General features: G+C 39.7%; 9 protein-coding genes and 3 long non-coding RNA genes across 26 annotated transcripts; 8 read left to right on the forward strand and 4 right to left on the reverse strand.

Moving 5' to 3' along the window:
- Positions 1-10,324: 10,324 nt before the first annotated feature.
- On the reverse strand, positions 10,325-34,364 carry crabp1a (cellular retinoic acid binding protein 1a). Its single transcript, XM_022204878.2, is given in 5 exon segments — positions 10,325-10,714; positions 16,031-16,144; positions 29,878-30,026; positions 30,029-30,055; positions 34,003-34,364. Coding segments are annotated over 5 exon segments (411 nt in total). The 5' UTR covers positions 34,073-34,364; the 3' UTR covers positions 10,325-10,663.
- A 4,342-nt stretch (positions 34,365-38,706) lies between these two features.
- On the forward strand, positions 38,707-48,755 carry skic8 (SKI8 subunit of superkiller complex). 3 transcript variants are annotated; one of them, XM_022204879.2, is made up of 11 exons: positions 38,707-38,840; positions 39,232-39,287; positions 39,363-39,390; positions 40,305-40,410; positions 42,072-42,244; positions 43,480-43,628; positions 43,833-43,926; positions 46,934-47,027; positions 47,239-47,331; positions 47,723-47,801; positions 48,498-48,755. In XM_022204879.2, exons 2-11 carry the CDS (start codon positions 39,276-39,278, stop codon positions 48,585-48,587), a joined length of 918 nt encoding a protein of 305 aa, XP_022060571.1. In that variant the 5' UTR covers positions 38,707-38,840; positions 39,232-39,275; the 3' UTR covers positions 48,588-48,755. The 3 variants fall into 3 exon arrangements, with proteins under 3 accessions (XP_022060571.1, XP_051807743.1, XP_022060572.1); XM_051951783.1 differs by having other exon boundaries at positions 38,798-38,840; positions 39,368-39,390; XM_022204880.2 differs by lacking the exon at positions 38,707-38,840 and adding an exon at positions 39,846-39,933.
- Positions 48,756-49,279: 524 nt separating this feature from the next.
- slc25a44a (solute carrier family 25 member 44a) lies at positions 49,280-59,525 on the reverse strand. 5 transcript variants are annotated; one of them, XM_051951782.1, is made up of 5 exons: positions 59,434-59,525; positions 59,208-59,327; positions 56,153-56,860; positions 55,828-55,955; positions 49,280-51,138 (listed from the first exon to the last, which is right to left on the reverse strand). In XM_051951782.1, the coding sequence occupies exons 3-5, from the start codon at positions 56,784-56,786 to the stop codon at positions 50,947-50,949; spliced, it is 954 nt and encodes a 317-aa protein (XP_051807742.1). In that variant the 5' UTR covers positions 56,787-56,860; positions 59,208-59,327; positions 59,434-59,525; the 3' UTR covers positions 49,280-50,946. The 5 variants fall into 5 exon arrangements, with proteins under 5 accessions (XP_051807742.1, XP_022060573.1, XP_051807741.1 ...); XM_022204881.2 differs by having other exon boundaries at positions 59,208-59,330; positions 59,434-59,512; XM_051951781.1 differs by having other exon boundaries at positions 59,208-59,519.
- LOC127535036 (uncharacterized) lies at positions 51,166-54,493 on the forward strand. Its single transcript, XR_007943668.1, has 4 exons — positions 51,166-51,488; positions 52,586-52,679; positions 52,892-53,114; positions 53,339-54,493. It is a non-coding gene; the product is annotated as an uncharacterized LOC127535036 (long non-coding RNA).
- A 5,547-nt stretch (positions 59,526-65,072) lies between the features above and the next one.
- Positions 65,073-78,534, forward strand: ireb2 (iron-responsive element binding protein 2). The gene is made up of 22 exons (XM_022204884.2): positions 65,073-65,230; positions 67,257-67,343; positions 67,740-67,905; positions 68,198-68,335; positions 68,546-68,788; positions 69,149-69,218; positions 69,467-69,650; positions 69,819-69,958; positions 70,114-70,285; positions 70,496-70,596; positions 70,847-70,963; positions 71,193-71,352; positions 71,676-71,811; positions 72,672-72,756; positions 72,856-73,012; positions 73,413-73,537; positions 73,911-74,015; positions 74,186-74,328; positions 74,966-75,113; positions 75,658-75,780; positions 76,115-76,300; positions 76,450-78,534. Exons 1-22 carry the CDS (start codon positions 65,206-65,208, stop codon positions 76,558-76,560), a joined length of 2,922 nt encoding a protein of 973 aa, XP_022060576.2. The 5' UTR covers positions 65,073-65,205; the 3' UTR covers positions 76,561-78,534.
- Positions 78,535-79,501: 967 nt separating this feature from the next.
- Positions 79,502-81,557, forward strand: LOC127535041 (uncharacterized). The gene is made up of 2 exons (XR_007943672.1): positions 79,502-79,869; positions 80,633-81,557. It is a non-coding gene; the product is annotated as an uncharacterized LOC127535041 (long non-coding RNA).
- Positions 81,558-91,280: 9,723 nt separating this feature from the next.
- LOC127535043 (uncharacterized) lies at positions 91,281-92,161 on the forward strand. Its single transcript, XR_007943674.1, has 3 exons — positions 91,281-91,405; positions 91,488-91,598; positions 91,689-92,161. It is a non-coding gene; the product is annotated as an uncharacterized LOC127535043 (long non-coding RNA).
- A 3,734-nt stretch (positions 92,162-95,895) lies between these two features.
- On the reverse strand, positions 95,896-108,057 carry LOC110966582 (sorting nexin-1-like). The gene is made up of 15 exons (XM_022216001.2): positions 107,929-108,057; positions 104,524-105,454; positions 104,022-104,161; positions 103,684-103,759; positions 103,365-103,408; positions 102,942-103,083; positions 102,760-102,838; positions 102,507-102,582; positions 102,155-102,268; positions 100,701-100,794; positions 100,012-100,217; positions 99,681-99,824; positions 99,322-99,402; positions 99,156-99,227; positions 95,896-98,385 (listed from the first exon to the last, which is right to left on the reverse strand). Exons 1-15 carry the CDS (start codon positions 108,055-108,057, stop codon positions 98,335-98,337), a joined length of 2,379 nt encoding a protein of 792 aa, XP_022071693.1. The 3' UTR covers positions 95,896-98,334.
- A 381-nt stretch (positions 108,058-108,438) lies between these two features.
- On the forward strand, positions 108,439-123,651 carry sv2 (synaptic vesicle glycoprotein 2). 2 transcript variants are annotated; one of them, XM_022216003.2, is made up of 14 exons: positions 108,439-108,560; positions 109,827-109,916; positions 110,199-110,360; positions 111,963-112,125; positions 112,379-112,500; positions 113,496-113,659; positions 113,751-113,831; positions 114,151-114,249; positions 115,494-115,582; positions 115,970-116,097; positions 116,850-116,945; positions 120,148-120,307; positions 120,646-121,552; positions 123,190-123,651. In XM_022216003.2, exons 1-13 carry the CDS (start codon positions 108,473-108,475, stop codon positions 120,827-120,829), a joined length of 1,626 nt encoding a protein of 541 aa, XP_022071695.2. In that variant the 5' UTR covers positions 108,439-108,472; the 3' UTR covers positions 120,830-121,552; positions 123,190-123,651. The 2 variants fall into 2 exon arrangements, with proteins under 2 accessions (XP_022071695.2, XP_022071696.2); XM_022216004.2 differs by having other exon boundaries at positions 108,493-108,639.
- Positions 123,652-125,334: 1,683 nt separating this feature from the next.
- On the reverse strand, positions 125,335-200,017 carry LOC110966579 (adaptor related protein complex 3 subunit beta 2). Of its 8 annotated transcripts, none has more exons than XM_051951768.1 (28): positions 199,768-200,017; positions 172,121-172,196; positions 171,545-171,619; positions 171,090-171,185; positions 168,474-168,634; positions 167,903-167,969; positions 167,357-167,539; positions 163,060-163,257; positions 161,619-161,716; positions 153,376-153,430; positions 153,178-153,249; positions 153,024-153,086; positions 152,777-152,909; positions 152,349-152,458; positions 151,944-152,120; positions 149,512-149,698; positions 147,963-148,093; positions 143,128-143,166; positions 142,320-142,434; positions 139,684-139,864; positions 139,143-139,308; positions 138,844-138,931; positions 138,472-138,581; positions 138,145-138,373; positions 136,152-136,236; positions 135,124-135,221; positions 131,623-131,761; positions 125,335-128,822 (listed from the first exon to the last, which is right to left on the reverse strand). In XM_051951768.1, exons 1-28 carry the CDS (start codon positions 199,878-199,880, stop codon positions 128,672-128,674), a joined length of 3,396 nt encoding a protein of 1,131 aa, XP_051807728.1. In that variant the 5' UTR covers positions 199,881-200,017; the 3' UTR covers positions 125,335-128,671. The 8 variants fall into 8 exon arrangements, with proteins under 8 accessions (XP_051807728.1, XP_022071684.1, XP_051807726.1 ...); XM_022215992.2 differs by lacking the exon at positions 199,768-200,017 and adding an exon at positions 183,751-184,522 and having other exon boundaries at positions 147,975-148,093; XM_051951766.1 differs by lacking the exon at positions 199,768-200,017 and adding an exon at positions 183,751-184,522.
- A 3,049-nt stretch (positions 200,018-203,066) lies between these two features.
- On the forward strand, positions 203,067-216,809 carry smc1b (structural maintenance of chromosomes 1B). The gene is made up of 25 exons (XM_022216000.2): positions 203,067-203,175; positions 203,537-203,722; positions 204,257-204,369; positions 204,852-205,055; positions 205,945-206,183; positions 206,696-206,954; positions 207,102-207,242; positions 207,393-207,475; positions 208,048-208,255; positions 208,666-208,851; positions 209,038-209,229; positions 209,370-209,516; positions 209,740-209,877; positions 210,105-210,221; positions 211,042-211,148; positions 211,407-211,548; positions 211,836-211,981; positions 212,493-212,646; positions 212,820-212,918; positions 213,021-213,177; positions 213,428-213,582; positions 214,146-214,297; positions 215,048-215,117; positions 215,979-216,089; positions 216,187-216,809. The coding sequence occupies exons 1-25, from the start codon at positions 203,067-203,069 to the stop codon at positions 216,298-216,300; spliced, it is 3,729 nt and encodes a 1,242-aa protein (XP_022071692.2). The 3' UTR covers positions 216,301-216,809.
- A 793-nt stretch (positions 216,810-217,602) lies between these two features.
- On the forward strand, positions 217,603-224,224 carry borcs5 (BLOC-1 related complex subunit 5). The gene is made up of 4 exons (XM_022215999.2): positions 217,603-218,102; positions 218,350-218,493; positions 219,946-220,103; positions 222,510-224,224. Exons 1-4 carry the CDS (start codon positions 218,045-218,047, stop codon positions 222,741-222,743), a joined length of 594 nt encoding a protein of 197 aa, XP_022071691.1. The 5' UTR covers positions 217,603-218,044; the 3' UTR covers positions 222,744-224,224.
- Positions 224,225-249,350: the final 25,126 nt, after the last annotated feature.

Genomic DNA, 249,350 nt, shown 5'->3' on the forward strand with positions numbered 1-249,350 from the left:
GTTTGGCTGCAGCGCGTCATGAGTCAACGGAATGGAGCCCTGGTTTTCCCAAGGACCGTGCTAGTGTTTTGCATACTGTTGTTTGTTTCTGTAGCAGATTCTTTTTTTCCGTGGATGATGTGTTAACCCATCGCACAAACCCCAACCTGGAGGACCAGAGGAACATTAATTTCAGAGGATCCCTACTCCGAGATGGATTGTCTACCATGACTGATGAGCTCGATCTACCCGCTGTGAGTGCTCTTAGTCTGGTCTCTACCCTTCGACCTGGCTGGCATGGGTGTCCCTACCAGGAGACGAATCTCCCGCCAGCATAGCTCTCCGGGTCGCAGAGACACGCAAGCCCCCTAACCATGACAAGGTTGCACTCGCTAGGGGGATTGCACTCGCTAGGGGGATTTTAGATAACACTGGGATGCAAATTTAGAGCAGCATTGTTTCGATCATCTCCACACACCAAATCTATTTACTTAAAGAAGTCAGATAATGAGTCAAAAACCAAACTGGCGATGCCCAAGACATTATGAGAACTAAAATGATGCTTTGGAGGAAGACAATAAAAACAGTCTAGTCATGGACTATGTGTAATGGGGGAAGACAACACTTTTTAGAATATAATGATCATTTATAAAATATATACAATACAATACAATACAATACAATACAACTTTATTAATCCCTGTAATATTATATGATATGTTATAATATGAAGAGTTCATTTGCAAAAACAGATTACTCCATTTTGATAAATTTTCAGAAAACCTTTTTTTTTTATTGTTTACTTGAGATAATATCATTCAAACCGAAGTTGAGTGGATTTGACCCAGTAGAAAAATATATGACAAAATAGAGGAAAAAAATATTAGTGTTATTATTATCTGAAGTAAACAATAAAAAAAAGAGTTTTCTGAAAACGGAGTTACCTGTTTTTGCAAATGAACTCTTTATATATTATATTTTATATGTTCTAATATACTATGTTGTATTATACATTATATAATATGTAATATGTTGTACAAACAGAAAATGAGATATAGGGTTTATGCGTGAGGGTGAACCATTATTTATCTTATTAATCTGCCATATCAATGCAATACAATAACAATCACCCACTTTAAGATCAGATTTTTTAGATGCCAAGCTGCAAAAAAAAATGAACCCTAAAGCTTTGTAGGACTTTTATATGTTTTCATATTCATATTATTTCAATTGTTGAAACAGTTTAGAAAAACATCAGAAGACATGTTGCTGCTTTGATATTTGGGAACTTAAATTTAAATTCCGTGAAATACTCTGGCTGAATTTTGAGAATTTCATGTGTTTAGACCTGTTTAGACATGAATTTCTGTATTTTCACTGTCAAGAAAACTTTTCTCTGAGGAAACCAATTCAAAGGCTCAATATCTCTAAAAGTATAACTGACACAGTCATGAAATTTGGTAATCATACTGAAAAAAATAATTTTACCTACTTATGAGACCTCTAACGCCAGTAGAATTTAATGTGTGGGAAGTCTGGAAAGCCATGACTCCAGTTTTTTGATATTTTATCATGTCTGGTGTGGTCTGTCTACATTACTGGCTGTAGAGCATTTCCTGCTGTCATTCTCCTGCTGTCCTTCACCACATTTATAAAGGTATAAAAATTCTCCAAAAATTGATCTTTAAAACACAGAATTATCTCAAACACATAACCGCTACCCACTGGACCGTCACGGCGCTGAGTCCCTGCGAGGAGTGATGCCAACACATGCCAGCAGAGCCCTCCATGTATCCCACTGGCAGCAATAACAATGAGTTCCTCAAAGGCAGCACTGACTGAGGGGGAGTACGGGGCTTTTTTTTCCCCAAAGCTCTTCTGCGTGATTACTTCCTTGGAGTGCACACTTCTGAACTCAACTTTCAGCTTCCTAATATCAATGCTTCCGCAACTTCTGACTCAGAGAGCAGACCTATTGTCACAACTACAGAGCTGCTATTGTCCTTCAAGCTCGGAGGGCTTGGCACTCGCCGCGCAGGGCAATCAACTCACAGAGTGACCGCACAGATTCCTGCTTGTTATTCTTTTGTGTAGAGCAACAGGGTGTTTCAAAATGCAACAGGCATGTTCATTTCTTTAGCGATCTTTAGAAGGACAAAAGGCCCGCTTCATGATGGAGCATGCAATCTTGGCAAACATGACGAAGTGTACAGCTCTTACATGATGGCCGGATTGCACTGCGTGTGCACATGACTTGAATACAGTTGCTGAATATTCGCTCATAGTCTAAAACTTGCAGAGATTTATGAGGTATTTTTGGGATGGGTTATACGGTTTGAGGCCCAGCGGATTAAAAGAATAAGAGGCATGGATCATAGCTGCTATTAATAACACAAAGTCTTCATCGCTTTTCTCCCAGACCGTCATGTCTCGTAGCCTAGTGTGTGATTTCTACCAGCTGCATCCAGAGGCTGTTGTGTATATGAGAGGATTTTTCTGTGTACTGGTGGATGCACAGCTGAGACGTCTGCTTAATAGGCTGATTTGTCTCAATGATGAGAAAGTGCTTCCCTGCAGGCTCCTCTCTCCTCGATAAAAGGATTAGCCAAGTCTGGCACTCTTACATAACCGCTGCAAGCTCCTGTTATGAACAGATGATTTTACATGCTCAGCTCCAGCAACTAAAACTCAAAAAGGAAAGTGTCTCTATGAGGTTTAACCTTCTAATGTCCATTTCGTAGCAGAGGTATCAAACACAAGAAGGTCACTCTTCTTAAACGGCTCTGCCCTGGATGGATGGATGGATGAATGGTGTTATTACTCTTCATCTAATGTTCTTTGAAAGCTACAGATCACATCCTGCAGAGGTGGGAAGGTAGAAGGCACAATGCAGCACTTCCACAGGTTGTAATCATGCCAGCAGAGTGACTAAAGATGGAGATTTTGGTGTTGGTCAGTTCAGAATAGTGAAACATCTAAATTGTTCATGGACTGCCTCTTGGTTCCCAGATGATAAATCCTACTGACTTTACTGTAGCGTCACCAGCAGGTCAAAGATTTTCCCTTTTGCCTGTCCAGTAAAATACCTCAACCGCTTTTGCACAGAAGTGCCTGACAACTTGCAAACGCTTGATACAAGACAAGCATCACTCCAGTTTTAACCAAGTGGCCCATTTATTACAGCATTCAGTTAAAGATTATTTCAATTTTTACTCCACCAAGGAACACAACGGACTTATGTGATGATCAGTGTTGGTTTGTCTGTTTATCTGTTTGTAACATTACTCAAAAATGGACTTGGATGAAACTTTCAGAGAAGGTCAGAAATGACACAAGGACCGAGTGATTTGTTGTTGGCAGTGATGCCGCTTACAGTCTGGATCCACAGATTTCTGTGTTATTGTGAGATAGTAGCATGGCATCACTGTAACTATGACAACAAGTGAACATTACGTCAGCTGCCTGCTGACGATCACATGATTGCGAACCTACTACAAATCGATCACTGCGGACTTATTGGGACTTATCCGTCGGAAATCATACAAGGAACAACTGATTAAATTGTGGAAGCGTTTCTGAGTCCCATGAATTCCCGCTGCCTGCTCCATATTTAGGTGACACGATTTGGTATCTGTACATAATGTACACATGCATAGCATATGCCTGTGCTCAGCACAAGGTCATTTTGTCTGTGGGTACATCTATAGCCAAAGGCCACATTCTATGATTTCTGCCATGAATTTTTTTAAGTTTTCAGCTGTCAGAAATCATATGAATGAGCAGCCTTTGCGAATTACTGTTTTACTCTGTCTACATTTTTACTTTTAACCCTTTTAACCCTTTATTCTACATCTCAGTTCTGAGATTATGTTGTTAGAAAAGCCACGATTTAGGCTTAAAACAATGTTTCAGCCCTAGCGCTCTGGAAATATCTGTAACTTACTGTCAGAGCAGCCAAAAGCTTAAAAAAACCTGTGCAAAAAGACATGTATCATATCTGATGTCTTTTCTAATGTTTTGTTGACATTTTTGTTTTATTGTTGCTCTTTTTTTGTAAAACACCTCATCACTCCAGTTTTGAAAAGTGCTCCAAAAATAAAAGTGTATTATGATCAGATAATAAATCCTCCTGACTGACAGTGTCTTAACTTTTATTCTACTGCCACTATTAGGTTCACATTTATGATTCTTATTGAAGCGTTGTTCGAAGCTATTATTCATTAACCATTAAATTTGGCTTTGGTTCTTGTGTCAGACACACACACTAACGTGTCCTGTTTTCTCAAAAACAAAAATGTCTGTTATAGTATTTATTGGTTTAGGGACAAAAATGTGTCATGTTGATTCCAATAGACGCAGCTTCTGAAGGAGTTAAAGAACATATATATTATTAGCCATGTTTTGTCTTTTATATATTAGCATGCTGAATTTAGCATTTGCCCAAATCCCCACTGTGCTGCTAGTGTAGCTACAGACTTTTAGTCATGTTCTTGTATCGCTAGTAAAACGCCACCTGTTTGTCATTTGAGTCTGTTAGACCCGAATCATCAATACCACACAGCGTTCTCATTTGGCACAGCGGACTGGAAGTCTGCACTTGAGGTCAAAGTTCGAAATTTCAATTTTATTGCTGATGATGGATTACTCGAGGGATCGTGGTGTCATTTTTAAAGTTACTGTCAACTTTGTTTTTCTCTCACAAGATGAAATTATTACCTCGAAAACATTTCCAATAAGACATGTGTTTTGAATCACATAAAAGCATTACAACTAGTGAGTCATGTTAGGAGTTGTTGGAAAAGCTGTATCACTGAAGCTCGGCCCAAAGCTGACTTATCTAATGACTGAAATGCCTTTTGGTTAAAAGCAAAAGGTATGATTGGGATAATCATCAGTGCAGATATTTATTGGAAAACAACAATCAATCAGTGGTGTTGTGACAAGCAAGATGTGAAATAAATTGTGTCCTAACCTGAAAATATGTGGTTGTTTGGGAGCAGCTCTCAAACACAGTTTGTCTTGGTGTCCTTAAATGCAGTGCCAAGAAAGATTTATTGAATCTTTAATTAAACTGTTAATTAAGCAGTTCTTTAACTTTGAAGTAAAGGTAACTACATGTGAAACTGCTTAAAGGATGCTTCTACAAGTTGTATATTATCCTCATCAGCATCATCAGGTTGTGCCTGTCTTCTTCCTCATCATCTTCTCTTTCCTGAGCAGGCGTTGGTGCAGAGTTGCAACCATCAGAGAGCTCTGAATATGTGTGTGTCACATCCTGAGAGAGCCATTTATTGAGACTTAAGCGTGACTAAATATATGACAAGATAAAAGTCATTGGGGACGTTGAAGCACAAAGCACACAAGGTAATTTAATGTGACACCAACCCCCCACACCAAACACGCGCACACACACTCGGCTGAACTTGACCTACTCTGTCCTCCTTCTGTGTTCATATCCAATACATGTAGGCTAATGTGCAGCATTTCACGCCTTGAACAGGTTTAGTCAGCACCATCTGCCAGGGTTAAATACATTGGCACTGATTTGCATCTTCCGATCATTTTGAGGTCTGTACTGTATAACAACTAGCAGATTCACGAGAGGGAAAAGTTCTTTCCAACAATGTTTAATAGTTATACTATAAGCATACAGTACTGGTCAAAAGTTTGGGGTCACCTAGACAATTTCTTCTTTTAGGAAAACTCACACTTTTATTCATGCTCTAACATAACTGCACAAGGGTTTTCTAATCATCCATTAGCCTTTCAACACCATTAGCTAACGCAATGTAGCATTAGAACACAGGAGTGATGGTTGATAGAAATGTTCCTCTGTACCCCTATGTAGATATTCCATTAAAAATCAGCCATTTCCAGCTAGAATAGTCATTTACCACATTAACAATGTCTAGACTGCATTCCTGATTAATTTAATGTAATCTAATGAAAAAATTTGAAAATAAGGACATTTCTAAGTGACTCCAGACTTTTGTACAGGAGCTTATATGCACTTTCATAAGAACAAACTTTCGGTCACCAGATTGTGAAAAGCCACACTGGCAGTTACTTTTCCGTTTGGTAATAATTTACATGTTTGTATTCCATTGATAAATACTCATGGGCTCCACACTTTATAATGATCCATCAAGTCAGCAGTAAAAAGGTATTAATTAGTGACTGAAAGGGTTTTGATCAGTCAAGTCTTTAGTTTGAGCGTTAATAGATTTGGTTAAATTGGTCCAAACATTCATATTTTCATTAGCCATATTAACTGTGAAATCAGTCAGTACACCATGTTGGTCGAGTGAACTATTAGACTGATTACAAGGCCGTTCCTTGACATTTTTTTTTTACCACCTGCGACAAAAATCCTACTGATTTCAGGAGCCCTCTGAAAACCCCGCTACTGAAAAAACTGTACCTACAGCACAAAAATAGTATATAGTGATGGAGAAACTATACATGACATCATCCACAGATTTCCTTAATAGCAGTTTAAAGCTCAGTGTGGTGGCTCCAACAGTCGCCGTCTTTGCAGTACCTGACTCCTCCTAACGCCTGACTAATCCAGAAATGAGCAAAGAGGTGGACTTCCAGCAAAGCTGAGGGAGCATCTGTGGGACATAGACTGCCCTTTGATGGCACGTAACTTAAAGCCTTAATACAGTTTTAACTGTTAAATATTTATGTATATAAAAAAAACAAAACAACTTTACTCTTGCACACTTTCTGTGAACAGGGAAATTTCCTATGGACCATGTCATGCTTTGTATCAGGGTGTAATCATGTTTTTTTTTTTAAAGCTGAACATTTTAACATGGGAATCTGTCAGGATTGACTTGCTTTTGGAGCCAGCCTCAAGTGGCCTTTTGAGGAACTGCAGTTTTTGACACTTCAATTACTCATTAATGGATCAGTGGTTGAAATGATCTGTAGTGATTTTTTAAAAAAGAATTAACTGGTCATTCATAAAGCAACTTGTCACAGTCTTTAACATTTATATTCTGTTCAGGATGTAATGAATGGTGACAACACTTTTGGGGCAATGGTAAAGTTCTGGACAACTGAACTGAAGGTCAGCGGTTCAAACCCCCATTGCGGCCACTGTCCTGATGGGCCCTTTACCCTTCCTGCTTCAGTACCATAGCTGACCCTGTGCTCTTAACACCCCAAATGGGGGGAAATGGGAAGAAACAGAATTTTCTCTTTGGGGATTATTAAAGGTAGGGGAAAAAAATTAAAATCCCACTTCAAATTATTCACCCCTGACTGGTAAGTTTGTTTAAAAACTTTCAGTGATGCTCTTCATCACTTTCCTCAGCAATGATCTTGAGTACAGAGTTATTATTATCAACAGGAATAGCTTTCCATTTAAGACAAATAGACCGAAGTGTCTGGGAACTGCAATCTCCCTTAAAGTGGGCACTAATTAATCTAAGGTCTTATTATGCAGAAAAACCCCAAACAGCAACCCCAAATATGCACTTAGGTCCTGGGGGGAGCTAAACTGGAAGAAGAGGGACACTTGATTTTTTTTTTCTTCAGGAAGCAGCACTGTACTGCAATGTACTCACAGAGGCTCCACTGTTTGGTGCCCAGAAGAGAGCAGCAAGACAGGCCGAGGGGCCCCTTCTCCATACAATGGAACACAAACACAACAATCCCTTTATTCAGCTGTTTGGACCTGCCATCTGAACAGCAGCTCGTCATTAAATTAACATCACAGCAGGCGCGCGCCCTGGCCCTTGCTTCCCGGAGCATTGTGGTGCACTCAGGAGGAAACTCATTCTTTCAGGGGATACCAGGTCAAAAAGCAGAGATGGCATAGACTCGTCCTAGCAGTCTTGGCGTTGAGGAATGGGAACAGTCGCCGTGCTGCTGTGTTAGTCCTCCCGAGGCCGAGTGTTGAAAGGACAACCTTTTAATCCCTGGCAGCCGTGAAGGACAAAGACAGATTTGCTTTTTGTTTTTGATGTTGTGCCAATTTCTCGCCATATCCACCCCGGGGACAGGACTGTAGTCCACGCCAAGGCCTCTGACCACTGGTGCGGCTGCGACACATTTCACTGCAGTAGGGCCAAGGCTGTGTTGGCCCCCGCCACAGACTCATGTGTTGTGCACCTGCTCAGGGGAAGTGTCTTGAATGAGTTCCCCAATGGTTTTTCCAACGGAAAGATTTGTATGTTAGTAGTGCACAGCCTGACTCAGGCAGCCGACAGTAAATTAGCTCCTGAGCAGCACTGAAACACTGTTTAAATAAAACAACAGAAAGATAATTGTTGACACAGAAGCAGGTTAAATTAAGAGTTAAAGGAAAATTGAGTACAGTCACTTGATCTTCATACTTCAAAATGAATGGATCCTGTTTTCCAATTCAAACAGTTAGGTCATGAATGCCAGCCTGTGTGAATGGGTTCATTTTGTTTTAGTCAGCCCATTCTATTTGCCTCAAGCGTTTTAGCATTTACAAAACCTTTCTGGGAAACAAGACTCTCAGCTCATCTGAGGAGGACCGAGAGTGCAAGTAAAGTGGAACATTTAAACTAACAACAGATTTTTGGGCGTACGTGGAAACAAGTTGTGAACACAACATCTTTTATTGTAAGCTGATCTGACAAACTTGTAAGCAACTAGTTGATTATTTATCCAGCCATTATAGAGCGTCATAACATTAATGTGACTGTTGTTTCCAGCCAACGGATGAATCTACATTCAAAATTCCCTCTCTTTTAGCTGAGTTTTTGGTCTCCACCACCTTCCGAAAGTAAAATTGTGTTCTTTAGCTGCTTAACACTCTGTTTGGTTTACTGTCTTGACATTCCAGTATTTGTTTTTTCTTATGGTTTTTGGAACTTTTTCTGCTGCAGCAACTTGAGACTTTATTAAAACAGCTAGAGTAAAACAGTAAAATTGTGTGCCAGACAGTTAAATAAACTGAAACTGGAGATTAAGCTTCAAAATGTAAATCCTGCAGATTCTCTATTGTTAGATATTTATGAATTTCTGAAGATATTCACAGAAATGTTTGATCTTTCATTGGAGTACGAGTATTAATCTGCCATTCATTTCTTTTTAATGTCTTAACTCTATCTGTCTACCATCCATATGCTCATTCATCTACCTAGGACAACACCTGGGATGCCATGTTTGGGGCGACATCATGTTCTAAGATTTTCCATTTCTAAAAAATTTGTACCAGATGTGACTCTTCTCTTGGTTTCCCTGTGTTTTCTGTCATTTTTTAGCTGGCAAAATAGACATAATAAAATATTAAAATAAGAGGAAAAAAGCATCTTCACTGCTGTGTAGTGTGACCTTTTTAATCTGCATCTATGGGACTGTATTAACAGGAGATAATAAACTATAACTTCAAACAGATTCCAAATGGTGTAAAATCATTTTAACATATGTTTTCCATCATTCCAACCTTTAATTTACTTTTCAGTCTATATGTCAGTATATCCCACATTCCTAATAGCACTGATCTCTCGTGGCATATGTTTTAATTCTGCCTCAGCAATTCTTTTTTTCAGTTTAATGTTTAATTAACTCAATGTTTCCATTAGTGCTCCTCTTCCTTCCCTTTCACTGAGCTGAGTATTTAAGGTGCTCCACCCCGAGTTCATCTGATCACTTGGTTGGTAAAACAAATGGCAGCATAGATCACTGGGCAATCAGATGGCAAAGGTTGGTGAAGCAAAAGAGATCAGATAGATGATGTGACCACCACACTACTGTATCTGTTCATTCCAGAAACACTGCCTCCACTTGACAGCCCCAGAGCGCAAATCACATGAGGACAATGTTCTTCATTTCCACCTCACACTGATTTCTCTTTTAATTTCAAAATATATTTTGCTAAACATAAAGAAAATCTTGACGCCTTTCTGCAGATTTAAAGCTCTCATCTCAATTGCCTCTGTAACTCATGTAAATGTGCAACTGTGGCATTAGTCAAGCTGGAGTGACGGCGCTTTGCTTGGAAGCCTTTGGTTGTGTCATTGCTCCAGTCTGTCTGGTCTTATCATGCCGCCCAGCTCTGTCTGTAATCTTGTTGCCTCAGCGTTGTATCAGACACAAAGACATGTCTCTCTGGACTGTCTGTGAAGACGCAGAGCAAGTGAGGAATCACAGCAGGGAGTGTGAGGCTGGAGCATGATGGAAGGTGAAATTTTAATGTACAATATGCTGGTGAATACTGTCATTTGCCCTGTTTCATGGCAAAGAATGAAATTTGAATTCTTTAGAGCGTTTGACCACTTGTAGTGCTGTGGAACAATATTTAGTCCACTCCCTAAGGCACATAGGGCAATATAAAGTTACATTGTAAAGAAAGAGGCTCAGATACAATTTGTTTCTTTGTTTTATTGTTTCCTCTCATTGAACATGAACACTCAATTGATGCAAGTGTTGACTAAATCCTACGTAAACAGCTGACACCAGGGTTGCAGATATGGACACTGAGATATCCAGCTACTGTACTGCAGACACAAAACTCACTACAAATAACCAGATTACAGAGACACTGCTATTGTTTGTGGAGACTATGCAGAATGATGCTGAGAGATTACACAGAATACTTTGCAAATGCGTTAGCGGGTTAGCATGACAGAGTGTTGTCGGGTTTGAGCGAGCTGTGACCCCGGCTGGGTTTCCGCCTCGTCCTGATGAAGGTTGCAGAGTGTCACTCCCGGCCGTAAATCCGTGTGCACACAACGTCATCTGCCCCGAAAGTCTGGAGGGAAGAAAGAGATCATTTTAGCCATCTGGTTTGCACTGTTTTATTTCAACAACCAGTGTGACTCCACACAGTCCTCCAGTGTCTTTGAGGCTATGTCCACTTTTTTGGTGAATCCAAGGGGCAGAAACACCTGAAGAAGAAAATGCCAAGATGGAGGAGTGCATGTATTGAGGATTGGTACGGCCACCAGTATTGGTGTGCCGTTTGGTTTCTTGGTGGCTTTCTGGTGGGCCTTTGTGTAGGGAAAGTGCATGTGTTAGTCCAGCTGTGGTTGCTTTCAGTCTTTTCAGAGTCTCTCTGGAACACCAGCTGCCAGCCATTCCACCTAATGGCTAAGGAGCTGACAACCTGCACTGCAGTCTTGTTCGCCCTGCCTTCTGACCGTCCTGATTGGGCCACCCTCCAGCTCCCCTCCACCTCTATCCAACCGGATGCAGCGAGCACCACACTTGCAGAGTATATATCTGCCACCATGTTATTAGTCTGGTTGGCTGGTATTTGTGACCAGTTCACACTGATGCCTCTGTGTGTGATCATTTGTTTGCATTTCGATGAGTTTTGGTCTGCAGTGGTTGGGTTGGTGGGTACCGCAGACCACTTTGGTCTGTAGACACTCGTGGTGAGTGCTACAGACACTGTGGGCTTAGTGAAGAAGCCAGTTTTGACTCTTCGTTACCTGTGTGATCAATGTGTGTTTGTGCCCTGTGTGGTCAAATGTGTGAATGTGAGGCACCAGTTTTGTTTAGTTTATCTTTGCATTGTTGCATTAGTTTTTGTTACTGGTGGGTGTTGCTGTTGTACTTATGTTTGGCTAGGGAGTTTAGTTGCTTTGTTTTGGGTTTAGATAAGTTTGGGAAACTCTGTTAGCCTTTGTTTTGTTATATTATGTTCTTTGGTTTAGCAACACTCACCAGTCTTGTGTTCATTGTTGTCACTTTTATGTTCCTTTGCCACTAAGCAATAAATCCCTTCACCTAAACCAACAACATTCTGGTTATTTTTGTTACAACCAGCCTAGAGGTTGGATCGTAACAAGGATTTAAAGATTTTGTTTATCCTTATTTGCATGTATCATCTTTTGTGCTAAACCTGTTATGGCAACAAAGAAACAGATATGAACATTTTTGCCTTGAGACAGTACTAAACAAGTACAACAAAGTAATTTGCTTTAACATGCATATGTATCAACCCCTTTAAATGCCCCACCTATTTCATTCAGTTAAAAAATGCTCCGTAGAAAATCTGTGATCTGGAAATGGCAGCAAAATATATTGGGTATTAGCAGGACACACACATGTTAGATATTTACCACATGCATGGTGATGTGGATTTATAATCTTCATGATTTTACATATATACATCAATAAATAATTTCAATTGAATGAAATGTATGTGGCTGTTGTGATTATGCATACAACAGAAACAAACAGAAAATGTGTTTTTTGTAACTTCAAATGAAAATGTAATGTTTTCTTTTTTTTAATTGTTCAAAGTGGCTGCACATTGGAGTAGTGGTTATCACTTTTCACCCTGCAGCTAGAAGATCCCCGGTTCGCGTCCCGGCCTTCCTGGGATCTATCTGCATGGAGTTTGCATGTTCTCCCTGTGCATGCGTGGGTTTTCTCCGGGTACTCCGGCTTCCTCCCACAGTCCAAAAACATGCTGAGGTTAACTGATGATTCTAAATTGCCCGTAGGTGTGAATGTGAGTGTGATTGTCTGTATATGTAGCCCTGCAACAGACTGGTGACCTGTCCAAGGTGTCCCCTGCCTTTGTCAGCTGGGATGGGCTCCAGCCCCTCCGTGAACCTAATGACGATTAAGCGGTGTATTGATAACATAGGATGGATGGATGTTGTTCAAAGTTGTCTATCTGGAAACAGCTGATGTCATAGTTCTGCACCAGTAGTGGCCGTTAACAGCTTCATCGGCATTATCACCTTCAAACCAAAGTTCATGAAGCAAACCTTCAGCCAGTCATCCTTCAGAGCTATTTTCTTCGTAGGTATTCTGAATCTGCCAGCTGTAGCTCTGGGAATCATCACAGAAGGTTTTGTGCTGAAACGGTTCAAGCTGGGTATCGTCAGAGCAGCCAGAGTGTTCATCACCGCTTCTATTGGGGCCTTTTGTATGCTTCCCATTCAGGTTTTCATCCAGTTACCACAGCCATCTGGTTTTCACATTAAAGCTGTGCACTGTTCACTGTTCAGTCTATTTCTGAATCCCTCCTTATTTACTATACAGTGTACACAGTTTACTGTCCATTATTTGTCCATTCAATATCATGGGTTGGGGTTAGGGGTATGGTTCAATATTTGAGATGGCCTATGTCAAAACTGATGATATTATAAGGAGGTGACTAGCAGGCGTCCTTTTTAAAAACTGTGATTTTGGCAAGTTCACAAAGAAGAAAATTCAAGCTCAAAAACTTTACAAAAAAAAACCCAGTCATGCTGTGATTCATGGGTCAAATTTATGCTCTTCAATCTAGGTCATATTGCAGATTGTTGATGATGAAACCCAAAGAAACTTCTTAACGACAGATTTATGCACAGGCTCCACTCCAGACTACAGATGTGTGATTTTTTTTTTTTTAAATTTTATTTCAGACTGATGTAGTTGGAGAAAAAATCCACATGACTTTACCCTTCAAATGTTTTAGACTAAACCAATTTAACGGATCATGCAAATGGTATGGAAATGTGCCCCAGTTACGGTGTGAACTGCCACATACAATCAGACCATTGCTTTATGATCGCTGGTGCTCCTTTGAGGTTCCAGCTGAGGCTTTGCAGTTTTTGCATTGTCTCTGCGTCTGGGGGCTTTTTTGGAAACACATAGATACAATTCAAATTCAGACAGTGTTTGTTTTGGTTTTTCCAGCTGGTGTCCAACAGAGAGAAATTGTCTGTATGCAACGATGACTCATGTCTCTTTTCCTCTTGAGATTTTCCAGGATTTTAATGACACTGTATTTATTTAATCGCCATCGTGTGAAGCCATTTGAAAACATATGTTTTTTATTTGGTAACGGTTTGTATTGTAATAGATGTGCTAGGTCATGAGCAGGTGTTTAGTTATGTTGGGAGAATGCATTGATGTCATCTTGTAATTGTTGTCAAGGATACTTTGGTTGATTTAAAAGAGATGTTCATGACATTTCATATTTAGACAAGTAAGAAAAGCTTGAACTAAATCAACATATATGACTGGCCTCAATTATAGTGTGTTTGTTGCCTAAACCTAACCTCAGCTGGGTCAGTGTGATGTTCACTGTTGGGAGGATTGTTTTAATATGTATTATATGACAAAAGATATGAACTGATATGTAATTTCGAACATTTTACTACACATGCTTAATATGAAAAACATGACCAACACTGGCATGGTTTTGGCAATGTACGTTTTTGAGACGAGTGATTTAGTTAACTGAGCAGTTTTAGACAAAAATAAATAGTACTTCTTTAAAACATCTGTCTTGAATTACAGAATAATCTTTTAGATAGTCAAACAAATGTGTAATTCATGGCCCAATTTAGCGTAGACATGTGATGCTGCACAGAGCTAGGAAGCTAGCTCACAAACCAAAAGGCTGCAGTTCTCAAATAGTTGGTTTAAAGTTTCCAGACATTTAGGCAGATTGGATATGCCAAAACTATAGTACATATCATGCAGGCTGTAAACTAGTTTGTTTCCACTTGGTGTTTTTTGCTTTTTGTTTTTTTTTTACTAGACCCATTAAGCAAACAAGCTACTATGCTACAACAAAAAAAAAGCTAACTTGCTGATTTGTAGTCAGCCAAGTAGGTAGCTCACAAGGTAGGTAATTTGACCAGCAAATGTTCAGGTTAACTACAACTAGTTTTCTGACTGAAAAAAAATGATCTGTCGGACATTTACCACCACAAAGTAATCTTAGTAATTTATAAACCAAACTTCTATAAGATAGGGTTGAAATTTTGCTTGTGGGGACTATGAAGGAATTTTCATTTAACTTCTTTTCCACCAGTTGTTTCTCGTCGTCCTTCATGCTCACAATGAAGCTGTCGAACAGCTCTGACAGCAAAACAAGAACAACTGTCTTATATGAATGATGACATGATTTAATATTAATGTTGCCATGGCCACAAATGCATGTTGCATGCAGCGAGAGCCAATTTCCAACTGGGTGCACATCTGTTAATTCAGTACAATGTAAAATGCCGGTTTTGCTGGGTATAAATATTCAGAATTAGGACTCTTAGAGCACCACTGGTCTGTGTGGTGGTTCTGTGGTGGTCTGCATGGAGGTGGAGTGGTGATTGTTTGGTGGCCTGCAGGGAGAACTGAGGTGACAAGAGCAGAGAAAAACAGAGACTCAGCTGCTGTCACAGCTCGACCACTTCAATCTCCATCAGTGTTTGAATGCTTCAGCTCCTCCGGGGCAGCAGGGCCAAAGTGTCACCAGAGGGGCAGCTGCTGTAACACTTTCTGCTTTTATCATCCCAAAGCACCAGAGAGTAGTTCATATGTTATGTTTCTCAGCTTCTCAGTCATTGATTAAAGCTGTTTCTCATCTTTTTATCAGTGCTTGCTTATGTCCTATAATATAAAGCTAACCAAACATCCTGTGGGGACGTTTTCAGCATCTAAACCTTCTATATTGTTGTTTCAAGCTTTTGCTCATCTTATAAAAATTGGAAGAAGGACAGAGCAGAGCGTGAGAGCATCGAATGCTAAAGGGAGGAAGCTGCTGGGTCCCTGAGAACTGTCGGTCCGGTGCGTTGGTCTTAGACTGCTCCCCTGCATATTGTTCAAGGGGCTTTGGACCCATTAACTCTTGCCCATATTAATCTGGCTAAGTACAGGGGTATTACTGCAATGTCAGCGCAGCAGCTCCTCTTGTTCTTTCACATCTCTCCACGGGGTGCATGAAAGCTCGACTCCTTGGGAAACAGCCTCTCTCATTTCCTTTACGGATGAATCTCCAGGGTGACTTCGTACACTCGCTGCATTGTTTCATTAACCATTTCTCAAACAGAGTACATTAGCTGCTTGAAAATCACATCCTGATGCATCTGATGTCTTCTGGGTCTCCATGAGAACCGTCCACGAAGCAGACAAACCATACTGATGAGCTACCCATCGGATCGCACTCTGTGTGCTTAGATTGATGTTTTTCAAGGCGCATTTTTAGCTTTCTTTTGTTCTCTCGCTACTGAACTCAAGTGCTTTTGTGCTTGTAGAGCTTTTTGTGGGGTTTTTTTTTTCTCTGAGCAGTAATCTATTAAGAAGCTTTCAGTGAAAAGATGATTCATTGCTGTGCGCTCACCAGTATGAGCTCATCTCCGTTCAGCTCTCGGGTCCAGTAGGTTTTAGGGCCGTCACCATCCACCAGAGTCTGCTGACAGTGAATCTTGTTCTCTGACTCCCAGGTGGCGAGACTCTGCAGGGGGAACGACAACAAGGTGGGAATGTCAGTATGACGATCTGTGAGATATATCATCAAGTAACACTTTAATGGGACAATTTTTCTTTCTTGAACTGACACACTCACACACACAACTACAGTTGTTTCATGATGTACAATGAGGTCACACCATCCCTATTGTTTAAAATTTTACTCACATTGCATGTGGATGTTAACTTGTTTTTGTTTTTTTTCACTGTTGATAATTACTGCCTCACTGGTCTTTAACCACTCAACTAAATTGTCACAGAGTACTGACACCTTCAAGTACACATCTTTGTTACTGCAGGAAGGTCAGACATTAAATCATTGGAGCTCAGTGAAAGATGTTAAACTTTACTTCATGTATTCTGATTTACCAGATGTAGAATTTGTTTAAAAGCCTGCCGTTACCACCACACATTTTATGTAGCTTTTTTTTCATCTTCCACTATCTGGATAACTCTTGCCAAAACAGCAACCTAGCCCTGCGACAGACTGGCGACCTGTCCAGGGTGCCCCCTGCCTTCGCCCGAGTCAGCTGGACTCCAGCACCCCCCCGACCCTAGTGAGGATAAAGCGGTATATAGAGGATGGATGGATGGATGGATGGATGGATGGATGGATGGACAACAGCAACCTCTGAGCATCAACTTGCATACTAAGAATACTAAGTTTTGCAGAAGATTCAAATTGCGTGTATGTTGTGTGTAAGGCAGGTTTAGTTCTCATTGGTGAATTTGTCTTTTTATTGACTTTACTCACCTCACTGAGTGCAAATGTTCAACTATAATAATTCGATACTCTGTTTTGCTAGGGCAATATAGCTGAATCTTTGGCTTAACACTGTTAAAGACAACTGTGATTGGTTTAAAGTAAAACAAACAAGCCAGAGGTCTTTTTTTTTTAGTACAGCAGAATGAGGTGCAGCCAGACCATTCTACAGTCCTGACACAGCCCCATGGAGGTAAAGTAGGTCTGGGTATGTGAAACTGCTCTTTAAGTAACACAGTTTTAAAGTGATTTTTCTCTTTAACCATGAAGTACAGGCTGCATTAATTAAGCTTTGTAAGATATTATATTTCAAAGATTCATGTAGAGTTATTACTTTTCAGCAGTTTATTTTTCAAAGCTGACGCAAATTGTATTTATTTGTCATCCCAAATTTATGCACAATGATATTTTAGATAAATGTGTGCTTTCAACTCCTTAGTTACATTTTCAGTGTGTCAATAACCCTTTGCACTAAGTCATGTCTCTAATGCAATGATTTTTCCAGGTTTGGTATCGATGAACTTCAATCCCTGACCTCAACCACATTCAACACCTTCTTTGTCCTCCAACATCCATTACAAGTCTCAGTAATGCTCAATGTTTGCAGCTAGATGGGAGCTGTAATCCCTGCAGTTGGTCTCTAACATCTTGCAGAAATCCTTTCCAGAACAGTGGAGAAACTTAAAACTGTTCAATAAGAAATATTTTTTTCAAGACAGAATCAAATCAAATATGGTTGAAGTTTTTAGATGTCCACAAAAGAAAAAGGAAAAAAGCCCTGTCCTGTGCTAAATCATTAAATGTCCAGACTTTAATGAACAAAACAATGTACTAATATAATTCAGCTCAGTTCTTGAGCAGACTGAGTCCAAAAAAACCCTCATAAAATCCTCTTAGCACTCTGGCTGGTCAGGGTCTCCATTAGTTAATTCACTTCAATAATACTTAAAATAACCTCAACAGGATTAGTCAGAGTTTGACTTCAGGATTAATTTCTCCTGAAGTAATCGACTCAAATTGCCCATCAGAGCGGAAAGAATTCATAAAAGATCAGGATCAAGGTGACCCTGTGGTGCTAATTTGTGCTAATGGAGAGGATTTATGATTTTGGTCAAGAAAAGCTGGTCTGTGTAAGAAACATTCATCACTTTGGGGAGTACACTTTTAGCAAGAGTTAGATGAGAACCAACCAGCTGAAGAACCAGAAATGATCCATTCCACCGGTTTTGACATCACTGTCATGTCAGCTAAATCTTAAGCTCGTGGAGACAGGGAGGAAGTTTGCTAGCTGAGCAAAACAACTGAAAACAGTGACTGACAGCTAGCACTATCTACAACCACTTCAAATGTTTAACACATCATATCTCTTTTTTATCTATTCAAAAACCAAAGTGGAAACACAAATGGAGCCTTATAAGTGTATGCACATTTTGTTACAGAGCCAAGTTTCCTCTCTCTTTCTAGTCTTTGTGCTAAGCTAGGCTAGTCCTGTCCTAGCTACTCTTTCATACCGTATTTAAAGGGAAAATTAGATATTTTGGCACTTACATTAATACCACTTTTGTGTGTATTTATTAAATATGATGCTCGAGCCAGGAAACGGCTAGTTTAGCTTAAACAAAGTTAGAAAGCTGGCTTTGGCTACCATTGAATGGAACTCATTAGCTGGTCAGTAAAAAATAGGAACACGGGCGTTATTGTTGTTGTCTGGAGGCCTCTGAGGCAAACCTTTTAGCTCACCAACAAGCAGGGAACAAAAAGCAACGGCATAATGAATAAACAATGCTGATGGGAATTTCTTCAAACAGAAAATTTGAACAAAATACTCAGTACTAAAATTACAACACGTTGACTTTACATCCAATGAAAAATTAACTTAGATGAACATATCACAACTCGTGAACTCTCAGCTTTTCCATTTTTGAGATCATAAATACCACAGTAAGGGAGCGATCATATGGAATTTTTTGATAAACACGGTAAACACAATGCCCTTTGAAGGCAGCATCTGTCTGAAGGTATTGAAATCCATCTAGCAGCTTATCTAAAGCGCAATAATAAAATACTATATTTCGTTTTTTTCCACATGAATACAAGAATCAAAACATCTGAATTAGATCAGCCGTTACACATGAGCAGAACAGAGCTTAGCAGTTTTCCCTGCTTTGAGCCTGTTGGTTTATTATTAACAGATGGATGAGCATTTTATTGATCTTCTTAGCTATCTCAAGAAAACAAATAAGGGAATTTCCCAAACTAGGTTTCTCACTCAAGTCTTCCAGATAAATAGCGTATTTTTCACATTTTCTCTTTTCATGTTGCTGTCTGACTGTCATTATGTTTTCCCACTCAGATAAATTTTGTTTCTTCTCGATACAACCAGCTGCATCTTAATCTAGTGATCGCGCTCCAAAGCCTGGAACTGATCATCCAACATTTTAAACCCAGCATAATGAAAAGCTGGACAGCCCGACCATGAAAACACATAATGGGTTTCCAGTATTTTCAAGCATGATAGCTGTGTAGTTTTGCTTCTAAACAGTTTGATAATTAAAAAGCACCGCCACTCAGCTTTGGGGTGAAGCAGCAGCCTCAGTTTCTCAGAGGCAAATGTTAATCACCATATCAAAGGTAGGCTAAAGGGAGCCATCATGGATCCCTGCAGGCTGCCATCCACAGACTTGGCCAAACTGAAAAACAGCAGGGCTTTTCTGTAGCTTTCCTTAGATTTTTTTTTCACAGTAAAGCCACAACACAGAGAGTCAATTAGCTACGGCTTCATTTTAGCTCTAGGATCGGTCTCAGTCTCTGACTTAGATGGATTTTCTCAGTCACAGACCAATTCTCACACATAGTTTCCTCGTCTAAAGAGGTTGTGTACACACCTTAAAGACCAAGATAAATTCATCCTGTGTCCACAGCATTTGTCTAACGTCCTGTTTTTTCAGTGGTTTTTTTTCTGCTCAGAAACATCTACTGCTTGTGGTTTTGGTTCTGCCTCTCATTGCTTATCAAACACAAACAGTGTGTGGAAAACCAGGAGAACATCTCATTTCCTGCTCGGCTTAAAGTTTTTATGTTGGTTTTTACAGCGTATCTTTCAGAGCCCAAAATAACACATTCACTCTGCTTTGGACTCATCTCTTCCCACAGTTTGATCACATTACCTCAGTGTTTACACATCTCTTTTACCAGCAGCTTCAAAATGTGAAGCACTGTTTTTCATGTAACTTGTCAAATCTATTTCTTTGCACATTTTTGGATTATCCTGGATTTAGGTGGTCAGAGCTACAACATGAGCTTTGAAACTGCTCTTCAGATTACATCACCTACAGTTCATCAGTCTTTCTATATAGTATAAGAAAAAAGCACAATCGTTTTAAAACTTACTATTTTTCAATAGTATGAAATCTTGTCCTACCTGAAAATTATTTCTGACCTCACAGGTGCAAGGTTAATATTTTCCTATGATGTCCAGAGACCCAAAGAGAAATGAAAAAGTGTGAATATTTCAATCCTACTGACATTTAGAAATGTTTGAAACTAAAAAGTTCAGTCAGTCTGAACAGTACAGTTTGATTTAAATAAAGGGGGGGACTTTTAAGAAAGGATCTAATGTTTTGTTGTGTTTTTTTTTTTTTTTTTTTACCAAGAAACGTGACAGAGTTATGTGATAGACTGTTAGTCTGTTAGTCTGTTTGTGGACAATATTGCTCAAAAATGGAATAGCAGATTTGGATGACATTTTCAGGGAAGGTCAGAAATGACACAAGGAGCACTTGATTAGATTTTGGAAATGATGTGGCTTAAAATCCGGATTCACGGATTTGTTAAAGATTTCTGTATGATTGCAAAATAGCGGCAAGGCGTCACTGTAACTATGACAACAGGCGAACACTACATCAGCTGCCTGCTGATGATCACGATTGTGATCCTACTACAAATCGACAGCTGCAGACTTATCAGGACCTATCAGAAATCATACAGTGACTGAGCAGCCTTGGAGGAGTACAGTGTTCTCTGAGTGCTTTTCTTGTTGATGGTAAAGGCAAGAGGGGACACTTTGTTCTGACTTAGTGTAGATGGGTGTGTCATATTGATTGATTAGTGCATCTGTTCATATTTTATAATCACTGCTATTGTTTTTGTTTTACTCAGATCTTGTGATGTCCATGGAAAACTTTCCACTAGGACAGTTAAGTCTACCTTCTTTTAGGTAGAAGGACTACTTAAAATATACTAACATGCTTCTTTTGTAGAGACTGTTGACATAATTGCTGTGCAGGGCTAGTGAATATGATACCATGACTTCGGTTGTCCAATGTACTTTTTAGATTGCCTTTAATCTTAAAAGATTGTCATAAATCATTGTGACAAGCGCAAAGAATGACAAAGAATCTTGCAGCCCTGAACCCAGTATGTAGCCTTCAGTGTATATTAGATGCAATCCAGGAGAATCCGTCTCACCAGCCAATCAGATTTTTGATTTGCCTGTTGTTTGCCGCAGGCCTGCTGCTGCCTCTTTGTGCTAATGACGCACTGTCAAAAGCAAAGAAATTACACTTGAATCTGAGCCGCATTGTTCAGAAAACACATCGTCATCCTTATCCATTTACCTCAAACCTCTAAAGGCTGCTGACACTCACCAAAACAAAACAGATGAAAATTACCTCCATCAACACAATCAGCTGTAAATTGTGTCAATACGTCATTCAAGACTGTTTATTGGATGCTTGCTTCGTGTGCTCCTCCATGCCGCCCCATAGCTAAAAGTCCGTCGCTGTAGCAACCAGCTAAGTTAAAAGACTCCATTCGTCTAAGTCTTTTTTGCCCAGGAGTAAGTAGCCTTGCTGTACTCTGGAAATTGAAACTACTTTTTTTCAGACAGAAGCTATTTTATTTCTTAAAACTTACATTTCATCAGAGACTTGATCTCAGCTATACCACACATAAATGTCATGTTTGTTTTAGAGATTTATCCACATTGTATCCACACCTTCATCCACCAGAGCAGGTGCAAAATCATAATGACTTTCACTCTGTGCTAAACCTCGTCTGCTCTCCGTTTCTTATCGCCTCTGTGACTGACAGTAGACACCTTATTACTTTCCCTCCTGAGAGTGAATGGAGGCCCTCTGATCCCACTGCACTCACACAGATTAACTGGAGCTTTTTAACCTTGTGGCGGTGTTAATCAGCCCTCTGCTCTTTGCCAGGCACAGATCAGCATGTAATCCTTTAACCACGGGGTGCAGACGGCCCAAAGCCCACTTAGGCCTCCTCTGCCAACCTGCTCCACCTGAGAGTCCGCCAACACCCCTGAACCCTCCCCTCGCCCCCTTCCGGCACATGGCCCAGTGTCAGTGGTCTCCTGCAGGTTCAGCTCCAGTCTGGTGTGTGATCGCCACACAAGCTTGTTGCCCACAACCACCACCTGTTATCCTGAAATCTGCCGCACAGAACAGTCAGTAAGTATGAAGAGACATTATTCATGGTGTGTAAAGTGAAACAATGACTGATGGTTCGTGATTTAAATATTACAATGTTTACTTCCACTGCAGTGTAGGGAGCATAGCCAGAATAAGACTGGTTAAAATAAATTGGCATTAAACTAAGTATACTTTAAGTTGCATGTTTTTAATGTAAACAATTCCTCAAAAGACAAGATGCCATTTCAAAAGGGTTGCTTGTAATGACAAAACTAAATATTTCATCACACTTCAGATGACTTCAGTCCCTTCAGTGCAGTTTTCGTGTCTTTCAGCCACTGTTTTCGGCCCACAAAATTACTGTTTTTGATTTTAAATTTCTCTCCATTAAATCCCCTAAAAAGGCATTTATCTTTTTTTTTTTTTAAATTTACCTATTTAAGTACGATTTTTTTGGTTAGAAAACCACTTCATGGCATCCATGAGAGTGCACTGGTCTACATAAACTCTCACTTCAATCTCTGCTCAGCCTTCAGTGAACACTGCAGCTTAGGCACACCAGCTCAAGCGCTATAAATGACTCCACACAACATATTCAGAAGTCATGCAGCCGCACAAGAGCGATGACACAGAAGCTCCGCCATATAAATTAAAATCAATATTTTTTTGTTTGTTACGTTTGAAATTTGAATCTACACTACTGTTCAAAAGTTTCCAGGAAACTCACACTTTTATTCTTGTGCTAGCATAATTGCACAAGGGTTTTTCTAAATCATCAGTTAGCCTTTCACCACCATTAGCTAACACAATGTAGCATTAGAACACAGGAGTGATGGTTGCTGGAAATGTTCCTCTGTACCCCTATGTAGATATTCCATTAAAATCAGCTAGAGTGGTAATCTAGCACATTAACAATGTCTAGACTGCATTCCTGAATTTAATGTTACATTAATTGGAAAAATAATCTTCTTTCAAAAAATAAGGACATTTCTGAGTGAGCCTAAACTTTTGAACAGTAGTACATGTTTTTAGACTGTTGACGGAACAACGCAATTTTAAGGTGGAAATACTCGGCCATGATATCGACTGTTTATTTTGCCACAATGCGTCTTTCAGCATATAAAAACACTGAATGAATATGTTATCAAGGTAAATAAACATATGTTTTCACTGGAGGTAGTCTCAACATAATTACCATTACAAATGCATGTGGTGATAATCTCATGTTTTAGTGTTTTAAGCTTGTCCTGCTCCCCACAAGTGTCCAGTCTACATTATATATATAGTATTTGGTTGCAAGTCTTCAAATTAGTGGCTCAAGTGCAACTCTGAGGAAGCTGCCACTTGGTTCTTGGTTTTCTGCAACTATCTCCACCTTTTTTCATCTGTTTTTAGTTCTCTTTGCTTTCAGTCTTTTCATCAGCAGTGAAATGTGGAATCAGTTAGAAATCTAAATGTTGCTCGACAATACTCCATACAACAGACACTTGCTGTTGGATTGAGTTTTTTTAAATTGATATCTGAAGATCTGGAGTGCTGGAAGAGCAGTGTATCCATCTTCACATTACTGGACATTATAAAAGCTACACATATTCCTAAAACTACTTCTTACCCCTCTCCTTTGAATGATAGGTGAAAACCAACTTTAAATCTCACAGTCCTTTAAATTCCAATCAAATGCGCAGCAGCAGAGCCAAAGAGCAACACATACAAAGCACCATAAAGACAAACATTTTGCTGGCGAACACTGTGATGCTGATGCTCAAACCCAAACAAAACTGATGTGGACAAATGTGTGATGACAACTCTACTGGCCTCATAAGCAGAGAGATTTCATGTGGCAAAAAGCCGCACTGAGAGCAGTCTAGCCCCTGCCCAGTACCCAGCATGCCCCAGGGCTCAGACCAGAAGGAGCCACGCCGTCTCCTGGGATCTGAAATAGGTCATGTCTGCTCTCCCTGACTCCCTGCAACAAGTAGTTCAAACGTAAAACAAAAGGTGAAGGCCGCAGACTGTGTTCCACTGTGGTGCTGGTTGAGCGCTGTTAGAGGCGTAGTAAATCTTGTAATACAGAAACATAGATCAATCTCCTAATAATTCTGTACTGCAAATCCCTACAAGAGCTTTGAGGTTTGGGGAAAATGCATATTTCCATTTTCTCAGGCATTTGCCTCAATTATGTCGACAAAATGTCGTCCGTACACTCAGTTACACATTTTTCCCTCTCCATGTGCAATATTTCTTCTCCACAAGCATGAATATCACTATGTCCTGTTGCCCAGGAATTTCAGGATGATAAATTATCTGTTATACGTTTTAAATAGAACCAGATGACTGTCTATGCTTTGGGAAGAGAAGGATGTTGTGTGGTTAGAACAGCAGCACTGAGGCTGTGAGAGTCTTATTCTGTCTTATTCTGACCGAGATCATCCAGTTCAAATTACCAGAATATTGTTTCAATACAAAATAAATATAATGACATACAGTGTAACTATATGAATAACACTAAAGTCACATTGAAACAGTACAGGTAATGCGAATTTGTATAAATTCAGTACATCACTGTTATTCTCTGCTTGCACTTCTGTGGTCGGATGTTAAACCTAATATCTAAACCTGTGATATAAAATCTAAGCAAACAGTCCCCTGAACATCACAGTTTAAATCACTTTAAATGGCACTGTTAAAACCTGATGCCACCACTAAACTGATCGACCGGTTGGACTAATACTTTAAATACCTAAAAAAAAAGTTATTCATTGTCTCTGATGATTAGAGATGAATGACTAGTTTGACAACACAAAGTACTATATTTCCATCATGACATTATCATTTTACATAATTGCAGAAATGTTCAATGGTAAATCTAACAAGGCTCTTTCAAAAGACGCCTCAGTTTCTCACAGATAAAGTATGCTGTTCACCGTTTAAGGTCCATAGCAAAATGTGGCTCAGAGCATCACTGCCACTACTGCTGATCTTCTTTTTAGTGCATCCTCCTCCTAGCCTAGCCGCGCTAGACAACCCATGGCACGAATTTAATTCTCTGCCAGGGTGGGTCTAGTTACCCTCCATAAGGCTCGAGGTTGGATGCTCCTAAAACTGGCCAGACAAATCGCCATGAAGTGTAGAGTCAGAAGGCGGGCGTAACTAAGTGACGACAGAGGTGCGACGATTCTGACAGAAACAACCGGAAACAACTAGCCTAGCTGTGCTAGACAACCCACGGCAACAAATTTAATTCTCTGCCAGGGTCGACAACAAAAACGACAACAGTCGTTGAGCTCCATTAGCACCAACTCTGAATAATCTTTCTATTAACATGTCTGTAATGTACTTGAACTTCACCCATTGACTGTATAAATAAGGCTTCACCGAACTACCGCATCCTCTGATTTCCGGCGCTCTAGGAGCCTATCCGCCGATTGGTTGTATACCTACCCAATTGCTGCAGAGTGATTTGATAGGCAACCTTTTAGCCCGCCTCCCTCCCTGTCGAGCTTCCCTAGACCCTTGCGTCTTCAGAGCATGGGTCTAGCGCGGCTAGGCTATCCTCCTCCCATCTCCTCTCTAGATGAACACACACTCATCAGACCAGGTCACCTTCTTCCATTGCTGCATGGTTCAGTTTTCACACAGAAGTGGTCATTGTAGGCGCTTTCACAAGTGGTCATCATAAGCATCCATATGCAGCAAACTGTGGTGCATTGTGTGTTCTGACATGTTTTCTATCAGAGCAGCATTAAGGTTTTCATTAGTTTGTGTAACAGTAGCTCTTCTGTGGACTCAAGATCACACAGATCAGCCTTCACCACTCCTCATCAGTTAGCCTTGTGTGCCATGAGCCTGTTGGCCATGAGCTGGTCCTTCTTTTGGACCACTTTTGGTAGATTCTAACCACTGCATACCAAGGAACACCACAACAGCACCTCCAGAGATGACTCAGTTGTTTTGCCATCACCAGCTGGTCCTTTTCAAAGTTTCTTTGATCCTCAGACTGCCCCCTTATTCCTGCTTCCAACTTCAACAAGAATATTGCTGCACTTGCTGCAGCCCTGCAGGTGCCACTGTAACAACTATTGTCATTCACTTCACCTCTCAGTGGTTTAAACTTTGTGTCTAATCAGTGTAAAACACTTGCAGCTGTACGACCAACATTAAAGCTAATTGGAACATGTGACACAGATCTTATGAGAAGGTTTTCAGTTTTCAAAAACAGACGATCCTCATCCCCAAAACCTGAAATTCATGCAGAGGTTAGAGAAGCGTGGCGAGTCATACTGTCAGCAGCTCCCCGTCTTATATAGTTATGTAACCTTCCTCTGCAGCGGTGCAACACGCCATACATACAGGTGGGTGAATATACCCGCAGCACACCTCTCACTTCTTACCACTCCTTTTTTTGTGGAAATTATTTGCACTTTTGGATGGCAGCATGACAAGTCACTGCAAGACTTTGAATCCCTACCGGCTACAGGATTTCTGCTGTGTAGCTGCATATTCGAGAATATTTGCTTATAAAATGCTCAACAATGATTACAAATCTGGCTTTTGCTTTATAATCCATTCTATAATATCTCACATTAGAACTATAACTCACAATATTTGTAGTCCCCGGTTGCTAGATTCAGAGCTTGCATGTAAAATAGTAACATTTTCTTTTCATTTCATTTATTCTTTTCCATGGTAATGCGTAAAAAAAAAAAAAACAACAACAAATGGATACAATTTATAAAGCACAAAATACGCACATCCATGTACAAGAACAGGAGTAGGATGAAGAATAAGTCTTTTAACTCCTACCCCACTAACACTAAATACAAAAAATTCCCTACAAAATGTGTTGTACTGTAAAATATATCTAAATATTCCATGTAAAGAAACTATTTACCATCTACCTATTCTGTAATCTGTCAGTTAACAGCACATTTTTTGTAACTCCTGAATGTATGTTTGTCATATTTCGATAATGGACAAAAGATAACTTGTTGAGAAAATGGACTAAATGGTGCATTTATCCACTCTGTCCTAACGAAACTTGTCTCTCCCTGCTCAGCTTCTGGTTTGCTAAGCAGAGAATGATAAACAGTTATCAGCCTCTGGAGGTGATTTTATCTAATTTAGATTTTGCTCAGCTTGGGAGTGCACTACAACAGCCCTGAGTCTCTCATGAGCAAGAATTACACAGCAAATACTGTCTATCAGATAGAAATTCTTCAAATTTCTTTTCTTCCTTCTTTCAAAACTCTTCAGTGATTTGGCATTTAAATCACATACTATAACTTCTGACACTACAGCAACATTTACAAAGAAGAAGAAACAAGTTCAAATGGGATAGTCTTGTGCTTTAACACAAATGTGAGACATGAGGACTTGAGGGATAGCTTGGTTCACGTGACCTTATCGGGCTGAACCATCGATCCAACTCATCTGCTTTATCTAATGCATATTTATTACATATGCAGCTGCTGTAACTGTCTCAGTGCTGAGATTATATCAGGAAGAAGCAGTTTACTCCTATTACAAGTAGCAGAACACAGCTGGTATTTCAGGATGTAATCACTTTTTTCTGTTGTATAATTGTAAGTTTTGTCTGCTTTGTAACACACACACACACACATACACACATATACATACGTATATATGCTTAAGCCGATTACTCAACAATTCATCATTATAATTCTGGTTGCAGCCCCTCGACAGATCCCCATTACTGGATATATGTCTGACCATAATAGTTGCATAAAACTCAAGATATAAGCACTTTTTCTGATGTATATTTGTAAGTTTTGTATATTTCTGTAACACACACACATTATACGTATATATGTATAAGCTGTGTAGGCGCTCTGACTGTGAATGAGAGAATCCCCTCAGGGCTTGAAGAGCTTCAGAGAGAACTTTCATCCCTCCCAACTGGAGCTGCTCTTAATCTGTCTGCTCAGACGTGAGATGATACCAATTGATGAGACTCGAAGAAGTATTAATTTTTCATTGAATCCTCAGAAACAATACCTCAGAGAGAGCCTTGAGGACCTTGAATACACAAACTAATAGATATGGAACAGTGCATTAAATGAGATACAGATATTTGAATTTGAGGCTGTTCAGAAGCAGGTTTTTTTACTTCAGCATCAACCAAATGCTGAGGAACTAAAGTGTGATTCTTAGATAGAAAAAGATATATGGGTGCTATAGGTCTGCCCAACTGTCAGACAGTATATCGCTGTGTTTATATTTCATGATGCTGCTCCATAAAAAAAAGAACAAGATACCAGAGCTGCAGGAAATCAGAGATTTTACTGATTCATATCCTCACTACACCTGTCCATCAGTGTCCACACACACACTGACTTGTTTTTTGCCCCATAAAATGTTAACCACAGCTTCTGTATTATAATACCCAGTCTTAACTCCAACATCTGTCCTAATCCTGATCTTACAAAGAAGTCTTAACTCAAAACTTTAACAGTTAAACTGTCGGGTGCATTTTTGTAAGCAGATGGATACTAATGTGAACAGGTTTCATGTTAGCACACATGCTAACACTGTTGGTTGAAAGGGTCCCCAGCCAAGACCAACAAGGACTCGCTGCTCCTGCTCTTATTTGGTTTGGACTCTATCCACACACCTATCAGGTCGCCCCAATCTTATCTTAATTTAACCTCCTGACACCAATAAAACTCCAAGTATTTACACTTTCAGAAGATCTTCCTCCTCACATGGGAGATGAATTCCCACACTGTGTTAATTTTCCATAATCCCATTAATAAAGTTTCTGCAAGTCAGTCACAACTGCAACATAAACTATCTGCAGTATGCTTTACAGAACTGCAGCAGACAGAATGTGTTTTATTTGAACAGAGAGTTAATCACGGTTTAATCTTTAAAAAAATGAAATTGTTAAAGAAGAGCAGCAGTTTTGCACACCTTAGGACATCCACTACAAATCACACACAGCAATTTGCAACTAATGTTCTGTGTCTCAGAATTGTGATTGTTTTTCTTCTGCCCAAGTATAAACTGAGAACGCGAGCCATTAGCAGGTTGTTGAGACTCCAAGTTTCTCAGGTGCTTCCATATTATCACAATATGTCTATAGTTTACTTTGCTTCCCTCCCTTTGTTTTCCTATTTGTGTGGTCACAGCCAATACAATACCTTCAGTATCATTGTGAAATAACACCGTGCATAATTTTTTGAATTACTCTGCACTTACAAGCATTTGCGCTACGACCAACAATGACATTTTACACAACCTAAAGAATTTTTGTGAGTCTGCTGATTGACTTTTATACTTAACAGGAAGAAAAGGGTAAGCCATTGGTTGTCAGAGCTGCAAGAACAACACCATTAAAATCTCAACTAAGCAAAAGTGTTTAATCTGCATGCATTGTTGTTAAAGATCTACAAGTAGCAACCACAAAGGTAGGATTCTTTAAGCTGAGATTTTTTTTAGCTCCGTTATGATATTTTTTTTACACCTGAGTTTCAGCTTCCTATGTTCATTCATCTGAAGGTACTATACCTTGCACTTGCGTCCATCCACCGTCTCCTCATCAAACTCTTCACCGATGTGGAAGTTGATCTCGGGTGTACGAACAGTGGTGGACGTTTTGATGTAGAACTGCTCTCCATCCTGACGGATCTCCACATGAGGGTTGGAGGCCGCCGCCCGGCCACCTTCCTCAGCATGGCGTTCACTCCTGAACACACACAACAGGGGTCAGTTAAAGTGATTTTTTCACTACTTCATTGTATATAATGTCCTTGCAGATGGTTAAAGGCGGGCTGATCATACATTGATTATTGAGGCACTTGGCCATGTTCTTGGCTTTTTTAGAGCTAAAAAGCACTACGCAGACATTACTGTTGTTATGTTTATTATTAAAGTATATGTGTTATGGCATTTTACCTCTTTTGACCTCTTTCTGACACATTTAGCACTATGCAGTCTGTGTAACAGTCCCCACATAATTAATGCCTTGTTTTGCTTCCTACTGCTTGCAGACTGAGGTCAAAGATGTCTTATACCACAAAAAATAAGCTGTAATCACAAAAGATGTGTGAAAGAGGAGGAAAATATGATAAAGATTGAGCTCTGCCACTGAAAATTTGAGAGGTTCAAGGGAAAAAGTGGAAATTGTTCTTTTGTTTTGTAGTTAGCAAAACCAAAACAACATCTTACGGTGACTAAGAAAGAACGCACAGATCAGAACAAAACAGAAATAGACAGCTGAAGTTTCAGACATTTTGTGTTGTGCAGCAAAACAGCTCCCACTATACAGTCGACCCCACCCAGATTCATCCAGACTCTCCAGGCTCTCATGCCAGCTTCTATCAGCTCAGGACCTTAAATCTGGTGAGACATGCTGACTGCATGTCTCTTGTACGGGTATGTGTGTGTGGTGTCTGGTGTGTGTTTAAGCATCGGGCAAGCTTAAAATTTTAACCAAGAATGACAGAAATTGTTTGTTTCAGAGAAAAAATACATAAATGCTCTGTGGCTCTGACAGGCAACCTCAACTATTCTTAAACTGGGAGAAATCTGTGGAATTTTTGGCACCGAGGTCTGTGTGAGGGATTATTCAGCCGTGTCCGGAAAGGGAAAAAAAATTCTTGGGGTTGTCAGGGCTGTCAGCGTGGCTCTCTCTTATTGTCTGACGGTTGCATGAGTGGTCTTCGTGCACGTGCACAACCCAGGCTTGTGGCAAGTGTTTGGCCTGCCTGGTTTGACTCTGCAAGGCCATTCTGGCTGTATGTCCTGCCAAAGGCCTGGATCTTTTATCTCACTTCCCCTCTCTTACAACAGCTGATTTCTGGAGGGCCACAACTTAACAAGATCAAGTGTTTTCAAGAGAAATAAAACCAGCCCTGATAAGTTTGGAGAGATCTTCCCCGTCCCAAAAGCCACTGTGGTCCTGCTTGGTAACACCAGATTAAGACTTATTAATGTGACAGCTTACTCGACCCCCACCCATGATTCTGAGGGATCACCGCCATGTTTTTTATAGCCATTAATATGCATGAGGCTTCAGTGGAACCCAGCGTCTGTCCTCGGTCTCGTTTCTAAAAAGAAAAATTTTTTCCGCTGAATTTAATTTGCCAATTTTTGGTTGAAGAGTAGAAGGCTGTTTGGTACATCGTCTTATGATCTTTGACCACCAGTGCACAAGAAGCCTTTGGAGAAGAGGACATAGTCTAGAAACTGAGGACAAGGTGGAGACAGTGAGAATATTTCCTGAAATGCCACTAAACAAAGCATCCACTGTGTTTTTTCAGACACTGCATTAAATTCTAAAGATCCCGGTGCTGAAATCTAAACTTAAGCCATTCAGGACTAGAGCTTATATGAAGTGAGCAGCACTGTTACACTCTGAGTCAAATGCAGACACACATGCCTGCTCTCATTAGCAAACTGTGAGTCTGATCAGTTGGTACAGGTCGTTCTCTCAGAGTGAATCTTCTGTGCTCTGCTCCCTGGATATAACGCTCCTTCCTACAGTAGGGGAACCTCTGAGGTAATTATAAAGACGTTGATGGAAAGTGGAGCCCTGCAGCACTGGAATCCACCTTCGTTGCCTTCCACAGCTTTTCTTATTGACCGGGTCTGATGTAAGAGCTAACGGCTGATCTTCTCCAGCAGATGTGCTTAATGTGTTTGTGAATGGATGAGGTGCTAAACTTAGAGAGTGACTGGTTTCTCTTGGAGAGCAGTTCAGAAGGCTGTTGCCTTGTGAAGCTCAAAAACAAAAACATGGAGGGAGGAGGTCAGTGACAGGTGTTTGGGGAGCTTTCTTTGATGAATGAAAATCAGTCAGAACAAGGTCAGAACTTTCACTGGATGAATTCATACTGACTTTAAAATATGTCTATTTTAGATTGACTCCACTGATGAGGGATCATCGGTGACTCCATGTTATCAGAGACAACTGTAGGTTAAAAGATTATATTAATCTATATGTTAAGTCCAAAAACAATCATACCTAATGTTGTAATTCTTTCTAAAGACAGCTGGCCACTGTAGTTGTATTATTCAAACTGCAGCAAACAGTGCGTTTGTTGTGGACTACTTTCAGCTGAGGATTAACACACTTTCACAGGAGCAGAAAAGTGCATTTATGATTCATCTTAAATAAACTACAGTGCCTATCGTAAGAGGAGACATGGTGCAGCCCTTAAGGACCTACCATTGTGCAAGTCCACCACGACATATTCTTACATTTTACATTCTGTAGTGGCAATGTTTTTTTGGATTATTCTACATTTGCTTTACATCAATATATCCCTTATATCCCAAGTTTGTAAAAATATGTTATTGACTTATGTCTTAACTACTACAATAAATTGCTTTAAAAGGGCAATTAACCTAAAAGAAAGAACATAATTTTTCCATATATATTTCAAAATGCAGAATTTGCATAGCTGTATCTGTCAATTTGTAAATGTAAAAAAGTTGCACAATATCTGTGGTCTCATTTATAAAGATATTTGTTAAGTGTGCTTTATTGTGTATTGTACAAACCCATCACTGCAACTAAAAAGCGCTCTGAGACATGGTGAATATGTGAAATGTTAGTGTAATGCCCAAATTTTATATGCAAAAAAATGATCCATTTATCTGTTCTGGATTCAAGTCTACCACCAATCAACAATGAATATGCAGTCATAGTGCTGGAACTACGCTGGACTCTGTGGGTTAATGTGGTTTGAATAGCTTTTAGATAAAGTGAAAATCTATGACTATTGATAGAAGGATGAATTCATGGCTTATTCATTTCTGATCCTGGAAATTGGTTAAAAAATGTGGCCCAAAACCTGATGTAATTGTGAAATGGCATTTAAACATACACTGCAGCCACTGAGCAGAGTGTTTCAGAGCTGTTTGCATTCTGATAGTTAACAGATCTTACACTTGTGCCATGCTGCTCTGATGCACAAAGTGCCTCAGCTTCACTAAATCCAAAACGATTCTTATTGACTGAACCTGTCAGTTTCTGCAAACATTTGTGTCTAAAAAGTTTCTAGTTGTAATCCAGTTAGGGGCCAATGTTCCTGAAGAGTTGCTGAAGCTCACGTGAGACTTCTCCTGAGGTTTCTACATTATTCTAAAGACACCTCTTGCAGTGCCCTGTCTGTTTCAGCAGTCCCAGCGTGACGAAACGCCGCAACACAAATTGAAATGACCCAGTTAAACTGGTCTAAATCTAAACCATCAAACCAGCAGTTGAGACTACAGAGGGTGAAAAAGATGAAAAAGTCAGGAGACAAGAGAACAACACTGGGCTCAGAGACCTCCTTGGCATGGCTAATGCATGCCTACTTAAATGCTTAACATGAATAATGTTGTGCCGCCCCCTCCTCTCTCTCCTTCTTCATGTAACATACAACGACTGTTTAGGCTGGAATTAGCATCACTGTTTTATCTCTGGAAAGCGGAGGGATTTCCCTTCAGCAGCATCTCCCCATCTGCCTCCTGTTCCCAGGGAGCTTCTCCGACAGTATTGATGTTGTGGAAGTCAGGCATGCCGTTCCCAAAGAACAAGAAAAGCCTTTTCTCCATGGACTGATGGATAGTCAACCTCATGCAGGATGTAGCTCTGGCTATGGAGAGAGTGAGGAAAGGGAGAAAGAGGCGAGAAGAAGAGCTTACCCAGGGCTTTGAGAAGTTCATCAAAATTCTCACTCCTCTTCATCTTCCAGATGCCGGCAAAGTTAGGCATGTCTGCTGAGGTTGAGCACTGCAGAAAGAACCTGTTCCTCGCTCTGGTGTCTCTCTTTGACTCTTTCTCACCCTCCTCCTCCTTTACTGTGCTCCTGTCTCCTCTGCTCTGGGTCAGTGTCTCGTTCACACTGTTACACCAGTGTTGCTTTTATTTTTTATTCTCACAGATGGACGTTCACACACACACACAAGCAGTCACTCATACACTCCCTCTCTCTGCCGCTTCCTCTCCTGTGTGTCTCAGGGAGCTGGCTGTAATCTTGTCTTCAGCTCCTTTATAGCGACTGTCTTTAATGGGAGGCAGAGGAGGTCCCTCCCCCTGAAAGCTCTGTCCCATTAATACAGTAGCGCGAGACTGATGTGTTTGCTCTCTCTGGGGATCAGAGACTAAATTCATTCTTTTACAGTGTATTTATAGAGCACTGGTTTGTTCACAACTCCATAAGGAAGAATCCGAATGTGGATTTCATAATCATGGACATGTTTTAGAGAGCTGGATCAAAGACATTAAAACAGAAAGAATAGGAGCTGCTCAGTCACAGGCTTTATTTCTCAATAACAAGTTCAGTAAATCCTAAAACTTCTCCTTCCTGTAGCCTTTTTTAGAAAATCTATCTGTCTTTACTGTGCCTTCTCTCCACTGTTGACTAAATACCATAAAACACGCATCAATTTACAGAACAACTCTGAACAAATGAGCCTGAAATCAATCGTGACCTGCAAACACACATCAAAGAGACGTTTGTTGCACCAATAATGATTCATCTGCATGTTTTCTGGTTCTCTCCCTCAGGCTGTAAACATCACTGATGTGTGCATTATGCACTGTATGCTAGTCCATAATTATGCATTAGCCTATATTCTTATGTAGTGTGGAAGCCTTTAGGATGTTTTTTATCGCTGAGATTTATAATTGCTTTTGTGTTTAAATGGCAGCTGTAAGGACTTCAGTTTGGTGCCTTGAGCAAGTGATTCAACTATCACCTCCCCAGGTCAAGTGCTTGACCAACAAGGACAGATTCTGAGTATGAATATGTGTAAATGGGGCAACGTCAAACTGAGCTTTCCTTTAATTGAACTGAAATGAGGAGTCTGTCTAACCCAATGCAACATATTGTTACAGCTGATGATGTAAATTGTACAGTATGAAAGTCATTGTTATGGATCATTTGTAGCTTCTCTTTTTACAGCCTCAACTGTAAAAAGAAAAGAAACAATTCTGTGATCACTGTGATTTATTTGCCTTCTGTGTCTGAAGCTGAAGGCTGAAATGAAGGTTTTAGTATTTTTGTGTTGTTTAAAAAAAAAAAATTGATATGTTTTTAATTACCAGCAGTATTACCTCAAGTATGTTTCTTTTAACTTCCCTGGTTGTTATATTAATTGCTGGTTATGTTGGTCCTAACATTGTTCTATTATCCAACTCAGTCCTGTGTGATATTTTTGTATTTGTTTGTATATTTTTTGATCCGTTAAAGCTGTTTCATCAGATTTGAAATTAAGAATGTGTATTTGGGCAGTTATATATGTACTTTTCCCTAATAATGTTGTGATTTTAATATCTTTTTAATTTAAGCTCATCTATTATAGGCTCTTTTTAATTTGATAGCTTGTGCAGTTACAGATCCAGACGTGGACTGTTTGCCATCTAACATTTTACTTACATTTTTCTTCTTCTTCAGTCTAATAAATGGTGTCCACCACTTCCACTGACACCTCTTATCCCATGAGCAGCTACCAAATGCCTACTCAACCCTTCCAACCAGCTCAAATTTCTTATCTTCTAAATTGTCATGAAAAAAGAGGAAACACCAGACCATGAAGCTGCTTATCAGTCAGTTGTTAACTTACTTTTGAGATCTGAAAATGCAGACAAATTTACAAAATTGCAACACATCATACTTATAGACCTGGCTATAGAAGGAAATAGACAGATCATCCAGTCTATTAGATTTTGTGTTGCATGTCTGCACTTCTGCAAGTGGTTTATGTGTTTGCAAGTACATTAGATGTGTATATTAATGTACAGCATTCCAACAATTATAATGTATCATTTTTATATTCTTTGAAACTTTACACCAGCTTTAATTTATGAATCCCACAGAGGGAATTTATTACTAAACACTGTCAGCTACAACGCCATTATAGAGTGCAGTAAACCATTTTTAACTGTTTATATAATGATAATCAATTTTCTAAATAGAGCAGGTTGTAAAAGATGAAGCGATGAGTCATTGATCCATCATTAGTTATACCTGCTTTATCCTGCAGAGCACTGAACGGCTGAAGCGTCTGCTGATGCTGGGTGAGAGGTGGGTCTACTGTAAGCCACGAGGCTACCACAAAGACACACACACCTTCCATCCATGTTTCTTTGTCCGAACATGCAAACTCTACACAGAACCAACAGGTCGGCCACAAACCTTCTTCCTGTGAAGCAACAGTGCTAACTGCTGCACTACCTATAATTAAGATCATAATGATATCTTTTGTTGTATAAAGGGCCCTTATGTTGTTTATAACTGAGTTATTGGGTGTTTTAGTGAGATTTTACCATTTAGTGGTTCTCTACTGCCTGTTAAATGGCAGCAATCCTTACTAGTGCATCTGCATATTTACTGGAAAGAAGAGAGACTTTGTTGAACTGAAATTCACCATCACTGTGAGACAAACATCCAGCTGGAAGTTTTCATTTAAAAAAACTCTGCCCACATATTTTAATCCAGTTAGTATCCAACAACTTTTTAAAAAGAATTTCTTTATTGTCACTGTAGGTTTGTCCAAGATAAACACTGCTAAGAGAAGTGATGTGCTGCTGTTTCTCAAACGTCTGGCATGATATTTAAAGCAGGGTTTCAGTTTCTTGTGACGGTTTTCCGGTGATTTTAAAGGCTTTTAAAATCTGACAAAGAAAAATCTCTGCATAAGATGTTGGAACTGAAGTAACTGTAAGAATATCTGCAGTGGATAACTGTGGCTAATATCAGAGCCATTTGGGGGCTTTAAAAAATCCCTCTAGTCAAGCTCTTTCTCTCTCTGTTATAAATAGGACATCTCTCATCTTTCTCGCTCAGGTCCTGAGCTGTCAGGAGAATCACGTTGATGTCCTTTTCTGTGACTCTGTGACGCAAGTCCCTGTTTCTGCTTTATTTCAAGAGTTATTTAAGACACACAGGCTGTGTTTTCTTACTTAAAATGATTCTGTGGAAACTGCATCTTGACAGCTGTTTTGAGCGTTTGCAGCTCAGACTGTGGCTGCTGCAGCAACTGTCGAAATGTTGGAATATTTTTTTCTGCAGACTCAGATTTCTCTTTCTCTCTGCGCCACATGGTTTCTTTGAAATCCACAAGCTTTATGTGTGTAAATTCAATATAGATTAACTGAATTTGGAGTTGAATACCAGTAACACACATCATAAAACCAGTGCAAAAATTATATTTGACAAAGTAATTGTGCCAGGGGGCTGCACAGTGAAGTAGTGGTTATCACTTTTCACCTTGCGGCTAGAAGATCCCCGGTTCACGTCCCGGCCTTCCTGGATCTTTCTGCATGGAGTTTGCATGTTCTCCCTGTGCATGTGTGGGTTTTCTCCGGGTACTCCGGCTTCCTCCACAGTCCAAAATATGCTGAGGTTAATTGATAACTCTAAATTGTCTGTAGGTGTGAGTGTTGTCAGTATATGTAGCCCTGCGACAGACTGGTGACCTGTCCAAGGTGTACCCTGCCTTCACCCGAGTCAGCTGGGATAGGCTCAAAATCTAAAGACTGCTGGGCTGAGCTCCCAATGTTTAAAGATCCCAACAACGCCTTTGGGTTTACTGTGCTTTTTGACTGCATGTTTCCCTGTCAGCACATCTTTTCTCCATTCTATGTGTTCCTCACACACAGTAAATTCACTTATTTTACATTTACATTAATAATAATTTCATTAATTCAACATCTATTAAATATCAATATTATTAATACTCACAAAAATAATGGCTTTTAAATGATTCCTAAGAAGGGTCTCTAGTTCTCTCTTTAATACACCATCACTAATTTAAAAACCTCTTTATTCAGAAGATGGTTCTTTAGCTTAAAAATGGTTCTTTGATTTTATTGGAGTTATGTAGTGTGGTGGCAGGTGGTAGCATAAAATCAGAGCGATTTTTTAAATCAAACAATAATTTGGTCTATCAAACCCATTAGAATATCCCAAATGTCATCTTGTTATATGTTGTTTTGTGTCAAAATGGTAGGGACCCAGAAATGATGCATGTTTGACTTTTTTTTCTCCTAAAATTACTTTGATGTTTTTCTTGTTATCAAGATAGAACTAGCAGAAAAATCTTACAGAACCTCTTCTTTGCTAAAATTCTTTGTAGTGTCATTTATAGTGTCTAAAAACAGTTTTTGATGTTAAATTAAAACCCCTTTGGGGTTCTTTAAAGAAGCATTTGAAGAATAGTTTTAGTAAACTAAATGAGTTCCTCTGTGGTATCTATTTTAGTTCCAACTAGCACCTTTTTTTTATACGTGTACGATTGATAATTTTTTAATCAAATCAAATCGTTTTAGAAAGCTTTTTTGACAGAGTAAATGCTGTACCTGCGCAGCTCCGCTGGTGGTGATAGTGAGCCTCCTCAGTCCTTTAACAACTGCTGGTTAAAATAAAACTTCAGAAGAAGACGGAGAGCGGAAGTTGCATCAAATGTTGTCATGGCGTCTCACATGTAAATCAGTGAGCATCTAAAATTTGATAAACATTGTATGAGAACTTCCTAAGGTACGTGGGCGCATATTATCACAGTTAACCACTTTATTATCTACAATTACCGATAGCCTTCTTCTCGTTCAGACAGCTAACCGCCTCTTCTAGCTGCAGGTTGCAGCGCTAACCTGCTGTGTTGTGATAACCGCTACGAATCAGAGCTAACTAGCCTTAGCTGTAGTTTTTCACTAAGTTTGCCTTTTCTCAGTTGTTCAACTGCATACATTTGAAATAACAGTAAAGTTGCTGTTTCTCGTTATTGCATTATCTGCCGTTCAAGCCACCGTAGCTTCTCTTAGCTTTAAATGAGTGTTATTTTGTTCGTCAAACTCAGACTGAGAGTTATTAGATTCACTAGTTTCACCCTAAATGGACTATCACTGTCTCACATATATGCTCCCTTTAGGTTGAAGTGAGTTAACTGCCTCTGAAACTACCTGGACCAAAACAATGAGCACTCAGGTAAGCATCAAACAGCCTCACTTCTGTGAATGACTGCATTCAGAGATTAACTCTAAACTTGTGCTTTGATTTCAGTACAGCATTCTGTTCAAGCAAGAACATGGTGAGTCACAGATAAACATATCTCATCATCTAATTTCTGCAAGCTTAATTTAGCTACTTCACACTGATTTTCAACATTAAGCCACTGTGACTACTCTGTCATTATTTATACCTGTGTTATTTTGTGTTTTTCTCACTTGGCATAAGCCGGTACCCAGCAACTGACACAACATTAAAGCTCTGGAAACAATTATTAGACCAGCTGTTGTTTTCTTTGCAAAGTTTACAGAGCAGACCTTCAAGAGGAAACATTTGTTTGTATTTTGTCATTGTGGTTATATAATTCCAACTCAGAAAGTATTAGAGTAATTCATACATGCAGTAAATTATGTTTACAAAGTGATGTAATGAAACTGTAAAAATGTACAAATTCACACTAGATGGCAAAAACATTTATTGAGTCAATATTATTTTGTTCATACATTTTTGTGCATGCATTTTGTATTATATGTAAAGTCAACAGATAATACCAACTAAATTATCACTCAACACTGCCTAAAAGAAGAGAATTGTGCGATGAGAAGCTAACCGGCTTGGATGACTTGTAATTATCTATATTTCTGTAATATGAAGACTAATTTCTAGATTTACTCATGTAGCCTTAGCCTACTAAACCTAATGTAGATCCATCTTATTCCTCTGTGCCATAGTTCTTCATTATTATGCAGAAACTGTTAAAAGCCATTCATTGAGAAACACAGTTACACCGAATAACATGTTTCTTTCCACACCTTACACTATTGCATATACATGTTATTGTAGTGTGTAGAATTATTTAAAAAAATACAGTAGACATCAATAGTAGAAAACAGCTGTAGTCAAACCAGTGATTCTTTAAAGCTTAACTCGTTTTCTGTCTAATGAAACACCGCTTGCGCTCACATTTATTTCTAACTGGGATGTTTTTCCTCTCAGCACACGACGATGCCATCTGGACGGCAGCGTGGGGTAAAAGTGAAGCTGACGGCTCAGAAACCATCGTGACTGGTTCCCTAGATGATATGGTGAAAGTCTGGAAATGGTGTGTGTTTGTTTTTCACAACTTCTCATGATGTTTTTTTCTTACCTACTATTGTGTTTGTGTGTTTTCTTGCTTTGTAAGATTGAATTTGTTTAGTGTTTGCGTTTGCTTTTTCAGTTATTCACATTTTTCAAATTTTACTTAAACATGAACCAGGTGTGCAGGTTTATTTAGGGGTTCATCTCCATCGCCTAATGAGCTTTTGAGTGACAGAAAATGTTTTGCATTCTGCTGCTGTCAGCCTTTACACCTGTTTTTACCTCTCCTGCACTCTGTGCTCACATAAATTGCTTTTTAGTACAGCTGAATTCAGAATAAAGCTGTTCATCTGTTTTTCCCACATTTTTCTCTTGCTGTTGTCAGATGAGACGAGTATGAAATAGTGACTGAAACACAGCTCAAGTGACTACATGTTACTTGAGCTGTGTTTATATATTCATTTAAATGAATTATTTAGTTTATCCATTTTTAACCTAGTACCCTGTGCGCTAAAATCCATATTCAAAAATTTAAAACTTTTGAATTTGCTGATTTTTCACTAGTTGCCGGTCATCATTTTTGTTACAAAAGTTCGACTTCAGCTTTATTGTCATTCAGCATTGTATGTCGTACACAGTTTAACAAAATGACGGTATTCTCATCCATTTTACAGTGCAGAAATAAAAGTCTTAACGCTATTAAAAATAAAGAATAAATATAAGGTAGATTAAAAACGACTAAACTAAAAACCACAAGCATACATCAGACACAATCATACTCACTACTGGGGTGACAGTGAGTGAAATTAATGTGACTGCAGTAATCTGTTATTGTGCGCAGTATAATGTACCTGAGTCCTGGTCAGATATTATTCTAATTATACATAATACTGTAGGTGACAATGATATGTAGTATAGGATAGAATTCTACATAATGCAAGTGGTAATTAACATGCTGCGTACATAATCACACACAGGACGGTGTACCAAATTCTGTAGTAGTTGTGTACATAATTTTATATCCATGTATAATATGCACTGTGTATATTTTTGAGTTTGGAGGTGATAGTACATGTGTTATAGCCACAGGGTGTTCAGAAGTTCAGCAGTGATTCAACTGTTACTTAAAAGCTCATTAGCTGATGGAAACACGCCCCTGTAAAATCTGCCCACACTAGAGGTTTGTGTTCGAATTGCAAACAAAAGGTCAGGCAGCACAAACAAGAGAACTGACAGCACAAATGTGAAGATAGAAGTGTGATCAGTGACAACTATAAAAGATCACTCACAAATATGTTCTCAAAAAAAGAACAGAAGTCAGTTATGTTTTACTTTTGGATTAGTTACATGCTTCAGAGACTTATCTCTTCAGTTCATAGTTTTGTTAGATATTTAAGAGGTTTTGTTTAATAATACTAACAGAAATCATCTCTCATCAGTCTTAGCTGAGCTACAGAAATGACCTCAGTTTGGCTTCACATTATCCCGTTGTTAGGATCCTGCAGCTTTTCTTCATAAGGCTTTATATTCATCATCAGCTGGAGTTTTTTCAATTGGCATGGGATTGTTGATTTTGTTTTGCTGCTTTTCCTCAGCACTCTAAGACATTATCGTAAATGCTTTCCTAAAAGTTGAGTTTATTTGAACTGACCAAATGATCTCCTTGTCGCTCTGCTCATGCAGGTCGGATGAGAAGTTGGAGCTGCAGTGGACTCTGGAGGGCCACCAGCTGGGTGTGGTGTCAGTTGACATCAGTCACAACGGAGCCATCGCCGCCTCCAGCTCCCTCGACGCACACATCCGTCTGTGGGACCTGGAGTCAGGAAAACAGATTAAATCTATGGATGCTGGACCAGGTAGGACCGACCTCAGAGGGTTTTATTTCTGTATTAATTCATACTGGGTGGTAGAAGGAGATCATTCTTCCTTCAGCTCTGTTTTTGACTTTGATGTCGGTCTGAAGGTCAGTAAAATGTTGGTTTGATCTGGTCACTGTGGCCTTTCTTTGTTGAGTTTTTATTTGGTAATAATAGTCTGTATTAAAACAAACCTGCAGGGGATGACAGCCAGTCTGGTGTGTTTGAAGCTCAACAAGCTTGTTTTATTTTTCACACTCACCTTTCCAGAACAGCCACACACCCAGAAATCTAAATGCCATGTCACCTTCTATTAGTGTCTCTCTGTTTCACTCAGTGGTTGGTGTGGGTCAGGGGATTACACTGCAAAAAAATCTAAATCTTACAAAGTCTATTTGTCTTATTTTTAGTCAAAATGTCTCATCCTACTTGATTTAAGATTAATTCACTTAAGTAACATTTCAGCAAGATGGAGGGATTTGTTTGAAGACAATGCATCATAAATATCTTGTTAAGTCAAACAATCTTGAAATTGTCTTGTTTTGAGTTGTATTTTACAAGAAAACTCAAAAAGAGTTTGATACATGTCGAATTAGGAGGTTACATGGAAGCAAAAATCTATTTTTGAGTGAAAAACTATTATTTCTTTTTTAGCATGTCTGCTTATTTTAGGACAACTAAGCCTGATGATCCTGGTAAAATATAGCTTAAAATAAGTTTTCCCAGCTAATTTTAAGATCTCAATATTCTACATATCATATCTTATTTCAAGAATTCTGACCAAGTCATTTTCACTTGTTTGATTGACAGATTTTTTCACTTATTTAAAGGTAAAAGTTTGTTGAAGCAAGTTTTTTTTTTCTTGTTTTGAGAGGGGCATTTTTTTCCAGTGTACAAGCCTTTTTTCCTCCCTATTTTGGACATACTGACTTTTGGGATATTGAATTGGATTTGATGTGAAGACTGTTAATTATAAGCCCTTTGTTTTCTTTTCCTTTATATGGACAGACATAATTTTTAACTTCAGTAATAATCTAGTTAATATTGACTCAAAAGAACAAAGGGCAGGTTTGGTTTCTTGGTCTGGGCAGTTAGGGGGAAGCATGAACTGCTGCTAAGCTCAGGGTTTAGGTTGTGTTGAAGATTTAGAAAACCTAGTATTTGTGCACATTAAAAAAGTAATGACATTTAAGTAACACATACATTAAATGTGTTTCATCCTTCCTCTGTCCTAGTTGATGCATGGACGGTCGCCTTCTCCCCAGACTCTAAATACATCGCCACAGGAAGCCATCTCGGAAAAGTCAACATCTTCGGTGTGGAAAGCGGCAAGAAGGAGTACTCTCTGGACACCCGAGGAAAATTCATCCTCAGTATAGCTTATGTAAGGAGCTGTAAACTGTCATTTTGGTCACTGGGTGGTGGCTTCATAAGATCAGAGGCTGAGAGCTAACTGGTGTGGATTCACAGTAACTTATCTTTATTTGTGTTTGTCCTTATTCACATTAAACATAAAACTCCCCCCTCATTTTAGCTCCTAGCCTGTGTATTACCATTATTCCTTCACTGACTCAATTTTGCTCCTCAGAGCCCTGATGGGAAGTATTTGGCCAGCGGAGCCATCGATGGAATCATCAACATCTTTGACATCGCCACCGGAAAGCTGCTCCACACACTGGAAGGTAGGTTCAGTTATCTATTGTAAAGGGAATAAATGAGAACAACTAGCATTTCCTTTCTAACCTAATATTCAGGTATTATGACGTATTGAACGTTTAGTCTTTTTTGGAGGTCTAAGTTTTGTTTACCCAATTACTGAAACCTCAAATATATTCGACCTAAAATGATAAATATATGTAGCATTTATGACCAAATATTTACAATATAATAAAGAAAACGAGCTGAAAAATTCTCACATTTCTGGCAATTTTAACAAATGTTTGTAAAACACGAGGTGTCAACAAATGTGTTTTTCAGTACTGGTATCAATAAATAATGTTAGTCACAGAGCCAGATAACTCATATTTAGAACCAGTATATATTTATTTAAGAAAATGTAAAATGAATTCTTGGTGTCAGTATTTAGAATAGCACAAACTCCAAGACAAAATTTTGTTGAAATGTCTTTATTTGTGTCACATTTGTTTAATTAAAACAGAACTTTTCAAGATACACTCCCTTTAAACAGTATTCCAACAGTAATTCCTTTATTTTTGCTGTAGACTGAAAATATTTGAGTTTGACATCAGACGGTGAATATGAGACAAGAGATCAAGATTTCAGCTTTTATTTCTAGACATTTACATCTGGGTCTGATACACAACTTAGAAGATAACATTATTTGTAACAGAACACTAAATTTTAAGGTGATCAGAAGTATTGGAACAGATTGACTTAAAATAGGTTAAAGTGTATAAGAGTTAATATTTAGTTGCAATAACTGCATCAAGCCTGTGACACACTGACATCATTCTTCTTTTGTGACGCTTTTCCAGCTTTAACCGCAGCCTCTTTTAGTTATTGTTTGTTTTCAGGGCTTACTCCCTTCACCCTCCTCTTTAGCAGGTAAAATGCAACTCTACAGGGTTTAAGTCTGGAGACTGACATGGCCAGTGGAAAACCTTCCACTTCTTGCCCCTGATGAACTCCTTTATTGTTTTGGCAGTGTGTTTTGGGTCATTATCTTGCTGCACGCTGAAAGATCTCCCAATCAGTTTGGTTGCATCTTTCTTTAAATTGGGAGACAAAATGTTTCTGTAGACTTCTGAGTTCATTCTGCTGCTGCCATCATGTGTTCCATCATCAATGAAGATTAATGAGTCCATCCCAGAAGAAGCCATGACCTTACCTCCACTGTGTTTCACAGATGAGCTTGTATGTTTAGGATCATGAGCAGATCCTTTCCTTCTCCAAACTTTAGCCTTTCCATCACTTTAGTAAAGGTTCATCTTTACCTCATCAGTCCATAAAACTTTGCCCCACAGTTTTTGAGCCTCATCTCTGTACTTTTTGGCAAATTCCAGCCTGACCTTCCTGTTCTTCTTGCTAATGAGTGCTTTGCATTTTCTGGTGTAGCCTCTGTACTTTTGTTCATGAAATCTTCTGCCAACAGTAGATTGTGATATCTTCACTCCTGTCTACTGGAAGTTCTTGCTGATGTCACTAACAGTTGTTTTAGGGTGCTTCTTTACAGCTCTCACCATGTTTTTGTCGTCAACTGCTGCTGTTTTCCTTTGTCTACCTTAGTGCACCGGTGGTTTCTTTCTTCTTCAGGACATTCACAGTGGTTGTACTGGTTATGGCCAATGTTTATGCAGTGACTCACATTGATTTTCCATCTTCTCTCAGCTCCACAATTGTTTGTTTTCCATCCATAGATAGCTCTCTGGGTTTCATGTTGGTTAGACCTGTAAGAACAGATGCAGTCTGTACAGGCAAATCTGAAACTGAACGTAGACGTTGAGCGCTGTTTATTGTTTGAATAATTAATGTCATAGGACACATCAGGGCAACAAAACACACCTGTCAGTCACATGTTCCTATGCTTTTGCTCACATAAGAGATGGATGCGTTCAGGTGGCCTGGTAGCTCAGCTGGCTGAACTGGTGACCCATAAACAGGAGCTATAGTCCCCGATGCAGCAGCCAAGGGTTCAGGTTCAACCCACGGCCATTTGCTGCTTGTCCTTCCCCCAACGTTTCCTGTCTGTCTCCACTTTCAACTGTATTAAAAGCTGAAAAGCCTCAAAAGATATCTTAAAAAATAGGATGCATTCAAACAAAATGGGCTGTCTTCTAGGTTGTGCATCAGATCCAGATGTAAATATTTGGAAATAGAATCTGAAATGTTGTTCTCTCGTCTCATATTCATTGCTTGATGTCAAACCTAAATGTTTTCAGTTTGCAGCAAAAGGAACTGGCCTCACTGTGCCAGTGCTTTTGGAGGGGAGTGCAAATCACGAGTTCTAGAGTAGCACTTCATTGAATGACTTTATTTTTTATCAGGAATCAGTTAAAGAAAATAAAAATAGCAGGAATCTGAAAAATGCTGAACACTATATCCGATAATGACCAGTTCAATATGTGATCAAACTCTACAGTATTCAGAACTGAGAGCTGTTTAGTGTTGAGGAGGAAAAAGAGCAGCAAGCTTTTGTCGATTAAACCACTAAAACGTATCTCTATCAAAGTTACATATTTTAGAAGTTATATTCCATTAAAGTAATTTGTTTCTGCCTGAATAGAGTTTATATGGAACTCGACTAATTTGCTTCCTCTTTAATGTGCAGATCTAGATCTAAGTCAGTGCCTCTCTTTCACCTACACTTCTGTTCAAACACTGTAAAACTGCCTTGTGCGACAGAATTTCCAGTTGTAACATTGGAGTTATGCAGCCATACATATCAAAACCAGAAACCGATTCTAAAGAGGAATAATGATGCAGACAGTCGTCACCCTGCAAGCCGACAGGACTGATCCTAGAGATTAGTTTCATAGGAAGCATTTGCTGTCATCTGTAAACTGCAGTTTCAAGGTGGACATTCTCAGCCATGGCGTAGACTGCTAGTTACACTCATGATTTGTCTTTTGGCATGTAATAAAGGGCATGTTTAGAATGTAAAGAAAAAACAAGAAAACTTGGTTTTCACCAGCGAGCGTCTCTGAATGACTCTGTTTACTGTCTCCTCAGGTCACGCCATGCCCATCAGATCCCTCACCTTCTCTCCAGACTCCCAGCTCCTGGTCACAGCCTCTGACGATGGCTATATTAAAATATATGATGTGTGAGTGCAGCTATAGATAAAAATCACTTCATTTATTCTGAGGGATTTTTCTACAAATGTATAATAAATATTGTAATTGTTCAACTTTTTCCATCAGTGTTGCAGTAAAGCTACAGTGTATGAATTAGAGCGATAGAAATAAATAGTATAAAAGTTAAAAGACTGAAGCATTTTGTTTGCTCTAACAAAACTTGCTGTAATTGTCCTGCAGGCAACATGCCAACCTGGCTGGCACGCTGAGCGGACACGGATCCTGGGTGCTTAATGTCGCCTTCTCTCCAGACGACACACACTTTGTCTCAAGGTAAAACACCAGCCTTAAACCAGCTGCAGACGGACGCAGAAGTGCTAGTTTCAGGCCGCGCTGCTGCTTAAGAGCTGCACTTCTGTTGCACAGTGGCTGAAGAAGTGACTAAGACTGAAATGCATGCTGATAGGCCTGAAACAGATGATACCATTGTACGCTCATTACAATATAATGACCAGTAGGAGTGTGTCCTTGTCTGTTTTATATTCGTGAGATAGCAGCAGTGTTTTCTTCTGTCCGCTTTCCCACACTTTCACTCCTATTGTGCAAACCGTTTTCAGCTGATGCTGTTTTTCAGACAAAGTTTCCATCTCACAGTGCCAAGATAAACACAGGAGGCCTAGACAAACCATAAAACGTGTAAAAATGTTCTCTTCTCTGCCCTCAGCTCGTCTGATAAGAGTGTGAAGGTTTGGGACGCCAGCTCCAGAGCATGTATCAACACTTTCTTCGACCATCAAGACCAGGTGACGAAGCGCTCATTTACAACTTAAAATGAGAAAATCAGCGTGCTGCAGCTGCTGACATGTTAGAGATATCAGTATGGCCCAAGTCATGCAGGGGCACCTCGCATGGCCCAGCCCTGATGTTTCAGCTCTGGCAAAAACCAATAAGCCCAGCTGTCATTAGATCTCTGGTTGCAGATGCCTGTGGGGAGTTTTATCTGTTCTCCAACAAAGCCTCTGATTGAATAGCGCGGCTCCTTGGAGATGAGATCACAGGCAGTTAGTCTGCCATATTGTTTCTGTGCCTCGTTATTATGTGCAAAACCAGAAAATCTACAGGGACAATTTGCAGCCAATTAACTGTTCAGCTTTGCTTTGATCTTTCTTTTTCTGTGTAGTTTCTAAACAAATTCACAGCGTTTCGTTACAGTTTTGAGCTTTTGTAAAAAGCAAATGTCGTGCTCATGACTATAAGTGTTTTACTCACAGGTTGTAGTTATAAAATGTGAAAAAAATGTAAATGCCGTGCAGATTGACATCCTGCTAAGATATCAAATTCAAGAATAATACATGAAAGGAAACATCTCTCCTCTTCAATGACAGCTGTCCTTTCTCTTTTAGATTCCTCGCACTACTTAAGGATTTACAGATGTCATTCATAAATGCTCTGCACACAGTGTCCTATTTTTCATCCTCTGTCCTGGTGTATGTTCTCAGGTGTGGAGCGTAAAGTACAACAGCAACGGCTCAAAGATCATCTCGGCTGGAGATGACCGAGCCATCCACATCTACGACTGCCCCATGTGATGAAGGACGTCCAGGACAGACTGCAGGAGGAGATCTCCACAGCTGGAGGCTCAAATCATGGAGTTGAAATCGTTGTTTGGGAGGAGGGAGGGGCAGGGTTCAAGCTGTAGATGTGATGGATTATTTTGCACTGGCCAAGTACGGTCAAATAAAAAAGTTGTTTTTGTACTGTTTGGCGTATTTTTTTAGTTTATAGGTTGAAAAGACAATTATTTTCTATTAAATGATCGTCATAATGAACATAAAGCTTGATACTTACATAATCTCCAATCAGTTGCTTACATTTTTTAACCTTTATGTTGAAGTATAAGAGAACTTAATCTGTTCTGCTTTCCATTATATTTGTTTTATCTAATAACTTACTGTCTTATCAATTTTTGAGTTTTTGTAGACTAATTTGCAGCTCCGTTTTAAACCTCATGCAGTGCTAGACTGACAGACGGGCTATCATTTTATTACTGGATGTTCAGATACATTAATAATTGAAGCTGAGGTCTAATTTCATACTCTCCTGTGTATTTCCATGACACCAGACAACAGTCTGTCAAGAAGAAATGCAGGTTTGGTTTGGAGGGAAGTAGTTTGAGCAGCAGTGTAGGAGATAGTATGAGCTAAAGCGCCCTCCAGTGGGGCAACAAGTGCACTGCAGCCTCACTAAACATTAAAATAATGTACAGACCACACAAGTGCAGTGATTCTGAATTCTTTATTACGTTTCATCAAAAGTCCACAAGTTCTCAGTGTTTAAAACATCAAACTGCACATTTCACAATTCTTTGAGCAGGTAGTCTGTAGTTAAACACCTGACTTTTTCCATACAGGCAAAATGTCAATTTGCTTTCCAGAAACTGGAGAAAATGAGTTCAACATTCTTATTCACATGAAAAGTGTCAAACTGAATTTTAATATCTGCAAAAACAGTTTATAAAAATGAGCAGGCAGTGTCAGAGATCACCAAGATGAGTTTTCTGGCAGTTGTTATAAAGTCTGAACATTTATGTGCTTCTCCAGCTGTTGTTTTTCCACAACATGACAGTCTGAGGTTGCCGAAAACCTGAAGTGTGTGGGGAACTCTTAAGGCAACTGTGTACTTTAGTTTTGTGTGCTGGTGTGGTGGTGCTGCCTTTCACTCTTTCTCTGTCCTCATCAGCTTAAACCAGCAACGTGTCCCAGTGGAACCAAACAGCAGCAGATTTGATCCCCGATCATCCAAACAGTATAAATAATGAACAGAATCACTGACAGCAGAAAGCACTGGATATTCATTAATGTGGTCTAAGGCCTGTAACCTTTAGTGTGCACCTCTCCTGTTATACTCTTACCCTGATTGGCCCTATAAACATATATATATGCACAGTATTCACAATAAACCTGCCCTACAAACTCGGGAACAGAAACCACAGGACACAGCTCAGAGAAAGGCATTGGAGTGAACCTCCCTTGATCTAACTCAGGCTTCACAGAGGTCTATACCATATTTGTAGTAACAGAATAACAAAAAAAAATTATTTGCTTAATTTACTTTTGAGCTCAATTTTCGCACTTTGAAAATATACTAATTACTTCTTAATGACATTTAAATATTTGACATTTGACAAAAGCTGAGCTTCTTTACATTTCAAATCTCTGCACAGAAGTTTCTTTTCACCGGAATGCACTACCATACCAAGGTCTTCTCTGCTCTTCTAGGCACTTTTCAATAAAGAAAAAAGGCATTGTTTCTCCAGATTGTGGCACATTACAAACTTACTGCAAATACTACATTTTTTAATAAATTGCAGACTGTAACTGATTGTTGTGTAGCTCTCTTTTAAACTCTGCACTCAGCTGATTCTACCAAAATCTTCACAAGCTTTTGGCTGCATTGGTGCACAGCAAGAAATAAAACCCTGACTTGTTGAGTATGAAGAATTTCTTTCCAAGCCCATTCATGTAGGAGGAAAAAACATTTTGAGAATCACTGGGTGTCAGAATATGCAGTATAAGAGCTTTTAACTATCCCCTACCAAACAATCGTGTTTCAAGTGACAGATTTAATCAATTTGTTTTTTTCAAAAGTGAATTTAGTTTTGGCAAAAACTGTTTTCACTGACTGAACATCTTCACATTTTAAGTAACAGGTGTGACAAACAGAAAAAGGTAACGTAGTAACGCCTGTAGCTCCCAGGAGTACTCAAAGACAAACATTTCCATCTGCTCTCTGCTGCATCGTCCTGCTTGTATTAAAAACAACACAGATCTAAAAGGCATGTAGACATGTCTCCACAGTCGACCAGCTGCCCAGACTGGAGACTGATCTGGAACATTATCTTTGTTGAGTTGAAGGCTACTGCGAGGTCGTCCTGTTTTCTCTGGCCTTTCACCAGTGTCTGGTCTCGACTAGATCGGCTCGCAGACTCAGTCTTTTCAGGGTCTCATATCCGACCACGATGAGCACCGATGTGGGAGTGGAGGAGATGATGCGGGCAGACAGCCCCTTGGTCATCACCCAGACGCCCTCCTCAGCCAGCAGCTGCTTGAACGTCTCAATAACAGATGAGCGTCCCTCCACCTGTAACAGACGAGACAAAGCAACCTTGTTATCTGCCCATCATGACAATTTTCATCATAAATTAATCTACAGAGTGTTTTCTCAAGAGTTTATTTTTGCTCTGTCTATAAATGTCAAGTGAAACTGGAAGGAGCTGAAAACTCAAAGAAAGAGAAGCATTTACACACGAGGTGCTAAACTCAGCTGGGGCGGAACCAATCTGCGGCTGCAGGTTTGCCGCCGGCGGCATAAAAGGGGACACACGTAGCACCGAGGAGGAAAGTGGCCGTGAGTTTCTGTTGGGAAGAGCATCAAGATCTGCGGCAAACTGTGCAGGACTGCTTTCATCTACAAAATCCGAGTTGCAGCCGGTAAGAGCAGAATTCTGAAAGCTCTAAAAGACTGTTTAAGCAGCCGATGTGTGCCGCTGCAGTATGTGTTAGCATTAGCATTAGCCACGGAGATCGGCGTCAGCCAAGACGTACCTAGACCCATGCCTAGACCGCTCACTGACCGCTGAGAGGCGGCAAATAGAAGCTGACTTCCGGTAGTGGCAAGACTGTGCTACTGAATGCTAGCAGCTAGTTGCAGCAGCTCGCTTTGCATACAGAACAAGTAGCAGCTACCTCCAGTAGCCTGCAGCTACAATTGAAACGATTCGCATAATCTGGCTAATAACTGCATGAGGAGTGCCGGCTTGAAATTGCCACATTAATTATGCGACTGTTTGTTAGCGTAAAATCGACCTGAAGCCGGCATTCAGCCGAGATATTTGATAGCCGTACTTCCGGTTTTTGTTGTCGGAGGCTTGAAATGCATTATGGGAAACGGAGTAGTATACTACAGTGTGAACGGTTGGCGTTCTAATCATACTTATAGTACGTAGTATACAGTATATACTCATTGAGTATGTAGTACGTTAGTATGCCATTTCGGACACAGACGTGGTGTCAGATTGGAACGTCAGCACGGAATGTGACTTTGTTTCGTGATTTACCAAGGTACAGTGAACTTCTGTGTTGGAATCAAGTCACAATGCTTGAAATACGTTGAGAACACCAGGCCAGGAGGCCCTAGAACAGCACTGGCTGGGTTTTTCAGTGACTGCAGCTGAGGAGACTCTCCTCAGGAGAGCGCCCAGTTCGCTGCCATGCCCATGGCTCGCCATTCCCCCTGCGCCTGTGGTCTCACACTGACCTGGTGACGGGTGACAAGGCTATTTTTGTCACCAGGAAATATGTATTAATGAACTAGAAATCTGTTTGAGAAAGTTGAACAGCACGGGTTGATCATATCTGACACTGACAAGTGCATACGTCACTGCATACCACTTCACTTCTGCTAGCTCCTTCAATGCCACCAGTTTTGTGATTCCTTCTCTGGAATGTAAGTGAAAGGAAACGTGCTGACACTCGCCTTACAATCATCATCATGAACCTGTTAATTTAAATGTCTGTTATGGTTTCAGGTGGATGTGGCTAATATCTGACCATGGTGAAATCGTGTGCTGCCATCTCCTGCACCAATCGATTTGTGCGTGGCTGTAATATATCCTTTCATAAGTAAGTGACTCTTTTATTTGGGACATTCTGCCTCAAATTTGCTCTGCTTCTTTGTTTGCAAACAAACTCCTGACCTTGGCCTCAGTGCCACACTCAGCCAGTTTATCTGAATCACTAACTGTACAGTGTAAGCTGGTGTGACTATCAGTATTCAATGACAGTCACAGTGCATCATTGTCTATGGATGTATTATAATATGCCACAAATTTCAGGTTTCCCAAGCAGTCCAAGGACAGCACACTGAGAGATCAATGGATACAGGCCATCAGTAGAGAAGCGGTGGGGACCAAGAAGAGATGGATCCCAGGGGATCATTATTATGTATGCAGCAACCATTTCAGGGAGGAGGACTTCATCCTCTCAAAACATGCGCAACACAAGCTTCTCAGGCCAGGAGCTGTACCATCCCTCAATTTGGGGAAACCAGAGAAAAAGGTTATGTTCCTTAATTGTTAATGGTTGCTCATTATTTCAATTTAGTACTTTTCTTTTCTTGTCAATTTGTGCGGCTATGAAAATGATTCAGGATTGGTTTTTGGCTTTCATAGTGATTTGCAGCCAGTCATTGTGATAATGTTTTCTTTCAGGTATTGGTGAAACAGAAACGAATCTTTTGGGAATTTGCCATGTTAATTTTTTTTTTTAATCAAATGTTTTAGATCGCAGTGAGGACAACCCAAACCAGCCAGGCAGCAGTGCCATTCGACCAGCACATCGACATAGAGCCTGAAGAGGGCAGTGCTGCTGTTACTGAAGACCATGCATACTGTACAGACATTAACACCCTGAAGAGGAAATATGACAATCTAAGTGTACAGCATGAAAAGCTGAGGCAGGACTTCAACAATGCCAAACGTAGAGAGAAGCGCTACAGAGTGACATTGGAGGCCATGTTAGCTAAAACCAAGGAATACTACAACTAAAGAACAATGGAGGTCTTGTGGTGCCCTCAGATGATGTTGTTAAACTTGTGAATCCCTGTGAAGTTGTGCTCAGATCTTCAGCTGATGTGAAACATGTCTGAAGTGGGCACTGGGAACAAATGACAGGCTGAAACTGTTGGCTGGCTTGCCATCTGACTTGTTTGCTTCATTGCAAGATCACTTTGCTGCCACTGCTCAAGGAATTGATACTCATTTCGCCACCTTTGTTTGTTTGAGAAGATTTCACACTGTAAATTTGATGAACATCAAGCTACAGGGAGTGTCTGTGAGGAAGTCCTTTACTAAAACAGTTCTATTTAGAAATCTGTGACTTCCCAATATCCTTAGTATTTCCATCAATGCCTATAAATTCCTGTATATTTTGAAGCCTTTGGATGCACTGAAAATTAGTAATTTGTTCACTTTGTGAAAATTATGTAGAAAAGTACACTTTTGGTGAGATTTAAAAAGCCATGCATTTCATATCGTCAAATTGCTTTTCTCGAAATAATTTTGGCATGCTATTTCTATGAAAATAGGTTACTTCATAAGTTTCAAACTGAAACATTTTGTTTTTGCTCTGAAGCTGGTGTTTTATAGCAAATTGTTCATGGAATTTTATTGTGAAATATATACATTTCCTACAATACTCCTATATTTTCTCAGAGAATACTTTTATATTCTCATATTTCTGTCAAGTGCACTTGATACCCTGTAAATATTTTACTGGAACACGGATTTTTTCTAACTGAACCTACAAGTGGTGTAGCTATTGTAATGCAATTTAGCAACACAAACTTTTGTCTAGGTGGTGTATTTTATATTTTTTGGTAACAAGTTGGAGCAGTATTCCATTGTAAAAATAAATGCTTTCAATGGTTTCCTTCATTATATAGTGCCTGTTTGTAAGAAATTGACTTACACTGTTGTAACACTTTTTTGCTAGACCCAGCTCTTAAGACACAAGGGTCTAGGAACGTTCCACAGGGAGGGAGGCGGGCTAAAAGGTTGTCTTTCAAATCACTCTGCAGCAATTGGGTAGGTATACAACCAATCAACGCAACGAATAGGCTGACGGATTTCCTAGAGCACCGGATTGTGGCTAAGTTCCATTAGCTTCCCAACCAACGGAGCCAACTGGTATATTAAGGATTTGCCATATCCTGTCGGCACAAGTCCAAATACGTCTTTCTTCTCAATGAAACACTTCAGTGCCGTCCTTTGTTTATCTTTCAAGTTGAATTTTAGCTTCAAATCTTTAAGGGTTGTGGCCAAAGCCGAGTCGAAAGATAACGGTTTATTGTGCGCCGGTTGTTTCTGTCAGAATCGTCACGCCTCTGTCGTCACTTAGTTACGCCCGCCTTCTGACTCTACACTTCATGGTGATTGGTCCGGCCAGTTTTAGGAGAATCCAGCCTCGAGCCTTATGGAGGGTAACTAGACCCACCCTGGCAGAGAATTAAATTCGTTGCCGTGGGTTGTCTAGCGCGGCTAGGCTACTTTTTTGCTGTATCTCTGGAAGTATTTGGTCTAGAAAGTCATGGCTGGGCTCAAACTACTCAAAAATCTCCAGATTGACTGCAACTTTAACCTCTATTTGCAGTACTCAAGGCTGTCTGGCCTGTGAATTTTCCATCCCTCTTTACACTAAAACATAATTTGGAATTTTTGACTACTGCATGTGCTGCTTTTCAAAGTCCAACGGAATAATTTGAATTGGAGAAAAATAGTTTAAAACTTAAGAATGCTTTCTTGATGTTTAATTCACAAAACACATGCATTTCTACAAAAAAATCCCTACGGCATTGAAAACGTACTGAACTGTAACCCTAAAAGCAGGACTTTGTGTTCCATTACACCCCTACTTTTTTAATGAAAACTTCATATTAAATGACTAAAACAATAACTCGGTCATCGTCATGACAGCTGAGCCCATTTCATCCGCTAATGAAGGCCAACAGCTTTCTGGAAGTTTTAGTTGGGTGACAATTTTTGTCAAACTATTTCCACATTCAAAATGAATCTTCAGGCTTAAAAAGCAAAAGAATGTTCAAAAGACAAGTCAGTCCAGTGGTTCAGTCCACAGTTACAAGTGTGACCAATGCCACATGCACTATGAATTTTCACTGAATTGCAGTCATCGACACCAGAACTTCATGCTAGTAAACGCGTCTCGAGGAGGAAAGTGTATGCTTTCATGTGGTGCAGAGTTTTTGATGTTTTACCTGTACTCTGGCACGAACAACATCCATGGGGTTGGTGATGGTGGAGGCGGTTGCTGCTGCCATTGGTCCTGCCACGGCCTGAAGAATCAGGTGGGGGCACTCGCTTGGTGCTAATAAGGACAGCTGCTCTGGGAATGCAGAGGATGCAGAAACAACGTGAGGCCAAAATATTTAGAGCACAATGCTGTCGTCACAGGTTTTGTTCATACAGTAACAAAAGCAGCAAACTCTACTGAACTGTAACAGAGTCGTAGCCACGCTCACAGGGCTGTTTGTGATTGTCTTGTTTAACATCTTGACAGATTGGGACAGTGTATTGATTTACCTGCATAAAAATGGTAAAAAGGCCACCAGAGTGCACTGTTGGGGATGTAGGTAAGTAGCGATGCCACATAGCCCCTGTAAAATCCCTTGAAGCCATCAGCTGCAAATATCTGCACCGTGATGTCACGAGTTTGCCCGAAAGTTGGTCTGCTCTTAGTTGCTGCGAGCATCATTTTGGGTTTGGGCTTGAAGCGAGTCAGGTGTTCCCCCTGTCCTTGCATCATCAGGTGCTGAGACACCACGTCTATGGGCACAGTGATGGTCTGAGCCACCAGGGACGCTGCCCCTCCTGCCACCACCGACTTCACCGTGTTACTGGGCGAGTACTGGGACACGTACTTGCGCACCAGTTCATAGGTGGTGATATAAGCCTGTCCTGAAATCAGGGTGAAGGTATTGACCATGAAGCCACGGTAGAGGCCCTGCACACCCTCTGCTCGCAGGATCTTGCAGAAAGCGTCGAAGGTGCCCGAGTAGAGCGTCTTCCCCTTCTGCACCTGGAGGCGGGTTCGGATGAGGCTGGCCGGATAGACGGTGGCCCTGGTGGTCAAGGTCATGAACACTCCCAGGGAGTAGAACTTCCTCTTGTCCAGGTCCTCCCATTCAATGATCTGGATGGCACCTTTCTGCTGCATGGTGCCGGCCAGGTCAGCGCTGCACCCCTAAAGCAGCGGATCTACAGTCGTCAGCCCTGCTACTGCCATCACACCTGGAAGAGCAAAGACACACTTAACATCAGCCAAGTCCTGTGGTCAGACGGAAGAAAACGTTGGGCTCAATCATGTATTTATTTGTGTGTTACTTTATTCTTTATACATCAGTTTTTCTTTTCTCTTTTTGCATTTTCAAATATGGGTAAACTGACTATATTGTGGATTTGGACTGTTCGTCTAACAACTGAAATGTTTTGAAAAAATTACCACCGAGTGCTCTAAAAATACATAATTCTAATTTTACAACAATTTATATCGGGGAGGGGAAAAAAGCTCTGCATTCTTTTCCTGACATTATTTTGTTGGATATTTCCTGCGCTTGCTGGACAGTGACATTGGAGGGAAACAAGAAATAAAGCGACAGAGAGTAAGAAAATTACATGCAGCAAACAGTACAGCCAGCCAGAAATCAAACTGGAGACCCGCGGCTCAAGGCATTTACATCCACGTCATTTGCACCTTAAACACTCGGCTATCGGGTTGCTCCAAGACACGCATAATAAAACAAACCTTGAATACATTCAAAAAAACAACAATATAAAAGCAACTAAAACAACTGAGGGTTTTTTTTTTTGACTTTCCCCTAAAAATTAAAACATCTACTTTCAACAATAAATGCTCGGTCTATCATCTGATCTAACTGTTGTCACCATATTACCACTTGACTGTATACTACATTTTCTTTTTCCTATGACTTTAGATACAGTATATTAGCTAAATCCTTATTTAGCTACACTGAATGCCAAACTGCTCCAGATTCTGGAGGCCGTGACCTTGCCTTGTGGTTTGCTGCTGTCAGTGTGTGATTACATTTGTGATCTACAAAGCACTGACAGGAAATGTATTTAGAACACTGTGAAACATTTTGCGAGTCATTACTATAAGCAGGGTTGTGACTCTCACCTCCTCTTTGTCATCTGTAATTGAGCAGGCTGATTTGCTTATAACATGTTCCTGTCATAGTTATGTACACAGCTATTACATATTATGAAGGTACAACAAATTGTAGATATCTAACATAAATTATTCTGGCAGATTTTGTGATTTGATTTGCGATTCTTTTAAAATCACATTTAAGTCAAGCTTAATTTCAATATTTACTGTGTATTACATTTAAAACACAATGGAGTGTAACCACATGAGGCAGTTTTAGACGAGTGGCTGTACCACAAGGAGGACAAACAATTTGAAAGACCATCAACAACCATTGAACACTCTGGGTGCGACGTAATGTATATCCTAAGGTTTAACCTTTGCAATTTGCTCTTTGCGTTGTTTCAAACTGCACTTGCGATTAGAAATCAATGAACTATGAATCTTAAATTGTTTATGAATCTTAAATTGTTTAACTGATGTCATTTTTATTGTTCTGTTTTATTGTTTTTATTTTTATCTGTTTTTATTTCTGTGTACAGCACTCTGACGGAAAGCACTTTATAAATAAAGTTATTATTCTTATTATTAACTCTTCATCTAATCTCATTTGATCATATTTTTGTCAACATTTTGTTCTATTATATATTTGTTTGTATAATATACATACAGTGTATTAATTAATAAATCTTTAGTAAGCTACACTAAGAAGAGAACCTTGCATGGCAGCTGGATGTGATCAATACGTGATGACATTTGTGATTTGGAAAGTACTTTAGGGAAAAGAACTGTTCACTCACTGATATTCTAATAATAGATATCCTCATTGTGTTCATTTTTGTGCAAATATATGAGAAGGGGGCATTTATAAACATCAAGTGCCTGAACTTAGTCCACTAAATCATTGGATAAATCTCAGTATTCAGAGTTCATTCAGCATTAAAATTAGGGAATTAGGGATGTATTTATTCCATATTCAGATAAAACTATCTTGACCTGAAATATTTCAGGTAAAATTACAGTCTGACAAGACTGGTCCAAACAAGGGAATGATTTTCTTTATCAACAAAATAAGCTCTTCCACAAAGAATAACATACCGGATTGAGCAACAGCCTGTATGAAAGAGGAACTGCCATGTTGCATTACACAAGACATGTCTACACACATCAGGTCCACGCTATGTGGAAGGACAGGGAGTACAGGGGAAGTTTGACTGCACAGACTCACCTCTTCAAGGAGATGTTCAGCACAAGAGCACAAAATAAAACCTTATTTACTGTCATTAAAGTCTTTCAGTTCACATTGTTGATCATGTCATGTATTATCACAGCTGCTGATATACGGAGGAAGCACGTGCAATGTCACACAGTGTACTCGCGCTGTTAGCTAGCTAACAACATGAGGGACTCTCCGTCGTGAGAGACAAAAAAAAAATACAGACTTACTGAGAACACACCAAATAAACAAACCTGTCCGGACGTCATGGAGCTCAGCTTCTCCGTCCGCAGTCACCGCTGTGATAACCGAGCTGCTGCGTTAACTGTCGGGGCCTGCGGAGCTACAAGGTGGGTCATATCTTCCGTCCATTACTGCTGCGAACCAACATTGAAAGGTGAAAGGTCAGGAGCTGCGGTTCCACCAGCGGCTGCCTGAACACATTCACAAACTTCTGTTAGAAAAGAAAGAAACACGTACATGTTCAGAGAACAGTTTAGTTTTCCAGGTGACCCACAGCTTCTGTTTGCTCAGCTAACAGTCATTTAATTTAGCGAGGTGGTGCGTTTAAGGGCTCGATGTGAAAGTAGGAATTACGAAATTCGCCATTTAACTCCGTGTCACCTTTGTTATTGTGCACACACGTTACATTTTTTAGTTATTTTAATCTTTCCGTTTTACCACACTGCTTGATTACTTTATTTTTAATGAACAATACTCAATTTAATCATAAATTATACATTTTTGAGTAAGCCATTCACTACTTGTCAAGGAGGTATTTTTATTTCTACCTGTAACTGTTAATGAGCCCAGCTAAGAGAGTTTGGACAATGCTGCCCACCAGAAAAGCTGCAGTAATTTGAAAAAGTCACAAAACACTACCCATTAATTTAGTTCTGCATTTAAAAGACAACTTAAGTAATAGATTGTCTCAGCAAATTTTAAATTAACCTGTTATTGTTAGATCATCATATTAATTATATATACACTATGTTGCCAAAAGTATTGAATCATTTGCCTTTACACTGACATCCCGTTCTTAATCTGTAGGGTTTAAAATGGAGTAGACCCACCCTTTACAGCTATAAACAACCTCAAGTCGAGAAGGCTGTCCACAAGGTTTAGGAATGTGTTTATGGCTATTTTGACCATTTTTCCAGAAGCACATTTGGGAGTTCGGGCACTGATGTTGAATGAGAAGACCTTACTCTCAGTCTCTACTCCAATTCACCCCACAGATGTTATATCGGGTTAAGGTCAGGACTCTGTGCAGGCCAGTAAAGTTTCTCCACAACAAACTCACTCATCCATGTCTTTATGGACCTTGCTTTGGACACTGGCGCAGTCATGTTGGAACAGGAAGGGATCATCCTCAAACTGTTCACACAAAGTTGGTAGCATGAAATTGTCCAAAATGTCTGAAGCATTAAGAGTTCCTTTCACTGGAACTATGGGGCCAAGCCAAACTCCTGAAAAACAACCCCACACCATAACCCCACCTCCACCAAACTTTACACTTGGCACAATGCAGACAGGCAAGTACTGTTCTGCTCTAGCACGAGAACAGCCCAAGAGTGGATCAGTTGGTACATATCACTATTGAATCCACAGAAGGGTTATTTGACCCTAATCAGCATATCTTTTGTGAGCATTGAGGTCCTTATTAATCATTCGCATTCACACTAGCAAAACCAGGGTTTTTTGACTATAAAGCAAACACAGAAAGTGGTCAAAAGGCCCCGATACCTAACTGATGACTCTGGATAGCTACAATTAGCATCTGAATATTTGCAAATGTGGCTGCAGGGCTACCTTGGTTTCGTCAAACAATAGACCACTTAAACAGGCAAACAAGCAGATGAGCTTTTTACATATTCCTGTGGGGTCACTGCCTGTGGTGTGGAATGGTGCTGTTTATCCAGGGTATATATCCAGGATGTAATTAAATATTCAGACAGAGAAATTGAGACAGTTGTTCTTTTGTAATGTACCAACTGATCCACTCTTGGGTTGTTCTAGTGTTAACTGTAGAGTATTTAGTAGAGAGGAAAATTTCACAAATGGACTTAATGCACAGGTAGAAACTTATCACAGTACCATGCTTGAATTCACTGAGTCCCTGAGAGTGACTCATTCTTTCACAAATATTTATAGAAGCAGTCTCCATGTCTAAGTGCTTGATTTTATACACCTGTGGTCATGGAAGTGATTGGAACACCTGAATTCAATTATTTATTTATTATCATTAACGAGACAATAATATCTAAAAACTTGTATATATAATCTATAACCATGCATGATGTTGTGTAAATGTAACATATGTCCTTTAAGTGGAATTTTAATCTGCGAAGTCACACTTCTACTAATAATTACAACCTAAAAAATAAATCCACAATAGAACAGAGAATCCAAAAAATGTTTAGATTTAGTATTTCAATTTCACAGTTGGTCCATGAGATAAGAGTGGCAAGTTTATTCTATACATATAAAAGGCTGGTTGCACGCGTAATTAACAAAAAAAAACTGTTCTAGAGTTTTTCAGATAAATATCAATTATGGTATTGACTTTCCAGTGGTAGGCCTATACTAGCAACTATAACAGTCAAATAAATGTGGTGTACTAACAAGTACAATATTTCCTTATGAACTATATTGGAATAAAAGTGTCAGGTAGAATAAAGTGGAAGTACTCAAGTAAAGTAAGATTACTGCTTCAAATTAAGTAATTTAACAGTAAATGCACTCAATTACTGATAGATAATATGCAAAGACTTCAAAACAAATTGTACAGTGTGGGAGTTTTTACACAAACAAAAGCAATGTGTAAATGTATGTAGAGTTAAATGCTGCAGGCTTACAGTAGGCTATGATAATAAATTAGCACAAAACAGCAGTGTCACAAGCCAGAAAAAAACATCAATCAATTAATATATGAGATTAATATCAGTCTTGATGCATTATATTGCAGATGGTAACTCTTTCTTTCTAAACTACAAAAGTTACTGTTTTACTGTCTCCTTGCAGTTTTACCTTTTGACTAATTTCATTGCAAACTTGCAATGACAATAAAGAAATTATTTTTTTATTCTAATAAATTCTATTCTATTGTATTTGATCCTGAACGCTGCACACTCTGCATAATGTAGTCCGAGGTTCCATGAAGGCAGCACAGCACACAACTACAATGTCACGTGGGACCATCGTACTTGTGCTTAAAGCTGCTGTCCGGAGTTTGAATCGCAGCGTCTCCCAAAACACTGGTGGTCCCACCCTCTGATTTCGCCCCTTTATTTGTGCACGCGCGCAGTACATGAGAGAAGTGCCCGGAGTGCTGCAGCATCTCGCCTGTTTTGCTGTTTTCCCCTCTTCTACATTTAGTAAATAATAAAGGAATTACGTTAGAATGCTGTATTGAGTCTTGTCCTAATACCAAAATAACATGAATCTGCTAGGACGAACTAGTAAAGTTTCAATATGTGATTACACTCGTGTATCCCTCTCGATGACGTTGTTTATCAAACTTAGTGCATTTACGCGTGTATATGTGTTAGATTGTTTATTTATTTCTATCTAGAGTTCAGAATTGCATGACTCCTCTGACGAAGAGTATGTCCCAGACGCCCCAACATCTTCCTCCAGAGGTCGGGCATCTAAACGAAGCCGTCAGGCGGGCTATGGAGACCGTGGTCGGGGAGCGAGGCGAGCACCCCGACCACGGCATCTAAACGAAGGCGTCAGCCGGGCTATGGAGGCCGTGGTCGGGGAGCGACGCGAGCACCCTGAGCCAAAAAACGTCCTGCAGTCTCTTGGCCTGACAAGCCGTGGGATTGGTAACTTTTCTGGAAGTTGCTGAGCCCTGATGCTCTCTCCTCCACAAGCAAAACAAATGTGCGCGCGGTTGCGTAGTGCGCAGCTCGCCCACCTCTGCATGGGCTTGCTTGCTGTGCGCGTAACCGTTGATTGACAGCATGACAAAGCAGAAGCTCGAACTTGATTGGTCGGCAGCAACCGGCGCTTTTTGGAATAACATGGGGGTCTATGAGAGGAAGGCGGAGCTCAGGAATAAATTTTCATATCGCGTTATACTAACTTTATATTATAGTATCGAACTAGACTAACACATTTAAGCTTTGTTAAAAAATGATACATAAATTGAAAACAAACAGAAACTCCGGACAGCAGCTTTAAAGCAACAGTGACAGATATTATCACCATAGCTCAGCCAAGGAGGTGGAGTTATATGACAGCATTGGTTTGTCTGTTTGTCTGTCTGTTAGTTTGTCTGTCAGTTTGTCTGTTCAAACATTCTCAAAAATAGATCAACGGATTTGGATGAAATTTTCAGGTAAGGTCAGAAATGACACAAGGACCAAGTGATTAGATTTTGGCAGTGATGTGGCCTATAGTCTGGATACATTTTTTTTTTTTTTAATTTCATCCGTAGGAAATAATACATCAACTGAGCATCCTTGGCAGAGTACTGTGATCTCAGATTGCATTTCTAGTTATTATTTTTATTATGGGCTGCCATGTGCACTGATTAGTTGCTTAATAATTAAGTGTTTACAACTCATAGAATACGTTTTGAATGATTTATGTAGAACAACTGTAGTATGCTTTGCTTTGCTGAAGAGTTAACATCATTCCTAATATTTTATTTCATAATACATACATTACATACATCCATTTTTTCTATCTTTTTTCCCTGGAGGCTGTAAATCCAAATGTCTCATTTTCTCTTGTGTTGGAACAAAGTTTAAAATGTGAATGACCATTAAAGATGCTGTCAAACTGTGGGTATCAAGGTCACGATTTTAAATCTAACTTTGGACACTTCTGCTAAGATTTAATTACATGTTGTACCTCATTTAGCAAGGTGCTGAACAAAGATGACCTGCAACAAAGGCTTTTTTTGGATTTTGTGTTATGTTTGAGGTAGGTTGAATGTACAAATAATATCTTTGGATAACTGAACTCTAGTAACAGGTAAATGAGGGAACTATCGTCATGACAACTGAGAAAAATGTATCAGGTGATAAAGCTGAGAAGTGTCAGAAAAACCAAGTGGACCTTGAGCATTTATTGCTTCTCTCACATGCTCTTTCCAAGGACAAGAGTGAACTTTTGTGAATTCAATGACTCGAGAATGAGGCAGTGATTTTTTTTGTATGATAAATTCTTCTGTATTCATATGTGCCTGTTCATGATTTTGAAACATCTTCAGTTAAATCTTTGTCCTAAATTTCTTTGTCATGTCTCACAGATGATTTATTCTAAACTACACAATTCCCCATTATTTTTCCATTCAATTTGTTCCTAGTGACTTATAGCATTGTGTGCTGTCTCCATTTTAGTCAGTTGTTTTAATAATTCCAATTACTGGGGTCCTGGGGCACCCCGGAGAAACACATACAAACATCTGCCTATGCAGATTTAATAGATGGACTTTTTTTTTGTTGAACTCAGTTTTCCATGGATCCTAAATTAAAATGTCACTCGTAGTCATTTTGAAGGAGATAGACACCGATTTCCTGATGTTTTCAGTAGATGACCCAAAGAAATCCAAATGTCCTTAAAATAAGATGATGTTCAAAGTCAGAAATAGAACAAGTAGTTTAATAATATAGGCATCATAGAGCATATATGTATGCTTTATTATGCAAAATAAAACTAAAACTGTACTAAATAATGTGCCGTCATAACATGATCAGGACATTGTGTGAGTGTGGGAGTAAAAACACAAATATAAACATTTTCAAGGCTACAGAGAAGGACGGCTGTGTAAAAAGAAAGATTTGAGGAAGTGTATTCTGTCTCTCCTGTCTCTTAGCATTAGTAAGATTAGCAGTAACAAATCCAACATATATCTCTATGATGTAGCTTTAAAAAAAAAAAAAAAAAAGACATCACTGTTTTTTGTTGGATAACAATGGCAAGCAGATCTCGACAGGACAGATTTGTTGGTAAAATTTTGAGTCATATAAATACAACACAAATAATGTTCACGTTAGGGTACCGAAATGATGAAAAGATTTTAAATACTGATATGGTGGGATGATATGATACTGATATGATATAGGATGAGGGTTCATATTTCAAATCTGTTTTTTTTGTCCTTTTATTACTAATTAAAGGTGGGCGTGGACCTTAGATCTCTGTGCTCTGATTGGTCAGCTGTCTGCTCTCTGATTGGTCGGTTCGGTGGTGCCTGTGCAGTAGTGAGAACGGGTCGTGTTGATTTCAGAAGTCATCATGGCGCTCACTTCCCCAGTCAAAGGTAAAGGGATGTCTTTTACTAACCTTCCACAACGCGCTCTCATTCGAGCTGCCTTTCAACCGAAAAGACATGAATCGGTTTAAAAAGCTGGCGTTGCCCTAAAATTACCTCTCATTTGCTTTTAGTGAACGTTACATGAAGTGTACCGGCGTCGCTCTGTTAGAGACATAAAAGCTAACATTAGCTAGCTCGGTAAAGCTCACTGTACAACTCAGAGCTGTTATATTACCTAACGTCGCAAAGCAGTGTTGTCTGTACTTTGCTCATAATGTCACAACTTTAGCGTACAATATCTGTAACTTACGTTTTATGTAGGTTTTTTCTTATCTCTTCAGGACGTTCACCCGGTAGCACGATAAGTGCTTGGTTAGCGAGAGTGTGGGTTACGATAAGAAGCAGTGTTAGCAGCTTGAACCTTTGCTAGCATATACTGCCTCTCTCACCTTGTCATCTGCTCACATGCGAAGATGACTAAATTTATAGGGATAATCGACAACATTACTGACATTTCTACTGGCTAGATTTGTCTTTGCAGTGCGTGTTTTGACCGTTATATTGACACGGGGGTTGTCGTTCCGTTCAGGACTGTTTTATAGCGTCATTTCAGACCTCCATCGCAGTGACACTGACTGGCAAAAATATCAGAGTTTAGCTTAGGTTTAAAGCTGATTTTGTACTAATTCTTCTTTAACCTGTCTCACAATGCTATAAAGGTTTTAGTCAGCCATCCGGCCCTTCATTTTATCCGAGAAGACAGTTTCTCATAAGGATTTATTGCCACAAGATTTCACAGCTAATCCACTGGTGTTGTTGAGTTTCACATGGTGTATAATGTTCTGTATATTTCCCACGTTGCTTGTTTTGCATTACCCTCATAATTTTATTAATGCACACAGTTACAATGAGAGCATTACTGCAGGGCCTGACAAAAGCTTCTCAGTGTGGCAAGAAATTTCGAGGTTAGGTGTCTGTCACATAAAGATTTCCAGTCTTTCTGGTATATTCATACAGCATAAACTTTAAAAAAATCCTTTCTGCAAATTTTTACAATAAAAATATTTTGGTAGAGTTGGCTGCACAAACATTGTTCTCGTGTCAATATTCGGCAGAGATAAAAGCTTTTTTGTAAAAAACTGGTTTATGTCTGCTTGGGTAAATTGAGCTAAATTGCAGGGTTTTGTTTATCCGCCTGCTTCTCCAGCAGCAGCAATAATCTTCTTTCTGCGGTGCCACACCACTAGTGAACGTGTGTAGAGGAAATGCTGCAGATGGAGAAGATAAGAAACCCCCAGTGGGTCATTCGCGTTGGTGTGTTATCAGATTTGTAGGAATTTTACTGAACCAGTTTTATATGTGTGTTTACATTTAATTGTGAGGGCCTCAACTTTCATCTCAGCATCTTGTGGACATTCTTCCCTTTTGCATTTATTCAGTAAATACACACATACACTGAATACTTTATGTCAAAGATTATTTTGGGGCTAGTCCAGTGTATTGTGTGCAGTTTTTGATCCAGAAGGATCATAAAATGTGTTGCTTTCAAAGGCAGAAACCTGAGAACTAATATTACAGTGTGATGTCCTGTTGAGTAATACTGTGCCAAGACTCAGAAGACTACTCTGTCTACAGAGGTTTCAGTATTTGCTTAGCTTAGTTTTTCCACCAGTTCTTTAACATGTAATAGCTACAAACTAATAACTACTAATAATTACGAATACTACAAAGTGTGCATTAATAAAAAAATGTAGACCTCCTGCCATCTTCTTCAGACACGGCTTAACTTGTGTGCTTGTGTTAAATCATTTGTTTTAAGGAGACCCTCACTGGATAAATATTAGTAACAGTAGTTGTTTCTACTGCTTGACTTCATTTTGAAGTCTCGGAGAATATCCCTGGTCATTAAGCAGAAATGCTGAGGCACATAAAAATTTTTTTGAGGTGACTACATGTGGTAATTTCCTACACTTGTAACATGCAGATTGGTATTATAGTTGCATTTTGATAACTGTTTATTTCCCGTCTGTAGAGCACCCATACAACCATCTAATTGACACACTGAAAGATGGAAAGATCAAGTTCTTCAATCCACATAAATTAAATGATCCAAGATATGGTGAGTTCAGACCTTCAGACTGGATACTTTTGCAAGATATTGTGTGTTTAAGGTCATGGTACACTAGAAAACTGTCAACATGGTGCACTTCTCAGTCACTTTATATGCTTGTGTTTTATGCTGCTGTGTCCCAGAATAGCTCTATGAAAATGTATGAACAGGAAAAGTTAAAATGTTTGTGAATGTACTTACTTGCAGTTTAAGGTTGTTCTTGAATTGACATGTAAGCTTCCATTGGTTTGGTACGTTATATTCTGAACAAATGCTTCATTTCTGTTGATGACTTAAGGTTGTGTAGCAGGGACAGTAAACCGTTAAAAAATAATTTGATTTAATTATATGCTGTTTATTCGGGGAAATTAAAGGGCAGCACCTCTTTTTGTTTGCTTTGTGTAGACAAGCTGCCTCTCTCAATCCGCGTCTTACTGGAGGCAGCAATACGTAGCTGCGATGGCTTTTACACGAAAGAGGAAGACATCCAGAACATCTTGGACTGGCAGCAGCAGCAGAATAAAGCTGAGGTGCCATTCTCTCCAGCTCGAGTCCTCCTGCAGGACTTCACGTGAGTTTCACGCTGTTTTTACATCAACACTGGTCCTCTGTGCTGCAAAACATGAGATTTAATCTGCTCCCTTTAATTAGAGAAATCAGAACAGATCGCTGAGTGGTGAGATGTGGGCAAAACAGGTGAACCATCAACCGTTAGCTTATCAGATTCTTTGTCACCATGATTTTTCCTTGTCTTCTTTCACATAAACAAGTTAGTCATGTTGTGAGCTCTGTAAATGAAAAGCGACTGTGAGTATTATCCTATAAATCGCTGAAGGATGGTTTCTTTTTTTGTCCTTTGACAGTGGTATTCCTGCCATGGTGGACCTGGCAGCCATGAGAGACGCTGTGGCTAAGCATGGTGTGGATCCAAGCCTGGTCAACCCGAAATGCCCCACAGACCTTATAGTAGACCACTCATTACAGATTGATTATAACAAATGGTGTGTGCGTCTATATTTTGTTATTGTATGTTGTAATGTGCTAAAACTGGACACATGTATGACCTTTACAGTTGTATCTGTTTGTTATTTACAGAAAGTTGAATGGTAAAAGTAATAATGTAGTAATTAATACCTAAGTAAGAATGCAGATCTGATTTATTAATTCTGTTAGTAATGTTTCTTTTTTTCCATTTTCCATTTTATCCACAGTGCCATACAGAATGCTCCCAACCCTGGTGGAGGGGACAGTCCAAGCCAGAGCCAGGGTTCTTCTCGCTCAGCTCCCACCAGGCCTCCGTCCAGAGGAGGCTCACAGTGTGGAGGCCAGCGGGGCTCCTGTAGTAAAGCTGCCTGCAGTGACTCTGCTGCTTCCCCGGGTCGACCTTCAGCCTCTGTCCAGCAGATTGAGAACACACCTCTCCTCTGCCCTTTCCACCTGAAACCCGTCTCTGAGTAAGATTTGAAGGACAGAGGGGCTGAAAATGTACATCATGAGGGTAGTTTAATTTAAACAGGAGTGGAAAAACAGACGTCAAATCTGTCAGCTTCTGTGGAGAGGATTTAAGCGGATCTGCATTTGTCTCATGTTGTTTTCGTATTAATGAAGTCTACAAAATGCAACGCTGCATTTTGTCCAATTTTCACACTCATGTTTGTCCAGATTTGTTTTTTGAGGGATCACATGGTAATTACTTGTTTTTCAGTTTTAAATAAATGCACATTCAGGTTAAATGAGTTGAGATATTATTACTGATTAAAACAGAGTTCCCCTTTTGCAGGTTTAGTTTTGATTTGTTCTTTTTTTTCCTGCAGAACTGAAACAGCTGTGAAGAATCAGGAAATGGAACTGATCAGAAACAAAGAAAGACTTCAGTTCTTCAAGGTATCATGAAGAGCAGATGTCATTTTGTATTTCTGTGTCAGACAGTGATCCCTGGGGACACTTTTGAGAATGTATTTTATGCAGTTTAGGTAGTATTGTAATCAGAAGAAGTTGTATTAATAACTGTACCTAAATAAGTCCACATTTTGGCATCACTCAACATATTAAGTCAAAGTTGTCTGCATCTGTCTGCTTTAGACAAAATTATGCAGTTACATTTTAACATTTTTATTCTCTTTACCAAACAGTGGTGTTCCAAAGTATTTAAGAATGTGAACGTGGTTCCTCCGGATGTTGGCGCAGTCCACCAGGTGAATCTGGAGTATCTGTCCAGAGTGGTGCAGGTCCACGACGGATTCATCTACCCTGACAGCGTCGTGGGAACTGACTCTCATACCACCATGATCAACGGCCTGGGCATTCTTGGCTGGGGTAAAACATTTGCAGACCAATATTTCACATGTCAAAAGAAAACTCACGATTTTAGGGAATCAAAAACTATTTGACTAAATGATGAAAGTGATATCACTGTATGTAAGACAGATTCACTTTGCTGGAAGTGCTTCTTATTTCCGTGCTCATCTTTCTTTCCTTCATCAGGTGTTGGAGGCATTGAGTCAGAGGCTGTGATGTTGGGTCAGCCCGTGTCTCTGACCCTTCCTCAGGTGGTCGGCTGTAAACTGGTGGGCTCCATTAACCCCCTGACCACATCTATAGACATCGTCCTCGGCATCACAAAGGTAAGACTCCTTTCTGTTTTTTAGTATGTCTTTCTGTATGAGTCTTTCATCAAAACAAACTAGAGCAATTAGAAGTGGAACTGAACCTTTAATACAATTAATATGCAAATACACTACCGTTGCCTCTTAACGTGTTTTGTGCATTTGTTTTTCAGCACTTGCGACAAGCTGGTATTTCTGGGAAGTTTGTGGAGTTTTTCGGACCCGGTGTCTCCCAGCTATCAGCTCCTGACCGAACCACCATTGCCAACATGTGCCCAGAATACAATGCTACTGTTAGCTTCTTCCCTGTCGACCAAGTCACACTCAAGCACTTTAAAAAGACAAGTAAGTTCCCCAAGCGGTGCTTATATATTAAGAGTTCCGACGTGTACAGCACTGCTTAGTGGGGCAGCCTGTGTTTTCCATCTTGCTGAATATTTGCTGCTGTCCAAGTTCAAAAGTTGTACTTGTAATTGCCCATGTGTAACACAGTACTACGTTGTAATAGCATTTTTTTTAGGTTGGTAATTCACATGTTGTAATTCACCCTCCCAGATTTTGCCCAAGAAAAACTTGAATTGTTGGAGTCTTACATGAAGGCTGTAAAACTTTTCCGAAGCTATGAAGACAACTCAGAAGACCCCGAGTACTCTGAGGTAATCTTTACCTTTGAATCCAGTCCAGTTTTGACAGTAAATGTATTTTTGTAAATTTACCCTGAAAAGTGCATAAAAATACTGTTTTTTATCAGACATAATGTGTTGCTTTTCTCCCTCCAAATAGTTTTCAAAGCCCACAAAAGTAGTAACTATTGTGGCTGTGTTTGCAACAATTAGCCAAAAGAGCAAATGTAAATCATTTTAATTTGAGTAATGAGTTAAAATATAGCCTCTATTGTTTGTCCAGGTGATTGAGATCGACCTGAGCTCTATGGTGCCCCATGTGAGTGGACCGAAGCGGCCTCAGGACAGAGTAGCAGTCAGCAGCATGAAACAAGACTTCCAGAGTTGTCTTGATGAGAAGGTAATGTGCAAAAGCATAAGACTCATATTAGAGCCGACTCTTGTCCTCTGTCAGTCCTCATCGTAATATGTGATTTAGGATAACCAGATATTTGGCGGTTCGGGTGAGCCTCGAGGTTATGATCACATAATTAATGGAGATTCTAGTGCTGCTTTGCCGACATCTTTTGGTGTCCATTAGTTGAGTTCAGTGAAATATTGTAAATGTGTTTTCTTTGGTCCGTCTCCAGGTGGGTTTTAAAGGCTTTCACATCGCTAAGGAGAAGCAGGAGACCCGTGTTCCTTTCCTGCACTGTGGTCAGGAGTACCAGCTGGCCCATGGCTCCGTGGTCATCGCTGCTGTTATCAGCTGTACCAACAACTGCAACCCGTCTGTCATGTTGACTGCAGGTGAAGAACTGTTGTAAATCAGTGATCAAATATCCCATAAAAAAATTCTCTCTTGTCAAATGTGTGAGGCCAGTCAGTTGTTCATTTTTACAAGAATTTCTTCTAATGTGTGAGATTAACAAGCTTTTACCTTTATCAGTCATATATACATTTCATCGTACAGTAATTAAGTCTTCATTTAATGCCACAATCTACACTCTGAATTAGTGCATTAATGCTTCACTGACTCATTAAACTCATGTGCTGCTTTGGGATAACTTTGCTGTGTGGTTTTTTTATGAACTGCACATTTGCATTAACATGGTGGTATTTGTGATTGGCAGGTCTTCTGGCCAAAAAGGCTGTGGAGGCCGGGCTTGTCGTCAAGCCTTACATTCGGACCAGTCTGGCTCCTGGAAGTGGCATGGTCACTCACTACCTCAATACCAGTGGAGTCCTGCCTTACCTAAGCCAGCTGGGGTAAGCATGTGTACTCAATGACTACACACACGCACACAAATACACCTTTAGCACCAAGGCAGTGGCCAGAGATGAACTCTCACTAGCGGTTCTGAGGTGGTGCAACCTGCGCTTGAGCAGTTTACGACTGAGCGGCTTTGGTTTGGAAACAGTTTGCAAGTTTAGTCTTTCATGTAGTCTTTTATATATTGCATTGTCTTTCTGTTATATCGCGCCTCAATGCCTTTTTATGTCTTATGTAAAGTAGTTTTATTGGCTTGTTGAAAGGAGGAATACAAATAAACTGTCCTTGCCTAAGGATGATGAGATTTTAATGTAAGTTTATTGTAACTGCAAGAGCAGATGCTTAAGTCCCCATCAGCTAAAAATTCTGTTCTTCTGGATTGCGCTGACAATTTTACCAAATAAATTTGTTTGTAAAATCTTTTCTAATTATTTGTAACTATTGCTAGCAGAATTAGTGGTTGAGTTACAACATTAAAAACACAAGGCATGCCTGAGAAAAAAAGATGTTAGCAGCATCTGTAGCACTGTGTTGGGGCTCAAACGACACATTCAACTTTAACATCAGTCCTTCGTAAATGTCACCATGACTATTTCTTTATGCACCCAGAGAAATGTATGTTTAGGCTTTTGCATGAACTTTTATGATAAGACGGTTCCATGGTGTAGTAAATATGTGTATCCTACTGGGCCTTGTGTTTTACTTTAATGACTGCAGTGTGCTGTGAAATAGAAAAACATTATAGAAGCATGTGTTATCTGCTGTCAAATACAAGGTTTGTGTGGGAACAAGCAACACAAAAGATACTAAATGGATTTTTTTTCTTTTATACAACACTGATGTCCTTCATGTGAAGGTTTGAGGTGATAGGTTATGGCTGTGCCACGTGTGTGGGGAACACAGCACCGCTACCAGAAGCTGTCGTAGATGCAATCAAACAGGTGAGATCTTCACGATGCTGCATGAAGCTATTTCTGCGACTCATTAATAAAACTGATAATTTCACAACAGTCAGATCTTGATGATGCCTTTTGTTTCAGGGGGATCTGGTGGCCTGCGGTGTGCTATCAGGCAACAGGCACTTTGAAGGCCGTCTATGCGACTGTGTGCGTGCCAACTACCTGGCCTCCCCTCCCCTGGTGGTGGCTTATGCTATTGCAGGCACTGTGGGAATCGACTTTGAGAAAGAGCCTTTGGGTAAGTAAGGCAGCGTCAGGAGCTCTCTTAAGCTGTTTCTGTCAGAGCTGAGGATCATCAGGGGATTTTAGGAATTACACTAAGTGAGCATGTTTTGTGTAGACAGGCATCCAGAGAGCAAGTGAAAACAATGACAGTGTTGGTGGAAATGTTGCAGCTGAATAGAGATTTGTGTTGAAAACTTAAACTGGCAAGACTAGTCCTGGTCCTGTTTTATCTTGTCTTTCATATTCTTTCTTTTCTGTTTAGAACTTCTGTAATGTTCTTTTTTAGATTAGACGTCACATTTAAAAACTTCACTATGGAAACAGGTTAAAGATTCGGTGACAGAAAGAGTGTGTTTTATCATTTGATGAGCTTTTTTCTGATTCTTCAATTGGGCTTCTGATTGTTCAATCAGGTTTTACATCGGAGGGGAAGGAGGTGTATCTTCGCGATATCTGGCCGTCCAGAGAGGAGGTCCAACAGACTGAAGAGGACAAAGTCATCTCCTCCATGTTTAGGGATCTCAGGGGAAGGATGGAGGTTAGGAGACTTTCACTTTCTAGTACAGTGTGCACACAGTAACTACAGCATGAGCAGCAGAGAGTGCTAGGCCTGCACAGAACATATTTAGGACAAAATGACTGCAGTTACACAGACAAAATAATGGAAAATAGACTTAAAGCCTAAAAATACTCTTCAGGTCATAACTAACATACGACAGATGACTCATTACAACCCCGGTGAAGCCTTATTGAACTACATAGAAGCCTGCTGTTTCATCAGACACCTGTGAGATGTACGACGGCTGAAATGCTTTCTGTTTAGGCATTTTGTTACTCCGCCATCTTTGTTTTATGTCTGCGTGTGTTGTGCTTTAAGTGAAGTAAAATAATGTCCACACATTCTCTTCCAGAAAGGGAACATGTTTTGGAACAACATCGAATGTCCAGAATCTGTAGTTTTCCCCTGGGATCACAAGTCCACATATATCCGTTCACCGTCTTTCTTCAGCAAATTGGTAAGTCCTCTGACCTTTTTCTGTTCAAGTTCATTGGCTGTATGTGAACCTGAGAGTAGCTCCTGTGTTCCTAAATTGAACTACCACTACAGCAGTAAATACAGCTGGAATTTGGCAAATGAACACGTTTTCTCCCTCTGTTTTTAAACATTTTTATTTATTTTTGTCAGAGTAAAGAGGTGCATCCCCCTCAGTCGATAGAAAATGCCCATGCCTTACTGTTCCTTGGGGACAAAGTGACCACGGACCACATCTCACCAGCGGGCAGCATCGCCAGGGTCAGCGCTGCTGCTAAGTACCTGCTGAGCAAACGGTCAGTTTCAAGCATCAACCCTCATGGAGAATCATTTTTACTGATAGCACAGTTTACTTGAAGGTGTAAAATAGCACTGGATGAACGTGAGCTTTAAAACTTCAAAGCAGTGTTAGTTACACAGCTTTGTATTCAGCAAGATATTAAGATCTGTTATCAATAATGGCTCACTGAGGGGAGATAGCAGCAGGTAAAGTCTAGATGCTGTCAGTAAAAGGTTCTACTCTTTAAATGAGAAGGTTTCAGCACGTTACCGGAATATTCTTTTTGCGAAAGTCCTGAGAAGATATGATGAGCACAGTCATCCTGTATCCACTTTAAGCTCAGACATTATATATTCCATCCTTTCCTACTTATTGGAGTATTATAGTATTGCTGTTTGCAGAGATAATCAAATGAAAAACACATTTTATATAAAAGAAATTGATGAATGCGAAACAGAATATTCAAATTACAAACATATAGGCAGAATGAACTCATAGACAGACAGGAAAGCCTTTGCAAATCTTGAAATAGTTGATAGAAAACATAGTGACAGCACGTAACGACGATGCAGCTGTTTTCCACTGGGAATTGTTTTTCTGTCATGGCACAAATTCAAATGTATTTTCATGTCTTTTTGAATATCTGGCCTCAGGCTGACACCGCGCGAGTTCAATTCGTACGGCGCTCGCAGAGGGAATGACGCAGTGATGACCAGAGGCACGTTTGCCAGCATCAAGCTCCAGAATCGATTCATCGGCAAAGCAGGCCCAAAGACTTTGCACATTCCTTCAAACCAGACAGTAAGTAGGAACTTCATCAGACCAATGACCTATGCTCACCAAGACTCTGAGTTGTTCTTGTTTGGCCGACAGTCGCAGCTGTCAATCACAGTTTGAGCTGGTTAACTATTGGCTATTTAGGTGTTACACAGCACCTGGGTTGAAGTGGGATGCTAACTGGTTGTGGGGGGCTTGTGGAATGGCAGAAGTAAACGTCTTCATGTCTTAGTTTTTATTTTACACCTCCAAGTTTATTACAACCACAAAACAAGATAAAAAATGGACTTTCACAGAGCCTGGATAGCTCAGCTGGCTAGGTGAGTGACCCATGAACGGGCTGTAGTCCCTGACACAGCGGTCGTGGGTTCGGATCCAGTTCATGGCAATTTACTGCATGTCATTCCCCCACTCTACTACCCATGTTTCATGTCTCTCTCTCTCACTGTCATATACAATAAAGGCCTAAAAAGCCCCAAAAATAATGCTTTAAAAAAAAAACTTTCACCCTATTGGACCTTCAATATTGTGCTGATAACTTCCTCTCTTCTTGTGTGTGTCCGATCAGCTGGACGTCTTCGAGGCAGCTGATCGCTATCAGAGAGACGGTATTCCCCTTATTATCCTGGCAGGCAAAGACTACGGCTCTGGAAACTCCAGGGACTGGGTAGCCAAAGGACCATACCTGCTGGTAAACTACTGCACACACAGTTTGCTCTGGAGAAGCTACACTTTCGCTTCGATTGATGTGACACATTTACATTAGAATACTTTAATTCCGCCACAGGGTATCCATTTTCCATGAATCTGACTTTTTAACAAATGTTTTTTAAAGCCTCACACCTATTGTTTTCTTACAATTGAGTATTATTTGATTTGTCAGCCAGAGGCTTTCTGAGAGGTTGTAGAATCTGGAAATGAGCACAAGATGACTTCACTCGTAACACAATGGCATATTCATTGAGGATCAGTTCCTCTACTCCCTCGCTTGTTTTGGCCAGTCTTCAGCTTCTGTCTGGTTGCAGGGAGTGCGTGCAGTCATCGCTGAGAGCTTTGAGAAGCTGCACAAGAACCAGCTGGTGGGAATGGGCATCATGCCGCTCCAGTTTCTGACCGGACAGAACGCCGACTCACTGGAGCTCAGTGGGAAGGAGAGGTTCAGCATCATCCTGCCAGAGAGCCTGAGTCCGAGGCAGCAGCTCACTGTCAAGGTGAGCAACGCTGCAGACAGCACTAGGATGTAGCATCATATGCAAGGGATTCTTGTCTTCAAGTATTTAGATGTCATTTATCCTAAATCCAGTGTATTTGTCTTTGATTTATTGGTGTAATGAAGGATTTGTTTGTTGTTCTCTTGCAGACCAGCCAAGGAAAGTCCTTTGACGTCACCGCTCTGTTTGACACTGAGATGGACATTCTCTTTTTCCAACACGGAGGGCTTCTTAGATACGTTGCCCGGACTTTGCTCTGAAACAGCCTGCAGCCTGATCCCCAACCTGCTGACTCCATGAACAGCAGCCCCTCTTCATATAGTGTCTTCAGCATGGACGAGAAAGACTCATAGAAGCAAGAAGACAGCTGATGTTTTGTCCATTTGAACTGGATCAGTGTCTGGAGACTTTTGAAACATCGGTCTAATGACCTGTACCCGAGCTGCTTCTAAATCAAGTGACTGTTTCTACATTGGCGACAGCAGTCCTCACAAGAACATGAAAACAAAGAAGAAATGGTGACATTCACTCAGTAAGAAGATTGGATCCTTGACAGCCTTTGAACATAGTTTTTTTGTGTTTAGTTGTTGGCATACTGAGGGGACTTTTCATTCATTGTGGAAGTGAGCCAACAAGAAAGTAATCCTGCTTCTGTTGTCATTTAACTCCCAAAACAATCCTGCCTAGAAGGGCTGAGATGGTGCTAGGTACGATGGCATGAATACGTTGTTTTTAGGGTGCAGCACAGCCTGTTTGTTTTTTTCCACCATCCAAGTCAAAATTGTGAATTTCCAAAATTTGCAGATTTGATGTCAGTTCCCAGTATTTCCTATTGGGGCCAAAACGATCTGATGTAAATTAAGTGCTGTTAATAATTCTTTAATCAAACCTTTTTGTAGAAAGTAAATCTGCTTCCTAATACAGTCACTTTTTATTGTGGAAAAATGTACAAATTCTTTTGTTTGCTGTCATTATTTAGCACTTACATAAAGACGGCTCTTACTACGACTGACAGTCTTCTGCATCACATTAAAGGTCAAATAAAACAGTTTTCCAGCATTAAGAGGTTAGCTGTTTCCACTGTTGGTGCTAAACTAAGCTAATCTACTGCTGGCCGTAGCTTCAATCTTAATGTAAACACAATAGGTATTATTGGTCTTCTTATCTAAATCTCAGCAAAAAAAGGGAATAACTTTATTTCCTATTGTCACAGTAGTCCATTAAGAGACTTGCTGGTTTTATTTTTTGACACCTTACTGAGATTTGGCACAAAATGACTGAAAGTGTAATTGTAGCGCTTGGTCTCTTCATGCCACTGTGTGATGTGTGTCATCGGATGAGATCATCTGTCGGACTTGTTAAATATCGCTAAAGCTCATTGCATGAGGAGATCGTCAGTCCGTCATTACTGAGAATTGGCTTTCAGTGCTTAATCGTTACCCGCTACATCGCAGTTTGCAGATTTGAAGTGAATGGACACCAGCCCTGCCTATAAAATACCACTAACTCCGTGTGTTGAGATCCTGGACTTGTCATTAAGTCATCGTACTTCTTTGTGTCGGCTGTGTGATTTAATAACTGTGCTCTGACTCAGCAGAGAGTATTTTGGTGGATAACAGCACATTCTGAAGTCATCCATCCAGTGTAATATTATCTACAATTTGGACTGAAGCCTTTTGCATTTATGTTTTAAGGAGAGCATGACGTTGTGCTGGCTGTTTTTGATAACTTCTTGATTCATACCTACACTTGTGTGTAAGATGTCAAAACCATGAACTGCCTGAAAGTTTTGCAAAACCGTCCTTCATTTAAAGACTTAGCAAAATGGTGTTTTACTTTGACCGACTGCCAAAACGAGCTGAAACAAGTAGCGAGCATGTGATGTTCTTTGTTCTTTGGGTGCCTCATACAAACACCAGTCTCTCATACGGCTTCATATTCCAGGACATGTCTGCTTTTTAGTTCTTCAGCGAGGCCAGCGCCTGCTTTTAGTTTGCCTTCTTAATTTGAGCAGGTTGCTGTTATTTGTCAGTGATAGCGGGGTGAAACATTGTGGACTGAAGCGCACAGCGGCAGCGTCCTCGTGTGGCATTCAGCTGATCCACTGCTGCCACTTCTGTTGTTTCACTTTAGGCAGGCAACGTATGCAAACCAAGTGTATCGCTGCACACATGAGAGGGTGTCTGTATCTCTGAATCATATTGTAAATAGTTTTTAATAAATGGTAAAGCAAAGCTGGTGCTGTAGCAGTTTGTGAGGAGGACTGTGTTCACTTAAGACATGAAAAATGCTCAGAAGTTGCATAATGGAAAGTCAAGATTTTTACATGTACGAGCAACTCAAAGTCAGAATATGGACATGTGGAAGATTTAATATTTGTCATCTTTGTAATCAATCCCAAAACTGACCCAGGTCGCTAACCAAAATGATGAGTGAGTTGATTAAAATAATATCTTTTATTTGATCAGTACAGATTTCAACAAGCAGAGCTCTTTATGAATGATTTTAAATATTTAAATACCTTTTGTACTGCTATTTCTTGTTACTTATTGACCAAAATATACAGATACCAGTTGATCAAATATTTGCCCAATCACAGGTTGGTGAGAATGTGGTTTTATGTTTGGGGAAATAACATCTTATCTGTGAACTTCATTGACATCTGTCACTAGTGTGAATTGCAAAACCCGTATATACGTAATAATAATAGTCTTGAGGAAAAAAATGTGTTTTATCCAAATTTATTTAACTGCACTATACAGTCATGGAAAAAAATATTAGACCACCCTCGTTTTCTCCAATTCCTTGTTCATTTTAATGCCTGGCACAGCTAAAGGACCAAGGTACGTTTTTTTTTTTTTTTTTTTTTTTTTTTTTTTTTCCTTTATTTACATTGCATTGTATTTACATAGACTTGTCATTTTCCCATTACAATGCATACACATAGCATACAAGCTTGCAAATAAGTTTAAAGGGAGAAAGAAAAAGGAACAACAAAAACAAAAAAAGAAAAAAAGACAACAAATAGGCATATATGCCTAATTCCAAGGTACAATTCATTATAATATATATAACATTCTCTTTTAACCATAAACATTTTAGGCATCGATAACCTTTAAGGTTCTCATTATCTCAAGAGTTTTCACAGATTTTGTGTGGGATACATTTTTCGTTTTCTGAGACCGGAAGTTGTCATCAGCAAGGGTGGAGCCAAACAGAGTACGGTGCATAGACTGTAAATAAATGGGGTTTTTTTTGTTAGTTTTTATGGTCAAAATGAAATATCAAGTGGCCGATCTTAAAATAAATCAATATCGATTTTTCATTTATTAAGTTTTGTGACGCAAGGGGGCGTGGTTACCTGATTGACAGTTTGTCTGGAATGACTGACAGTCTGGAGGATGTAGCCGAGACTCTGCTCTCCTGGATTGGATTAATTCTGATATGGTCACTGGTGGTTTATCGGTGAAGAAGCAGAACCTTTTCTACAGACACTTTTCCTGCCTGTTGGCTTGTTTTAACCATTTTGCTATCTCCGGCTGATTCTACCAGCAGACGCTGAAAGTTCGGTAAGTAGGCTAAATGTTTATTTTCTTACCGGTGCCGCTTTTAATGCACTTCATATGCAACTTTCGTGTCAGATATAATGTGTGCCATGCAGTCCAGATGTTGGTGGAGTTTATTTCTTTGTGTATTGACCAGAGAAGAGAGTTAGCATCCACTAAATATTCCCATTAATATAAATTAGTGATGCTAACCGAGCGAGCTGCTCAGTCGTAGCCTGATTAAACCTAATGTAGCATTAAGCTAACGATGTTTGCATTGTGTTTCATGGAAACAGCTGAAGTGTGTTGTGTTAGTGTAATGTGGTACATTTAGTTAATAAAACTGTGTGGAGACGCTGGTTCACATTAATGTAACGTTTAGAAAACCTAAATGTGATTCAAACAGTAAGGTTAAGGTTCTGTGTTGTTAGTAGTCCTAAATATCTGCTGAGTCTCTGAAGTTAAACTGGAGAAAACAGTAAATCTACTCTCTAGTCATTAACATTGTTTAATGACTGATTCACATGTTGTAGTACATCTTAGTGCAGATTAGAAAAATAACCTCCCAGAATATGTCCAAAATAATGATGAACACTACAGTTAATACATTTAAATTGCAGCACAGATAAGCTGGATAATAAAATCCTCTCCTAAAGCTAAAGTGACTACAGGTCTTTCTGTCGTTCAGTGCTTGGAAAACTATATGAAATAGAAAACCTTTCCAGAGATACTTTAAAATGAACCTCTGCTGTTGATGCTGATACTGTGACATCTCTCTTCATCTCAGGTGTCTCATGTTCACTGTGAGGATCTTCTGAGTGAAGCCAACAGAAGGAAAACCTCATCTGGTTGTGAAGAAGGAGACTGAATGGACGACATCCTCAGTGAACCACTTCCTGTTTAGCTTTCACTGACAGAAGGAAAGACCAATTCTTTCAGCAGTTTATTATTCTCTGTTCTTAGTATTCACAGATTCTATTTATCACCTTTAACTTCATCTCTGCTGCTGTAGCAGAAATACAACAGGGTTTCTGCAGAGCATTAATAGTCATTAAGTTGATTTTGCAAAAATTAAGGCCTTAAATGGCATTAAAATCATTAAATATGATTATCTGTGGCATTAAAATTTCTTTCTGCAGTTTTCAAGAAAATAATTGACAATAAAATATATTTATAGACTGCAATTTGTCAGATATGTGCATCTGCATAAACATGCCAAAGCATTGAGATAATTGTTCCAGCCGGTTGGGTACAATTTCCAAAAACTGCATGTTTTTAAAGTGGCTGGGAAATGGGGAAACACAAATTCAAGCAAAAATGGCTCAAAAACGTGGATTTCAGAGAATGACTGCAGCCCATTGGTGTTCAGGGGTGGTTCCCAGATTCAGAAATAGTCAAATGTAGGGTTTTCATATAAAAATAATCTTTTACAAAAAAAACCCAAACCCATGTAATTTGAGTTCATGGTCGTGGCATTAAAATTTTTACAGTATAGCATTAAAATTGACTGATATCTGCAGAAACCCTGTACAATATAAAAAGTCAATGTTATTTGTAACAGATACATAGCATTAAAACATCAACACATTCAGGTCAAGAGCTTCATTATTTCCTTCACTGCACATTTAAAAACTGCATTATTTAACAATTGTGAACTGTAAAGATGTGTAAACACATAATAAATGGATGAAATAAATAATGTGTTGCTGACAGTGAAGTGTAAAAACTGAACAGTCACAAGACAAGTTGTATTATGAAGAGAGGAGCTTAATCTGCAGCATTATTCTTAATGGAAGGATGAGGAGAACATCAGTGCTGCTCTTCCTCACAGTGATGGAGAGAAGACTGTTCAGACAACCACAGGTAGATGTTCATGTTCTCTGTAGCTCTCAGTCCATCAGATCAGATGTTCCCAATGATCCAGACCAAGGCTGGAAGGAAAAGACACGAACAGTGAAAAGAAGATCTCCAAGGTTCTTTCAGTCCAACTGCTGGAACTTTAATTTATCAGAGTGAACACATCAGGGTATGAATGAAACACAACAGAGTGTTGTATTTTGTCCTACTTTCTAATCTTATAGAAATGTTTGTTTTCCTGGTTGAGGCCAAAGAGTATTTTACTGCCTTAGATGGACAATAAAGTTTATTATTTTTATTCTAATGTATCATTAGCATTAACATGAGCTCCACAGTTATCTGACCGTACACTGTTGTAGAGAAAAAAATGTCTGAAACAAAGAACAGAGATAGTAACTCAGAACTGAATTGTTCTTCATTTATTGAACTGAGAGATTAACATTTATCAGTAACAAAGTTCTGTGGAGGAACGTTAACATAGATTAATTTCTATCTGTTGATCATAAATGAACTGCACCTCGAAACAGCAGTTTCCCTTATGACTGATCTATTATAATTGATCAGCTGTGACCTACACCTAATAGATAACATTGACTAACTGGGATTAGCCTCAATGTAAACACAAAGTTAGGAAACATAAATTGAGATTTGCAGAACAACTTTAAAACACGATGTTAGAACATGTTTATATCAGAGGTTACAGTCTGATGGTAACTTACAGTAACTTCACTGCTTTATATGTGATATTGTCCAGAAGTAGAGAAGAGTGCAACTCGTTACAAAGTTGACTTTAACACTTACCTGTAGAGTTTATCTCCACTTTTGGAAGCTAACGTTGTTAGCAGCAGCGGTAGAAGCGTCCATAAACCGCAGAAGCCGGTAAATGTGGGCGGGACAGAGAGTCCTCGGCTCTGATTCAGTCTGACCAATCACGGCTCCACCCTTGCTGATGACCACTTCCGGTCTCAGAAAATGCAAAACTTGTCTTATTTCGTTTCTGTCTCTTACTTATTTTATTTTTTGTTTTTGTAAATAAAAAATGAAAATCAAAGCATTTTTTTAAAATTGGTATATCCCTTTTTGATCGTGAAAAGGAAAAAAAAGCCTTGTATTTCAATTTTAATTTTTGCCTTTGAAAACGAAAATCAAATAACCATTCGTTTTTTGTTTTTCAATACCTGCTTTACAACGGAAAATCCAATTACCAAAATATACACGGACCTGTGCCTCTCACGCTGCTGCAGCCCGGAGCAGAGGTGTGAACTTCACAGTCTTTTATAGCCTGCTATTAGAGCAGGCTCCTTGGCTACAAGACTGACAAGTCTTGTAGCCAATGAGCTCCGACGTGATTTGCTCAGCAGTTACTTGGGAAATAAGTCCCGTCCACTTTTGTCACCATCGACAACGGTTGGCTGTTTGGCCACGGAAGGCCCACCAAAGTCACTTGATTGGTTGAAATGAGGTGTCAATCAAAAGGTTAGCGTTCAGCAGCCATTTGAGAGATGTAGTTCGCTAAAAAAATGTTGTACATAAACTTACATAAAGGTATGAAGAGATATACAGAGAGTATGGAACGCGCATCGCGACGTGCCGAAGCCGAGCTATTTGTGGATTATTTACTGATTTCAAGACATGTTTTGGACAAAATATTATACTGGCTTGTTTTGTCTGGATGATAGCTTGGATTATGGCCGTTTTTTGTGGAATATTTTCATCTGTGACCAGTTATAAGCCTTCAGAGGTGAGTTGTACACGTTTACGTGATTTGTTGTTTGTTGGACAACTGAAAGTGGTTTATACCGGCGGATTCATGAGAATCTAAGCTTTCCATGGGTGTATAGTGTTTGTATCATCGAGTTTGCAGCTTCGTTCAATTTTGAAAAATGCTTATGTAGATCTTAAAACGGCCCGCCTGCGGGCCGCTGAACCGTAACGGGTTGTTTAAAAAAATAACTACATTACATCATTGCTGTACATGTGTCTAAGAGCAATATTCAGTGGTTTACGTAAGGTGCACGTAGGAACTCTTTATTTCTCAGCTTACTTCTAGCGGCATCCACCAAACACTCTGCTGTGCGGCCCCGAATACCCAGCAATGCCTTGCGGCATCCAACATGTCACATGGTATGTGTTGCTAGGCAACTACAAATACACATTCTTCAATTGCTTCATTGCATTTGTTTACACTTAAACGAGGTGCTGAGACTGTGTCAGTGTGCAGACACTTCTGCACAGTGTATTAACGGATTTCAAAAGGACAATGGGACTTGAAATTTGCAGGACATCGAGATTAAACTCATCAACCTTTCCACAACAACAAGAGGAAGTACCACTACAAGATTCTCAGTAGTGGTACTGGTCATGTTATGTACTTTTTAGTTGTTAAGAAGAACCGATTGGAGTATGTGGCTCAGCAAACATATTACGTCTCCACAGGCGAAAATCCTGAAAAAGCTCATGAGCCACAACTCAAAGGGTGATTCTCACGAACATGGTACAACTTATAGCGAAATTGGAAAAACATTAATTACACAATTTTTCCTCCCCTTTTTCTAAAATAGGATCTCATGTCAATATTCAGTTTGAAATTATAAACTATATTCACATTTTTTAGGTATTTTCAGACGTTTTTCTTGAGACTTTGAGGAAATAAATTCATTACCGTAACACATTTGTAATTATGAAATATGAATGAACAAAACTTTTTTTGGCCTTTTTTTGACAACAAAGACTTTCTTGTGATGAAGGGTGGTGGGTACCACAAAAAAATATTTATTACGAACAAATCATATTATTTTTGTACAAACATTTATTTCATCTCTGTAACATGGAAACAATTTTTTACATCGATTTTCATTGTGATTTTGTTTATAAACATTACATTGAAAAAACGATAACACAGCAGTGAACAGGCTCTTTCATATTTAATTAAAATATTAGACATTATGAATAATTAATTAATGTAACTGTAAAAATTCATCAAAAAATGTAAATTGCGGTAATGAAAAAATGTAACGGTAATGAATAACAATGTTTCAGAAATGAACACTTCATAATTTAACTATTTTAATTACACATAAACAATAAAATGAATTGCCATCTACTCCTAAACTCCCCAATCTATTAACAAGCAACTATATACAGTCACCTCCAGACCCGGGCAGACGAGCAGCGGCAGGTGTTAGCCGACCAGCTAGCGGGGGAGACCGGGGGAGAGCAGCCGGCGGACCCGCAGAGTTAAAAATGACAGCTCCGGTGGCTTGGTGCTTTCCTTTTTTTTTTTTTTTTTTTTTTTTTGGGGGGGGGGGGGGCGCAGACCAGTGAGGCGGCAATTTCTGCAAAATTGTAGTGAGGCGGTGGCCTATACCAGCGGGGCGGCCTGCCTCGTCGGTCATATAGGAGGGGAGACACTGTAATATTTGTTCCAATACTTTTGCTCACTTGAAAAGTGAGTGGGCTCAAAGAAAAGGTGCTCTGTCCTGGGTTGTTTAACACATCTAGATGTAATTACCACAAAATAAAAGCTGGAACTCTGAACTTTTGTATCATATTCATCTTTTATCTGAAACCCAAACGTCTTCAGTATACAACAAAAACAAAGGAATTGAACTTGCTGTTCCAATACTTTTGGAGGTGACTGTACATGCATAATATATACATATCATAGTTTGTTGTTCCTGTTCAATACATTCTTCTTTGGCGTGTGTGTGTGTGTGTGTGTATGTACATACACACGTGGACAAAATTGTTGGTACCCCTCAGTTAAAGAAGGAAAAACCCACAATTCTCACTGAAATCACTTGAAACTCACAAAAGTAACAATAAATAAAAATTTATTGAAAATTAAATAATCAAAAACAGCCATTACTTTTGAATTGTTGATTAACATAATTATTTAAAAAACAAACTAATGAAACAGGCCTGGACAAAAATGATGGTACCTCTATAAAAGATTGAAAACTATTTGACCAGAGTGACATGATTAACTCAGGTGTGTCATTTAATTGACATCACAGGTGTTTCCAAACTCATAATCAGTCAGTCTGCCTATTTAAAGGGAGACAAGTAGTCACCCTGCTGTTTGGTGAAAAGGTGTGTACCACACTGAACATGGACAACAGAAAGCGAAGGAGAGAATTGTCCCAGGACATCCGAAAAAAAAATTATAGACAAACATCTTAAAGGTAAAGGCTATAAGACCATCTCTAAACAGCTTGAAGTTCCTGTGACAACAGTGGCTCATATTATTCAGAAGTTCAAGACCCACGGGACAGTAGCCAACCTCCCTGGACGTGGCCGCAAGAGGAAAATTGATGACAAATTGAAGAGACGGATCGTTCGAATTGTATCCAAAGAGCCCAGAGCAACCTCCAAAGAAATTAAAGGTGAACTCCAAGGCCAAGGTACATCAGTGTCAGATCGCACCATTCGTCGTTGTTTGAGCCAAAGTGGACTTCACGGGAGACGACCAAGGAGGACACCACTGCTGAATAAAACTCATAAAAAAGCGAGACTGGAATTTGCAAAAATGCATGTTGACAAGCCACAAAGCTTCTGGGAGAATGTCCTTTGGACAGATGAGACCAAACTGGAGCTTTTTGGTAAGGCACATCAACTCTATGTTCATAGACTCAAAAACCAAGCATACGAAGAAAAGAACACTGTCCCTACGGTGAAACATGGAGGAGGCTCAGTAATGTTTTGGGGCTGCTTTGCTGCATCTGGCACAGGGTGTCTTGAAAGTGTGCAAGGTACGATGAAATCTGAAGACTATCAAGGCATTCTGGAGAGAAATGTGCTGCCTCGTGTCAGAAAGCTTGGTCTCAGTCGCAGGTCATGGGTCTTCCAACAGGACAACGATCCAAAACACACAGCCAAAAACACCCAAGAATGGCTGAGAGAAAAGCGTTGGACTATTCTAAAGTGGCCTTCTATGAGCCCAGATCTGAATCCCATTGAACATATGTGGAAGGAGCTGAAACATGCCATTTGGAGAAGACACCCATCAAACCTGAGACAACTGGAGCTGTTTGCTCATGAGGAGTGGGCCAAAATACCTGTTGACAGCTGCAGAACGCTCATTGACAAATACAGAAATCGTTTAATTGCAGTGATTGCCTCAAAAGGTTGTGCAACAAAATATTAAGTTATGGGTACCATCATTTTTGTCCAGCCCTATTTCATTAGTTTGTTTTTTTAAATAATTATGTTAATCAACAATTCAAAAGTGATGGCTGATTTTGATTATTTAATTTTCAATAAATTTTTATTTATTGTTACTTTTGTGAGTTTCAAGTGATTTCAGTGAGAATTGTGGGTTTTTCCTTCTTTAACTGAGGGGTACCAACAATTTGTCCACGTGTGTAGGCTTTGTCATTGTTCACATCAAATTTCTTTAATGTCTTCCAAATAATACCAGACCTTGTCACCAGCAAATTTGATGAAGGGGATGTAGAAACGGTTGTCACCCGCACAACTCATGTTATCGACCTCATATTGGCCACCAGCAAACTGGATTATTGAGGAAAAAAAGATTCATTAAAATAGCAAAATGCTGACGATCATGAACTTGCTGTTTTGAGTATTATGTGATTATGACCACCATCTGAACTCATGGGTGTAACCATGCATTCTTTGGAAGTGACAGGTCTCACCCAATATTGTGGTAATGCCAGTGTTTAATTTGTGCTGGATACTTGATCCTTTGATTGAACTTCGGATATTTACACACTTAACTCCCTTTTTATGTTTTTAACTTGTCTTAAATCTACCTGTGTAACAGTGCCAGGGTACAGGTCTCCATCATAGTCCACAAGGACCCAAGTTCCAACTTTGATCATCTTTTCAGACTCTTCTTGTTTCCTGTGAGTGAAAACAAACTCCTTTGCAGTGAAGCAGTCACAGAAGTGACTACAAAAACATGACACCTCTCTAAATTTGATTCTCCCAGGCTCGTTTGCAACAATCTTTGGAGAAAATGAAGAAAGTTTAGTCATTTACAATATGAAAATATACAGCCTAGACAGATTGATCATTATTATTAACATCGTTTAGATGTGGTTATGGCCCTATAGTACAACGTACACAATGTGAAGAGCAAAAGGAACAATTTCACAAATGTGTGTTCTGCTATTCTCTTTCCCTTATTTAGGCCTATCTTTCTCTTTCTTTTTCCTATACTCCTGCAGAAGTACTGGGTCGCTGTAAATTTTCTGTCTATGTTTCTCCACCCTAGCTCTTGATGCAGCTCTCTTTTTTTCACTTTCTTTTATTCTTGAGGAATTTCGGTTGGCATAAGTCAGTAAAACAATATGGACAATAATAAACATTTTAATCATTATGTAATAAACAACAACATTTATGAATAGTTTATGTATTCTAAACGTTTTCTTATTTTTTAAATAAACTGTTAATTACCGTAATCTTATCTTTCATTACCGCGACAGGCCTCCAAATTACACGGTAATGAAAGCTACGCATTACGGTAATGAATGACATTTACCTAAGCTAGCTTAAAATGGCAGTATGCTATAATGACTCAGCAAAAAATTTTAACCAGCAGTGCCAGCTCTCTACTACTTTCTTTACAGTAAACTATCTAATTGAAGATTTTTTTAAGAACATGAAATATTACACATTACGGTAATGATCATCTATGGTGTGGAAGTAGACAGATGTAACAATTAACTTAAGGATTATCAACATCAAAAAATGCCAAACAATCTTACCTTGCAGCCATCTTTCCTCTTGTGTTCTTTGTGATGCATTATGGGTAAGAATAACTTTATTTAAAATAACGCTGTGATTATGACAGGGCGATGAACAAGGTGCAACGGTAATGAAAGCTGCATGTTAGGACACTCCATTTCCCTCAAATATTTTTTCATACAAGTTAGGTAACCATTATAGCTTATCATAATCTACTAAATAATATAGTTTTAAACAGATTTATATAATTTTCTGTAAATTTGCTTGAATATTCATGATGCTACATTGAGGTGAAACCATTAAATTTTTTCACTGGACGCATTACGGTAATATTTCAGGTTTCAGGTCAAGTATGTCCCTAAAATCTTTGAAAACATAGCTTAGGTTGACTTAATGAGAATCACCCCAAAGGAGTCCAACATCACTGAGTACAAAGGAGACATCTTCTTAGGAAATAAGTGGCTCCTGGTGTTTGAAAAATTGGACATCACCCTGTGGGACTATGTGTTGAATTTAGCACAGCCAATGCGACTGGAACACGTCCGTACAGTTATTCAGCAGGTGTGACCTTCTATTGTCTCCTTATATTTCTCTCCTTCAGTGGTGCTAGAATCAACATCGGTGGTTCAGGAACCTTTACAACTTCTACTTTTATTGTCATGTGACAGATTTCTTTAACAAACTCCTGATAAATGTTGTTACTTGCAGATGGCTGTTGCTTTGAATGCAACAAAGAGTGCTGGCATAATCCACACTGATGTGAGGGAGGATAACATCACGATGGTGGATCGCGTGAAGCAGTCCTTCGGGTTCAAGCTCATTGACTTTGGTTTGGCCAAGTACAGGTCCAAAGCCAAAGCAGGAAAGCTACTCCAAGTACCTGAATATAGGTAGGAAATACTGATACATTTTAAAGATTGAGAAATCTTGAATTCAGCGCTATCTCCTTACTGTCGAGTGCGTCACATCTTCATTTGATGTTTTTTCCACATTCAGTGCTCCAGAAATCACCCTGGGCCTGCCGTATTCAGAGGCCATCGACGTTTGGTCCTTAGGCTCCGTGATGGCCTGGATGATGACTCAAGATAGTCTCTTCAGATCAGACAAAGACTCAGAATACTGGACAATGAGTGAATTACTGCAGCTGAAACACATTAGAAGCCGTCACAGGATTAGCTTCAGGTCTAACATGGTGTTATGTTTTGTTTGCAGCTCCGACGCATGATCCGTCTGCTGGGTCTGCCGCCGCAACATCTCATCCATGCTGGCTGGAGATCACCATTATTTTTTCAGAAAAAGTCTAATGGTTTGTGGCAGCTGAAGGTACAATACTCCTACTGTGATTTTACCTCTGACCTTTACTCACTCAATGAGACAAAGACTTTAGTAAGCATCATTGTTTTCTTCTTTCAGACACCTGGAGAGTGTTTTGAGAAGGATCTCTTCTACTGCGACCGCACAGTTTACAGGTTGGACTCTCTGGATGAAATGAAAACGGTAGGTAGTTTAGGAAGCAGCAGCTAGTTGCTGAAAAGTCCCGTTCATTTATGGTAATCACATTTGACGGTGGAAGGTGATTTGACCGCTGTTGGACTTTCCAAATGTTTTCTGCACCAGGTGTATTCTGAGACGGACAACCCAGCAGAGGCTGATGAGAGGAGGGAGTGCATCGAGCTGCTGAAGGCGATGCTTCAGTGGGATGAGGACGACAGAATCACCCCCAGTGGTATCCTCAACCATCCTTTCATCACCAAAAACTACCTCAACAGCAGCTCCCCCACCAGGAGTTGGTAAGTGTGTTTCTATTTACTTTGTACACAGGTTGTGAGACATTAGCAGCCCAGCAGGTGACAAAAGACTGATATGGACTTTTGCTGATTTCCATGTTTACATTCTCTGCTTGTCGCATGTAAACCCAACAGTGTATGTTTCCTTTTTTAGCGATGAACCTAAACCCTCCACCAGCAAGTTCATCATGGTTAAGCCTGCAGACCCAGAAAACAGAATTAACCTGACAGGTTTGCCTGATGAGAACAGTGACCTGATGATTGGTGAGTATGAGGACAGTGACCTGATGATCGGTGAGTATGAGGACAGTGACCTGATGATCGGTGAGTATGAGGACAGTGACCTGAAGAGCTGTGAGTATGAGGACGACAGAATCACCCCCAGTGGTATCCTCAACCATCCCTAATAGAAATAAATGTGGCTCAGCAAACATATTATGTCTCCACAGGCAGAAATCCTGAAAAAGCTCATGAGCCACAACTCAAAGGAGTCCAGCATCATTGAGTACAAAGGAGACGTCTTTGTAAAAAAATCAGCGGCTCCTGGTGTTTGAAAAATTGGACATCACCCTGTGGGACTATGTGTTGAATTTCGCACAGCCAATGCGAATGGAACACGTCCGTACAGTTATTCAGCAGGTGTGACCTTCTATTGTCTCCTTATATTTTTCTCCTTCAGTGGTGCTAGAATCAACATCGATGGTTCAGGAACCTTTACAACTTCTACTTTTATTGTCATGTGACACATTTCTTGAACAAACTCCTGATAAATGTTGTTACTTGCAGCTGGCTGTAGCTTTGAATGCAACAAAGAGTGCTGGCATAATCCACTGTGATGTGAAGGAGGATAACATCACGATGGTGGATCGCGTGAAGCAGTCCTTCAAAGCCAAGCTGATTGACTTTGGTTTGGCCAAGTACAGGTCCAAAGCCAAAGCAGGAAAGCTACTCCAAGTACCTGAATATAGGTAGGAAATACTGATACATTTTAAAGATTGAGAAATCTTGAATTCAGCGCTATCTCCTTACTGTCTAGTGTGTCACATCTTCATCTGATGTTTTTTCCACATTCAGTGCTCCAGAAATCATGGTGGGCCTGCCGTATTTAGAGGCCATCGACGTTTGGTCGTTAGGGTGCGTGATGGCCGGGATGATGACTCAAGATAGTCTCTTCAGATCAGACAAAGACTCAGAATACTGGACAATGAGTAAATTACTGCAGCTGAAACACATTAGAAGCCGTCACAGGATTAGCTTCAGGTCTAACATGGTGTTCTGTTTTGTTTGCAGCTCCAACGCATGATCCGTCTGCTGGGTCTGCCGCCGCAACATCTCATCGATGCTGGCCGGAGACCGCGATTATCTTTTCAGAAAAAGTCTAATGGTTTGTGGCGGCTGAAGGTACAATAGTCCTACTGTGATTTTACCTCTGACCTTTACTCACTCAATAAGACAAAGACTTTAGTAAGCATCATTGTTTTCTTCTTTCAGACACCTGGAGAGTATTTTGAGAAGGATCTCTTTTACTGCGACCGCACAGTTTACCACCTTTTAATATTTAATTTTCTTTTTAAATGCTTCATTGTATTTTCTGTTTAATTCCTATTTAACATTTTATTGTCTTTATGATTTAATTTTCAAATTAAACATTTAATGTTTTTAATTAAATGTCTTGTCTTTTAAAGGTTTAATAATCTAATTAAATGGTTTGTATATTTTATAAATATTTAATATTCTTCTTTTTTTTAATTAATATGTTTATTTGGAAGTTTGACATAGAAACTGCAGGACAGTCACATTGGCCTTGTATATACATGTACATTTGAAGGGAAAAGAAAATATTTAAACTCATACAAGTCATGTAACATCTTATCTCTACGATTCCAAATCTATACAATTTCTTACTGCACCAAATTGTTCTGCCCTTGAAAATTTTTTAGTTTTTTGTAATAACAACTTGAAAATAGAAACTTAAACAATTATATATACCATATATATATATATGTATATATATATATATATATATATATATATATATATATATATATATATTTACCTATCTAAGCCACTGAACACTGGAGGGAGATATAGTGGACTTCCATTGCAAAAGAAGATCTATTTAATATTCTTCTTGTTTAATTGTATTTTTTAAATGTTGAATTATCTAAAATATTTCATCTTTAATGTTTTATATTTGTGTATAAATTTGTTTAATTTCATAATTACATGTTTTGTATCTTCTGTTTAATTATCTAATTAAATATTTTGTCTAATATAATTTAATGTTTATTGTTTTAGTTTCATCATATTGTTTTTTTCCTTTGATTTAATTGCTTTTTCTAATGTAGTTTATTTCTTTTCTCTGTCAAGACTTTAACCCCAACCTTAAAAATGAAACAAACCCTTAAATCACAACGAAAATACTTCTGTTGTCAGAATCATGAGTTAGTTATTCATTTTATCAATTCAACTTTATTTGTTTAGCATCTTTCACACAGATGACGAAACTAAACAAGCAAAGAGGGAAAGAAAACAATGCTAAAACTATGATTAAAACTCAAAAACAATTAAAAAAAAAAGATTTAACATGGTAATAAAATCTCTTGTGTCCAGGGGATGGAGGGAGTTTATTGAAGTCTTCTTGGGCTCACACAGTAAATCATTTAAAATACAAACTTAATATTCAGTCTAAGTAAACTGGAAAGTGCAGAGCGACAGAAGAACCAACAATATCTCCTGTTTGCTCCTTCAATGAATCGACTCTTCTTGTGCTTCCACACCAAAGAACTACAGACTCTTCACAGCCTGCTTAAACTCTTCATACAGGACCTCACCACACAGGTCAAGAAGGTTTCCTTCTAATTTCTACTCTGAAGCTCACCTTCTCCTGCTCAAACTGCTGACAAATGTTTGTGCTGCTCTAAAGTCTGGTCTCCAGAACTTCCTAAAAACTCTCAAAGTCTCTTCTGCTGCAGGTTGCTTTGTAGAACTGTTTCAGAAAACCTCACTAAACCACATGGAGGCCTCAAGATAGTCGTCCAAATGAAACCGTACAAAAACCAAACGAGCACAACCCAAACACTAAAGTCTCCTGCAGCTTACCAGAGAATCACATTTACCAAGACAACTATCCAGTACAAAGCCCTAAAACACATTAAAGAGGATTTTACTGCTGGAAGCCAATGCCTAAAGAACAAACTAAAGCAATGGAGCCAAACCCGGTAACCTTGCCAGCAAGTTGATTTCTCGCGATATTTGTGAGTTCAAAAATCTCTCAAGAAACCATCTTGCTTCGCTCCCGCCTTCACTTTTCATACAGCACCAAGTTGGTTCGCGGCCAATCACGCAGCAGTATTCGTGTGTGGGGCGGGATAATGGGTGGGATATCCGGGTGTGACGACAACACCAAGCGCCAGTAGATCAAAACAAACACGGCAACGGAGGACAACGATCGTGTAGATGCTGCTATTAAGTCAGTTTTAGCTGAATCTCCTATCGCTTCTTTGAAGGAAGAACAACGAGAGGCGCTTTGCGCATTTCTGGATGGTAAAGATGGTTGTGCTTTTTTACCTACGGGTTTTGGTAAGAGTTTAATCAACCAATTGGCTCCGCTCGTTGTGACGACATATTAAAGTTTACCGCGATTGGCTAAAAACAAACCTGTCAGAGGCAGGACATACTATTGCATTGTCCAATCCGTGCCTCTTTCCTCCGAACGGATTTACATGGAGCGGTCCCAGATTGATATTGTGGAGTACTATCAAGTACTACACAATTATTAATCTGGCTATTGCCAGGTTACAAACCCGGTTCAGTGAAGAGAAGCAGAGGAAATGTTTGACTGCAGACATAAAGCAGGAAGACACTGAGCTGCTCAGGTGTTCCTGATAACACCAAGCAGCCACCTGGACAGCCAATAGGAACGCAGCTTACTGGAAGTCCAGACGGCTGGCTTAGTGAAGGAAATTTAGTTTAAAGTTGAAACAGAAAGTTAACAAAGAAAGTTGAAAACCACCTTCTGATACCTGAAATGTCTGAGTTTTCACACAAAGAACACCTGAACATGTCAAACTGGTTTCATAGTAGAACCTTCACTAATATGGTGTGTTGCTCAAAAAACATTACGACCGTCTGTCTCAGGTCGCCAAGGAAAGGCACAAAAAAAGGACAAACGCTGGTTTCCAGGGCATTAGGCGGACATTTATTTGAAAGAGTAAGTTTACAACAACACAACATGTGAGCAGAAAAGTCACAAAGTCTGTCTTTAGCTGAAAATATTAGTTTTTGTCTTTTTTATTGACCAAACTTTTCAGGAAGTAGATGAAGAATAATTAAAGCTCTCATGTAGAAATCCAACTTATTTTGGATCCTTGTGGAGAGTTTAGTGTTAGAGTTTGTAAAGCTGTTGTGTTTTTAGAGTCACATGGATTGTTTCGACATTTAATAACTGAGTCCTGAAATAAAATTACAGTTGTGGATTTCTGTCATTTAGTCTGGGCTAAACAAATAACAGCAGTCATTATGAAGAGTCTGGACTGAGGTTTCTCACTTGATCAAAACATGAAAATTAGGTTGGTTTAAAGGAATATTCCACCTTAAATCTTTGAATGTTGACCTAAAAGGTTGGTTTCAGGAAGTATTCCACCTACAAGGTCCTCGCACATTGACCTTAAAGGAACATTCCACCAAAAATCCCTGGACATGCACCTAAAATGTTGGTTTAACCGAGTATTCCATCAAAAATCTTCAAAGAGACCTGAGGGGCTGGTTAAAAGGAATATTCCACCTAAAACTCAGACCCAAAAGAATGATTTAGAAAAAAGACCAAAGACCAAAAAAATTAGTATGAAGGAATATTCCACCTGAAATGTAGACCTGAGAAGTTGGTTTGGAAGAATATACCATCCTAAACATCCTTAAATGTAGACTAAAAGACGGTTTGGAAGAAAATTCCACCTAAAATCCTCGAATGTAGACCTAAAAGATAAGTTTAATGGTATATTCCACCTAAAATTCACTGTGGACCTTGGAGATTGGTCTGATGGTATATTCCACCCAACATCCTTGAACATAAACTTAAAAAGTTCATTCAAAGGAATGTTCCACCTAAAATCCTTCAATGTAGACCAAAAATCTTGGTGTAAAGGAGTATTCCACCTTAAATGTAGACCTAAAGGATGGTTTGGAGTAATATTCTACTCTAAAACCGTCCAGTGTAGACCTAAAACCTAACTTTGAGCAAATGAATGCAGTAGTAATGTAGGTCATAATTATTTGAATATTTTTTGATATTGTAGATGTACTCCACGGGCCGGGTCGGACCCCCTGGCGGTCCGGTACCGGTCCACGGACCGTATACGTGTGGCCCCTCCGCACACAGTATACATTACAAGTAATATTCTCAACCTGTGTCTTCTACTCATGTGGATGTTACTTTGAGAGGTACTTCCAACCTAAAACTTGTTCCAGACCAAGCAAACCCTGTAATGGCACCCACTGATGGCGATGTAAGACCTTTTTATCCAGTGGCTGGAGGAGGACGACCCAGCTACAAACTAATTCCATTTCTTAAACATCAGTGAAACAAGCTCTCTACTCACCAGCAAAATTCATCTGTTTTCTTATATTTAAAAACTGTAACTGTTAAATGCGCTGACTGATAGATTCAAATAGGGAAAGAAGACACTTAAGTCAGACGTTCTTTATGAAATTTCCAAGTGTAAACAGTGCAACTTTTATTGATTTGTTTTTAAAAGAATTTTCTATGACACAGTGCATGTTGCGGACATTGCTCTGCACATAAGTGAAAGTACACGAGGCCACACTAACAACCAGCTTTAATGAAGTGATGTCGAAACAGCAGTTTAAGTCGAGCATGTATCTAACTGGCAACAACAACAACAACAAAAAAACAGTGCAAAGAAATGTCTGCAAGTTAAATGAAGTCTTAATGACAACGGAGGTGTACAGTGTAGCATCATCGCTGCACGGCTTTAGTGTGTGTGTGTGTGTGTGTGTGTGTGTGTGTGTGTGTGTGTGTGTGTGTGTGTGTGTGTGTGTGTGTGTGTGTGTGTGTGTGTGTGTGTGTGTGTGTGTGTGTGTATGTGCATGTGCAAATGTGAAATTAAAGCTGTAATCAGGATGGCAGCCCGGCCACAAAGCTGTGACGAGGGTTTGTTACCGTTTCATGTTAAACTGCAGGCTGAGGCTTGAAGGAAATATGTTTACTATATGGCATTAATCTCATGTCTACATCATCAGTCCAGCTATGATGACGCCACGTCGGCTTTTAAAGGACCATGCCAGTGTTTTATCATGTTGTTGCCCATTTACTAAAAATCTGTCAGTATTGTTTCATGCATAAATGATTAGCAGCATATTAAATACTTGATCATTGAAGTCATTCATCAAGTAAAAATGCCCAATATTTGATGGTTCCATGTCTGCTTTAGGTTATAAATTAAAGGAACCATGTGGGTATTTTCTGTCAACAGTTGACATTCACCTTTAAACAATTGCATTTCCTTCCTTACGAACATTCCCGTTTTTATTTGTAAAGATTTTGAAGCCAATGTTTCTATCCTAATCAAACGCTACATTTACTGTCTGCCATTTTGTCTGAATTCTGAATGTACACGTTTTCCAAAAAATCTGCCATGAAACAAAAACTCCAACATGTTTGCTACTTTATGCTAATAATCTTACAATGCAATATGTAGTGTCTTTCAGATGCAGAAATCACAATTAGGCAGCACTTGTTAACGATGATGTAAGAAAAAAGTAACTCACTCCTGCCTGTAGCACTATCAGTAACAAACACAAAAGGTACCTTTAAAGAAAACTATACTGTGGGAATAATTCTTCAGTACAATGACTGTCATATGCAGCTTTATTATTCTCGTACATCACTACCAACCATACTACACAACCCTGCCTTTTAGTCAGCTTTCATCTTATGAAACTACTTGCTGAGACTTGAAACTTGCTTGCGTTGTCTAATCCATACAGTAGGCATGTCAGCATTTACTATGTTTTCCCCAAAGTTAGTCATTGTTACTTGGCAATGCCTGATTAAATGTTAACTGACACTTACCATACAGCGTTGCCACACAGCAGTGATGCAACTTTGACAAAAACAGACTCAGACATGATGTTCACTGAGATTATCGGTTTCAAGTCTCTGCAGGTGGAGTTTCATTTTCATGCAGGGCTGACTGGTAGAAAAAACAACACTTAATTTGTAGTAAATGGGCTTAAAACACCACTGTGGTTCCTAAACTTCAGTGATGACATGATGGCTGCTGTAGAAGTGTTAACAAGCCTCTGCACCGCTCACAAGTGTCTACAACTTTCTCCCAAACTGGTGTCTGGAGACAAAACACCAATTTGATTTAGAAGGCACAGACATAAAGTTTGCACAATGACTGAAATCAATTTGAAAACATTAAACCCACAACCTTGACCTCCAACACAACCCTTGACCATAGTTGTAGCTCTGCTATGTGAATGCCTCTCATCACCCCACACCCTCCCCTCAGTATCATAGTACTTTATATCTGAAAGAACAAAATAAAACATGGCTGGTACTTCAGTACTTCGTCCACCTAGTGGAAGAGCTCATAAATCTTACTTTTTTAAACTGTTATTTAATCCCTTTGAGTGAGTAATAAGAAGAAACAGAGTGAGACTCTCGGCCACTTTCTTCATCTGGGTCCCCACAATGTTTTGATGAGAGAGAGAAGCCGCTCTGTAAACAATTAATCACTGCTGATGTGAAGGAGCTCCTGATCACACGAGGGAGAAAATCCTGAGAACAACGGACTCGGTTCATTTCTCTTCTCTTGTGGAAATTAATGGAATCATTCATCTGCACGTTTTCTCTTATCGTTTGTCCATGTCTTTGTATATGCAAACTTTTTTCATCTAATAAGAAAATATTTGTGGAAGGTTAAATGAAAATATACAATTATTAATACAATAGAATACAGAGCTATAGGTTAAAGGTGATTAAAAAAAACAGATTGATTGTATCTCCCTTTACAATGCACGCATTTTCCTTGGTTTGAAAGGCAAAAGAGGTAAAGTGTATAAGAAAAAGGCAGCCTGTTTTGTCGTCCAGAAGGCTGGTGCTCAAGGATTAGGCGATTGCTTTTGCTTCAGGTAAGAAAGCCTCCCAGTACTTTATCAGCTGGAGAAACACAAGAGCAAGAAACAACTGTGTGAGCTTCACTGTCATAATAACAAGAACTTCATACCTGAATGTCTCTGCAGTCTTCCTCGTTTTGAATCACTTTGTCAACACAGAGCAAAAACAATTGATAATCTGAACGAGATAAACATAAAGCAACAAACAACTTTGACAGACATTAAGTATCTGCTGCTTTTTGTCAGTTTTACATCAAACAAAATGGAACCTTTCAGGGTTCTGGGCTGTTGGTAGGAAAAACAAGCATTATGAGGATGCTGCTTTGGGCTCCTGACACTTTGAAAGACAATTTTTTGGGGGATATTTTATGTACAGTGCAGTCAATCGTGTACAAAACTCTCAACACTGTCTGCAGTACATGTAGCAGAGTACATATCAGAGCTGAGTAGATGGTGCTGCAGAGTTGAGTAGAGTCCTTATGGCAAGTTGCTAACTAGTTTGAGAAATACATAGCTGTATAGTAAAGAAACAAAGGCTCCATCACTTTCCCTTTTCAATATATTTTTAACACAAACATCAAAATGTTGGTCGATGTGTTGATATCGAAATGTTTTTATTCCTAATAATCAGGATTGACCTCATAGGTGCTCAGGTTTTGGTCACTGTGCCTATTTTTTTACTAGTAGAAATTCAAATTATGTTGCGCTCATTACGTTTTTGTGCATAATATCATCAGTCACATGGCCAAGGATTCTTTTAGATTTGAAATAGTATTTTGGAATATGTCCTCATGTTTTCCTGGAGGGACTCACCTGTTGCTGAGACTGAAGCAGAGACTCCAAGTACTTGATTATCTGTCTTTTGAAATTCTTGGTCTTCTCTTTCTGTTGGAGAGAATTTTAATAAAAGGTGTATCATTTTCAACATTTTCAGCTTTTCAATAAGTGATGTGGAGGTGGCGAGGACAAACATTGGTACCTCAAAGCGGACGACTTCCTTGCGCACAGTTGCAGAAACTCTTTCAAAGTCTCTCTCGTACTGCGTCACTTTGGCCTCCCACTGTTCTCAAGGAGAGGAGAAAAGATCACAGTGGAGTCTCAATGTAACAACAAGTATGTTTAGTCACATTTACCCCTATACATGATATTGTTCATAGCAAAACCCATGGGGGTGATTAAAATCAAGCTCTCCGTTACAAATGATAACAGGAAGAGAAAATCAAAGTTCTTCAGACTTTGTTTCCAATCTTGAAAAGACCACATCAAACTCTGGAACTAAAAGGCGTCCCAGCGTCGTCCGAGTTATTTTCACTGTGTTGTTTTTGGCCTGTGTCGTACCTCAGCGATCTCCTCTTTGGCCAGCTGCAGCTTGTCCGGCTTGTTGGCCCACAGCAGCTTGGCCTCAGTCTCCCTCTTCTTCTGCAGCATTGCCTGAGCATCCTGCCAGCGCTGCCACACCTTCATCCGGTGATCAAAAGACCCCTGCAGGTCACAAGCGCACAGAGAATCATTCATGTTTACATTTGGCCACTCGCTACATAACCTTTTCAAAACAACTTTCCCTACGAGTCATTTTTTTTCTCTGTTAGTGGACACTTTGTTTATGTAAACTATATGAGATTGAGGAGCTTAGACGTCCAGTAACTGGCTCAGCTAATAGTCTCAGTACCCTCACGGCTCCCAGCAGACGGATGTAATCTGCGATCAGTTCTGCAAAACTGAAGGTGTCGTTTGCAGCTTGGTCCTGGTGTAACTGCTCCATCTTGTCTTCCACCTCAGCCAGCTGGGAGAGAGCTCGGGAAAGAGCGGTGTTGTCTTCTGCGCTGCCCAGCATGGCTGTACTTTTGGCAAAGCTTGCTGTGTTCAGTGACAACTCTAGAGAGGAGGAGGAAGTCAGAAGTTAGTGCAAATAGAAGAATTTTTACACTGTTTATTGGTAAAAAAAAATAGAGTGACATATTTTGCTGGCATGACTGAAGAATAAAGGCTGTACTACTGTGTACTATAATTTCTGATAAACATCTAGGTGGGATCCTTTATGGGGATATCATTTGGGGGAAGATGTATGATGAGCATTAAAGCCACAATGTGCAAGATTTTTTTTAAATTTCTACGTTTTGAATCCCTAAGTGGCCGCATCAAGAATGACGGTGTGGCCCCATTAAATTGAAAGCGTTTTCTTGTTTTTTTGCAAAATGAAAGATCAGCTATCAAAACATTTAAACTGCAATCACAAAATGCACAAATCTGAATCTATAAAATCTGAATCTACACATCAAAGCTGAAGAAAGCATCCAAGTGATAAATGATGCTTAAGTTTAGAAACGTCCCTTTATATCTGGACAGAAGATGACTAACCTTTCCTGTGGATGACCAGAGATTCGACCAGCGCGTGGAGCTTCCTGAACTGCTGGTCTGCAGATTCCACCTCCTGCAGCTTCTCTTCAAACCACTGAAGAAAAAAATGTTGTTAGTATGAGGGCAGCACTAAGGTCTGCTGGTGTAATAAGCGTTTAGATGCTGTATTTAAATAAAAGGTAAAAATACTCCATTACAAGTTAAAGTTCTGAGTGAAAACTCCTGCATAAGTAAAAGTACATGAAGATCTGCAGTAAACTGTAGGTAAAGTATAAAGTAAAAGCAGTTCTTTGGTTCCTCTGACTGACATATTTTACCATTCTAAGATTATCAGTGAAGCATCAGTGTGTCAGCAGCATGTTGCTGTTGGAGCTGGTTTGAACTACTTTATATACAATACTGGTAAGAAAAAAAAAGTTCTGATCCACAGATCTGCTTTCAGTTCTGATTTTTTTTCAGCTCGTCATTGATTTTTATTTACATATTGGATCCTTTTAACATTTACTGAAATGAAACTGTGTGATGTTTTGTGGCAAAAAAAAAAACTATTTGGTGGAATCGTTAATAGATTAGACAACTGAAATGTGAGCCCAACTACACGCTGCTTTTTGTAAGATGTTGGAAGTCAAAAAGAATAGGAACCTCTGGTTTAATCTTTGAAAATGTGGAGTACTTTAAAAGTTTCTTATAGTTTCCATTGTGTCCACTAACATGTAGTGGACTTGAAGTATAAAGTAGCATAACATGGAAATACTGTATTGTACCTTTGTATCGTATTTAAACAAAAGCACTTTCCATCACTATCAAGATCCCATTCCACATCACCGCTGAAAAGTTTGGGGTCACCCAGACAATTTCACGTTTTCCATGAAAACTCACACTTTTATTCATGTGCTAACATAACTGCACAAAGATTTTCTAACCATCAATTAGCCTTTCAACATCATTAGCTAAAAATCAGTCGTTTCCAGCTAGAACAGTCATTTACCACATTAACAATGTCTGTATTACAGATTCATTTAACGTTATTTTCATTGAAAAAAAATGATTTTCTTTCAAAACTAAGGACATTTCTAACTGATCCCAAACTTTTGAATGGGAGTGTACACAAACATTATAACTTTAAAGTTTAATTTTAATATTTTTGTCAGTCTCTTATGGTAATGAAGACTGGCTTGTGTGACATCAACAGCAGCATTACTGAACATAAATCCCACAACCATAAAGATCCAAACATTAAGCTATGTTTTGATACTGTGCTGTTTCATGCATCTGCCTGAATGTGCCACCAGCCTCTAGCTGGAGGTCGGTACTCGAGTTTTACTCAATGAACATGAGCGCTTTAGAGTAAAACAGAGAGCTTTCCTGATGGACAAATGACCTGGTGCATCAGAGCTTCTCTGGAAAAGAAAACACTGTGAACAGCCAAAGTGTGTGTTTGCAGCTGAACTCACCACGTCTGACTCATTCATCTTGATGGTCATTTTACTGACAGCATCTGTTGCTTTGTTGATCATTTTAAGGAAACCGGCGCCGCTCAGAGCCTGGGTGCTCACTGCTCTGGGCAACTGAAGACACACCACATGTTACAAAGCAGCTGTGAGCAGATCACACTCAAAAATATGATCAAACTTCACATGTAAAAAGGAATGAGGCAGACGTAAACAGCAGAAGAATAATGCATCTTCCTAAACATGCTCCCTCAATTTGAACGCAATTTCTAAATGCAATAAAGATAATTTGATGAGGAAATGACTTTGCGCAGTCACAGTGACCCAGGTGTAAAATGAAATAAATGTGGCTTACGTCCTCCCTCTCCAGGAACTCTCTGACATCAGGATCTTGGATAAGTGATGGATGATTTACCACCCTCTGCAGATACCTGTTCAGTGAGTAAACACACAAAAAAGCCTCAATTTCCTGCATGTACAGACACTGCAACATCATATCAACTTAATAATGTAGAGAGGTGAGTAACAGATGTTTATCCCCCCCCCACACAGAAAACAAGTGGAAGTACACTGTGTGTGTTGTAACTGAATTATTTCATCTTTCTAACCTTTCTAAAGCGCCTCTCCTTCTCTCAACAAAGTCCGCAGATGAAGAATCTTCTTTTCCCACCTTCACCTTTGTCATCCCTGTGCAAGACAGCATTCACTCTCTTAGCTGATGGAGATTAGACACCAAGCTACAGATGACATAAAAACAAGACAAAAAGGAAAGGAGAGCTAGTCAGCCTACCCAGGATGCTCTTCTCTGGTGGTGGAGGCACGATGAATCCATTTGGTCCATGCTTTTCAGAAAGCTTCTCGTACAGGCCGAGGAAGTCACTGAAGCGTCGCCTCACTGTAAATGTCTTGTTGCGGAACATGGGCAGTGTTGTCTGAAACGCACAGTGTTTTCCGCTTTAAGTTTTTGGAGTGAAAAAGAATGACATAATTGGATTTTATATGCCTACAGTAGCAGGTTTACGTTTAGTGAATTACAGCAATAAAATTGTGATGTAATCCACGTTTGCTCGGTGTATGGGCGTTCTTCCTACAACACGCTGAGCACTACTTCCCCTCTTGGCACACTGTTCCCGTACATCTGATGAGTAACTGTATTGGCTTCCTTGGGAGAAATGCAGATCAAGCAAAATGATTTATGCTGACAAGTGCATACCTGTGTGGATACTTTGTAGGCCATGTAAGCGTTCATACCGTCCCCTAAGGAAGAAAAAAAAACGCTCAAAAAAAAGAGGCAAAAGCTGATACAAATAAATCCAAAACTTAGCTACTTTATCACTAGTTTCCCATTCTTTCTGTGTTTTCACAAGTGTGAAAAAATTGAACAAAGTACTGACATAACCTTTATTTTCTTGATGCTCATGGTGCTCAAGCAGTTTGTAGCCTCTTTGCAATAAATTCAAAAATCCCTCAAACATTTTGCATTTAAAAGTATACTTGAACATTCATGTAGTAATAAAAATACTAAACCTCACCTATTTTCTCAGGGTCTTTGACAGAAACAAGGACTTCAAATTTGTCGTCCAGCTCTGCTTCTTCTTCTTCTTCCAACTGAAAACAAACCGAAAGAGAAAATTGAGATGGTGTACTTCTGTTGATCGCTCATTTTCTAACAGCAGATATAGAAAAACCTCTAAGTCCTTGAGGAAAAGTTGTGTTCAACTGGTTAAAGAGTGGCTAAAAATAACCATATCTTCTCTCAGTTTCTCAAAATTGTAATATTTTGGGGGAATAAAATGATGTGCAGGAATAGCAAATCCTCTAATGCTACTGATTGCAGTAACACTTGGAATTTCAATCTGCGTTCACATGCCTCTTCCAGGGCAGCAGACTGTGGCTTGGCCTGGCTGGCAGCTGCTGACAGGGAGGTGGGGGCGGAAGCAGACGGTTTGGCTGTCACGTCGTTCTTTCTCTCGGTCCGTGGACTGTCGAGAGAAAGCTCCACTGTGGCTTCTGTTTTACACAAGACAGACAGAGAAAAAACAGACTGAGGTCATAACATGCTGCAGTAAATGGAAATGAGTGGAGGGCTCATTATTTAATTTATACAGTGGGGCTGACCGGAATAAAACATGAGGTTTTATTAGCCCCGATACAAATCCGCATTGCTCACAGGCAGCTGTGTTGACGTCTGCTGGGTCACAGGAGTCAAATATTCCATCTATGCTAATCTGGGAGTAACACAGAGTTAGTTTTTTCTCGCATTTTCTCAACAGAACCATTCAGGAGTTTCTACAGCTTGGAGCCTTTTAAGAATATTTCACAGCAAACAATATACTTAAAATGTCAAGCAAGAATAAAAATGGGGCACCCACCAGAAAAGATATCTGCCTCCTCCTCAGAGTGGACTCCATTGGTCTTGGAGTTGACAGTGCTGGTGTTGCTGACGCTGGGTGTTGTGGTGACGGCTTCCTCAGTGAAGATATCTGCAGGTTCTGCTGGACTGCTGTCTAGCAGAGGTCCCCCGGCAGGAACAGCGGCAGCAGCTTTGGTGGTGACAGACTTCTCCTTCTGCTCTTTACTGACTGGTTTCTTTGAGACGGCTCCCAGCGGCTCACCAAACAGATCCTCATCTGCTTCACCAAAAAGGCTTTTCTGTTGCTGCTTGGCAGATTTAGTCTGTCGTGGTTCTCCAAATAAGTCGCTCCCCTCGTCTTCAAACAGGTCGATTGTTGCCCCGCTCGGTTTTTTGGCATCAGCAGCAGGTGCAGGTGAAGGATCACCGAGGAGGTCAACCAGCGGGTCGGCGATTTTGTCGCTAACAGGCAGTTGTTGTGTGTTGCTGGCGGGCAAATCAGCACCGAGGTCGATTATTGGAGCAGCGGAAGTTTCTTGTGCCTCCTCCTCAGCATCGCTTCTTATTTTTCCATCACCAGGTGAATCTGTAACCCCACTAGTAACTTCACTTTTATCCGCTGCTGCTTCAACAGTAACATCTGTCACCACCACTTCCTCTCTCTGCGCCTCAGTTTCACTTCCCAATATGTCAACAAAGTCATCTGAGGGTTCATCTAAAGGAATTTCAGCAACGGCACTTTCAGTTGTGGCGCTTATGTTGTTTGTCAGGTCGACAAAATCATCCGAAGGTTCGTTCACGGCTTCGCTCGCTGGTTTGTTTTCTGTTTGGCTGCTGATGGGTTCAATCAAAGGATCACTCATGAGGTCACTGGGAGGATTCATTAAAAGGTCACTGGGTTGACGGGCAGGTTCCAGTAAGGTTTCCACTTCGGCCAGTGTAGGGTTGCTCTGGAGACAAGAGGGGATTACCATTATAAATATTATTATACAATGGTCCAAGTCACACCATAAACATGGATCTAAAAACAACACTGAAACAATATCAAGCTCCATTCTTAAACTAATCCTGCAACACATTCTTGAATTGATTGAAGGTGATTCTGTGCCGAGCCTCCAGATGACACCTATGCAAGTGCCACTTTCTGTGGGAAATGCTGGCACAAAACATTTACTGTTAATGTTAATGTTGCAGCAGCAGACTTAAATAACCCTCATCAGTCCAGTGGGAAAAGACAGCAGAATAGGTCCTTGGACTAGGAGCGAAGACTGTAGTTTCCCAGTCATTTAATACTGAGAAGTAAGGAGCTTGTAACTGGAGAAAAGCAAAAACAAGCTGAAGCACTTATGTTTCAGAAATAGTTTTGTCAGTGCTCACAAAGAATGGATTGATAATGGATTGCTTTTAGTTGCCGTTTTATTAAGTGGATCGAGCTAAGACAAATGCAGCAGACACCTTCTACTTTTCTAATGGTTGCTCTGTGAAGCTCTCGTTCAAACTATTTTAAAGCGGTGTTTATTTAACTTAGTGAGAGATATATATGTCGGTGTTGTTGAATTGGATCGAGTTTAGGGCTGCAACTGGCAATTATTTTCACTGGAGTTGATTATTTTCTCGAATAATTAATTGTTTTGTCAGTTCAGTGATTCCCAAAACCCAATATGACGTTCTCAAGTGCCTTGGTTTGTCCACAACCCAAAAATACTCAGCTTTTTTGTCACAGAAGAGTATAGAAACCAGAAAATATTCACGTTTACAAAACAGTCATGATAGATTTTCCTTTTTTTTTTACTTAAGGAGAAACTCAGACCAATTATCAAACTGTTCCCTGTCCATTGTGATTGAAAAAGAATAAGTATTGTGATTTGATTAACAGTTTGAGTAATTTTTTTTCAAGCCAAAGTTGTAGGAAAAGTCTAAATACTCACAGACTTGCTGCTTTTTCCTCAGTTCTTTATCATTTTTAAACTAGCACTTTTGGGCTTCTGGTCAAACAAAACAAGGCGTGAGGATGTCACCTTTAGTTGAGCAGAACTTTTGACAATTATTGTTTGGCAATTCAGTTTACCGTCACAGAGGTGTAACGAAACCACAAAATAAAGATAGTCAAAAACTAATCAACTAATGTTGCAACTCTAGATGTAAACGTAGAAAACATTACAAATACCTCTCATGTGCAGTTTGAGCATTTCAGGCCACTTCGGTTCAGTGTTATAAAGATATGGCACCTTCTTCAGCTTCACTGAAAACAGTCTAAGTTACCAACCCCATAAAAATGTGGGCATAAAAATGGATGAACTGACTCTTAAACTCCCCTAGTAAACTGGCAAATGGAAAATAAAAATCTTCTATCACATGCTTTGGGTGTAGCTGCTAATTATTATCTTGTTGAGAAATGTTAAGTCTATAGTTCTTAACACAGCATCTCTGCAAAATATAAAGAGTAAAGGACAGATTAAACACGTGTCCTTAAGCAGGAGATCACTCTGAATCCCTTGGCCTATGCTGCATTTCCTAACATTACTTCTGCTATGAGCTCTGTTAACTGAAACATCCTGAGTGCTGACTCAGTCCAGCACTAAAAAATCAAAGACAGCAACTTTCCAATCTCTCCCCTGAACTTTGACTGGGGGAAAACATCCGGGTTCTGACCATGTGACCACAGCCTACTCACATGACAGGAGGTAGCTGGAGCCAGCTTTGAACCCTCATTGAAAATGTAGACTTCTGAATTTTAATCAAATAATAAAGATGCAACAGCGCAATCATTCTAGTGAACTGTGCCAACTTTCAGTAAACAGTCAAACCGCACTGACCTCATTATCTGCAGATGGCTGTGCTTAGACTGCTGTCCACTCTACCTATGCATGGCCTGACAGTCTGCACATCAGAAACCTGAGGGAGATATCCTGAGATTTGGTGCACGATAAACTGAGAGAGTGAAAGTTTCACACGATAAGCTTCACAGTAAACACCCACATGAATAGGAAGTACGGTGTGACCTGCTTTCCTCAACAAATCTCGACCAGAGTACTTCACTTTTCAGCTTACAGGAAGAAATCAATAGGAGTCAAGGGCGTTCGCAGCCTGTCACAGATCAGCACAACCTCTGTGAGCACACAGGTAGGACTGAATGTCTCCATCTGAACCCACACACACTGCTTTGATCATTGAACTTACAGTAAATGCTGTGAGTCGAACATTACCTGACAGCCGCTTATGTCAACATTATTTTCTTCTTTTAGAGTTTGTCGTACGGGTAAAATAGTTAAATGTCAGCTCGCACCTTCTAAAACTTTTGCTTCTCATTAGCTTTCTTCGTTGATGTTAGCTAACGAGTTGGCACCTTCCTCTGCAGCAAGTCACCGACAGTTAGCCGTGCCAGAGGCGGGATAGCTTAGCATGAAATTAAACCGAGACATACCGAGCCCATGAATAGGTCCCCTCCGTCGTCTTCATCACTGTCTCGGCCTGCGACGTCTTCGGTGTCCAGCACATCTTGGTCCTCGGAGTCGGGGAACGGAGGAGGACTGCGCTCCGAGCTGGTCGCCATCTTCAGTCTGTTTTAAAACACAAGGGGAGGTAACGTCAACTGCTCCCCTCCGCTCACTCTTCTTACGTGTCTCCTGGAGTTAGCTGCTAACGCTACCTCCGCTGCTGCTGCTGACAGGCTAAAGTTGGGCTACACACTGGGAAGGGGCTTCACCTCGGGCAACTGAACCGAACAAACAGGAGGAGGAGAGACGCCACGGAGGACGTGCAAACCGCCGCTGCCTTTTTACTTCCTGGTCCTCCTTCTCTGCCAGGTTAGCTTCAGAGTTAGCTAGCCAGCGGGGCTTGGCAGTCATGGGACCCATGCAGTGGTTTCAGCAGTAATGTGGAGGGACTTAGACTGAGGTTTAGCTGAACTTAGATATTCTGTCTGCAGCTCAGTGCCCATATTAGAGACATCCGACTTCCAGAGGAGGATGTCCCGGCAGACCAGAGACACGGAAGCGCGGCAGCCGCTACTCACCGGAGCTCTCCTGGATACGAGCGAGCTGGACTCGGATGAAGGTAAACGAGCGTCTCTCCATCACTTCACCCTCAACTCAAAGTTAACCAATGGCAAGAGGAGCTTTCAGAGCTTTTACTGGTAAATATCATCAGCAAAAATGCACTTAAAGTATCAAGAGTACAAATACCGTCTCTCCAGAATGCATGCTCTTATCTGGTACAGCATCAGTAGAGGAATTATAAACAAACTTCCTCAACTTACTTTCATATTGCTTTACACTTTCATCTCTGCATTTCACATGGAAGCACTCAGCTTTTCAGTCAGCTACATTTACATGGTTTCAGGATAATATATTGCACCAACAAAACTTACATTATAAAAGAAAGGACTGTTGATGAATAAGTCAGTGCTGTCAATGTATTTGACTTGTGAACTCTTGGAAAAAAAAAAAAAAAAAAACAGTTTCTAGTCAGGAGCTATTGTCTGATCATGTCAAGTACCTGAGTATATGTCCTTTTACTTTCCACCACTGGGTTTAACTGCCTTGGGCTTCATTGTTTTCTTCCCTATTTAATCGACAGATGAAGCACTTAATTGATTAACTGTGTCTCCTCCAGTGTGAAAATATGCCGTTTTCTTTTACATAAATTACAGCAAATGTAGTACATTTAGGTGTTGATTGGGCAAAGCAAAACAGAAGTGGTCATTTTTTTTGGATTCATGTAAATGTTGAACAGACAGTAGAGTAGCTGCAGCCCTAGATTAATGCTGTTTATTTTCTTTATTAGTCACTGCATCCATAAAAATGTCCTCAACTAGTACATATAATATAATTTCTCAGAGGACAATACAGCAGCTTGTATGTTGTGACCCAGTTTTGTAAGCTATTTAGTTGAGACATGACATTATGGAGGAAATGCACTAAATGAATGCCATGATATCAACTATAAATCTGAATATTTTTAGGACTACATTTTGACAAGGCTACATTATCACATAATAGTGCAGGACCCAGATGATTTTATACTTTACCGATGCAAATTTTTAATCAAAATTGCAAATGAAATGATTAAAACTGGGCCATTTATAGCGACAACTTCTTTCACGTATTTCCACACTGGAAATTGTCTAAGTGCAAACAAACTTTACTGAAGCTTACTCATTGGCTAATTACTTGTTATTCTATGTAAATTAACTTTGAGCTTCATATGTTGTGCCATAATAATGTATGTTTAAGGCATATTTAATGTCTCTAAATCCTGTTGCGCCTTTGGCTTCCATTTTATCTTTCGTGACATGTCTGTGTGTGTTTTGTTGCTTCACAGGCGAAGTCATTTTCCAGAGGAGGCCGTCACATGGAGCTGATGGGATCACACCGAAAAAATTAACATATGAGGAAGCTGTAGAAGAAACAGGTATCTAAAGTTTTTATCTTGCTCTGCTTTCTGGATGATGCATGTAACTCGTTGGGCTTGTAAAATTTAAAAGCTGGTCTGAGTTGTATAATGTTTGATTTCATTTTTCTAAAAGATATATGTGCGTCTGCCAAATTAGATTTTACTGTATCTTTAAAAGTTGTTGTTTTTTTATGGTTTGATGTTATTTGCTGCTTGTACACGTGGAACACAGAGATGACTACATTTCAAAAATAGCTTCAGGTGATTCTTCCTCAGATATCTTGTCTCTTTTGCTCTCAGGTTTTGGTTTATTCCACTGGTTGCTGCTGGTGGTGTGTGGTTGGGCCAATGCCAGCGATGCCGTGGAAATCCTGTGTGTATCTTTCCTCCTGCCCACAGCGCGGTGTGATCTCAAACTGAGTTCTTCAGACATGGGCCTGCTGACAGCCAGCATTTTCCTCGGTGACTCGTTTAATAAACCACTTAAACCCCACTTGACAGGAAATCAATCAACCATTCTTTTCGCTAATTGATTCATTGTTTCATGCAAAAATGCCAGCTTGTCTTGTTTCACCTTCTCGAATGAGGCGTTTTACTGCAATTATTTTGACATGTGTATGACAGCAGTTTGATCATCTGTTTCTGACTGTTGGTGAGACGAAACAAGTAAACTAAAGTTCTCACAAGTGGTGAAAGACACTTTTTCACTGTTGGTTTATTGACTTCATTATTTGTATTACATAATACCTGTTGCATCAACACACAAGGACTTTTTGTACTCCTGCTGTTTGAATCTCTTTTATTAAGTCACTTACATGACTGGAAATATACAGTTAAAAATAACCAAATAGATAACCAAACAGAAACTCAGTATTATTGAAAAATGGCTGAATTCATCAAGCACACCTTAAAATGCAATCCAAGTAGAACATTTTACGCTAGAAAAGCACTGAGCGCGCAGTACTCTGCCAAGGCTTTTCATTCCCTCATATGGGGCTGTCACAAATGCAGCATTTTTTTTTTTTTAGAAATGCAGCATTTGTTTATTAGCTATTGATGATCAGAAATCACGGCAATGTAGAATGTGGCCATTTCATACAGATGTACCTACAAACAAAATGGCCTGGAGCTGAGCACAGGTGTGTGTTATGCATGTGTACGTTATGTACGGATACCGAATCGCATGACCCAAATATGTAGCAGGCAGCGGGAATTGATGGGACGAGGAAACACCCCCACAATTTAATCAATTGTTCCTTGTATCATTTCCGATGGATAAGTCCCAAGAAGTCCACAGCGGTCGATTTGTAGCAGGATCGCAATCATGTCATCATCAGCAGGCAGCTGATGTGTTCACTTGTAGTCATAGTTACAGTGACACTGCGCAGCCCTCGCAATGATACAAAAATCTTTAACAAATCTGAGGATCCAGACTGTAAGCTGTATCACTGCCAAATTCTAATCACTTGGTCCTTGTGTCATTTCTGACCTTCCCTGAAAATTTCATCCAAATCTGTGTATCTGTTTTTGAGTAATGTCGCTAACAGACAGACACTGATCATCACATAACTCCATCGCATTTTCTGGCGAAGTAATAAACACTAAAGTAGAGCTTAACGGCAACAAAAACCTTGAACTTTACTGTTTCTGGCCAGATAATATATAAATCTTATATATTTTTGTATGCATTAAACAAAGTAGGTGTAACATTTTTATTTCTAAAATTCCAAAGTGCAGGTTTGAGGATTTGTTTACTTTGAACACAGAAAGGCAAGCTATTTCCTTTTGTTTACACTTGCCTTACACTTAGCTTACCTTTTGTTTTAGCTAAGCTAACTGTTTAATAGGTAGCAGATATGACATGTTGAAACTGAAGAAATATGTTTCCTAGTCTGGAGAACAACAAATTCTCCTTAGAAAATGAAGCAGCACCCAAACTATGGTAAACAAACTGACCTAATGGCATGTATGTTAACATGTGGAGCCTATAAGGATGGGCTTTTCAAAACACATGAATTTGTTACACATTTTAACCGTAGTGATATAATTTTTTTCTCTTTCTAGGAATGATGGTGGGTGGCTACATGTGGGGGTATTTGGCTGACCAGAGGGGCCGCCGCAGGGTCTTGGTTGTGTCCCTGACAGTGAACGGGCTGTTTGGAGGTCTGGCCAGTTTTGCTTCGTGGTTCTGGCTCTTCCTGCTGCTGCGGTTCATCAGTGGCATCGGGTGAGCACATGGCTTTTATAGTTTTACATTCCTATATTTACATGTGGTCATTTCACTGACACCCACACACTGAATGAAACCCTGTTGCAACTAACAGGACATAGTTTTTATTGCTACAGTGTGGAAATGGTCCATCATGAAGGACTACACCAGAACACATTGTCTCTCTCTACACTTTGTGAACCTGACTGCATTTCCTGTCGAACGGTCAAAGACATTTCAAGACTAAACACTTCCTGGCTCTCCTCTGCAGCGTCGGTGGCTCCATCCCGGTCATTTTCTCCTACTTCTCAGAGTTTATGCCTCGACTGAGGAGAGGTGCCATGATCAGCGCTCTGGCTACCTTCTGGATGGCAGGAAACATTCTGGCTGCAGGTGGGAGCAAGCAAATAATATCACTGTTGCGGGACAAAAATATGATTTTAACGTCTTTCTTTACAGAGTGCATGTTGTTTTAAACATTATATAAGACATTTTGACTCCTCACAGTAGAAAAATCACAGGTGGACACATTAACTTAAAAAAAATATACAGAATATATCCCCCCTGCGCCCGCAAGTCGTGTCTTTTTCCGGTGTAAGCTGATCCGTTCCAACCCTACAGTGTTTGGAATAGCATCCCCATCTTCCAAGCATGACATCCCGATTTTCCTAACTGGAATTCTGAATGGATGGCTGGTTTTATTCCTTGGGAATCAAGAGAAAGAAAGACCTGACTGGCTCTACAGGCAGGCAAAAAAGGCACTGCGACTGGTCACTACAACAGTCTTTGCTACAACAGTCTTCCATCCATCCATTCTCTATACACCGCTTTATCCTCACTAGGGTCGCAGGGGGTGCTGGAGCCCATCCCAGCTGACTCGGGCGAAGGCAGGGGACACCCTGGACAGGTCGCCAGTCTGTCGCAGGGCTACAACAGTCTTGTTGTTGCAAAATTTCCAGAGCTGGTTGACCACCAGCTGTTATTAATCATCTTATCCTGAAAACCTGAAACATTTTGATGCATCACAAACACAAAGATTTAACATTAGACTTAGACATTAACTTCCTTAGCAGCCACAGTCATCCATCCATCCATTATCTATACACCGCTTAACCCTAACTAGAGTTGTGGGGTCTGGAGTCTGTCCCTGCTGACTTCGGGTGAAGGCAGGAGACACTCTGGACAGGTCACCAGTCTGTCACAGGACTACATGTAGAGACGAGGATGCAAACCGGAGATCTTCTTGCTGCAAGGCGAAAGTGCTAACCACTACGACACTGTGCAACCCACCAGCCACAATCAAATAAAGCAAAAAGTTTGTAATTTTGAAATAGAAACAGAGCTCCCTTTGTTTAGTAATGACTGTCTGTGTGTGTTTCTGTCTGCAGGTCTGGCCTGGCTGGTGATTCCCAGTACTTGGGCACATTTCTTTCTAAATGGACTGGACTTCCAGAGCTGGAGGGTGTTTGTGTTGCTTTGCTCTGTTCCCAGTATCACCTCAGCTCTCCTCTTCAAGATCCTCATGCCTGAAAGCCCAAAGTTCCTCATGGAGGTACAAAAAGCCCCAAAGTAGTGTTTGTTTTGATTGGATGCTTTTCTGTCGGAATTGTCTTTGAGGTTTTTTTGTGCCCTGATTTTGCCAGGCTGGCCGGGAGAGAGAGGCGATCCAGGTCTTCAGAGTGATGTTTAAGCTGAACATGAAGGGAAAAGAAAAGACGTTCCCAGTATGAAATTAATACTCATCCTATACACGTATATGTGTAATTTATTGACATTGTTTGGTGCACAAATGTAATTTATTTAATATTAATGGTGAAAATGATAAAAGGACACGACAGCAGATATGTAACAAATCAAATAACATATCAGGAACCAGGAAACACTAAGCAACCATAGAAACACTAAAGACAAAGGTCAAAATGAAGCAAAAATCTGTGTATATATTGTTTGTATCTTCCTCTTTTATAAACATTTCCCTTTATCATTCTGCTGACTAATAATGGACTGTAAGTGTAATGACTGTTATCTTGAACTCTTTCGAAGGACTTTGGCCTGAAAACAAGCTCCAAGCAAAGAGGCAAACTGGAGGAGACCAGAATTAGTGGTTCATGTGGAGAACGTCTTGCAAGTATTTTAAAAAAGGTAATATTAAAAAAAAAATTCTGCTGTATGCAGCTTCTTGATCCATGAACACTACTTCTCTATAGGTTTAGTTTTACATTAGAATTTCATGTTTTCCAGTACCTTATTTTGTTACAATAATAGTCAAAAAAGTAAAGTAATTCACATTACTATCATAAAAAACAGGAAAGCAGCAAATATTCATATTTGAGAGGAACCATCAAGTGTGGCATTTTGCTTGAAAAATGGTGAGAACCGGTTCTTAATTAATTTTCTGCAGTAATCATCTACGTATGCTGTGGGTTTTTAAATTCAACCCATTATTTGTTGTATTCATCTTGTAGGCACACAACTTAAATAACAAAATATGCACTCAGAGAGCACATGGCATTGTCACAAATGCAGCATATATCTTTTTAGAAATGCAGCATTTGTTTATTAGTTATTGATGATCAGAAATCACAGCAACATAAAATGTGGCCATTTAATACAGACATACTCACAAAACATATTGACCTTGCGTGAGAACAGGCGTGTTATGCATGTGTACGTTATGTACACATACCGAATCGTGTGACCTAAATATGTAGCAGGCGACGGGAGTCGATAGGACTCAGAAACACCCCCACAATTTAATCAATTGCTCCTTGTATCATTTCCAACGGATAAGTTCTGATAAGTCCGCAGCGGTGGATTTGTAGATGGATCACAATCATGTGATCGTCAGCAGGCAGCTGACGTAGTGTTCACTTGTTGTCACAGTTACAGTGATGCTGTGTTGCTGTCTTGCAGTGATACAGAAATCTTTTACAAATCCATGGATCCAGACTATAAGCTGCATCACTGCCAAAATCTGATCACTTGATCCTTGTTATTTCTGACCTTCTCTGAAAATTACATCCAAATCTGTTTGTCTGTTTATGAGTAATGTTGTGCATAGACAGATTCACAGACAGACAAACGTAGAGTGGTCGTCACATAACTCCACCGCATTCCTTGGCGGACTAATAATTACACATAAATATCAAAAATCTGACATGGGGACCCTCCATAAGTCATTAAAAGTCGATCATTGTGCATCAGTTGTTAGTCCCAAACCAGTCGACACACACTAAGGTTGGAATTTCACCAGCTTTATGAGGTAGAAATTATTATTTGTTCCTTGTTGTAATAACAATATATTCTTCACTGTTTGGAATTAATAATTTCCTTTTTGTATGCCAGCAGAACCCTTAATATTTTTGACTTTTTGGTTTAATTCACAGGGCTTGAGGCCCATTAAGCAGATGTTCCGCAGCCCTCTCAAATCCAGGAGCATCGCTCTGCTCGTCATTTTCTACTGCATCTCTTTTGGGTGAGAAATCCCATCTGAACATCTGCAGAACTTGCACACTTAGAGCGGATTTATTTATCCTGAAACTGAAATTCTCCTGTGTTTTCATTGTGCAGCAAGTAGAGACTGTCTCCGAATGCAAGCTAAGACTGCTAGCGTGATAAATCCACAACAGACAGCGAGAGATAACAGTTGGAAACCATTTATCTTCAGCAACCAGAAACATGTAACCTACCAGCAACAGTTAATGACTCCAGTTTCTGTACTGACAGTGCTGAGTCACTGCTCTTTAGAAGACGCTTTGTGTTGTGTAGATGTTCCTTGTCACAAAGATGTAATAACCTGGGTATATGTTTTCATTTGAATACTTTATTCTAACTCCAAAAATCCCTGTATGTTTGTGTGTAGTTACTACGGGTTGTGGATGTGGTTCCCTGAGCTGTTTGCGAGAGTTGAGGATGGCGGCTCTCCTTGTGCCAACGTATCCCGTCCTTCTCCTAACCACAACCAAACCTGCTACCCTGTCAAGACAGCAGGTGTGTTTCTGAGGTCGCAAAAGATTAATGCAGATTTTATTGCTTCTTTTCTTCCAGTAAGCAAACACAGAGCTGAACATGAATCGCACATTTCTAACTGGTCCGTGAAAGGAAATCAGGAGCCTGACAATGAGGCGTTTGATGAGTGAACATTTAAGGGACCAGCAGTGCGATTGTTCTGCACCAAACATATCTGCTGTTACTGTGGCCAAACAGCTCTGTCTCCAATTCATCTGTTCAGTGCTCATTATTCTATAAACCTTGCCTTTCCTGTCAGTTCACTGCCAAACTGTAGTTTTGCTCTAATGTTCTTTTTGGAGAGCAGAAGCTTTTTCTTGGCACAGATCAAATTTGTGAAATCTGTTTCTGATTGTACAAGCTGCACTTTAACACCAACAGCTGTAAGGCTTAGATGCAGATCCTGTGGTGAAACTTTATGTTCTTGGCATCTTCAGCTCTCCTACTAAATTTGCTGTGGCGATCAGGCCTGGATAAATTTGCAGTTGCTTTAATTTTGTTTGAAAAAGTCGTTCATTTCCTCTTACTTTTCACATGACTATTTCAGTTTAAACTGGATATTTTCTCTCAACTTTCTTATAGTATGAACCAAATTTCATACAGTAGGTCTTTCCAGAAGAATTACAGTCTTGGAAAAGAAACTGCATGCTGGGATTGACTCCAGGCCGCTGTGACTCAGTAACAGTCTTCTTACTGTCCTCAGTCACTCTGCTGTATCTGTTCCTCTCTGACAGTGTATATGGAGGGCTTCGTCATCGCTGCGTCAAACCTACCAGGCAACATCTTCACTATTCTCATGATGGACAGGACTGGAGGGAAAATGCTACTTTGTGAGTCTGTTGTTCATAGAATCATATATTTTATTGCTTCGATAACATCAACAGCCACACACACACCAATCAGCCACTACAGCATGACCACTGAGGGGTGAAGTGAAAAACATCGATCATCTTGTTTTAATGCAACGTTCTGCTGGGAAATCTTGACTCTTGACATTCATGTGTGTAGCACCCCTATGCAGCATGGAGTATTTGGAAAAACATTGAGTGCGGCGAAACATTCAAATCTGACGGACGCTAGCCGCCGGGCTGATCACCCCAAGAATGGTGGCTGCTTGGGTTCATAAAGCTAAATGAAACTACTAAATAAATAATAGATATCAAAATAAAATGAGACCCAGAGAAGTTTTCTTTTTGGCCAAATTAGCTAAAAAGAGGCCGGATTTAATACAACACAAACACAACAACAGTCAAGAAAACAAAAGAAATACCATAAACTTTCCCAAAAAGTAATTATTGTCTGTTCAGATATGTGACCCCGGATGCTGCCAATGACCAGTTCTGATGTTAAACTAAATCCCTCTCTCACACAATAAACAGCAATATCTCCCTTTCAGTTTATCCCACCGTTTCAAAACTGCGGTCAAGTGAGCTGCCCACACTCTGGGCGTTGCGCAACTATTCCGTGTAATACGGTAATGCTATCACAGGCGCTGATCAGCCAGGCTGAGACATCCGCTGCAAATACACACGTGGACAAAATTGTTGGTACCCCTCAGTTAAAGAAGGAAAAACCCACAATTCTTACTGAAATCACTTGAAACTCACAAAAGTAACAATAAATAAAAATTTATTGAAAATTAAATAATCAAAAACAGCCAATACTTTCGAATTGTTGATTAACATAATTATTTAAAAAAAACAAACTAATGAAACAGGCCTGGACAAAAATGATGGTACCTCTATAAAAGATTGAAAACTATTTGACCAGAGTGACATGATTAACTCAGGTGTGTCATTTAATTGACATCACAGGTGTTTCCAAACTCACAATCAGTCAGTCTGCCTATTTAAAGGGAGACAAGTAGTCACCCTGCTGTTTGGTGAAAAGGTGTGTACCACACTGAACATGGACAACAGAAAGCGAAGGAGAGAATTGTCCCAGGACATCCGAAAAAAAATGATAGACAAACATCTTAAAGGTAAAGGCTATAAGACCATCTCTAAACAGCTTGAAGTTCCTGTGACAACAGTGGCTCATATTATTCAGAAGTTCAAGACCCACAGGACAGTAGCCAACCTCCCTGGACGTGGCCGCAAGAGGAAAATTGATGACAAATTGAAGAGACGGATCGTTGGAATTGTATCCAAAGAGCCCAGAGCAACCTCCAAAGAAATTAAAGGTGAACTCCAAGGCCAAGGTACATCAGTGTCAGATCGCACCATTCGTCGTTGTTTGAGCCAAAGTGGACTTCATGGGAGACGACCAAGGAGGACACCACTGCTGAAAAAAACTCATAAAAAAGCCAGACTGGAATTTGCAAAAATGCATGTTGACAAGCCACAAAGCTTCTGGGAGAATGTCCTTTGGACAGATGAGACCAAACTGGAGCTTTTTGGTAAGGCACATCAACTCTATGTTCATAGACTCAAAAACCAAGCATACGAAGAAAAGAACACTGTCCCTACGGTGAAACATGGAGGAGGCTCAGTAATGTTTTGGGGCTGCTTTGCTGCATCTGGCACAGGGTGTCTTGAAAGTGTGCAAGGTACGATGAAATCTGAAGACTATCAAGGCATTCTGGAGAGAAATGTGCTGCCTAGTGTCAGAAAGCTTGGTCTCAGTCGCAGGTCATGGGTCTTCCAACAGGACAACCATCCAAAACACACAGCCAAAAACACCCAAGAACGGCTGAGAGAAAAGCGTTGGACTATTCTAAAGTGGCCTTCTATGAGCCCAGATCTGAATCCCATTGAACATATGTGGAAGGAGCTGAAACATGCCATTTGGAGAAGACACCCATCAAACCTGAGACAACTGGAGCTGTTTGCTCATGAGGAGTGGGCCAAAATACCTGTTGACAGCTGCAGAACGCTCATTGACAAATACAGAAATCGTTTAATTGCAGTGATTGCCTCAAAAGGTTGTGCAACAAAATATTAAGTTATGGGTACCATCATTTTTGTCCAGCCCTATTTCATTAGTTTTTTTTTTTTTAAATAATTATGTTAATCAACAATTCAAAAGTGATGGCTGATTTTGATTATTTAATTTTCAATAAATTTTTATTTATTGTTACTTTTGTGAGTTTCAAGTGATTTCAGTAAGAATTGTGGGTTTTTCCTTCTTTAACTGAGGGGTACCAACAATTTTGTCCACGTGTGTACATGCTGTTATTCAGATTTTGACTTTCAATATCTTCAAATCCTGAGGCGGTGACAAAGATCTCTTACTGTGGCTTTGTCAGGGGTAATCCTCGCTACCACCATGTATAATATCACCTGATTTTACTGTAAAATTTTAGATAAAATTAATGTCAAAGTATGCTGCAATTTCAATCGCCTATGTCCATAATGGCTGATTTTGACTGTCCATATCTGGAAATCCTGAGGCGGTGACAAAGATCTCTCACTGTGGCTTTGTCAGGGGCTCAGCTCAGCTTCACCACTGGACGAGGGACTCGCTTAGAGCACCTAGGTGGTTGGAGCTCCACTTCAGTGTCTTGGTTGGAGGTTGGGTCTGCTCCCCCTTCCAGAACGTTGACTGCTGGATCAGCGTTGGGAGGCAGGCCCGAAATGTTATTCACAACTGGCTCAGTGTCAGCCAAATTTTGAGCTGGCCTTTCAGCTTCTATGTCGGGCTGAAATGGCATTGTTGATAGTTCTGGGTGTGTCAGCAGCTTTTCCAAATCAAATTCAAAGGGTCTTGACATGGCATACTTCCTCAAATTCTGACTCTGAGGATATGGCCTCATCCTTTCTGGTTGTCTGTGACAGATCTCCAGATTTTCTTCTTGTTGTGCTCTGGTCATGGGACGCTGCTTTGATTCCTCTTCATCATCCTCCATAGGAAATCTGACAAGATAACCAAGACGTTGGACATGTTTCATTCACATAAACATTGCGAGTCAAGCATTTGTCAGTCAATAAGTTCTCAGATTTAGAGCAGAACACTTGTATTCTTTTTTGGAGAGTTGGTGAGATTCCTTTAACTCGATGCCTGACAACAGAATATTTTGGGTTTGTTCTCCAGCCTGCAGCCTGTTGGTGTCCAGTCTGAGTGTTTTCTTCATCTACGTGGTTCAGACCAAAGCCCAGAGTCTGGTTCTCTCCTGCATCTTCAGCGGAGTGTCTGTGATCGCCTGGAACGCTCTGGACGTGGTGGGAACTGAGCTCTTCCCGACCCAGCTACGGTAAAGCCCAGAAAAATATTTTAGGTTCACCAGTCACTATGGATTTTTGATGAATCCATTTGGTTTCTAAACTAACAACCTCATAGTCCTGTGAAAAATCAAAGGTGTCACATGACGATAGAAGGGATGACGTTTATTTTGGAAGAGAAGGAGACTTTATGTTCATCATGTATTTAGAAGTGTAGGTATATTCATGGAGAATCAGCATTTAGTTCCAGATTGTTCACAGTTTGGGGAAATGTGAAGTAATAATGACTGACTTACGTAAGATGTCACTAAAATAAATACAGTCACAGCTGCTCACATGCTCTCACCTGCTTTTTCTCTCCGTCTCTCAGGTCCTCTGCTCTCGGTTTCTTCACCGGAGTGGGCCGAGTGGCAGCGATTACGGGTAACGTAGTCTTTGGAAAGCTCGTGGACACGAACTGTGCCGTCCCCGTCCTGCTGGTGTCGGCTCTGCTGCTGACCGGAGGACTGGTGGCTCTTCTGCTCCCACAAACCAAGCAGACAGAGCTCACCTGATCACTTCCATTATTTTAGACGCATATAGACATTCTCTTAACGTCCTCATGGAAGCAGGATCGCTGCCTTTAAAGTCCTCTGATCTGGTTTCTCCTGTTCCTGCTTCCGTCGAGGTTTGAATCGTGTGCCTTCTGTTAATCTCTCTGTGCCTTTTATGGTGTCTCACTTAAAATGCCAACTCTAAGAACTTTGTCAAAGGACAATCGTCTCTCTCTGCTTGCCAAGAATTATTATTCAGGAAAGCACAGAAAGAAACGTAGGTGTGTTGTACATTGTGAGCTTGTGAGGAAGAGAACACTGACTGTCAAGGACACTTTGGAAAAGTTTGTCTTATCTAAAGTCGACAAAAATCATCCCTTCTGCTTCAGAAAACTGCAGGTGAACAGGATTCTGTAAAACAGCTGGAGTCTAAACACTGATTTATGTTTGCTTTTGTCACCATGAACACAAAAGCCTGTCATCACCAGGTACATACAGTCATTGTATCCATCCTGCCCCATATTCGATAAACAGCTGTGATTGGACCGGCTGGGCAATGCTGGGTATAAATCTGTTTTATCAGGAGGCAGGGCGCATAAATTCTGCCAGAGGAGATGAAACCTGAGCTCTCAGATTGTCCTGGTTGCCACGATACACAAAAGTATCTCCAAGAAGGTTTCAGACGTTTACATGTCGTGTCTGATTACTGAAGAGATTTGGATGGACTATCAAGGATATACACACGTGGACAAAATTGTTGGTACCCCTCAGTTAAAGAAGGAAAAACCCACAATTCTCACTGAAATCACTTGAAACTCACAAAAGTAACAATAAATAAAAATTTATTGAAAATTAAATAATCAAAAACAGCCATTACTTTTGAATTGTTGATCAACATAATTATTTAAAAAAACAAACTAATGAAACAGGCCTGGACAAAAATGATGGTACCTCTATAAAAGATTGAAAACTATTTGACCAGAGTGACATGATTAACTCAGGTGTGTCATTTAATTGACATCACAGGTGTTTCCAAACTCATAATCAGTCAGTCTGCCTATTTAAAGGGAGACAAGTAGTCACCCTGCTGTTTGGTGAAAAGGTGTGTACCACACTGAACATGGACAACAGAAAGCGAAGGAGAGAATTGTCCCAGGACATCCGAAAAAAAATGATAGACAAACATCTTAAAGGTAAAGGCTATAAGACCATCTCTAAACAGCTTGAAGTTCCTGTGACAACAGTGGCTCATATTATTCAGAAGTTCAAGACCCACGGGACAGTAGCCAACCTCCCTGGACGTGGCCGCAAGAGGAAAATTGATGACAAATTGAAGAGACGGATCGTTGGAATTGTATCCAAAGAGCCCAGAGCAACCTCCAAAGAAATTAAAGGTGAACTCCAAGGCCAAGGTACATCAGTGTCAGATCGCACCATTCGTCGTTGTTTGAGCCAAAGTGGACTTCATGGGAGACGACCAAGGAGGACACCACTGCTGAAAAAAACTCATAAAAAAGCCAGACTGGAATTTGCAAAAATGCATGTTGACAAGCCACAAAGCTTCTGGGAGAATGTCCTTTGGACAGATGAGACCAAACTGGAGCTTTTTGGTAAGGCACATCAACTCTATGTTCATAGACTCAAAAACCAAGCATACGAAGAAAAGAACACTGTCCCTACGGTGAAACATGGAGGAGGCTCAGTAATGTTTTGGGGCTGCTTTGCTGCATCTGGCACAGGGTGTCTTGAAAGTGTGCAAGGTACGATGAAATCTGAAGACTATCAAGGCATTCTGGAGAGAAATGTGCTGCCTAGTGTCAGAAAGCTTGGTCTCAGTCGCAGGTCATGGGTCTTCCAACAGGACAACCATCCAAAACACACAGCCAAAAACACCCAAGAATGGCTGAGAGAAAAGCGTTGGACTATTCTAAAGTGGCCTTCTATGAGCCCAGATCTGAATCCCATTGAACATATGTTGAAGGAGCTGAAACATGCCATTTGGAGAAGACACCCATCAAACCTGAGACAACTGGAGCTGTTTGCTCATGAGGATTGGGCCAAAATACCTGTTGACAGCTGCAGAACGCTCATTGACAAATACAGAAATCGTTTAATTGCAGCGATTGCCTCAAAAGGTTGTGCAACAAAATATGAAGTTATGGGTACCATCATTTTTGTCCAGCCCTATTTCATTAGTTTGTTTTTTTAAATAATTATGTTAATCAACAATTCAAAAGTGATGGCTGATTTTGATTATTTAATTTTCAATAAATTTTTATTTATTGTTACTTTTGTGAGTTTCAAGTGATTTCAGTGAGAATTGTGGGTTTTTCCTTCTTTAACTGAGGGGTACCAACAATTTTGTCCACGTGTGTAGAAAGCAGCGCACATTTCACATCATTCCTACACTATGTTTTAGACCATAAAGGCCTTTTACAGTTGTTTTTCAGTCTCATTTACCTGCATAGCCCTGGGAATTAGCAAGCACCTGCAACTTTGAGTTTGTAACATATCATTTGAATAAAAAAGGTTAGATAGGAAGAGTGTCCTTTTCAGAAATCATGTGTAGACCAACGCAGAGTGAATTCAGGGTGACCAAACTGTCATTTTCCTGCAAAAACTAGACCTCGCTACTTCTTTTCATTCCAGTTGAAAACCAAAGATCATTTCAATCACAGTCTTAGTGAAAGGTACCAATGAATGAAAAACTTTGTATCAAGCCCTCAGGCTCAAATTCCCATCAGGGATTTTCTAAAGGTGTCTGCTTTCAGGCAGGTTTCAAATAGCTTTGTAACTAAGCAGATTTAAAAAAAAAAATAAAAATAAACTCTCTTGTTAATGTCGCCTGTGTGTTTTGTTGTCAGATCATGTGTGCTGTGAACACGACTAGTGGCCAGTTTCTTTACTGAAGTAAAAGTAAGAAAACAACAGACTCCATGAGAAAATCCTGCATTCCAAAGTCCATTCATATTATCAGTAAGATGTACTTCAAAAGCAAAAATACACATTCTATAGTGAAACATCTCCTTTGATATATTATAATCTACATGGCACTGTTAGGTTATCAATGTGACAAGCTCTTACTGGTGTAGCTGATATAAACTGCTTTACATCTAGTTTGGTAGTCAAACTCAAACCTTTCCACACAGTCACTGCTTCATACCTTCATAGTAGTAGTAGTAGTAATGCAGGGTTTCTGCGATGCATTAAAAAGCATTGATAGTCATTAAATTAATTTTGTGAAAATTAAGATCTTGAATGGCATTAAAAATAATTACATTTGATTCTCAGTGACATTAGAAATTCTTGCTGCAGTTTTCAAGAAAAATATTTGACAATAATATATAATTATAGACTGTGATTTGTCAGATATGTGCATGTGCGTAAACATGCCGAAATATTGCGATAATTGTTCCAGCCGGTCGGGGCACAATTGCCAAAAACTGCATGTTTGGGAAGTGGCCTGCAGGCTGGACCAGGTGGAGGAGAGCTGGGAAATGCAAATTCCAGCAAAAATGTTTAGAAAACGTGGAATTCAGAGAATGACTGCAGCCCGTGGGTGGTCAGGGGTGGTTTCTGGATTCAGGAATAGTGCAATGTAGGGGCGGTTTTTGTATGAAAATCATCTTTTACAAAAACCACAAACCTGTGTGATTTGTTGAGTTCATAGTGACAGCATTGAAATTTTTACAGTGTAGCATTAAAAAGCATTAAATTTGACTGGCTGATTTCTGCAGAAACCCTGTAATGCTATTAGTAGTATTATTTTTAACTTTTGTATTATCTTTGATTTAGTTTCAGCATTTGACTTATTTGGGCTTTAAATTGTTATTACTCCATCAAGGAATGTGTTGGAGTTATGTGACGATCAGGGTACGTTTGTCTTTCTGTGTGCAGCATCACTCAAAAACCAAAAAATGGATTTGGATGAAATTTTCAGGGAAGATCAGAAATGACACAAGGACCAAGTGATTAAATTTTGGCAGTGATGCGGCTTATGGTCTGGATCTATGGAAGCGAACACTATGTCACCTGCCTGGTAACGATCTCATGACTGTTACAAATCAAGCACTGCATCCCACTCATTTTTTAAAAGATTTTATCTGTTGGAAATCATTTGGCTTAGCAGCCTTGGCAGAGTACTGCGCTCTTGTTTAAATAAATGAAACCAACTCAGAATTTCGAGAAAATCACTCTCAAAGAAACATTTTCTCTTTGTATTATCTCAGTCTTTTTTTTTTTATACAAAAGTAACTTGTAACTACATCTGGCAAATACATGTACAGTAGAAAGTTCTATAGAAACTTTCAATGATGTTACTGCTGCAAAAGTGTGCCCAACTAAATGAGTCAATTTTCCTCCTAATTTCAGAACAGGGCCCTACAGAGAACACACATGAATGAGTTTGACTTCGGAGAATGCAGCTGTGGTTTATAACATCCTGTTTTCTCTCATTAGTCAAACTGCCAGTTAACAGGAATCGATTTTACGCATTTCAGCAGACCACAGGACAGAACACACCAAACTGTATCTGTACTTTTATTTGTATAATAAATAAACTTGTAATACCTCAGGACCACATTTCACAACCACACACAAGGTACGATAAACCGTACTCTGGATGTCTGAAAGCAGATGCACATGAAACAAATGGCCAGATGTTTGGAGAATAGTGTCACCCAGCAGTTTCTGTGAAAGCAGTTTTTTTTTCATGGGGATTTTACATCAAAAGTAGAATTTCTTACTCTTTACATTCCTCTTCATGACTGTGCTGCAGTGACTGGAAGTTTCAGGTGTGAGCAGTGAGATGGCAGAAAAAGCAAAAAAGGTACAAAAAAGGCCAAAATGAAGTGAGTCTCCCATTTCTGAAGTACGACTGTAGCATACTTCTTTTGTAGCTGACTGTTACATTTTCAACAGTAAAAATAAATACACAGAAAAGAAATGTGCAGCCGCTGGACACATGAGACATCAGAACGAAAAACAACAAGCCACACAACCTCTGAGCTGAAATCAAGATGTGAAGAATGTCATGAAAAAGTGATGAGTGAGATCAAAGTAGCACTTGACTTGAAAATGTTTGACATCAACATAAAGATAAGCGGATCATGCTTTAGTAAAAGCTTCTAGGAAGCTGAATTATGCTATTTCAGCTGGTGTTTAAGGAAGGAAGACTACATTACAGTCCTTGATGAATATTTTTGACATTTTTTGTAAATATTCTTTGCTTTGTTTGCCAAAAGTCACACGAGAAGATGCCACTCTCATATCTGTAAGCGACATATATTAAACAATTAAATGTTGACACCATGTTACTATGGCTCCAGACTGTCTCCATCCTCCTACACTCGTTTGTGTTCATTTGCCAAAAAAGAGACAAAACACAGAATAAGCAAAGTTAAAGATGAATCTGAATCTTCTCATGTGTTTGCCAAAATTTCAAGTTTCAAAATATAGCACAAATTGTGAATTTAGAGGAAGTGACAAATTAAAATGCAGCTGGTTCTCTGGCCCCTCAAAATATAATATTTGTTAAGTCTCCTGGGACCAGGCGTGAACTAACCGTGACGTCACCCGTTGGTTTCAAAGCCGAGAAAATGAAGCCCGGATTTTGCTACTTCCTGGTCGCCGTTTTGGATTTTTTGAAGCCAGTGACGTAAAAAGCGTCATCAAACAGACTGGACCGGAGAGCAACTAGGGGCAGGACCAGTCAATGGGACTGTCAATCAAGTATAGCCACGCCCCCTGGCTCCGCCAAATTTAACGATTTATTTAAAATTCAGTATTGATTTATTTTAAGATCGACCACCTGATCTCTCATTTTGACCATGAAAACTAACGGGAAAAAAATCCTGAGCTGTAGAACATCAGTCTGTCAAATTTTATTTTTTCCAAAAATGAATTGGGATCTATGGAGAAAAAGCTTTTTGGAGCCAACCCTAGCAGACGGCGTGATATTGCAAGTTTTTGACACTTCCGGGTTGGCTTCAATTCTGGAGCCAGATGCTACGTTCATCTTTATATACAGTCTATGCCTGGGACCCAAAAACACTCTCTTAAGAAAATAACTGGTAGATAAATCATTCATGGTGTCATCTTTTGGCGGCACCCTGCATTTTAAGGACTTTTAAGTAGATTTGTCCATTTTTCAGGCAAAAAATAAATAAAATGAAGCTACTGATGTTTGGTCAAGCACTGATGTCATTGGATGACTATAATGTGTTCAATGATGATTTCAAGTCAAGTGTTACGAAATTTATACTGAAAACGGCTGCTTAATGTTTCTCAGGTCAGTATTCAGTGTCATCACATCCACCCACACACACACACACACACACCTTATAGCAGTACTGCATTACATGTTGCAGTACGACAACATTTATACGTCTTCAGTGTTCATAAATGCCCCACTTATTGTGATGGATGTGTGCAGTTTGACAGCTAGGCAAATGCTACAATCACAGAATTTGAAACAGAATGCGTCTTTGTTCCTTTGGACCCTGGAGTTACTGATTAAAAACATTTATTTTGACACAACGGAATGATCGAGTTACAGGTGGCCATCGTCTCAGTGGAGCCGTCATGCTGCATTTAAGTAACGTCTTCAAATAAATGGATGAGAACTGATTGCGCTGATCTTGTCGTCTAGATTTCTTATGGTGAATTGCTTTTTTTTGGAGGGGTTATATAATCTCATACCTACTTTATGCCACCTATAGTATCTACATCTTAAAATAGTCTGAAAGCTGATAACTGAACTAGAACTAAAAACTGCTGTGACAGATTTGTGGGCATCTCATTTCTAACTATTCCTCCCCAAACTTCATTAGATTAGAAAAGATGAATTAAATTTTGATCCTTTTTAAAATTTACTTTCTCACAATTGGACATTGTTGTAGGAATCCAGCAGCGGTTTATTGCTTTGTTTTACTCTTTACATCTCATGTGAACGCTGCAGAAAGGCCTGCTTGACTGAAACCGTTCTTGTGTTCGGAAGCTCTTGTTTTTTCTTCCACAGATGGAGTTGCTCATTTGTCATAGAGACAGTGTAGTTGGAATACTAATTATTATTATTATTGCTATTGTTATATCCAATAGCTGTGGGTTTATTTGGACTGGATAACCGTGCTTGGCTGGTGACAGGTGTCCGTAGTTGTAATAATGTATTTCTGTCTCGGATAATTCTACAATTCCATTTAACAGACGCTTTCATTCAAAGCGACACACATCTGAGAGTATAACTGTTTGGTTTTCTGTAGTGGACGTCATTAATCACTTCATCCTTCTTCCAGTTGATGTTTTTAAAGACAGTATTCTATTTATTCAGTCCATCACAACTGTGCAACTGCATCCACTGAGGATAATCACAAGCTGTGGCTGAAAGCTTCAGAAAATGTCACATGATTTCGTCAAACTGCTGTTCCCACAAACAAAACTTCTAGCTCCCGTAATTTTTACCCAAGGAGCAAATTTTGACATTTTTTCACTCTTGAATTGTTATTTTACATCTAAAGTATTTTAAATACTCAAAGGATGCCCACACCTCTGCTCTGTTCATTCTCTTTCCCTGAAAGTCTGAGTCCAATCAGCACTTCAGGAAAGGAAAATGGTTTTAACAAAAAATTACTTTTTGAACAATGAAGTCGTCATACCGGATTGTCGTCAGGAACAGCTGTGGCATTCAGTGTTTCTAGGAGTCATTTCTAAAAGTTTAGGGCTCTTTAAAAAAACAACAGAAAGCATTCTGGAAACTTCCTCACAGACAGGCTTGCAGGAGAACGCAGGAGATGCTACACCGATGAGTCTCGACGACATGTGAGGGGTGCTGGAGTGACGGGGCGGAGTTCAAAGCGCTGGCTCACGTCACTGCGTTAGAGCCAGGAGGATGTCCTTCACCAGCATGGTGCCGATCACCATTTTCTCACAGTTGACCGTCAGCTGGGCGGCTCCTTCCTCTTTGGTCGCCACGGTGACCAGCACCAAGCTGCTGCTAGTCACCGTCCTGCCGGCAAACCTGTGGACAGGATGATCAGGAGGAGGAACAGGAGGACTGAAGTCAAAGTAGCAAAGATCAGGAAAAAAAAGATGAAGCCACAGAATAAAGGAGGGACACATGTCAATCAGCAAGACTTTGACTCAACTGTAAAAAGTACTGGACAAGTATGTAAACAATTTAACACCTAAGAGATCTCAGTCAGTGTAAGGACACAAAATATTAGAGGATGAAGATTTACTCTGAATTGAGAGCTACTTCACTGTATGATGTTATAATCAGAAGATGTGGAACAAAGCAACTGAAGACCAACAAGGGCAACAAGAAGTTCTAAACTTCTACTGTCACTCAAGTCAACACTTCACTGTGTCACTGTTCATGGTGAGTCTGTGTTTTAAAACTAAACATACTGGGGATGTCAATGATTGACTGTTAACTGATTAATCATAATTTCACCAATTAAAAATATATCAACTCATAGGGCAGAAGATGAAGGACAAGAATGTCTGAAAATGAACTGTAGCTTAGCTGTAGTACCTGACTGTTGCACCAGGTGGAGCCTCTTACTATTTAATGCTGTAGTGATGTGAGGAGGCATTTGATTTGATTACAGGCAGTTCCATGTTGAGACAATGTGGGGATGTTTAGCTAGCAACGGGCACCATGACAGAGACTTCTGTGGCAGTTCATGGGCTCTGACCTGAACTTTCAAAGTTAGGAGGAGCTACATTAGCTTAGACAGATGATTAATGCAACTGGTCCTGTAGCAAATGTCACATGATTGTGGTTAAGAGTAGTTCTATCAGCACATGGATAAAAGTCCACTGTAGTCAGATGTTTTGTTGATTAATCGATTGTTGATTGATACTGCTTCAAATTATCAGTTGAGAAAATTCTGCAAAATTTGCATCCCTAATACAAACTGCACATGGTCCTGTGGTGATCCTATGATTCAAGACCGGTCCAACTCAAATACAACTGGTAATGAATACAACAGAGAAACTAAATGATAATTGTACAGCGTTGTGGTGTTTTTAGGTAATCCAACACAAGATAAAAACTTCTGTGAACTGCTGGAAAAAAATTCAACCCTGTGGATAGAATAATGCATCATCCATTACAGACAGAATTACAAGTCATTTTGTAGTAATTAATCCAGTTTTAACTTCATTTTGGATAGTAAAAATATGAACTGTTTGGCTTTTTCACATGGTAACACTGTAAAAAAAAACCATGATATACATACACCATTCACAAGTGGAGTAAATACCACTGATCATCTTGTTCTAACATAATGTTCGCCTAGAAAAATTGGGATCCTGGCATTAATGTGGATGTTAATTGGACACATACCACAGATCAATATGTTGCTTTAGATTTCACTCAAACACAGAGGGATGCTGAGTAACTGACATTAATCGTACCACATAATCTTACCACACATACAGGGCTGGATAAAAGGCTGCTTCACCAAATTACAAAAAGGAACACTGCATTTCCTTCCTAAGCTCTTGTATTGTTGGTGCAACATTAAACATAAGTGTCTTCTGGGGTGCCCAGGAAGCTCACCTGGTAGAGTGGGCGACCCGTAAACAGGAGCTGTAGTCCCCGAAGCAGCGGCCTGGGTTTGATTCCAGCTCACAGCCTTTTACTGTACGTCCTGCCCTCATTCTTCTCCCTATTTTCCTGTCTACCTCTCTACTAACCTACCTAATAAAGCCAAATAAGGCCCAAATAATTACTTTGATAAACATACACTATCAGTTAAAAGTTTGGACACGCCTTCTCATTCAATACTTTTTATTTATTTGTATTATTTTCTCCATTGTAGAATTTTCTTATAAACTTTTTTGTTTATAAGAAAATTCCATATGTGTTTTTTTTTTTAATAGTTTTGATGTTTTCAGTATTAATCTACAATGTATAAAATAATTAAATACAAACCCTTGAATGAGAACGTGTCCAAACCTTTGGCTGGTAGTGCATGTGTCTAACCGGCTTCGATATTTTATTCTTTGTATCCTTCAACACAAGCCTAGCCGCGCTAGACCCATGTTCTGAAGGCACAAGGGTCTAGGACCGCTCGACAGGGAGGGAGGCGGGCTAAAAGGTTGTCTTTCAAATCACTCTGCAGCAATTGGGTAGGTATACAACCAATCAGCGCAACAAATAGACTGACGGATTTCCTAGAGCGCCGGCGGATTGTGGCTAAGTCCCATTAGCTTCCCAACCAGCGGAGCCAACTGGTATATTAAGGATTTGCCATATCCCGTCGGCATAAGTCCAAATACGTCTTTCTTCTCAATGAAACACTTCAGTGCCGCCCTTTGTTTATCTTTCAAGTTGAATTTTAGCTTTAAATCTTTAAGGGCTGTGGCCAAAGCAGAGTCGAAAGATAACTGTTTATTGTGCGCTTGTTGTTTCTGTCAGAATCGTCGCACCTCTGTCGTCACTTAGTTACGCCCGCCTTCTGACTCTACACTTCATGGTGATTGGTCCGGCCAGTTTTAGGAGAATCCAGCCTCGAGCCTTATGGAGGGTAACTAGACCCACCCTGGCAGAGAATTAAATTCGTTGCCGTGGGTTGTCTAGCGTGGCTAGATACTTCAACACTATAAGTAGACTTAGTGCATTTACATGAACCCACACTGGCAATCTGCTGTTCTCGGCAAAGTAGCTGAAACTTGAGGGGATGACGCACCTCGTCCCCTCAGGATCCTGCGTCCTTTCTGTCCGACAGATAATTCTTTGTAGAGCATGACTCAGACTAAAGAGCAGGTCGGACACAGGAGATGGTTGTTGGGAATGTTGACTTTCTCACCTGCACTCCTTATCCGACCCACAGGGGACTCTGCTGAGGTTGGCGGCGGCGGTCACTCTCTGGACGATGGCGTGTTCGTTCCGGCACTTGGCGTCCAGAGTGAGCTTCTCGGTGATCTCATTCATGCCCATCAGCTGACCTGCAGGGGTGCGAGCAGAGTGCTGATCAAACGGGGAAAATCTGAAGTTGGCCGCTTCTCATTTTTACTCTTCCAGCAGCAATAAAAAGCAAAGCAGTTATTAATAGTACAACAACACATACCAGGGTGCTGCTGCTATCAGTGAGGAGACAAAACAGCGCTGTTCTCTACATGAACTCAAACAAAACCAGTTATTTTTCAGGATATCTGCCAGCTTCAGACATATACAGTATTATATGTATACTGTATATATGCCCTAATTCTACAGTGATTTCTACATCACCACAAGCATCTCCTACAGTCCTCTGGGGGGTTGATGTAATACTCACTACATCAGTAATTTAAAGACACGACTAAAACGGGAATGTACTGATGCTTCCCACTGAACACAGTAGTAAAGTGACTCAGTGAATTCACCGCATAAAAAATGCAAATTTGTGCACTACTAGTCGAGTTCAGTGCCTCCTAATTTTCCAGCATAGTTCTAGAGGAAAACAACAGGTGTAAGAAGATACCCTTCAGGTGTGAAATAATTTGATGATTTGCTGGTCAAAAGACATCCTGACCTCCAGGATAAAACTAATTTCATTTACAGCAGAAGACTGTGCTGATGTAAATCATGTTCTCCACAGTGCTGAGATCATTTCTCAATTAACAGAAAATTCATTAGTAGCATTTAAGCCTTTAATGCGGCAGTTTAATTTCATCTTCTTTAGTGTAATTCCTTCACTTTGGTCACACAAAACAAGCAGTCTGAAAACATTACTGTTGGTTCAGTAATTTCTCACATTTTACAGAATAAACCAGTAGTTCCAACCACGAGAGGCTGCACTTTGAATCTGAGGGATCATTTTTTTCATTGTACAAAGCTATTTCAGTGTTTAGCCCTGTGACAGAATGGTGACCAATAACCTTTGAATTAACTTGACATCCCAACCTGCATATTTACCAGAAGAACCAGAGACTATAACTGTTCCAGGTGTAAAAACAGTTGCTGGTCTGAGTGCAGTCCTTCATGAAAGAAAGAAATGTGAAGACTAGGGTTTAGTTTAAATGCAGCTCTATCATAAATACTAAGAACAGGTATGATGGAAGTAATTTGCTGCTTGTCAAAACACACAACTTGATTTAATTTGCCTAATCTTTGTGTTTCTTCAGAGGCAGAGAAAACAAAGGCAGGGAATGCTCAACTTGCAGTTTCTAGTTAACTTCCTGTTATAATTTTCTCTAGTTCCACTGTTCATAGGACCTTTATGTTCATAATTTAGCTTACGAACACGAAGGACCATACAGGGGGCCGTATTTAGGCGACAGGCAAAAATTAAAAAGTAGTCAGGCCTGTTGTCTGTTTCCTCTCCATGTAGCTGACAATGTTTTGTGCACTTGATTCTGGACAGCCCAACCAGTGGTTTTACTATTATCTATGTTTTATTCATATTTCACTGTTTTATTGTTTGGGTACTGTTGACGTAGAGCACCCTGAGGTGTTGTATTATAGTTTATTATAGTCATAAAGGGTCTGCCATAACTTTTACTGGAAGGAGAAAAGAGAAGGATGACTGTTAGCTGGAGCAGAAATGTTCTACTATGTGCTATTACATTATATGGATTATAAAACTGTAACAGTGTTGTGTCTGTTTAAGGCTGAACACTGACTGCTTTTAGTGAGAGTTCAGTGTGGGATCGATATTGTTACTTCAGATGGTGACATGGTTTGAATGGGGTGTTTTATGTAAAGCGTTCTGGTTTAGATTATATTCCTCACAGGTAACACACTCCTGCTCCATCAGTGGTTGGATGGCATTCTAACCATAACACCACTGTCTCCTTTACGTCCCTTTTCAGAACTGAAGTGAATGTGTTCATAAATAGCCAGTTATGGCAGATAAAACACTGACTGATGTTGCCCCTATGCCAGAGCTGAAGCTTCGTTTTAAAGGTGACACAGTAAAGGAATCTCTCATGGAAATAATTGCTTGTTGCAGCCTTAATTAAAACAACATGTAAGTATAGTCAGCACTCTTGAATGACACATAGCCTGGTTCTACCCTACATGCCAAGACCTCGTTTGACCTGCAAACCCAAATCAGTGCTTATTAGATCTGATGTACAACAGACAACTCAGCCCAAAAATGAGTAGTGACACTTCAGACCCCCGATGTGATCAGTGGTTATCAGCAGTTTCAAAGCACATGATCGAGTGGCGCTGTGAGCCAGATGGTGTTTTTCGTTCACATGGTGCTCAGAGAGTGAGTCGGGATCAGTGGATGAGCATTTCAAGTCATTCCTGGTGGAGCAGCAGAGTGTGAGCGGCAGGTTAGCAACAGGTGAGTCTGCAGTCAAGTGTTGATCACCAAGGCGGCGGAGGAGGAGGAGGAGGAGGAGGAGGGGGAGTCAGCACGAGGCCTTAAAGGAAGGATGAGGAGGGGAAGGGGGAGGAGGGAGTGGGGGTCTGTGTGAGGTAGAGGTTGGCTATGAGGCAGGTGGGCACACAGACGGCCAGCAGCAACAAATCTATCAAAGCCAACTTACCTAGATTCTGTAATAGCTTCTCTATTGGGGGGACAGTACGGAGAGGGAGGAACCGTGGATATGACACATGTTTAAAGAGTCACTGTGGGTTTGTTAGAGCGCAGAACTGGCTCAGTGTTAGTCAGGATGGAAAATGAACACCAGACACCTGTAACATGCTGGTAATGGCTGTCTGTAGCTGCTCTACCAGACACTTCTAACACAAACCTGTTGGTTTGTTATGGCGTATTTAAAGTGATGAATGAATGAGAGGTGGAGACTCAGAAACATCATTCAGTGATATTTACTGCATGTGACAAATGACTGTAATGTTTCGTCAGTCATCAAATAATGAAATAAAGTAAATATGGCATCTAATTTTCTAATCCTAAAAGATACAGCATCAAAAGTCTTTATTTTACCATCTTACACAGCAAATGTAATGCACATTATTCACCGTTTACTGGGATTGTTTTCTTCACATTGTAACTTTTTTTTTAAAAATCTGAGTGCAAATCCCTGATTCAGTCTACAAACCACACTGTCTTTGCTCAATTTTCATTCGACTGACTGTAAAAACTGAAAGATCTCAGAAAATCAAGCTGTCATTTAGAGCATCCTGAATCACTGCTGTTGTTTGGTCAAAGGTTCAGAGCGGCGACACTATCAGGATGATTCATTCATAACATATGATGTCAGAATACTGATGTACAGACAGTAAGGTGCTCAGTAGACACTAATTAACACTTCAACAAAGTACCTCTTTGAAAAATCAAACGTTCACATAGCTAATGGTTTAAGGTTGCAACACTGAAATCATTAGAATCATTTCACTGCCTTTCATCACTGACCTTGCTCCTTTTTAAACTCGTTCTCTGTCAGGAAGATGGGCCTCATCAGCTCGCCGACGGGCGGCTGGATCGACACAAAGAATTTCCTGGTGTGAGTGCTGAAACACAAGAACAGGAGACGAAGGGATATTTTCATTATGCTTCCAAAAGCAGGGACGTATTTCTGAACTTATGTGATCTTAACTCCACTGCTCGATAATGTTTCATTGGATGTTACAAAGAGCTCAGATCCTGGTAGAATGACAGAGAGTTTCTTTAAATGTGTTATATTTTATTTTGAAGGTCCCACGGAAAGCTGAGGTTAATTGGTTACTCTAAATTGTCCGTGAGTGTGAGAGTGATTGTTTGTTTAGATATGTAGCCCTGCGACAGACTAGCGACCTGTCCAGGGCATCCCCTGCCTTCACCCGAGTCAGCTGGGATAGGCTCCAGCTAATGAGGATGAAGCGGTGTATAGAGAATGGATGGATGGTTCAGTTGCTGCTAATCAGTTAGCCCCAGCCTGTCCCGTCTCATGTTGGATACAAGATCAGGGATGGGACAGAGTCAGCTGGTTAACTGCAACTAAACTTTCAAAATAATTCACTTAACACACCTGCTTTAAATGATGAAATAAGAAAAAGACTCAAAAATATATAGTGCATAAGCAATACTTTCCTTGCAAATGTTTTCTCAACACCAGAAAACTGTGAAAAACATCCAACAGATTTTTTTCTAAACTGAAATAGATGTCAGTTGAAGTATCCTGTCATCCAAACCCCCATACTATTCAATCATGTAAACACAAAACAAAGTAGTTAATTTCTGCTTCTGCAACTCTGGAACCATTACAGGTTTTACATGATTACCTGAAAAAATAACTCAAATCATTATGTTTTAATGTAACTGACTAATGGACTGATTGCAAAGCTAACAAACCCAACACAGAGAGTATTTTCTAAATTCAGCAGAATTTTGTGAGACAGTTTGCTTCTATTTTCACCCAGCAGACTGGGAGGCCTGAAGAGGGAGCACAGAATCCATCTCACCACAGCTGGAAGTTCGCTGCTTGTGTCGAGTCACAGAAATCGATGCCCATCACAGCCGTGGCCGTCTCACCTGCTGACAGCAGCTCTGTCACACAGAGGAGAAGACCACAGTGTTGACACAAACAAAGACACACAGAGCTTTTTGCTGCTTTGATCTGAGGAGATAAAGCGTGTCCTCTGCTGCCAACTGTGTGATGTTCTGCTGCTTATGCGAACCATTAAAAAAAACTCCACAATGCACCAGTTGCAGACTACACGCTAATTCTGAGCAAGTTTTACATATTTGATGTGAGAAAATAAAGCACTCTCTCAAAATTCAGTATGGACGCTAAAAATACAGAAAATAGAAGTTTATAATGTGAATTCAAATATTGTAAAATCTACTTGTGTTTTTATCTGACACTTCACTGTCTCCTCAGCAGTCAAAGAAAATAGATGAGGCACAAAGCTGGAAAACATTCAAATCAATTGTACATCGTGGCAAAGATTAAACACAATCAGAAAAGAAAATGAGTATTCTGTTTTTAGAAACACATTCTGCTCTGAGAATCTGAAGCTGCAGTTTGTATCACACCACAAGCTCAAATAAAAGTTGACAATGATTCACAGTTAAGTGCAGTGGTGGTGCAACGGTTGAGTGTCTGGATTACTGATCAGAAGGCCAAAGGTTCAAACCCTGATACGCCCACTGGTGGGCGCTGTACCATGGCTGATCCTAGAGTGCCTATAGCTGATCCATCCATCCGTTCTCCATACACCGCTTTTATCCTCACTAGGACAGGTCGCCAGTCTGTCGCAGGGCTACATATACAGACTAACAATCACACTCACATTCACACCTACGGGCAATTTAGAGTTATCAATTAACCTCAGCATGTTTTTGGACTGTGGGAGGAAGCCGGAGTGCCCGGAGAAAACCCACACATGCACAGGGAGAAGATGCAAACTCCATGCAGAAAGATCCCAAGCCCAGGCCAGGATTTGAACCGGGGATCTTCTTGCTGCAAGGCGAAAGTGCTAACCACTACTGCACTGTGCAGACAATGGCTGATCTCTGACCCCAATTGGGATGTGTGAAAAACTGCAAATTTCCCCATGTGGAACTAATAAGGGATATTAAAAATGAAAAAAAAAAGATTGAAAAGCAATAAATATGGAAAACTTGCCAGGACTGTGAAGGCTTTTAAAATGTATTGTTTGTACAGTGAACACAGCACTTCACTGGCATCACATTATTTTTGTTGTCATATAGCTTTAGGATTGTGAATCCCCTTTGTGATGTGAGTTTAAACTTTTAAAAAAAATTATGGCGGGAATTTAACAGGCTCGGTGGTTAGCACCGCTGCCATGCAGCTAGAAGATCCACAGTGTGCGTCCCGGCCTGTGCCTGCGATCTTTCTGCATGGAGTTTGTATGTGCTTCCTGTGCATGCGTAGGTTTTCTCTGACAGTCCAAAAACATGATGAGGTTAATTGATAATTCGAGACTGTCTGTAGGTGCAAATGTGAGTGAGATTGTTTGTCTCTATATGTAGTCCTGTGACAGACTGGCGACCTGTCCAGGGCGTCCCCTGCCTTCACCCAAAGTCTGCTGGAATAGACTCCAGCCCCCAGCAACCTCAATGAGGATTAAGCGGTGTATAGAAAATGGATGGATTGATGGGAATTTAACAAAAAAAGTGTTGCATGGATCATAAACCCATCCAACTTTGTATTTCACTCACTGATCTCGATTAGTTTTAATTTAGCAAGACATTCAGAGTTGCCAGAGAGAATGTGTGATCTGTCGGGCAGCATCATGACCTTATAACTTCCAGTTGTACGCAAAAATGACCTACATCTGACAAACGGCTTTCCATGAAATTGACTGACTGTAAATATTTTTCATCTGGTATTTTAAATAGTGAAGCTTCCAGGGAACGCTAGCAGGGGTGCAGACTTAATGACAGAAACTATTTTTCATGCACACAGGATCTCTTCAGGCTCTCACTCACCAATCTCTGGGAACTCTTTCACTCTCATTCCAGACTGGAGCTTCACGTCCTCCATGTGCAGGTTCTTGGTGTCGGAGGTGGCGCTGTTGGTGAATTGCATCTGCACTGCCACCATGTTGGCGTCGGGGCTGAAAGGCTGTCGGCTGAAGCAGTACTCCACCGACAGACCCTCTCCTGTGATCCGGTGCAGCAGCTCGTAGTTCTTCAGCGCGCTGGAGGGAGCGATGGTCTATAAAAAGAGATTTTTTCATCCTGTTTGTTCTGTAATTATATTGCTAAAGAATAAATATTCAAACCATGAAGGTGAGAAACTTGTGAGGTACTTACAGCAGGGGAGAGAACAGAGTCAGACAAAGACAGTCCCTCGAGGTCAGTCACAAGGCTGTTGGACAGGAAGGTGTTGACGGGTGTGACTTGAGGTGAGGGAGCAGGTTCGACTGTGAGAAGAGATGCGGGTGATGCAGAAAGTCAGCGAGCAAATTCAGGCTTGACTCCAGTTATCTAGGCTTTAAATTATCACTTTTTCAAAAAAAAAAAGAGGTTGCAAGTTGGAAAAGCAATCAGTCAAGGGCATCAAACGTTGGTGCGACTTTTAGAAATAATCACAAAACATCCTTGCTCGTTGGCTTTGCTTTAATGAAGCGAGCATCATTAGTTTTTCATTCTCTGAAGAGGAAGGTAACAGATGAAAAAACTCACAATCGTCGAGGTCGAGCAGAGACATTTCTTTCTTCTCTTTCTTGGTCTCTTTCTTGACAGGTTTGGAGGGAGGTTTCGTTTCAGCTGTCTGGAGGGAGATCAAGAAAGCTGCCATGAAGAGATGCCAATTTTATGTTACTGTATATCTGGGCACATTTTTGTATTTAGGTCTTAAGAATACATCACTTTTCATATAATTAATCATTTTCCAATATCATAAACCCAACCCCATGGGGCCTGATCTTTCTCTGCATTCAACATTTGGGGTGTGTTTTCAAATGTGGACACATTATCAGTACCTTTTTCTTCTTCTTGACCTCTACCTCAGACTCGGAGTCTTCAGACTCTGATTGGCTGCTTTCAGACTCACTCTCCTCATCCTCATCAGACTCAGACTCCGAGTCGCTCTTGCGCTGTTTACTCTTCCTCTCGATCTTCCTGTCTTCCTCTTCACTGCTCTGCTCGCTGAAAAGGAAAGCAAAGGTTAGACCTCCCTCTGGGATCCAGGAGTGAATTCTATAATGGATGAAACAGATACTGCTAATGTGTTTACAGATTAAAAAAATAGAGCTATCCATCAAGTCAACCTGGATCTGTGATATGGTGTGCACATAAAAACACCAAGACGTGACCACAGTTAACCACACGCTTATGCTGAGAAAGTCAAGCATATTAAAATTCAAGATATTTGGCTCAGGACAGAAGAATGAATTCGATACGCCCACACACAACCTGGAATATAATTAATACAGTATTAAAAGATATTCTGGTTGAAGCAGTGTCCATGAAATTGTTCATCAGGATTTGTCTTTATGGACACTGCAACAAAAGCACGACTACCTTTCAGTTTCTGGCACTGGCTTCTTTAATTCTTTCTTCTTTTTCTTCTTGTCCTTCTCCTCCTCTTCCTCCTCCTCCTCTTCCTCAGACTCAGAGCCTTCCTCACTCTCTTCGCTCTCTGATCCCGACCCGCTCTCCTCGCTGCCGCTGCCGCTTTCTGAGCCGCTGGCAGAGTCCGACTCTGAGGAGGAAAACGTCGGATTAAGAGGACAAACAGGCCAGTTAGAGCCAGGATCAAATGGTTTTTACAAGAACCATAAGAGAATCAAGCTTTAAACAATTTCTTGCTCAAAAGACTCAAAGTCAATGGAATACAAGTCACGGTCAAAATTTCTTGATCTGTCAAATAATCAAAAGGTTTTCCATGATGTTCACCAGCCAGGAGCATCAAATTTTTACGATCCTTTTATTATTGAAGTTCCAGACACATTTTTCCAGAGGCACCTTATAACAAAAAAAAAAGATTAAGGAGCACCTTTATCTGACATTCTCAGATTTTCTGTCTTTGGTTGAACCTGAGGCACACACACCAAACCCCAACTAAATACAGAGATCTTATAATCAGTTCTGTGCTATATCTACACTAACAATACTGGATTTTGACAACATTTTTAGCTTTTGTGACTAATTTTGTTTTTTAACTGTAATTACTTGCAAGTCATGCTCCATTCTGCTCCACACAGACAGAGTGAGCAATTTAGTTCATCGTTATGAACAAACTTTTTCTTTTCCATAAACCAAACTGTATTTTTATTTACAGCTGAAAGTTCTGGTTTTGCTTTAAAGCAGCTCTGATATCAGATTTTCACTTCACTTTTATCATCAACGGAATTCAAGACATTGTGGTGGTTTACAAAAAAACAAGAAAAAATGTTGCTATCAGTCAATTTCATCTTTAACAATGTCCATTGGGTGTTTTGTATCATTTTTGGGAATAAATTAGATTCAGAGGTGTAGGAAGAAGGAGAGAAAAGTCTGTAACCATAATTAGAGTGTCAACCAGATAGTTACTGGTGCTGGTTTATATTCAGTATTATCACGGTTACATTTCATGGTTATCACCAACACTGGTACACGACTGTTCAAAAGTTTGGGATCGCTTAGAAATGTCCTTATTTTGAATGAAAATTAGTTTTTTTCAATGAAGATAACATTAATTTAATTAGAAATACAGTCTAGACATTGTTAATGTGGTAAATGACTGTTTTAGCTGGAAATGGTTGATTTTTAATGGAATATCTACATAGGAGTACAGAGGAACATTTCCAGCAACCATCACTCCTGTGTTCTAATGCTACACTGTCATAGGCGTCAGTTTAGGGGGGGACGGTGGGGACGTGTCCCCCCCACTTTTTGTCAGGGGTCATTTTGTCTCCAACACATTCAAATTCTTCACATGTAAGCCGTTGTAAACCCAGTTATTTTCAGTAGTATAGAAAATTCCGACACTACTGAACGCACCATCCGCACTAGGCCGAGAGTTGCACAGACATGCAGCACACCTTCGTGAGGTTTAAAAAAACGTGCAGATGCTAAATTTGCGCCCGTGCCAAGTGGAAATTCCGACCAGAGGCATGCAGGGGCAAAATTTCGGCCCGGGAGAATTAGTACTGTAGCGGCCCACAGACCCCTTTAACCGCATATACCAATAGCTCAATAGGTTGAGCCTCTGTCTTTGGTTCGGTGGTTGTGAGTTCGAGCCCAGCTTGTAGCATTTTGCTGCCGTTCTTCGACATTTTCTCAAAGTGCTGTGGTCTCCATCCCCCCCACTTTTAAAAACAAACTGACGCCCTTGTACATTGTGTTAGCTAATGGTGTTGAGAGGCTAACTGATGATTAGAAAACCCTTGAGCAATTATGTTAGAACAAGAGTGCTAACATGAACTTGTCTGGGTGACCCCAATGTGTGAACAGTAGTGCACATCATGACAACCCTGCTTGAATACTAAACTATTCCTTTTACAGTACTACTGTTTAAGTAAATACATAATGCATGGTGTGCATTTTTGCAAATGTGTTAAGCTGTTAAAATAACATCTTATTCTAAAACCAAAGTTTTCTTTGTCTGCCAGCAGTGTTTCATATTCTTAAATGTGTAGAACAGCTAACAGCTGATCTGCTGATTTCTGATTTAAACTGACAGCAGCTCTGATGATCTAATCCTTTAAATCTGCTGTGTGATTATTGATTATTTGGTGATCAGAACGACATCCTGAGGTGTTTGTTCAAAGTTTTCTTTGTCTGCCAGCAGGGTTTCATGTTCCTAAATGTGTAGAAATGGTATCAAATAATATGTTTACTCTTACATTCTTGGGGTAGGATTTGTCCAAGACAACAGTGTCGGAATGTTTTAGACTTTTACTTTTTTTTTTACATGATAGGACAAACTTATGACCACTTTTTAAATATTTAGAATTTCAGGAGGACCCAGTGATCTTTAGTGTCACATACAGAGTTAATTGGTTTTGATCTTTTTAAGGATTTATGTCTAATTTATTTTTATTTTTTTTACCATCCTCAACCCCACTCATTCAAAAAAGTCTCATTTTCACACATGCATGTGTGATGGACACTACTCGTATGGACTAAAGGATGGTTAGATGCCACCAAGGCCATCAGCAGCCCTCTAAAGTTACCACTGTCAGCAGACTCTGTCGGCCCAGACTCGCCCTCAGAGTCGGAGTAGAACGGCTTCTCCACCTTCTTCTCCTTCCTCTTCTCACGGCTGCTACATTTGGTCCATTCAGGCACCTGGCAGAAGAAGCAGAGTTGAAGCAGTCAGCCGTCAGCTCCGCCTCGGTGAAAAACCCCTCAGATAGAAGCAGAGACGTGGGCAGATTACAGTAGCATGGCCATGAATGCCTCTGCCTGGGCGTGATGCAGCCAAATGAAGCCAGCCATCTCTGCTGCAGATCTGCTTTTAGATCTGACAGTCTCAGAACAAATTCAGTACAGACACTAATGCTTGTATGGAGACTTCTTTCTTTCTTTGTACAGATAGATGTGAGCACCAGGTGTTGCCTTCATGACCAGTTGCAGAAATGGTTTTCTTTTAATACAGGGAGCAGTTCCATTAAGAAGTGATGTCTTTGAGGAGCAGCGACTATCCTCCCACACTTTAAAAAAAGCCCATCTGCTCTTTCTGTGACCAAACTCATTAACCAGAGCCATCTGCTAATGAGTGTGGACATCTCCAAACCCCATTTAAAACCCACAAGGTTGCTAATGCATGTCGACGTGTCAGAGGACCGCACGTCCTGCTAAAAGAATCACTTCTTTAATGGTGCAGACCGAGGAAGAGGGTGCTGTGTTTCAGGTAGCTTTGGCTGAGCTAAGCACAGAACAGCGACTACATAAGGCGGGGTGTTAAAAAGCACTTGGGTTGTTGCGGCTATATGGGTTGAGGCTCAAGGACGTGTGGCTCTTTGGCGCTAACTGACTCACACTCGTTAATGTTGTGACTCTTTCAAGCAGCGTAAAAACCTGGCAGACGTAGAAAAGAAAAAGATTGGGATGGAGATGAGGAAAAAGGAAGGAAAAGGTTTTAGAAAAAAGTCAGGAAAGCAAGAGAAACAGGCACAGGAAGGTTTCAGGGTCTAAAAATAAGAATGTGTGAGAACAGTTTTGGATATCACAGAGACAAAAAATAAACCCCAAATTTCATCACAGTATACTTCACTACCATTACGTTGCTAAAAATGATCAAAACAAAACTGTCTACTAGGTAAAATCAATGCACTCCAATATAACTTAATACTACTGTATATACTCATATATATAAATACTTAAATACTGTAGAAATTAAAAGTCAACATCCACATTCACTACTTAATAATACATCAAAAAATACATGAAAATGCATTTAGTATGGACATATTGACCGGCAACAAAGCATGCTGTGCTGGCATGGGTTAGATGAACTAAATGAAGAGTGGCACAGGTGGAGCAGCAGAGGGAGAAAGGAAGAAATCACATCACTCAAAATCACACAACATTTGTGACACGTTCACTATTCGAGTCACAAATTTCATGAAAGACCAGTTCGCTGCAGAGGACGAAATGAACTGTCAGTGGAACAGCTGGTGGAACAGCTGGACAAACAATCTGAACTCAAGGTGGACTCAGTCGATTTCAAATGAAGTTTGGTGCTAAAAGTGTGGATTTTCAGACTTTCTATTATTTTAAAGTCTAACAGCATTTCTTGTCCCTGTTGGCTGAAAAGTAGACTGCGAGTAGAGATGAGGACAGATTCTAAAAGTATTTGTATGGATGCAGTTGCTCATCACTGGCACATTTAAGTGATTTGTGGCGTCCATCAACTTCCGAGTATCTTGGATTTTTTTAAATTCCAGAGCAGTCGATAAGTTTAAATCTGGAATAAAGATGAACAAAAAAAAAATCTATAGCTACAACAAACTTAACAATAACAATGTGTCTTACCAATTTCTCAAATACAGTCAATGCAATTTGCTTCTTTTTTTTTTGATTTTATGATTACCACATAGTACGGTTGAGTAAACTATACATTTCAGTAGTCAAAAGTTCTCACTCTGCAGGTTGCTGATGGTGGGAACATCTTCTGTTGCACCCAACTCTGTCACATTACCTATTGTAGACTATGATACTGTCTTGTCTAGTATCTTTATGGCTGTCACATGATCACTTGTCATTTTACTCATAGTCTGCTTTGCTTGAGACAAATGTCTTTTAGCATGAATAACTTTTTATCACACTTTTGCTCTTCATTTCTGTCACAGTACAGCGCTCCTCTGAAAACACAACGTTCCGCCCTACCATTAATGTTCAATAACTGTGAGACAAGCAGGTCACCTTGTACGGCAACTTTAGGGCGTTTAGTGGAGTCCTCTAACTGAAAGCAAAACTTCAACTGCCAGTGAAGACAGTGAAATACGATGAAAAACACCAAGACAAGTGAGTAAGTAAAGCTTGAGTTGAGATTCTTTTGTTCCTGACTTGAAGAATGAAGTGTCAGGCTTGGCTTTCTCATCTTTTCAAGTGGTTTTAGTTGCAACTTGAACCAGTTTTCTCTCTAAGATTTAAGATAAACTGTGATTCTATACTGTTAATTCTACAACACTCCTCTCATTTACTCTAATAATTGGGTTTCTTCCAGTTAATCTCTTTCCACATGGGACAACAGCTGTTATAATCACCCCTCTCTCAAAGTGGACAGACGGAGGATGAATTTCTGAGAATCCCATTAATCTTATCTTATCAGTGTCACGATTAGCATTAAATGACAACCAGAAAGAGAGCGTAAGAGAGAAAAGAGAGAGCAATCGTCAGAACAAACACCACCGCACTCCAAACGTGGAGGAGGGGCACCTCTCGCCAGTCTCCTAGCAAGCCGATCCGCCCCTCACCGGTGGTAATGACTTCCTCTGTCTGTGGACGAGTATAATGTGCAGAGGAAGAGTCTGTCAGAGGCTTCAGAGGATCCACTGATCCTCACAGCCTTAGAAGCCACAACATGGGGCGCTCAGTTTCAGCAGCGACACTGAGACTTACACTGGTGTTGTTTTTGCTCTTTAGCTACTAATCCTGTACATCACAAATGACTGTCAGCCATTTTTCAAAGCATGCTGTGGGTTTTTACATGGATTTACGCCTTCTTCTTCAGCATTGTTCTTTAATCGTTTTTGATATACTAATATTTTGGCATTGCTGTTAGCTCTGCAAAAAAAAAAAAAAAAAAATCCAAAACTATAGAAAAATTTTAGCTTCAAGTTGTAATTCTGCTGAACACTACTTGAAAATGGATTGCACCAGATTTGTAGCAGATTAGTCAGCAACAAGAATTAAACTTAATTAATATGAAATGCTTAGCATATGTGAAGTTAAAACACATAAAAGTGCCAGATCTGACTAATTCGTTTGTTTTTATGTCTTCATGCAGCAGCACTAATTCATAACTTATTCAAATAATCTGTTGATCATGAGCTCAACTGAACGATAAGAAGAATCAGACTAATTCCTGGGTAGGTTTTCTGTGGGTCAGATGAGGAAGAATCTGGGGAGCCAATGAAATCACAATGTGAGGGATGATCTCCTTAAACATGACATTTTGGGCAATATTTGTGCAATACTTCTGTCACTGAAATATGAAATCCTCTTTTAAGATGCATGCATAAGATCATAGATAAATGTGCATATACAGTAACATCGGTCACTGACTATGGAAAACTTCTTTATTTGTTTTACTGTAGTTATTACTCTGCCAAGAAATGCAGCAAAGTTATGTGACAATCGGCGTACGTTTGTCTATCTGTTGATCTGTTTGTAACATTACTCAAAAATTAATTTGGATGAATTTTTCAGGGAAGATCAGAAATGACACAAGGACCAAATGATTAGATTTTGGCAGTGACGCAGCTTATAGTCTGGATCCATGGACTTGTTAAAAATTTCTGTATCATTGCGAGATTGAAGCACAGTGTCGCTGTAACTATGACGACAAGTGAACGCTACGTCAGCTGCCTGCTGACGATCACATGATTGTGATCCTACTACAAGTCTATCGCTGCGGACTTATCAGGACTTATCTGTCGGAAATCATGCAAGGACTGAGCAGCGTTGGTGGAGTTCTGCGCTCTCTGATTGCTTTTCTTGCTTTTTTGTTATCTTTGTTATGGCCTGTCTACTTTGTGTAGCACCTTGAAACATTACTAATATTAGTGTGTTAATAGTTATTAAATGTTGAAAAATATTGGTAATTTTTTAAAATGCCATTTTATAAATTGCTAAATTTAACAAATAATTAAATAATTAGTTGCAATTTTATTGAGATTTCAACAGCTGCTGTGGTTTACAATTTAAAAACTGTAAGCAAAGACCAGAGAGAAGCCTTCTCAATCTTAAATCTGGTGTAGAAAGGCTTCAGAGCTGTTGGGTGAGCTGTCAATTAACGGTGGCAAGACCTCAGAATGACGCCACGAGCTAATGTGATTCGATAGCTGCCAGGCCACAATAAGAGAAGCCAAACTGGGGGATGGTATTACAAACCTCGTTGCAGCAGTGAGCCATACTGTGAGGAAATAAATCTAATGTCAGAACTTCGATTTTTAAAACAGTACCTGTTTACAGCTAAATTACCACATGACATTTTTCCAATCACAAATTAAAAGCAGGAAATATGTTTACTGTCTTAAATTGATTTTAAGTCTGTGTAAGGGAAGTGAATATCAGTCTGGAAATGGAACAAATCGAACTGGAAGTGAATAAAAAGCTTTGAAAAATGGACAACAGTCATATAATTTTTTTTACTTCATTGGCTATCTAAAATGCCCTGAACTCTTGATCTGTTCTTTTAGAACCTCGTCTCTTTAGTAACACCAGTCAAATCAAAATAAAATGAACCTTTGGCCTCATCTTGAAATCTGCATCACAAGGAAAACGACAAGTTAACACTTGACATGGAATATTAGGCTGTGACTTAAAAAGCTCTACTATCAACATAAAATATAACACATGACAACAAAATCAAACCTTGAGGTTGAGTCTTGATTTTGACAAAGAAGTCACACACTCAAGTTTTGATTTTCTGTCTATTTAAAACACACTGTTGCTTATAAACCGATGGCACATGGAGTGAATGGATGGAGAAGAAGAGGAGGCTCTGGAGTGTTAGCATGAGGCTCTACAGGAAAATACACAGTGTCCTCTTAAAAGACTGCATTTAACTTGTGTTTCTGCTTGAAAAATTTGGAATGATTGGACCAAAATGAAATTCACTGGTTACATATGCATGTTACCCCTCAGTTTGCATGTGCTATGGGCTCAAACAACAGTTAGAAGTGACTTGGATGGGGCGAGTGAGCTGCTGCTGCCGAACAGAACAAGTGCAGCAGAGAGGACGAGAGCAGCTGAACTAAATGTTTTCATATGATTTCAGTCTTGTGAAATTTAAACTTTCCTTCGAACATTTTCTCATATCAAACTAATCCTCTTTTCTCCTTTCTGACTCATTCTCCTCCATGGAGGGGCGAGTTGTTAATCACCATCCATTTGGAGGTTTATGAAGGCCAACAAGGATGCATGTTACTGATGAGCTGTTGATGTTAATGGGCTGTAAGTGAATGAATGATGGTCAGTGAAAGAGGAATCAATGTTATATTGGAGTTAGTGTGAGGCTCTGGTGACTCTGTCCAACCCCTCTGAGGCACTGCTCTGGGGAGGGAGCAACCCTCGCTCCCTTCCATCTTTTGGGGCCCCCAGAGGGCCCCTGTGTCTCTGTAAGTTACTGTTCCCACTGCACGCACAGACTCCTTCACCTCCACGTTGCGCACGGAGGGGTCAGGGGCGGCTTCAGGCCAGTCAGGCAACTCCTGGTAGCCCCCAGCCTTGGCATTCAGCAGGTGGGACAATGAACCCAACTGGAAATGGTCTCGATCTGCAAAAACACAATGAAAAAGAATGCAAACCTGCAGTAACACACAGAGATAAAAATTACACAAAGGGCACTTTGTCACTCACATTATTATTATATTCTAAGTTTTACAACTAGAATTATCAGAATTTGTAAGCTTTAGGAGTCATAAACAGCAGTCAGCTGTAAAATACAACTCGACAACTTTGCCTATATATTACCAAACTGGCACTTTTTAAAGTATGCTGAGCTAGCATTAGTTTGTGATTATGATGTAGCCGTGGAAAGAGGGGCAAATAATCCTGGATTACTCTAATAATGAACACAACTTGATACACGGTAATCCTCAAAAATATTCTGAAGTCATCAGGAGCATCATTTTTCTGTGGTTTTGAAACAAATTTGTGTGAGAATGTTTTTCTCAAGGTGGTGGAAACAAGTTTTCGGACATCCTTAAAGTTTTACACAATCTTAAATATTATCATGAAATATTTGTGGAAAAATCTTGTTTGTGTTTTAAAAGGTGTGGCCCCACAAACAAATACAAATGATATTTTTTGTTTATTGTTTACAAGAAAAACTAACTAAAGTTTCAATATGTCGGTTCTCAACACTGTCAGTATCAAAGTCAACAAATAACAGAGAATAAGTTCAAAACTGAACAAAAAATACATAAATCATCACATCATGTAATTAATATTCAGTAGTCCTGCCATTAACACACAGTAGAGCTCTAATCCTGGCTGGTATGTTCCCTACGAGTCTTTCACACTGTTGAGGGCTAATCTTACCCCATTCTTCTTGAATTACTACTTCTAAATTCTTTGATTTACGCTTTGAAACCGAACTTTTGATAATCAATTTTAAGTTTTTACTGGCCTTTTTTAGGATTTGTCTAGTATTTTGGCTGTGACTGTATTAAAGGAAATTGCAGTTGAAAATGTAAGAGGCATGGGGTGTCTGAAAACATTTTTTCCATCACTGTAAATCACACTGAATCTTAAAATGCATCAAAAAACTCTGTTCAGATTTGGAGCTGTGTTATGTTGCCATGTGCTACAGCTGTAGCTACTGACTATGTTGATAAACCAGCCAAATCAGTCAATAACTAACTTCTCACTCCTTTCAACTCACACGGTACCTTTATCTCTGTAATTTTATTCTGGTAACAAGAAGATTAAGAATCAGTTTTGGGGCATCATTTGTAGTGACTCTTTCTGTAAAATGTCCAAGTACCAAAGCTAAATAAAATGTCTCAGATTAAAACTTTTGGCAAAATGTGTAAAAATAAAAAAAATCACAAATTAGATAAAAGTACTGGCAGCTCAGCGCACACATTTGTATAATCTGTTCATGGTTATCTCCAGACATTTAGCAGTACTTTGTAGCCGTGCAGCTTTCATCTCTCTCCAAGCTGAGATCAAGGCAGACTGGCTTCTTACCTTTGAATGGAGACTCGAGCACAGGTGCAGGTTTGAGGGCGAGGAACAGTTTTTTTGCATACTTGCTGAGGGCTCCACTTTTCTCAGTGGGCACAATGAGCTGCCGAATGAAACGCGCCCGATCACGGATGTCGTAGTTCTGATCGTATTTGGCCAAGTTGAGGACGTACTGCGTCAGCAGTTTGGTCTGTGAGGGGAAGAAACGGGAAGGACATGGAGGATGAAGAGAGCACAAAGAATATCTGTCTGATGTGTTGATGCAGGTACAGAACACAATAGCAGCGTGTCCATCTGTGCGAGTGTTTCTGGGTAACAAGTCATTTAACGAGGTCTGGTATGACAACACAAGTGTGATTGAAAGCAGAGGACACTGCACTGGGTAACTTGATTAAGTGTCATTAAGTTGCTGCCAGATGTTTCTTAGGATTTCCTGATTAGTGAGCAGGGTATTAATTGGTAACTCGGATGAATTTCAGGGTTGCTATGTGTCTGACTGGTTAAGTGGCAGTAATGGAACGTAAGCAAATTTTATACTTTACCTAAACTAGTATGTCATTTTCCTGGTACAATTACTTCATTGTGATTGAGAGGGGACAACTGCATTTTTTTACTTCATTGCATTTATCTTTAAAGTTTTACTTGCAAGGTACTTAAAACAGCATTCTTCGTAACATATTTCTTCTAACTGCTACTGTTGGGTATAAAAGAATATGGTTCACTTTTGTGTGTTAAAATATCATCTGAGGAAAGAAATGTTTTGTATACAACCTCCCCTTTCTGCATTATTCCTTTGATGACTTCATTTTTATCTTAGGAAGAACAACTGCTGGTTAAGATAAGACTTGATTTAGATGTTTAGAAGCACTTCAACAGTATAGAAAGTAAATAAAAACTATTCATTCAGGTGAGTGTTCATCGCCTCAATAAATAAAAGTAAATCTTCCTGAATGGAGGGTTGGTATTAGAGGTATTAGAGAACAAATAAATGAGCTGACTCCAGTTCATTTATTTCATTTATTGATCTATTTTAGGTGCTGAAATGTTCCTGTCTGCAACTTCTGTCTCCTTCCAGCAGTTAAAACCCTGAAATGTACTTTTGTCTGTAATGACAAGCATATCTTAACAAAAATGTCCTGACAGGTTTGAGGAAGCTCAGGATTCTCCCAAAGAAGCTTGAATACAAATTTTCCCCTCCTAAATCTGAAATTTGTGTGGAATAGCTGATCTGTCAGGTGTGTAGGAGAACATAGAAGGAATACTTATGAAACTACTGCTGCTGCTGTGGCATTTGGTAAATGTGCACATCCCTCTCAATTTAAAGAAACACTTATTGTTTCTGCTGCAATGTGATGCTGCAGGCATTTATTAAAGTCAGTGAAAATAATCCGTGTCACAGACAGCTGCAGGCAGCAAACAGGACATCAGAAGATCTAATGTATCTGCAAAATCCCAAATTACATTTCGTGACACCTGAGAAAACATTACTAAAACGATTCAGACATTAATCTCACACGTGTCACGTCTGACTAAGCCACATTCATAGCTGTGTTTTGACACATACGTCAATGTGTGACGTAATAGATGTGACACCAGAGAAAGAAGCAAAAATAAATTCAAGTTGATTTGTGATGTAGCAGAGATCTGTATGTCTGCACCTCTGCTGACTGAACACAAGCAAGTCGAAGCTTTTCAAATCTGTAGTTTTCACTCTGGACTAACCTCTCTGCAGAAATGTAAAGAAAACTTGGAAACCACTCTGCTTGCTGTAGAAACTAACTCTAATATTTGTAGTATTTCTATGGGTCTGTGTGCATCTTGTAATGTGCAACAACATATTTTTCCATATTTTCCCATTCCCACGCTAAGTTCAGCTCTGTTGCATTAAAACACTGGTTTTAAGGAGTTGTTAAGACTCCACATATTCAGAGGTGTCCCCCAGGACCTGGCTACGGCACCAACCCAAAGCTCTGGTGCTGTTGTGTTCAATGTTGCTGTCATGGCCACCACCAAGCATACAGCTTGAGGGAGGATGTCCACATGAATTTTCCTTCACAAATGAAAATAAATAGGAAATATCAAGAGACAGACATAAAGGGAGAACATGCACATATTCTACCCTATATTGGGGGACAGGTTGGTATTTTCTCAGTACTGTGCGCTGACAACCAAGACGTGATTAAATTATGGTTGCAGCTCAAATATGTCTTGTAAGGTAGAACAGCATAGTTTTAGTAAAAGGAGGGAAAGCTTAGCAGCTGTATGTATGAAATGTAAGACTGAAAATTGCAGGACAAAGAAAGTCAGGAAAACTTATAAATAAATAAAAACCTAAGCACACTGAAGTGCAATATGAAAACCTAGATAATGGTTTTAATCTTCCACTTGAATCATGTGTGCTTTATCATAACAACTGAAAAACATGCTCTTCACACCTGTTTGGAGTTGGTGAGATACAGCTTGGCAGCCAAGTTGATGATTTGCAGCTTAACAATGTCCTCCTCGTTAGTGAACGACTTGGCCATCTTCCTTAGAACATCCGGAGCAATCTTAGGCACGTGTTCACAATATTCTCCAATCAGCCACAGGATACTGGCCCGCGCCATCGGCACCTGAGAACACAAGTTGAAGGAATGATTGTGTGCATTTGCCTCTTTTACTGTCACTACACAGTGACGGGACTCGAAGAAATCAAAACGGGTTTTCGTTGTCGAGGTAAACAGTATTTCAAGAAAGCAGCAAACTCAGCTGAAACACAACAAATATTATAGAAGACTCTCCTAGACTGTAACAAGCCATAGTGGGAAAGACATCAGCAGTAGTTCGTGACAGCGACTCACCTGGATGTTGTCTGTTAGTTTGGCCATGTGCTTAATGATGTCGCTGTGCTTCTCTGGTTGCATCTGTAGCAGCTTCTTGATAACAACCACCGACTCTGCGACCACCAACTCTGCATAAGATGAGGAAGAGTTGCAATCAGGAATAAATGCTGACTCACTCATGGCTTTTATTCATCTTCTATTAATCCTAGATTGCTTGATTAAAATTAATTCAGCTCACTGAGGATATGCTCCGAGACAGGTTCCTCATTTTCACTCTTTATTTATTAAAGTGTTTCACGATTATTATCGAACCTCAATCATGTTTAAGAAATCAAATTAATGAGTTTGATTCGAGTAAAGCAGGAACCAATATTTCATACTCCTGTCCGTATCAGTTTATTCCTCCTACATAATATGCAATTTAGCCATCAAATAAAAAGTCTCACCATCTCGGTTGGACAGTAGCTGCACCAGACCGTTCAGACACGTGTCCCTCACCTCACCGATGTTGGTAGCACAGCGGCCGATTGCTTGGATTGTTGCAGCCACAAAATCTTTGTCCATGCTTCTAATGTATGTCTGCCAGACAACGACACAGACTCAGTACAGTAATACGTAACGGAAGGCTGTAGAATTTGTACTGCATTACAGATCTGCTCTTTAAAAAGCATGATTTATTCCTTCTGGTTCTACCTGAAATTCTCTGAGTATGGTAGAAATGTTGGTCTCATTGGCCAGATTAGTGAGAACCTCGAGCTGGAGAGGACAGAAATAAAACATTGCGTTCACACTCATCTCCAGAAACTGTTTGACATTTCTGAGTATAGTGAGAACACAGAAAGCAAACCTTCAGGACTTTGATCTGAGTTGGGTCTGTGGAGCGGATGTAAAAACTCTTCAGGTATGGTTCAAACATGCCCTGTAACACAAAGAGACAGGAAGGGGAAAAAAGGATCAGTGAACCTGCAGCAATGTCAGCATTTCATTGAAAATGCCACACAGAGAGAGAGAGAGAGAGATAGAAATACTATCAGGCGTAACTCACCCTTCTCTTAATCGTCATTGTTGCCACGTTCTGAAGGACGACATACTGGACTTCACTAAGGAAAAAGATGAATGGAGGAAAGACTGATGAGTAAAATGTCCTGGACAGCGAGACCATATTGAAAAAATATTGACTTTAGATCAAAATCATCATTATGCTGGAGACTGAAATCTCAGTGCTAAATAATTGTTGGATAACAAATACAATCTGACAAAACCCAACAGCATGATGATAGAAATGTGGAGGTAGCATTGACTTATAGCTGTTCTATTTATCATTGATTGACCATTGATTTTTAGTTGACAGCTGACAGCAGTGGTATTTAAAAGTCATTAACTTACAGTTGGGCAGGAGATAATTGTGTGGTAGACATTTACGTAACAGACAAATTCGGTCAAGTTTCTTCTTCATTTCAGTTGACACCAGCATTGCTTATAGTCCAGGTGATAAGTGAGAAAAGAAGTTCAGTGGTACAGCACCTAAAACCTGCAGTGTACCAAGAAGGACACTGTTGGGGACAAGAACTCAAAGTGGCATCATATATGCCGTCTGCTGCAACTAAGGATGGATTCAGTCAAGTGACTGGAGACCACTATGGTCAATTCAGAAGATTGTAAGTTGCGGCTCTGTTAAAGGCTGCTGGAGGAATTACAATGACAAAAAAGTCTCCTTAAAGCACACACCTCTGTGTCAGTGTGAAGGAGGCAGTGAGGAATAGGTTCAGCAATAGCAAAACAACCAAACATTTCTCTGAAATCCATTTTTTTAAGTAACTTGTTGTGCCTTACACATTCTTTTTAGCCTAACAAGGTGACATTGGATGTAGCAGTTACTCTGTTGTCAGGATGAATGAACAAACAGATCAGATTTTTAACAACAATCATGCAACAGACATGGTATTATAAAGTCAAGCCTAGGTTTTAAGAGATTGTGATTTCCTTCTCACATTGCTCTAAATGCAGCATTACCTCTGAACAGGTCGTGATGTGGTATCATTGTATCACCTTTCCTGTGTTATCATATAAATACGGACCATTTACCATTTACCATTATCATGTTTGGTTCAGGAGATGTGATCCAAAATGTGGTTATGGTGGACAATAAAAGTGTGTTTTTGCAATGATCATATTCCTAAAAACATTCATGGTCTCAAACTGTACAAGTGACCCAGTTTCGTGCTTGAAATGAAAAGTGATATAAAGTTCAGCAGAAATCCCCTGGTCTATTATAACCCATAGCTTACAGCTAACTAGCAAAAATGAAAGGCAACATAGCATGTGAAAAGCCTTCGTACACCTTGTAGCCAAAAGAGATTTGAAGGAAAATGACACAACATAATTCACAAAAAGCACCTAAAAACCTGTTTTTTACATTGTGTTATAGATGTAAGAATTCAGATTTGCTTCTGCTATTGAATTTTATCTATGAAGTAACAAACTGAACTGCTATTATATAGCCAAAATAATACTTATCTATGTGAGCTCCAGAATTAAATTTTTTTAAGGTTTGCTTTAATTTCTTTAAAAAAGGACATCTTGTGTTGTTTGTCAGATGCCTACAAATATACACAGAAAAATAGTAGCATTGTTGCTAACAATGTAGCTCTGAGGTAGCAGCTTAAAATTAGCCTGCCTGCTAGTTAGCTAGCTAAAGTTAGCTTAATAACAAAATGTTGAGAATAATGTGACTTTTCAAGCAACAGGTCAGTGTTATGTCTTATCATTCACCACAAAATGAAAAATTACAAAACACATTTCACATTAAGTCTCAAGTTAGAATTCTAAGTCAAAGATATTTGAAATTTCATACAGCTAATAAAATGTTTTTAAGGTCTATTTGAAGGTAAAACAGTACACAAACCTGACAAAAGGTAAAGTACTTAAAAGGTTTCTGCACTTTTCTTTTTTAAATATCTAGGCAATGTTATTCTGTGTAGTAAATCCATGTCATTGTTATGCGAGCTGCAACACCACAGACTCCATAGGATTTTGTCTAATGAAACATATTGTACAGAACAGTGGATTTCTGACAAATCCCCCACAGAGAGATGCTGCTGTTTGGTCGCTGCTGAATAATGATCCCATTACCGCACACCCAGAGCCACACGACCACTTGTTCAATAAAAAGCTGACAGGCTGCAGGACTTACAGCCAAGAGGCCACCGATGTGCTGTCATCACCCCTTATGGTTTATGCTTCCATGTTTACTTCAGCTTCACTGCGCTCCCTGTTTAATTTCACTTTCTGCTTCAGGGCTTCTGAGATTTGTTTTACTACCTGCACTTGTCATTTTGTTGTTGTCATACTGTTTTCCACTTTGCTGAGTTTCCAGTTAAAGTTTTTTATTGTTTTTTCAACAATCAACATGATACAAGCATACATATATACATATATATATATAGTACAACTTTGGCCAAAAGAAAATACAACACACATATCAAAAATAATAGTAATAAATAAAAATAAGTAACTAATTAACAAGAGGAAATAATTAAACAATAGTATTCACATTAATATTATTACTACTGATAATAATTAATACAATAAAATAAAATAAATAATTAACATAGGGAAAATAAGTACACTTAATAAAATAAAAGGGGAAGAGGTGGCGTTCAATGCATACAGTGGAATTTTCAGTACACTTATGAGTTCTGAGACCCTTGATATCGTATAAAATGCAAAAACCGAGACCATACCTCATAGAATTTTCCCTTACCATCATTCAGTCTGGCAATGAGATTCTCAAACGAGGCAGTGTCTGTCATTAATGTCAGCCATTCTGTAAAGCCAGGCCTCACTTGACTCTTCCAGTGTCGGAGGATAATTCTTAACGCAATAATAAAACCAGCTGAGGCCAGGGCACATGGCCAAGGTGGAGGCGTTTGACATACTAGGTAGTAGGAGAGATCGATCTCCAAGTAGACATAATCGGGGGGATTCTGGTATTGATGTATCCAGCCATTCTCCAGTTACATGAAGCACTTGTTTCCAAAAAGGAAAAACAAAAGAACAGTCCCACAAAAGATGTAAAAATGAACCTGTGTCACTCACACATTCCCAGCATGTGTTATCACTCATCAATCCCATTTTGTGGAGCTTAACAGGTGTGCAATTATATCTATGAATGACTTTATAATGCAGAAATTTATTGACTGCATCCCTCACGGACCAACTCACATTCTTTACCAGTTCCTCCCACGCTTCCTCATCTATCCTCGTATTCAGGTCTCTCTCCCAGATTTGTCTTATGTGCTTACTATCACCATACATATCATCAGCTATGATTGTATAAATAGTAGAGGCATTACGCTTAGATCCGGGCATTTTGAAATACTCAACCAACGTATTTGTGTCATCAGGTGAGATCTTTAAGCTCATTATACAGCTCCTCAGTTGCAGATACTTCCAGAAATCTGCTTTCTCCAGATCAAATTTTTGTTTTAGTTCTTCAAATGTCTGAAACAGGCCATTCACATACAGGTCACTAATTCTATTGATATTTTTGTTCAGCCAAGTAGTCCATATGATTGTTTCTCTACCAATCTTAATAGAAGGATTGTTCCAGATTCTATAGTGGGGTATATGAAGTAGTTTATGTATCTTTGCCCAAATTTCTCTGGAACACTGCAAAATTGGGTTTAGCCAACCTTTTCTCCTAAGTATCTGTGAAAATGTTTCAATTGGCCCAAATGGAAGCATCAATTCCCTTTCTATATCCACCCAACCTAGACTTGACCTTTCATCAGACCAGTGCTTAGAGAGTTTAAGTATCTCAAAAGACATTTTATACAACTCCACATTAGGCAAACCCAACCCCCCTTTGCTTCTAATGGTAAATAATTTTTCAAGTTTTAGATGAGGTTTCTTTCCATTCCATAGAAAGTCCCTGACAATTTGGTTGTACTGTTTAAAGAAAGAATTTGGGACCATTAATGGCACCATCATAGATATATAATTCACCTGAGGTGCTACCATCATTTTGATAGTGTTAATTTTTCCCCATAAGCTAAGATTAATCAGTTTCCACTTCTCCAAGTTAGCCTTGATACCCTGAAGTAATGGGATATAATTTGTTTGCACCATATCTTCAATATTTGGGGTAAGATGAATCACAAGATACTGCATCCCCGAGTCAATCCACTTAAACTTAAGCTCATCATTTATTGTCGATTGACACGTTCTCGACACTGGCATTACCTCTGACTTACCTAGGTTAATTTTATAACCTGAGATTTCAGAGAATGCTTCCATAGTCTTAAAAAAATCTTGGGCCCGAAGACGCAGGATCTACAGATAGCCAGAGGACATCATCCGCATATAGAAAAAGTTTATGCTCCCTACCGCCAGCCCTCACCCCTCTTATGCTTGTGTCTGTTCTAACTGCCACTGCAAGTGGTTCCAGGAATAAAATAAATAATAACGGAGAAAGAGGATCTCCCTGTTTTGCACCTCTGGTTACACTGAAAAATGACGAAACCATGCCATTACAGGCCTTAGGCTCAGCATATATTAACTGTATCCACTTAATGAATCCTCGTCCGAAACCAAATCTCCCTAGCGCATGCATCAAAAAATTCCACTCCACTCTATCAAACGCCTTCTCTGCGTCTAAAGAGAAGGCGGCGACGGATTCATCAGACTCTCTGCTTTGCCACATCAAGTGGAGATGGCGTCGTAAATTATCAGAGGAAGATCTACCTTTTAAAAATCCTACCTGATCTGAACCTATAATACATGGAATAATATGTTCAATACGCATAGAAAGAACTTTCGTGAGAATTTTATAATCTACATTAGCCAGGCTAATGGGACGATAACTGGCTGGGTCCACTGGATCTTTACCTTTCTTGAGAATGACAGAAATGACTGATTCCTTGAGAGTGTTCGGCAAACTACCTATTTCTAAGGCCTCTGAGTACACCTGAGTTAAGACAGGGGCTAGAATATCAACATATAATTTGTAAAACTCAATGGGAAACCCATCTAACCCAGGAGCTTTGCCTAATTGCATTGATTTTATGGCCTTTCTCACTTCCTCCTCTGTAACAGGGGTTTCCAGGTGCTGTGTCTGCTCTGAGGATAGATTTGGGAGCTCAATTTGGGAAAACCAGTTCTCCAGTTTTTCAGGGTTTGGAGGAGTATCAGACGTGTAGAGAGTTTTGTAAAAATCCCTGAACACCTGGTTAATTTCTTTGGCTGTGGTTACAATTTTTCCATTAATATCTCTAACACATGGTATAGTCAGTGAAGTCTCCTGTTTTTTTAATTGTCTTGCTAATAGCCTCCCTGCCTTTTCTCCACTCTCATAAAAGCTGCATTTTAGTCTAAACATGGCATATTCAGCCTTCTTACTGTATATACCATTGAGATTGTATTTCAGCTCACACACCTGCTTCAATAAATCCTCACAGTAGTTCTCTGACAATTCTCTTTCTTTCTGTTTTATTTCATTCTCCAATCCTATCATTGTCTGTTTATCTTGTTTCTTTTTCCTCGATGCTTCAGCAATAATTTTCCCCCTTATAAACGCCTTACAAGCCTCCCAGACTGTGCCTATTATGGGGGTAGAGCCAATATTAATCTGAACAAAAATTTTAAGATCTTCTGCTAATGTCTGTTTAAATACAGTATTTTGTAGAAGGGATGTATTAAGTCTCCACCTATTACTCCTGATGCTCTCAAGACAAGTAGAAATACTGAGCTCTACCATAGCATGGTCTGTTAGTGCTATTACACCAATGGCAATATCCTGTACAGCTTCAACCAGGTTCTTAGAAACTAGAAAATAGTCAATTCTGATTTATGATTATGAGAATAAAAGGTGTATTCCCGTTTATTCGGGTTTGTTAGTCTCCAGATGTCAACTACTCCAACATCTTCCTGGAGCTGATGTAGTGCTTGTCTGCCTTTTATTGGGGCTGGAGAATATCTAGATTTATCTAATACCAGGTCTAGAGTCTGATTAAAGTCTCCACCCAATATTATATTACCATCTTCAAATGATCCCAAAAGCCTGTTGACCTTATGAAAAAAATCGGGACTGTCTTCATTAGGGGCATAAATGTTGCATAGATTTAGTCTCCTCCCGTTAATTACAATTTCAATACATATAAGTCGCCCTTCCTCGTCTTTGTGTTCTTTAAGCAGAACAAAGTTCAGTTTCTTATGTAAAAGTATTGCAACTCCTCTTTTACTGCTATCAAATGAGCTATGAAAAACATGGCCTACCCATCCTCTTTTGAGTCTCATTGCCTCAGATTTCCTCATATGGGTCTCTTGGAGATAAACAACATCTGCCTGCCTCGCTTTAAGATAGAGAAGGCATTTCTTCAGTTTTGTTATGTTCTGTGTCCCATTAATGTTCCACGAAATCACCTTCATATAATCACTATTGGTCCCTTGTATGCTCATAAGTGTCACAAATCAAAATGGAGTGCCACCATTCAGACAGAAATAAAAGAAAGAGGATAAAAAACAAGCAGACAGAGAAAAGAAAATACAAAACGGCCATAAGCCTATCAAAACATTCAACAAACGTTCTCAACCACACCCCTAGAACTGGGATAAATAACAATGACCACCCCCAGCATTGACCCATAATCCCACACAAAACCTGCTCCCTCCTCTTCCTGAGGGAAACCCCACCCTCTACCTGATCCATGCAGCCCCTAAGCAGTGGTTACCCATCAATCCTCCTATTGTAGTAGGTTATTTAAGCCCTATTGCATGCAACAAGATGACCCCAACTATTAAATATCTTAAGTATAACACTTGTTATTGCAGTTATTAAAATGAGAGAACAGAACTTGTAAATTATAACCACAATTTCCATAAAGGTTATTATAAAATATTGAACCTTTTTAATGAAACTAAGCCTATGAAAGCCCAATAATGTAATTTTGCGTGACGAAATTAGGAATCTACATACGTGAAACCAATATTATTTAACCATTTGTCACACATTTAGAGATAAGCCTACCCCACAGTCACTCCGGGCCTTCTGTCTCCTTCTCAAGGAACTTTTGTGCCTTCTTGTGGTCTTCAAATGACATCTTCTGCCCCTTCCAGGTGAAGAAGAGCCTGGCAGGATAAGCGAGTGTGAATCGTATGTCCATTGCGTGAAGTTTCTTCCGTACGTCCGTGAACTTCCTCCTCCTCTCCGTCACAGCTTTCACTGCATCTGGAAAGAGTGAGATCTTTGAGCCTTTCCAGACCCGCGGTGTATTCTGCCTGTACCTCGTCTTCACAGCGGCCATCACCCGATCCCTCTCCAGCAGGGAGTGAAATCTTAAAACGATAGGTCGTGGCTGCGAGTTTCCCTCTGCTGGTTGTGGTCCAGGGCGAAAAGCACGCTGTATCTCGTTGTCAGCCAGCTGCACCCCCAGTGCCTCAGTAATACACTGACGAGCCAGCATCCTCAGATTGTCCCCTTGATTTTCCTTTATTCCAATCAGTTGCAGATTCATAAGCCTTTCCCTGGTCTCTGCCTCTTGGAGAGCCCTCTCTAGCTCGTCACATTGCTTCTCTCTCTTCTGCAATTCAGAGGACAGCCTCTCATTTTCCGTCTCCAAATGCACAAACCGGCCATCAGCTTCATCTAGACGCTCGTGTATGTTGTTAATGTCCGTGCTAGTTTTAGCTTGCGCTGATTTAACACTGGAGGCATCCTCTTGTAGCTGTTTAAGTATGCTGCTAAGTTGTGCCATCTCCTGCATGGTTTTCTCCAACGTAGCCTGGAGTCCCACCAGGGCACTCGTGGCCAAGCCAGCTGCTTCGTCTGGTGATACAGCCTTGGGTACAGCAGCGTTACCGTTAGCCACATTAGCCTGGGATTTAGCAGCTCTTCCCTTCGACTTGGTTGCCATGAATGAGATTAAAACACCGACTAAACACCTTAAACTTGTTCGTAGACTTGCTGTTCAATACTTCACACGCACTTATCTGTTTTTTAGGACTTGAACAATGAAATATTCATGAAAATCAGGAGTTTCTTCAAGGAGGAGAGCTCTATGCGGCCATCTTCCTCGGCGGCGTGAGGAACTTATTCCACTTTTGCTGAGTTTCATGGTCATTATAGTTTCCTCCTCTTTCATCCAGCGGTGTTTTTTTGTGCTGTTTCAACTTACTTTTCGTTCCATTCCAGATGAGACTTAAGGTGGCTGGTTCGAGCATGTTCGATTACTTTTGGAATACACTCGTATACAGATTAGAATCATTTCAAATAAAGTCAGTAGAGCTCACCTGTGGCTCCTCAGGAGACGGACCAGTGCCTTAGCGATCACACCAACCTCAGCTTTAGGAGCAAGGTGGAAATACAGCTGAGCCACAGCCATCACCACCTGGATAGTACAGAGAATGAGAAAACACACAGTAGGAGTAAATCGTATGCAGTGACACAAACTTGTAATTTCACAAACAATAAACATCTCTGTGTACTGTAGACTCAATTTTTAATGTGCTCTGATCTCTACTGAAAATCCATTCATTTCCATTTCCAATGCTTTACCACCTTATACTACACCATGTTGCAGTGCAGTTCGGATTTATTCTGAATGTGCGTGAATGTGTTGAATATGCATGAAGGAACAAAGGCAAATAGTGTTTTGCTGTGTTTTTGCCACTCTCAGCTGAAAGCCTCAGAAATAATCTGGCAACTGATTTATTCAAGTGACAGGATTGTGTTTATTTTAGTTGTTTAAATACTCCATCAGCATATTGCACACAACTTAAATCCGCTTTTACTCATGAAATGTACACACTGCAAATAACATATCACTTGATAAAGATGTTGGTCTTTACTGTGTCCTGAAGGAAACATCTGGTTCTTTGGATGTTAAATGCTTCACAATAAGCGTGTTGCCCAGCTACTAGCTGACTTTATCTGTTTGCTATGTGGTGCCAGAGAGCTTTTCAGAGGTTTTTTTTTTTTTTTTTTTAAAGGTGGTCATTTGATCCACTGTTGACATAAAGATATGGATTTTGAGACACTTTAAGCCTGCAATAACTGTTGTTGAGGGCACAGAAATATTGACATATCGTCACCAAATATGAAACTTTTAACAAACATTTAGTTATTTACACATGCACTAGAGACGGACCAACACCTGATGAAGCTCAGACCAAATACGTCACACAAATAAGAGTTGGAAAAGGAAGTCAATTGTTAATTATTCAATAGATGCAAAAAGCGAATAAAGAGCTCAGTGATCGGTGTCTACACTACAAGTGAGACAAGCATATTTTCTGCTTGTGTGTTTTTTCATTTTTATGTCACCCAGAAGCCAGCTGGACAACAGCAGTACAAAGGCTGAATAATGTGTGACGGGGGAATTTTCTAACACCGAACGTGGAACAAACAGGCCACCCAAGGTGACCACAGCAGCACTAATGTAGTGTGATGCTTTATTAATTTCCCTTGGGAAATTGTAACTCGTCCCCATTTCTGAGGGAGAGGTCAGCTCTGATTAAGTGTCTTGCTGAAGGACATAAAACTGTTTAAATACCTGAGTGACACGGGCTTCATAATGTGAATAAAGGTTGTGCATATGGAGACCTCATCGATGTAGAATAGTGTTGGAGAAGAAACGGTTATGATCTCAACCGTGGCAACTGACTCAAGATGACAGTTAATTGACTGTGCTGCGTTCCACTGCTGTCAGATGTGTAAATTTAGCGGACTCACAGCTGCGTTGCGGCTCTGCAGGAGTGGTTTAGTGTTCCTCAGCAGCAGTCGGTGGTCTGGATCCATCACGTATGGCTTCCTCTTGGCCATCGCAGCCACCTCGGCTTTCTTCTCCTTCTCCTCCTCGTCTTCATCCTCATCTTCATCTGAGCCGTAGAAGGTCTTCTCCCCGCCGCCTCCCTCCTCCAGCAGGGACTCCTGCAAAGGCATGAGATGATTAAAGGCCAGTCTATGGGATCGATGTGCGCTAATCACACTGCGAAAATTCAAAATCTTGCCAAGTCTATTTGTCTTATTTTTAGTCAGAATGTCTCATCCCACTCGACTTAAGATACACACGTGGACAAAATTGTTGGTACCCCTCAGTTAAAGAAGGAAAAACCCACAATTCTCACTGAAATCACTTGAAACTCACAAAAGTAACAATAAATAAAAATTTATTGAAAATTAAAATAATCAAAAACAGTCATTACTTTTGAATTGTTGATTAACATAATTATTTAAAAAAACAAACTAATGAAACAGGCCTGGACAAAAATGATGGTACCTCTATAAAAGATTGAAAACTATTTGACCAGAGTGACATGATTAACTCAGGTGTGTCATTTAATTGACATCACAGGTGTTTCCAAACTCATAATCAGTCAGTCTGCCTATTTAAAGGGAGACAAGTAGTCACCCTGCTGTTTGGTGAAAAGGTGTGTACCACACTGAACATGGACAACAGAAAGCGAAGGAGAGAATTGTCCCAGGACATCCGAAAAAAAATGATAGACAAACATCTTAAAGGTAAAGGCTATAAGACCATCTCTAAACAGCTTGAAGTTCCTGTGACAACAGTGGCTCATATTATTCAGAAGTTCAAGACCCACGGGACAGTAGCCAACCTCCCTGGACGTGGCCGCAAGAGGAAAATTGATGACAAATTGAAGAGACGGATCGTTGGAATTGTATCCAAAGAGCACAGAGCAACCTCCAAAGAAATTAAAGGTGAACTCCAAGGCCAAGGTACATCGGTGTCAGATCGCACCATTCGTCGTTGTTTGAGCCAAAGTGGACTTCATGGGAGACGACCAAGGAGGACACCACTGCTGAAAAAAACTCATAAAAAAGCCAGACTGGAATTTGCAAAAATGCATGTTGACAAGCCACAAAGCTTCTGGGAGAATGTCCTTTGGACAGATGAGACCAAACTGGAGCTTTTTGGTAAGGCACATCAACTCTATGTTCATAGACTCAAAAACCAAGCATACGAAGAAAAGAACACTGTCCCGACGGTGAAACATGGAGGAGGCTCAGTAATGTTTTGGGGCTGCTTTGCTGCATCTGGCACAGGGTGTCTTGAAAGTGTGCAAGGTACGATGAAATCTGAAGACTATCAAGGCATTCTGGAGAGAAATGTGCTGCCTAGTGTCAGAAAGCTTGGTCTCAGTCGCAGGTCATGGGTCTTCCAACAGGACAACGATCCAAAACACACAGCCAAAAACACCCAAGAATGGCTGAGAGAAAAGCGTTGGACTATTCTAAAGTGGCCTTCTATGAGCCCAGATCTGAATCCCATTGAACATATGTGGAAGGAGCTGAAACATGCCATTTGGAGAAGACACCCATCAAACCTGAGACAACTGGAGCTGTTTGCTCATGAGGAGTGGGCCAAAATACCTGTTGACAGCTGCAGAACGCTCATTGACAAATACAGAAATCGTTTAATTGCAGTGATTGCCTCAAAAGGTTGTGCAACAAAATATTAAGTTATGGGTACCATCATTTTTGTCCAGCCCTATTTCATTAGTTTGTTTTTTTAAATAATTATGTTAATCAACAATTCAAAAGTGATGGCTGATTTTGATTATTTAATTTTCAATAAATTTTATTTATTGTTACTTTTGTGAGTTTCAAGTGATTTCAGTGAGAATTGTGGGTTTTTCCTTCTTTAACTGAGGGGTACCAACAATTTTGTCCACGTGTGTAAATTCACTGAACAAATGACATTTCAGCAAGATGGAGGGATTTGTTTTAAGACAGTGCATCTTAAATATATTTAGTCAAACAATCTTGAAATTATCTTGTTTTAAGTTGAGTTTTACAAGAAAACTCAAAATATGTTTAACCCTCATGTTGTCCTGTGGGTCAAATTGACCTGTTTTAAAGTTTGAAAATGTGGGAAAAAATATATCTTCATAGTGAAACTTCTGATGTCCACATTTTCAACATTTTTGGGAAATATTTGAAAATTTTCTTGTGGAAAAAAGAAATGTTAAAAATGTTTATTTAAATGTTTGATGTTTTTAAAATGTTTTCTTTTTTGTGAAGGTTCTTAAAGAAGATATTAAAAGTTTTACTGATATATATGTAGTCACTTTAGATATTTTTAGGATTTTTTTGGAATATTTTTACTCATTTTTTGAAAATATTTAAAAGAATTTTCATGCCAAATTTTGTGGATTTTCTTTTTTTTTTTTTTAATAAAACTTTTAAGGAAAAAATTCAAGGAATTATTGGAGTTTTCTTCCTGAAGTTTTTGCAAATTTTCTGAAATTTGGGGATTTTTCTTGTTGAATTTTTGGATTTTTTTTCAGATAAGTAAACAATATTTTTTGGTGCCTGTAAATGAGGACAGCAGGAGGGCTAATACATCTCAAATTAGGAGGTTACATGAAAGCAAAAATCTTTTTTTGAGTGAAAAACTGCTTTTGTCAGCATATCTGGCTTATTTTAAGACACCTAAGCTTGACAATCCTAGTAAAACATATATTAAAAGAAGTTTTCCCAGCTAATTTTAAGATCTCAATATTATAATTATCATATCTTATTTCAACAAATCTTACCAAGCCATTTTTCACTTGTTCTTATTGGCAGATTTTTTTCTTGTTTTGAGAAGAGCATTTTTTCCAGTGCAATGAAGATTTTCAAAGAGGACAGCAGGCCACCATATACTTCCATTCATACTACAATATGCATAGTACAAGTTTGGTGTCGTTGAGGTGTGTCAAGCACTATGGAACAAAATGGGTGGACAATGCAAAGGATTTCTGCCGAATTAGAACTTTGTTCTGTATCATCAACACAAAGCATGGACAAATAAAAGCTCCCCCAAAGTGCAGCATTACCTACCTTAATTACAACTATTGAAAGATGAATTACAATGGTGAGGAACTGGGAATTACATTGCTCAGCTTCTTCTCAAAGCATTTGGTCTCCCGGTGTATGCACAATTTGCAGACTAGCTTGAGCAAATGACAAAATTCACATTATGTGGATTCTTGCAGACACGTTAATGTGGAAAAGAAGAATTGGCCTTTCAGAGATTCTTGGTGGTCAGACTTCCCAAGATAGAAAATGTACTGCATGGAAAGTCATTGCTCACTGTTTAAATAATCACGAAAAGTCACCAGACAGTAAAAAGCAGCTACACTGAGAATCCTTATCTGAAGGCTTCCTCCTGTTATACAAACATGACGTCCAAAATCATTTTACCAGTTTGTCACCACATGCACAGGAAATTACTCCCATAACGATGTTGTGAAAAATGGCACTACTTGTTAGTTTAGAGAAAAAAAACCCAACAGGTGGGTCTGAAAACTGATAAACAAACAGAAATAAGTTGGCAACAGTGAAAGAGGAAGATAATGATAGACTTATTGTTACACTGCACAGTCACTGTAGCAGAAGTGGAGGACTTTAATTAATCCAACAAAATGAAAGTTGTAATATTGCAAGACATGCACGTATACACTTTTGTTGCACGCTAATCTCCTAGTATGCAATTTATATGCAAATTAGTTGTTGATGATGACAAGACATGATGAGTACACTTAACAAACTTCTGGGTTTGTTAGTTCATGTGAACTGCTGTAACATGGAACTATGAATCATTCTTTGACATATGCAAGTGTAAGCAGCGTCAGTATGTGTCGTAATAATTCAGATTTAGAAGAACTTTACTGTCCATCACAAAACAATATAAATTAGTGTTTAGTAACAAATTATTAAAAGAAAAAAAACCCACATACTATGTGCTATGGTAAAAAGCTATATTATCACAGCTGTCCTAACAAAAATCCCTCAGATAACAAAATGATGATAAGACCACACAAAAATGACAACATTGATAGTCATTTATCTGGCAAAATCCCCAAACAATCTCGAGTTCCAGCTTCTCATAAGTAATTTTAAGACATTTTAAGTCATTTTATAGATAAAATTACTGCAGAAAAATGTCAGAATAACACTAATGGAAATTATTTGTGGTGAATGCTCTACTTGCTTCTTCATTGTGTGTGTGTCAGGTACTCACGTTGATGTTTGGGTTGAGGAACTGGGTTCTAGCGTAACGCGTCAACATGTTGATGATGACGACCTGACCCCACTCCTCCACATCGATGAGCAGATTGCACAGCTTCCTGTAGTTCTTGTGGATCAGGTCGATGCGCTCTGGACAAACCTCCTCAAAGGCCATAACGACGCTTCCTGCCACCAGCTGCAACACATTTTCAGTCACTTCTCAGCAGATGATGTTGGGATAGTATTCCTAAATACCAACTCTGCCCATGCAGTTTACTATTAAGTCTGCAAGAACCCTATGAATGGTGTCTGGAGCCTGTGTCTGTTTTCCTCTGAAAATGCTTATGCAGAAAGTGCAAGGTGAAGAGGGAGGCTGGTTAAACAAATGATAAGCCTTGAAACAAGTGAGGCATTGAATGCAATCTGGTGCTGTGCACAGCAGCTGGTCCTGATATTTTGTGCACTCTGTGGTTTCCGAAATTGTATTTCTATTTGTTTAGGGGAAAAAAGCTGCTGGAGAAAATATTGAACCAACTATGTGAACAGAGGAAAAACCAACCGTGGTTTTGTCAGCAAGGAGTTTCTCTATGACTTCAATCAGCTGGTCTTTTTGTTCAGGATCCAAACTGAGAGGAGAGAAGAATAAATCAGCCAAATGCACAAAACAAGATTTATTTGAGATTGGTCTGACAAAAAAAACAAAAAACAAAAAACACATTCCCATAATAATTAACCACGCCCGACGGGTATGTCGGCGGGGTTATTGCATTCGGTGTGGTATCTGGCTGGGTAAGTATGTATGTATGTATGTATGTATGTATGTGGCTATGTCCGGTCCGATATCTCTGCAACCGCTGAAGTCAGCATAATCAAACTTGGCACTGAAGATCAGTTTAAGGTCTCCTGCTCAGTTGTGGAGTTACAGGTCAGCAGATCAAGTAGGGAGGGAGATACGTACGATGATCAAAATTGATACATATTGCATCAGTTGTATAGGGAGGACAGGGTCTTCGCCAGCAGAGGGCATGGTTCTGCCCTCTACTGAGGGCTCATCTAGTTAGTAAATCCAGTGAGTTGACATAAGTTTGTTATTGAGGCTGAAAGCTACATCAGTCGTGGTAGAGTTGTACCTGTACAGTTTGGGGATTGCATGAGCAGCTGTCTTCCTGACATAAGGAGACATATCCGAAGCAGCTTCTTTGATAGCCAACATCATTATGGGGACGATGATTGTAACTCGTATACTGGAAAGGACTCGCAGGGCGCTGGCTCTGATCAGCTGGTTTGGATCCTGCAGAGAGGCAGAGCAAAAACATCATACATATGTATATACTGTGTGTGATGTTACGCTCTTGCCCAACAGAGATCAAACAAGACTACAGCCATATAACCAGCCATAGGCGCAGATTTTGCTTGAACAGTGGAGGGGGAAACATTAGGTGGGATCTAGCACTCATTTTATGCATCCTGCTGGATGTTTATGCAATAATTTATGATTAGAATGTCTTTATGTGAAAGAAAACACAGCATTCAGGGGTTAATTCATACTGTAATGGAATATGATGCACCAAGGCTCTCAACAATCTTGCATTGCTTTTAAATGTTTGTTCTCATGTAGACCAGCTATTCTTATTTAATAGCATTCCTGGTGAATCTCCACACACATAGGAATGACTTACTCTTTGGTCCTCTTCTATGTCTTTAATCTGGGGAAGTAATCTCTTTAAATGTGCATGTGGCACCCTTTGACATCAATAATAAATTAATTACTAATGAATTCACTGAATTTAAAACTCATGGACTTTAATGCCTCAGATGTGTTTCACAAAGATTTCTGCTCAAGTTCAAAACTTCCTGGACATTCAAAACATCTCACGTATATCTGTGTGTGATATGCGGGAGAAAAAAGGGCCTATCCCTGGGGCATCTAGAAGTAAATATTAAAGCAGTCTTTCGTGTTTTTGGGAGGGTCAAATGCACGTTCTAAATATTAAGAGGGACGTTTCCTCTGTGCCCACTCTGAAGTCTGCACCAATACCAGCAGGTCTGTGAAGTTGTGTCTAAACATGTAGTTCTGTGAGCCAAATGCTAAAATCAGCACGCTGACATGCTCACTGTGGCGACACTAGCAGGTATCCTACAGTACATACCATGGTCACCATCATCGTTTAGCAATTTAGCATGCTAACATGTGCCTATTAGCACTGAATGCTAACTACCGGAATGTCATCAGTTACATGTATTTGGTCACATTTATCAACATATCGTACAACCTTCCTTGATTTGACCTGATGATGGTGCTAGATGAAAAGTCAAGACAGAGTAATTTATAGTCTATAGTCTTTGCGGCATGATTGTAGAAAATTTCAGCAGCAATTAATCCAAAGGTGTAGAGAAGTTTCAATCAAAAATGAGAAGAATTAATCATCTGGAAGTTCTTAAGATCTTTGTGACATCAATACATCAAGTAGATGTTGAGAAATGACAGTAAATAAAGTCTTTTTCAGGCATGGGATACATAACATCTTCATCAGTCTGTCAAAGTGACGGCATTCTGTCATCCAGACATCACGTCACTTCACCGCTGATGTTCCTCACGGCTTTATTTAGACATACTCACCACAGAGTGAGAGGAAGCTGAGCGATATTTACCATTCACATGAGAACAGACATTACACCAAATAATGTATAAGGCCTAATAACGGAATGACAAACAAAAGACTAAATAAGAACTAACAGCAGATTATCAAAGCGTCCAATTAACTAAAAGCCTAGTTTATTTATGATTCCATAAACACTGAAGATTCTGTTTATGTGTGACAATAATCTAACTCCTACTAAGAACAGTGTGACCTGCTGTTGGATCCTGATTGATCTACCATCATGTGGGAACATTTTATAATTCTAACTATTTAATGAAGTTACTGCTGTTATTCCATGTGTAAAGGTACATAACTCTCTGTCTTTGGAGACGCTAATATGGATGTTGCTGTGGTCTGATGCTGCCAGTCTGTAATAAACTCAGAGAAAAGAGTCCTAAGAAGCTCAACTAAACCCTGTGTAAATGAGCACAGTATGAAGTACCACTGGATCCTGATCCTGTCTTCATGTCGGGGATAATTCAGAATTACAAGTAATTAATGGAGTTACTGCCTCATGTTCTCATGTGGAATTTGCTGTTGTCTGACTGCAACTGTTTTTGAATGAATCTTGGTGCTGAAATGTGGAACAAAAGCCTCGATCACTTCACTAAACTTGAAGCACCATCACTTGTGTGTGGTAAAGTCTAGGCTTGTAACCGTGTTAAAAGTGATACAGAATTGTTGTCTGACCTTGTAAGATTGTCAATAATCGACTTGCACTGAACAGTGATCAGGTTGCTCATTCAGACATGAATGAGCAACCTGATCACTTTTCATTCAGACATGAAGCTGACACATGCAGTTGCTGTCAGACGAACACTAGACTAGAAGAAAGCTGAAGTCACAAGAATTTTTTCTCCATCTAATAGTTTTCAAGATATTACATTCAAAACTGTATGTTAACCCCATGACTGTACTAAAAGAAAGCAAGAGGAGTCGTTATGATTCATCTCATGCAGATCATGAATTTCAAAACCATTGCTGGATGTATTTCCATCATGGTCATCCACATAACAGCGCTACCAAGACTGAAACCCTACAGTGAGTCTGAAACCCACAATTTTGATAGACGTCTGAAGCATTGTCACTTCTAAACCGCCGTACCTTCAAGCCTCGCTGGAATGTGGAAATAGAGAGCAGAGCGAGATCCTGCTGCTCCTCAGCGTAACGCACCAAGTAAACATAGACCAGCTTCTTCACCTGGAGAGAGGAGCAGTAAGATGGAAAGAGGCTCATAAAAATCTAAATTATGCAGATTAGGTCAATTATTTTCTCTGAGATAAATCTGAAGTGGAGAGATAAAGCACAGTGATAAAATCCTCAAAAAGAGGAGAGGAAAATTGCAATTTTATTCAGGAGAGATAAAAATAAAACCCCAAAGGGATTTTAAAAAAATGTGATAAGATACTATAATGCATAAATTACAAGCATGGAAAATAAAAAATAAAATAAAGAAGCGTCACTACAGAAAGCACAATTTAACCACATGAAACAACACAAGCAAAACAAGCAAAGTCTCTTAATACATAAAGCAACATGAAACTGGGTTCATTACAAACCTCTATGTTTTTACAGGCCACATTTTTCACCACAGCAGGGAACAGATCTGATGCATTTTTACCTCGAGCGATCATCTGCAGAGAAAAAAGATTTCACAAGGTGAAATTTTTCAAGAGTTTCAGTCATTTGCAAGAGCAGTGCAACATTTTTTCTATTTTATTTTAGTCGCTTTTCATGCTTTTCCTTTTCCTTTCGTCTTTTCTGTCCTGCAGGGATGATGAATGAAAAGCTGTGTGAGGAGCTTCAGAAGGAGGAATCTGACACAGATTATGAATAATTAACAGCTGACTGCACCATTTGCATCTCTTACCATTGTATTTATTTTATTATATTATAACTGTGTTTGCTTTTGTCTCATAGATTAAGAATATTAGATCTCTTAACATGACAAGATTGTAGCTATGGGGCATTCAGTTAGATTGTGGTTTTATATTGAGAACTTTACCATTCAAATGATTTGAGATTAGTATGCACTTGTCTTTTCTGAAAGTCAGAGTAAATTTGTCCTTTAGTCACAGTGTGCAGCCGTACCTGCTGATCAGTGAAATCCCAAAGTAAACATTATTTATACTCACAGCCACGATCCGCTTCATTGCCTCCAGCTTTAGGGAGTCTTTGTTGCTGTCCAGCATCTCTTTCAAGTCGTCATGTCTGTGGGAAGAAAACACTGAAAATTAGCTCAACGCATGGTTTTGCTTATTTTTAACAGGACACGAAAACTGGGTAAAAAAACAACACTGACTACAGAAGGCCTCTAAGAAGACATTAAAATCTGCTTTACAGTTTCCACTCTGTGCTGCAAATTTATCAAAGTCTGCAAGTGTGACCCAGAAATTATTCTCTTTGAAGTGGGAAATCTGGCTAGCAAAATGTGGAAACCTTTGAAATTGCAGCGCATAAAAGCTGGATAATTAGAAAGTGACATAATCCCTGAAACATGTTGACTTCTCACAGACAGATAGCAGATATTTTTGTACAAACAATAGAAGCAGCATTGTTGGATTAGAAAAGTTTTGCTCCAGAAGGCCCAGCACAACTCTAAATAATCAGCATCATACAAGCTTGTTTTGTTAATATTTAGGTGAGACAACTCACAATTATGAGAAAATTCCAGTAATTTTAGTGTTCAAATGACTAGTCAGCTTTATGATCAGTCATTTACAGCTAAAGTCTGTGATAACACAGTGAATGTCTTCAGTGAATATCTCCCATCAGTCTGCTAGATGTCCGTTCTGTGTGCACTGAAGAAACATCCAATGTTTGTACACAGACCTGATTCTGTAAATGAGAAACAAACTAAATAGCTCAGACGGATCCACAAAACACATACAGCAGACAAGGTTTGTTTGTGCTCATGTACAGTGAGCCCCTATGTACCGGACAGCCTTATGAATCCCTGCATGTTCTGGTTCTGGATATATTTTGAAGTGGATGGTTTTTGTGCAGCAGCAGCTTACGGAGCAGGTGTAAGAAGCAGTGGCAACCGCTCATCCCTGTTTAAAGAGGAAATGTCAACTGTGAACCCAGTTTCAGCACCATTTCACTCTGTTTCTTTGCTCAAACACTCAGACCAAGATTCCCATCCTCCACTGGGTTCCTTAATGCTGCAACCACTGCAGCAGGTCACCACAGAAGTTGGTTCGGACTCTGTAGTGCTCCAGGTTAGTAAAAATACAACTAAACTATAAATTTTTGATAGATTTTACTTGCTGCGTTTGTGTGCTTACATTCTCTTCAATAAATTACATTTTACATAACAATGTATGCTTTGCTTCATCTATGAGAAAGAGACATCCACTTGTGTGCTGTATAGGGCTGGGACATTTTACTTTCATTGCACTTGCTCAGTTGTTAGCATCATTGTCATTGCAATGCGTGTCCATGATTGTTGGTTACTTCTGAAGGAAGAGTTGTGGTTTGGATGTTGAGTTCTCATATCAACAAACATTCTCAGTTTTTTTTATCTCTCTTTAAATCAGCAACAAACTCAAGAATTGATCAAGCAGCAACCGTGGGTGCTAAAAAAGGAAGCCAACATGGAAGTGCCAAAAGCTGCAATTCTTTGAATGTCCACTTGAGGCTGATTCAAAAACAAAGTCAATCTCAATACACTTACCGGCCACTTCATTAGATGCACCTTTTCAATGACTTGTTGACACAAATAGCTAATCAGTCCATCACATGGCCGCAACACAATATATTTAGGCATGTAGACGTGGTCAAGACAACTTGTTGAGGTTCAAACTGAGCATCAGAATGGGGATAAAAGGGGATTTAAGGGACTTTGAACACATGGTTGTTGGTGCCAGATGGGCTCGTTTGAGTATTTCAGAAACTGCTGATCTACTGGCATTTTCACACAAAACCAGCTCTAGGATTTACAGAGAATCATCCGAAAAAGAGAAAATATCCAGTGAACTGCTAGCCTAGCCGCGCTAGACCCAGCTCTTAAGACACAAGGCTCTAGGAACGCTCGACAGGGAAGGAGGCAGGCTAAAAGGTTGTCTTTCAAATCACTCTGCAGCAATTGGGTAGGTATACAACCAATCAGCGCAACGAATAGGCTGACGTAGTTCCTAGAGCACCGGCGGATTGTGGCTAAGTCCCATTAACTTCCCAACCAGCGGAGCCAACTGGTATATTAAGGATTTGCCATATCCCGTCGGCATAAGTCCAAATACGTCTTTCTTCTCAATGAAACACTTCAGTGCCGTCCTTTGTTTATCTTTCAAGTTGAATTTTAGCTTCAAACTTTTAAGGGCTGTGGCCACAGCTGAGTCGAAAGATAACTGTGCGCCGGTTGTTTCTGTCAGAATCGTCGCGCCTCAGTCGTCACTTAGTTACGCCCGCCTTCTGACTCTACACTTCATGGTGGTTCGTCCGGCCAGTTTTAGGAGCATCCAACCTCGAGCCTTATGGAGGGTAACTAGACCCACCCTGGCAGAGAATTAAATTCGTTGCCATGGGTTGTCTAACGCGGCTAGGTTAGTGAACTGCAGTTGTGTGGACCAAAATGCCTTGTTGATGTGGGAGGTCACAGGAGAATGGACAGACTGGTTCCTGATGATAAAAAAGCAAAAGTAACTCAAATAACCACTTGTTACAACCAAGGAATGCAGAATACTGTGTCTGAACACACAACACGCCCAACCTTGAAGAAGATGGACTATAGCAGCAGAAGACCACATCGGTGCCACTCTTGTCAGCTATGAACAGGAAACTGAGGCTACAATTCACACAGGCTAACCAAAATTAGACAACAAAAGTTTGGAAAAACATTGCCTGGTCTGATGGGTCATGATTTTAGCTGCAATATTCAGATGGTAGGGTTGATAATCTGACGTAAAGAGCATGAAAGCATGGATCCATCCTGCCTTGTATCAACGGCTCAGGATTGCTGGTGGTGTAATAACGTCGGGGGTATTTTCTTACCATACTTTGGGCCCCTTAGTACCAACTGAGCATCATTTAAACGCCACAACCTACCTCAGTATTGTTGCTAACCATGTCCATCCCTTTGTGACCACAGTGTACCCATCTTCTGATGGCTTCTTCCAGCAAAGCTCAAATTAAACTGGTTTCTTGAACATGACAAAATGTTCACTGTACTCCAATGGCCTCCACAGTCACCAGAACTCAATCCAATAGAGCACCTTTGGGAAGAGGTGTAACGGGAGATTGGCATAATGGATGTGCAGCCAACAAATCTGCAACGGCCTGATGCTATCATGTCAATATTAACAAAAATCTCCGAAATGTTTCTATTCCATCCAGTATGCCATGAAGAATTAAGGCAGTTCTGAAGGCAAAATGGGGTCCAACCTTTTACAACGTGGACCTGATAGAGTGGCCAGGAAGTGTCGACTGCCATGTTAAAATGGCCAATAAAAGTGTTCACAAACTGGTATAAAAACTATTTTGGTCTCTGTAGTTAATTTTCTTGTCAATGACAACTGCTCAGGTGGTGAATCTTTTTTGAACTCACCAATTCAAATTGTATTAAGAGTTACTGTTACGCATAATTAAAGCTGTGGCCACTCTGTGACAGGAGGATAATCTATTACAAGTACAGATTCCCAGCTTCTGATAAAATTCTAAAAATAAGAGTGGTGATGTGTATAATTATACAATTACATAATTTAGATAAATTTATGGACTATTTATTATGGAGATAACCTAGACGGGGCTATACAATTTAAACATGATCAAAAATGTACAGTCCCATGTTTTTCAACTTCAGCTCCACTGGAAGCAAGCCAAGTTCTTGTACGTGTGTGGATTTTCTGGTTTACTTGGTTTCAAAGAGACAAAATAGATCATCTTCAGTCATGCTAGCAGTCGCTCCCTTAGGCTGCACTCAGACAAATTTAAATGTTGACCTGCTGGGATTGACTCACTTGCAGAGTCTGGCTTAAAGGTTTTTCTTCCAAGCCTGCAAGCATTTCTTGAAGTGAGACATGACGAAAGTGTTACGATATTTTGTCCCTAATGAACATGCTTTTCAACATACAGTAATCAAAGAAGATATCACCAGTGTGCATGCTGTGGCTGTTTTCCCAGCTGTCCTGTGAATCTGCATATTGACTAGTGTAACCCTGCCTTGTTCTCTGGCCTTGTTCATCCATCATCTCATCTGTGACAAGGGAACAGACCTGTCATCTCACACATGAGAAGCAAGATCCTTGTCTGAGTGGATCTAGGCTGACATTTCCACCCTGCTGCAGTGCAAACACACATAAACAACACTGACAGCTTCTACCAAACCTGCCAGGAGGAGCCTGCAAACAACAGCTACACAGAGCCAGCAGATCGCCGCAGACTAGATGACTGCTGCAGCTGCCAAGATAAGGACACCAGGCTTATTGAATGGTGAAACACTGATCAATGACGTGTTCAAACAGCCTAAATATCAGTTTTGCTGTCTTTAAATAACCGAAGACAATAACACCTCACTTATTTCCAGTTCATGACAATAAAATCACTGCTATAAGCCTTCAGTAGCTTTTTATGCAACAAAGATACACCAAACAATGCATTTTCTTTGTAATGAGCTGAAGACACAAATCATATTGACTTAATTTGTTCTTATTTTGGATATAGAGACAATAGACATAGATAAATGCCACTCTAAACATGACGCTGTTAGCCAAGTGGCTAAGTCAGTGTTATTGCTCCTCATCCAAGTGTTGACTTATTCATAATAATAACAAGAAAATGATGCAATGAAAAAAAAGCGCAGGCAGTCGAAACATAAAACTAAGAAACAGACTAAGTCCATTTGGTTTTGAACTGTTTCCATGTGGGACTGTGGTGTTAATTAAAGACTGAGAGCAACAGTGAGTTTGCACATCAGATCTCTGATGCTTTGCTGTCAGAGTCTTTATGCCTGATCGATAGAACGACATAGCACCACTTCAAGCATACAAGCAAACCCACTTGAAAACAGAGCGAACATCCCAGCAGACAAAAAGATTTTCCGGTGGGACACAGTGTCATCGTCTCGTTGTCATCTGGAGGTGTGGGAATGGAAGGTGGGGTTGGCTGCCGGTGGGTGGGGTGGTTCAGTAGCTGCAGATCGGCACATTTTCCCCAACTAGTTTCCAAGGCAACAAAGGATGCAATAAAATGAAGTTAAGCGATTTCCTGCCTTCCTGCAGAGGCTTTGTTGCATCTGACAATGTTTCCACAAGGGACTGAAGGTCTTTGGCGAAGAAACTCAGTGAACTACTTCCAGGACCTCGCAAAGAATCTGTAGCGAACAGAGAATCGAAGCTCTGATTTATGTCGCTCACACTGCTGTTAAGCAGGACAGAGATGAAGGGTGGAGGGTATGTTTTTTTTAGCACGATTTGTTTTCGTTTTAGTTGCATTATTTCTTTTTTTAATGTAAAAATGATGGGCTTCTGATGTAGAAAGTACTACTATGAGAGGGGTCGATGTAAAACTCTCCCCCCCCCCATACTCCTTTAGGAATGCCAGTACTTTGTAAAACATTTATCAGATGTAAATTGTCACCAAATGTGGTGAATCAATTATCTGGAGAGTTATTACTGTATGTCTGATATGTCGCATCCTATCAGAAATAATGATAAGACAGCAATTTAACGAATTTATTCGAACAATACTTATGGGTAAGGTTTGAGATTTATACATGCATTTATCATGGCCACCATCAGAATAAATCTGAATCAAACCTTCCAAACAAATGTATGTTCCTGAAAGAGAATTTTCAAGAAGGTCAGAATTCTGACCTTAAAAATAAAAATAAAAATAAAAAAAATTCTATGCTATAGTGTAGCCTTGGAGAGAGTATGCACTCCCTGACTGGTTTTGAATGTATTCAAATATGCTCGCAATGTAGAAGCAATTAACATGTCTGATTTTGTCCTTATCAAGTTGTTAGCACTCAATGATATGAGCATTTGAACATTTACAAGAGGAATACGAAAACGATTTTAACACACTTTGCTGTTATTTACAGATTACATTATTATGTTCCCCCAATGCTACACATGACTCAAACCATCGCCACAAATGACTTCCAAAACTATGTGATCCAGCTGCAGTCACAACTTGTACATTGCTGTCCTGTGAGAGTGGGAGGCTGCTGGGGTATACGGTATTTTTCATCTCTTTAGGTCATATGACAGCAGTGAATGGAGGCCTTGCAGTCTGTGAGGAGGTGGCCTCTGCAGAACAGTCAATTTATCACGACTCTGCCCGAGTTGAAAGCCTATGTGTGTGTGTGTGTGCAAGTGTTTGTGTGACTTTGTGCTAAGAAAAGGCTCAGCTTTCGTCTCCATCAAGCATCAAAGTGTTAATAACTGCATTGCATCACCAGTAATATAGTCCACTCCTTCACGCACATCAAAACCTTAATTCATCAAAGACTGTCAAATTAAAACCCCACAGTCAGGCTTATTTTTGGATGCGAGCAGTGAACTGACGCTAGTTTCTTGGTTACAAATATGTGGCTGTGTCCCAAAACAAATTAAAAAATTAACTTGGAGCAAATGCACTTCGCCCAAAGCTCTGAAGGCCCAGACATGAGGATGAGTAACCCTAATACTGATTTCCGGCAGAAAATGAAGGTCCCACTGGTTCGTTTCTCTCTGTGAAATCATGATGATGGGTCACAGCCTCTGGCCATGACAGCAGTAAGGTGACCATTTTTATTAGCATAGTTTGTTTTGGTACAGTCTGAACCTCCTCCATCCACTGCCTTTGATGTCAGCCAGTGGCGATATGTTTGTATTTCAGAGTTATGGAGATAATATCAGAACGAGACTAAGCGTCTACAATCATGCAAGTGACTCTGTGAAGCAGCACTTAAAGGCAAAATAATGTGCTGAGATAAACGCTAATATGCTCACAGTGACAATGCGAACATGCTAACACTAAGGCATGCATATCATGTTCATAGTCTTGTTTTATATCTTAGTGTGCTAACTGGTGCTAATTTGCATTAAAGTCAATGGAAAGAAAATTCAAAGATTTGGTTTTCGATCGTCTACTCAGAGCCTTACACTGTTTTAAATTATGCTTTCTGATCAGATTATTTTCAGCGCGACAGAAATCACAGCATGATGACACACTGGAGACATACTCTGCATGACCTGAACTGTCTAATACAACAGCATTATGAAATTTGCATCAGTGTTTTTTCTACTCTTACAACTACCGCAACCTACATTCAGCCAGCTTGCTCAGCCTTTGTCCACAAAGCACAACATCCCTTGACAGAACCTACAGAACAATTCGACCTTCTTATTTGAATTTCCTCAGAATAATGAGGAGCAGAATAGGTGGACTGTTTTTGTGCAGACAAGCACTAATCATTTGCTGCTAGTGAATGGGGCCAATCTTCCTCCCAGCGATTCAGTGTTCCAAAGAGGAAAATACTGCTTCACAATATTTAACCTAATTTTATTTCCTTGGTGATTATTTTTAATTGAGCTGGGTGGTAAACAGCAGTGTTTTTTTTTTTTGTTGCTTTACACAGAGTTTAAAACACAAAGCTCAGTCACAGTGTAGCTTTTCCCTTTTGACCCAATGTTGCCACTGGATGAAAAGTTTAGGGCACATCAAAGTCATTACATTTCCTTCTATGGAGGACATGAATGAGTTCACCAAAGTCCACCCGAAATTACAAATGTCAACCTAGCAGTGGCACTAAATAGAAAAAACACTGATCCAAGTCATGAGGATTCACTGTGCGGGAAACATGAACATCTGTCTGATATTTTGTGCAGATCTTTCTGATTGTTGTTGATTTATTTCACTAAAAATTATACATGTTGACCAATATTACCATCCACAAAGCCATGCTGTCAAGTCTGACTGCAAATCTAAATAATCAGCAGAAGGTGTCACATTTTGGTGTCAATGTACAGACACTGATGAACCATACAAGAAATAAATACAAGGAAATGAGCTGATTTCCCATTGATGCCAGCCAGTGTGTGAACAACACCGTGGCTTTTTCATTATCAGAAGCAATGGATACATTTAAAGCACTCGACGTAGCTTTTATTATTTATTATCATTTTAATAAGAATATAACTAATGAGGTATCAGGTGAAACACATCTGCTGCTGCCTGCTTTCAGCACCACGGAGGGTTACGTCTTTTCTTCTGCTTTGGTTTACTGCTGTTCACTGTTTTTGTCTGATCTTTAAGTTAAAGTGGGTGAAGTCTATAATATTGCGGCACCATGCTTTGATGGTGATGGCAAGATCAGAATGCATGCGATTTTTGAAAGATTTTTTTGGGTTGGAGTATTTTTACACATTTATTTTATAGTGTCAGTGGAGAGAAACAAGAAATGTGAGTAAAGACAGTTGAGGAAAGACATGCAGTAAATAATCCTCAGTTGGGAATCCAGGGACTCACTGCTCAGGGCGTGTGGTAGGCATCTTAACCACTCAGGTATCAACTCACCAAAAAAATATCTTTATTAAAGTGAATCAAATCGCTCATCAAAAAAAGACTAATTTTGTGGATGATAATCCATCCATCCATAATCTATACACCGCTAAATCCTCATTAGAGTTGCAGGGGGGCTGGAGTCTGCGTAGGTCACCAGTCTATCACAGGGCTGCACATAGACACAAATAATGGACAATTTAGAGTAACCAATAAACCTGGGCATGTCTTTGGACTGTGGGAGAAAGCTGGAATACCTGGAGAAAACCCCACGCATGCACAGGAAGAACACGCAAACTCCATGCAAAATGATCCCAGGCCGGGATGGATCTTCTAGCTGCAAGGTCAAAGTGCTAACCAAACAGCATACTGTCAATATTTTAGAGATCCCCCAAAATTTCACAAATCATGTTTTCAGAGGATCTCATGTCTTGTTAAAGACATTCTGTCTCCCCTGTAGTTGATACCTGGTGAGAGCCTTGTCAAACTACACTCTGACCACATGATGTTGCCCTCACTCTCTGTTTATTAGCACGTCTACACCTGTTGCTGCACGAAAATAAATGGCATCACTTCTCTTGAAATCTAGCTTTCCAGGAAATAATAAATCTCTTAATTATGATTGAAAGGCCAAGATGAGAAGTCATTTCAAAACTTCACCGGGAACTTTATTGTTTTCAGCTGCCACAGTGCAAACAGAGAAGAGAGAAACCTCCCAGCTAAAAGGCTTCATTTGTTTTGCAGCTTGTGTTAATTAACTATCCTGATCAGCCACACTAATTAATAACGTGACAGGGATTCATGTGGCTTGTCGGATGACAAACAAGCCTTTTAGAAGATCTAATTAAAATTGGACTTGAAAGCATTTATTGCATTTCCTGTAGCTGTGGCCAAACATTCCAGCTGTCGGTGTGGAGTTATCAGGTATTTGCAACCACAGACAAGTTACACATGCACTATCAGCAGTAGTGGTGGTGTTAGCACCTGTGACTGCTTCAAACACTGCAGGACAGAGGAGGCTTATGAGGACAGAAACCTCTTTTTCACCATTATACACAATAAATGCTTTCTTTTTGTCAAAGCGTGATGTAATAACGCAGTAAATGAAAGCAGTTCAAGCAGTTCCAGGAGAAAAGGTGACAGTCTTTCAGGTACCTTATGTTCTATCTGCTTGGCCAGAATGTATTTTTATTAACATTCCACTTCGGTGAATTATCTTAGAAATAAAAGCTCATCTTGAGCACCTATAGGAAAAATGACCCTGTGACTGAGCTTACACCTCTCTTCCCTCGCCAAAGGGCCCATGGTAATTCTACACCAACACCGCTTCTCTCATTTCTATGGATTTTGTCCCGTCCTGCCAAACAACGGCTGAATTTATAAACAGGTCTGAATTATTTAACCCGCTGTGGTACAGCAGCGTACACAGGCGGTCAGGTTACCTGGCACCAAAGCCAAGAGATCAGCAGGTCTCTCCAACTTGGAAAGTCTCCGTGGAAGTCGACTAGCGTTTAATGACAACTTCAGATGCAACGTCAATTTGTTCATCAGACTGGAATAACATGTAAAGGAGAAGATGTGAAAAGTATTTGCATGAATCAGCAGCAAGTGAAAGACTGAAGAGTTGCAGCCTGCATTTATATGCAGCTGGTTTGGCTGTTTTACATAAGCCGACTCTTTCAGCAGACACGTTTCTTGTTTTTCTACGGAGACAGATGTAGAATTTGCTCCCAAAACCAACCAGAACAGTGCACAGCTCTCATGTAGCGAGATTAGCAGAAACTACTGCAGCTTCAGTAATTATATCACTCTTGCAGCAGATCTGTTTCTGAAAAGCACTACATTTGCTGTTCATGTTAGAGGTTGGCAGTCTAATTAATTAGAGTAGCTCCTATAGCCTTTGCTTGATGCAGTCAGTCTGATTCCAGTTTTAGTGGAATGGCACCCACAGACCGAAGCTACGGATTTTTGTTCACAACAAAGCTGCATAAACAGTGTTTTTATAAATATGTAAACTGTCATCCATGCTTGTTTCTCAACCAAGTCTATTCGCTTTTCTATGACCTCTTCAGGGTATCTGTGTTCTCATCTTTTTTGGCTTTTTGTTCCTAAAACTGAAGCCATGCCTCCTCTAAATCCCTCTAAATTTCACATGATGCATATGTTTATGAACCGTGAACACTCAAGAGCAATTACTATTCTGACACTTGGGCTGAAAGTATTAGTTGACTGATTGATTAGTGGATCACCAATTAATGGGCAACAATTTTGAGATATTTTGAGTTTTCATGCTTATCCAAAGTAAAGATTTTCTGCTTTCTCTGTTTTACACTACTGTTCAAAAGTTTGAGGTCACTTACAAATGTACTTATTTTTGAAAGAAAAGCATTTTTTTTTCCAATGAAGATAACATTAAATTAATCAGAAATACAGTCTAGACATTGTTAACATGGTAAATGATTATTCTAGCAGGAAACGGATGATTTTTAATGGAATATCTACATAGAGGTACAGAGGAACATTTCCAGCAACCATCACTCCTGTGTTCTAATGCTGAACTGTGTTAGCTAATGGTGTTGAAAGGCTAATTGATGATTAGAAAACCCTTGTGCAGTTATGTTAGCACATGAATAAATGTGTCAGTATTCATGTAAAACATGAAATTGTCTGGATGACACCAAACTTTTGAACTTTTGCTTAGAAACAATAAGGAAAATGTGGTGTTGACTGACTCTCTGATGTGCATTTACTTTTTTTTCACCCTCTGATGTGTATTTACATTACTGTCTGAAACTCTATTGACCAAACAACTACATGATTAATAGAGTAGATAACCAGCATCTGTCCACTACTGCGTTTCATGCTAAGGCTGTCAACTAATACAGTAAAGGACAGTCTACTGGCCAACCCCTTCTCATTTGTTGCGTATGACTTCTAACCTTCCATGTGTCCATTAGCTCCAACCGTTTTATCCTAAAGAGGGATGTGAGCGAACATTGACAAGGGACTTGTAAGCAGTTTGACTAAGCAACTATTTCTATTTGAACAATATTTGAAGCCTCAGGTGGCAAATCGATCCACAGTTTTCATGCAGAAAACTTTGAAAAACAACAGTTTTCAGAGAGACTTAACTTGTGCTCCCATCTGCTAACCGCTGACTCACAACTACTAAACTCGTCATCCAGTTACATTCATTGTAATCTGACCTGGAATGGAAGCAACTAAATGCCCTTATTGTAACTGTAGCATGGAAAGGGTGCACAGGTCTGGATTTTCCTACCGCAGTGGCTGAGTTTGGAAAGTGCCACCACTGCTGCCACCTCCACCACCTTCCTCCAGTGGGGCTCGCTCCTCCTGGTCTCCACCTCCACCTCCTCCTGTACCTCCAGATCGGAGGTGGCGCAGTTCATCAGGCTGGAGGGCATTGTACCAGGAATGCTGCCCACTATCAGGGGTCAGCACGGGGCTCTTGTCCTCCTCCTGGCCTTGGACCTGGCTCTGCACGGTCTTCACAATGTTCACCGCGTTCACCGGCAACTGCAGCAGCTTCTGCATGGTGGTCATCTTTGAAACTTCGCCTCAACCTGTAGAATCGTGGCCAGATAGAGTGGAAAGACAGGAGGAAGCCCACCGTCTTCTTGAGCAGCTATTTGCTGTTAATCAGTCGAGTAACAGTCGATCCTCTGACAGTTTTCACGTAACAAAGAGCAACAGCAGCTTCTCTGTTATAAATACTCCTACAATCCAAGGTTAAGAATATCCAGTACGGACATTTCTTGCGAGACTGGCACAGCAATCCTCTTCATCAATGCTCCAGTGTGCAAAGGTAGATGTACTTTGCTGTAATCCAAATCCAGCGGAGCTCCACAGCACTGTAGTTTTTTTTTTCCTCCTTCTGCTGAGTCTGTGTGCCTCCAGTGAAGCAGCAGACATCAGCTGCTCAGTAAATGGATGCTCGGCAGAGAGGGGCGTGGAGTTTTATTTGCCGTGACGCCTCTCTTCTCGCGACTCCTCCTGCTGCTCATGTGGTTCCTGTTGCTGCACCAGCCTCTCTGAGCACACATACAGCAGGTCCATGTATTTATACACCGGATCTCTTCACAATGACACAGCCTCTCCCATCTTTTGCCACCTCCTCCCCATCACGCCTGTCATCTCTGCTCCAACTCTTCACGTTAGCAGTCGCACTTCCCTCATGTTAACTCTCCCCGTGTCACAGCTTTCTTTATCTGCCGTCACCTGGACTCACTGCCAGCAAATCTTCGCGGATACCCGACGGATGCTTTGAAATATTCCTCACTCCTCCTGCTCATTATGTTTAAAAATTGTCCTGTCTAATTCATTTTTAATAGTCTGCGTGGCGCTTCGCTTTTTCTCGTCTTACATGACTCAGCTTTCTTGGCAGTGTCGTGATGAGGACATCTCTCTCTCTCTCACTCTCACTCTCTCTCCCACTCGTTTCTTTTTGGCTCGACCCAAAATAACTGCCTCGAAGCACAATTCACATATGCTCTCCCTGTGATCGGTAACGGCTCGGTCAGGATTTGTTGACATTTGCTGAAGACTAATATGATTTTTAACCTGTAATGTCACAAAGAGATGCCTCAGTTCTTCCTCGGGGCTGCAGCATTTACAGTGAAACACACCGAGCGTGACAGTCCTGCCATAGAGTGTTTTATAATGCTGTGAAACTGAATGCAATGTTTGATATAATACCGAGAAATGTTCTTATCAGAGTTGCCTCGGAAACTACTTTTGATGGTTTAACAAATTGCAGCCTTTGATGTCCAGATTCTGAATTGAAAGTCATCTCTACTGAACGGTAAAAACTGAACATCACATCATTTTTAAAACATCGGATCCAGTTCAGCAAATCTCTTACCATTCTGACAACAACAGACTACTGCTGCCAACTGTGCTGATTTTCTCCTTTTCTTGTCAAAAAATTTGGGTGCAGTGCAGTGGTATCATATCCTTTAAACTAAGGCAGAAAACAGTAACAGCATCTTAAAAGGAATCTATGACGACTTCATGAATTTATAAACTCTAATACGCCCTGAGGTTCATATTCATCCTCTGAAACCCAAAACCCATCAGCAGATTATATAAACATGTTTTCTTTTAAGAAATTGCCAAAATGACATTTATCAGAAGCTGCAACAACAAAAAAAATCACCTTCAGAGTTGTCCTTAAACGTACCATGTGCCGTGCATTTTGAGCTGAGAAATTCACCTAAATAGCTTAACATCATGAAATTTAGTCAAAATCACTGCATTCTACATTCATATCTAAATATTACGCCAAAAATGAACCATCAGCATTAACAAGATTCATAAAAACAAAAAATTCTATGTTCCTCAGCCCAACTGCGTCTTGATTGTTACAAACAATATCGTGACAAAAATTAATGGAACTATTGGACTGAACTGCAGGCAATGTTCACACGGAGGAGAGATTAGCATGGAAACTAATTTAAAATAAAGGTAGTAAAGTAGCGCAAATGTGTTTTTATTAATTTTTTTCCAGCAGGGGTAACATCTATGGGTACTTATTGTTCAGGGTGTCCCTAAAATCTGAACACATAGGAAATCTCATTAACTATAACTTTTTGACTCCACAGATTAAATAGGGGCATTATATTAAAATATATATTCGATTAATTAGCAAATACAAATGAAATTCAGTATATTTAAAAATATATGTATTGAAGAAAATGTTAAAAATGTCATTTCTTGAAAACATGTATATTTGCCAATGTGTGCAGACTTTAGGGACACCTAAGTTGCTTCTGTGGTTTGTTTTGTTTTTTAAAGAAAATTCAACATTATTTTTTCTTTTTTTAATACTTTGTGGCATTATAACTGTCTTGTGGTTGTTCTGTTTCCGTAGAGGTGCAGAACTTTATATTGCAGTGGAAAATGAGCCCACCGTGGGTGAAAACGTAGGGGGATAAAGATAGTTAAACATCGTAGTAAATGCTGCTCATTCAGCATTTTTGTTTTTGTTGTTTTCAGAGATTTCTGAGAAGATGAATGTTATTCCTATGATCAGTTTAATGTAAGAAACTGATTTGCCTAGCTTAGTATAAAGACAAAAAACACAAGAAAACGGCTCGCCTCGCTCTACTTAAAGGATGCATAAGCCACCAACCAGCACCTCTTAAGATCACAAATAAACGTGAAGATTAGTTTATCCAGGAAGTGTACAGACAATCATTTGTGGTTTTATGGCAGGTTATGTCCAAACACTTTCTTGGCCTTTGAGCTGTAACTTCCTGCAGGCTTCCATGGTTGCTTTTTACAATCTCACAGTGACCACAATAACTTGTTATGAGTTGGATGAGAAGATCGAAGCCACTTAGCTTCAAATAAAGCCTAGAAACATGTTATCAGTAGAAATGTGAACATCACATTATTACAAGGCAGTAACCTAAAACATGACAGAAAAAAAAGAGATCCCTGAGAAACATCAGCCAAGACGTGCACATCTAATATTAAGTGATGCTACATGGCTTGAAAACATGTTGTATTTCAGTGCCCCACAACAAGCCACAAACTGTCACTTTCCACTCATAATGAAACTCACCGCACTGATTGACAGCACTGTTATAGGATCATATCAATGCTTGAGGAAAATGATGGTGAAAAAGGCAGATTTTTGCTCAGGGTATCAATGCAGAGAAGTACTGACATGGTTCGAGGAGTGAAGCAACATCGAACGTGTTTCCAAGGAGACGGCGGTGAAGGTCGAGCCGGTGTGTTCACCATTATGTTTACTGACAGACTGGTTAATCCGCCTTCACTGAGCAGATATTGACTTCTACAAACATATCCGTGTATCCACAACTCCCCGTGGAAACAATTAATAAAGGCAGACTTTAGCCACCAGCAATTTCAAACTAACGACTAATGTTTGCCAAACAGCCACCTAGCAAAACCTCCTCCTCCTGATCCAAAGGTCAGAGTTCACGTGCTGAAGTTCTGCCATCCATGAACACTGAGCTCCCTCTGCTGGTAAATTATGGTGAAACAGAAGATAATTATCAGCGAGGAAAAGAGCTGCTGAGGTTACTGCTTGACCCACATACTCGCCACAGTTTCATTGCTAGTTTCAGTGGAGCAGCATTGAGAGTATTAAACAGCAATGCAGTGCTAATTGGTTTTTCCAAACCCAGCTGCAAAGCTAATCAGGCAAGATGAAAGCAGGAATAGATGAAATAAAGAGTAAGTCCATGCCAACTTTCCAAATCCTCGAAGTTTAACTCATGGGTTTTACTGAAAAAAATAGTGCTAAAACTTCTATTAGGTTTATGGGAACCTGTTAAATCGACTTTTTTTGGCAGGTTTAGTTGTGAGAGTCAAACCCAGACTGCTGCGTTGGGAAATCTTGCCCCTGTTAATGGGTCAGTCGAGCTATCTGGGTGCCCTGAAGTGGATGCTTGTAAGTGGCCCTCTAAACCAAATTTAAGATTTTTTTGCTATTTCCTCTTCCATCACTTATTTTTTCACTGGACTGGGTTGAAATTCCTTCTGAATATCTACACAACCCTAAAGATAATTTACATCTACACAGCTAATACTGAATGTTTTACTGTCAAATTCATATGTCAATTTAAGTATAAAAAAATGGAAATGTAGAAGCTTTGTAATTGTAGAATTAATGTCAGACCTGCCGTCTTCAACATTTCACAGGTGTACAAATATCTACCTATGAAATAAAACCACTGAATGTAATATTAGAGTAGCTAGAAGTAGCTATTTTCAAAAATATAGGAAACAATAAAGGATTGATAGAACATCTGTCAAGTGGCATATATCTGGAAAGGATAATAGCACTATACAATTACAAAAGTAAAGAAATTTAAAATAATTCTTTAGAAAATATACATTTTAAAATACCTGAAACTGTTGAATTTACAGCTCTGAAGCAATATTTAGTCAGATCTGTAACAGTCAGATTTCTTTCCAAGACCAAAAAAACTTGAAGTTACGATATGATAAAACGATAGAACTGTATTAATACTACAAGGAATCATAAACGGACTGCAAGACAGTGGAAACTAGCGGCAATGTTAATTTTTGAAAACTGAAGATTCTCTCTTCGAGGTAAAAATTACCATAAAACATTCAGCAACAAGTATTTTAGTTGTAAATTATCCAACATTAGCAATTACTGAAGTTTGAAAGAAATTGCAAACCTTAAAATCATACCTGAAAAGGTACAGAGTAGGGTTGATGCTCAGTATTATTGCAAGGCCCATGAATTGTTTAATAATTTCATTTAATATGAACGGGGACGGTGGGTGAGTTGGTGTGGAATGGCCCAAAACTGTACATACAGTAGCTGAAATTCATGAACAGAAATCTTTAAAAGTTGTTTCAGAATGCCACTCATACAAACCAAACAACAAAATAAAGATCTGCCCAGGGGGAAAGTTTGATAAAGGGAGGACCGTCAAGAACAAGCTGTCAGTATTAGAAAAACACGCACATATATATGGACTGTGATAGATTACTGTGAAAAACCAGCCAAATCCTAACAGTAGTGTGCTGTGTTTACAAAATAGGATTACAACTGTAAAATCTAACGCGTTGTAAAATGAACTGTTAACAGGAGACAACTGCAAAAGTTGGTGGTAAAGATTTTTTTCAAACATGACTTCATGAAGCACTGTTTAGAGCAGCGACTTGATTTAGGCAGTCAAGAGGATTATTGCTACCTTGACATTGATGGCCTGAGTACATTTTCATAGATTTTTTCTTGGTTTATAGAATATATTCCAACAGGTGACATATAATATTCTTTATAAGTAAAATCAAACAGCTATTCTCACAATTATCATGTCTACAAGAAGAGCAAATATAAAACTGAGTGGGAGTCTTCAAACTATGTTTCGTTGCCACTTCTGCTGTTCTCTGTTTCACCTTTCAGTGACTTACAGCTGTGATTGCTGTTACTGGTACATGTAGTTTAGCAACCACACATCGCTCCCTGCAGTGCTCTGTGTGCAGGTGTTCTTCACAGCACACACTTGTTGTACTATAGGAAAAACACTGTGGTAAACAATAATATGACAAAATATAAGACTTCTCCAAGCAATGCATGACAGTATGTTCACATCCAGCTAGTTTTATGAATATTTACAGTTTATAGCTACATGTATTATCACTTCTAAGTGTTTTATTCTGGCTCAGGTGGAAAGGCGTATCATCTGGGGTTAAATTGGATTCCATAATGTTCAGGGGCGCTGTAGTTTCAGGTTGGTTATGGTACACAGGTAAAATATTTCTACATGTGAATACATGTGACAGCTGATGACAATGAAACCTTTCTGTGGGTGCACTGACATAGAGAAATGTCAGTGTAAGGCTGCCACTAAAGGACGGGAGGATATTCATATAAATTAATACAAGCTGACTTGTCTTTTTATTAATTACATTTAAAGTGGATTATCTTGCATTTTACAGTATTAAAATATACAAAGACAACAATGAACCAGAAATGATTAAGCTGGCTTGCATCATCTAGCAATGGAGTCGTTTGAGTTGCTCTGATATTCTGCTCCAACCAGTGAACTGAACAGATCGACTTGAACTGGAGTTTAGTTTCATATAACAGGTAGCTTGCTCTTCTCAGGTACACCTACAGCTTGTCTTTGTTAAGTAACATTTAATAAAAGTCAACACGTATGCTGTTATGAAACCAAACAATGTCTCTGTTACCTTACCCTCTATCTATCCATCTACGCTGACTGACAAAACATGATCGCCCATATGCTACATACTAGCAGTAGTAATAGTACAGAGGCATTAAACATAATGTTATGAATGAAAATATATTATATAGTCATTGGTATTGTCGCACTGAATTTTGAAGACAGAGAATTATATACACAGAGCTGAGGATCAACTCAGTCAGGCAGTGCTCTGATAGGTGGAATTTAAGATCCTTCTTTGTCATGTCTCATAGTAGTTTTCTGAAGGGGCATTGAAATGTAACACTAAAAATATGCTCTATTTATCAAATGATGTATCCCAGAATTGAAGCACGACTTGGAAAAGTATGAAACAAATTAAAAACCTGCTTTAAATCAAAAGCAAATGAAATCAGTGATGAACAGTGATTTGCTTCAGAGAGATAAAGGAAGGAATGCACTTTCCTTACAGACAACTGTGAATGACAGATATTTGAGTCTTTCATTACAAGTTTTGATCTGTGTTTATTATGATCCTGAAACCCAAATTGTCTGTTTTTCTAAGTGTTTATAGTATGTTCCAGAGTCAAAATTCATTTCTCTTATTGCTGTCAGCTAAAATTTTTATTTTTTTTTCACTGTAAACATTGTTATTGGTCCACATTCATAAATTCCTGTGTGGCATCTCTGGATGGAATGAAGGTACAACATTTACCAGCAGAAACTTGTCAGAAGTCATCATCTGTTCACACTGAAGACACGCAACTACCGTTGATCTACTCTTCAAGTGATTTGATTTCACTCAGCTGTACATTTAAACATGTCTGTTTCGACCCGCAATAACCAAAATCTGCGGCTGTCAGGATCCTCAAATCAACCAGGTAAGAAACTAAAACCCCAACATGATCTCACATAACAGACAGCGGAAAATACTTGGATTTACCTGGAAATGCTGTAATATATTGAAATATGTGTTCATAAGTGGTCATTACCGACTGTTAGGTGTAGTAACTAATATGAAATTGTTGCTTAAGCTAAGGATAAGCTTGTTTGTGTGCAACAGGCTTTTGCATAGTGAAATGTAACCTAGACAGCAGCTGTCACACCCCTCTGTTTCCAAGGAACTGGCTCATCAGGGTAATGACGAGCGGCTGTGTGGAGAGCACAGGTGGCAGAAATGACAATCAGTGCAGCATTTAAGCCTGACTCCCAGCTCAGTTCTCTGCTGGTTCATTGGATCATCTACCCTGCCCATGATGCACTCTGCCATATTCTGCAATCCATTCAGCTTTGCCTGCACGCCGCTTCTCGGACTCTGTTTCCCCTGTTTGGCCTTCTTAGCTGGTTTTTCCTGCCATCGTCTCATTCCCTCACTGGACTCAGACACTGGACTCCGTAAGCCACCCTTTCCGTTAGTTTATCTTTTCTTAGTTTTCACCTTGGTCATCTGGCTCGTCTTTGTTAATTTAGTTCTATTTTATTTATAGTTTTTTTTTACCCAGGCCGTATGGTCCACCCTTAGTTAGTTACTTTAGTTAAGTTTCCTGAAGTCCTCCTTTTGAGTATTGTTTCATTTAATTTCATTGAATCCTTTTCCTTATTTACCCCTCTGCCTGCTGCTTGGGTTCACACTCCCACTTCATGGCAGCAGCACTCTGATCCACATTTTAACTTATCCTTTAGTTGATTATATTTAACAAAAATCAGCACAAAGTACAAATTGATTGACATAAATAAATCCCAGCAAAGTTGAAGATCAGACTGAAGTAAGGTTGGGTGATATGACCAAAAAATAAAATCTTAATTTTTTTTTTTTTTTTGTCATCTTGGACAATTATGATTTTAATTGATTTTTTTTTTTTCTTGTTTCTTTGGTCTGTTTGCTATGGCTAGTGCTAGCCATGCTGCACTCCCAAAGCTGCTGACTCTTCCCATTCTTTAGGATGCCTGTGCTGAAAGAGGTTAATTGTGCTGCTACTCTTCTTTTTTACAGTACGTTTGCAAACCTTGCACATGACTGGAGTTTGCTCTGTCAGTCTTGTCAAAGCCGAACCACTTCCATATAATCGATATAACATGAGGCCCTTTTCTCGCGACCAACTCTTTGTCTGCTGTTTTGTCTGCCATGATGAGGGTGCGAGTGTTTTGGTGGAAGGAGATGAGAGGTGGAAGCAAACGCCAGTGCACAAGTCGTGAAAGGCAGAAGAAGAATCTGTATTGTTATATATTTAAGCTCACCTCAATTTTATGATTTGGCAAATTTTCTAATTGTCAGGTTTTAAAAATGTGAATTAATTGAATTAGGGTAATGCGGTGCTATTCTGGCCCTGGGGCTATTCTGGTCCCTGCTGCATGAAATGGGCTACTGGGACTGTCACAGGGGATTTCCCCAGTAAAGTACTGGCATCTTTTCCCCTGTGTATCCTGTAATATGATAACTTAAAGGAATCTAGTTCAGGCATGCACATAGTCCCAGTAGCCCATTTCATGCAGCAGGGGCCAGAATAGCCCCGCATGACCCTAATCGAATTAATTCGATTTATCACCACCTAGACTGAACACAAAATCAAAGTAGAAACAAAGACTCCAGCTGTGGATCAACTCAGTCAGGCAGTCTGAAAATAACAGACCTTAGACTATGTTTGACTAAAAACATAGCAGCAGTTGTACTTTGAATCTGTTTTTATTAATCACTGTTATATTTGTGATATTCTGATGGGTGATCATCTATATGGTCCAGAAATAATCAGTAGTTGTTTGTCCCTGATGTCAAACATTTTTTTTTTCTTTGTTTATCAGGCCTTGGCAGGTCATATTTCAATCCCTGGAACGTGTTTTCAGGCCGGATCACCGATTACTGGTTTGGGGACTTCAAGTATCGCTGCAACTTTTGTGACATTGCTCAGTGCAGAGTGATGGGTACCAAGAAAAACGTTGCCATCAAGATCTTCAAGAAGGCCACCACTGACTCCCAGCGACCCAACAGAGCGGTAGATCCTCAGTCTTAGTCTCCCACATTTCATCCCATTGTTAACATGTACTGTTAGACTGCAAAAAATTCAAAACCTTACCAAGTCAAGTTTGCTAATTTGTTGCATGCAAATTCGAAAATAAATTGCTGATTTAAATACTATACTTGTTTACATGATGTAGTTTTTTTATAAATGAGGGAGTAAGAACCATGGTCATATTTACAACAAATGTATTTTCAACCAACTGTATGTGGACGGATAACTTAAAATGCTTAAATCACACTTTTTAATCTTGTTTCAAGGGCAAGGTGGTCTTAAATTTAGAGTAATGTCACTGTTATACAACCAAAAAGTAAAATGCATCTTAAATTTTGTACTCAATGAATGTCTACTTTTGAGTAAAAAACAGCTGCTTTTGGGCATAGCTGGCTGACCCTAAAACACAACACCTCCAAATGCTGTCAAAACACAACTAAATACTAGGATTTCTCTGAGAAGGCATATTTCAAAATGCTTCAGTTAATCTTTTAAGTACAATCTAGAGAAGTGCAACTAAAACTCAGTAAGTTTAACACAGGGTGCCTGGATAGCTCAGCAGGTTAAGTGGGCAGCCCATGTACAGGGGCTGGTCCCCAATGCAGGTTTGAGCAGCTCTGTCATGCAGCCTTTTGGATACAGCTGGGTTCGAAGACTCTCCTCTTTGACTGATCTCATGTGATGTCCCCAACAATCATGAATGTGTAGAACTGTGCAGGAAGTCACTGTAATCACTGACTGAAGCCATCAACACTCAGCTCTACTTTACAAACGCACACAAAATGGCTGTGCTTGCGCTAGCCATTCATCACTCCGCCATAGGCAAAGCTTCCTCAGGATGGCGAAGCCATTTTTTAGCATGTTTAGCCACGGTGGCGAAGCTAATTTTGCCTAAATGTGAAAAAAGGGTTAACTTACAACTTTTTTGTAATTTGCCAAGTGATAATCAAAGAAAATGACAAACCGCGTCTCCTTTACTGAAGAGCGCTACTGAGTATAACCAGAACGACACGGATGCTTCTGATCATAATAGATGCACACTGTCACATGTCTCCTCTCAGCCAATCAGAAAAAATGATTTGGACTAACCCCGGGAAGGCGTACAACAAGGAGAGGGCAATCGAAGGCTATGGAGGCCCTGTGTGCCAGGGGTGAAGCCCTGGTGCAACAGCTGGCTGTGGCTACAGCAGAAGCAACCAAGGCTGTTGGACCAAAAGATGAAGAGTTACCCATGGATCTGTCAGTGGCTGGAAAATGTTCAAAGTAATAAATAATTGCAATATCACATAGTGACTGTTTAATCAAAGGCTTTTCTAGTTTGCATTATTTTGTAATACAAATTGGTAATTTCTAGTCTGAGGGATAATTTAATGACAGAGTACTTTCCAGTGATACTTTGTAGTTTCAGAAGAAAGCCAGTCTATGGCAAAATATTTTTGTTTGGATGAATCTCATTAGCTTTGTTCATGAATCTTGACAGGAAAGTAAGATTCAGTACTTTCTGGTCTTAAAGTATTGAATGAGTATGTATTTTGTTAAGTGACATGATTGATATTTTTCTTTTTACAGGAATTGTTGTGCATATTTCATATTAAAAATAAAAATAGTCCAGATGCAAATTGTGTGAGTAACTTTTAATTAAAATGTTGAAATAAACGGAAGCAATATTGAACATAATTTTTGGCCTCAGAATGCAGGAAAAGGACAAAAATTTTTTAATTTTGTGCACCGCAGTACAGATACTGAAAAAGTGTGGCTAAACAAAATTCTAGCACTTTAACCACAGTGGCCAGAGACAAATTTTCCCTAGTGCAAGCACAGAATGGACACTGAAGGTATGACCGCCTGTCCTAAACACATTTCCTTCACATTTGGAAACATTCCTGGACTTGTTTTTAACATCAAATACATTCTCTTGTTTTCCAGACACCTGAGTATGAAGCCACGACCAGTGTCCCGCCTCAGATTTTGAGTCACTACTCTACACGGTTCAAAAGTCTGCCTGAGCTGGTGACGGTAGGAGCTCCTTGACGGTCTCAACATGGAAATGCTGATTTAAAATGTCTGTGCTGTTTTGAACAACCTTTCAAATGCAGCTGTATCCAGATGTTGACACCTGTGACGACAAACGGAAGTTTGTCAACCTCCTGCTGAAGATGCTGAATCCGAATCCTCACTAACGGATCTCACCAACCGATGTGCTGAAGCACTCTTTTGTGACCCTTAGCAACGATGACTATGATGATGGCATCTTTCAGTAAGTGATGGATGCTGGATGGTATATTGGATGAAATGTTCAACAGATCGGTTTGTTCAATCTCTACTCATTCACTTGTCATTCTTCATCCAGTGACATGGACTGCTCTGTGAGTGTCTCTCCAGTGGCAACACCAGAGGAAGGTGACGCCTCAGCAAACGCAGACTCCACTGCCGGCCGCTCAGGTGTTGAGAATGTTCCTGCTGCTTGTTGGAATCATGAAGCCTCTGATGAAGCCACCTCCCCTCAAGATGACGCTGGCAGGAACGACAGTGTTCCTGCTGCTTATGAGGCATCAGAGCCCTGCCATACCAGATAATCGAGGTGCACAGGAGTCTCCAGCAGCAGTTCTGATTGAGGCTGCGCTCCCCTCTGCTTCAGCTGTCAACGTTCAGCCTGAAATGCATGACGCTGTTTCAGTTCATGAAGGGGGTGAAATTAATATCCGGATACTAAAATTAATATCCAGATACCACCGTAGCAAACGAATATGCGGATATTCGGGTCCAGCCCTAATGTGCTGTTCTATGGGATGTCAGAGGGCCCAGATGTAATGCAGGAGGAAGGTTACGGAAACAAAAGTCAAACTTCAGTGACTGAGGCTGGTATAAAGGTACACAAGCTTTAGCAAAAAAACAGCAGGCACAGGTTAAGCCAACAAAAACATACGAAACTACTGGAAACAAGAAACAAAGAAAGCAAAATTTGTTCAAGAAAACTGAGCTTTAGAATCTATTTGACACTCACGCTTCTGCTCCCATAAAGAGACAAACGGCGACCGATCAAAAAAACAGATTTTCTCAAATTAATGTCAACAGAACTGCATTTATTTACCAAGATTTCTACAAGGTTTGATGAGAGTATTTTGGGTGGATTTTCTGGAAATTTGTAAAAGCTATGTCACACTTGCATCAAAACTTCCTGAACATGAAGATATTACAGGTACACCTGTGTTTTTCCTACTGTTACAAGCGAAGTTTTTCTCTGGGAAAAATAACTATTCTAACCAAAGTGCGGTCTAAACTGGGGGTCACCCAATTGTCAGCCTGGTTGAATCTGATATCAACATTTCTGCGATTATGAGTGTCAGAAGTTTTGAATCTGATTTGAAGTAGCATAAATAACTAAAAAAATGCATTACTTTGCTCTGATGCAGCCTCCTTTATCTATTTGTAGTCATTCTGTTGTCTCAATTAATGTCCCGCCCACAGCTCTATGTGACTGGTTACATGTCATGAATAATAGCCTATCAATACTGAAGGATAAATAATGAGAGTTGCACTTTAATAACACATATAGAAAACATATTTAATCAAAGACCTTCCAATACAGTTTTACATTGTAGTTTTTGTTTTAATTTTGATACCATAGTGTTCATTTTTATGCACGTCTTGTAGATTACTTCAAAATATTGGCTTTTAGTGCACTTGACTACAAAAAATTCTATTGGTACTAGTTGTAAAAAAAACCAAACAAATCAGATGGCCCTTTGTTTAATCTTTCAGAATTGCTGAATAAACCAGAGCAACTGTGGAAGGCATTTCATGCATGTGAATGACACGTAGGTGTCTATGCGTAAACAAATTAAACTGTACAACAAACACTAGCTATCTCTCCTGATATATTTTCACAAGAGACACACCAGTGTAAATAATAAAATGATGCCTACTTTGAAAAGCCATGTCCAAATATCTGATGTGAAAATAACGGATCCACTAAAACAGCCTCTTCAGCGGTTTGTGTGCATTAGCTGCTCCAATAAAAGAACAGACAGCCAATTATTGCCTCATGTGGGATCCCTAATGCCATCATGTTGCAATAAAAACAACCAGCAAGAAAAAAAAAATCAAGTATTTTTTGAGACAAGCATTCATTCAGACTTTCTCAGATGCTCACCAGAATTTGTTTTATATCCTAATATTCTGTACACAAACTTATCAATAAACAAAGTGGGGTTCAGCTTGATGATAATCTATATACTGTCTTCTGCAACTCTCCTCTAATAGTCTATTATGGATATATCTTAAGCTTTAAGCTGTGTTTTGAGCTTTCCACCCAAAAACATCCCGGAATTCAGTCAGTAATAGGTCCATGATTCTAAGGTCATAGAGAGCTCCACTGGGCTATGCAAACAAGAAACACTTGAGACAATTGTGAATTCTTTCTGTCATCATCACAGCCAAGAGTGAGATTTGAAAATCTTTAAGTCTGCTTAATCACACTTAACTTGGAAAGTAAATAACGGCCTTACTGCAGTCAGTCAGAGACACCTATACTATACTATTTAACCACATTTGATGCATCATAAATTACACATAACAATTCTACACACATTTTAGTCATAGTAATACTATGCTGTCATGCTTGGAAACCTTCTACAAACAGTTGTAGGCTGCATTTTAATAAGAGGTGCAGTCTGGTCCCAGTACAGAGACCTGCCGGTTGGAAAGGCTCACAAATCCTAAAAATATCCCTTTTATGAGCCACAAACACTAATAAGTCATAACAGCAATGAATTCCTATATCTTGCTCATCCACAGCAAGTCACTTAGATTAAAGAAAACTACTCTAGTGGGCTCTGGCGTATATGCTTTGAAATATATTTAATTCAGTGTTTCTGTTTTGGCAGTTTCATGTTCATTAGATAGGATAGTGGAGCTGGACATTACGTTTTTTTCAGTGAAGATAACACTAAATGAATCAGAAATACAGCATAGATATTGTTAATGTGTTAAATGACTATTCTAGCTGGAGACGGCTGATTTTTAATGGAACATCTACATAGAGGTACAGAGGAACATTTCCAGCAACCATCACTCCTGTGTTCTAATGCTACATTGTGGTAGCTAATGGTTTTGAAAGGCTAATTGATGATTAGAAAACCCTTGTGCAATTGTGTTAGCACATGAATAGAAGTTTGAGTTTTCACAGAAAACTTGAAATTGTCTGGAGGACCCCAAACTTTTGAAGGGTAATGTACGTCACAGAACAACCGCAGAACCAAATCACAATGTCACTTTCTTTCAATATCATGCAGGCTTACTAGAAATCAATTCAGAATAAGTGACAATAAAGAAATAGTTCTGTGGGTGTGTTACATATAAAATCTGTAATTCTGAGACTCTGCAGTTTTAAGTTGGAAATACTCAGCCATGGTGCTGCCTGATAACCTCACTTAAGATGTATTGTTGAACACAGGGGTGTCAAACTCATTTTAGTTTAGGGGCCACATACGACCTAATTTGATCTCAAGTGGGCCAAACCATTTAAATCACAGCATAATAACCTATATATAACCGCAGCTCCAAATATTTCCCTTTGCAGAAAAGCATATTCTGAACATGTTCACAGTTAACGGACTATCTTTTTCCAAAACATTATGAACAAACTGAAATTTCTTGAGAAAAATAAGTTCAGTTTCAACAATATTATGCCTCATTTTATCATTTACACATTACAACTTTCAGATCACAGCGTATCTACAAAAGGTATAAAACATGTCGTCACAGATATCTGGAACTGAGCAATATAGCATTTACTTTATGATCAAAACAACTTGACAAGATCTAGAAATTATTGTAATTATTGTGTGGAATAATTCTGAGCACCACACCACTCTAGATTTCCACTGAGCCAAGTTTTCACTGTTAGAACTTATGTCTGGTATTTTTAACTTTTTCCTGACCTTGATAATAAATTAATGCAGAAAAATTAAGCATAATAAGCAGTAATGTCAAAAAGTTGTCAAATACAATGCTATTTTTTATTACTATTGTGTTGGTATTGTTACTGTGCTTGTCTGGCCACTGAGCAGCACATATGTAACTAAAAAGGACAGACCTGTTCCCCTGAATGGGAACAAGGACATCCTGAGACAGAGAGGAGTCTTCCAGAATAAGGTCATGACTGATCCGGAGTGCTTGCTGCTGCCGCTGTCCAGCAGGGTGGTGCTGAAGCCGGAGCTGAGGCCTGCCATCCCCTCTGACAGGCCGCCCACATCTACCCTCTCTAAGGCGTACACAGAAAACACCAGAGCCCCGCTGCTTCACACAGACATGAGGAAACGAACATGTATCGGACTACATGCTAGCAGAAGCATTAGCGGCCCTCCACAGCGGACTAGTCACGGCCACGGATTCACGACGCCGCTTCAATCACGGGCCTGCCAGCAAACAAAGTTCACTCTGCTCTGCTTTCAAACAGCTCTCCGTCCACTGGCATTCAAATACACTTTCTATACATCCTACCAGGCAGTAAACCGCACCTCCCCCCTGTAAACTGCCCCTCACAATATGACAAAACAAAAAAAAGCAGCACCGAGCCAGGTGGCTTCGTACCTTTTGTAGTCGGAGGAGAAAATCCCTCCGCTCGCCGGATCGTGACCATATTCAGGCTCCCCGACGCTGGACGAGCCTCCCTTCTCATCGTTGAAAGCAGAGCTGGCCGACATCACCGAGGCTTTCGCTGTCTTTTCTCTCTCTGTGTGTGTTTTTTTTCCTCTCGCCCTCACAGAGCAGCGATGGAGATTTAGTGCAGGAGGCAGCAGGATATGCAGCTCTTAAAGGCGCACACACAGACCTTATCTCCGGGCGACGGTGGTGGTGATGCTGCGGTCACGTGACTGGCAGAGATTGTTGTCATGGATGTGCGCAGCCATGTTTGTAGTCCTTAAACACAGAGGTCCCCTCAAGGTTCCTTCACTACGTTTACAATGATTTTTTTTTTTTACCTGAAAGCAAAGTACATTTATTTAACTACTTAAATTTTGGTAAGTACTCCATTTTCCTTTATTTATATTTTACACCCACCCATACATTGCAAAAAAGAAAACAAAACAAAACAAAAAAGAAAACAAAAGCTGTGTTTGGAATTTTCCTGTCTTATTTTATCTTTTTTTTTTTAAATGAACAAAATTACAAAAATGGCTGTGCATTTAAGCAGCTAATGTAAAATGTCATTCAAAACCTGTAACTGTAAAGTACTATAACATTTCAATTTTTTCAAAAGAAATGTAAATGTTTTGACATAAAAATATGCAACTTATAGCCATTATCAAAACATTTAAATTTTCTTTTTAAAAATGAAATTTTATAATATTAATAATAATTTGCATATTTACCATTATAAATTTTAGAAAAACTTGTTCTTAATGAAATGAACGAATTTTTAAACTCGAAACATATTTTAGAGACTCATCAGTCTGGCTTTAGGAGGAACCACAGTACAGAGACAGCACTTTTAAAGATTTTAAACGACATCAGGTGTAATTTAGATAACCATAAACTCACAGTCTTGGTTCTACTAGATCTAACCGCCGCCTTTGATACAGTAGACCATCACATTTTATTAAATAGACTGAGGAACCTGGTTGGCCTCTCTGGTACTGTTTTTAACTGGTTCACGTCCTACCTCACTGACCGAAGTTTCTTTGTAAGTATGGATACATGTTCCTCAGGAACCCATAAGATAAAGTGTGGGGTTCCCCAAGGGTCAATTTTAGGTCCAACTCTTTTTAATCTTTACATGCTGCCCCTTGGGGACGTCATCAGGAGGCACGGCGTCAGCTTCCACAGTTATGCTGATGATACGCAACTGTACATCGCCGTGTCTCCTGATGACACAGGGCCAATTGATGCCCTTTTGCACTGTATTTTAGACATCAACTCATGGATGGCAGCAAACTTCCTGCAGCTCAACCGGGATAAAACAGAGGTTTTAGTTATAGGTCCTGAAGGCCAGAGAGAGAAAATTTTACCAAAGTTACAGGATTTTAAACCCTCAAAATCAGTAAAAAATCTGGGCGTGATTTTCGACTCTGAGCTCACTTTTATTCCACACATCAAAAACATAACAAAGATAGGTTTTTACCATCTCAAGAATATAGCTAGAGTCTGCCCGTTCCTCTCTCAGGCCAGTACGGAGGTGCTGATGCATGCTTTTATCTCCTGTCGTTTAGATTACTGTAATGCCCTGCTCTCTGGTCTTCCTAAAAAGACCATGCATAACTTACAATTATTACAAAATTCAGCCGCACGTGTGCTGTTGAGGACCAGAGGGCGGGAGCATATTACACCTATCTTAAAATCGCTGCATTGGCTCCCCGTGCGCTTCAGGATCTATTTTAAGGTTCTTTTATTAGTTTATAAGTGTCTTAACTGTCTTGGGCCTTCTTATTTGTCTGCACTACTTTTATTTTATCAACCCTCGCAGACCCTGAGGTCCTCTGGTGCTGAGTTTCTAACGATACCACAAGTTAGAACTAGAACACACGGGGAGGCGGCATTCAGTTATTATGGCCCCCGACTGTGGAACACCCTCCCAGAGAACTTCAGGGCCGCAGAGAACGTTGATGTTTTTAAAAAGAGGCTCAAGACCCATCTTTTTAATCAGGCTTTTAACTGACTCATTTTAACTTTTATAACTTCTTAAGCTGACCTCTATTCTTACATTTTTTTATTACTATTTTATATATAAATTTTTACTTTATACATCTTATTCTTTTATCCTCAGTTTTAGCTTCCATACCTTTTATTTATTTTTTATTTTTTATTTATTTATTTGTTTTACTGTTTTAGTCCCTCGATTTTCCAGTGTTTCCTCCTGGGGGCCTACCACACCTGGAGTTGATTCTGGTCCACTGATGGGGACCTGCTGTCTCTACCATGCATTCTTTCAAAAACTCCCATTCGGAGAAGGGCTTCTTATCCTTTGCTATTTTGAATGCTAGCAAATAACTTGCCTTCGTGCTTGACTCTTGAATCGTAGTTTGCCAAAAGAACGTATTTTGCTGAGTCTGTAAACAGGCTGCCAACCTCTGAGCCGTAGCTGTCCGTTCTTGCGTTGACTGGTTGCTAGCGTAGTTAGCATGCTTCGTGGAAAAGTGCCGGTTGATATTGTATTCTTTAAAAACCGCAACAGTTCCATTGCAAATAAGACATACAGCCTTTGAACGGACTTCAACGAAAAAATATTTAGTAGTCCGCTCCTTCTGAAGCACTCGAAACTCACTGTCGACTTTTCTTTTCTTTCATCCACTCATTGTTATGGCAGGGCTCAATGCAGCTGCAACGTAGAAGAAGAGAAAATATACCAACAAAGGTCACTTGTGTCTGGAGCGTGACATCTAGTGGGGTCAACAGAAACGTACTGCAGGGGAAGGCCAAATGAATGTGGTCTTTACTTTAATTTCGTCAATTCTAATATTGACAAAATTATTTCACGGGCCGGATTGAAAAGCCCGGGGCCCGGGGGCCGTAGTTGGCCCATGCCTGATTTAACAGCTCTGCATGCCCAGTAATGTGATCCAGGCTGTCCCTCAAAATGTCCGCCAACTGTCCACTGCTACTGTATTTCCAATATTTGTTTCATGGCCTCCATTTCTTTGTACAGATGCTGTGTGTTGGAAAAATACTTATTCCCCCATATTTATAAAAATAGATAGCATTCAATAAAGTGACACATGCTGCGTTTATATATTTGTTCAGTAGTATATTTGTTCGTTTGGCTAACTGACTGTTTAAAACCACTTCTTGCAAACTGCACAAGTTTCCCGCCTCTCAACATCCTGCTTCCTTTAGCTGCTCTCTGACCCTGGAGAGAGTTAGTTGTTGCATTCACCTCGGTCAGACACATTAAGATGGTTTACCTGAAACAAATTGAGGTTGAAAACTTTAAATCATGGCGGGGAAAGCAAGTTATCGGTCCGTTCATGCAGTTTAACTGTATAATTGGCACAAATGGCTCCGGTAAGTAAACTTTGAAAACACAAATACTCTAGCAAGCTAAGCTTAGCTCAAGAGCCTGCTTGCTCAGTTGAATTTATATTAAGCTAGCTGCTGCCTAACTCAAAGCTCTCAATTGTCAGATAAAAGTCTGCAAGTCTTATTGTTTTGAGCTTACTTCTTTATTATTAGATGATGAACTATATGAAAATCAATGAATATATTAAAATGGGTTAATTACAAGTATATTGAGCTCGGTATATTAGTTAAAAGTTAAAACATCGTGAGTAGCCTTAATGTTAGCTAGCTTAATGTTTCTTAGCTAATTTATCATTTATGCTGTAGTGAACGCTGCGAATGTAGCTATGCTGTAAAATCACTGTAGGCAAGTCAAATGTGATGGATGCCCTGAGCTTCGCCATGGGGGAGCGGGCCACCGCTCTCCGAGTGAAGCAGCCGGAGGACCTGATCCACGGAGCCCACATCGGGCAGCCAGTGTCGGACACCACCAGTGTGGCCATACGGTTCTGCGACGACGACCAAGAAACCGTCTTCAGTCGGACCACTACTGGTTAGTATTATATGTAGAGTCGATTAAAAAAAAAAGCATTCTTTTTGTTTTACTGATGTAATAAGGCACTGACAGTTACTGAAGAAACATTGTCAGTGCATTATTACATTATACTTTCTTTACTATCATCTTTCAGTAAGCTTTAAAAATACGGTTATAAAAGTGTTGGCTGTCGTTCTCTGTTCTTTTTTTTTTTTTTTTTTTTAAATTTTTTTAATAAGAACTTGTTCCAATATAGGCATTTGAGAGGACTACCACATGTCATGTAAATAGTCCAGGCTTTTTCGTAGCTGTATGAAGTGTTGAGAATTACAATAGCTATAAATTATATTTTCTTTGTCTTTCAAAATAAATATTGTTCAAGGAAAACATTTTACAGCAACATGTCCCAGTTCTCTACATATCCACTGATCACTGTGAAAAAATGGCTGGCAAAAAACTATCCTGAGACAAAGCTTGCAGATGTTCTGCCTCAAGATAAATACAGATTTTTGTTGAATGTGTCTTAACTGCTTTTTATTGGTTTTTTTTCAGGGGCCTCCTCTGAGTATCGCATCGATGGTGTACGTGTAGCTTTGGCCAAATACATGGAGGAGCTCCGGAAGATTGGTATAGTGACCAAAGCTCAAAACTGTCTCGTGTTCCAGGTAAAATGCTATGGGACTGCACCGAAATGTATATTAGTACTGTTAAATATGAAAATCATGGTGGGAAACAGATTTCCTGAACAATATTTGAAGTTCTACAAGATTCTGTTGTATTTCATTTTTGTCAGCCAATTTACATCTAATAGATAGTGTTGAATGGGTATAAAGAAAAAATGATTTCATACAAGACATAGATTGAAAAACATAGGTGACATTTTTGCATTCAGCCCATAACGACATGTTACGGTATATTGGTGGCTTTACAAAGAATAAGAAATTGCTTAAATAAATGATTGAAAATGATTATGGCAGTAAACTGTCATTTAAATAATGTATCTGTGATTGTTTAAGTTTTATCTCTATTTTTATTACTATAACAATGTATTACATAGCATGGGGGTGATAGATTTAGTCACAACTGCCTTCTAAAACCGGGTGGTAGAAATGCCTCATGAATATGTCACTCTCATGCTCGTCACCAGGGGGCAGTGGAGTCCATAGCTTTGAAGGACCCAAAGGAGAGGACCAAGATGTTGGAGTGCATCAGTCAGTCCAAGGAATTCGCTGCAGAATACCACAAGAAGAAAGAGGCTCTGCTGAAGGCCACAGAGGACACACAGTTTCACTTCAACAAGAAGAAGTCTGTCATCGTTGAGAGGAAACTGGTCTTACAGGAAAAATTAGAGGTAATGGTAACATGCAGAAACAATATGAATTTGCTGTCCATCCTGCTATATATGCTTGTGCATCCCCATTTTAAAAATCACCAAACACAGCTAACTATTTCATCTGACAGCTACATTCATAACTACCTACAGACAAATGAAGTGTCTGTCTTAGCGCAAATGCTTGTAATGATAATGGTCGACTATCACTAAATGCTGCTGTTTCTGCTTCCTGATTCATGGGCCAGATGTGCTTTCTGAAAAAAAAGTCATCAGCCAAACTCTTTTAGAAATATTACTTTTAATCTGTGAGATACAGTGAGTGATTAGTAATCCAGTGAGTGTTGCTCTGCCAGATTTGGTAGTTTTCTGATTGTGGAGGCACCTTTTTCAGACACAACTCCTCTAGTAGTAAACAGAATGACTATTAAGTAGGTTATGGACTACAGTCCCACCTACATTGATGCCTGAATTACTGCATTTAATACATACGTAACATATTATCAGTTTGGGGGGAAAATAATTTGAATGTAACCTCACATCAAATCAAAGAATGGTTTATGTCCAAGAATCACAGCTTAACTTGTCTGGATGCTACATAACATACAAACTCTATCATGATAATTTTTAAAGACCTTACGCTTTTGTTTCCCTTGACTTTCTTCCTCTAATGGGTCTTTGTGCTTGTTTCCATCCAGGGATGTTCCCAACCACTATTTTTGTTGATGTGCTTTATGTGGAGTAAAGAAAAACAGGAAAAAACATGATGGTGTCCTAAATTTCTGATGTGCAGTCTGTGTGATGACGAGAATGGAATCATAAACTGCATTAACTGGAGTGTTATTTTAGTTGCTGTAATTTCACTTTCCTGTTCATCTGTTGACTTCACCACACGTCATGCTGTTTCCAGGCCGAGAGATATCAGGAACTGTTGGATGATCTCCAACAAAACCGTATGCAGCTGACTCTCGCTGAGCTCTACCATAATGAAAAGCGCATCAGAGCTTCCAGTGACACCCTGAGGGACAAACAACTCGCAGCAGCTGCTAAGAACGAGACTCTGGTAAACTTGGAACAGACGGTCAAAACCCAAAAGAAGGAACATGGTCGCCTCATGAGAGAGCAGCAGCACACAGAGAAGGAGATCCGGTGTGTTTGACTTATTGTCCTGTGCCAGAGTTTAAATTTTAGAGGATGTGTTAAAGTACTCCTTTGGCACGAATTAGGGTTTTTACCTCATAAACATGTATGGACATGTATTTCATTATATATGCTAGAAGACACATCATAAGCGAAATCAGCATTCAACGTCATAGCTGAGCAATTGCACTTAGAGACTGTAACATGCGTAACATGTGTTATCATCTGAAAAGCATTGATACAGACTTCCAGGGATTTCTAAGTTACAAACCTAGTAAACCAATCCTATCAGTTTGAAGGATGGACCTCAGAATCAGTTTCCTGTTTTGTTTCCTGTAAGCAAATGATATTTGATGGAGCAGCAAAACAATTTACCATTTTGCTCCAGGTTAACAGACAAAAGTCTTGTGATAGCATCTTTTTAGGCCCAATCAAATTATTATGTTTGTACATTGTTGATTTGTGAACGCAAGTCTGTTATTTAACAGAAGTAACTGGCCTTCTTTCACCCTGTCACACAGAACACAGGAGCATGTCCTAGCCCAGTCTCGGTCCCAGTATGTCAAAGCCAAAGTGAACACCTCTCATCATATGAAGAAGGCTGAGGAGGCCCGTAATGGCCTAAAGAAGAGTCAGAAGCTGTTGACTATCAAAGAGCAGGAGATGGCAGAAGGTCAGCAGGAAATTGTTGAACTTGAAAGAACCTGGAGGAATTATGAGAAGCAGGTCAGAGAACAGGCAGCTACCCAGAGGAGAGACATTGAGCTGGATGAGGATCAGGTGATGTGACATACACTATTCACAGAGATGAAAAATTCAATTCTACCTTTAGTTTTTTTCACTTTTGTCTTTGTATTTAATATCAACATGTTATGCTTATGTAGTCAAAACATCCTTATTGTGTTCTTGCCTGTGTATCGGTTGCAGTTGGAGCGATATAAGGAGCTGAAGGAGCTGGCCCGAAAACAGGTGGCTGTCCTCAGACAGCAGGAAGAAAAACTTCACTGGGAGGTGAGAGCGGACTGCGAAAAGATGGCTTTCGACCAGCGCAGACAGAAGGAAGTAGAGGTACTGTTAGTTACTCATTTCTGCTTAAACTTAGTTACCACAGATTAAACAGCTGTTGAAAAACAGAAGTCTATTTATCTACATTTCACATTATAGAATTTGTTATTTATATGGTCTTAATTCTACCACACTTGGAACATTTTTTTTCAGGTTTCCATCAGGAACAATCAAACCCAGCTGGAAGATTTGACACACAGAGCAGAGAAGCTCGAGGAGTACACCAAGACCTGCATGTAAGTCAAGTGTATATCTTAGACCAAATGATACCTACAAGTACTCACTGAATCTAAATGATAAATAGATGCTATCTTTGTAGAGGCTAATTCATTTTTTTCGACTTCAGGAAGTCATTAATTAAATTAATGATACACCTTGAAATCAAAATATTACATCATAGAACAAAACTGAGCATACTTTATCATAAAAGCAATGTGAAGCTGTTTTCAGACATAAACTGCAGCCATTATCTCTTCTAGATATTCTCTGTAGGAGCTGTATGTGAGAACGCAAACATCCAAATCAGTTGGACCAGTCATTCAATGGAATTAACCCTTACTGCCAGTACAATATCTTTGCAATGTGTAATTGAGCTCATGTGTGACTAGAGCAGATAATTGTCACACACAGTGGATGAGTGTGTGTGCTGTTGTGGGTCGATCCCAGCACGCTCTACTAAAGTGCCTTCCATTGCTTTAACCAGATATAGTTTTTTCAATAGTGAGAGCACATCTGAAACAGCCTCCATTTGTCTGCTACATGCGTGACGTTGTCCACCGTTCATGCGTCAATACGGTTTATAACTCAGGTCGTCCCTTGAGGACTACCGTCAGCGGGAGGAGAGGCTGAGTGTGGAGCTGCAGCGAGGCAGTCAACGTCGCGAGGAGGTGAACCAGGAGCTGAACCAGGTGATGGAGGAGCTGGGCAATGCCTGTCTGTACAGGCAGGAGAGCAAACGGCAGCTGCAGCGCAAGGAGGTGCTCAAGAAGCTCCGCAGGCTCTACCCTGAGACTGTGGTAAGAAACAGTCATAATTATTATGGGTACAATCATCACTCCTGCTAAATTTGGCTAACTGAAACCTGGCTATAAATCCCTACAAATAGAAGACATTCTTGTTTTTGGTGTAATCACAACAGTATAACCACAAACCACTTTGGTACAGAGCCATCCATCATTCATAACTTGTTCACTGTTGAGTCTTCTGTCTGTCTCAACATAGTGGTAGTAAACAACTTAAAGGAGTATTGGATTTTGGAGAAAGATTCTTAACATGTACTTTGTCAACATATTTAAATAATTTCGATGTACCTTCTTTCTCACTCACACTGCCCCTGTTCCTCTCATCACCCCCCCCACCCCCCCCCCCCCCCCGCTCTTTCATTTAAACTGCTGAATCGTTTAATTTGTCACATGTCCTGTCCCAGTATGGCCGACTATCTGACCTGTGCAGCCCTATCCATAAGAAGTACCTGCTGGCTGTCACTAAGGTGTTTGGACAATACATGAATGCAATCGTGGTGGCATCAGAGAAAGTAGCCCTTGACTGCATCACTTTCATCAAGGAGGAGAGAGCTGAACCTGAGACATTCCTGCCTGTTGACTACTTGGTGGTAAGTTGAAACTGTTTCTGAAGGGAAGCATGCATTTGTGAGATGGTTCAAAATGGAAAATCCCCAAAAGGCTGTTAAAATCATTTAGAATGTAGTGTAAATAATTAGTTTATTTCTTTGTCAATCACAGAAGTACACATACATGCCTATAGTCTGTCTCTGAATGTATCGCTGCTGTATGCACAGGTGAATCCTTTGAACGAGCGACTGAGGGAGATGTCTGGTGCCAAGATGGTTGTGGATGTTGTACAAGTTAATCCTGCCGCAGTTGCTGCCCAGCTGAGGAGAGTGGTGCAGTTTGTCTGTGGCAATGCCCTGGTGTGTGAAACCATCAAAGAAGCCAGGAGTATGGCTTTTGACAGACAGGAGCGCTTCAAGGTAAACTTTGCTCACAGATGCAGGAGTCAAAATCATTTAAATCCAGGAGGTTAGAGAGAGAAGCACAAAAAAATGTTAGTTCTTTTGCAAGTATTTATTAAAATAACAGAATACGTGTCAAATTGTTGTCTTTCCTGTAGACAGTTTCTCTGGATGGAACATTGTTTTCAAAATCAGGCACAATCTCTGGAGGCTCCAGTGACCTGCGCAGCAAAGCTCGCTGCTGGAATGAGAAGGACATGATGCATCTGAAGGAACGCAAGGACCAGCTGGTCACTGAGTTACACGTGAGTCCAGTCACAAAATGTCACATTTATCTTCTGAAGCTTAAAAAATCTTGATTTCATTAAAGTATATCAGTTTAAATCCCTCAATTTTGTAGAATCTTCTCTGTCTACACAAACGTACTTTTTTTTTTTTTTAGAATTTGTTATATCCTTCAAAACTGCAGTATATTTTTGTTGAATTGTTTTCGTTAACCACAAGGCTCTTGTCTTGATTATGAAATAGGATTTAATGAGGTTGAAGAGGAAGGAGGCAGACCTGAAACAGATCATTGTGGAGGCTCAGGGAGCTCAGACCCGTCTGAAATACTCTAAAGCTGAGTTGGAAAACCTTAGGAAGAAAGTCATTGTTAAATGCCAAGCGGTAGGGGCAGAGAACTCACATCTCACATTTAATATCATATTCCATTATGTGGCATTTGACATGGCCGTACTGGTTTTGTGTATTGCAGATATTTTTAGCTGTGCCACAACCACTTGAGTCTGAAATTACATTAGATGTACAAGGACATACACAGTGCAGAGATGAATTGACAGTTCACAATTTGTCAGTGCTTATTGTGCCTCATCTGTCCCACTGATTGTTTTCAGGAGATTTCTCGAATGCAAAGTGAATTAGCAAACCTGAACTGTCAGATTCAGGTGCAGCATGAGAGTGTGGAGGCCAAGAATGAAGAGATGAAGGCGATTAGACACCAGATTGACCAGGTACTGCTGTTTACAGGGCTTTGACAATCTGTGTCAAAATGCTGACCTGGATGACAGTTTTTGCCCCTCTTCTAGGGTTACCAATTCATTTTCATTTATTCTTGAGAATCTTAAGAATTTAAAACACTTAAATGAATTTGAATTAAAACCAGAATGTTATATGATGCCTCATTACATTGTTAAGCGCTGATTAATTTGGTTTTTCGGTTTTCACAGGCATCACCATCAGCACCAGTTAGCCATCTTCGCCATCTTTCTGTATTTTGTCTTTTAGTGTTCTGCTTGTATTTTTAATTTATGCGTGTAGCCTTAAATGTGTGTTCTGGCCCTTATGTTATATGAATTTTAAAAGCCCATCTAGGGACAGACATTATAAATTTAATTAGCTATACATGCTTTGAGATGTGGCATCAGTTCACACATCATGTCTCTGTACAGATAAACATCAAATAAATAGAATAATTTCCAAAAAGAAAATGGAAATTTTCAAGTGCTGAGCAAACTATGTCTTTATCAACTTGCTAGAACCAGCTCTTGTTATGTAGCTGAACACCTTTGCGCTTGACAGACTGCAAAAAGAAAAGATAACTCCTATTACCTCCAGCACTGCCTCGAGGAACCCAAGGTCCTATTATCACACTTGAACTTGATTTATGGCACTTATCGAGGCTGTTTCCTCTTGACTAGATCTTTGCTTGTGCTGTATCTACTCTCAGATGTATGTCGTTTTGGATGAAAGCTAAATGAAATTGTAGAATAGACTATATACTGCATATATACTATAGGTGTTTAACAGTATACATTTGTTCTGTATATTTAGATGGAGGACGTGGTTTTTTCAGACTTCTGTGCTGCTATTGGCGTGGACAACATCAGGGAGTATGAGCAGGAGTACTTGAAATGGCAGGCAGAGTTTGAAAATAAAAGGTAGAGCAATAACAGACCAGTACATTTCTGTCATTAGACAAATGTGTGCTGGTTTGTTTATGATAAACAACTCAGTGATAAACACTTATCAACAAAAGCATGCTTTGCTTTTCAACATCGTGCATTTATATATGATAATGTAAATAATTTTTTAAAAAGGAGGTTGAAATGAATTTTTTTTAATTTGTCCCTTTAGTACAATCACAATAGGCAAGTTTTCATTTGATTTGCAACACCTTCAGTAATCTCTACCTTCAGGCTGGAGTTTGAGAGTCAGCACGCCCGCCTGACTGCACGGATGGAATATGAACAACACCAAATGGAGCAGCAGAGGAAGAAGCTCCGCAAAATGGAGGATACCATCAATGAGGAGGAGAGAACCATGGCTGAGCAGAGAAAAGTAATGATCTCACTTTTAATGGTGATATGAAGAAGTTCACTGACATCAATCTGCAGCATATCTTGTAATGTGGCAGTAGGTACAACACTATCCAGAATCATCACTTTATTTTCTGAGAAACCTGGCAAAATGAATACCCATCCTCTGGTGTATCAATCCCATCCAAAATCCATAATTATGGGTTTCGTGGACAGTCAGGCCGTTAGCTGGAAACAAGCCGGCTAAAGCAAACATGTAGCTGTTGTGTTCCTTGGTGGGCTTTGCAGGTTGTTTCTGTCTCCCTACAGGATGAGATGAGGCTGTTGGAGGTGGTGGAGGAGGGTCAGAATAAGCTGCTGGAGCAGAACAACCAGCTGCTCTCTAAGAAAAGCCAGGTGGCTGCTGTCAAAGCTGAGCTGGACCAGAAAAATCAAAGCCTTCGGGAGATTAACAAGTAAAACACAGTCTAATATTATTAATGTCATTGTTACTGTTTCTCTGCTGTTGTGCAGTTGTCACTGTAGCTGCCTGTACTACTGCTGATAATAATAAAACTGCAATATGGATGGAGGGAACACTAACAAACTGTTAACTGTGTACCAGGTGATGTTCATTTGTGCAAACCGTTCTGGTTCTTAATTTAGCTTGAAGTTAATCTGTGACTTAAATTGCAACATTGATATATATATTTATATATCAATTGTGTTAATACACAGACTGAAAGAAAATAGTATCTGAATATTTATGATGCATTTAAAGGTATTTTCCATCAGTAATATGGAAGCATCCATTTAAATGAACAGTGGTTTCTGTTATGATGAGTTGTGACTTTTTGAGATATGACATGAACTAAGGTATTCTGTTTGGATGTCTAGGTTATAAGTGCATGATAAAATCTAACAGGAACACATGTAGCATATTTTGACAAGGTTTTTTTTTTCTATTTGTACTTTTCATATATGAAGAGAGTTGGTGAAGCTTCAGCAAGAAGTGATGTCTGCAGAGACTGCCTTGGAGCAGAACCGCTTGACTAGACATAACATGCTGCTGGCCTGCAAGATCCAGGACCTGCCCATCACTGTGCTGTCAGGGAGCCTGAATGAAATCAGTGAAGTTCAGGTAGGACACAGAGATGTGTGGAAAGCTGGTCTGAATTACCAGTGTGGCACCAATACAGCAAATTTGGAATAGTACTGAATATTAATTTGAGCTCAAATGATCATGTTTTGAACAAATACTAAAGTTCTGTGGTGAGAGTCTTTTATGGTGATTGATGTGTCTGCTCTGTGCAGCTGGAGATGGACTCGGAAAGCACTTCAGCCACTATGGACATCTATGAGAGAGAGGCACATCTAGTCATCGACTACTCTGGACTAGAGGCAGAGCTCAGAGTGAGACATAAAGCCTCATAATCTTTTTTTAATTTCTCTCAGTGTTGTTCATTTTTATGACAAGTATGTGTTACAGACCATGTACTGAAAATGTTTTGACAGGGTCTGCAGGATGACGAGGAGTTTGAGGCCTACATGGAGAGGCTGAATGAGTCTGTGCTCTCCATAGAGGAAGTGTTAAATCGCACCATCGCACCCAACCTGAAGGCTGTGGAGAAAATGAGGGCGATCAAGGACAAGTTACAGGGAATTACGGAAGGTATTTTGTGTATTCTGTTAAGTTTTTTCTTTTAAAAATGGAACTCCCAGCTGAATATGTTACTATAATCTCTGTGAACAGGGCTTTGCCAACCAAAAACCATTTGTATATTTTGCGTTGTGTTTGCATGATGTATATATTTTTTATTATTTATTGTTGAAATTCTTGATTTTTATTTCTATGCAAGAATTCCGCATGTTTTTTAAATGTTGCAATATGTTGACTGGACTGCTTTTTCTCCCTGATTTAGACTTTGATGCCAGTACTGAAGCAGCCAGAAAGTGTAGTCAGGAGTTCGAGCAAGTAAAAGCCCAGCGCTACCAGCTCTTCAGCCAGTGCTTTGACCATGTGTCTGTCGTAATTGACCAAATCTATAAAAGAATATGCAGGAACAGCAGCGCACAGGTGATGCACCAAGATGTGAAATATAAAAACACAATATGAAGTTTCTTTGTTTATTATATTTATCTGTATTCGAGTCTAATTTCTTTCCTACTCCAGAATTATGTTTGTAAAAAGCATCCTGATGCAAATTTTACTTGTCTGTACTGGAAATACTTACCAGTCAGTAACGTTTGTATACACTTAAGAGATGACATGTAATACACTGAACTGTTTGTCTAAACCAGTCTGGTTCCCTTGTAACGGGCACTTTGATTTTAACTAAATGTTTGAGGGGTTGATCAAAAAGATCTGAGACCATTCTTGGTCCACTTGCAGCATGTGGAAGCAGTATCTGTCATAAGTCAGGATGTCTCATGACTCTGTGTTTTTGTGACCACTGGGATTTTCTCAGTACAGTCTCATAAGTGTTTGATCACCCTTTGTATACTAATCAGTCTAATATGCACTTTATGTTATTCTCATTACCTATGAGTTTATCAAAATGTGTTCCAAACAAAAAACAGGAGGCCTTCAATAGCAAAGTTGAATAAACGAAATGAAATACTCTGCTATATGTGCTCCAGGCCATTCTGAGTGCAGAGAATCCAGATGAACCGTACTTGGGTGGCATCAGCTACAACTGTGTGGCACCAGGGAAACGCTTCATGTCCATGGACAATCTGTCTGGTGGAGAAAAGGCAATCGCTGCTCTAGCTTTCATATTTGCCATTCACAGGTAACACTGTTAAATTACATTACATGATAGTTCATTATAGTGGAATAGATCCAACTAGTTATAGAAAGATTACAAAAAGTGTGATTAAAGTATTACTCTAGATAATAACATGTATGTAATGGTATCAGACAATGAGTAGAATTAACTTAAAATCAGTAATTGATAGATTGATGTGTTAAAATTGCACCAACATTGTGCCACAATCCTCTCACTTTCCAACATTTTTGAGCTGCATCAGTATTTTATTGACTTTCATATAGCCAGACAGCTGGATAGTTGCTCCCCAAAGCTAATGAACAACATGGCAAAACAAAGGAAACACAGTAATAACACAGCTGTTGACACATCAAAAATTGTCTTTAAAAAAACTTCTATATTTTCTGACTGTGGACTATGATGCTTATCCTGTAATGACTGTGACTGCTTAAACAGATGAATGGAGATAAAGAGAAAGGGCTTAGTCATTTTGGAGTGCATTTTGTTCTTCTGCTATTTCACTTCACTGACTTTACTTTAAAAAAATCACTCTAATGATACTTGACATGTCTCCTGAATCTGAAATTCTGTTACTGCTGCTTCTTTTTTATTATTTTCATGTGGTTTGAAACTGCTGTTATTTCCTAAACCTAAAGCTTTTGTTTTACCTCTTTTGACTGGCAAGTCTCATTCTGAGTCATGACTATTAACACTTGACCCACATCTGGGTTGACCTGCGTCTGTGCTGTTTGGTGTTTTTGTCATTCTTCTCAGCTTCCGACCTGCACCTTTCTTCATCTTGGATGAGGTGGATGCAGCCCTGGACAACTCGAACATTGGCAAGGTAAGATCCCAGCTGCATGTGCAGTTACTGCTAATATCTACTGTTGTTAAACTTGATCAACACAAAATGAACTGCCAGCTAATGTTGATGATGGATTAATATATTTATGCAACAATCAGAATTGATACATTTTTAATCGTCATGTGAAAACAATGTCAATCATGAAGGGGTCCCTCCTAGTGTTGAACTTCCAAAGAATTTTCTCGTGAATCCCCTCCACTTTACAGAGCTTTATAGCAAATATGAGCTTACTGTATAGCTGACTCATCACCTTGCTGTTTTGCTTCTCTCTCGCTGTCATCATAACATCAGTTCCAGTGAGAAACCTCTAAAAACCCACCACACAGTACTCCTCAGCAATAAACTGCAGACGTCAACATAAACAGGCGTTTAGCAGTTGAAGCACTATATGTTTCTCCAGAGTTGGTTCAGACGTAACACTTGAACTGAAAGAGAAAGAATATTGAGCTTATCATTATCCAGGTGGACAGACAGAACTACAATGAACTGATCGTGTTGCTCCATAACTGTTAGGTTGGGTAAATTGACGACTTAAATTGTGATGAAATCGTTCTTGTAAGGACTCTTTGTTTTCTCTATCATTTGTTTTGTAGAGGGTCATCTTGAAGTAAGGGAAATTGTTAGGTTTCACTAATAATGAATTCAATGAAAAGAATTATCCTCATCAGCCCATAATGAAAAGTTGCTGCCTTGATCTTCATTCATATGCACAGTTGCTGTATATTAAATATCAAATGCTATTGTAGATAGTCGACATGGGCACTGTTTAACTTGTGTGGCAGGATGTTTAATATGTTATAGAACATATTTGTGTGTAACTTGTGTTGGGGGTTTATCCAGGTGACCAGTTTCATCAGAGAGGAGTCCAAGGACAACATGCAGATCATCATCATCTCCCTGAAGGAGGAGTTTTTCTCCCGGGCAGACGCACTGCTGGGAGTCTATTCAACTGTAAGTAACTTTTATATCATGTAATAAGTGAGAGAGGAACTTTAAACTTCTTTCCTACATGACAGTGCAGCCACTACAGTATTATGTTTTTTTGCAGTTTGATGAATGCATGTTCAGTCGCATTCTGACCTGGGACCTGCGCCCCTACCCTCTGGATGAAGAAGAATGGGACACAGACCAAGAAGGAGCGCACACCACAGGGTTCGTGTAGCCTGGAATCACATGCATGAAGCCAGAGTTTGGGATTCCCTTTTGTCATTGTTAAATGGCTTCAGTTCTTACTTTTGTCTTTTGACCAAGTAGTTATCTCAAAGTTTCTCAATATTTTTACAGTTTGATTGGATTTGCAAGCCCGTATTTGAGCAGGTGTTTTTAGGTGAGTGGTAAATAAATCGAAGTATGGTCTAACATACAACAACCACATATTCAGGAGAACTCTGCTCATCTGAAATGTGGTTCCTATTGAGCTGTTCAAAGTAGATAAATGTTGTTATATCAATAACTTGTTTTACTTGAAGTGTTTGTAACTTTTTCATGGCAAAATGTTGGCGAGTCTCCTTATGGCTCACCAGATACACAGCTCCATAAGCTCCGTTACTGATTAGTTTAATGGTTTCAAAATCACTCTGAAGAGGCTTCCTTTGAGTTGGAGTCAGCGTCTGTGGGGCCTTATTCTCTACAGTTTCATCTGGTTCTGTTCATTAAATCTACATTGCTGAAGATACTGCGTGCACTAACATTTTTTAACATTAAAACCTAATAAATAAATCTTGCATTATTTGTCAGAGGGCTGTACAGTGGCGTAGTGGTTAGCACCTTTGCCTTGCAGCAAGAACATCCCTGGTTCAAATCCCAGCCTGGGATCTTTCTGCATGGAGTTTGCATGTTCTCCCTGTGCATGCGTGGGTTTTCTCTGCAAAATATGCTGAGATTAATTGATTACGCTAAATTGCCCATAGGTGTGAATGTGAGTGTGATTGTTTGTCTGTATATGTAGCCCTGTGACAGACTGGTGACCTGTCCAGGGTGTCCCCTGCCTTCGCCCGAGTAAGCTGAGATAGGCTCCAGCACCCCCCACGACCCTAGGGAGGATAAAGCGGTGTATAGAGAATGGATGGATGGATAATTTGTCAGTTTTGTTGAGCAAGTGGGCATAATATCTTGAATGCAATTTTATTAAATACATAAATAAATAAACACATAAACAATTATTCTAAAAAAGAGGCCATGAAATGAATCCTGCAATAAATAAATGAGGAAGTCAGAATTGAAAGTCCATATGATAATAAAATGCACTTCTTTGAAAAATATACTATTTATTTAGTAATTACATTTTTTTACATATTTATTGCCTTATTTTTTATTTCAGGATTTATTTCATACATATGTATTTTGTTTACTGGAATCTTTATTTTTGAAGTTTGAATGAAATGGTGTTATTTCTCTTAATATTATTGGTCATTTGTAGAGTCGTACAGAGACAGCAGAGGTTTACAGCAGCGGTAGGGGGCGGTAATGCTATGGCAGAACACGTGATCAATATTTACGGAAGTGTAGCCTCGTCATAAACAGGAGTAAGCTCAGTCATTTCTGTTGTAGTGTAACGTAAACGTTGCTTAATTATTAAAGTTACAGTAGTCACCGTCTAGACAGTAGTTTGCTTAGGACTCACTTAGCTTCAAAAAGTCGTCTGTTATCCCAGTTAGCTCGTGAACTGTAGCAGGAATCATTCAAACTTAGCCTGAGTAGCTAGCTAGCTCATAATTGCAGAACCTTCAGCCTATTTCAGTTCCTCTAATGCAGACATGGTTGTCTAGTAGTGAGTACTGGTGTATTTGAGGACCGTATGAAGTGTCTGCAGACTTGTTGTAACTAGCACACCTAGTTATTTTGCTGCAGTTTCTGGACACGTTGACTAAAGCTAACTGCTAGCTCGCTAACCCAACGTTAGCACCATGGGAGCCGAACAGAGCGGCGATGCGGAGCACAAACACTCCGACTACAGCTCGTCAGGTAAGACCTCATCTCATGGCAATATTCTTGTAAATGGATTATAGATGTAAACCACGGTAACGTTGACATTTCGTGTTAGTGTAGGTGTCTGTACAATTAAAAGTATCCATTGAAGGTAAAAGTAATACCACTATGAAAATACTAAGTTACAAGTAAATATAATTCTGTCAGTGCTTTTTACACTAAGATATGATTAGTCCTGTGATTTCATGGCAATACTTGCGTCTCAATTTTACTATCATTGCAGTGGTGCCATCTCCAGCAAAGCAGAAGGCAAAGATGGATGATATTGTGGTTGTGGCACAGGGGACCCAGTCAATGAGAAATATCCACAACGACCCTGATGTCATCAAGCTTCAGGAGATACCTACTTTTCAGCCACTTCTGAAAGGTAACTTTTCAGTCTTACAGTTGTCGTTAGGAATTTTAGTGTTGTTTTTCCACATGTCATAATAAAGACATGCAGTTCATTTAGTCTGAAACTAAATGCGGTCTGATGCATTTTACACATTTGTGTACAAGTACTGACCCACAGCAGAATTTCCGTTTTCACAGGTGAATGTGTACACCAAGATAAAATATATTCTTCAGTAAAATTATACATCTATGATGAATAGTTCAGTTTTAGACATAGTGCCCTTTGAACACATGTACACGTAATAAAATATAAATGCGCCATGCAAAAGATTTTCTTCTCTGACTTGGAGAAAATAATAGAAATAGACTCTATATTGGTTAGAAAGGTTTTTGTGCTGTTCAGCTGGTTGACAAGTTCTCCACTGCTGAGTTAATCCACGCTCTATTCATGTGTGGCATTTAAGGACAGTTATCAGATAGCGTGATGAGGACACAGACACTACTTTAACCAGCGGCTGCAGACTTTTTCTCAGTGTAACAAACTTTACTGGACTGGTACACAAACTGAAAGCAGAACACATACAAAGAACCTTCACAGTGCACTGAAAATAAATATGGGTGCATTGTGTATGTTTTTGAACATAGATAGCATTAATGCTAAAATCAGTACTAATAAAGGTCTTAAATAGTGCTTTTTAACTTTACACTGGTTCTATAAAATCATTTAAAGTGTGTTTCTCATTCACCTATTCATACACTCACACTATAGAATAGTGTTACTTGTAAACCAACAACTAATTAAGGAAAGTATGGATTTACCTTGCTGACATGCTTCAACTACATCTGCAGTCTCCTTCAGAGTGTCATCTGACGTGTGATATGGTATCCTTTTTCTGGATTTCTGCAGGGCATTAAAAAGCATTAATAGTCATTAAATTGATTTTACGAAAATTAAGGCCTTAAATGGCATTAAAAGAATCATTAAATTTGATTCTCAGGAGCGTTAAAAATTCTTTCTGTTGTTTTCAAAAAATATTTGATAATATTTGTTATCAAAACAATTATGCTTGTGCTGCAGTGACATCCAGTAGTTCTTAATGTTGCACAGAGAACCTTTAAAGACATTGTAACAAAGTTTAGACTCTGTGGTCACTCTCAGTACACTCTTCAGATGTTCTGCCTTTCCTCTAGCATTTTAGTTTTCACACGTGGATCATTTTGTCGTGTTTTCAGCCAGTGTCCACTGGTCAATTTTTCAGATTCTGTGTGGTGAAACTGGTTGTAGCTGCAACTCATTAACACGGTGTTAGAATCAGGATAATGGGCCAAGTTTCCTGTGTAGGCACACTCTTTAAATAGCAGGATGGACATTTCTGCCAGACCTTATGCATTGATAATTACAGTAATTACCATGTGTTAGGCTCTTGTCAAGTAATTATCTGTTCTAATATGTCCATGTACGTGCTTTGCTCTTTTCTCTCCACAGGGGTGCTGAGTGGCCAGACGTCACCCAGCAGCGTCTGTCTGGAAAGACTGGATGCTGCTCAGGTTTTGCAGCTTTGCATCCGATACCAGGACCACCTGCACCAGTGTGCTGAGGCTGTGGCTTTTGACCAGAACGCCCTCGTCAAGAGGATTAAAGAGGTAAGGCTGCATATTACAGCATGAGACGTTTAGCATGCACAAGGTCTACAACAATATTACTTCTATCGGTTGGATGTAAGGGTTATACGTCAGTAAGAAACATAGAAACAATAGCAGAAGTACATTTGTGTGATTGATCGTTAAAAAAGAACTAACAGTTTGGACAATGAGTTAAAGTTTCGAATAGTTGATTAATGAAAAATGTCACTATTCACTGGTTTTCTTTGTTGTATAGCGTAATAAATTGAATATCTTTGTGTTTGGAGTGTTGCGTGACAGAATAAAGAATTTAAACGTATAATAATTATTTTATTTAACCCTTTAAGCTCCAGTGTACCGCCGGCGGTACACCTACTAATTTGCATAGGAATTTCAGGAATGTCCGACGGGTGCAAACACGATTATACAAACACTATACACCGATGGAAAGCTTAGATTCTCATGAATCCGCCGGTATAAACCACTTTCAGATGCGATTACCACAGCGGGTGAGAAAAACACATTTGTCCGACAAAAACAAATATTCATCCATCCGTTCTCTATACACGGCTTCAAAGCACACAGCGCAACTCACATTTCCGGGTTTATTATTACACACAAAAAAAAAGATTCCACAAAAAACGGCCATAATCCAACCTTTTACATCAGATGACACAAGCCAGTAAACTATTTTGTCCAAAACATGTCCTGAAGTCGGTATAAAATCCCCGAATCGGTCGTTTTCAAGGAAATGCACCTCCCGATGCGCGTCCAATATTCCCCGTATTTTTCGTAATTTTTTTATTTAAAAATAGAATATTAGCGATTTTTTGTACTGAAAACAGCTGGAATTGACTGAAGCTTAAAGGGTTAAAAAAAAATTAATATATTACACAAACAAAAAACTTGACCAATGTGAAATTACTTTTTAGCCTTTATGTCATAGTTGCTTAAATTTGATTGCATGATAAAGTCATTTCTGTATCGTATTTCTGATGTTTACTTTTGCACCGCTCAGCCACAAAGTTAAATCCCCTGCTTAATACTGTGTCTGTTCCCCTCGTGTATAGTATAGTATAGTATTAGTATAGATACAGGACACATCCAGAGTCCTGTTTTGTCTGGAACTTGGATGTTGGTTGTAAAACCTTTGGGTCCTGTGGGTTGCTGGGTGCATCAGGTTTGCTCCAAGCATCCGGCCACAGTAGAGCATTGGGCTCTTCGTTGTGTACCTTGAGGTGTTTCTGAGCAGTTTTTTTTTTTAGATGTACCGGGGCACCATATCCTCAGTGGGGAGGTCAGAGTCACATCCTCATGAACTGCAGGATGGAATATAATGTCTTTATTATCATTGTACATGTACAACGAAACTGAAGGTGCAATCCATAGTTGTCATAAAAAAGTTAAAAGACTAGGATAGAAAATTTAAAAACCAGAGTAAAAAATAAAAGAAAATGTCTGAAGTGTCCTGTTGTGCAATTGAGAAAAACAATAAAAAAATTAATTTTAAAAAATAACATTTCATCCACACATAAACAATCATCAGTCATTTCACATCATCAGAGTATTGCACATTATGATTGTTATTACACATATGTTTTATGTTAATATTTGATATTGTTAGAGCAATTGCGGCTCTTGCATAAAAAGACATTTTTATTTTTTTTGGTCTACCTTTAATACCCTAAAACATCTCCCAGAGGGTAACAGTTCATAGTGTGAATGACCAGGATGGGTTGGATCTCTGAGAATGGACTGTGCCTTCTTGAGACAGTGGGAGCTGTAGAGTTCCTGCAGGAAAGGGAGGAGGCAGCAGTGATCTTCTGGGCTGTGGTGACAACTCTTTGAAGCACTTTCCTGTCTGCTGCAGTGCAGCTGGAAAGCCACACGCAGATACAGTGCACTAGAATGCTCTCAATTGAGCATCAACAAAGGGACACAAGCAGTTTCTGAGAGGTTGTTGCTTCTGAAATTTCTCAGAGAACAGAGTGTCTGCCCTGCCTTTTCGATGATGTCTCTAGCGTTGATGCTCCAGGTCAGATTGCCCTCGATGTGCACACCCAGGAACCAGAAGTTGGAGACTCTCTCCACACAGTTCCCACCAGTTTGCAAGGGATGAATATCTGTTGTCCTCCTGAAATCTAGCACGATCTCCTTCGTCTTAGTGGTGTTCAGGAGGCAGGGTTACACAGCAGAACATTGAACAAGATGATCAGTGATATTACCTGTCGGTGCTCTTAATGTTGTGGTTGATCGATGTATGTTTTCCACAAATGTTTCTAACTCTGTTACATTTGTAAACTTGTGCTTGTACAGTGTATTTTGTTCAAAAATCCTACTTTCCTCTAATTAGTTTTGAGAGGATTCCAAGTATCATTGAGTGTCTTAAAGTATCTCTCATCTCCCTGCTGCCTTCTTTCTTTCCAGATGGACTTGTCAGTGGAAACCCTGTTCAGCATAATGCAGGAGCGCCAGAAACGCTACGCCAAGTATGCAGAGCAGATCCAGAAGGTCAACGAGATGTCCATGATCCTGAGACGCATCCAGATGGGCATCGACCAGACGGTGCCGCTGATGGAGCGCCTCAACAACATGCTGCCTGAGAGCGAGCGCCTCGAGCCCTTCAGCATGAGGCCTGATGGGGAGTCTGCCACCAAGTAGCCTCTTGAAAACAAACACAGCTGCTTCATACCTGAGTCTTCATCGAGGAGGAAGTGCAGGTCTGTCCAGCTGTGGGGAATCTAAGACTTGCAGGAGTTAAGGAAACATGCAGAAGTTTTCCTTTTTCCTGGGGGACACCGTGCTCTGCTGTATATGTTTGACACCGCTTTGGTCAGCTCTCTGGGTCCAGTTATTTTTATTCTTTTATTTATCGGTTTGCGAAACAGACATGCCAATAATCAATAACACCCTTCTCTACAGACATACTTCTACCTGCCCAGAGAGGGGGCAGCTGATGATCGATTGCATTCAGGTTGACTGCAGGGAATCAAACCCAAGTTCACCTTTATTCATCTAACTACACTGAAGGAGTGAAAACTTGTAACTGAGTCAGATTGATCACCATATGCTCTAAATAACTTGTCCTGCAGGTGTTCTGCTGTGTGTAGAGACTCTATTATGAATGCGAGTGATAAGGAACCTAATAAGTGGCTGCTGGAGATTTATGGACACCTCCCAAAACATCAGAGCTGCTGAAGAACTTGCAGCAAATACATTTTGGATCTTGCACCTCTCATTACACATATTTGTTGTGCTATGTGGATCTTCCTCCTGCTCCCACACCATATGCTTCCCTCACTGTTGGAACATCCTGTTCAGGAACTGCTTGGATGCAGAATGACTGCTTTGAATTTTCTATTTCATTTTGGGAGTCTGTGATGAAGATTTGCACAAAAAGAACAAAGAAGGATTGTTGCACTCGTGTTACACAAGCAGCTCGGACATACTGTACAAGGAACACAAAACCCAAAGCTTGTGAACTCGAGTTTTGTGTGAGGAGAAATTGACTTTAATTTATTTGGATGCTTTTGTTTGAGCAGTAGTGTCAGCCCTGCCTGCATGCTAAACAGGGACAAAATGAAACAATGGACTCAACAGAGACCCAGATGCTTGCATTTTTTAGGAGATTGGTGCAGAAAATGGATGCTGAGGTAGAAAAGAAAACATTTTGGACTCATCAGATCTGTCAAAATCACCCTTTTTGATCACTGTAGCAGATTTCAGCATTAACTCTGTATGTTTGTTTGCTTGTGACGGCCGAACATCACTCATACCAAAGATTCACACATCCACAACGCTGTTGAATATTTGGTGCCAATTTGACTCATATTTGATCCTTTTGAAGAAACGGATTAAGTTAACTTTCCTGCTTTGTCTTGGCTTGTCTTTCACTCTTTCTGTATCATGAATAATGCTCTTTACTAGGGGAAAGGTGATGTTTTTAAGGGCCAATACCAACATGGATTATTATAAATCGAGACTGATACCCATCATTTGGACCTGAGGTATATTTGCATTAAAAATGAAAATCTTGGTGTCAAAACTTAGAATAACACAAACGCCAAAACAAAACATTGTTAAAATGCCTTTATTTATTTATGTTTCACATCTGCTTCATTAAAAGAAACTGTTCAACCTTTCTTCCCTTGATGTGCTGTCAGTCATGAAGTGTGACCAGTGAGGTAGAACTGTGGACAGCGGTGGACAACAGATGGAGAGAAGCTACATTTATAATATTTTAAAAATGTGTTTTATTGTGAATTCAACCACACTAATAATCGATAAAATGCAGAATACAGGCTGTGATAATGGGGCAATAACCAGTTGACCACTACTCTTTGAGTGAGTGATTTTTCAGTGACCCTTTCCTCTGAGGGGACAAGTGGACCTAGTTTTTTTGTTGTTGTTTTTTTTTCTGAATGACTGGTGCCCACAGCATTGAAATCCTATTTAAAAACAGACAGTGGGCGCCCGAATAGCTCAACTGGTTAAGTGGGCGACTCTTGTTCAGGGGCTGGTCTCTGACGCAGCGGCCCGGGTTTGATTCCTGCTTGCGACCCTTTCCTGCGTGTCTTCCCCTGTTTCCTGTCTATCTTCACTGTGACTATCAAAAAAAAAAAAAAGAGACAGTGCCCCTGTTTGTTCAGATATTCTGTGGTCAACTGTTTTTATTGTTGATTATAACTATCAACACTTCAATTTAGCAATATTTGTTCAGTGCTTTAAATTTCATTTTTTAAATTCTCATTACCTCAAACAATATTCCACTTGCTTATGTTGTATTTGGTGCCAGTAGAAATCTGAATAATTTGAATGCCATTAAACCTAAATAAGAAAAGTGTTTTAGGGTGAGCTGATCTGTTCACCAGCTTAATCCCTGGTCAGTTTGCAGCGCGCCAATTTAAAATAAAGACTTTAAATGTTAAGTTATTATTACAGCAGTGGCTCAGCGTGGGCATGTAGGTCCACAAGATGGTGCCAAACATAAACTCTGGTCTTTTCATCATCCAAAAACAGCTGCTTCTGAGAGTGTGGGAGAGTTTGAGCGTCATAATGAGTAATGGGCTGTTACTGTGTTCGCCCTTGGTGTTTCAGGAGTTAAAGTGTCCCTTCAAAGACATTTAACAGTCTGAACACCTGCCGGCCCACCTGCTCTCATTTCCTTTGTTCTAGGGCTTCAGAAACATTTATTTCCCTGAGCAAGTGATTAGATTTACATCTGACACCATCTTTTATTAAAGAGAGTGACTGAGGTTACCAAACTTAAATAAAATATATCCCCAAACCCTAAGTGCCTCCAGTAGGTACTGCTCTGATTCCACAGTATCACAGTGATGGATACTCAGGTCCAACAGCTACCCAAATCCTGTCAGGAAAGCCTAAAGCTCACTTGCTCTGTTAGTCTTCTCTTTCTCTTGACCACTTCAGATTTATACCTTGTCCACATGCCCATGAGTTTTTTTAATAATAGGATTTGTCCTCCTTTGTCCAAAAAACATCCCCATCCACATGAAAGAGCGAAACCATCTTTTAAGGACTGTCAAGAGCGTGCCAAACCAACAGGCGGCGTTATAACCCTAACCCTGAGGCCATGTTGGCCAGTAGAAGCCTGAAATAAAACTATGACTGGTTCCAGTAGCCTGCCGACAATGATGCACCAATGAAGTTATGATATCTGTCATGTGTGACTGATTCTGGCGCCTCTGTTTCTTCATATAGTGGAAGAGTAACTGTGCATGTATGACACAGGCATGCAGAAAGTCCTGTTAGCAGTGTTTTCTATTTTAGCCAAATCCACTGCACAAAATTGAGCACCACAAGCCAGAAACTGTTTACATGTCAACACTGAAAATTAATTGTAGAAATGTTTCAAAAGTTCAGTTTTCAGTAACTTTACACAGTGTTTATGTGTGGCTGAAAGGCCAAAAGACTTAGAAAAGGCTACGTTCTAAATAACACAAATATATGTGTGGATGGGACCTGTGTCGAGAGCTGAAAGGTTTCAGTGTTTGTTTAGACCTTTGATGAAAAAACTAAGTAGTAGGGTTGCACTTTGGCCTCTGGGTAGCAATGAATTAGAAGCAACAATATCTCTGGGAGATATTTTTACTCCGCCAAGGAACGGCAGAGTTATGTGACAATCGGCGTTTGTTTGTCTGTCTGTCAGCAACATTACTCAAAAATGGATTAACGAATTTGGATGAAATTTTCAGGGAAGGTCAGAAATGACACAAGGACCAATTGATTAGATTTTGGCAGTGATGCAGCTTATAGTCTGGATCCATGGATTTGTTAAAGGTTTCCGTGTCATTGTGAGATAGCGGCATGGCGTCACTGTAACTATGACAACAGGTGAACACAACATCAGATGCCTGCTGATGATCACATGATTGCGATCCTACTATAAATCCACCGCTGTGGAGTTATCAGTACTCATCCATCGGAAATCATAGAAGTAAAAGTTGATTAAATTGTCGAGGTGTTTCCGAGTCCCATCAGTTCCCACCGCCTGCTACATATTTAGGTCGCGTGATTTGGTATCTGTATAACGTACACATGCATAACACACGCCTGTGCTCAATGCAAGATCATTCTATGGTGCTGTGATTTCTACCACGGCTTTTTTCAAGATTACAGCTGTTGGAAATGATACGACTGAGCAGCCTTGGCAGAGTACTGCACTCTCTGAGTTCTTTTATTGTTTTATATTTCACACGCACAAAAACAATAAATCAAAAAAGGTAGGAGTCAGATTAATGAACAACCAAACAACAACAACAATAAAACGTTAACAGTTGTGAGTTAAAACCCCATTAGCCACGGCATGAACACATAATTCACCAGGTTTTGACAATCTGTTGAATTCGTTTTTACTCTTTTTGTTGTGTTTATACACACAAAAACTAAAACGAGAAACAGGCACAGTAACAGCTTCCATTACCTTTTTTTTTATTTTTTTTTTTAAAAAAGGATTTTGACAAGTGATCAAACAAGGGCAACCACAGAGGTTTCAGCAGGAGTAGAGCTGGTGGGCGACTGCCTGCTTTCTGTCTCCATTTCTCAGAGAGAGGTGACACTCCCAGGAAAATGGCACAAATTCTGGATTCAGACATGGATTGAAATATGGTGTTACTATTAAAAATGTACTGCCACTGTACCTGGGGGATCTATTTCATATGATTGGCAATATATGTTAGGGGTGGCATGGCTCAGTGGATAGAGTGGCCGTCTTGTAACTGGAAGGTTGCTGGTTCGATCCTCAGCCTGTCGAGCTTGTGTCCCTGAGGAAGACACCAAACCCCTAGTTGCTCCTGATGGGTCGTGGTTAGTGCCTTGCATGTCAGCTTCTGCCATCAGTGTGTGAAGGTGAATGTGATATATATATAAATACAACCATTCACCATTTAAAACACATGGAAGTGATTGAATCATATGGATCTGTAGAGTGTCAGCTTTGAGAACTGTGACTTAATGAACCAGTTTTTTGTATGTGGGAGGCATTATAGAAGCCTGGAAGCTGACTGCATCCCTTGGGGTTTACAACACATATGCACCAACCTTAAAGACCAAATCAGAATTAAGAATTAGTGCGCTTTGCCCAGAAAAGGGTTTCTGCTAATGTCGAGTGACTCCTCTGGAAATTCTGTTTTTTTCCCCTGAGCCACTGCAGTCTGATTAGACTGGTTGTGTATGTTGCTGAATTTTTCATCAGTGAATAAACACGCTGGACTCAATTACACCTACAAAAGGATCCTCCTCCGGCTAGCCTGCTTTGAGGTACAGAATTAGCGCGGTACGTTGACATATGGGACATTAGGCAGAGACAAGTTTTCATTTGAATTTAAAGTAGAACTCCTTTGATATGTTATCGTCTCTCGTGTGTAAATTAAAATGGGCGAAATTGTCTTAAACGACCTTGGGGGTGTTGTTTGAACATTGGATCGGGAATGGAAATTGTCATAGTATTCTGTGGCAAGAAGGTGTAAAAGTTCCTGAGTCTGATGCTCAGAACTGGATATTAGCGCCACAAGATGATACAATGCGATCTGCCACCAGGAAATTCATTCTCCAAAATGAAAGAGAAATCCAATTTCCCCTGTATACTGCTCATTTGAATATAAATCAAAGGCTGGTTTGCTGCCTTTTTCCTTCCTGTTTTGCCCACTCAAAATTAGAAACATGAAAATAAGTCTCCTTATCCCTGCCATCTTTTAGGCTGGCATGCAAAACGACCCAAAGCAAGTTGCTTCCCTGAGATGAGAGTAGAATTTTGTGTTTCCAGGCAGCTTGTCATTGCGAAGAGGAAAAAAATCTTTGTAATTACTTTTTAATTACAGAACTACAACATAATTATAGTTTTTTTTTAACAATCTGGGCTTATGACATTAAAAAATCACACTGAGTTGTGTTGCCTTACTCAACAATGAAATAATTCATCTATTAACTGAACAGAAAATGAATTAGTGTCTGTTTGGATAATTGATTCTAACAGAAATGTCAGGCTCTTACTTATGACTATTTTATTCTCTTATTGGATTACAGCTGAAATGACTAATCAATAACCAGGAACTTTATCAGCACCAATTTGATCATTTATTTTATCAGCTGAGTTGTTTTTAGATAAATAGTCCAGTAAAAATAACTGATTGTATCTCCTCCAAAGTAAAGATTTCCCACTAGAGCTGAATATGTTGGGCATTTGAGCTGCTAGTTTTACAAAACAAGATGTAAAAATGCAAACAATCCCTGGGGAATTATAAAAGGCATCCACATTGGTAATGGATAGCTGCAAATAACTGGTTAATCTACAACAATAATTTTTATTTTAGAAAATACGCTACAAGCATCTGGTTGTATCTTTGACAGAATTGGTGCAGTTCAACTATATTTTGTTGGCTTTCTGACACCGACTTGTTTCTTCATCACAGTCCTGAGGTTCTTGATGGGTTTGAAGTCAGGACTTCAGGAAAGCCAGTCTTAAATCTAGCCTTATTTAGTCATTTTTCACTACTTTTAATGTGTGTTCAGAGTCAATGTCTTGTTGGAACACCCAACTGCCTACACCACCATCATGCTCAACAGTGTGTTTGGTGTTCTTGGGGGTTAAAAGCTTCTCCTAAAGACATATTTCAGGTCATTGTAGCTAAATGTTTCATATGACTGCAGAACCTTCCTCCAGAAGGTCTTTTCTTTGTCAAACCTTAAGGTGCTGCTTCTAGAGGAAAGTCTTCCTTGTTCATGGAGTCTACGATGCTCTAGGCTCATGTTGTTGTAAAACACCGAAGACACTGACCCCTGTGTTCCAGCTGCTTCTAATTCATTGCAGACCTGCTTTTGGGGATTCTTGGTTGATTCTTGACCATCCTGACCCATTGTCTCTTAGAAGTAGTTTGTGTTTCCTTCCTGATTGTGTCAGTGACTCAACTGTGACATGCACTTTATACTTAGAGACAATTGTTTGTACAGATGATTTTAGGATCTTAAGCATCTTTAAAATGACTCCAAGTGACTTTCTTGACTATCCATCAATCTATTATCTATCCATCCAGCCATTCTCTATACACCGCTTCATCCTCACTGGGCTCGCGGGGGGTGCTGGAGTCTGTCCCAGCTGACTTAGGGCGAAGTCAGGAGACACCCTGGACAGGTCACCAGTCCATCACAGGGCTACATAAAGAGGCTACAAGCACATTCACATTCACACCTACAGACAATTAAGAGTTACCAATTAACTTCGGCATGTTTAAAATAAAGCTAAAAAGTATTGTTTAACAGGGGAGTTGCCACCCTGTCTGTTGGTTCATTAGAAGTTACTTCATCCAGGTAAGAAATATGGACAGGTGACAAATTAAAGGAAAAGGCGGTCTTTGAACTCTACTAGAAAGATGAACACTGTTCTTCCAGAAGATATTCCCTCATTTGGTGCTTTGATGTTGCTTGAGAGTAATGTCTTAACACGTGAGTCCAAAATCCATCACGACAGAAATATTTCATCGTCGGATAAAGGTGATCACCCGCAACAACTTTGTATTTATTTGATGTGACTACAGATTCTGTAACTGCAGGAGCCCAGGGTTTAGGTTTTCCTTTCAATTTATCACCCATCTGTAGTTTTACAAGCTTTTTCAAACTGGTTTAGGTCAAGGGTTTCCAAGTGCTTTTGAGCTCAGATTTTTCTATTCAGCAATAAATAAATATATTCCTCTTGTATGCCTGAGCTACCCCCATGCTGAAAAGGCAAAAAGTCAGAAAAACAAGCTTTAAGAAAGGAAATATTCCTCTTGCTGGGATCATTTACAACCTGAAAACATGGTTGTTTATTTATTTTTGTTAATGTGCTTTCAAGGGAATATCTTTCCAAAAGATCCTGTCAGATTCACAAACACAAACTCTTCCTTTAGGCTGGCTGATACCTTTCTGGCCACAATAAGTTCTTGCTGTCCATGAGCCAAATCCAACCTGCCCCCTTTCTAAGCAGGTTGAAACATTTGGCCCAGGACTGTTGTAAATACTGTACCAGTTGAGTAGCTTCAGGAAAGGCGAGAGGCGTCCTTAGATGATTGCCTGTATCGGCTGTATTGACTTTCATCCTGTAAAATTACCCAGCACTGCTATTTTATTTGACAGCCAGTCACCTCCAGTGATAGATACCCGGTGGACCCTCCCCCTTGAGTTGCAGCCAAACATTATTGCTCGGCGAGCGCTCGCACTGGAGACATGAATTCTTCCTCAGACCAGATCTATCAGGGGACATCTAATAAAGCACTTTGTTGCTTCATTGCACAGTTGTGCTTTGAAGGACACCGAACTGTTACAGGAGACCAGGAGTGACACGTCCTTCTACTGAAATACCTCTGCTCAAGTAGGAGGACGACCATACGTTAGCCACCTGTCTGTTAGAAGGAACAAAGCTGTGTCGATTGGATCGGTTGTCACATGAGGACACTTGAACAACTTGCCTGCTTGGAGTGCTATTCATCGAACTATTCACTGTTCTTGGTTGGCTTTTAAATTCGCTATTGTGCAGGAAATGAGCAGCATTCTTTGGAAGTTCTTGCAAAAAATACTGGTCTACTGAAAGAGTGAACGTTTAATCAGAGCTTTTGACAAGCATCTGAAAAAAGTTTGAACTTTTAATTGCATTAAACCCTCAGGCGATTGTACAGATGCGGTTAACGGGGTTGAACGTGGAAATGTGCAGTTGCCATGCCTTTGAGGATCACACTCTGTCTTCAACCGCTTCAACAAAACAGCCACAGCACAAAATAATTGTAGGTGTGGGTATTGGCAAATGAATAACACATCTTCCCCCGCAGTTTACTTCCTGAAGGAGCTGGTGTTTTTTTTTTTTTTTCAAAGAAACTGGTAAAATAAAGGTTTAACAACAACAACAAAAGAAGGAATAAAAGTCAGGATAATGAAGTGAGGTAACATTGAAACGGTTTGAGAACTTGCCTTTGATCAAATGTGTGATTGTGTGAGACTCAGATGGTGATTCAGTGCCATCGGGGCTGAAATCCAAGTGACAGCATCATGTCTCATCTGAGGCAGCCTGTAGCCAAACAAACAGCAGCTCATTACAGCGTCAGTTTGGATCGCCTGCTCTGAATGGAGAGAGGTGACATTGGCTCATAATGTGCGGGAGGAAGGTGTGTGCGGGTCATAAATTGATAATGTTTCTTTACGTCTCAGCGGTCACGATGTCAAACCAAAGGTACTTGAACTGTGGATGCACTGGCTTTTGAGTGTCAGAGCCAAGCGCTGTGGGTTTAGTGAGAGATGTGCAGCAGTTCCCAAGAGGTCGCAGTTTACCACCAACAAGTGACGACACAAAGCAGTTTCTTGAATCCACAGCTGTGTGATTGTTCTCCAAGTGTGAAATAGAGTCCTTCATGATTTCAGTTATAAACCATTTCCTGACCATCCAACCACGTAGCAATTTTCAGTCACTGGCTTAGTCGAGGTCACTGAATTTTTTAACCTTCAACGTCTTCTTTTTGATGTGCAGCGTTTCAACTTTGTAACTTGGACTTGACAGAAATGATAATCTTGCTCATTAGTTGACTGTTTTTTTAAAATAACTGCATCATTCATAGACCGGTGACCTGTCCAGGGTGTCTCCTGTCTTCACCCTAAGTCAGCTGGGATAGACTCCCCCACCGTGACCCGAATGAAGATTCAGCGGTGTATAGATAATAGATTGATGGATGCATCGTCCTTACAATAAGAAAACATGAATAATAGCCATTGCATTTTCTTGTAGCCAAAGTGTAAAAGATATTAACTTCACAATGAATCAACCAATGCTTGGAATTTATTTTTCATATGTGACCTAAAAACATAAACCCTTAGCATGTTATCTTTTAAAATGTTTGATTTCATTTCATTTCTTTATTTATATGGACAGGACGGGTCATATTAATGAACGTATAATCTCATAAGTTTACAGAAGTTTAAATAAGATGGATTTAGCACAGAAATAATTCCCATCCATTGTCCCAAACATAAAAGAAAAACATACAGGGTTGTCGACGTATGAAAACAATAGAGTAAAACAAAGACAATGATGATAAATTAATTCTGGCTGAGTTAAACCTACCCGAAAGTGCTATTATTTTAGTGAAGTGTTTTCTTTGCAGAGCCTTTCATAAAATGCTTACAGTTAAAGCAATTGCTTTTAAAATGTCTATTTTTCCTCAATATTCACAAGTTTGATTGTTAATCAGTCAAGTCTTTTACTGTCTCCTAAAACTGACAAAGATGGAGCTTTCTGTGATAGCTAGAGGTAAAGTATTCCCATTTGTGCAACCTTTAATAGATAAGGCATTCTGTGCAAAGGTCTTTCTAAATTTTATTTCACAATCCCCCCTGGTGGCTGACCTTGTATTAGTAATGCCATTTCTCTTTTTGATAAATTCCCCAGATGTGGTGGAGCCATCTCACTGATAGTCTTACATATTAAGCAAGCACTTTTAAACAGTTTGAAATTCTCAAGGCTTAGGAATTGATATTTCTTTGAGACTGCGCAATGATTTGACAAAAAGATTGTGGCTTTTTGTCAAACACCGTGATGGCTTTTTTAAAAAAAAAAAAAAAAAAAAAAAGCTGTTCAATAGGTTTTAGAGCGGTGACACTAGTAAACGACCAGGTAGTGAAGCATTATTTGATGTGAGACAGGATCACACAGTGGAGGTAGGATTTAGAGGCTTCTGTTGTAATGAAAGCCAGAATTTGTTGAAAGTTTTGTAAGTTCAATTTTATTATAATGGTTGCCTTTCTGATGTGTTTTTTTTAAACTGAGGTTGGAGTCCAACACAACGCCGTATAGTGAGTTACCATCTCCAATTCTTCCCCATCTGAAAACTCAGAGGATCTGCTTGGTGTCACTGGTCGCTTGGTGAGTCTCACATAGTCACATTTTTCAGTAGTAGGCCTCACTGTTATTTTTTTTTGGTGAACATCATGAAAACAGTTTTTTGACATTAAGCAGTTCAATCTTAACCAGTCTTGTATCTTTGATAAGGCCTTTGAGAGGTTTGCAGCAATTGTCACTGCATCCTTTCTTGTTCTTGATTCATTTTCCACCAACCAAAAAATGAACTAATCATTGTTCCAACAGTAATTTACATCCCACAACACTGTCAATAATTCAATATTTGAGAATTATATATGAACAAATCTGCAACATGTTCAATCTAGTTATTTCTCCAGTTGTAACATTTTTGAAATTAGTGCATTTGTTTTAGCATCTGTGTGTGTCTATCATCATTGATGTGGTTTAATATTTAGAAAAGGTCTCTGAGTCAGCCGGTTGATTCTTATGCTCTCATTCAACCACATCCTTATTGCTCCAATAACTACTGGTGTTCATAAGGAGAAAAGTGCTACATCAATAGCCTTCTTGGTTCAATCAGTTTTTTTTTTTCTGGGAGGAACAGACTACCTGTGAACACACCATGTTTTCCCAGATTTAAACTCGCCCAACCAGCACTACTGAATGTTTATTCAGGGTTGGCTCGAGATTGACTGGCACCCTTTCAAACATCTCTCTGTGGCTGCATTTTGTTCAAATGGATGGCAAAAAAGTCGAGTGTAAACTCAGCAAGCAGCAGTTTGACTATTACAGGTTAACCACCAAACACAGTAGATCATCTAAAAACAGCAGCTAACTCGTCTACTTTATATTCCTCAATAGTTCTTGTGCTAGAAATACCAGTTGATGGAACTCTATGTTCAGAATATGAATATGGACAGGTGCACATTGGTCTCTGTTAGGATCATTTCAGTATAAAACAAGAAAAGCACTCAGAGACCGCAGAGCTATGCCGAGGCTGCTCAGTCATTGTATGATTTCCGACGGTTAAGTCCAAATAAGTCAGCAGTGGTGGATTTGTAGCAGGATCACAATCATGTGATTATCAGCAGGCAGCTGACATAACGTTCACTTGTTGTCATTGGTACAGTGACGCCTGGCTGCTGTCTTGCAATGATACAGAAATCTTTAACAAATCCGTGGATCCAGACTATAAGTCACATCACTGCCAAAATCTAATCAGGTGGTCCTTGTGTCATTTCTGACCTTCCCTGAAAATTTCATCCAAATCTGTCTGTCCGTTTTTGAGTAATGTTGCTAACAGACAAACAGACAGACAGACAAACATATGGCGATCATCACATAACTCCAATTCCTTGGCAGAGTAAAAACCCGGTCGAAATGATTAAAAAAGCTGCAAATATTAGCATTTAATGTTTATTTATTATTATTTAAGGCTAATACGGCTAAAAGGTAAAGTCAACTTAGTGCATTGTTGCTTATTTAGTTTAAATGTGTAGAAAATGTTGAGATTTTATTTCCTCTTTTCTCATGACCAACTGACTGATCAAGGAGTAGATGAGATTGTAGATGAGCAAGATTTCCTTTGGTTGACTACAGGCGCTGTATGGTTTAGTTCAGGTAAGCTGGTGAAGATATGGATGGGGTTAGTCAAAAATCATGGTAACAGGAAATAAAAAGGTAGACGTTAACTGCAGCTCTGTGTCAACGAGCCCTTTCACCACCCCAACCTCCTCACCCGTAGGTGTCATATCAAGATTTGTTTACATGTGTTGCTGCATCTATTCAAGGCAGGTATATTTGGACACTGTATTGAATCCTTAATAACGAACATTTAATTACGCTCCATTCAAAATGAAAACGTATTTTCAGAACATCCGCAGAGGATAATAAAACTGAACGTGTCACTGACTTCATTCAAATCACACTGACACCTCGACTCCAACGTAATGAGGTTAAAAAATAATCACTCGGCTGTGTGTGCTGAAAAGTCTTTTCTCCAACAACTGTATTTTATGAAAGCTAAATATTTCATACATAATTCATGGAGGAGCAGAGGAAACCCGGTGAGATAGGAGCCACGTCCATCACTGCTCTGTTATGTTTGACTCGCTCAGATGAGTGAGTCAAACAAGCCACTGGGAGCTCTGCTTTCTGTGAAAAAGCATTGTGTTACTTACTGCAGGACGTTTTCATCCCAGGGTCCCAAAACACTGATGTTTTGCTCTTTGGCGTACAGCTGTTGGTTACAAATGTGGCTTTTTGTTTACAGCTTGTTTCTGCTCTTTTTCTCATATCGATGTGTTGCTCTAAATGAAATATACATAAAAACCACCATCAGTCATCCTGCTATTAGTAAAATACAACAGTCTCACTAATGTTGTGTGAAATGTAATCATATACATGTTATGGTTTTAGACAGTTTGTGTGAATGTTATATAATGGATTCACTCAGAACTAGTAAAACAGGGCTTGGTAAAATAATAGCACAATGGTCATACATCTCAAACAATGCCAATGAGCAGCGCACTGCTCGCTGCAGCTTCATTTAAGAGGGAACACATGTACGGCTCCACTTTGAACAATAACAAGTAGGAGGAATTCATTATTCGCTCTTATTCATATGCAAATGCAAACTTATCCTCTACAAGAACGCCCTCCTCTTCAGTATCCACTTAGCTGTGTGCTCCAGCTTTGTGTACGTGTGTGTGTGTGAGGTTGGGGGGAAAAAACACATCATCGCATCCTATATCAATTATGTTGAGTGGTCTCTTCACATTGATTAGCAGATAAGAGGTTGAGCCAAATGCTTTGTTCCAGAAACATACTGTAGCCAGATGGGTTGATGTGTGTCGGTGTAAAAGGCTGTGGAGGACCCTCGAGGTTTGATCAGAGCGGAACTCGATGAACATATTGGCCTGAAGTGAAATGTCCTCGGTGTTTGGCTGTTTCCTAAACAAATAGCCAAGTTATTTGAAAAAAAAATCATGATCTCTTTCTCCCTAACACCACGTTATGTGCAGCTGTTTGTGCCAAACATCAGTGGGAAATAAAGTGATTTCTGCTGTTTCTAATTGAAAGTGGACCAGCGAGAGTGTGCGTCTCACCGCTTTTACCTAGAGAGCACAGTACTTCTCCAAGGCCACGTAGTTGTTGTATGATTTGTAGTAGGATCGCAATCATGTGTTCACTTGTTGTCATAGTTACAGTGAAGTCATGCCACTATCCTGCAATCTTTATTTTTAACAAATGCATGGATCCAGACTATAAGTCACATTACTGTCTAAATCTAATGAGGTGATCCTTTTGTCATTTCTGAACTTCCCGAAAAATTTCATCCAAATCTGTGATTCTGCTTTTGAGTAATGCTGCTAACAGATAGACAGACAGACAAACGTAGGTCTATCGTCACATTACTCCGCCGCATTCCTTGGAGGAGAATTAATTCCAAAAAATGACTGTGAATACCTAATGTCAAATAACATTCAAAACCAATAACTGTGAACTGCATAAATATCTTAAAATTCATCTTAATTTCAAAGATATTTCTACATTTTTATACTAAAAGATGGCGCTGTGCGAGCAGCAGCTGGTTACGGGAGCTCTTATCTAAGTTTAGAGATATATTTACAATGTTAAACTTGAATTTCATGGTTTAGTCTATAAAGATGAGATCAATAAAGTCTATCTTATCTTTATAGACTAAACCGTGAAATTCAAGTTTAATATTGTAAATATATCTCTAAACTTAGATAAGTGAAAACAGAAGAAAGATTTGGTTCTGTAATTTTACAGTGATTTCTTTGTAGATTGAGAGATAACTTCTATATTTCCAGAGGTTTTCAAAATAAATGAAACTGTTGAATAAATGTGTTTTCATCAGAGTATATATTCAATAAATGTGGTCAAACTCTCAAAATACATCTATCTATCTATCTATCTATCTATCTATCTATCTATCTATCTATCTATCTATCTATCTATCTATCTATCTATCTATCTATCTATTATTGCTTTTTCACAGTAATTTTTGTAGATTTTTTTTACAGTGTATCTTCTTTCTCTATGCCACAGAGCACCTTTGTTGTCCTAAATACTAAAAATAAAGCAGTGAGCTACACTGTTATATTGGGTGACATGTTTGTACACTATCGGGAACACACACCGTTGTTTATTTTCAACCGATCCAACATGCACCATCCTTCTGTTGAAAGTAGTCACGAGAGCCCAAAATATTACATGTACGAGTTGCTGCTGAAGATAGTCCTCAACAGATGCACTCACATTTGCTGGAAAGTAGTTCCTTGCTGTTTGACTAAAACCTGCACCTGTCATCGATAGAAATGATTGTGCATGAGCGCCTCAGACTGGGTGGCAAAGTGACAGACTAATATGTACAGTATATTATTTTGGTTTCCTCGTAGCATTTGTTGACAGCAAAGACAGAATATCACCAGCCCTTGAAAATATGTTTTTTTTCTTACAAAAGAAATCATTAAATAATTCAATTAATTTTGATTATAAAAAATGCAAATACTCTTTCCATTTTTATACGTCTTGACTCAAGCAGTCAGTGTCACAGACTGCTGTCTGAAAGGTGGAAAATATTCTCGGAAGATTTAATATTTGCCAAATGAAAAATAATTCATTTGTAGATGTGTGTTTCTACACACCCAAATTCAGTGCAGACTGCAGCGCAGTTTGTATTCATTTGAACACTGTGTTAAAGTTTTGGGTTAAACTTTAGATGCATAAGTGGGTCAAAAATGACCCAGTGAGGTCGTTTTCTTGCAATTTCTTTATATTGAAAAGTTTGTATCATTTTATATTCCAGCTATTCCTCAAAAAAACAGGTTTTTGATCTCATTCCACTTTAATTTTTAAGTTACCTTTAATACTTTTTAAGAAATTATAACATTTGTATTACTACCCCAAGCTCTTTATCACAGATAATATCATACAGGAAGTGATGCACAAACTTGGAGGGACAGAGAGCAGCAACAGCTGGAGAAAAAGAGTGGAAAAATGTCAACAAAATGGACATTCTTCTGTTGTGGCTGTGTAATATTCTTCTTTTTCAATTATCAAAATCTTTCAAATCTGTTATAAAGTGAAAAATAAACACATTTCAAACATGAAATCGTTCTTGTGTGGCCAAAAATGTAACACAAACAATAAAATAACTTATTATTCTTCACTACAATGACAAAAAGGGCATAAAAACACATTGATTCTCATGCAGGTTATTTTTGACCCACTTATGGAAGAGTGTAGGGTTCAATCATCCCTGTATGTAAGGATTAAATAAGCTTTTACAATTAAAATCATGATGACACCATCAAATGCAATGCCATTGTAAAAGGTTAAATGTCTGAAAACACAGCTATGCTTCACTGCATGGCAAATATTCTCGCAAAAGGGGCTAAAAACTGAACAATGTTTGATGCACAATGAGGGACAAAGCTATGCTGTGCCCTGAATCCTCACCTAGCAGCCAGTTTGAGCTTTCATTTTATGAGAACGCTGTCAAATAACTGACTCGCTCGACAAGAGAGTGCTGGTATTATTGTGAGAAAACATTATATTTCTCTATTTGATTAAGGTTATTACACTTTGGAATCAGGTACGGCACGGCGTGCCAGATCTCTGGAAGTGCAGCGGACTGGATGCTCCACAAGCATTTTGAACTATCCTTGAAGCTATACGGATCATGAACAGCAGCAGTTACAACTATTCCTTTACTAGTCAGGTTTTCACAGCTTAGCAGACACAGCAGGGGTACATTTAATGAAGATGACATCACCAATGAAAGTGAGTGGAGTCGTTAAGTTCTAAAACAACCTGCTTGTAGCTCAGGTTCTAGGATTAAAGACGTCAAAGATTGTTAAAGAGTCATTTCACGCCAGGCTGTAAAGCAGTCTTTCACTCTAATTTACTTAGGTGTTTTTATTATCCACTACTTTATACCTCTGCTTCACTATACTGTGGAGGAAAATCAATACTAACATTTATTTGGTCGCTACTTTTACTTGTTACGGTGCAGATAAAAATTATAATCTTAACCTAAGTCCTAAAATCCCTCTCAGGTCATTCATTTAACATCTGAAAACTCATCTTTGTGTATCAAAGTTACACATTTAGAAGATTTTTCCTGAAAATAATCCCTCCCTGCCTTAAAATGGGTTAGACGTAACTCTACGCCACTGCTTCCTCAAGAAAGTGGAGATTTATGAAGACATTCTTTCCACCTGCTGCAGCTTCAGCACACCAGCTCACCTATGACTCTATTTAATGCTACACAGTGGCAAGTTGTCATATTTGATTTATTCAGTCATTTGTTTGAACTGGAAATCAACTCTGAAGTAGAATATGGGCACAGAAGGACCCACTCTGCAAGTTGATGGACTGGTTTCTTTGGTTTGTTTCACATGAACCCCCTGAAGTTATAACCCATAAGTTTGATAAGTTGGTACAGTTTCAGGTTGAAAATGCTCAGCCATGGTGTTTACTGCTTATTTCATGTGTCTTCTGGCATAATTTACCAGCAAAAAACTTTTTTCACTGCAGGGTCTTTAAAATATGATTCAAGTAGAGATCTCCAGAACTTTTCTCAGTCACTTTGGTACATTTCTCAGAGCAGAACTGAAATTCTCAAAACGACTTGTTCAATCTTCATATCATTGTGTCACTTGTGCACATCAAAAAGGCAGTTTCTCATTTCTTTGAACAAGTTACAAATGCTTTGGTACATCCATGCAAATGATTATGCACAATTCTCTGTTTCCTACATTATCAGTTGCTTCTGTCATGTTGATCAAAGTGTATTATAATGGGTCTGTGTTGAATAGTCTCACCCTCCACAACATTTAGGCATTAGTTCATCACATAAGTCTTTACAAGCAAAATGGTTGAGCAAGTTGTCATAATACGTCAAGAATGTTTCTATGTATTCCCATTGGACTTTTTAAAAAGCTGTCCTGAATTGGTAAATTGCTCCCAGGTGAATCTTGACTTTCTCTAAGAAGGGAATGTGTGAAGGGTTCGAGTTTTCTGAAATCACTCAAAGACGCAGGGGAAGATATTCGTGATGTGGAAAAGAATTTGCGGCCCAACAGACAGGAACGTCAGGAGGTGTAGGAAGACTGCACTGTGATTCCTACACCACTGCATGTACAGTTTTCCCAAAGGAGATTGTCCTATGTTCACATTTCTACTTTTGTTTTTTCTTTGTGCTATGCAATGCTGTTTTCCTTTCTGTATCACAATGACGTGGCCTGTCAACAAATTACGACACAAACGGTAAAAGAGTAAATGTGAATCTTGTCCAGTCTCTTGCAATCAATCTCCGACATACACTAAGGTGTAACTTACAGTTTACAATAATTGTCCTCAAAACTTTAGCCATAGTTCACATCAGAACATCCCTCCAGAGTCCACTGTTATAATGACATGACGAAACAATTTGACAGTCTTATCCATACGCAGTGATAGAAGGATTTGTCATTCTGATGCCACTGACATGTTTATTGACATGGATATTTACTTTTGAGAGATGAACTGAGGATTTTGAGCACGAGACTGACTTTTGCAGGTTTGCATGGTGTTTTGCTATTTGTATGACCTATTTTGAGAAATGCACTTAGTGTTTTGCAAATGTCGATGATGACTTGAGAAATGTACCAAAACGACTGAGAAAAACTGTAAAAGGATCTCCAGCTTCACGATCTGCAACAGTAAAGCGTCAGTAATCATAATCCAGTGTTACACATTATTATTTCATTCATGAGTAATTTGTTCTGAGAATTTTTTTAAACCATTTTAAAATCTATTTGCTGCAGATCCCTCTCCATGTGCAGCTCAGGGTCGTCCGTGGAGGTTCAGGTTCTCTGTTAAAATGTTGACCACTACTATTAAATATCTCTTTGCAGTAATGTTTTAAATCCATTACTGAATAAAACATGTCATTTCAAAATATGTGACCCTGAGAAACAGCAGAGAGAAATTTGTGGCTGGTCCTCTCGGTGAGGAGAAGCGCTTCACGTCTCATCCACGGTGCTGCCTTTCATCCCGTTCCACTGGGTTAAAATGTGAGCAGCGGTTCACTGAATATGTAGTCACACTGGGCGCTCCTGCAACCCTTCAAATTATTGGTTATGAAATATTCAGACCCTGCATCTGTGGGGACAGAGCGGAAACACGGCAGGAGCTCTGATAGCTGATTGGCCGACAGTTTCCCTTTAGTGCGCTCTGTAACTGCGTTCACCTTTTACACTGACGGGGGTTGACATTAATGGATACCCTTCATGCTTTTCAAGCATGTAATTACAAAGCAGGCAGTTAGAAAATATAGTAATTGGCAGTTTAGAGAGGGGAGCATTGTAACTGAGTGAACTGTTATCCATTAGTTGTGATAAAAATAACACAGAGACAATTGGGAGCTTGAAATTATCGGGCTCTGTCTGACCTTTTATTCAAAATGGAATAATCCAAATATTCATGATGCTTGAATTTCAGCTCATGGATATGTGGTGTTATATGTTTGTTTTTAAAAGCTACTTCAGGAGATTAAATATTTCAAAAAAACAGAAAAAGCTACACTGGCTGATAAAATAAATAAATCTGAGACACTCAATGCTTCAGAACCGCATCTCAGCCAGAATTAAAAAAAACATCTTTATTATGAGATTTAAAGAAATGTAGCCTAAGTGATCTCTAATTAAACAGAACATTGCTATTTAAGTGGTAATATTCAGAAGAGTTAAGATGTTTAAAAAGCAAAATAAGTTCTCTGAAATGCCACAGTAGTGCTAGCAAGTGTTTATTTCACTTTCGTATTTCACCTCAGTATCAATATATAGAAGTCTTGGAGAAAGTGTTGGAGCTGCTGTTGTATTTTTTATGTTCAGCCAGAGTCTGTACAAAAAGGTCAGATCACACATCTGAGAGTGAAAAGGCATCAGGGAGTCATAACCACAGTGTATGCTATGATTATTTCACAGTTTCAGAACAACAACTTGAAAGTAACTGCTTATCATAGCTTCTTGTTCTGTCGTCTGACAACAGAAACAAAAAATATGTAAATAAGAGCAGCTTTAGTGGGGAAAATGCAGTTTTTATGAGCACAGAGAGCAGGAGAGAAGCGAACCGATGTAAACACCGACTGAGTTTAAGCTGCACTGAAGCACAGCAGTAGATATGAAAACACAGTAACACACCCAGTCCTTGTCTACTGGTTAAAAAATCAATCTTCCATCAGTCTAAAAGTTTCTACCATCTCCAAATGTCCTTCAGCGTTAGAATTTCCACAGAGCTGTGGGCATACGAGCAAAGCTAATGGTAACTGTAGCTACATTAGGTGCAAAGAAGGTCGAGGTGAATGTCTTTATATCTCAACAGCTTTTACTTTCATTTTTTAAGATTCATTTCTCAAATTTTTCTCCTTGTTTTGCTGAATTACAGACAATAAGTGGAATCAGGTAAGCCAAGTATTCATTTACACACTGACAGCAAAAAAATAAACGAAACAACAAAACAAAACAGGCCCAAACTGTAAAAAATGTACAATTATTTGTTCTTATTAAGCCTCAGAACAAAGACTATTTGGGCACAGTGAGAAGGGGACACAAACCTAAAGTATAGTAAAGCAATGACACAGATTTAACACATCAGGGTGGATACGTAATCACAATTATGGGAAACACATGAGGGAACGAAGCATCTGAAGCAAGGGGAGAGACCAAAGGAACTGGACAAGACCTTGCAGTCTGCTTGTGTCTTTTTTAATGGAATCACTGAAACTGACAAGGATGGATGCTGTTGAATCGCTTCTTTATCTTCTATCACAAGATCAATGTGAACAGCCCTGTCATTCTTATTATGCATGTTTAGCATCATTTCATTCTTTTTGATCGTCTTTATGGTGCTTACCTCAAACAAACTCATAATGTGCAGCTTATTGGGTATAAATCAGTGATAATATTGCAATTTTAAAGTGCTGCTTGTTTCCCACCTAACCCTTTAAGGACATTGCTGTAATTTATGCCTGTTTTTGTTATGATCGTGTTCGAGCTCTTGCCCTTCCTCCTTTTCCCTCTTTCCTTCTCTTTCATTCCTCATCTATTGTATCTGTTTTGATCTGTCTCTCCTTGGCTCCCTCTGTCTGTCACCTCTCCTTCATGTCTCTCTCTCTCCCTGCCACTCCCCCTCCTGCTCTACCTGCTGATTACCCCAATGACTGTCAGTAAACTCAGCTCACCTGCCCGCAAGCTCTCCTCACTATTTAAACCTCGCTCAGTCACTCAGCCTCCGTCGGATCATAGATTCAGTACTCCTCCCCACCAAACCTGCCACCTTCGGACTGCTTCAGCTTCATGGTCTCTGTTGCTCCCCAGCCTGTTTGCCCGCCTCGCCTGTTTGCCTGCCTCGGTTGTCAGTTCCCCTGTAGTGTAAGTACTTCTCCTTAGCTCTGTTTAGTTAATCCAGTTTAGTATTTGTAGACTTCCGTTTCTGTATTCTTAGTTTCGGTTTATAGAGTTTAGAGTAGTTTGGTTTTGTTCAGCTCCCTCTAGTTCAGTGCTTCGTGTATGTATTGGTTTAGCTATTTGATTTAATGAAGGTCTAACATTGGTTGCCAGTTTTCTGTCTGTGCTTGGGTTCTCTTGTCCCCCCCGTAACAGTTTTTTTTTTAACGCTAAAAGACACTGACCAAAAGGATCACCATCTAATGTATCTATATGCTACACTGTATGTTGTTTACTGTGCATATGCAGTCTAATATCAGCAGCGTGTGAAAGTACAGCATAGTGCTTGAGTCCCACAGACAGAACAGTGGGTGGTTAATGACGGCATCCAATCTGTTGCATTCGCTTTAAGGTGAGAAAACGTCCTATGTGTGGACGGCAGAGGAAAATGAAGATATTTCTGTGGGTTTAGCCAGTGATTTTGGTGGCCTAAGTATTGCCCAAGTTCACCTGCCTGCTAAACTGACCCTAAGGCTCTCTTTTACATAGCTGTAGGTTACCTCTGCGGTGCATTAAATACCGCAGTGACTCGGTACAATTTAACCACGTGATCGCTGAGCACTTTGTGGGTTTTTGTTTTTTTTTTTGCTTCTGCCACATTTTTACTCCCAGTGGGTTCATTTTCACTGCAATTTAAAGTCCAGTTCTGTGGAATTAGCACAACCATGGCAAGAAGTAGAGAGAACTCAAACTACTTGCATTTGAACAACCTCTACAGACTCAGCACTTTTCACACTATGCCGCACGTCAACCCTACAAAGATGTTTCACAATGCTGAGTGTAGCTCGCTAATAGCTTGCTTCTTTGTGTAACATTTTTGAGCCATGCTACATTTATTTTATTAACCCCCTGATGCCTGAATTTATTTACAATTAAATAAGACAATTGTGTTTTTTGCTTTCCAGCTGCTGCTAAAATAAGTAGATTGTTAATGTATTATATATAATAATTGGGTCCCACTCCAGCCGGGAACATGAGAAACCAGTGCTTGCAAAAGGTTCCAAGGTACGTATTGAATATGCACAAACCAGCATGGAGGGAATGGATACGCTATCTGGGCTGCAGTCTGAATGAAGAGCCCGATCTCGGGGTATGATGCATATTCACAACAATAGGCATCAAGGGGTTAATCTAGTCTGTCTTCTCTCTGTTCTGTGGAAACACTGCCTGCAGTTCAGCCAAAAACTCAGATTTGTCACTGTTGGTTGCAGCTGAGTAAGTTGCGGCTTCTAGTTACGGACTGACTGAGGCTCAGATTCAGGGAGGAGATGGTGACAGATCATGTTCAAGTAAGGTTTATTTTTACATAATTCAGATTCAACTCAAAACTAGGCTAAGGAAGTGCTACGGGAAGTGTCGCAAATACTCAGCGACAACTAAGGAATACAAAACTACAAGAGTTCGGAAGACTACAATGGATGACGCAAAATACATGCGACTATGCAGCCGATAACCTTACAGGCCGAAGAATACAAAAATAAGACTTCCACCCATGTTGGGTAACACCCAGGCAGGAAGGCGAATGAACCCAGTTTTACGAATTAAAACAAACTATTCTTTGAGGACAAATAAAGCCTGTGAGTTGCACAAGAACATGCTACAGACTATCCATCCATCCATCCATCCATCCTCTATACACCGCTTTATCCTCACTAGGGTCGCGGGGGGTGCTGGAGTCTATCCCAGCTGACTCAGGCAAAGGCAGGGGACACCCTGGACAGGTCACCAGTCTGTCGCAGGGCTACATATACAGACAAACAATCACACTCGCATTCACACCTACGGGCAATTTAGAGCACTCAATTAACCTCAGCATGTTTTTGGACTGTGGGAGGAAGCCGGAGTACCCGGAGGAAACCCACACATGCTCAGGGAGAACATGCAAACTCCATGCAGAAAGATCCCAGGCCCACCCCGGGATTCGAACCAGGGATCTTCTTGCTGCAAGGCAAAAGTGCTAACCACTACTCCACTGAGCAGCCCTACTACAGACTAGAATTGCTCAAACTAAGACAACAGAGTCATCATGAAAAAACGAATACTCGAGATAATCAACTAAACGGGTAAATCAGAATGTTCGCTAGGAAAAAACAACTCTAAATAAACAATCTACCTAGAACAATTTGGTCTTCAGAAATGCTCGTGCTGAGACCCAACAGAACTGACTGACTGGAGAGGGGAATGGATGGCTGGGTGGTGAGTACTGGAGAGGCTCAAGGTTTGTACTGGTGATCCAGAGGCTGCGGTGACGAGTTTGGAAGGAATGGAGTCCAGTACACAACGGATTGGGAAACCAGGTATGTGCCAGAGGCTGAAGATGGAAGAACACGGCAGCCAGGAGGTCTCTGATCCAGGCCAAGCGAGAGCAGGTGGACACAGAGAGATGGAAGAGCATCGCCTCCGACCCCAGCCATGTTATAAATTCGGAATATGTGCTATTACCATCAGGGCATTGGTACCGTGTACCCGGCTTCAGCCAGGTCCCATTAAGAAATTCCTTTGTCCATCAGTCCATCCTCAAATTAAATAGTGAAAACTGGAGTTCAATCTACAAAACCAAATTATAGTGGACAATGGTCTTATATGCTTATGTTAAATGTCTGTCAAGCGTTATTGTGTCTGTGGGTGGCGGAGCCGCCGAACATGTAAAACAAATTTTGGGTCTCTGACCTGATAATAAAGTGTATATCTATCTATGGAACCCAGAGATAGATTCTTCACAGTATGACACTGCATGGTGAGTGGAGTCCAGTTTTATTGTAGGAGTGACTTCTAATTGGTTCCGCTCCAGCTCCACTGCTCTGCTGATGTTAATTGGAATTAACAACACCTGTCACCACAACCTCTGTGGTGAACACACCTCAGAGACAGGAAGGAGGAGCAGGCCTGACACTTCTTGGTTGCACTGAAAGATACAGAATTATTTTGGGTTTTTTTGTAGGATCTGGTTTGGATTTGGCAAAATGTTGAACGAGACATTTGGGTCAAACAATATAGTTTTGACGAGTTTACATTTGAATTATTTTCCAGAAAGAATCTTGCATGACGGGATACTTTAAAGGAGCACCAGAAAGTTGAAAATCTGACAATTCTCTGTTTTTTTACAGAATGTTGTGGCTGCACCAGTAGTCAAGAGTTTGGGTCTAACACTGGAAAAAGGAAGAAAGCTGTAAAGTTGCCATGCATTTAAAATAACATCCTTGTGTGTTTTGGATGTCAGAGCACCCCTTGGATCCAAAAAGTAAGTTGTTCACATCTATTCATTTATTCATCCATTAATTCAAGGACTCCCAGTTAGTGTGTTAGGATGTTTACTGCAAACTTTCAGGACCATTCACATCTCCTCCCTGCAGTGCTGCTCAGCTGTCATCTGCTTCACCTCCATGTAGGGCTGAGTACCGAACTTTGGTTCTTTAATGGCTCCAACCGAAATGTTTCGTAATAATGAGTATCAACATAAACCTCATCTTTCGATTCCATGTTCCGGTACTTATCACGTGATTATGATAAAGCAAACCTGTGATTGGCTGTAACATTACACGTGATTGCGGCAAGCCGGAAAAAAAACATGCTGAGGCGCGCCCCGCCCATTCACAGACAGGTTTCACGTTAGGTACATTGACTTTACTGCTGTTGTGTAGCATGTCGTCGAAGTGGGAAAAGATGCCTCTGAGGTCTAAAACGTGGCTCTACTTTTGTAAAATGGACGCCAATAGTGCGCGGTGCAGTATATGCCAAAGCGGGTGGTAAACTCCATCTAAGGCTAAATACCGGCACGTGACCGATAGTCGACAGGGACCTTAAGGGAAAGTTGAAAAGAACTTTGAAGAGAGAGTTCAAGAGGGCGTGAAACCGTTAAGAGGTAAACGGGTGGGGTCCGCGCAGTCCGCCCAGGAGATTCAACTTGGCAGGCCAGGGGTGGCCGCTCAGTGCAGGAGGATCCTCTCGCGGGACCTCTCCCTGGGTGCGGGCCGTCCCCCGCCGGGTGCATTTCCTCCGCGCCGGAGCGCTGCAACCGGCTCAGGGTCGGCCAGGAAGGGTCCGGGGGCAAAGGTGGCTCAGTATGTACTGAACTGTACATTGCTTGCAAATGTTCTTTTGCACTGGAAATCACTGGAAAATTAAACTCAAGATGTGAAAAGTAATGTGTAATGCAATTTTCATTCTGTTAGAGTATATATTGTAAAACTGATATCAAAAAAAGTATCGTGTCTTCAACCGGTATTGAAGTGAAGGTATCAGTATTGGTACCGGTGTCGAAACTTTTAGATTGATACCCAGCCCTACTTCCATGACTCTATGTCCTTGTTTACTTTAGTGCCAGTCATTTAGATTACCGCATGTTTTTCATTCTCAGCAGAAGATATTAATGCTCATCACCTTCCATTTCACAGCAGCCATTTGCTGCCACTCATACGTCCCCTGAGTGACATAATCCGCCATAGTAAACATAAAGCTGCTTAGTTTGGTTTGGTTGGGCTTTGTGTTGTCATGGTTTTTCTGTGAGTGTTTTCAGAATCAGTGCTGCTCTGTTAGTCACCTGTCACACACATAAAGAAATGCCAGGAAATGAGGCCTTTAAAAACAGGCCGTCTTAAATACTCAGTTGTCACAGTTTTGTTGTTTCACTGACGCTCGCTTTGTTAGCTGGAACAGATACAACGATGGTAAATGACTGCAAATCTAATAACACAGAATGTAGTGAATCACTTTGGGGGAAATGCTAGCCAGACACAGTAAATTTCTTAAGTAAAACCATTTTAACTGACTGACTGTGGCCCAGCTGTTGCTCCCAGACAGATTGGATCTGGTTTTTTCGGGGGCTACTTCTACGTTGGGCTGAATTCTAATTCTGTCCCCGAAAACCAAACCAATCACCCAAAGCTATTGTCACAACAATAAATAATCGAGATGGATAAATAATTATGGCAAGGGGAATCCATTCCAATTCAAAGTTTCTGACAAGCTAATGGATGGAGCTCAGGTAGTGATGTAAAGTGCTGCAGGCTGCCAAAGATGAAGAAAAAAATCCAACCGCTCGCTGCTATGATCCTTTACGCTCCCAGTGTTTGGAAATCTCATGACGTATGGAGGTGATGAGGGAAAGTATTGACTTTTTTACCTCGCACAATCATTGCTCTCATTGCACACCTCAAGGTCCAGTATTAATCATTCATTGCATCAGGTTTTGAATTAATGCTATTTTCAGTGGGGAAAAAGTACTCCGATCCCTTCTTACTGAGCCAATACAACAATGTAGAAATGGGTAATTGCAAGTCCTGTCTTTAAAAGTAAGAACCAGAAAATTGGCAACTGATTTATTATCGTTACAACTTTTACTTTGTTACATGGTTCAGACGGACATATCAATTTGTATTACGGCATTTTACTGTTGTAGCAGTTCAAAATTCA

Source organism: Acanthochromis polyacanthus, chromosome 8, assembly GCF_021347895.1.
Source record: "Acanthochromis polyacanthus isolate Apoly-LR-REF ecotype Palm Island chromosome 8, KAUST_Apoly_ChrSc, whole genome shotgun sequence".
In the NCBI taxonomy this organism is placed as follows: Eukaryota; Metazoa; Chordata; class Actinopteri; family Pomacentridae; genus Acanthochromis; species Acanthochromis polyacanthus.

Coding starts and splice junctions, on each gene's coding strand:
- skic8 (XM_022204879.2), top strand. Junction 42,245..43,479: donor ATCTATGGATGCTGGACCAG/GTAGGACCGACC, acceptor CCTCTGTCCTAG/TTGATGCATGGACGGTCGCC. Junction 47,802..48,497: donor TCTTCGACCATCAAGACCAG/GTGACGAAGCGC, acceptor GTATGTTCTCAG/GTGTGGAGCGTAAAGTACAA.
- ireb2 (XM_022204884.2), top strand. CDS start 65,206: ATGGCGCTCACTTCCCCAGTCAAAG. Junction 70,964..71,192: donor AGAGTTGTCTTGATGAGAAG/GTAATGTGCAAA, acceptor GTCCGTCTCCAG/GTGGGTTTTAAAGGCTTTCA. Junction 73,538..73,910: donor ATCTCAGGGGAAGGATGGAG/GTTAGGAGACTT, acceptor ATTCTCTTCCAG/AAAGGGAACATGTTTTGGAA.
- borcs5 (XM_022215999.2), top strand. CDS start 218,045: ATGGGAGCCGAACAGAGCGGCGATGCGGAGCACAAACACTCCGACTAC. Junction 218,494..219,945: donor TTTTCAGCCACTTCTGAAAG/GTAACTTTTCAG, acceptor TTCTCTCCACAG/GGGTGCTGAGTGGCCAGACG. Junction 220,104..222,509: donor TCGTCAAGAGGATTAAAGAG/GTAAGGCTGCAT, acceptor CTTTCTTTCCAG/ATGGACTTGTCAGTGGAAAC.
- LOC110966582 (XM_022216001.2), bottom strand. CDS start 108,057: ATGGCGACCAGCTCGGAGCGCAGTCCTCCTCCGTTCCCCGACTCCGAG. Junction 103,084..103,364: donor CCTACAAAGTATCCACACAG/GTATGCACTTGT, acceptor TGTGCGTTTCAG/ACAACACTGCCCATGTTCCG. Junction 100,795..102,154: donor AGATGAATGAGTCAGACGTG/GTGAGTTCAGCT, acceptor TTTTTTCTTCAG/TGGTTTGAAGAGAAGCTGCA.
- smc1b (XM_022216000.2), top strand. CDS start 203,067: ATGGTTTACCTGAAACAAATTGAGGTTGAAAACTTTAAATCATGGCGG. Junction 203,723..204,256: donor CTTCAGTCGGACCACTACTG/GTTAGTATTATA, acceptor GTTTTTTTTCAG/GGGCCTCCTCTGAGTATCGC. Junction 212,919..213,020: donor GACTAGAGGCAGAGCTCAGA/GTGAGACATAAA, acceptor ATGTTTTGACAG/GGTCTGCAGGATGACGAGGA.
- slc25a44a (XM_051951782.1), bottom strand. CDS start 56,786: ATGCAGCAGAAAGGTGCCATCCAGATCATTGAATGGGAGGACCTGGAC. Junction 55,956..56,152: donor TTTTTACCATTTTTATGCAG/GTAAATCAATAC, acceptor CTGCATTCCCAG/AGCAGCTGTCCTTATTAGCA. Junction 51,139..55,827: donor TTGTTCGTGCCAGAGTACAG/GTAAAACATCAA, acceptor CGTCTGTTACAG/GTGGAGGGACGCTCATCTGT.
- sv2 (XM_022216003.2), top strand. CDS start 108,473: ATGTCCCGGCAGACCAGAGACACGGAAGCGCGGCAGCCGCTACTCACC. Junction 109,917..110,198: donor GGAAGCTGTAGAAGAAACAG/GTATCTAAAGTT, acceptor TTTTGCTCTCAG/GTTTTGGTTTATTCCACTGG. Junction 115,583..115,969: donor TTCTACTGCATCTCTTTTGG/GTGAGAAATCCC, acceptor GTTTGTGTGTAG/TTACTACGGGTTGTGGATGT.
- LOC110966579 (XM_051951766.1), bottom strand. CDS start 184,034: ATGACCACCATGCAGAAGCTGCTGCAGTTGCCGGTGAACGCGGTGAAC. Junction 153,431..161,618: donor CGTCTCCTGAGGAGCCACAG/GTGAGCTCTACT, acceptor CTTTTTCCTTAG/TGAAGTCCAGTATGTCGTCC. Junction 148,094..149,511: donor GCTCGAGTCTCCATTCAAAG/GTAAGAAGCCAG, acceptor GTGTTTTTGCAG/ATCGAGACCATTTCCAGTTG.